This window comes from Telmatherina bonti, assembly GCF_933228915.1.
Source record: "Telmatherina bonti genome assembly, chromosome: 18".
NCBI classification, from domain to species: Eukaryota; Metazoa; Chordata; class Actinopteri; order Atheriniformes; family Telmatherinidae; genus Telmatherina; species Telmatherina bonti.
The window spans coordinates 19,687,736-19,976,093 of NC_136616.1; the positions used below are offsets into that span (position 1 = coordinate 19,687,736).

Below are 288,358 nucleotides of genomic sequence, written 5' to 3' on the forward strand. Positions count from 1 at the left end.
CCTGTTCTAGGGTGACAAAAGAGAAGGAGAGAAGGGGTGACTTTCAGTAAACACAGATATGCCCGTGTAGGTAGAGGCAATGCATAATGTGAGGGGTGATCTGTGTTTTAAAATCTCTACTGATTTGTGGATTACATTTGAACCTCAAAGACAAAATGACTACATTAGAAAGTGCGTGATCTCAAATGAAAGCTTAGAGTTTGCACTTTGAGCTCACATTCATTGGTATTTTAAAGTAAACATCTGAAATGACAAAAGTCAGCTTGTGTGCAGGTACTTCTGAACCTAACTGCATGCAAAATCTGTTGTTTCATTCACAGCAAGCTGCACAGTCTAATGAAAGTTGAATAAATGATCATGTTTTGGGAAAAAAAAAAAAAAAGTGAGGATTTTATTCCAAAAGTCCGGGGAAAAGATGAAAATAACGCAAAGAGCACATGTGTAACATGCGTTGATTCACCCTTTTCCCCTCTGGTTCACTGTGAACGAAGCATTTTCAGTTGGGTTTGAGTTTAATGTGTCGATAGAGGGCGCTCGTAAGCAAGGATAAAGTCAGTGCTGGAATTTAGTCCGCCGTCTGTGAAAAGTGCAGCCGCTGAGACTGGTTGCCTCCTCCTCCTCCTCCTCCTCCTCTTCCTATCTTACTGTCCCTCACTCCTTCACTCGCTCATTACGCTCACTCACTGTATAATTTCACACACAAACACACAGCGCCGGGCTGTCCCTATAGCTGTAACAAGAAGACAACAATTCAAAGTTGAGGAAATCCTCATGCGCACACATTACAAAAAAGGCAAAGCATTCTTTCTTTCATTATTTATTTTGCACAGCAGCGAGTGGAAAAAATGCGCATACGTGCTGCAGAGAATAGAGGAATCCACCTTAAACAGTGACAATCAAATGCACCTGTTTTTTAGAAACCTTCTGTCCACGAATGGGATTGAAACATGCTGGTGGAGCATGACTTCAAGGTGTCTTAAAAAAAAAAAAAATCTGCTCAACACTGGTGTCTGAATGAAAAGTGTAAAAACGCAAAGCATCATCTGATCTGACACGAGGAAGTGAGTTTGCGCAGTGACCGGATGACAAAACCTGTAAAATCATATGGATTTTGGGGGGGTACAAGTGTGTATGTGTGTGTTTCAGCCTTCATTTCTGTTTATGCAAATGAATTCATAACCACAGAGTCTGATTCCTGGATGCTGAGTGGACTGAGCGCGGAACCCACCGCGCCGGAGAGCTCGCGTGCTGCCACAGGCGACCACACGCATTCAGATGGTTGTAAGCACAGGGAAATCACAGCACTGCCCGAACAGCACCTGTCCCCATCCTGTCCCTCTGCTTGGCAGACACTGTGCCATATTAAACACACAACTTACGTCGCCCTCAGTGCGTAAAAGTTGTCTTACAACACGAACCAGTTGAGGCGGGAACGCATTAACTTCAGTTTCTGTCATACAAAGACTATTATAATAGAAAACACACACAGCAGTGGTTTTATGTGACATTGCGCCATGTCACAGGGGAGCGGGATGAATTGGTGGATGGAGTGTCGAACCGCGTCCTGACGGAAATTCAAGTGAAAAAGAAGCGAATAAATACATATTCCTTCTCTTGTCAGTTTTTGAGAAATGTTGTCTGCGGGTCTGTGGACCCGGCGATCCAGACCAAGTCCGACCCTGTTTACGTGCGCTGCTTGGGGGGGGGGGGGGGGGGGGGGGGGGGGGGTGGGGGTGGAAAGAGAGGTGGGGGAGAGAGAGAGACTGCAATATCATTTGTGAATCCCTCTCAGAGTGCTGCAGATAGGGGCTGCCAACACATGCGGCGCGTCTGCAGGTGAGAGAGCAGGCTGAACACGCTGGACACAGTCAGGAATCCAACCGTCATTTCTCACAAAAAGAAAAGAAATACGTCGGATGTACTCTACTTTTTTCTTCTTCTATTCTTTCTTTTGAATGCAACCCTGAATTTTTTTGTGGGTTGTGGAGTTTGTTCGTAAAAGGAAAGCGAGAGAGAGAGAGGAAGCAATGCCTGTGCTGCTGAGCTTGTTGCAAGTGACTTGGAGGAAAAGAGCAGAGTAAGAAGCCGGACAGGTAATCTGCTGCATATCCTCGAGATTAGAGAGTTGATGAGCTCCGCGCGATCCGCACTCACCGTGGGATGAGTTTGGAAACTGCGCGGGTATTTCAACGATTCTCCCACAACCGTGGGCATAACATCGGACAGGGGATTAGTGCAGCCTCGCCCTCAAAATAAGGAGATTCCAGAAACTGAGAAAAAACGGAGCGACGTGGACTGAATTTACTTTTCTTGGTGCTGATCGGACTATAACGTTTTGGCTTTGACGCGCGTGACATTCAAACCACTGAGGCACCGTCCGAAGCGCACGGAGTCCCTCTGCCGTGTAGCACTTATTTTTTTCCCCTCTTTATGACATATAAATAAAGATAAGAGAAACTAACATCCAGCTGATAAGGAGGGGGAACGGAGGAGAGAGAAAAGCCCCGCGCACTTGCTGCTTTTTACTGCAGCAGAAGCAGAGGAAGTCGTCCGAAGGATGAAGTCTCGCGCATCCAGCAGCAAAGAGCATTGCTCTTAATGAAAACCACATTTCATTTTTATATTCAGACTTTCCATTTGTGATTATTCTTTTTTTTCTTTCTTTTTTTCACTTTTTCTTTCGTAATAACGTGGACATTTTTTCCCCCCCAAGGGTAAACAATGAGGACTACTGGTGCAGTGGACTGTTTGTACTATTGCATGCTCATCCTGCAGCTTGTGCATCTGCCTGCTGCCAAGCAAGTGCTCCGGTACCGCTTAGCAGAGGAGGGACCCGCCGATGTCAGGGTGGGCAACGTAGCCGGCGACTTGGGCATCCTGGCCGGGGCTGGTGAGGTGACTTTCACTCTTGAATCTGGCTCAGAATTTTTCAAAATCGACAACATAACAGGTGAGCTCACCACCAATGACAAGCGGATAGACCGCGAGAAATTACAGCAGTGCCAAATGATCTTTGACGAAAACGAGTGTTTTATAGATTTTGAAGTGTCTGTGATTGGACCAGCGCAGAGCTGGGTCGACCTCTTTGAAGGAAAAGTCATCATTTTAGATATAAATGACAACACCCCATCTTTTCCTTCCCCTGTCCTGACTCTGTCTGTGGAGGAAAACAGACCCATTGGAACTCTTTATCTGCTGCCCACAGCCACAGACAGAGATTTTGGCAGGAATGGAATAGAGAGATATGAGCTTATTCAGGACAATGGGGAAAACTCAAGGCGCTTGGGGTCTTCTGGGGATCCATACTCTGGGAAGAGGAGATTTGAGGAAGGAGCGAGCAGGAGCAGCGTCTTTGAACTGCAAGTTGCTGACACTACTGATGGAGAGAAGCAGCCTCAACTCATCATTAAAGGGGCCCTTGATAGAGAACAGAGAGACTCCTATGAGCTCACATTGCGCGTTAGGGATGGTGGAGATCCCCCTCGCTCCTCTCAGGCCATTTTGAGAGTAATGATCACTGACGTGAATGACAACAGCCCTCGGTTTGAGAAGAGTGTGTATGAAGCCGACCTAGCAGAAAACAGCTCCCCTGGTGCCCCCATACTACAGCTTAAAGCGGCCGATGCAGACGTGGGGGTTAATGGTCAAATCGAGTATGTGTTTGGGGCAGCCACAGAGTCAGTAAGGAGGCTGCTGAGGTTGGATGAGAGCACAGGGTGGCTGAGTGTGTTGCACCGCATTGACCGCGAAGAAGTGAGCCAACTGAGATTCACTGTAATGGCCCGTGACCGAGGCCAGCCACCCAAAATGGACAAGGCCACAGTAGTGTTAAACATCAAGGATGAGAATGATAATGTCCCTTCTATTGAAATCCGAAAAATTGGACGCATTTTCCTTAAAGATGGGGTGGCTAACGTGGCTGAGGATGTGGTGGTGGACACACCCATTGCCTTAGTTCAAGTATCAGACCGTGATCAGGGGGAAAATGGCATAGTTACCTGCACAGTGGTAGGAGATGTGCCTTTTCAGCTCAAACCAGCCAGTGAGATGGAGGGTGAGCAGAATAAAAAGAAGTATTTCCTGCACACGTCTGCACCACTGGACTATGAGGCCACACAGCAATACAATGTGGTCATAGTGGCAGTGGACTCCGGAAGCCCAAGCCTGGCAAGTAATAACTCTCTTATCGTTAAAGTGGGCGACACTAATGACAACCCTCCTATCTTCAGTCAAAATGTTGTAGAGGTGGCGTTCCCTGAAAACAATGCCCCTGGCGAGAGGGTGACAACAGTGGCAGCTATTGATGCAGATAGTGGGAAGAATGCTGAAATAGCTTATTCCCTGGACTCATCAGTAAATGGGATTTTCTCTATTGATGCAGACAGTGGAGACATCCGAATAAACACCATCCTGGATAGAGAGCAAACAGAACGCTATGAATTCAAAGTGATAGCTAAAGATAAGGGTATAAACACCCTTCAGGGTTCTGCAACTGTGGTTGTCCTTGTGGCCGACAAGAATGACAATGAGCCAAAGTTCATGCAGGATGTGTTCACCTTCTATGTGAAAGAAAACCTTGATCCAAACAGCGCAGTTGGCATGGTTACAGTGATTGATGCAGATAAAGGACAAAATGCAGAGATGGGTCTTTTTATTGAGGAAGAGGAAGACATCTTCTCCATTGAGAATGAAACTGGGACTATTTTCTCCACATTGTCCTTTGATCGAGAGCAGAAAACTACGTACACATTCCGTGTTAAAGCTGTGGATGGCGGTGACCCTCCCCGATCTGCCACGGCCACAGTTTCACTCTTTGTCATGGATGAAAATGACAACGCACCAACTGTCACTTTTCCAATAAACAGCTCTTACACCCTTCTTCCTCCCTCCAGTAATATCAGAACAGTAGTCAGAACGGTCGTAGCCACAGATACAGACACTGGCATCAACGCCGACCTGAACTACAGCATTATTGGGGGCAACCCCTTCAAGCTGTTTGAGATTGATGGAGGCACTGGGGTCATTTCACTGATGGCGAAACTTGAGCAGAAACACTATGGCCTCCACAGACTGGTTGTCCAGGTGAATGACAGTGGGCAGCCTTCACAGAGCACAACCACGCTCGTTCATGTGTATGTTAATGAGACTCTTTCCAATTCTACAGTCGTAGATGCCCAGGTGGCTAAGAGTCTGAGCACGTCTCTTAACACTAACATTGCCGGTGACCCCAACTATGATCTAAGCAAACAGCGCTTAAGCATAGTAATTGGAGTAGTTTCCGGCATCATGACTGTCATTCTCATCATTCTTGTTGTTGTCATGGCCCGTTATTGCCGGCCAAAGAATAAGAATGGCTATGAGGCTGGGAAGAAAGATCATGAGGACTTCTTCACACCACAGCAACATGACAAATCCAAGAAGCCCAAGAAAGACAAGAAGAAACAGAAGTCCAAACAGCCTCTCTACAGCAGTATTGTCACCGTAGAGGCCTCCAAACCTAATGGGCAGCGCTATGATGGCGTCAACGAGAAGCTGTCTGACAGTCCTGGCATGGGCCGCTACCGTTCAGTAAATGGTGGACCGGGGAGCCCAGATCTGGCGCGACACTACAAGTCCAGTTCTCCACTACCAACTGTTCAGCTTCACCCACAGTCACCAACAGCTGGGAAAAAGCACCAGGCAGTTCAGGATCTGCCCCCTGCCAATACCTTTGTTGGTACGGGAGATAACATTTCTCTTGGATCTGACCACTGCTCTGAGTACAGCACTCAAACTATCAACAAGTACAACAAACAGGTAAGAAGACACATTTCAATGTTCCTTTGTTTCCCTCCACCACTCTTAAATGTCTTCTGCTTCTTCCTCTTAGTGTTCTCTACTCCATAATGCTTTCTGACAGTGGTAGTCTCAGTAGTCTTGTTGTCTTTATGGTGCTAATGTGTGTCAAGTTAGCGGTATTGATCTGTTTTGGTTTGGAGTGCCATTCACGTGTAATATTGAAAGAAGAGAGGTTTAGATAAGCTTGGGTAGGGATACCTTTACCACTCGGCCAAACATGCCCAACTTTTTTACTTTCATCTCACAATGTGTTGAAGTTACCTTTTCCGTAAGGGGTGTCACAGCTTGTAACCTTGGCAAATGTGTGTCAGTGTTGCCTGCAGCTCACATAAGGATTTGGTTTGCAGTTATTCTATCCCAAAGGGGAGCATGACAGAAGCTGACGCCCCCCCCCTATTTATGTCAAGCCATGACCTGCCCTCCCTCTGTGACAAGGTTTTCTTTTCTTCTTGAAAAAGAGGGAGGAAAGGACAAAAAAAAAAACTAAAGAAAAAAAGCTACTTTGATGCAGCTTTGCAATCATTGCAGGTCAGTTTTAATATTTGTTTGAGCAGGAACTCCCGGCAAGGAGGTCATAATAACATCGTTTTTATTTGACCTTAAAGTGTGCATGAATTCATTGACTTAGCAGTAAATATGGGCCTTTATATTTCACTGCCCTTACTGTGCCCGGGAATTGTGTACAAGCTTATCCTTTTGCCTGTAACGAATAGTCTGCAACCTGCTTCTCCTCCACCCTCTAGCTTGTATTACTTCCATTCTTTGCCAAATACTTTTCTCCTGTTTCCCCTTGACTTATAGTTTTCTCTTTTGCGTGTTTGCACAAAGAAATTGCAGTTCCATTTGATATTTAGATGCAGGAAATGCTAGCTTGTATGGATACAGTCTTAATATATAATTCTGTCAGCTTTCGTACCGTTAGGTGAAGTTAAAACTTGATGAAACAAGCTGATTTTTATTTTGCAGGAAAGAGAACAATATCCGTGTACATTAAAGTCTAATGAATTATTGATCTTTCTTTTGCTTTGCCCCAGCACCACTCCTTTAGAATTCAAGAGTGCAACTTACTCACTTGCCCTTTTATCATTCTGTTTTCCTTTACTTAATAGTGTTACCGCTGCTCACATTTTTATGTTAGATTCTCATTGCAGTCTTCCGTTTTCAAACTCTCCTTTTGACATGTATAAAACCTCCCTTCATCACTTGTACTGCCTTTCTCTCCTTCCTCTGTAGTCCTTGCAGTGGTGCTTTATGCTTAACAATTTTTTTCTTTTTGCCTTTTTTTTTTCTGGCTGTACTTCCTTTTTTAATCTCCACTCTCATCTCACTATAACCCCCCTGCCCCTCCCTCTTGCTGTTTCTCCTCTCGAATCATTTCATCCCCCTTTACAGTTCTCCCTTCTCTTCCCTTGCTCTGTCTGTTACAGCCTCTAATATGGTGTATTCACTGAACTGCTTCCCAGAGTGTGAGGAGTGTTGTTGCTTTCGGATGTCTCCTGCATAATTGAAAGGGCACTCTATTTGCTGCTGCGGCAGCAGCATGTATTGTGTGTCACTATGCGCCGCTTATATAATTATTTATTTACCCTCTACATTAATACTGCGGGAACCTTTATGGGCTGTGCATTTGTTAGAGTACAGCGTCTTGGAAAAAAAAAAAAAAAAAAAAAAACTCAATGCACAAAGAAGTATTTTTTTATATTCAGATTTGATCTACATGAATTGTAATGGAATGGCACAGAAAGTATGTAATGATCTAGTAGGCAATATCATCCACATTTTACTATGTGATGCAGCTGGTGTGGCATTTATTACACAATAGCCAGCAGGGATTCAAACTGCATTTTATACCTCACAGGCTCAGTAAATGCCGACTGTGGAGACATTCCACCAGGGTGAATAGGGTGAAATTTAATGACTACACAAGAGAGCTAATTGAAGAGAAGGTGTTTGCTCATGTGCTCCAATTATGGCATTAAACAGCCACCTCTTTATTAGATTAAGTAGTGGAGTGGTCATGCTCTTGATTTTAGGGACATTTAGGGACATTACATCTAAAAATACTCTTTTTTTTCTGGTAAGGGCCACTTCATTTTCAACTAAAAGACATAAAACACTCAAGGACACAGTCAGTAAAAATGCGGCAGACAGAAATCGTGTCTCCAAAGAGAAAAGATGACACTCCACTTTTTGCAATATATATATACATACAAATCATGTCTAAGAGACAACTAAAAAATCTCCCATGTGTATGTGTTTAGGTTGAAACAGACAGGCAAAAGAAAGACAGCCCTGTTAGTGGTTTGGAGAATGGCCCCTACTGTTTCACAGGGGACTAGAGGTTGGTTGAAATGTAGAGAGGACAGGGAGGGAGACATGGAATAGGGCTGAACATTAGCTGTAATCTCTGCAGTATCAGATTTTCTTTCTCCTTCTTCGCCCACCTGATCTTACAATAACGGCACAGACAACCTGCTCGACAGGTAACCAGGCAACTTTTCTTTGTAGCCAGGTAGACATTTAAACGGTCATTAAGCTTTGCTAAGTATAAAGGAGAAGCTGGAAGCTGCTAATCTTGATCTTATCCTGTGATTCCTGCCTGTGTTACGAGTTGTATATTCCCGGGTTTTACTGTGTGCACACAACGGTATGCTTGATCTTCTGCTTCTTATATCCCTACGTACAGTTGATGCATCCAATGGCTGATGAGAAGTGTTTTCTCTTAACAGAGCACTTAACTTTATTACTTTTGGCAGAAGCCTCTGTTCTGACTAGTGCCAGAAAATAATGCAGTCGAAACGTAATGTGGGGAGGAATGAAATCACTTAGCCATCGAATTAGCACAAGCCATCAGCCTTTGTTTTATCATTGCACTTCAAAGCGCCACTTGTGCCCAGGTGGATCACTTTTAATCAGTGGTGAGCCACAGCAGCTTGTATTCTGTGCTCTTGCAGCGTAGCCCCTCAGGGCAGACGAAAGGCCTGGTCCACACACCTAAACCAGGTTATCTTGCCTCCGGGTTGATGCAGCAAGCATAACTGGACGTTGCCCTTAACGCAGCTCAGAGTGCTCATTTTCCCCATGCACTAGCCAACTGTTCCTACAGTGCCAATATCGCTGGTCTCCTGCATGAGCTGAATACGACTGTGAAGCATTTGATTTGCATAGGGCAACTCCTCACCACACTCATACAGGACAAACAATATCACCATGCAAATGGAGGTCACAGGGGTGCTGTTTGTTGCTAAAACATAGGATGTGATTGCCCTTGAGGTTCCAGGCAGATCAGGAAACCAATATGGAAATGAGGCACTTTGCCTATGGCCTCATTTGTTTCAGCCAAAGAAATGTAGCTGCCTAAACACCTAACAAAAACCACAGCTCACTCTGCTAAAATACGCCTTCGTGGCCCTCTTTTTAAATGCTATTTATGTCCAAATTAGCAAAACACAAAAATACAAGTACAAACTCCCCTAATAGCTATGGGATGGCTTTACCTTAGGAAACAAAGTTTAAAAAATCAAGAGCGAGTCAGACATTTAGCTCAATGACTTAGTAATGGAGACCTTTTGTCACTATATTGTCAGAGCAGGAAAAGGGAGCATCTCTAACAAAAACAACTACACAAGCAATTATCTGGTCATTATAAGGGAATACAAATGTTTTTCATAGGAACTTAATTGAAATTCAAGACAGAAAAGAAAAAAAAAAAGGAAAAATGATATGTAAATCGTGCATTTAGTAAGAAATGAGATGATGTGCAGTGAGTTGGTTTGTTTATTGCCACATTATTATTAGTGCTTGTCCTTGGTACCGCTGACTGTGGCTAACATTATCAAAATTGTTTTGGATCTATTACGGCTTAATTCAATCTTTGACTGCTCAGGCTTTTGTTGTTTATGTTCCAAAAGGGATATGGAAGGAGTAAGAGAGCACGGTAATACTCATGAAACGGTAATACTCATGAAATTGCAGCGGGCAGCATTTTCTGGTATAATTTTGTTTGGTGATTTGAATGCATTTGCTCCAAGGCAATTACTAATCTTAGGATTAGACGTACCTGATATGCAGGCAGAAATGATGGAGAGCGAGAGGGAAAGCCACAGAGATTGCCAAAGCTAGTTGCTATAGTGTCTGCAATATTACTCTGCATAATATTTTAATACTGGTGGGGGTTTTTTTCCTCCTCTTCTTTTTACCTGAAGGGAAAAGGATGAAAAATATTGCTTCATTGCATTTTCTGTCTTTTTACTCTCTTCTTTTTTTTTTTTTTTTTTTTTTGACTTCCTCGTAATATACAGATGCATGCGAATACAGTTGTCAGCACAGGAAAATAAATACTCAACACTCAACAGAAAGGCAAAAAGCAGATAGATCAAGGGGAGGGGGGGGCAAGAATTTTAAGTGGCATGCCACCTTGATTGCTCTCCACGCTGCTGATTGTAAGTGGCGGTGTTGAGGATGCCACCTTCTTCTCGCTGCTTCTTTCAATTCGATGTAATCGAAAATGGAATTTCACTTCATACTCTGCAGCGATCACATTAGATCTGGTTCACCAGGAGAAAGCCGATTCATATTTGCAGGTTTGCCTTTCCTGTGGCACTATCAGTCACCCCTCGCTCGCCATATTGCGGGCTTGTTTTTCACGGCAGTTGTTAGGAGAAGTTTGTACAGTAAATTGACTTTTACAAGGCTCCTAAGGTTTATGATATGCTATGCCAGCCTTGTTGTTTTCTCCATAGCTGTCCTCTTGTATCGACTCCAGGAGCCAGAACCAACTAAATGAGAACATCACTTAGCTCTACTGCTGCACAACCCTGGGGAATAGTTCTCTGTCGAGGAGCTGGATCGCAACACGGATCAAACGTGAGGCTTGTTGTTTGTGAGACTAATAGGCGAAACAATGGTGTTGTGTTTATTGTGACATTGTAGCTCATCAAAATTGTAACAATGTCTTGCAGAATCAAGCACACAGCAATGCTATTTATTTTTAAATTTTCTTTTTTTTGGATTTGTTTAACTTAAAGGTCAGAGTTCAACATTTGTTCCTTTGATGTTGAGTCCAACAGGTGGCAGGTGCAGGGGATCTTTTTTCTTTTATGTTTTCTTTTTTTTAATTAGTGTATATTCTCTATGTAGAATATATTTAGACACACACTTTAGTGCAAGCTTCCGCCTCTTCCTTACTCACATGTGCAGGAACCATAGTGATGAATCAGATGAATCACTCCCTGTCAGCGCTGCTTGCACAGGTCTCAAGTGTCAAGGGAGCTGCCAGCAGGGTCCGTGGCCCCCCGTCAAGGGGTGGCGATTTAAACCCCATCTGGTATCAGCGACATTGTCATATGTGGCCTTCGTGAAGATAAGAATACAAACCATGAAAGCCAGACATGCTGATCCATAATTCCTCCCTAAATGCCACCAACTGTAAAGCTCCTTAGTGCAAAGTGATCTTGTTTATTAAGCTGAAAAGGTGAAGAAAAAAAAGAAATTTTAAGTGACATTTTGCTTCCTCGAGAGGCAGAGGAATGTGGGTGAACTTGGAAAGATGATGTGGAGCCACAGTGTTGTTGACAAGAGAAAAGTTAACAAGTTCAACAGAGTAATTGGAGCACACTTAATATGTACAACCTTCACCCAGGGTTCAGGTTCACATTGATTTCTTTTAAGGCTCTGACAGACAGGCCCCTGGTCTATCCATCCTCGGGCGTTCTTCACCTTTTCAGATCTCGACTGTGCTCGTATGTATTGAGGAACTGCTAAAAGATGGACTGAGATCTCCTGAGTGAATAAGACATAGTAAGAACTGTCAGACTAAAAGAAGAAAACATATCAGAAGGGTTTTGCGACTCTTTTTCTCTCTTTCGTCCAAATGATTTTGCTTCCTGCTAACAGGCTGCAGTAACACATATTTGCTAAGCAGAAGAGGATAATGGATATGACTCGGCTCAGGAAGGAGAGGAATAGGACAGCTTGACTGCTTCTATTAGCCCTGTTTTGGTGCGGTTCCTACCATGTGGCCCCCAAATGAGATTATATGTGTATGAAACAGGAGGTAGAGCACTCACCGACTATCCATCAAAGCCTGGGGGGACGTGTGTGAAAGTTTGTGCATGTGTTCTCAGCGGGTGCGCTCGCTGTGTTAGTGCGTGTGCACATGTGGAGGGTGCGCGATGAAGTATGTGGGTGTACAGTATGAGTTTGTGTGTGCGTGTGTTTGCGTATCCTGTGAGGGCTGCAGAAGAGAGCAAACGGGGGCCTCCGCAGTTCAGTCTCTCCATCATCCTGCACGCCAGGCACACAAGTAGCGACATGCCTAAGAGAGTTTCAATATCCTGTGTTTGTGTGTGTCTGTGTGCCCGTGCTGCTGTGTTTACTCAAGGAATGCAGTTCATTATATTTGTGTTTGTGCCTGCTTATTACATATACTCTCCACACGCATGCAAACGGAGGCAGATGATGCCTGAATGCTGAAGTGATGCTTTATTTTCACCTGTTAAAAGCCCACAATAACTTGAGTTTTCTGAATGGATGATATGGCCTTTTTTAATTTTTTTATTTGGATTTTAATGTTTGAACAGTTTTACCTGGACACCTGTGGACACCACCACTGTGATAGTCACAATACCACCTGTATAACACTGTGCAAAAGAGTAGAGATATTCATTAGCAAAGCACTGGCAGGGGCAGCAGAAGCTCCTGTATCGATGAGGCCTTACCTGGCAGAGAGCAGGCTATTAGCCAGGTCCGATAAATCTTGTCAGAAGCTGGAAGAATCTGCCTGCTTCCTGAAGAATGAAGGTCACAGGGCAGGTGGAGTTACGACGGGCCTCACAAGGTAGCTGCTATCAAATCAACTGAAATATGAAGTCCAGCTGGCTTTTTTTTCTTTTTTTTTAAAAAAAATGCTAATTTTTCAATTTGCTTCTCTCCCGGCATATATCTCCTTCTGCTTGCTCGTTTAGTATGCTGCATACATCGGTGCTGCTTGAAATTAAAATGTGAACAAGTTCTTTTTACATATGATCAATTTATTGACTTTTATTTCCACTATGTGTGGATATTAGATCTTCTCCAATGCCATACGGTGATGATAAACAGTCCGTTCCACTTCCACCAAGCTTCAGTCGTTTATCAAAAAGATATCGGGTGAACAAATGCTCTTAACCGTTCAACTTTCTTTTTTTTTATTTTTTAAGGCCACCACAGTTTACTTTTTTTCATTTTTTGCTCATATCGCTTTTGGCTTTTCTTACTCTGTTTTAGCGCTTTAGTATCTGTAATGGTACTTTCTTATGAGGCTCTCATTTTGTCACCTAATCAATTATAAATACTGCAGTGTGAGGCGGCTCCGGAGTTGTTGTTTGAGGTACTAAACTAGCAATTGCTTAACATTTATGCAAATGTGTTACGTGCAGATGTGGAGAAGTGAAGACAAGAAATACCGATGTTACAGGGTGCTCAAGAGTGTGGAAGAATAAGTCCAGGTTAACTTCATTATCGTGTGTACACACAAAAAGCTAAAAAAATATAGGATTAATTGTGAAAGCAAACTGGATGATTTTTTTGTTTTTTTTTCTCGTAATTGCTGCTTTTGTTCTATAGCTGAAGACTGTTAACAAAATGTGAAAGGGAAGGGGTGTAAAACAACCAGCGACTTTAGCTGTACTTTAACTGGCATTTCCAAATGTTGTTTTTATTTTTTATGACAAATATAGCCATATATCCATCACAATATGAATATAATTATATAAAAAAGTAACTGTCTTATATTTGTGGTTGATTTTACACCCTGAAAATCTTAACTTGTTTGGTGTCCAAATCAGTTTCTGACACTGAACATGAAATCTATAGGAGAGCTCATAATGTGCTGCAAGAGTAAACAGTACTGTATATAGTCTGGCACTGGTCCTCATATGTTGTATTTTCCCCAAGGCCAACCTTGTTGGAAATGGCAATATAAAGTGCCGTTGACTATAACGCTGGCTTTAGTCAGACAAATTCTTCTGTGGATTGAGGAGCTCCAGACATTTAATATGGTTTCATGTATTGATTTGCAGCACCTTGCCCTATAGCCTGTTTATTATCTAGCTTTGGTTTCACCTTTTGCTCGTTTTCTCACACAATCTCGGGAGATGGAGTCCTTCTTGTTATTTCACTCCCCTCTGTTAAGGGCAACAATGTTCTTTAATGCACTGTTTGTACTTTATACAAAGTGCTATCACTGAAGAACAGGGCGGTGGATTTGACTCAGAAATGAAAGGGTGAACTCAGGTGCTTAAATAAGAACATCTTCAGAGCTGTAGCTTTTTCTTCTGTTGGAGTTATGTAGAAAGAGACAAATGGGCATTGTAATCAAGACTAAAAGTCTGGTCTTTGACATGGTTCATTTACTCTGAGTTGTTCCAATGCAACACTTGGGACACAATAGCCAATTGTAAATTACAGAGTGGATTCAGTGGTGAGAAGTGCCTTGAGGGGGAGACGGGCCACAGAGGTGGGGGAAATAGGGAATGTTGTTACATTTGTTGCTGTTTGGTTCATGCTTGATGAGGTCTGGGATTGGGGGAGAGGCAAGAGCATCAATCACATTGACATGTCTGTGGGGTGGTAAAATGATTAGAATAATGGTAAACAAAACTGCTTAAACATGACCACATTTATACATACATACACATACATAAATACACACACACACACACACACACACACACACACACATATATATATATATATATATATATATATATATATATATATATATATATATATATATATATATATATATATGTATAAACATTATACTCAATTATATTTCAAAGCCAGCCTTTGCTTAATAAGCTTCACTTAATGTCAGATTCCACACTTTTAATCTGCCTGTAATGATATATTAATAACAGTCTTCAGCTGAAGGTGGCAAACTGCTGGGAACATAAGTGCGTAAAGGAAGCCTATCACAGTGAAGAGCTCTTATGAACTGGTGACGTGAGGGGTGCTTAAAGCGCCTTCGACGAGCAGCATAGTGCCTGCATGTGTGACATTTACAAGTGTGCCGTGGAGATCCCCAGCTGGACTGCGAGCGGAGACAGTAACTTTCTGTTTAATCACCATCAAAATTCTGCGGCTGCTGCAGCAAATGTTTGAGTAGCGCAGATTACTTTTCCCCGTGAAGCCAATTGCGGCCCATCGTTTGATGTCTAAGCAAATGTGCTTAACATGCATAACCGCTCTTGCCTCCCTTGCCTTCCTCTGCACATTTGAAAGATTTACGTCTGGGTGTGTGCATGTGTGTGCCTACTCTTTTGAATCTCTTTGAATAAGCTTTTCTTTTCCCTGGCAGCCTCTTCTTCCAGTGAATTGGGGACATGACATGACAATTGGAGGCCTTGTAATTTATGTTTAAAATGCCAGCGTTATCCGCACCAGCGTGACTTTGTGTGAACAAGGAGGCATACCGGCAAGGGTCCTCTGTTGCTGTTTAAATCGTATGCTTGTGTTTGCTCAGGAATCCTTGGTGTGCGATCCATTGTTACTATGGCAAAATACCTCCACCATGCTCACCCCCACCCACTGCAGCTTCTCCCATGGCCATATGCCTGGAATTTTCTTTAAAGGTTTTTATTACTCTCTCATCCTGCTTGTAACCAGTAATTCAGACACCTCAGAGCCACAAGCTGAGCTCAGAGGTGATGACCTCCCCAAAAAGTCACAGTCTTCTAAAAGGGTTGGCCCAGAGTTGGATGAGGTGTGGGAACGCCGTGTTCCACTAAACTGTTTTGATAAAGCCATCTGGGCAAGCAGGGAGCATTTCAAAGCTGAAGGTCCCTAAACACTAAATTGGCAGCAGTTTGCTTTACCACAGTGGGCTCATCTTTTCCCTGTGTCACAGCTCCTCAGGGAACCTTAGGGATTTACTGCCCTTCCCACTTTGAGTTCTTGATTCATGAGATCAAATTAGACAGTGAGAGAGCATCAGTGGATGCACAATACTTTGCTCTTTAACTCAATGCCAGTACATTGGCAATACCTCGAAAGTGGCTCACATGTTGGTTAACCATTTCCTCCTGCTTAGTGAAGTCCATGGCGTTGTGAGGCTGGTCTAGTTTTTTGATACATCAGTGCGAGTGTAAACCATCCCTTTCAGCCAGATGAGGTAAATGAACATTGTGTAGCTATAAATGGAAAAAAAAAAGCATTTAAAATAATTCAGTGACATTAACACCCCATTGCGTTAGATGTGTTTCGCAAGGTCAAGACATTCATTGAAGCGCCACTTTCAAATCCAGAGTTTTCAATCATCCCAAAGTATCGAATAGCCATGTGTCTCGAAGACAGATGAAACAAGTCGTCTGTATTTCATTTTATATCTGAGAAAAATGATGCCTGAATAACAATGAATTCATTCAGACAGATTAAAGGAACCGGTGTCAGGGATCAAAGAGGAAGAATGTTGAATTCATATAGTAAATGCCTAAGGAGTGAAAGACCAAGTGTGTGAGTGTTTGGACTGGAAGGCAGCAAAATGTAAAGCAGTCCATCACGTTTAGAGGTTTAAGGGGAAACTCATCAGCCCACAGCCAAAAGCTGGGATGACAGCAGTGAACTACAAGAGATGCACGTTTGTGTGTCTGCAGGCTTTCTTCGCTGTAATGATTCCGGGCACGTGTGCGGCGAAATGAAATGAGGCTTTGCTTATGTGGCGACATGAATTTGTCTGATCGGAAGCTGCTGCAAAATTACTTGCAGTGTTTCAACATGTTTATTTACACGTCTGAGTGATGAAGTCTCCTCTCAAATTTTCAGATTTTAATCAGAAATAAGATATTGATCCAGCTCAAATGAAGTCCATAAGGCACTGCCAGGCTGCTTCAAGAATATTCACCTCATCTCGGTTGACAGACAGCACAAGCTGCCTTTAGGAGCACTCCAGGGCTCCCGTTTGATTGCTAGCTTCTGCGTCTTTGCAGACTTTGTGTCAGAGCTCATAATGAGCACTGTGGGCAGTTCATGGTGTGTACCTCCACAAGCAAGGCTCAAGAAAAAGGCTTTGTTGCATGCGAGTCTGTGTGTCTTTGTATGTTCTTCAGGAGCTGCTGATGCTAAAGTAGTCTAATTTTTTCCAAGTATCTTATGGTCTTAAAAGTGTCTTAAAAGCTCAGCTGTTTTTATTAAAATCCCAGAATTTGGGACAAAAAAAAGTGTTTATGCCAACCATCCGGCTCTGCTGCAAACCGTCACTATAAAACTGAAAAAGTAACAAGTTTGGTCCACTCATTCACTTGCTAAAAAAGACTCACACGATCACTATTGGTGTGTCTAATTCATGTAATGACAAAATATTCTACAGATGCTGTCAAAATGTGAGCACAAGATAATTAAGAAAATCCGAAAAAAACACTTACCGTCCCTCCCACAATTATGTTAGTCTTGTTTACAGTGTGATCTGAGAGTGATGCATTGTGGGGGGAAATGGACGACACCGCCTCATGTGTTTACCTTGCATAGGCACAATGACAACAACAATTGCGACAGCAGCAGGAAGAGGCCCTTTGTGCGGCACAAGCTGATACACCGAAAGGGAGTGACAGGCTTGAAAAATTGGCAAACTGTTTGCTGGAAGGCTTCCTCGGGGCTTGGGTACCTTTGAAATCATGTGCGAATGCAGAGGAGTGTGAATGAAAAATAGCTGTGTGATCCTGCCATGTTGCTTCTGTCAAAAAAAAAAGCAGAATTTTTTTCCTCTCTCTTCCTCCAAACCCCCCCACCCACCCTTCCCTTTCTCCTCTCATTTTTTCTGTCATCCTCATCTGCCCCTCAAAGGTTTTTCTTTTCTCTCTCTGCTTCTCATCATCTCTGTTGTAACACTCCATTCTCTTAGTAACATCCATCTCTCCTCTTGTGTTTCTCACACACCCACCCACCCCCCCCTCCTCTGTTTCTCCAGCTTAGTGGACGTGGTTATTTAGGGCTTAGGATCCATAAAACCCGCCTTAGGTGTGTTTGCTTTTGTTACTTTCCCAAAACGGTGCATTGACTGCCACATTGTTAGCTGCTGATCCTTGTTCAACCACTGCCCGTCAGAAGAGTTTCCTGTGGTTTAGTGGCAACTTGACACTGAGGTGGAGCTCTCTAATTCTATCAACAGGTTTTAAGTAGTAGAGCTGTCACTTATTTGTGAATTCCAGAGGAAATTGTTGGAATAACCATCCTTGCCTTGCTGCAAGGCCAGTGACAGAAGTTATTGTCCTCTGTTATTTACAGTTTAGAGGTCAACATCATTGATTAGATGGCTTCTACTCTATAGGTCAGGGATCACCAACTCTGGTCCTTGATAGCTGGTGTCCTGCAGGGACTAGGTGTTTCTTTGCAGCAACACACCTAATTCAAATGAATGGGCCATCAAGAGACTTGTGCAGTACTTGAACAAGATGTTAGAGATCCTTTTTTTTCCAATCAGGTGTGTTTGAGTATGGAAACGTTGGGTCCTGTAAGACACTGACTCTCGAGAACCAGAGTTGATGAGACCTAGTTTTGATTGTAGATAAGCAATGGAGTTTATTTATTTTATTTGAGCTTAAATTCAATCTCTAAGGGCCACTGTAATGCAGCCTTTAGATGTTTCCCAGCTCCAAAACACTGTATTAAAAAAAAAAAATGGATGCGTCAGCTTGTTGTCAAGTTCTGCACAATAACCTGATATTTAAATGAAATGCATTAGAGCAGGGAAATGCCAAAAACCTGCAGGTCAGTTGCCCAAGGAATAATGCCACGAGATCCTTGTTTTTGTCTATTTGGATTGGATTAAATACCAATCAGGTCAAGGCTAAATTACTTCTTTTTTTTTTCCATAATACCATTTTAATTTTCCTGGTTGCGACACAACTACATTATATTACAACAACATGTTATGACTGCAGTTTGTCAACTCGTGGTTGGGTGCGAAACATTGACACCACCTGCTTTCAGCTAGAAATGAGGAACTTCCTGTGAAGTTTCCAATAGCACAAGCAGACAAATCCTTCCCCAACTTACTGTATCTTCATCAGCAGACTGCGGACCGTAGTGTGTTTACATCATTAAAACTTCATAGGAATCAATGAGGCCTTATTATTCTTTGATAGTTAAATGTCATTCAGCTGAGAGGCACCTGATTCAACTGCTTATTATTGGAAATCGTGCAGAGATTTCTGTTCTCACTAAAACTACTTGGTTTGAATTAAAAACACAACATTTCTGAGACTAAAAGATATCCTGTGTATCATGTCATCACATAATCGATGCTATTTGCTTCTTTTTTTTTACTTGCAAGGAGAGTAGTTTTAATCGGCTTAAGACCCAAATATTTTGTGGTTGACACTTCATCAGAGGAAGCAGAGGAATGACATATTTTCAGCAAAGTATTTGTAATGTAAGCCGATTTTTTTACTGAAAACATATGTGAAATATTAGAATGTTTCATGTCATTCCTCTTTACAGTAAGGATTGTTTCCTTCTTCTGGTGATAAAGGGAAGTAAATAGACACTTACCAAGAAATTTAAATAAAATCTTCTAGAAAAGAAAGAACTCCAACAACACCAGGCACACAGCACCAAACACATAAACAATATATAAGTATGTGTGTGTGTTTGTGTATGTGAATTTGTTTGAACCAATTAGTTATTTTTGCCTCAGTGGAATAACGGAACTTTTTTTTTTTTTTTTTCTGCTTCTGCTCTACTGCGACACCGCAAAAACAGTCACAGCGTGATTCCTCCTGCACAACATCTGTCCCAGATTGCTCTACCCTTCCTAATTAAACCCTGTTTACCTCAACATTCTTAAAGCAGACTACTGACGACTTATTAGGCACAAGCTCCTCAAAGCCTTGTTTAAATCTTGCAGGCTTGATGAGAGTGCCGGCGTCGTAGCTCGTGAGGAGGAAGTAAAAAGTCCAAGGGTAACCTAACGAGACTAGTTTCCCTTGAGCATCTCCTCTTTGTGTCCATGTCTGGTTGAGATAATACCGAGCCTCCCAACAGAAAATATTGGCCCTATCACACTGTAAAAAAGAAGAAAAAAAAACTTTAATGCGCTGAACAGTGCTTAACCACTGTTTTGGTAGATTCAATGGGAGGAACTATAAAAGGAGAAGAAAAAAGGGAATCTGAAACTTGCAGCAATTTTCAATCATACATTTTTAATGTTTATTCCACTGCTTCTTAATTAAATCCATGCATCAGAGTGCAGTGAAAAGCCTTGTATCAGATGTGGGTTTTGGAGGGTGGGCAGCTCAACAAATTTATAATGCATATTTTCCCTGGGATTGTCCACGAGGGAGATTAATAGATACTTTCAGAAAAGGCTCCTGTGCCTTTTTAGTGGATTTCTACAGAACATTCGTCTTCCTGGTCTGGATCGGGAAGGGGCGGAAAGGTGCGCGATATTTTCAGCGGTTTCACATGTTGGGGACGTATTGTTTAGAAGATGGTCAGCTCAGAAAGACGCATTTGGATGATTTCAAACTCAATATAACAGACTCCTTGCAGAACAACTCTGCAGTTTGTCTCGCTCACACACGCACGCACACACACACGCATGCACTCACACAGAATTATCCTGGGCAGCAGCCTGATTCAATTAGGAGGAGGTGAGGAGCAGAGAGATGAGGGTCACACTTGCCATTGCAGTCCAAATGGAGATGCTTCCTGGGAGACCCAGCTTGTCTCTAAATTTGGCTGCTCCTGGGTCATTGTTTCATCACGGCCCAGAATGGCTCCAGGCCTTGCTGTGACTCTGGCTATCTATATATCTATAATCTACATTTCAATTTAAAAAAAGCTGCTGCTCCCTTGCTGATGTTGTTTGCTTCCAGCGTTGTGTGCACAACTGAAGTCTCAACCCCCCCCCCCCCCCCTTCCTGCATCGTATAGGAGATGTGGGCTTTGCTCTAGCAGAGTAATAAAGCTGAAGTGTACAGTTTTCAGCTCTAGTTTGTGTGTACTTTTGTGTTTCTTGCATGCAAACATTCTAATTTAAATGTCGCTTTTTTTTAACGTAGAAAGATGAAGTGAGCTCAGCAGCTTCTAAAAAAAAAAAAAAAATTCCTTACTATCTGTAGAGAAATAATAATAATAATAACTGACCACACTTTTTTGTTTTTCTGCTGGTGAAATTTTAAAATGAGTGATTAAAGTAGAGAGATATGAGGTAAATATTGCCTGCAATGGTGGTTACTGACAGCTGCTGGTCCTCCCATCAAGATGTAATGGATGAGGGAGGGTCAGTGCAGGACAAACACCTGGCCTTCATGTTAGAAAGTTACTCAAATAAGCACAAGAGCCAGTCTCTGATGGGGATGTTTATAAAGAACACCTGCTTCTGCTTCATCACCCTGTCCAGATGGCTGTTGCTGGATCCTCTCAGCTGTAGGATCTGGTAGAAATGAGAGCAGACATTCTGTGTGAACTCTCTGTTTGAACGTAAACCAGTCCATTGCGTGCATAAACACGGCACTTCATTGGAAGAAAACATAAATTCTGTCGTGTCCAGGTGATGGTTTAGCTACTCCAAGCTTCCCAGAAAAAAAAGAAAAAAAAAAAGAAAGCAAAAACCTCTAACTCTGCCCTGAAGAAGCATTCCTGCCCAAATAAGCTTTCCTCTGCTGTTTTCATTATGTTTTAGAAAAACAAGTGGATTTAATAAACAACACCTCAGGCCAGAAACCTCTCCAGGAGGACCAGCTGCCTGAGCTAAAGTAGTTTTACTCCACTCTTGCATCAGCAGAGATTAACTGAAGACAGTAATGACATTAAGCTTAAAAAAAAAGAAAAAGCAGCGCTTCATAAGCTGGGAAAACTGATGGAGAGTTTAAAATACAACTTTATTTAAAGATCATGCATACAGTTTAAATGAAGGGAGAAAAAATAGAATCTGCCTTGGAGCGTAGTTTTGCGGCATCTTTAAGATTCCAACCTTCTGTCGGTATTACCTGTGCTGAGGGTAATGTGCATCAAAGCTCTGAGACAAAGGCCTTTGAACGCGGAGGGATGCCGCCCGAGTCTTTCCTCTGTTCAGGGTGAACAGAACAAAACACTGAGACATCCGCAACGCCCGCAGGATTTAGCGATTCATTGCCTCCATGGCCGCGTCTGCGTTTATTAAGAGCAAATCTGACAGGTTGTGAGGATATGGGCAGGAGTCGCTAAAAGTTAAGACTATCTGAAGTCAGGTTTGACGCTCAGCTCTGATTCAAATTGTGTGAGGCACCAACCCCTCAGGGGAGAAAGACAGAGAATCAAGGAGCTCAACAAAAACAAGTCTTTCTTGTTTTTATGATTCTACTCAGTGATCACTAATTACACACTGACAAGGCTCTTGTTAAAAAAAAAAAAAAAAAAAAAAGTACAAAAGGAGGGGAAACATGAAAAAAAAAAAATAAATTAAATACCCAGTGTAATTACATTTATTGAGATAAGTCAGAACAAATGTGCTCCTCTCATCCTCCAGGGACTTCAGTGGGTGTATGTGGATGGAAATGAATCTCTTTTAGTTCATTAAACAAACAGTTTTATCTGGAAAATTTGCTAAACAGGTCTTTCTGTTTTCTGTTTTTTTTTTTTTTTTTTTTTCAGGGATGTTTTGAAGTTAAGAGGTAGTTTGCAGTTTCTACACCCCACTCGAAAGTTTATTAGCATGTCATTTGGCAATGACGTGCTGTTAAATGTGAGAATACACAAGGATGCTTTCATGTTGGGGCAAGGTGCTGACAAACACACCTAAATGGGGTCGAGTAGCGTTGGCAGGTTGGAAAGCAGCACTCCCAGCTTTTCACCACAACCCTCAAACACCTCTTGCGAGCTCGGCTCCCGTAGCGCACATCTTATCGTGCCTGGTTTCAGTTGGAAGCGAGAAGATGACTCACGATCTCTTCCTCCCTTTTTGCCTCAAAAGGCTCAAGGCAGATTGTTGCTGTAATGTTTGTGGTGAAATTTGGATTAGTAACAGAATAATCAACTGGGATTTTATGTGAGAGGAGACAGGAAATAAACAGGTGCCAAATTCAACATGAAAAACACTTTGGATTTCTTTAGATCGTTCATAAGTTGAAAGGTGGATACACCGGTTTTTCCTTTTGTGTTTGAGGTGTGCCCATCCTGCTCTGTCAAAGTGGAATGCAACCCAAACAACACACACACACACACACACACACACGCTCATCTACTGAATCAGTCTCTCTTTGCAAAGGCTGTACGCGTGTCTCGCATCTTTGGCGCTTGCGTGCAATTCCAGAAGCGCTCCTTTTATGAGTGCAATAAGGTCACAGCACTCTGCAAAGTTATGCCACTTCACAGCTACAGTATTTCTAGTAGATGGGATCAGCAGTAAGTTGAAAGCTGAAGAGGCAGAAAAAGCAGGCTGCGCATTTTAGTTTTTTTTTTATTTTTTATTTTTAAAGATAGTCTCATAGCCATTTGTTAAGGTTGCTTCAAAAAGTCATGTAGAAATGTGAGAGCTACAGTGGAAAATTCTTGGAGATTCTCCCTCCAAAATGAGATAGCTACAAATTCCAAGTGAATGAGATATGACTTCTATCCTTAGAGTCGCCATGGCTACCTGTACTTTCCTTTCTTCTTTCTTCTACTACATTGACATTGTTGGATTCCATATACAGTAATAATTCAACTCATATTTGGATCTCACAGGAGCCGTTTATGTTGCTGCACCCCCCCTCCCCTCCCCCCATGTCATTAAATGCTTTTGGCAAAGGACTTCTCGTGAAAGCTGTTTCTTGTCTTCCACTTACACGCCACCATCTTCTTTTCGCAGAGATCCATCCGATCACCTCAGAAAAGTCCAAATAAGGTGTTTTTCTTACAAACACCTACTTTGCCGCCTTCTTTTCTCCTGCTTCTGCTATCCCTCATTTTTCTGCCTCAGCATGCTTTATTGAAACAAAGTCAAACAAGGCGCACTAAGCAACGGATAAAACTTAGAAGATTCATTAGTCAGGCATTGTTTTTGCAAACTAAACATGAACTTTTCCTTCATTTTTCTGCAATTTACATGACGAAAAGTTGCCTGTTTGTTTGCCTAAGATAAGGAGAAAATTCTGCGCATTAATCTTAACCAAAGAAATCTAATAATCAGACTAGGATGAGGTTTAATTATTTGAATTTTGCCAGAGAAAGTTAATAGACATTCACTGTTTTCTGTCAAAAAGACAAGGAAGATGAGGGAAAAGAGAAAAATACAAGGTTCGGTTAACAAACTTTATCAATGGCGTCCACATGGTTAACACCATTTCATGGGTCTTTGCTCTTAGCCTACCCATGTAGGTTCTGTCAACAAATGAAGTTAGCTTTTTAGGATTCTTTGGATTTAGATTAGGGTGAGTGGAAGGTGCTTTGTGCACAGTCAGAATGTGATAAACCAGGACAGAACTCCTGTCTTAGTCTTAGTCATGTGATAGGTGTCAGCAGACCAAAGTAGTTGCCACAGTTTTATAACTAGTCTTAAGTCAGCCTGTTTTGAAGGCTGGTAATCTAAATTCACTTAGCTTGAATATTATCTATTTCTTGGCTTTCTGCCTCAACTTTTTTTTTCTTTTAATTACTGACGTGGCACTATGATGTAATGCAAGTGCAAGTCTAGTCTAAAGATGGATGGCAGCCAGAACACATTAAGAGAATTTCCCTCACATGCAAAAATGTGAATAAAATATGAGCAAGTGAGTAAATAAACAAAATATAAAAACAGAATTATGCAATAGTTTCTTGTTGGAAAGCATTTGGAGGCTTTCTGAACCAATTAGAAACCTAAGTATGTTTCACTTAGATGTTACTGACACTTCTTACCAACTCTGCTCATTAATTATTGCTATTCAACCACCCGAACACACTGTGCTTTGCTGTAGATGGCACTACTACCAGTGTTAAGGTTGTCTAGTATTAATGAAGATAAAGAAATTAAAACAAGAGGAGCAGTGATTTTGATAACAAAATGCTGCCATACCTCACTGGGAATGTTCTAGATTGGCTTTCTTGGGGATTTGGAAGATGGCAAACGTGGCATAGTGCAAAGCCTGTTTAATAAGTCATTAATATGTACTATAGATCCTCCCTGGAGTTCAAATAGGAGTTTGTGGGATAAGCAGTTGTAAATACTGCATTTAGATGGCAATGACATGAATGATTTACAAAAGAATGGGGCACAAATGCACACACACAAAAGAAATTAAAAGATTTCAATAAAAATGCTTGTCTGCTTTTTGGTGGAAATATGCCACTGGCCTGGTCTTCACCGGAAACCAGAGCCCATTGGTCAGATCTCATTTTCACTTCATTACTGGAGGTAACCGAATACATTAAGTTACCTCTGCATGCAGAAAATGTGTTCGCCTCAGCATTTTAATCCAAAGAGGGCCCTTTTAATGAGGGAAGATTTTATACTACAGTGCATTATTCAATTAGAAGGATGAGTGAAGGAGGGTCGGCTGTAAAAGTCCCCGGTGTGGGACTCTCACCAGCAGGCAGCTGCAGCATCACGGACAGCAGAGATGGTGAAAGAGGTGAAAAGATGGATGTGATGAAATGGGGGAAGGAAGAGCGGATCGTAAAGGAGAGAAAAAAGCACCTAAGAAATGCTACACATAATGTGCTTGGCAGAATACATTCGGAAACCAGATTAATAATGTGAAAGCAACTAGACGCCCGCAGTCTTAGCCTTGCCAGTGGCTACGGCATAGACTGGAATACGAAAGCAGAATGATAATATAATATTTTTGGCTAGATTGGGGCAGCATGCAAAGCTGTAATGACAGTTGTTGAATTGCAAATATCCTCGAAGGCATGTTCTTGCTTTGGCGGTTTATTAGCTAAGCTATTTAGTATTTCAGCTCTTGTTTTTGGAACAAGTGAATACTGAACATGTTTTTGGGTTTGTTGTGCTTCTCAAAGACTGCTTAAAATCATTCGGGCTGCTGTTTGCGCTTGAATTATGAGGTAAATGGGAGATATGAAAAAAAATGTGGCTTTTATGTTTCATGTTTGCCAAACCATATTTGTGTTCTGTGCTGGAAGAGGCACATTACACAACAGGCAGGTGCACAAACATACTGTTGCTGCTCTGATCAACACTTGTTTCCGAGTGGGTTCCTTCCCACTCTGTCATTGTTTGAGGCAATGAGCTCCGTTTCTCTTGGTCCCTGACCAAATGAGCTCTGATTGAGCCTGATGTTTGCAAAATGGTTACACACTTTATCTATCTGTATCCGTCTGTGAGCACACACACACACGCGCAGATAAATAAACATGGCCAGAGTCCAACTTCTCACATATGGAAACAGAATGGTAAGAAATCTAAAAAAAAAAATTAGCAAGATTTGCCTCACAATAGCAATAACCATTTGGTTTCTGTTGGGCGAGATTTGGTGGATTTCGTCTTCCAAACAATAACCTGGAATCAGAGTGGCAAGAAGCTGGGACACTGTCTCGCTCAGCGGCCAAAGAGGGATAAGAACACAAATGCCCATTTTGTATGTGGGAGAGGAAGCGAGGCAGGCTGGGATTGCACACAAAGTCCTTCAAATCCTCTGAGGCGCTAGGGGCCGTCATGTGCCGAGCGGTAAATTGATCATGACATAGCACCGTGGAAAAAAAAAAACTCTGAACGTACAAGCGTGTCACAGCCACAAAAGATGAGGCAGTGGATGCAGGGCCAGAGAGAAAGGGAACACACACAGACCGCATCATTTCAACATCTACGCTGAAAAGCGGCGGTGGAGCTTATGTGTTGGTGTCTTTAAAATGACACACATGTACACATTCACATAGGTGAAAATGCTACTGTATCCTCAGATATGGAGCAAAATCAAAACCAACCCTACCGGCATCTTGACAGTTGTGCTGTCACATCACCTTCTCTTACTGTTAAATGCGGGTTCATAGCCACTCCTTGGGCTGTGCACACAGGCACATACACACACTTTGAAACCACCCACTTGACTGAATTGCCACATTTTTTAGGTTAAACACAATCTTCCTTTGAAGTGAATTCCGCTGTCCCAGAGCATGCAAGTATTATGCTCACTACCTTGAAATATTAAAAGCAGAGTGCAGCAAATATATCAGAGAGCATCCTCTCCATGCTTTTTACCGCCTTCTTTTAGGACTGCTGCACACAAGAGAGTGACCATCTGGATGAACCTTGCAGGATTAAGTAATATATCCTAATGGCCAAGGAGGTTAAATCTCCTAGTGAAGCATGAGATGGCACGTCAGATGAAGTGGGGTTGTTTGAGCTAAACAGTCAGCCTTTGTAAAAGTGAATGCTCTGTCTCCACATGATGCTAAAATATTAATCTTGTGATGTTGCCAATGACAAGCAGCTTTGTTTTTGTTGAGTGAGAGATGAGGCCTTGGCAAAACAACAGCAAAGTTCATGTCAACACTGTTTTATACATGTTAGTTTTCATTTTTAATAAGGGGCTTTGTCCTGGAGAGGGTATACTGTTTTGGTTGGCCTGGAATGTTATACCAGTCCCAATCATGACTAAAGTAGGAAAACGCATCAGTTCATTTATGTGTTTTACATTTTAAACCACATAGTAAGCAGCTGTGATTTTTGTTGAAACCCTCAACCAGCACTAAGCTACACAGCGTTGCGTGGGCATAGTTGTGTGTGCTGAGGCCTTGTCCAGCTCGCTTCCATACAAATGGGTTGTCCCTTTGAAGTGGTGCTTACCCTCAGCCTGCCCTTTGATCTGTTCATCTTGGCCTCTGTTGAACTCTCAACTCGGTGAATTCCAGCACATATCGTGGGAATTAAAGGCCGTGTTGAATGAACTGAAATAAATAAAAGCCATCACTGTCATTGTTAAAGCTAGGGGGCAATGAAGGATTCTTGAAGATTTGTCTTTTGATTGCAGATTTTTTTTTTTTTGTCTGTGCTGCACAAGGACCTCCTGCAGAGGTTTAGAAGGATTTCCCCAAACATGTGCTCTCGCAATGAATAAAAAGCCACGTGAAGATTTCCAAGTATTTTGGTTTTGCAGAAAACAAAAGCATACAAGAAATTTAACTCAAAATCTTGAAATATAGGAAGCTTTACACCCAGGAGTTTTCACAAAGTGCAACAGTGTCAGTTAATAGATGAAGGCGTATCAAATCACATAACTTTTGAAAGGAACGTTGCATGGAACAATGGTTCTAGATAGATTTAGTTGTAACACTGTAAATGGGAATTTGCTGTTTTAGTAAAACTTTCTAATTAGATGGAAACCCAGCTGTAATGATGAAGAGATTAAGTACTTCTTTTTTTTTTTTTCTACATTTCGCATCAGAGCACAGGATTATGTCAGAATATTTCAGCTCCTATTCATAAGATATCCTGGGCTGCTCCCAGCAAGTGGTTTGGGCAACCACTGATCAGCTAGTGGTGGTTGTTTATGACTCGCGGCAACATCGTTTTCCCTCACCGCAGTGGGGGGGCTACTACTTTGTCTTTTATACACCTGACAACAATGGGAAGTGCTGTTGAGCTTTATTCCCCTTTGACATCAATACCGATTTAGAACTATGCTGTTGAGGTGAGGCTACTTTGCAGCTGAGCTGGCCTCTCTCTGCCTGGGGCTACAGATGACGTGTGCAGCATACTTACCCAAAAACACCGTTGCACAGCTAAAGGACCTTTGTCCTGGTCCCCTTCTTGTTTGCAGTACCCTTCTCCCTTACTCTCCCAGCCAATTACCAATTGTCTTTTGAGATACAATGACATTGAGTTTTGACAGTTGAAGGGGTTTTTTTTTGTTGTCATTGAACTTTTTTTTTTTTTTCCTCCCCCTTCTTTTTCTGTCTGCCTCTGTCTGCTTTTGAAGGTCTTTTATCTCAGCTCAAAGACAGGTGGGCTGGTTGAGCCGAGCACTAAATGAAAGCCTGCGGAGCTGTGGTTGCCTCTTCGACCTCAGGTTCTCCTTTCTCTAGAGCAGGCCTCGTTACTGGTACACGGATGTCACCTCAGCACGAGCCAGATCAAACACCGCATGACGCACATGCTCACACATGAGCATTGGCCAGAATCCGATAAGAAATTTTGATGATGTCAAAAACTAATGGAGAGAGAGGGAGAGGAATAGAAAGAAAAGGAGAGGTATCCACCTGGGAAGGTTTTAACTAGCTTTTCAGGATTAAACTTCTCTGACAGACCCAAGTTTTAGCGAGGGGATCAGATACCTCTCAGCTGTGATTCTTGCTTCTAGCTTTAGCTTGTCTCCTGATAATTATCTGCAATTTACAACTTGAAAGGTCAAAGTCTGCATGAGGAAAACTCAAGCTAATCCATCCACAGAGGATAATGCTTTTTGTGTTGGCACTTTGTTATGAGTATGTCAAAATCTTGGGAGTGGAGTGGAGATGAAATTTTTGCAGAAGGCTGCATTATTGGCAATTAGGTGTTCGCTCATCTATAGACCACCGCCACCACGCATGACTGTCTCGTACATCTGGTGCCTTAGGCAACATCATTTTGACTTCTTCCCTCTGTCTTTTTTTTTTCTTTTGTTTATTTAGTTTTTCTTTTACAGTCCCCTCATTCAATCTTCTCTCAATCTGCTGTTTCTGTCTATGGTGCAGGAACAGGTCAAGGGCAGGAAAATGATAACATTCGCTCATTCTCTGCTCAAATTAGGAGTGCAGCAACCTGCACACAAACACACCACGATGATGGATGAAAGGTCTTACACCAAGGGTGTAAACATGATTCATGGCTCCTTTGTGGGTATTAGTTCTACACACATGTACGAGAGTGTTCACACACACACACTCTCAACTGTACTTGTATATCAGAAATCCACTCTTTTGTCAACACGTTTCTTTATAATGCCAGATGGATTCCACCTCTGGCACTTCACTAGCAACAAAACCTGGTACGCCGTTTGAATGTCAACAACAAGAAAGAACCAGAGAGCGCGCAACACACTGCCTCCAGTCAGTCACGGCAGGCGGAAGAAGGTTCAAGGAGGTGTGTTTATACGCAGACACCCACCCATGCACTCTCTCAGACGGATGCTGAATGCCTCTGATAGTATTAGCCTTTGTTTACACACGCAGTCTTACAGACATCAAGTAAAGTGACGAGGCAGCTCTTTGTTGATGAATGTTCTTTTTCCATTTCTTAAACAGGCATGCTTCAGTCTTCAGAGAGTCACAAAAGCTGAGTGGGAGGTAAAAAGGAAAGAAGGCAAACAGCGATAGTAAAAGATGTAGGGATGACATGAGGAAGATGAAAGAAGTAAGAAATGGCAGTAAACAGACAGAAACATTGAAAAATGCCAATAAATGAGGAATGAAGTTGAGGGACCAAGTCAAAAGCATTAAGGGAAACATATTTTTTGTTAGATGTTAGAGTACAAAGAGTTACCCCAAATGTTCTCTGCAGAAAAAAAAAAAATGTTGCTATTGTCTCAGATAAGGCACAATCTTGTGTGAACAACTTTGGACCTCCATGGATGCAAACTAGCTCTTGTTTTTATATCCACACGAAAGGCTATATTCCAGTAGCTTGGCCTCTACAGAAGGAGAGTCAGATTAAAGATGCACAGACCTGCAAATAAACAAATATTTACATGATCCTTCTAAATCCTTGTGCACTCACAAATGGCAACATACTGATATCGGCAATTAGACAGGTGCCCTTCAACATATGAGCATATACCAGATGTTGTTGGGATGTTTTTGCACTATAGCTTGCATACTAAAGGTACTTGTGTACTTAACAAGGATGCTAACACATAAACAATACAAATGTTTAGTATGATTAGCAAGTTTAGCATCTTGGTTTAGCATATCATACCAAAATATGCTCACTGGAAATACAAGAAGTTAGCTTAAAGTTTGTATTGAAGTCAAGAAGTAAGTTTTTGATCAGATAGAGCTAGCTAGAGGTTCAAGAGGCCACTAAATTATTGGGATTCAGATTTGCTGGGAACCTTGAATGTCTATGTCCATATAGATACTGTAAGGACATAAAAGCAAGAAAAACAATTTATAAGACATTGATCCTTTGGTCAGCTTAGAGTTAAATTAAAGGAGTATCAAACTTCATACATTACGAATTTGGTAGAAATTTTATGGTGATCCATTAAACACTATTTCAGATAAATCATAAGTAATTTTACCAAATCTCTTGACTTGAACAAGGTGCCCTATGGCCTTATGGTACACACTTGAGACGCACTGCATTATAATGTGACTATTAGATGAGATTGGAGAAGAGCGTGGTTTGTACTTTCACATCAAAATGGATTATAAAAATTTGGTGAGTGGCTACACATCTCATACACATGCAATCTCATAAATTACACATAAGTCTCTGAACAATAAGCTTCTTTGTGGTTATTTTTCCTCCAACCCACACTTCTTTTTAGTTATCATCTGTCAGTCTTTTGTATCTTATTATTTTCACCTACTTTGGCATTACTCTGTCCATATTCCCGCATACCTCCTCTTGTGCAAACATAGATTCTGTATTTTTTGTGTTATTAACTTATTTATTTTTATCCCTCTGATCATTCTTCTCTGTGTTCTGCATGGCTTTTTATTCAAAGGTAAAGAAGGCATCTGCATTTTCCCTGTACATGATGTTAAAATATGACTTACTTTTCCTGAAAGACTTGCAGTCCGATTTTTGTTTTTTTCTATTTGACTGTGGCCAGTCTAGCAAAGATAATTGTATAAAATCCTCACCACATCGTCTTTTGTGAATCCCTCAGAGAGAATTATTTAAGATGCCTGACTAGGATGATGTGGATAAATGTTCCCATCAGCGCTAAGTGAAACCCACTGCTCGCCTCTTATTTTAGGCGACACTGGCAACACAGATGGCCATTCCTCAAATGAAATTTTATTTGATTCTCATGTACTTAAAGTTTTTCATCATTTCTCGTCACAGAAGGTGAACTCTATACTCTGTTCTAGCTATTTCTCTTAAGCCTATTTCTCCCAGTTACTGTCCTGTGTGACCACAGGAAGGCTCATAGCTCACCCATTGGGTGCTGTCCAGTAGATTTGATCTTTTGCTCTGGCCACGGCCATCTGTGTCTGTTGGCGTTGTAATGAGAGAACCGCCTGCTGGTCTCTCCAATCCTCAGCCCCACTCCTTGTGCGTGAGCAGTGGACAGGAGTAATTTCGTATTAGCCTTTTATACATATGACCTCAAAGCCCTGTCGCTTCTCATGCTTGCATAACCTTGTGGATGATGAAAAATGGATAAAAGGATAGATATCTTTTCGGAAATGTAAAATGACCCAGGCTCAAACAAGCACTATTTTTCTGTCTCTTAGCTCAGTTAGGCTAAAGAGATAGAGGAAAACATTTTTTCATCCCTTCAGATAATCCCTTTAGACAAATGTCCAATCCCTCAGAGGACATTGGTTATTGCAACACAAGCCAGTAAACAGCATTACTGTGTACAGATGTGTATCAGTTTTTATAATTTTCTTGTGACTTTTTTTTTTTTTTCTTTTGCTCATCTGTTGTTACAGAAGTGATTTAGATTCTTTTTTTTTCATATTTACTTTGAGAAATGGGGAATTTCAAAATGTTACAAGTGATCAATACAAAAGGTCAGTAATGATAGATTCAGTCTGCTGTGAATCCTGCAATCTTCCAAACCCAACAATAATTCTATTTTTTCCACAAACAACAAGCACACTAGTTAGTGTGACAAAACTTAGCCATTTTTTCTCTGATTCCTATATACCATCATCAAATCGTATGTTTCTTTTTAAAAATACAGTATTGTATTGGCATCATACTGGTGAACAAATGCCTCACTTATTTTTTAACCAATACTACTGCTATGATGGGCTGTAGCCTGTTAGCGGCACACTATAGCTAATTTAGCTAGTATCATGTAGCTAGTAACTAATCAGCTAGTAGCTTTGCTGAGATAAAGCATTTTTACCAAACTTGTTTTTGTAACTTAGTTGCTAACTATCCAAACTTAAACCTCACTGAAAATGTACTAAGTAAAAATTTATAGATGGCCATTTGTGTTGTTATTGGGGTTCACTTTAGTTAGATGTAAACATCTAACCACATTCCAAGAGAAAACCAGAGAAACCAGTCCTTAAAAACATGCATTTCTTTTATTTATCTGGAGTCAATCCAACAGAATTCTAAAAAAGAATCCATTACAGGTGTTGCATGATTAATTTAACATTAGTAAAAGTAGTAAAAGTAAAAGTAAAGTACAAGTACTTGCCTGAAAATATAACTTAAGTACGTTAACATTTCTTAGTTTATTAATTGTATCTGCATAAGCTATGTTGCTATGTTTACTAAATTTGGAGTTACTTTGAGAAATTACACTTTTATATAGCAGGACATCAATAACTTTGAGTAGAAAGGTTCTGGGACAAAAAGCTGACTAGACTTTTCTCTAATCTTTTGTCTTTATAAGAAACGTCTGATCATATGAAGATTAATTGAGATGAAACTACGTAAAAAGTTTAGAGGGGAAAAATTTTGAGGCTGAACAACCAAAATCTGACCTGAATTTTAAAAGGAAATGAAAGAAACAACCCCAAAATGAGCCAGCAATGTTTATAAAAGAGCATTGCTTTTTTGTTGTGGCTTCCTATTTTTTTAGAACTTATAATTTTTTCTCTATTGAATGATTTATTTTTAATTCAAATTAAAGCTATAAAGTAAAAATTAGAAAATAAAAAATGCTATCTTTTTTTTTTTTTTTTAGAAATTAGATGCAGTACTGTTGAAGAAAATTGAGATAATAAAGGAGAATACCAATTTTGTTTTTTACTTAATTGCAATACTTGGGCACATACATAGCTACTTTTCTCCACTGGGAAATTAGGGTACTTCCCAGAATGAGAATCTATATCTTTAATAGTTAATATGAACGGTGTGAGTAAGTCCTTAAACTGGCTTGTGCATATGAGTGAAAGTGTGTGTGTGTGTGTTTGGCTCTAAATCCCACAGCGGGTGCCTCCCTATAATAATGATGCTATTAAACCTCACACTTAAGCTGACTTTGCTTTCCTTTCCCCTCGTCTTTTACACCCCCCATTCCATCTCTATCTTTCTCTTCATGCCCCACATGTTCTAAACACTCAGTTAGCCCCCTCCCTCCTCCTTCTCACCTACCACCACTAGCACCATCCTCTCCTCCCCTGTATGCCCAATCCCTTCTTTTCTTCCCCTGCTGCATTATTAGTGCATATTGCTCTCTCCTGGCTCTGCAGATGCCATTAACTGAGATTAGCAGTAGAGGAGCCAGGTTTCTCCTTCTCTGCTCTCCCTCTCTTTACTTCTTCTTCTTCTTTTTTTTTTTTTTTTTAGACTAGCCAAAGCTGCCTTGCTCGTTGAATGATTATCATCCATTATAGGGTCTCATTGTGCTGACAGAGGCAACTTAAAACCCCAGCCGTGGTCATAAAGAAAAAAAAACAAAACAAAAAACAGTGGCGAGAGCGAGACACTAATAATCTTAAATACACTTCCTGTAAGTGTTATGCGTATGCATGTGTGTGCGAGGGAGTGTTAAAGTGGATGTGCCTGTAGAGAAATGAGGGAGGTTGAAAGGGACAGGAGGAGAAGATAAGGTGAAAGCTAGGTGGGATGTTTGGAAGAAGGATAGGTAAGCAGAAGCGCCGCCGTGAGTGTGAAACAAGAGGAAAATTTGGCAGGTATTAGTTATGGCTTGGCAATGCTTTTTTTTTTTTTTTTCTTTTATAAATTTGATTGACACTGCAGTGGTGCACAGATCAGCCGCAGTGCACATTCGCACACACCACAGGGAATCATGCTAACCTTTTTCCGCCAGGTATGGGGCTGGTGTTCCCCTGCTGGGATCTTCAGCCAAGAGGCATCGACGCTCCCACGTGTTGCACTTCTAGTTGCAGAAGTCACACAATTGCACACATGCAGCGAAAAATACTGGAGAGGAGCGACCAATCCGGCCCCTTTCCTTTCTTCATTGTTGAATATAAAAAAGAAAATAGATTAAGTGGGGGGAAAAAAAAAGTTTGAACAAAACATAAATGGGGTTATTTCCTGGCTGCTGGCTTAGGTTGTTGGAGACAGAAAAACCCAGTGGGAAGAATTTCGTCACTTGACTAGAACAAGACAAGGATGGAATATCAATAATTTCCCTCATTTTCTACCCCATTCCCTCTTTTGTTTCCACTTCCCAGCAGGCTTGCAGAGAATAAGAAGCAGCTCAAGCCCCGTTTAAAGCAAAACATTTTCTTAATCTTCCAGTGTTGATTCGATGGACAGACACCAACAGAAACTCTTTAGATACATCTAATATGTTGGCTGGGATATTGGCTCCAGACTATTTATGGGAATAACAGTCAATGGATGGATGGATGTAATTTATCTCCGGAACATTTAATATGAGCTCACATGTAATTAGGACATATATTTATACAAGATTTGCATTCATAGATAACCATTCAATGTTTCATTGTGATATTTGTTTTAGACAGGAATCTGTTGTGATTCACTCTTTAAAGCTCGGCCTTGTGCTTGGGGAGTTGGTTAAACGTGTGACTTTATATAAAATGCACATGTATTTTTTATTGTATTTAAAACTCCTCACACCCTTCCCCAACCATCTCTTCTATATCTATCTTTCTCTTTCAGCTTCTTCCTCCTTAGTGGTTCTGCTGAGCTGCATTTCAATGAGTCTGTCCCAAAATGCCCCGTCAATGTTCTTGACAGATCTTTAAAGTAGCGTACTTTGAAACTGCAGCAAAATGACAAGCAGTAGTGGAATTTTACCTGACTTATTTTTGAGAGGAAAAGCAGAAAGGAGATAAAGTGAGAATAGTGTGCTTCTGGGTGTATATATGTGTAGCGTGGAAATTTCGGCCATCCATCATGCAGCTCAGAGTGAAGACTGCGCTGAAACGTCTAGTCCTCTTTACAAGGTCCGTCAAATCTTCTACACCCCTCCCACTTCATCAGTGGCCGTGGAAATGCTTGTAATCTATTATATCGTTAGTGTCGGCCATATTGTGATACCGGCCGGACATTACTTTGGTTAGTTTTAACCATGAAATATGACTTATGTAATCATGCTAATCATGCACTAACAATGTGTTTAATCCACTTTGCAAAGCCAGATATGGTTTCATCTAGTTATCACAAGTATTGATGTGTAGGAAAATGTTTTGGGGATCAAATGCTTTGGCAATTTCATCCCTCCGAGACCTTAAGGTGTGGAACATAGCATTTCACAAAATCCAAGTGAAAACACATAATGAAAAAGATAAAATGTACAATAATACCATATGGGGGATTTTTTTTTAATGGTAATGTTTTGTCAGATTTTTCCCTTTTTAAGTAATGTGTGTTTTGACTCTTCTGTTTTTTTTATTTTTTTTTTATTTTTAATAAAAACAAGAAGGAGAAGTGGAAAAAGAGAGAAGATCCCACCAGATGGGAGTTAAAAACATATTTTAGCAAGTCCACTCTTGTAATGAATGTAAACATGTTCCATCAAGTAAGTGGGGATTTGCTAAGCAGGCATTAAGGGATTGTGTATTTGTGTATTGCGTGGTGTAGAAAAAGTCCATTCTTATAAACATAGGAAATAAGTATCTATCGCAATAACAATATTGATGATCATTATTATAATAATAACAGTATGATGATAATTATGGTGTTTTTCAGAAATTTTCTTCCTGCTTTGTTTTTCTGTTTTGTAAGATTTTGTTGTTGGGTTTTATTTTGTTATCATGGTACTTGTTTGTTCTTTTTTTCTTTTTCAATTATGAAAGATACCAACATGTTTTCTTAACTGTCATAATGTTTTCTGTTTTTTCCTTCTTTTTTTTTGCAACATCTTTTGTTTCCTCTCCGTGGTTATGTTTTCGGATCTGTTACTATATTCTGTATCATGTTGTATTTTTCCTCTCAGGGTCACTGTAGTCACGTGACCACTACTGCTTGATCTTGAAAAGAAATAGGATACCTGTCATTCTCCATTCAGCAGCAGCATAGGTAGGCTGAGTTATTAAGACCGAGCTTCAGAGTAGGGCTGCACAATTATGACAAAAATAATAATTGCAATTATTTTGATGAATATTGTAACCACGATTATTAATCACGATCATTCATTGTATCTGAAAAAACATATTTATACATATATACCTATATATATATATATATATATATATATATATATATATATATATATATATATATATATATATATATATATATATATATATATTCCCATCAGTCTAAAACTTGTTACATCCTCCACGACAAGCTTCGTCTGAAGCCGGGAGAGATCAGTGCTGGTGGGAATGTCTGCTTTTTTATGCAATGAAGTTGCTTATTTCATATTTGATTAGCAACTTTGTCTGCGGCAGGGCAAGTTGTGCACAAGGACGGGTTTGTGTATTTTAATGCCACATGTTGTAAAAATGTTTGTATTTTTACCACCTCGATTAGCTGTTTAATCAAAACAATCCATTTTAGCTGCAACAGGAAAAATGCGGCATTTTACCGCTTCATGCTTTTCTGTGTTAACCACGCCCACCTCAAATGTCCAACCAATCACCTGATACTTAACTGGCTGCTGGTAAGAGGTGTGCACACTCAGTATTTAGGCAGCTTAATGAAGCTTTAACCACGTGTTTGCCCCCTGGTGGTGGGCAGACTACTGGTTGAGAACCTGAGTGATCAGAGACGCATGCAGCAACGCTCGCATTTTGAATGTATATTTCTTTGACGATCAGGTTTATTTACTTGTGGCCACCAACATCGTGATCACGATCGAAATCCAATTAAATGTGCATCCCTACTTCAGAGTGAGTGTATGTGGGCTCATATATAACATGGCAGGTTTTTTCTTGCTCATATACCACCCCCTGCATTAGCAAACAGCAACTTCCTATATTTGCACCCATGCATTAGCACTTCCATGATTGTATCCTCTTTATCCGCATTCCTCATCTCTCCCTCCCCCTCCAGGTGCTTCACTCTCAATCACATCCATCACTTAACCCCCCCCCCCCCCCCCCCCTCTCTTCTTGAACCCCCTTTTCTCCCCTGGTAATCTATTTTCTCTCTATTTTACTCAACCTTTTTTTTTCTTCTCCAATACCCTGCTATCCCTTCCACCTCTCCCCTTTTTACTGCTTTTAATCTTCCCTCGCTCAGCCATGTTATTCGCTTTCTGTTTTCCATCTTGACTTTCTTACTCTCTCCTGTCTCTCTCTGTCTCTCTTTCTGGGCCTGTGTTTCTCACCAGTCAATAATGAAAATTGCTTGCTACCTTGAATGGATTATGGGTGTGTGCAGGGGCCTTAGGTAGTTTGTTTGAAGGCGCGGCGGTGTCAAATGAAAAGGCCCGGGTCATTTTCTACCTGCCACAAGCCCTCTCCCTCCATCACACAAACACACATGTGCTTAGAAAATGGCAAACTGGAAACTCACAAGCAGAGAGAGAGAGAGAGAGAGAGAGACACGTGAAAAGCCACATGAAAGAAATAAACATGCTTGCGCTCGCATACACACACAGCTGATCAATGACAGGAATCCAGCGTTACCACCCTTTCCTCCACTCTCAAACACTTTCCTGCACCTTTCTTCTCGCTGTGCTTCTCCTTACATCGCTCCCTCTGGTCATGTATTATGAATATCGCCTAATTACGCAGCCCAGAATTCTTCATATGGGCTGGCACATTTATTTGTTTGCTTTGTATCTCGTTGCCTTCCTCTTGTTTGCAAAACCCTTCTCTGATAGGCTTGTTTACTCTTTGGTTCTGGCTTGCTGAGATCAAACAATAAGCAGATTGAATTGGGATGGTGTGTGACTGATGGTCAATTCTCCTGCCGATACACACTGAAGGGGCTGAGGTGGTAAATCATGTGAGCAGGGGTGCATGTCACCATGCTTCTTGTTGTATCCCATCCAATGCGCATACTGTGTGTTTAAGCCAGTAAGGCGATCGCGCACCGTTGTACATTCTTTCGCTTGGTCCTGTTTAACCGCCTCTCCTACTTTGAATTTCTTCTTCTCTTTTTTTTTTTCACCACTTATTTATTTTTTTTCAAGCATTGACTCATAGCTATTGACTAGACTCACAACAAGGAGAGCATTGAGAGATTTGGTCAAGTTCTGACTGACAGCTGGCGTGTGTCTGTTGTCTGTTACTAAAGGCAACATCACAGAAAGCCGTGCATTTTGCATGGTCCTCCAGCAAGTGTAAAGTAGCTGCATCTGTTTGACAAAATATGTTACGACATCTTTTTTTGCAACATTCATGCGGACAGCAAAAGAGACAGGATGAGCGTGTTTCTGTTTTCTTTTTCTTTTTGACGAACCAGACGCGATTTGAACATCGCTTGTTGTTTTAATGTCACTTCCATTTCAGCGCCTTGTCCATCTGCCGGAAGGGCCCAGATGTGAGTTTGCGTTCATTTCATGTCTCCTGTGTGTATGTGAGAGAGGGATAGAGTGTATGTTCCTGTGTCAACATGTGTGGGTGCACATTTTTAGAATATTTTAGAATTCCTGCCTTTGTGAGATGAAACTTGACTTTGAACTGCCCTGACAAGTTTTTACATCAATGAAATTTCCAAATGAGACAGAAGACAGCAGTTGAACAGATCTATATGTTGGAATAAGTTGTATTTTCTTACTTAAATTTGTTCCAGTTAGCTGTAGTTAACAGCTACAGCATCTTAGCTGATAGCCAAAAGCTATATATATATATATATATATATATATATATATATATATATATATATATATATATACTAACTACTTCTCTTCCTGTATGCTTAGATTATTTCACCGCAAAAAGATGTCTACACGTTTGCAGTGTCGCGTTTTGGACGAATAGCGCTTCCTTGCCACGTCCATCATCTCTTTTGCTCCTGCAACGGATAAACGTTTTATTTTTCTTCATAGAATCCTCTTAAAGAAAAGCAACAGTGCTTTCCGAGTGAATGCAAGAGAAGCTTTGGGGCTAAGATTTTACAGCCACTAATAAGCATTCAGCCTCATCTCCTCCTCTGCCTTGTGGTGACTTGGCTGCTAATGTGTGACTGACAAGCCTTGGCTTCTGTGTTGATTGGGGCACTTTTGCAGGTTGACTAAACACATGGCTGATGGACAGATCTGGGCTGTGCGTGGGATGGGCGTGTCTTGTCTCACACCCACCACATCACACGCTCGAAGATCAAAGCTTCACCTTGCGTCACCAAAAAGGTGCATGCTCCCTTCTGTCATTTTTGTTCACCGTTCGCTGGCAGCCTTTGCAGGGTTTTGCTTCAACTGCGGCAACTAAGAAACCAAGCGGATTTTAGCCATTTCTTTGTGATGGCCTTGGTTGGATGGTTGCAGTGGGGAGCATTGCTTCATATTTTAGCCAGATCGCTGTGCTGCCTCTCTTAAATTAGCCCAGCAGGGACCTTTAGTTGCCAGAGTGCTTTCTTTTGGTCAAATTCTAGCCATATCTCCTTATCACTCCCTTCTCATACTTTCTTCCCCAACATCTGATCAATACTTAACTTTGAGCACAATGGTAGACAGAAAGTACCATCAGGTCAAATGTTTTAGAGAGTTCTGCAGGTCAGGTTCAGTAGTTCCCTTGACCCACATTATTCTGTATAAAGGAGAGCATTCTTTATTGTTTTGCTGTTTGGCGATTTAGAAGAACACAGTGAGCGCTTTTCTATATTCATATAAACTCATCTCGGTAGTTTTAAGCAGATAAAGATCCTGGTGATCTTTTTAAATCCATTCCAAAGCTACTGTGTTTACTCTCATGTGGAAATTGCATACAAATGGCCCATTGATCACATCGCTTAGTGGGTGCTGCATTTGAACTGAACAACAACATATGGTGGTAAGGAGGTCCTTTCCCTTATCTTGCCATATAGATCGTCTTGACTTGGTCTTTAAGTAGGCATCCTTTAGCTAAGCCTTCTCATCCAGTGTGGTATAGACAGGGTCAATCAAAGATCTGGCATTGTTAATCCAGTTCTGATACTGTATCTAGGGTAAACCCACAAAATCCAGGATGCACTTAAGACCTGCGCAGCACACACTTAATGCGCCTACACAGATGTTCTTCAGTGAATTCACATGCAATCACAAACAAATGGCAAATGCACGCAAGCACAAATGAATTTTTTCAACCCCTGGAAATCATCGTACTGTTGCTTGCTGTGCTTTTCTTTTTATTTTACCCCCAGCAAACATGGTACAATGTCCAAAACAAAGGCCTTATCCACTAAAAGATACTGTAACTTGCAAATTCTAGCAACAGTATCTCTTTTATGTAGATTAAGGGTAGTGTAGTCTCTTTCTCTGCCTGTCTTTGTCTCTATTTCTGTCATCAACCACCTCCCCCTATCCCCGGTTGTCTTCTTGGCCCTACTCTCCATCACTCTCAGGGCTTGGGCTGTGAGGACTTCAGCAGGGGCTCAAATTAATTTCAAGTTGTTAATTCCCTTTGCAAAAAAGGGTGTGCAGAAAGGTAATGGGAAGAAGACAGAGAGAGAATTAAAGAACCAAGCCAGGTCGCTGTTTGAGTTTCTAATTGCCTGGGCCCAGAATGTGACCTACAGATGTGAAATTCCCCACTTGATGAAATATTAACTTCATTGTAAGAGTCAACGAATATCATGTGCGCTGGAAAAAAACTATACAGAGAGAGAGGTACGGAAAGGTACTGTAACTCCACAGGACTGAGGTTGATAGGGTCATGTAAAGGAATGTGAGAATGAAATGGAACTCATTAGAGGAAAGAGGGAGGCTTGACAGGGACCTTTATTCATGAGCGTATGCTCACACATGTGAATGTGAGGAGACCAGAATATCCCTCCAAGGTCTTACATGACAGAAAACGGTAATCTGAAACACACCGCTCACCTTATCTGTGGATTTACAACCCAACAATCCATTTGTCTTTCCTTTCCTTGTTAGTATTACGCATAGGCTCCAAAGTATTGTGATAAGCAGAGCGAGAGACGTGAGAATTAGGGAGTGGAATGAGTGTGATGGATGGCTTGGTGGGTAATATTCCTGACACATGGATGAGAAATGAAAAGTTGTTGGTGCTTAAAAAAAGGAACCTGCAAATGGTGATGATCACATCTGGATGGGCTGATACCTGGCTGCATGGGGGAAAAAAAAAAAAAAAAGATTTGATGATTCCTTGACAACAGCTTGGTAACTTCTGGAAAACACTGTAAACATTGTTATGCAGGACCATGAATCTTTGCTTTGTAAAAGCTTATCTGTCAATCATGACAACTGCAAGCAGTGATATGTAATATCAGAAAAACAGCCAGCAGATGCAGTTTAGTAAAAAAAAGGGGCAGTCAGCACACACCCAACTGTTATCAGGTTCTTTTTTTCTTTGAGTGCAGTTTAAATAACTGAAAAACCAGTATCCTATCCTTATCCTGTTTTTTCATTTGACTTCAGTTAAGACCAGTAGAATAATTTCCATTCACCTCTAAGAGAACAAAAAAAAAAAAAAGAACAGTTTGGTGAAACAGAAGACATGCTTCCTACAATATGAACCAATATTTCCCCTCCATTTGAAATATACTGGGGATTTCTAGCTCAACTAACAATGTCGAAGCAGTCCGCTGGATTTATTGAAAAACAATTTAATTGTTTTTTGCCAATAATACATAGTTTGTTCAGATTATTTTGTCATTGTTAATATTACTAGTGTTTCTGTATTATGTTTAATGTTCAAGAGCAGAAAGATTTCTGTATGTAATTAATTACCCAACTATATCAGTGATTCAAAATCAACACAAAATACTAATAAATTCCCAAATTTAAGTGTTACAACTCTTACAAATACAGATGATATTTGAAGGGTTGTGGTGTTGAGTTTTAAAAACTGTGGCCAGCACAAAGCATTTGGTGTTGTATACCAAGCTTGTTAAGGTGTAATTTACACCTGAACTGCTTTGAGTTCTGGTCCAATAAGAAAACATGAGATACAGTGATGGAGGAGGAATGTTTGAGGAACGTTAAATTGGGAATATTAGACATTGGATCCCTCTAAATAACTACTCTTTAAAAGCTAAAAATTCATGATAATGCACTCTGCCAAGCAGATGAATAAAACTCCCCAAATTTTCTCTTTAGCATTGTGATATGGGCCAGGCGGCTGTTTTTTGAGAGATGATTATTGTTTTAAGTTTCAGCTGAATTGCAGAACTCCCTACATGACCTCTACCTCTTAATTTACACCAGGGGCTAAATTAGTCAGCTTGATGAGGGCCATCATTAGTGCAGCGTGGTGCTGCTAGCTGTTGACTTCTGCTTTGTTATACAATGAAAAGAGAGAAAACCTGTTCTGCTGAAACCAGCAGGGCAGACAGGTTTTAAAGCAACCTGGTCCGTTGCACATCATGGGCATTGTTTATAGATCAAAGTAAAGGAAAATGACAGTCATGACAAGCTGAGTTTAAACGGAGGATTTGTCTCTTTATGTGACAGTCTCAGTTTTGGCCCTGTGTTTTGGATGTTCACGTTTTTTTTTTTTGTTTGTTTTTTTTTTCTGGTGGCAGAATGATGCAGGAAGGTGAGATGAAGTAAATATCTATCCTCCGTGTGTGTTAACAGAAATAAATATGGAAGAAAACCTATGTATAGCAGTCAGAAAAAACAAATATACCCACTCCATCCCTGCCCTGTGATCCAACATCACAGATCCTTGATGATTTGATATGTGATGCTAATCACCTGTCTTAGCGTCCGTCATCATTATCTGTCATGCCAATGTCACATTGAATCGATGGCCATGTCTGAGTCACTGACCAACCACACCAAGCAGTCTTGTGCTTGGTCTTGTGTGTCCACATGGCAGCCATCATCCCCCGTTAGCTTAGGTTACTTCAATGGAAGCCATTCTTCCTTAGCCCACCCCCCACCCACCTCAACCGCCAACACACACATACACAGACACACGAACACACGCTCCAAAGCTCCCTATCCTTTCATTTCTGCCTTTCTCTTGATTAAAAGTAGAGGAAAGAGGAGAAGGAGGGGGGCCGTGCATACAGTTAGGTACTTTCACCTGCACCACGAAGAGGTGGGGGAGGGGGTTTTTCATCTCAACACAGGATCTGTTCCATCTGCTTGCCTGGTGCACTACTGCGACACTCCCACTCACCACACTTCTTCATCTTATGCCTCCGTTGGCTGTCTCACCGATGATTCTTTTATTCCTTGAATACCAGCTGCTGGTAAGGTGATAGGTGAAAAAAAAAACCACACACATGCACGCACACACATATGTAGGCGGGGATTGATTGCACAAGGGGCATTGGTACGTTGGTACTGAACTCGCTTGAGAGCAGACACAGGTGTTCTGTAATCATACCTATTTGACCCTTTTGTACCCTTTGGCTAGTAAAAAAAAAAAAAAAAGAGAGAAGCTATTTTCTGTATTCTGCCTGTTTACCTGATGTCTTAACAAAGAGCTTCATTGTTGCCTGTCCCCGCTGTAACTTGACCGCATTTTTTTTTCTTTCCCCTCTCCTTTCTGTCCAATAAAGGGGAGCAGCTTGCAGCTTGGAGAGGACGAAGATGAATATCTCCTGCTCTCACCCCTCATTGTTTTTTTATGCATTTTTGTCTTTTTCGAATTGCTATTTTAATTGCATTTTCTTTGTGTCATTCCTGGGCCATCTTAACAAAGCATGACTAATTCTGGAGCGCTGCGATGGCAGGGACCAAAGCAAACCTGACGCCATTATCAAATTTCCCATTAACTACCCAAAATGGCAGCCCAGTCAACAACTGGGTAATGAGATCTAATAGAGCTGGAGATGAAAATGAGACCTTAAGAGCATACAGATGATCTCCTTGGCATTTTTTTCCTTTCTTTTTCACTAGTAATAGTGTCTGAGAAGGCTAAAATCTGGGGAAAAAAAGCAGTGAGACTGTTAGCTGAGTGCACTTAAAGAAGTGCCTCAGAGGACAGGACTATTTTACATGCGGATTAGTGTGCATATCGCTGCCATCAGACAGTGATACGAGGCCTTGATAGACTGTCTGTCTTTGATGCCTTCTGAGGCACAGGAGCCTTATCCTTCCCTTCTATCTCCTGTAACGCACTCCTCAAACACACATACACTCATCCAGCCCTTCAGAGCTGCTGAGACGGAGAAGATTGGATTGTAAGTTGTATGAGCTTGCCTGTGTTACTTTTTGTAAAGGAGGTCATATCCCTTGCAAAGTACATGCAAATGCCTGAGTAGGCACATCTTAGTATGTAAACATGCTACACCTAAGCAAGCCTCAATCATCTACCTATGGACATTGCACCAAAAAATCAAGTTAATCCTTAAATGCTGCAAGCGAAGCCCCTCGAACTCGCACATTCGTCATATCTAGCACAATCCCTTCTCCGCTGCTCAATAGCTGCCCTGTGCACTACTTCATTCTACCTTCTCACATCAGACAAAATGAACCCTGTCAGCTGAAAAAGAGGTGCCGCCTTTCCACTTTTCCTATTAAGATTTTTGTTTTTTTTTCCACTTTGGCCCCCCTGGTGGAAATAACACATGGGGATTGTCTGGGCACGAGCCAAACACACATAAATTTCAATATTAATTTGGTCGGCACCTCAGCAAGCCTCCCCGGCCTCCTAATCTCCCACTGCATATCTTCATTATCTGAAAGTGTGCTTTCATCTTAATTCCATTTTCATCCATCAAATGTCGGGGAGGTTTGACCTTGCGTGATCTCGACAAAGATAGCGAGTTAGGAAGAGAGTGGGTGAGAGTGGTGGAGACGTAGATAGAGAAGCTAAAGCGGTGGGGTAGTGGTTGGGGGGGGGGGGGGGAGATAAGGGCCTGAGTTGGGATGATGAACGAGGACAGAGGGATGGGGAACATGACAGAGAGGGTATGTGTACGGGTGAAGCCATTCCATTTTTGATAATCCTCATGTTGCACCAGCACAGTTTACTGTAGCGACTCCACATATCTCTTTCAATTCCTTTTCAATCCCATCGCTCGTTATTCATTCCTCCCTTCACTTGCCTTGGGCTTTTTCCATCCTACTTCATCCTACTCTGCTTTTTCACCATCAGTTCATTTATCCCGACATATGGGTTTAATTACTCATTTGTAGTAATTGTTTTCATAATTGTTTGAATCATAACTGTCCTATGTTTGCTTTGTCAGGAGCAGGTGGTGGATGGGACCTGTAAGCATTTGTATGTGTGTGTGTGTGTGTGTGTGTGTGTGTGTATATCTGTATTTCTGTGTGATACGATCAGGACATATATTTGGCACTCATTTGGCAGGCAAAGACGCGCCACCTGGTGGCTCTACCCCCACAAAAAAATGACACTACTATGTGTATTTCTGAAAGAATGCATGAGGACACAGAGACACGCGGGGAGACGCTTTCTACTTATCCCACATGAATGATACATGCCCACATGATCGTACTCAAACAGAACGCCTCATTAAGGGATAAGCTGGATATGCTCTCTAACCTCCCCCAATCTATCTTTTTCCTCTCTCTTTTGCCTGTTTGGATGGCATCCCTGATCCCCTAAATGCAGGTTATCTGTCATCAGTGACTCAGGATGGTAAATAAAGAATCATTTATCAGCCCCATTAAAGCCTCTACACTGTCTCAGTCTCTCTTCCTTATCTCGGCCTTTTTCTGTCCTTATCCCTCTCTCCACAATCTGTATATGCCTTTTGATCATATCATTGTGGGTTTTTTTTCCCCCTTTCTCTGTGGTGACATTCACTTCTTTCAAATAACATTTGGGGGCTTTTTTAAATCTTACATCTGGGCTACAGTGGGACAGGCAGCAAAGTAAGCGAGCTGCTGCTGTGTGTCATATCCTCCATGACAAATGCTCAGCTGTGGCATTTGGCCACTTTGTTGATGCCGTGTCATGCTTTCTGCTGACACCCAGACCTGTGTCACAACAAGCTAACGTTAGCGCCAGCCCCCAGGCTGGCTACAAACTGACAGTAGTAGGCCATTGGTTGGACAAAGCACTGCCACACAGCACTGTGATGAATCCACATAATATGACACCTAAACTCCCCCCCTCCCTCCCCCTTACCAGGCCCAATGCCATACCTGGGGAAGCAATGCTCATATGCATAGATAGACAGGAGACATTTGCTCACCTGAGTGCACATTTATGCTCACATGGACATCCTATATAATTCTGTGTACAAACCAAAGCTTGAAGCCAAGAGAAAACAAAAATAAACCCCAAAAAATAAAATATGATAACAGGATTTAAGGCAGGCTCCATGTAAGCAACACCATGGCTGGGGTTTTGGTTGACACTCATTCCCTCTGTCTGCCAGTCGCAGCTCTCTCCGCTCCAACATGATGTCACAGGATAAGGTCTTATCCATTCCCAATGAGGAGATGTAACTTAAGTCGTGGATGCCGCTGCAGAAATCTGCAAAATGTACCACAGTGTAAATGTGCATGCATTTGCACATGCGGTTGACAATGACAAGCCTTGCTTTATGAATTGTGAAGCTTTCATTTATTCTTTCTTCGTGTTCTTTTTAGCCACACGCTATCAGTTACAAAACACTGGGTTTTTTATGACAATGTTCTTGGTGCCCAGCTAAAAGAGGAGTGTTCTTCAAGAGGTATTATTTGTCAGTTTGAAGCTAATCCAGAGACACTTACCTCTCTCGCTCACCCACCACCACCACCACCACTACGTCATCCTGCTCCCACCTCCTAAGTCTAAAAAAACAAAAAAAAGAATAAAAAAAAAAGTAATAAAAGCACATCTTTTTTGGCATTCAAAGCAGGTCAGAGGTTGGGTTAAGCTTCTAAAGATGTTCAAACGCACCCCTTCCCCCATCCCAAAATAGTATCTCTGTTACACCAGTGGCCTAATCCGCCACTTGAAGAGCAATTAAAAGTTTAGTCCAGACTTTAAGAAAGTAACCACGTGTGATCTTTCTCTCTTTTTTTTTTTTTTTTTCCTGTGGGCCTGTCTCTGGCTGTATGCATGGAGCGCATGCTAATAAGGAAGCGCTAGCTGTGGCGCTCTTCCAAAGGCATTCCAAGCACAGAGAGGAAAAAAAAAAGATGAAAAATGAGGAAAAGTGGATGAAGAAACCAAATGAGGCTTCGGATAGAAAGATGACCAAATTTCCAATTTTTCTTTTCATCTGTTTCCCTTCCATTTCCCTCTTTTTGTACACATTTTCCAGCTCATTTTTTCACTTCTTTCACTTTAATTCCCACTTTCTATTTTTCAATCCAAAGGGGTTCTCGAGGCACCGGCTCTGAGAACCGATCCCAACAGAGTTCCTTAGGAGAACATTTTTTGTGCCAAGCAACAGCTTTTTTTATGGCACAGCCCCAACTAAACAAAACTGGAAACATTGTGGACGTTGTGTTTTGGGTTTCCTGCTGTGAATGAAATGCATTCAGATATGCAACTGTTTCTTTTGCCAGAGGAGGAAAAAGGGGGTCAATAAGACTCAAGAGAATGCCAGTGGACAATCACTGAAGGACAAGCGATTGATCGGTGTTCTGTCAGACCATAAAACAACCACATGGTAAAATGGAAGAGTGAAAAACACTCTCACGAGTTTTAAGATCGACAGGAGAGTGCTAACAGCATCATCAACTCTTAATGAGCCTGTGAGCTGTGTTACTGACAACGTCTGCACTTCCTGTCATAAAAAGTATTTTTAAAGGTGTCTAAATTTGCTATTATCAAGCTTTTTCCTCAAGTGTGTTGTGCGGCCCCACACTTCCCTGGCATAGTTTTAAACATAGAGTGGTATTTAGCTCTATCACTACCTCTATCCTGTTTTTATTGTCATTATTGTGCTCGCCATTAAAACGAAGGACTGGCAGCTTGTAAGCCTGAAAAGAGTTTAAAAAAAACCTTTTTTTTTTAAAAAAAAAAAAAAGAAAACTAACCTTTTGTATCTTTGCTGATTCTGAAGATAACATTTTTTATCTTTCTTTTGTTTGTTTTTTTTCCCCTTTTTCTTCTGAAATCTTAAAATGTCACTCTTTGCTTTTGTCGTCATCGTGCTTTTTATTTCAGTTTGGTGAAGAATGTCTGAGGAGAAATGTGTATGGAGGATATGGGGGTTTGAAGACAAAGGGGGACGTTAAGAGGTGCACTGGAGCCTGACGGGGCCAAAGCTATCAGTCAGACTAGAACATGATCCTTGAGACTCAGCGGGAGGTCGCCTTAACAAAGCCGCAGCCAACTCCTCCACCGACATTCCCACAACTTTTTCAGCACTAACCTTTGTAAAATACCATTGGTCATCCATAGAAGTGGGGCTCTTACTCACCTGATGGACCCTCCACATTTCAGTCTTCCAGTTTATTTTTGGCAGCTGAGCCTGCATAGCGTCCGCATTTTGTAGCGCAACACCCTAATTAGCTACAACTAAGCAGAACCCAAATAAAACCTGAATCCACCTTGATCAAATTCCAATTGATTTACAGTCAGTTCACCTTGAGGGCATCTGTCTCATTTATCACCTCAGTATCATTGTATCTTGTGAACTTTGTAATCCTAAGAGCTGGAGTTACACCAAGTTTCTGTTGCATTTAAGCTTTGCAAAGCAGGCAGACGCAATTAGGTTAAGCCAATTTAAGGTCTTTGCAAGAATGCTGTTTGGTGTACCACTGCTTTTTGGCACTGTCTGCGTGTCTCAGGTGGCATATCAGGTCACTGTCTGGTTGCCCATTAAATATGAAACACAGGTTCTTAATTACCGACTGGCACTTTTGACAATCCTGGCTGCACTTGCGTGTCATTCATCCCCATCACTCTCCAGATCTCTTTGGCTCTCTGCATTTTTCACCGGCCTCCTTATCTTTCATTCCATCTTACTTGCTCAAACTCGCTTCACTGTATCCCTCCATTTCTCCTGGTTGACTGCAATAACACACTGTTCCCACAGTTTATGTTTGCTCCCCTTGCCCCAAGTCCAACTCGGCCACAATTACTTCCTGAAGTTCACGGCAGTGGGTCACTGCCATCAGCCAAAGGTATTTACAGCTGAAATTACACACACCCTGTTTTCCAACAACTTTTCCATTATCCTTCATTTCATCCAGGGGCTCCGGTGAACGTGGACTTAATTATAAAGTCATACGTGCATGAAGCCAACAGTAGAGCACAAACACAGGTAGCATTGTGTGGTCTGTGCATGTGCTGAATCACAGAAACAATGGATGCCTGCCATGCTAAAGGAATGAGTAAGTCAGTGTCCGATAATGGGAATTCTTTGACAAAATACCTGACATTAAAGCCACTCCAACGCCCCTAAATATGTTTGTAACTGCTGTATTTGCTGGAAGCTTTTTGAAGAAGCAGAGGATTGTATGTCAAACCAATGTGCTATCCAGTCAAAGTTTACTGGCAGATAAAAGAAGAAGTAAAACTCAAACAAACTGATGCTGACAGTGGCCAGACGTTCACTAGGCAAAACGGAAAATGAAAATCAAATCCAAGAGGTCACAGATTATTGACATGAGTGAAATGGACCTGTTTTCATTGGCCACACATTCGATTGAGTCAGGCAACCCATGTGTTTTCCCTTTAGCCTCCAGGAAATAGGCCAGGCCGGCCCCGGCCAGAGCTCCAAGTAAACCTGCTGCTTGTTTTCATTGTTCATTTTTTGGGATGACGGATTTGCTCAATCACCCGTGGTTGTCGCAGCTGGATTTCAATCACAGGCACACCCCAAAAAGAGGCCCCTCCACCATCGGGACCCCTAAAAGGGGTCCCAGCATCTGGCAAAAATAAAGGAAAGCAGTGCTAACTTGTAATGAAAGCCATACATTAAACACAAGCTTGTCTGGCAGGGCACAGCCTGGGGTTTGGTCATGTAGTTATGTATATGTGTAGTATATGTGTAGGTGTAAAACAGACTTTGAAACCTAAAGCAGAAGAAAGAAAAAAGTTCTGCTCAGACAGTCTGAGCAGAATCAGGGTTAAAGTTATTATTGCTTAAAAAGTGTGGCTCCACTTCATAATTAAATAGTAAGAGGTTCTTGCGCTAATGTATGTGCTAGTGCTTCTGGCTCTGTCACTGCTGAATTGATTTCATGGTGAGGGGAGCAGAAGGTCAGAGTGGGAGATAAGGGGGGATCAGCATCAAAAGGCCATGTAGTTTAAGAAATGCATTAAGTTTGGAAAAGACCAAACTCTGGAAAGAGGTCATCACCTCTATGCCAATTGAAAGCATGGATAAACAGCAAGGAGTCTGGGTTCATCCAATAACACCTACAACATGTTTTAGTTGTTTATGTGAACTCTCTGCATTGCAGTATCTTCAGGGCAACTTAGTCCAAGTTGTCGGCCCTGCTTTTTAATGGCTCTTTATTTCTTTTTCTCTTGTGTTTGGACACAAGATGACTCCCAAAATCCTCTTCTGCATGGATACACGACACAAAGAAAGAAAAAAAACATTCGATTTGTTGTGGTAACCTGAAAGTTATACATGATATTGTTTGGCATGTTTGGAAACGAATTTTTCTTAACTGTTTTCTCCTGGAAAAGACAAAATACAGGCACACCAAAAAAACGAAGGTTGCTGTGCAGATGGTGGTGGCTGCAGATTTTAATCCAAAGCCTTCGGCAATCTCTGCATGAACTCCATTTTTGGTCTACAAACAAATTAGCTTTTTTTTTTTTTTCTGTCTTTCTCTCACTCAAGTGAAAATCAGGCGGAAATTTGGGTGAACAAAATCTATTTGTTCATTTAACCTTTTTCTTTCTTTTCCTATTTGCTTGGTTCGTCTTTTCCAAACTCAATTTTCCTTCACTGCTTCAGAGTTTTCTTTTCTCTGCCATTCACCTGCCATTCATTATGCAACAGTTGTTTCATTTGTATCATTAGAAATACACATTTCCCAAAGAGTGAGTGTTTCCACTGAATGTGATTCAGATGAAGCCCCATTTTTTTTTTTTTCAATAATTATTATTTTTTTCATTTTCCTTGCACAAGCTGTGGGATTTGTTAACACACACCTCACACTAAACAAGTGTTTTGAAGGGAAAAACAAGAAAGTAAAACCAAACAAACACAAAAAATCTGGTTTCCCATCTTAACATCTCTTCAAGTGTTATTGCACTTATTTAGAGCAGTTTTCCTTCTAGCCCCTGTTTTAATTATGCAACAAATGTTTGACTATCCAAGTGAAATTTCCATGAATATTTATACCAATTCATTTGTTGAGTGTTGATTGTAATTACATGGAAACATGATTTATTGCCAAGCTTGCTGTGTTAGTCAGCCAGCCAGAGAAAAAAAACTGGGCAGAAATATATAAATAAATGCAAATTTTCACTCTCTTCCATTACACACATACACACACTCACTCGGAAGCCCATTTTTTCCCAGTAGCTTGTGGGAAATTTGATTATCAAAAAGAGAATCTTTCACAGTATGTGCTTGGCCGAGTGCTTGCAGTACAGCAAGTGTCTCGGGATACCAAAATAACAAAGGTGACCTGTCAACACCTGTGGAAAAACTTCCTTACATCTGTTTTTAAGAACTGGAGAAGAGGATTTCTGCCCTTGAGAACCAGTAATAGGGAAAATATGAGTTATCCATCATGTACATGTTCAAAGTGCAGTTAGGAATCGCTGTGGCTAACCGATTTTATTTCATCAGGTGAAACAACTGGGGAACAAACGGAAAGGGGTGAGAGTGGGAGGAGGAGAATGTTTTTGAGTAATGGGCCTCAGCACTCTGTAATATCCTCATGATGGATCAAGGAAACAGAAGGAGGAGACGGGATGAAAGCGGACGAGAAACGGGGCTCGTGAGAAAGTGATAAAGTCCAGCAAGGTGTGAGAATATGTGCAGCAACAGAGGCAAGCTCAGACGCTGTTTGGATCTAATTAATGAATGGCAGTAACAATTTGTTATGCCATTTATTCCGGTAATGACCAAGCGTGATCTTTCATTCCTCGCCTCATGCCCATTTTCCCTCTATCATCCCTCTCTGCCATTACCTTTGTACATTGTTCAGACAGGGATTGAGAGATACAGAGAAGAAGCGAAACAGGCTGAGACAGTGAGGAACAGGCCTTGGCTTTAATGACATGCTCTGTTACTGCTGAACACAGACACTGTTCGAACGGTGCTGTGTTTGGGCAGGCTGCGTGTGATGAGCAGCGTGAACCCACACCTCATCTCGCGAAACCTTTTGTATGGTCAAACGCTGTTGAGGAAGCGTGCTTGTGTGTGCGCACGCTCATCTTTTGCCTTGGCGGCTTTGCTCTCTCTCGTCAAATCAGACCTCCCGTGGAGCTGAATGCTTGTTCACCTTGTCCTCTTTTCAGTACGCACATAAACAAGTCAACAAGGCTGCTGCATTCTGCCCCCCCCCCCCCCCCCCCCCCCCTCCTTAATTGTATTTAACAAAGAAGCTTAGCTAGGTTGTGTGGCAATTTGAACATGGGGAAAAAACCTTTTTGTACAGCCACTTAAATGTGCTATTAGTTATTTTTTAAAGCTATCCTGGGAAGAGAGAGGCGGAACCATGATCAAAATGTTTAATTGTTGTGATACAGAGATAAAGTAGTTATTGGGGGTTGGTTAGCTTGTTTGAATTACCTGTGGTACCATTAGTTCTGTTCTAGCGAGTACGCATCTACGCCTCCCTTTCTTTGCCCCCTTTTTTTCCCCAATCTATGTCCCAACCATCCTGACCCAAATCTTGCTTCCAGAGGATCCAAGTCCCAATCTTACATCTAACAATAAAAGAAAACAAGACTAAAAACAGTCCCTTTTATAGTGACCCCCGGCCATTTGGTTTCTCTTGTAGCCGTTTCGCCGAGTGACCTTCTCGGTGGTGAGCCAGCCCCAGGACCCTCACCAGCAGGGATCTCTGCAGAGCTGTTACGACAGCGGCCTGGATGAATCCGAGACACCCAGCAGCAAGAGTTCGTCGGGCCCCCGGCTGGGCGCCCTTCCCCTACCTGAGGACAGCTACGAGAGGACAACGCCGGATGGCAGTGTCGGTGAGGCAGAGCACATGGAAAATGGTAGGGGCAAACACTGAAAGGAGATTAAGAAATCGTTAAGATACAGGAAGCACACATGCACATACTGCCTACAGCGAATTCACATAGGACGTCCAATGATAGACAGGCTCACAATCAGACACAGATCTCCCTTTTTGTGGCCGTTATAATGCAGCAACTGCTTTTCTTAGAGCTAGGGCCCACTGACAGATCATGTGAAATATGAGGTCTGGGGATTTATTTTAAAACATGTGGTTGTGTCTTAGAAACATCAAGCTTGTCTGATCAAAGGAGCTACATGAGGGATTATATGTAACAGTCTCACTGTTTTAGATGAACACCTTTCACATCATTTTGATCCTTTTAGTTCACTGCTGTTTTGGAAATTTTACAATTCCCACTGAGTTTCCTTTGTTGTGTAGGATAGGGTTCTATAATATATCTCCAACTTGCCCTGCATTCTTTGGAAAAATGTGTCGCAGAATGGAGTGGATACTCCAGTGGAATTGTTTAGGTGGTGTATAGACAGCTGCCTCACTGATTTGCAAATTCCTGTTTGGCTTGCAGCCCTTATGAAGGACTTCAATTTTCTCCAATTGGGAGACAGAACTGATGTTCTGTAGGTTGTAATGTAAAAAGACTGCAGCCTAGAGAGAGTGAGTAGGAGCAATGGAAAAAAAAAAGCCTGTTGTAGAAGCAGTCTCCTGGTAAAGTACTGTATTTTCTCTTGCAGAACCTTCTCAAAGCTATCCTGAGTTACTAACACCCAAATATATGAGCGTACGTGTGTGTGTGCGTGTGCGTGTGTGGGCGGGTGTGCAGTGAAAGATGAGGGTAATGGACCCATTCATAGTCTAGGAGTCTGAGGCGATGCTTAACAAGGAGTAGCTGTCTTGAGAGTGCTAAGCCTAAGTGCAGAGGCTTCGCCACTGCAGCTTAGGATAAAGATATTCAAATGGCTTAAAGATTCGGATCCTCTCCTCCAAGATGGAGACGTTGTATTTGTATTGTAGGATTAGTCTGACCAAAATAAAAGAAAAAATAGATTATTTGGTTAATTGATTAAAACAATGAAACATTAAGATTGCATTTCCTTGAGGAAATATGTGAGGGAGCGAATGTCTAGTTAAGGGTTCGCTGTTATTCTAGACAGCAAAAGGAAAGTCAGGCAAATCAGACAGATGGGCACATCAAAAGAGCAGTTACGCAGGTGTCTGGGTGAGTTTTCTTGAATTTTGGCCTTAATGGAGATTAAAAGGGATTTGAAACGCTTTGATGTGGGCCGATATATCAACCTGGAGGATATTAAATTCTCCTTTTCTCGCACAATAGATGCCATTTACAGGGCAAATTAGGCCTTAAAATGAAGACTCGTTTTATCCTGGTTTCTCTTTCATGCGAATAAACAGAGACAGTCACAAGCAACGTAGTTACATCAGAAATACGACGAGCCTGTCAGTCAAATGTATTGTCAAAATCAAAACAGCATAAATAGGACATAAATCTGTCTGAAAATAGCATATTCAATGCCCAGAAAGATTGTGTACCATTAAAACAGCCCAATTTGCAGCCATCTACAACCTTAGCTTAATATGCATAGAATATGCGATTTCTATAATTCAACAGCTTCTGGAGGGACAAGAAAGGGCTTCGAAGCTTTAAAGGAGGTTTGTTGGAGAACAGAATCAAGGTCAATTCGTGAATCAGTCTCCATCTAAGAGAAACAACAAGCTCCACTGCTGCTCACTATCTTTAGAGAGATCAGCTAAACTGTGCTTTGTGTGTGTGTGGATGCAGATGGAAAAGCAGCAGCACAAGTGAGATTTGAAGTCGGGGGAGTGTATGTGAATATTGGCTTCTTTTGTTCACTGTGTTGTTTTTAAATCACCCTCCAGTTCTTGCCGATCTTACAGTTTGTACTCTGTGTCTTTTGGAGCGATACAATCTGGGCTTGGGTAAGCAGCAGGGTGGCCTTGTAGTCCGGCTGTAAATGGTTTAGATCTTTTGTCTCCTGTAAAGTGTCCTTGAGGAGCAAGTGGTCTTCTTTCTGGCTCACTTGCTGTATGCTAGGTCACCGTGGATAAGGGAATCAGCTAAATACCTACAATAAATACAATCATCTAAGGTTAGGGCAAATATTGGCAAACTACTACAGCCTTTTGAGGGAAGCTAACTATAGTCATTAGCACTCCCCCTTAGTGCTGTAGCCAGAGTTCACAGAGACACCGTCAGAGCTACATTTGCTCTGTATGGAGCCCCTCTACAAAATTAGAGAGCAATGAGGAAAGAGGGAGAACAAAAGTTAGCAGATGGCATGCTGCGGTGCTTAGTGCTAACATGGGCATCATTAGCGACTTGTAGCTGCAGACATTTAGGTGTGTTATGCAAGAGTGATTTGAGGTGCGGGTCTAATCTCTGTAGAAAGAAAAGAAGGAAGGAGGAATTGGTAGAAAAAAAACTTACATTGCTTGATTTGTGAGTAATAGGGGCATAAATTAGTACTCATTTATATCTTTCAACAACTCGGCCTGTTAGCAAGAAGCACAATTTTTTTTTGCATTGTGCTATTGATTCGTTTTAGTTGATTGTTATTGCTTAGTTTCAGGGTGAAACAGAATCCTTATAATTTTGCACTTTTCCCAGCTCTGACTTTCTAATCATCAATGAATGTTCACACAATTCACACAAAGAATGACCCTGAATGGCAGCTGCTCACACCCAAGTACCCAACCTCTCTCTCCACTGCCACCACTGCCAACTATCTCAACCCACCCCCTCCCAGGGACTAACAAATGATGACAATGCGTGTTTCACTCTTTTCTCCTACTACTCATCCTTCCTTTGTTTCTACCACTGCACAGATGTGCTTATCAAGGTCAGATTCAAGACAGGAGTGACGGGGTTGGTTCAGAAACACGTTCTTGATCTATTTCACGCTGCTGAGATAAATAATAGACTTTCTTTCTGCCCAGTCACTAAACAGTCAAAGGTTGCATGTCAAGAATCACAGAATGCATACATTTACGAATTTGTTCTGGTGTTGTTCTCATTTCCATATCTTGCTCAGCTGTGTTATGAAGTCTTGATCTTTTGAGGCACAGCTGGTCTTCTCACTTATTCATAAGCTCACCCTTGCGCTCATCAGATATTCATAAACGCTGAGTGTTTGGAGTCAAACACCCGATTAGGCCTTTATGGATGTCAAAGAGCCCTTCCAGATGTACAACGTTATCGCTGGGTCAAAGGCTTTTGCTTCGTCATTGATCTCCATATTGCCAGGAGGGGAAGGTGTGGGGGGTGGGGGGTGGGTGGGGTGGGGGGGGGTGGGGGGGGGGGACAGGCAGTGGATTTTTCAAATTTTTACTAAGTTAGTTCAAGCACACCTCAAAATAACACTTCTCCACGCTGCTCTTTCATGATGACTGAGGTGTCTGCGGCCGTGTGGAGCGTCTCCATGCGAGACGTGCACATGAATCTGAGCCGCTCCCGGCACTAAAGATGTAATATAATTTTTCAGCACATCAGTGCAGATATGCGGTGTGCTGTGACGGTTGCCGTAGGTCACGCTGCCGAGGATCTATCGCATTTGATCCGTGGCGTGCGTTGTTATATTGTGTTTCTTTTTTTTTTTTTTTTTCCCTCCACTCATGGAAAAATGGAAATACATTACAGTAACCTTCCATTTTAGCTCTGACTTACTATGACGGTGTATGCTGGGCTGCCAAATGCTATGCTACAATGTGAAATGCTAATGGGTCCCATGTAGACATGGGCAAATAAGTTTCATGTCGGATTTTCAGATTGAAAACAAATATCATCGGAGTGTCCCCATGACTCCTCATGGTCTCCTGCAGATAGCAGGGTATGCACTAGTTTGCTCAAGTTTTTACATTCCTCTACATCACAGAGAGCACTTCGCAGAAACTGATTCCTGATCTTGTTTATGCCGGCTGCTAAGACAGATGAGGAGTGCAAATTTATTGTAGCCTGTAAGAGAGTAATAGCAGATCCTACTGGCTGCTAACGTTAGCATGCCTCCCACGTTTTCTTCTCTCCTTTGGCTGCCAGACAATCTCAACCCTTCCAGCACACACACACACAAACACACAGGAGCACATTCTATCTCTCTCTCTCTTGCCTCTCCTGCTGAGAAAACTTAGGGTACCACAGTTGGATTACCAACATCATCATTTAGTGCCGGCTAGCCAGTTCAGCAGAGTAGGACAGACAAGTGGTGCATCACAGCAGTTATCAGTCAGGTCGTCTATGAGGAGAGACACTGACTGAGCTTTTACTGACAAGCTTCCAAAGCACAAAGAAAACACAGACAGAAAACCACCCTTGAAAAAAAAAAAAAAGAAAAAAAATCTCTGAAAAAGTAACATGGCACATGCACACATGCTCAGTCACATGCAAGCTAATGCGCCCCTGCCATATTAGACACCCTTCATTCAGCACAATGAGGCACTGAATCATTTTCCAGCTCTGTGAAGCATCTCACCAGATCACCACATTGTTGTTGTGGTTTTTCCCAAGCTCTACCCGTTGGAATGCTGCTTAGCCCAGTTAATAATGTGCATGTGTGTTTGTGTGCGTGCGAGTCTCTTCATTAGGCGCACCCAATTGTAGGGCCAGATGGCAAAGTGAGTTTGTTTAATTAAAACCATTCATATTTCAAGAGCGGAGCAGCAGCAGCGCTGGTCTTACATCTGATTTCCCTCAAGTTGGTGGAAGGATGAATGTCTGTTTGTCCATGTGTGTATGTATTAGTGTGCACATCGCCGCCTGAGTGGTGTAGTGAAACCATCATGACCTCCATCAACACTTTGTCTTCCTCAAGGTTACACTGCGTGTGTGTAAATCTGAGTTAAAACACACAAATAATGATGTTAAAAGTAAGACAGATGTTTAAAGGGCTGATAGGAAAGGTTTGAATGGTTCCACATAATGCAGCAGTGTTTGCGTTCCCTCTCATTCCTCTCCGTCATCTCCTAAGGCAAGGCGACACCGAGGGAGATAGAATGAACAAGAGAAGGTGATGAGATGATGTGAGAGAAAGTGCTGAGGGGAACATAAGAAGAAGAAGGCATTGAAAAGACAAAAAGAATGAGTTACAAGCTGTCGAAGGATGGGAGGTGAGAAAGACACCGGGAGATGGAGAGAAAATTGATAAAAAAAAAAAAGAAAAAAAAAGGATAGAAACAGAGATTGAGAAACAGAAGAAAAAAAGTGAGGGATGGAGGTTAAATGTGTGGAGAAGTTGCCAGCAGGGAGTGGCGGCTGACACAAAGGTGATTGATCACCGCTCAGCCGGAGCAGGCAGGTATTCAAATCATACCCAAGCGTCACATCCACAGTCTCATCTTCCTCTCTGTCTCCTCACATAGGCTGTGTGAAGCCCCATCAGCGCAATCTTAACCCCATCGCACATCACATTTAGAGAACGAAGCCTGCATACCTACCTAAAGATGCTGGCGGGAGACCATTAAGAGCTTATTTATTCTCCCTGTATCTTCTAACGTATCTTCTCATTTAGCTGTGATGGTATACAAACACATCCGGAGCTGCAAAATTAGAGCTATTCAGCCTACTACAAAGGAGAAACACTCATAACACTGCCTAAAAAAGATACTAGAAGGTGTTCCGAACAATACGGAAAATTCCGTTTTCATCAGTAACACAATGTAAAATAACCTGAATATTCACAGACATTAACAAGTTATCTTGTTCACATCTTCATATGTTCTCTATCTATCTATCTATCTATCTATCTATCTATCTATCTATCTATCTATCTATCTATCTATCTATCCATCCATCCATCCATCCATCCATCCATCCATCCATCCATCCATCCATCCATCCATCCATCCATCCATCCATCCATCCATCCATCCATCCATCCATCCATCCATCCATCCGGGTTTGTTTTATATGCTTTGGAATTTTTAAAAAGTGGTAAATTGACTGCACCAACTGTCACCATTAGTCAGAAGTGCTCCATTTGAGTTTCTCTCTCTTTAAGACATATCTGACAAAAATTACAAAAGTTGTCAACCAGGCTGACATATCACTTGGTAGTACAGCATTATGCAATCCCAGTGACCTTTGGTTTAAGAGAGAAAAACGTGCTTCTGAACTCTGCATAAAGAAAGGCGGAAAATGTGCTCAAGCAAAACGGTCATATTGTTTCCAAGTGAATTTGCAAGTTTTTGTTTTTTTTTCTCGTTTGGTTTGAAACTGGTTCTTGGTTGCATTTCCATGTTGCCTTTTGCATTCTAGCAGCTCAGTTGTTACAGCTCAAGCCAGCATTTGTGCAAGATTTGGAGAGAAGGCAGAATGGGTTTTCCATGAGGGCTTATTGTCATATACGCGCCACCGTGTGCATGTTGTGCCTTTTTTCAGTCTACTAAGTGGTGGACTAGGAATTTGGCTGTATTCAAATGATGTGGGCAGTTGTGTAGAAATCTAAAAATCACTTTGACTTTGTCCGCAGTTGATAAGCACTGTAACCAAGCACTCATTTTTTCCTTCTTTCTCCAAACCAATGTCAAAATACCATTGCTCTTCGGTTGGGATGCGCATGTCGGTTGTTGTGTGTGATGAGGAATGAGAGGCAGTTTTTGAATGAAAAAAAATTACGCACCCCCAGAGGCTGTCAGCCCCCTTTCCCTCCCTCCCTTTCACACAATTATTTGTTCTCCCCTACACCTACAACCCCTCCTGGTCAACCCTCTCATTAACTTTCATCTCTTTTCCCACCCAGTACAGTTGGGATTCTGTGCACGATTGTGACGTGGTGACTAAATTATGAGGATTGGAGCAATCATATTTACTGGAGCATGTTTAAACACCAGGTGTGCAGCACTGGGAAACAGTGGGTGCCATGTCTTTCACAGTGTGAGGTCTATTGCAAGGGAGGGTGTTGCTGAAAGCAATGCCAATAATCTAACTTGCAGACTGCAAGGGTGAATACGGGCCGAGCATCCAAAGAAGCCCTCTGCGAAGCAACAGGTGTCCATATGTATGTGCAGATGCTTTCGCATTGCAATTCACTCTACAAGCATAACTGAGAGGAACAGTGAAAGGCAAAAACTGAAGGCCATCTTTTTTCTTCCTTTTCTCACTTCAGGGAATTTGTTAAAAGAAAAAGAAAACAAAAACAACAGAAACAGAATTGGGGGAAAAAAAAAAAAAAACACATTCAGGTGCTCACACATTCTGCACATCGACACTAAGCCACATGCATTCATTCATGCATTTGCAAAACATACCATACTTTATGTGCAAACATTGTCTCCCCCCTCTCCTTCTTTATATCTCACAGTTTAGGCACATAAGCACAAATTCACACTCTGCTGGAGCACATTATCCTGTTTCATCGGAATACTTGTACACTAGGAATTCTGCCTATCACAAAGCACAGAACATTATTACAGAACTTTCTGAGGAATCGCACCAGATATGAAAAGCAGAACCAGCTGGACTTTACAGTTTATTTTGTTATTTGGTTTTAGACAAAAGGTAGTCAAACTGCATGAATTGCCACTGTTCTGGGGAGAAACATATTTTCACCTTTTTTCTGACCTTTAAGCTCAGAATTACAAATTCCGTTAATCTTTTTGTCTGTACGTGAATGTTCAGACCTATGTAGAGCTTGCCTTGCAGCAGTTTCCACTAACATTTTCCCTGAGTTGTATTGGTACGTCTAATACTTAGTAGATCTGCTTACACTTTTACCACTTTTTTATGCATAGTATAGTTAGTATATGTGTGTGTGTGTGTGTGTGTGCTTCCTCCCAAACTCATCAACATAGTAAAACAGCTTTGTCAGAAAAGAAGTCCGCCAGTAACTAGTTGATCACCATATAAAACCAATGCATGCCCCCTACTGTTAGATTTCTTGCTGGTGTTGCTCTCACTCTCAGATGTATACACTCTGGAGAAAATGTCAGCTAAATGACTGTAAAATAAAATGAAATAAAATAAAGTAAAATATAATAAAATGAAATAAAAAATAGAAATAAATAAAATTAAATTAAAATAAAATAAAATGCTTTTTTCCCCATTTAGAAACATACAGTGCTCCACATGACAAAAATTCTTCATCCTAGCTGTAAAAGCAGAGTACAGCCAAAACATGGCAGTGTCTGTGTTTTTTTGTTTTTTTTTCTGTGTCCATGTTCAGAGCTGAAAAGCCCAGAAAAGGTTCATTGTCTGCCATGACAGCTGTTTCACATACAAAGTTCCCTTTCCTATCTGCAGCATTTCAGTGTCAGTCAGAGACAAGCCGAAGCCACGAATAGTCAGAGATGATGATAAGAAAAAAAAAAACCTTTTTTACTCATAATAAAGAGAGGGCTTCCAAATAGCAAACATAGGTATTTGCTTCTGCTGAAAATAAAGGTCTCAGAGACAATAAATCATCGAGCGAAGAAAATTCGCTCCAACTGAAATGTGAAGAACTCGTTCTTTGAAGCATTCAAGATACAACACAAAGAAGTTCTGTGTGAAGTTGTTTTTATGTTGCTGCAGACTTTTCTAGAATGCAAAGGACAGTTTTAGGAATATTTATCTTCCAAACAACGTATTGGCAGACAATCCATTCACTGCTTACCATTCCAATTGCGATCAACATGAAAGACAAGAAAATGTGTGCGGCTAAAAATGGTACAACTAAAAGAAATTAGGCTAATCCTGAAAGTTAATCTGCCGACCTCCATGTGTAAATATGATACACTTTTGTCACACCTGATGTGAATTTTTCCACAACAGCTTGTTTGTCCCAGCTCCAGCAGGATGTTGACTGGCATTCCTTCTGGGAGAAGGATTTTGTTGAGAAGCTCCTCGCTCTGCCAGCAGCGTCGGCTGCTACCACTAATTGATAGCAATTAGGTCGCATTATTTAGGAATCTGACATCATGTTTGCGTTTAATCGGGCTGGTTTGATGACTCAGACACACAGCTAAATGCTGTAAAACTGTCAAAACACCAGCAAACAAATGCCTGTTTGCTGCTGGCGTTATTCGGAGGGCTAATGATAATCAGTGCTTGCATGTATAAAAAAAAAAAAAAAAAAAAAGCATTATCTTTTGATACTTTGTCGAGTGTACATGAAATATATGCTGGAAAATACATAGGAAAAAATGATCCTCTGCAAGTGAAAAATTTTGGAGAGTACTTATATGGACCTTAAGTTGTTTTCTTTCTTTTAAAAAAAAAATTACTAGATATTAGAGTAATAATGTTATATTGCATATTCAGCTGTATTCATGTGAAGGTGATGTATTAAGTTAATCCCATGCAGCCTCTGCTTTAATACTAGGAACAGCTTATGCTGGCTTCTGACTACCAGTGCTGTAAAACTGATTCTGAAATCAGTTTTCATCACACATAAAGACAAACTTCACAGATGATATTCTCTTTAATCTCCAGCATGCAAACACTACGGGATTCATAAAGGGTGGCACATCATACACAGGATTAGTGAGCCACAGGGAGCAATCAGAAAATTGAATAAAAAAAAAAGGCAAAATGTATATGAATAAGATGAAACTCAGCAAGTGATAATGACATTTACTTAAGCATAAAAATTTGAAACCGTTCCCAGCATGCTGTTTTTGTTGCATTCTTTATTTTGACGCTGTACATGATAGATTGTTGGCAGTAATTGTGACTGTTCCTCTACTTTTAAAGCAAGTCCACACGGAGACAGTTTTTTTGTTTAAAAAAAAAAACTTTCCAGAATCAGTTAAAGAAATGTCTACCGTCCACAGAAGTGGCACTGTAATGCTTCTGTGGAAATACACTAAAAACAGAGAACAATACGTGAAGCATCTGCGTAGACACGTGTTAGTGGGGTTTGTGCATGGAGGTTGAGGAAAAGGGCAAGGCTATCGATTCTGGGAAGATGTGTACGGGTTGTAGACAGTGAAATAAAATGGATGGCTTTCTTTTTTTTTTTTGTCAACACACTGCTTTCAATAGATTCATTTGGGCATTTTTAATCACACTTTCAGTGACATCACAAATAGAGATCTACTTTAATCCACTCCAGTTTTCTATTCTTTGCCATCTTTTTGCTCAAAAAACACTGAGAGTTGGTTACAAGTTTAAACTTTAAGGATTTATATGCATGAAGTTTCCACATTACAAAACTACACAATGAAATTAGGATGACTTCTCTATTCTTAAAATATCTGATCCATTCATCTCATAATCTATAACTGATGTTGTTCAATATCATCTGAAGTACTCTTTGATATATCTGTAAATTAGCTAGATAGTTAGTTATTTAAAAAGAAAATAATCTGTGTATCAAAGTGTGAAACATGCATGTGTGTTTAAGCGTGCATATACTGTATGACTACACTTGCACTTTTCCGCACATCTATTTAATTCAAAGCATCGTCGTCCCTGTGGTGCAACAAGACAACCGCAGCCCTACAGAACTTATTTTTACTTCCCTCCTTTTCTTTTCGCCCCTCAGCTCCCCCGCTCTACGCCTTATAAAAATAGATGAAAGCGTGTAACAATAGAGGAAGGGGGATTATCCTCTCGTGCTCTCCCTCACTCACTCTCTCGCCTTCTTCTCTTTGAGGATACAGTTTAATGTACCTCATATGGTGGAAGTAAGGGTGGGAAGCAAGGAAGGAAGAAATGAGGGGAATCGGTGGGGGGTGGGGGGTGAAAAAAGGGACAACAGGGAAGGATTAAAATGAAGAGCTAGCACAAGACTCACACCCGTGCCCCCTGGCAGAGTTGTGTCTCCATGCTGCGACCTTTGACTCTACTGGTGCTGGAGGATTTCATAACGATCTCTGCGACCGTCTCTACATGCAAAGAGACATAAAGAAACACAGAGGACTCACAGACAACTTGGTATGGCTGCACGAATGCATGTGTACAATCGGTTTACCTGGAGGAACAATACTTCTGAGCTCTGCTAGCTGATGAATTCCCTTTTGTTCCCTCTATACGTTGTCCTTGTAGACACTACTACTCAGGGTCATAGAGTATACCTAAGAAAAACAGCCCTCTAAAATATACTAACAATAAAAGGTTTATACACACCTACCTTACGGATATAATGGAAAAACGTTTCCGAACTTCCAGTAGTATTGTATAGGCAAGACATATGCACGTTTCGATTTTAACAAGGAAAAGGGGTGCTTTTCACTTTTCTTTAACCCTTTACAAACCTTTGCAGCAGTGAAGCACTGTCTGTGACTTGATGCACTTTTTGAGAGACCTCTTACCTAGGCCTGTCCATTTAGTCCCATCAAGCTCGTTTCCATGGCGACTGTGAGGTCAGGAATTCACGTAACAGTCAGAATTAGCACCATGCATGTTTTATGAAGGCCCGAGTGCTCACCCTTTTTAATACAAATACCGTTGAGATATTGCATTGGCATCTAGGTACTTATGTGTTAAGAGAGGGGAAGGGAATTGTGCATGTGTGAATGGGTGCATGCTGCTAATATTTGCACTTTGCTTGCTTCTCTCCCGTGAGCGCGAAGCTGCTTGCTTATGCATTGTTGACCCATTTAAGGGCCTCTGTTTTCGCTGTTGTGCTGCCTCTCTTAGCTTGCAGTGTTGCGTCTCCACATCAAGCACCTGCAGGAGGGGAAGACTTATTTAGCATTTTTCGAAGAGAGAAATCCTCTTCCTCTTCATAGTCACCTGTGTTCCACATCGCTTTTTGTGCAGTTTTGTTTGGGAAAGCAAAAAAAATTTGAACTTGATATTCCACATACGAAGGTCCAGAGCAGGGAAAACGGGACACTGCTGACAGCTCAGCAATTATTTGAGGGGAACCATGCACTATTTTCTCCTCCTGCTGGGATGAATATGCACTTTCAATTTCCATTTTTGGCCCTGCGATGGACTGGCGAGATGTCCAGGGTGTACCCTGGACATCTCGCCCAAAGACTGCTGGGATAAGCTCCAGCTTCCCCGCGACCCTTTATTGGATTAAGTGGTTAGGATCATGAATGAATGAATGAATGAATTTCCAGTTTTGTTTGGTTGTCCTGCGTCAGCTTGAGCCCAGAACTTGACAAATTTCACAAAAGTCTCATGAAGCAAAGCGCTCTTTGAGTTGCTTCCAATGAAACATGAGGAAGCATGCGACTTGATTACACCCTTCCACCAGGTATGGGTGTTTTTTTTTCTTTTCTTTTTTTTCCACCTCGAGGTCACAAAACAAGAGGCACAAAAATGGATTAACTTCTCTTTTGTGTGCTATTCAGTGTGGCAGCTGTCCTTTGAAGCCTGTAAATACTGCAATCACCTCACAAAGCAGCAGCTCAGCTATGCACCGCTCTGATGACTGCGGTCCTAAAAGCACAACTTCCTGTGACAGATGAGGAAAAGCCAAAGTGGCAGCCAAAACCTTCCATTTAAACTACAATAGGAAAGCACCCAATGGCCAAAACACATCAGCAGACACAATCAGAGCCAAGTAACGCAACACTGAAAACGAACAATGAAGGTAAATGCGGTGTGGATTTGATGAAGGAAAGCCAGGTGAGTTGTTTTTCTTTCCCCGGGGGGTTACAAAAGATTAACCCTTCCATTGAACGCGAATGGGGCACACCTGTTTTTGTGCACTTGTGGCAAAGTTTGTGCTTCTTTGTCTGTTTCCTGCTCTTTTGTTTGCAGCCCTGCCCGCGAACTAATGGCTACCTTGGAGGCTAAAACCACAGCATTTATCTTGTCTGTACCCTAAACTAACCTGAGGCACTCGCTTTAGCAAAGTTTGTTCGACTAGTCACAAATGTACCACCACCCAGAAGGGGGGTGGGGCATAGAATTGAACATAAGTTGAGAAAACTATTCAGCAAAGATATGATTAGCTGATTAAAGAAGCTGCTCTACAAGTCTTGCGCCTTCCTTATCAGCTATTAAATGTTCAGTTCTTTGATTTTTCTGTTTTTTGGCAATTTAGATTCTTTCTTAACCATCTCGGCTTCAAACAAACCTTATACTTTTATCAGGCACGAAGAGAGAAGCAGGAGAGACTGACATGATAACAAAAGACCCCCTCCCGTCCTGCTCTATGCGCCCCCGCTGCCGATAAACTGACAAAACAGAGCATCCTAATCCAGATGATGTGCCGACAAATCCACTCACAATGCCCGCAAATGTTACACACAAACACGTGTACACACTTACACATCAATACATATGTGCCGGACCAGATTTAAACACGTTTAAAAAAAAAAAAAAAAATCAGCCTTTATCTCTTTTAAGTGAATGCCCTGAGATCAGCTTTTGGCAGCTTTTGCAAACACGCCGCTGCCTGTAACTCACTGTGAGGGGTTCGTGCAGTTGTTTGGAGGGATGCTACCGGGAAGAGGCTTACCTCAGGCATATCAGGAAACGGGTGTACCTAAGCAGGAAAGCTCTGCAGGTGTGCACACTGTTTGAGAAATTCAGAAAGATAAAGGACAATGTGCTCTGTTTGGATCATCTTCAGCTGTTTTTTTTTTTTTTTTTTGTGTCCACCGGGCCACTGTTTTCCTCCCTGCATGTGAGAAGGGGCTGGAGGATGCAGAGGAGAGCTGTTTAGCCTGCCGCCCACACACAATGTACTGCTTAGATTTGAAATTCTTCGAGAAGTGACAGATTGGGTTCACATACTGCGCAGGGAAACAAGTTACAGTCATTATGTAGTTATACAGAAGCTGATATGATGAACTCGTTCTCAAACTACTCATTGGGTAGTTATCTCATTTCAAAACTGCCGCACACAAACATCCACACACTGTTTGACCTTTCATGGTACCCAATGACCCATCACTCATACTCGCCTCTAATTATTTAAAGGGTAAAACTCCAAGTTTTTTGCAATGAATTTCAAAGTAAAAAAGTTTATTTACAAGGTTTCTCATCTGCACATACCTGGGTTTAACCTGCAGCTCCTTGAAGCTGCAAAACTTTTGCAAGTTGGGTTGCATTGGGTGCGAATTGCACTGATCAGTCACAGGCTACGGTTACATGATGTTTTTTAATTAGGAATTATTAATTCGGAATTACATCATTCAGAATTAATTACTTTACATGAAACACGTCTTTACTTACTTCCTCTTTAGAGTGGCGAGTTGGGAAGGTTTTGATTGGACAGAGGACACACGTCACATATGACGTCTACCGGAAATGAACAAAGTTGGCTCCCTGCTTCGTCTTTTCAGTCGTAACTTGTAAAAACTACATAATAAGTACCAGTTTGGTTGCTATTTTTATTATAAATTTGAAGTACCAGCTCAACACGAACATACTACTTCACTTTTCGTAGCAACTGAGAAGGAGAAGAAAGACAGACCACCGAACATGGGAGGCAAAACAACGCGCGTCATTGGGACGGTACAAGGTAACGAGCATAAGCAGAACGACCGGAATTAAGCGCAATTAAGGTTTTCATAACGGAGGAATTAAATAGTTTGGAATTAAAATGCAAATAAACCAGCCACTTAAATCGGAATTAAGTTTAATTCCGAATAGAAATTTGCATTAGGGATTAGGTGTTGACATGGTCATTTTTCATCAGTTTAAAGCGGAATTAACTTTTATTTGGAATTAAACAGGAACTAAAACTCCCATGTAAACATAGCAACAGACAGACGACGCAATTGACTGTTCATCGCCATTCATACATCCATTTTCTATCACTGAAATGAAACTGTTCATATAACTACGAAATAATGCGTTTTGAAAAACCTGCATCCCGGTCATTTTTATAGACGTTGCTCTGATACTCACCATTCAAACATATTTAAATGGTGAAAGTATTCTTTTCCATGTCTATAACCTGACTTGTCATGGAAATTTTGGCACCTTGAAGAGGATTTAACACAATATTTTGTGCAAATCCTGTGAATAAACAAGCAATTTGGAAATCAGTGCCACAGAAATATGTTCTATTTTATTTAGGTCACTAAGTTCAGGGTTATGAAAGAAGACAGACAACAAGGACTCTTCTAACCCAAAAGTTAGAAGAGATTTGCGGCATTGACTTTTAAGAAAGAGGGTGAAGAATACAAAAAACCCTGAATATCCAAATACTTTAAGGACCCATTGTGATTGTGCTTAAAGTAGTTAGAAAAAAAAAACACATATGGCAGAAATTTAATAACAATCTGACCTTTAATCTCCTGGTGGATGCCTTGCAGATTTTTTGCTACCAGAGAGGGAGAGAGAAAGAGACAGAAAGAGGCAGGGAGCAAGAGATGAACGATAGCTTCATCACCTCACACGTTGTGAATCTGAAGTGACACCGGGGCAGCATAAATCATCTTAATCCCTGAGTGATTACAGAGGGAGCAAGGACACACATATGCATACATCTCACCTTCTTCTGACCTCCCAAATCGTTCCTCAAATCACTCATATTTATTAGATTTTTTTTTATTTATTTATTTTTTTTTTAGGAAAGATGCTGCCCTGCTTTAACAGCTCACAGAGTTCAGTTTAATCTTAATCAAAAGCAACTGCAGATTATAAACAGTTGGAACAGATGGTTTCCTGCTGAAAGTAGTATTTTTCAGGCAGTTTTTGATTGTTTGCACTTGTTTCACCTCCCTTCTTAGTGATATTATGATGATGATTATTATTATTATTACTATCCCAGCTTTTGGTGATTTCATTTTGGTCTTACATGTATTATCCTGGCTTAAGACTGGCCGACCAATTCCAAAAATGCTCCTGCTAGGACCTTTCATTAGCGTCAAAGTCTTAATCCACCTCAATACAAACATGCAGTAATCCTCCTCTCCTCTTGAAAAGACCAAAGCTGTCGACAGTCATGTTCTTTGGTGGAACTCTGCGCGAGGACAAAGCAATTTGTTTCTAAAGTATCAGGGGAGTGCGTGCGTGTTTGTGTGTGTGTGTGTGTGTGTGTGTGGAGGGCGGTGGGGGTCTGCAGGGGAGGGTGGGCTTTGGAAGGAGTAAAAGAGTGGAAATTATGTAGCACATGAACATTGTTTTTTTTTTTTTGTTTGTTTTGTTTTTTTTTTTTTTTATTGCAGAGGACTGCAAGAATAAAGATCCTTTTGGTAGTTGCAGGCTTTGATGGAGATTCTGCAAGCCAGAGCATTTATCCTTTGGCAAAGGTGATGATGAAGGGAGCAACAATACGGGAGTACACAGACGACGTCGTATTCCTTGTGGGGTGTTGTGCAACCACAGGAGCAAACCCTTCCCTTTTCTTGTGATTTGCTGTACGCACATGTGTGTGTTTGTGTGTTTATGCATTATCTCACAAGCTGACTTTGTGTCAATTTAATCTAAATCTGACTTCCTTGTAAAATGATAAAAGACTATCACAGCAGTCTTCGGGTGAGAGGTGGGGTCACACCCTGGAAAGGTCACCAGTCCATTGCACCCAGTCCATGTGTATATATATATATATATATATATATATATATATATATATATACATATATATATATATATATATATATATATATATATATATATATATATGTATGTATATATATAATTTTATATATATATATAAATATAAGTTTAATTATTTCAATGAACAGGCTCATAACATTTAAAAGAAATGAGTTGCCGAAGTGCGGTGTGAGATAAACCTACATATTTTAAAGGTGGATGCAACAGATGCAAAGCAGGAGCTTTTTCGGTTCCAAAATAAGCCCCAGAAAAAAAAAATCTTTTCCCCATAATTTCAAAGATAAAATCAGTTGTTTGTGTCGGAGTGAGAATGAGGCCACAGACTAATGTGCTCCTCTGAAAAAAAAAAAAAAAGAAATAGGCAGCAGGAATGCAGGAGTAATCTGCAACGAGTTGCTTCAAATCAGGCAAAAGGCAAATGTTCACAGCCCACTCAGTGACACCAGAGTGTGATGCGAGTGTGTTTATGCGTGTGCGGACTATGAAGGCCTGCTGGACAGGGCTCTCTTTACTCACCCTGACAGGCAGAGAACTGTAAAAAATTGCACCATATTTCCTCTCAAGTCTCTTCTGATACCGAGAAGCAATGTTTTCACAGCTGCCTCGCTCTCTCTTTTCACCAGCTTCCTCTGTGTGTGTGTGTGTGTGTGTGAGTGAGTGTCTCTGTGTGTTTGCATACTATTTATTTTCCCTCTTTTTAACCGATGTGAGCAGAAATGGAAAAACAAAAAGAAAAAAAAACAAAGCTTGTGCCTGTTTGAGGCGCAGTGAGATGAAGAAAAGAGGGTACATCTTTGTTCCACAAACTTTTCTACCAGTTCTTGTTGTCTCAGATCTGTCCACAACCCTGCTCCCCACCTCAACCCTCTACACCCAAACCCTCTCTGCAGCCGCGTCTCCTCGGTCTGCTGGTGGTAATCGGTTTATGGAAGGAAAACAAATGATTCTTGGAGTAAGCAGCTTGCCGCTCCCTAAGAAATCTTAGTTCTGGCATTTCTATTTAATCAGAAATTTAGATTCTCTCCATTTTCTCGCCGTTCACAGCATGGAAGACATGGACCGGACCTCCTCTGTATCCACATAGAGGCTCCTCGCCGATGATGGCAGCGCTGTGTCGACGTGTGTGGTGGGGGTGTGGGCTGTTGCCGCTTCCGCTGCTAATAATAGCCTAACAACTCTTGACAATGTCTCTCAGTGGTCTCACTCTGCAGTGAGAGTTTTGAGCAATACGGAAAAGTTTCCGCTCGTTGTGAGGGGAATTTTGTGTCTATGCAATTGGAAGACTATTTTTAAGTGCATGTCTATCTTAGTGGTTCACATGGAGTAAACAGTCGGTACCAGCGAGTTAGTTTTTACGCTTATAAGCACAAACATAATGATCTGGCTCATAAGACGGTCTGTTTTGAGTCCATCTGCTGTAATAATTGAATAGTTGATGCTCAAATCAGCATTAAGGAGAACAGAATACCTGGTTACACACCTGATGCCAATGGTGTCGTAGCACTCAGGGAAGCAAGAGCGTGCCCAGCTTATGTTTTCCTTCCAGAAACACATGTTTGCTGACCATTATGTCTCACATGGCAGATGAAAAACTCACAATACAAACAAAAAAAAAAAGATCAAATCAATCAATTTAACCTTTCTATAAAACAGCTGGCAGCTCACCTTCAGCCCCACGATCTGCAGTCAAAACTAATGAACTGGTGTAATTACCTCAGAACGGTGAATATCAGAGATTGTGATCCAACTTAACAGCCCGCAGGATAAAGTATATTGCCATTCTGTCATGTTGTTGTGGAACGCACGATTGTTATTTGGGAGGCAGTGGTAGATATTGTGCTTCCAGCCCAACGAAGAAGGATTTATTCCGGTTGTCTTAGTGGGTATGCTAGCGTTGAAAGAATCCGTTTAAGGACATTTCATTTAATGACGAACCGGCTCTCGTGATTGTTGCTCATCAACCATTTTGCAATGATGACGTTCCGTTTATCATCAGGTTGCAGTAAAAGATATAAGATACCGAAGAGTTTAAATTGACATTGCACATAAACTCAACGTATCCTTTAACTACTGACTCTGCTTGTTTTCCTTTTCCAACTGGTGTCTTGCGGATAGAAGCTATTATCAGTCACAGGCAGCTTTGAGTGTCCAAGGGGCACACGTTGGCTCTATACATTGTTCCATACATTACTGAGCTAAAGTTGGTGCCCCTCTGGAAGACTAGGACAAGAATTAAAATCCACAAATGATGTACTTTCCCCCCAGTGGAGCGAGGGGATCTCAGTATATCTTAAATGTCTGAGAGGTTGCTCATCGCATATCCCTGTGAGAGCAAGGTCTGTGGATTTGTCAGGCGAGGCCGTCACACCTGCTCGGAGGACCCCAGCATAAATGAAACTCTAAAAGGAATTGCTTCTGGAGAGCCCTTCTCAAAGAAAAGAAATTATGGTCTGGGATCCAGCGAAGAGTCTGAGAAGAGGTGTTTGCATAATGGGAAAGAAAGTAAGTGTGTTTTATTGAAGAAGAAAACACACTCTTTGTTTCAATTTATGTCTTTCTCTGACATATCTAAAACCTTTCCACCCACATACTATACATCACTGTGGCTGCAGAACTGGCAGCCTTGGCAAGAATAGCAGTACACAAAGCGACCAAGCAACTGCAGAGGGGCTATAAGCTTAGGAACAGTGTAGATGTCGGCCGTTCTTAAAAAAAGTCTGAAATCTTGGCTACTGATCAGCCCAATTTTCGATATGCGATGCCAAAGGAGCACCACCAAACTGTCAGAACTATGGCGAAGCTTGGAAAGTAATGAACTCTATATCTCTGAGGGTGTGCATTTCCATCATCAGCTGCACAAGTTTTTTTTTTTTTTTTTCTTCCAAAACATCATTTCCAGTCTCTAATTTAAGCGTCCTCCACATATGATAAATAAAAAAGGGGTAAAAATGACTTAGAAATGAGCTTTGTAAAATTCTTAGTGACATTGGAAACTGATTTGCATTTCACATTACACAACAATATATTCATAATCAACAACACATGCATATTTGGTGCAGATTTTTTTTTTTTTTTTTTTAAATTTATGTCTGTGACCACTGATTACAAAGTTATTTAAAATGCCGGTGTTAACACAGTTAAAATGGAGGCTTTATAATGCCATATGAAAAAGTTATTAATGAACAGATATCACCCTCTAACTAACCTTGCTGATTACTAAGATTCGTGCAATTGTTTGTTGTATTACAATTTTTTTTTTCCCCAAGAATGTTATGCTTGAAAATGCAAATGTAACACCGTTGATCACAATATGTGCTCATTTGCATACATTTTCAGCATCCAGTTGGCTAATGCCAGGTTCTAAATTCCTGTTACATTTTGTTGGCATATGAAATGGTTTTTACAGACAGCATTTTGGATCTTGCATTCTATCATTTTATAAATCAGAAAATACTGTCTACAGCCTGAATATATTCAGTTTTTTGGGAGTAAAATGTTCTGGTAACCATGTTATGAATGAGAGATGTACAAAACCCTACATTTAAGGTGCTTTTCATTATGTAGACACAAAAAAAAACCCTTTTTTTCTTTGCTTGCAAGTGCTGATTTAAAACATATTAAAAGACCACGTTTTTAGGGAACAGTTGTTTAAGAACTCACATTTTATCAGTGTAAAACAAATAAAGATTTATGTTTATTTTCTAGCAATATATCATGATAAAACCTAAAAAACAATTTGTCTACAATGTTTCTTTTTTTTCAAGTTGGGAAAAAAAATGTTCATGATGGCTTTGATTTAAAATATGTGAAGAAAATTGAAATGATGTTCATCAGCAACTGCTGTCATGTCATTAAAAAGCGGAGTTGCAGTGGTTAATGTTAGCAGAACTGCGTGGCTATAGAGATTCCAGGCATGGAGTGTGTGCTTTGCTGAACTGCTGACAGGGAGATGATATACCGGCTGTGGCAAGTGCTGCCTGACAGTAAATGTCTTCCCCCTCCTCCAGGTTTACAGTCTTAAATGGATTATGGTCCATGGGCAGCTCCACAGCAACCTGCAAACGTCTGCTCCCGGGCAAGCATGCACCGCTGTGATGGGAAGGAAAGCCCATAACTGGCACCCTCACGAGAGCTGGTGTAGCCCCTGGTTGAACACTAGCATGTCACTAATCACGTTAGCATCGATCATGTGACTGATCCGGCTTTGACCTTGCTGCACTTCTTTCACTATGAACTTTGATTATAAGTGTAGTGCAGTCCCATTCCACACTGAACCTCTAGCAGAGCCGTTAAAGGGACAAAGCTAACAATGTCAGTGCATTAAAGAAGCGCTAATATGTGGAAACCAGGCAGAAGCTATCACTCAACAGACTGCTCAAGCATTTGTCTGGGGCTGCAACTGTGGGGTTGCAAGAGCTTACATGTTTTATCCCACAAGTCAGTGTGTGATGCGTGTGGGCTGCTGCCGCGGATACCCCCTTGTAATACGCTAATATGCATTAGAATTAAGCTCATGCCTCTGAAATGAAAACACCGGAATTAGCCGTCAAAACGAGAGCCACACTGAAGAGAGCTGGAAAGAATGGGAGGGTGGTATTTGAGGGGGGGTGGTTGGTGGTGTGTGCGCAGCAGGGTCGCACTGTAGTTGGTAATATCATGAATGTAATGTTTCTTTTCATAAAGTTGGGGATGAGGTCGCCACAAATGATTCCCCTTGACGTAAGTCCGGGAAATGAAGCTTGCTCTTTTCAGAGCAGATAATTAGCTGGGCTGACAGTCGATCCCCATTTGTGACACTGATTTCTGTTTTTTTCACTCTCTAGTTTGGGACTGTAATCCCTCCTTTGAGGATGTGCAAGTGACAGAAGTATTTTTGTCCTTCTAGAATACTCCGGCAATTAGAGAAGCCGCAATAATACCCATCAACTTCTTGTAATTAGCGAGCATTTGAGATGAAACTTAGAGCCCCTTTTGACCTCAGCGGGGGCTAAGCAGTGATTTGTTTCTCATCTCCTCATGTTTGTGTGTCTCTGGATCGTGGAAGAAACAGGGGGCAGTCAAGTTAGGGTGAGATAGAAAGCGTGCCTCCAGCACATCACTGAGCTTGCATGTGTCATCTTTCACCAAAGAAAAAAAAAAAAAACGCCTGTTCAGCATCAGATCCACCGCAAACACATCCGAAGGGGTTAAAAGGCCAGGCCTGTGTGCATTTGCCTTTGAAAAGTTCTTTTCACGTCTGTTGCTGTTGCAGTTTTCAGCTGCCAACTTGTTGTTGACTGTCTGTGTCCGGCGATGGTTATCACAGCTGATGATGCCCTTCCCTGTCAGGCCATGACCCCTGATACTCCCACTGAATTATCATCTGTCAGAGCCAGTGCGAAGAAGAGGGACGACGGCAAAAGGGAGGGTACAGAGTAGCAAGGGACAGAGGGAAGATTTGGCTGAGTGCCTCCGAGGTGTTTAATTGTCTTCATTGATGACCGCTCCACCTGCTCGCTTGACACGCATTTCCCAGCCAAGGCATGTCATGCATAAACAAATATCTTATACACCAGACAACTCAAGTAGGTTTTTTTTAGGGACTCCAGTCTCTCACACATAAAGTCAAAGGAAAAAAAAAATGTTTCAAACATACTTCTTGAATAGTTTAGCAATGATGAACACACATAATTAAACAAAACTTACTGCTCCCTTCCTCTTTTTCCCTCCTGCTCCATGTCTCGGTCAAATTACAGACCCTTTGGAGTGATTGAATTAACAAGCTGGGGGTCATTAAATAATGTAACATGAGGAGAGATATGACATACCAGGCCTTTGACCTTGGCTCTCTCCTGCTCTGTTTCGCCAGCATAAAAACACCGCACTTCAAACGATTCAGACAAGCGCTCCTGTCATTAAATTTAATTGCATGATGCAAGAGGGGAAGGGGTCAAAAGTAAAATTAATGCACCCATCTCTACTGCTTCTGTAACCCCCCCCCAAACAGCAGCCTTGATTTGAATATATAAACATGTTATTGATGTTGGGAGAGGGTGTTGCTGAAAAATACCAAGTCAACACAGTTTGGCATGGCAGCCAAAAAGAAAAGAGAAGTTTCAATTAGGAGTTTCTGTCATGACGGCACTTCCCTTCGTCTTCTCAACCTTTCTCCCCCTTTTCCCTGCAGACAGTATAGTTTTGAAAGGTCAGCGCTGTCTGTTGGCTCTATGTGAGGGCGTCTGAAGACCCATTTAAGACTGATTTTAACTTCAAATGTGCTGACCTAGACAGCACTGATCTGCTTGACTCCAGACCAGGCTGTGATTTTCTCCGCTCCCTCCAACCATTTTCATATTTACATTCAACTCTCACCCTGCCTCGTTCATTTGGATCACTTTCAGAGAGAACGCTGAAAGCCCTTGTAAAACGCTTAAGCTGGCTAAACACTACATATAAAATTTAAATGGGCCTTTAGTTATAATGTGGGCATTTCTTTGGACTTTTGTACGACTGCGAACACACAGAGGTGCATTAGATTTAAGCTATAATGGTTTTATTAACCATTTACAGCAAGTGTATGACAAGATGTATTGTTTGGGATGTGATTCTTGAGTTGGTGTTTTAATTACAATGTTCTCAGCCTATATACAATTTTATTAAACTTCTAAGCTGTTTTTTTAAATAATTTTTTTTGTTTGATTTTCTTTTGTTCAGGAAAATTCATAAGTCAGCACAATTTTATTCAGTGATCACAAGACACACTTTTTTTTTTTTTTTTTTTTTTTAAAATCAGAACTCCTTTTCCATCCTAAAAGATCTTTTGATGATCAGGTTTCATTAAAAATGAAACTATATTTCCTAATGGTGTTCAAAGACAACATTTTCTTTCTTTACCATTTATTACCATATAGAGTAGCATATAGGACACCGACATTTACAGTGTAAAGTCAGGTACAGAACAATTGTCAACCACGTTTTCTTTAAAGTGTCACTTCCAAGTTTTGTCAGACTTTTCCTCTTTTTTGCTAAGCAAAGGCTTACTTGGCATCGTTCTTGCATCTTGTCTCTTCTCTGAGTTTTCTCCATTCTTTGAGTCCAGATGATGGATCTTGACTCTTGTTTTAGCAGATGCCCTCTTGCATTTACTTGCGAAATTAGTCAAAATGAACCTTTAAAATTGCTCAGACCATTGATGCCCAGTTGCTGATGTGTGACAACTCACTATAAAGATGTCATGGTTTGGCTCCCACTCTCTTAGTTGGATAAAAATGAGTTCCTCAGCTTCGCTCAAGAGCGATTACAGTTGCATATTGAATGTTGGTGTGCCAGCTAAACAAGTCACAAGCACAAAGTTTTTATTTGGTATCTTCTAGAACATAATGGCATGTTTGAGGGCCTATTTTTCCTGCACTTGAATTATAAAAGAATAAATGAGCCCATAATTAGCAATTGGGCTCAATGATTGCTCATTGAGTCCAATTGCCCACACCATTAGACTTCCTCCACCGTGCTGGTGCCTTACTTGAAGTAGTCCCCAGAAAATATTAGTGATCCAGCAAACTTCAACCTTTAAAACTTTTTCTTGGCTTAATCTTACAGTCCAACTAAAAAATGTGACTATTAGGTGTCCATGCTTCTCACCTTTTGTCAGGTGTTTAAGCATTTAACTCTTATGATAAAAATACAAATGGCTCTGACACATCCCTGCAATGCACAAATACATTTCACCTCAAATTATTCAATTTAGTAAACATTCAAGTTCAGAATATACATTTAAAAAGTTCACTCTACTCAAGTATAAAACCTAAATGCAAAAACAATGACTTTTAAAAGCAAACTCGATGCTTTTAGCTGTTTGTAAATCATTTAATATTGTTTGACCCCCCTATAATTTATTCATAGAATGCCACCTTGCCAGGGCAGATTACAGTCTGTTTATGTAAAAGTCATTGTAGTGCAGAGGAAAGTACACCTCCTCCATGTTTTAACCTGATAGCCAGGAATGACACTAATCGCTTCAGACTAGAATAGGAGCTTGGAGGGAAGAGAGATACATGAGACGGGGTTTGAAAGGAGGTGGTGTGGTGGCAGAAAAAGAGTCAAAGGGAGAGAGTCATAAAATGGCTAGAGGTGATCCCGTTGGCCAAAGCGGGCCATTTGTGTGTGTCTGTGTGTGTTTGCGTGGCTGCGGTAAATAGATGTCAAGCCCTATCATCTTTGCCAGCTTAACGAGGCATGGCACTCTCACTAGGTGAGGCCATGAGGGCATGCAGGTTAGTGCTTGCTACAGTATAGCGCACAAGTGCTCACACATGCGTGTGATACCACCTTCCTCTCTCGTGTGAAAACACGCACACACTTTTCTCCTCCGGATATGCTTTTGATATAGAGAAAAATACCATGGGAAAAAAAAAAAAAAGAAGCTTGGCTTGGATGTATCATTCGTATTAATAGATTTTTCCAATATTTGGAAAACAAGCCATGGCAGGAAGTGCAAAACTCCTACACTCGTATTTTGGCTCATAACCTTAAAGCCCACGGGGGTGTGATTAAGCAGAGGTAAGAACATGTCCAGTCTGTTCTCTTGAAATGCAAAGTGCCCTTAAAAAGCAGATGAGAGCTTTAGATGCTGCTTGAGCACATTCGGTGTGTGTTTGTGTGTTTGTGCCGAGGACGTTGGAAATGTCCTGCCCCACTTCTCTACCCCTCATTTCTTGGTGAGAGTAGAGAGGGAGACTGCTGTCTGTCCCTTTCTTTAAATAGCCATTCCCCGAGGGTATGGCTGGACGCATGCAAAGTCAACCCTGCTAACCCGTCCACATTCTCCAGCTCAGTTACCCTTCTCCACACAGGAGGTGCCTCTTTTATTCATTTTTAAGTATTAGCAGTATTAAGCATCAAAAGTTAAAGGCTAAAGATTGGTCCAATCAATACTCAATCAGCGCCTGCTCTCCATCTATTAAAACCATTTCCTGTGCTCTCAGTTGTCCGTCAATCCTACAACTTGTCCATCAAATCTTTACGGCGCTGACTTGTTCACTCAATATTTTCCTTTTTTTTAAAATTTTTTTTATACAGCTCCATTGTTGCTCTCCCTCCACTGGCTCAATCTACTCTCTTTAGAGCACAACCAATTTGCAGGAACTGAGTTAGAGAGAGCTGATATGAATCTTATCTCCCTGCTGCTTTAATTATTCCATCTTCAAGGTGTGTTCCTTTTAGAGGGGGCCAGGGTTATTAAATAGTGTCCATTTTAATCAAGGCATGCTATAGCCCCAAATTGGGCAAGTAATTAAAGGAGGAATAATGAAATTGAATCAGAGTTGACTGGATTTTTTTCTCTGAACTGGATTTGGTTCATTTTGCGGTTGAGAATTGGTCTTCACTGACAGGAAGTTTCAGTCCTTTCAGAGTAAACTGGATTTATACCTGAAGGGATTCATCCTGTGATTTTTTTTTTCCCCCTCTCAAACTCTCCTCCTTCGCATTTTTGGGTGTTCAGAAGGAAATTAACCCTAAATGTTGGCCTTTGTGGCTTTTTCCTCCTCAGACTTTCCTGTACTTTGTAATGTAGCATTACTGTCTCTGGCTTCCAGGCAGACAGTAATAATTACCAGCAAAGTAAAGTAGACGGCAGTGCAGCAGCTTCAAATACCACAAAGACACCTTTTATGGGATTAGACTGTCTCTTTCATTGTGTTTCTGTCATTTGTGTTTCTGTCGTTTGTGTGTGTGTGTGTGTGTGTGTGTTTTGGTTTCCATAGCAACGTGGTACATCAGTGTCTGACAGAGTTTTACAGTTCAGCATCAGTATACTAGGATTTAGGTGCTACCTTTAGCTAAATTAAATTCTTTAGGTGGAGTCTGATGGTTCATTTTTATAATTCAAGTACAGTTTTATCTAACTTTGTAGCTTAGTTGGAAAAAAAAAAAACAATCAGTCACTTTTAAATGGACAGGGTGACAAATGGTATGATACGTTTGTGAATTTCACAAAAGCACAATCTTAAATATTTCCTGATCCCCTAAAATTTGGCTTTGTTCCTTTAAAGAACCACAGGTATTGATCATCTAGATATCAAAATGGTCCCCAATGCCTACCTGAAGGCCTGCAGCTTTGTAAGTGCTATTTCAAAAAACTGCACCTTTGCTAATGGGAGGGTTAGGGCTACATGAGGGATTGAAGTTACAGTACTAACTGGTGACCTCCTCTGCCTCTAATGTGTGCATATAGCATCCAGTCATCCTCTCCTTGGTTATCTGTACCTCTTTTGCCTAACCTCTCTGTACCCTACAGAACTTCCACACCCTACACACTGCATCTAAACAGACAGCCACAAGATAAATCAGGCTCTCTGAGATATATTTAAAGCCATTTAGGAAGGGATTGCAAAAATGATGCAAGGGGTGTTAGACATAAGAAGGGGTGGGAGTATGTCTGTTGTGAGAACAAGATCATTAGTCCTCGGTGTTCTGGATGTTTCTCTTATGGATGAACACTGCCAGCTCTGGGATACCTCACACCACTTGAAGTGATGAGTAATATCAGTGTTCACGCGCAAGTTAGCGTTAGAGCATGTTGTTTCAATTTTGCTGTCCAAATTTACATATTCAGATTCAGCAAGTCACATACAAATGATGTTTGTTGGCAACATTTTTGTGTTTGTGTGTGTGTGTGTGTGTGTGTGTGTGTCTGTGTGTATTTGTCTGAAGCAAACAACAATGAGTGGTTTGTTTGTTTGCATCTGCATGGCTTGTATGTGTGTGTGTGTGTGTGTGTGTCAGGGGCTGTAAGACGTACTTCACAAGCCGAAAGAACATGAGAGACTCTCCAGCATGCTCTATTTCTGTTGGTAGGCAGGCTGAATGCAGAGCCTCTGCAAGCAGGTAATTAATGGGAGCCGACACTGCAGCTATGGATGGAGAGCACCAGAAGGAGGGGTTCGTTTAGTGGAAAGCTGCGAGGGGAAAGAAAAAACAAATTATGAGCAGTGGAAGGTTTTTGCTCAGTTCAGAATATAACGCCACCCTCAACTTGCAGTTGTGAAATCAAAATGGCTGCCGTGAAGAAAGGCTTTTATCCTTGGTGAATGTGCTGTTTGCTGAGTCACAGCTTAGCTCTTTAGCAACGCTTTATTACTCATTTCACACATTTCAGTTTTCCATATGCCAAAGGCAATGAGAAAAAGGAAACAGGTCTGGGAGGGTGGGGGTCAGGAAGACTCCGCTGATTGACATTCAGCTTTGATGAGCAATTCCCGACTGAGCAGAGCGTTGGTGACCCCCTTGCGTTAATGCAGGTGGCTGCTCAAGTGACCCCCCGAGCACACAAACACAGCATTTAAGCTTAATGATGCACCCGCGTGCAGCGCCTGGGTCAAGTCCAAGTTGGAAAACCAGAGCGCACTTCTGTCCACACACTGGCATCATTAGCCGGCTTGTGCCCACTTCCTGAGTCAAGGGTCGCGATGACAATTCGCCAGTACCATATTTAGGAACATTACCGCCATCACTCACAGCAGTAATGAGGGAGCAGCAGATGGATGCCATTCTAGAAACTGTTTTTAATGACTGAACAAGGGACTGGGCTCTTGTCTCCAACTGGACCCTGCAGATTCTCAGTCTTAAAGGGCAACTACCAGATATTCAAGCCAAGTAGAGGCAGGAAGGCATATTTCTACCCTCCTTTTTCCCTTCTACCCCCCGTTTTAGCTTTGTCTCGCACTGGTGATTACAGTATTCTCCCTCTTGTGCTTTGGGCGAGTACAAACAGTAGATGAGAGAAAAAGCATTATCCTCGGTTCTCCTTTTTTTTTTCCTTTCTATTGCGCAGGCTCAGTGAATCAGCCTTTGTTTTTATCCAGTGTCGGCCATTCGGGAGCGCCTTGTGTTGCTTTGTCCACCCCCTCAGCCCCCACAATCCTTGATTCCCCTACAATCCTCGGTTTTGTAAATGGATGCCTGTGATGGCCAATCAATACTGGCAGATTTAGAATGGGATTTAGCATTACAAAGGTGGTCTCAAAACATTGTAATCCCCCACCCCCTCTCCTCCCTCACACTTTTGTTAGGAAATGGAAAATACTGTACATAAATAGCTTTAATCAACATGGACAAGCCTAAGAGCTCTTCTCTGCATCTTTGCTTCTTTGGCTTTACTATTCTGCTGCCACATTGATCATTAATGCAGCCATTTTGCACACTAATATTTCAGGTTTTAATTGCTGCACTCAGAGGCTGAGAGATGAGAAAAACAACATGCCTGTTTCCTTCCTACTTGCACACCCCTGTGAGTTTGCCGCCAAGCCGCAACAGCTAGAGGACTGGAAAAAAAAAAATCACTGTTTAGAAACTTCTTGTTTAACCGCCAGAGAGGAAGGAGGATAGAGGTCGTACTGGGAGAGAAGTGAAGCAGGGTGCATATCTTGACCCCAAGAGGCTGCCTTGTGATTACCTCATTTCCCTTGTTTGTAATTAGCGGTGTGTATTACTCGCTAGCCGGCGAAGATGAAGGCCTTTCAGGACAGTGAGGAGGCCACAGGGGGTACATTTCAACAGGATATCAGGCCATCTTTCTCTGGTCCCAGAGGGTAAACCAGAAAAACAGCTTAAGCAAACAGCCTCCCAGGTAGTGTCCTCATTAGTGCTATCATCACTATTAACAGCATTAGTGCCAATGTTTTGATTGCTGTCATTATCATTAGCAGCTTGAGCAGCACAGCTACCTACCGTAGAGGGCTTGGCAGTGGGGTATAACAGGTGTTTTTACTCAACCCTTTTTGACAGCCCAGAGCTAACAGGTTGTTGTTTGGAAGCAAACAAGTCAGTGTAGTGTGTCAGTGTCTGATTCATATTTTCTAAAGACTGAAAGCATTTAAAGATTATCTGCTGATTGTCCTGCGGGGAGCTCCCATAAAAGTTTCCTCTATAACTATTATAGGAATGAGTGACAATGAGTTTGCACAAAAGGACCAGGTGTAGCAGGACTTTCCTTTATCTTTTTTGTTTCCATAAGAGAACAGCATTAAGTCAATCTTCAGGTATCCTCACTGCTTTCGCCTTGTCCGTACCAGCTTGATTCATGAGGCCATTGAGCTTTACCGCAGCAAATTGCTTTTCCTCCCATAATGCCCTACCAGTAACTGCACAGCTTTATGGTCAGTGAAAACTCATGTAGCCACCAATGTTCAAATGTATCATGAGATTGAGTATGCACCCTTCTGTATCAGAGTTTTAAATCTTAAGCAAAGTGGCAATGTGTCTTTAAGATAATTATCCTCTGGCACACTGGAAAAGTACAGGAGAAGCAAGTGCCTTCTTTTGAAAGAGCGATTATATAATGTTCCGAGAGGACGACTGGTATAGGCAAAGGTAGGTGATGAAGAGGGATTTAAGAAGGGAAGTGGGGGTTGCTGCGCTGAAGATTTGTATGTTTTTTTTCCCATCTTGTTGCCGCACTGAGGCACACATTTCTCAGGCCATCATGATTGACAGCCTTGGTATCAGCAAGGGAATGCGTGCATGGGGGAAGGATTGTGTGGTCACACAAATGTGCATTCTGTGTTAATGTCAGCCATGTTGTTGTTGACCTCAATGTGCTGCGTGCATGGTTGGATGGAGACAGACACCTGGGAAGCAGAGGAAATAGGAGAGAAAGGGGGAAAGGAAAGAACGACCATGCACCAAAATAAATGGCATAGTTAAAACTTAGTCATATAAAGCAAAATGCAAAAAATCAGTCAAAGATGGCATCTTTCCTCCTGCTCATCTCTGTCTCTAATGCTCATTTCAAATGGTCCATTTGTACACACAGTTCGGTGGCATCTTTCATCCCCTATGATCAGGTGCTAACAAGCATTGAACACGGTGAGATTAAAGGTGCAACTGTCAAACGCTGTGCCTGATGCATTAAATTACAGCTGCTTACATGTGACATTAAAAACCTGCCAGTAGAAGACACAGAGAGTGAAAGAGAAGGGAGGGAAACAGGCCGTGGATGTGATGTCAGAGGAAATGAAAGCCTTTCAACTGCTTATTGACTGTTATTCAAGACATAAAGAACTGGTAAGGAGAAAAGAATGGCAACAACAGTGACTGCTTCCGACTCTTTTACTGAAAGTATCCTTCCCCTCTGAGCGAGTCTGGAGTCACTGCGTGCGGATATGATGTTAGGTCAGCTTTAAACAGCTCCTCAGTGCCAGCCTTTGTACTGTTTTCTGCTCTAGTCCAATGCAGTGAGAAAAATCATAGAATATTTCCATATGGCAGGGGAAGAAAACATAGTCATAAAATGAAGTTCTTCACAGATTAACATTATCTAATTGCCACAGTCCATTAAACAGAAAACATTTGTAGGGTTTCGTACTATCCTGAGTCTGGTTTTATCTACCTTTTCTCAGAAGCAGGTGTTGACATTTACACAGCGTACACTCTGGGAGCACATTTGAGCATAACTATTGGCCTCAGCCCAGGATACCAGCATCTTTAGAGTCTAATCCTTCATTAAGACCATTGTCAAAGCCATAGGGGTGACATCGATTGTAATCTGAAAAGAGAAATCTATGGTTTTTACAAGTTGAATGGCTGCCTCCCTGGTGCTGCTCACTGGAGATGAATCACACACCCCTTAAGGCCCATTATTCACCCATTATTGGCAAGTGCTTGTGCTCACTTAATTGGACAAGTTGTCTGCAACTGCCAACCCCCTGGGCTGGCCAAGACAGAGCCTCAGCCAATCAGCCTAATTGATCCCAGCAAACGTTATTAGTCACCGTTCGTGGCTGCTGATGGTAGAGTCACTTTTGGAGGGTTTTCAGGAAGTTAAAGCTTGACTTTTTTCCCAGCACTGAAAAATTACACTGTTGGAAAAATGTTCAATGATGTTTTTACACCAACACTAATCAACAAAAAGTTTGTATTTACTTATTTATTTGGAAGCATTTTCCAAAGCTGCTGTGCCAGTTTGTATTGATTTTATGTGCCAAGATCTGCTAACTGAGAAACCAACTCTGAAGTCAATTTTTAAAATGTAAGACAAACTTCAGTTAGAAACCGAGACGTCCAATCAGCAAATGAGAATGCCACACTTGAGAGACAGTTGGGGATCTTCAGTCCTCCAATGGGCTATGTAGGCCACCCAAGCTGAGGTGTCCTTTTCCTGTCAAGACAAAAGACAAAAGGAAGGCTCGTCCAAAGTGATTTAGCACGGTCTCTGTCAGCAAACATCATTCCGTGTCAGAAGCTTCCAAAGCTAACATGTCTTGGTTGTTCAGACTCACTGCCAAACACGGAGCTGTTATTTCCAGCTCATTTCATTTTGTGGTGCAAAATATCAAAAAAGAGTTGACAGTTTGGAGTTCTTTGAGGGAGGGTGGGGTCCAGACAAAAAGACTTGCCCTGGAGCCAAACTTCAACTTTCAAGCCTTCTTGTGTTTCTTGTTAAAGTGCTCATGGCCATGAATGATGCACCATTCATGGCTCCTGAAGGAGAAGAAAGGCTTTGGCCCAAATAAAAAATAAACAGCACAATGAATGAAATGCATTAAGAATGGTGTATTCAGCTGAAATGAGCTCATCTTCTTTGTGAAATGCGAGAGAGGGGCAAGTGAACGGTTGTCCGATGAGGCATTATCCAGTGGGTTCAGGAATAGAGGCTACGAAAATGGGTTCAATCAGCTGAGGCACAGTTGTAATGTTGGGACTTCTGCATTTCTGTTAGGGGATGGAGGGGTACTCAGCGGGCATTTTAAACACTTTGAGCAGACACATACTGATTCCCTCCTGTGAAAGCCAAAGACACATTTACATTCAGCTGCTGATTAGAAACATAAAGAGAGCAATGTTGGGAAAATCTGGGGAGTTTGAGATTTCTAATCGCACCCTCCCTGATTTTTTTTTTTTTTCTTTTTGAGTATGCACCTCTTCAGGTAGTGAAGATTGTGGGGGAAAAAAAAAAGTGTCTTTGAAGTTTATATGCTTTTGATCCAAATCTGGCAACTCCTAAACATATGGGGGGGTCGCAAAGAAAAGGGAGATGGAAAAAAAAAAAGTAACAAATAAAAGGAGGAGAGGAGGAGTCAGGCTTGTTGTGTGAACGCCTGCTGTCAGGTCCTTCTGTCAGTGTGAAATATTGCTGATCCCACCACACTTCCAGTGGGGAGGTGCTTGTAATGATTCAGTCCTTGCAGGGGTTCAAAATGTCACCTACCTCTGAGTGTACTGGTGTCCTCTGTTTAGACTTCTGCAACATAAGGGCAGTTAGCAGCTCCGTTCGGTCCCTGGCAAAGGCATTGCAACACCTACATAAAATGCTGTCTACTGCTCATAAAAGCGGACAGCCTCTGGAAATGTAAAGATGACCGCCTGACTTTGCAGGGCAGTGTGTTTTTATCAATTTTGCAACATTTAGTTTCTCTTTGTGTGCTTGTGGAAGTGCGATTGGGCCTTGAGATACATAGTGCAACATAAAAAACAAAGAAACACAGCAGCATTTAAGAAGCACAATGACAACACAACACATACGAGCATTTCAAGAAACATTTCACAAAGCACCACAGGATCATTTATTTTGTAAAGTATTTAAAAATGTTTTTTTTCAGTTTATTTTATTTTGTGAAGAATTCTTCTTTAGTTGCTTTCTCATTGTCCTTGCTGTGTTTTTGTCTAACCACAGTGTAAAATGTCAGCTTTGCAACAGCCTTTTTTTTTTTCCATCCAGAGTGCCATCAACTGCATTTTACACATTAATTATCAGTGTCAGGGATCATAGCTCTGCTTTGCCTTTCATACAGGCTGCATTCCAACTCTTCTGGCTTTCCACGCTTGACCCCTTGTGCACCTTTGCTGCTCCTCCTCAGCTAATCAATAACCTGCCCTGATGAGTGGAGACTCCCTGTCACCAGCCCCTCAGCCAATGGCAATCAATAAAAAACAATACCCATCTACATCCATGAGCTCAGAGCCCATTTGTTTGTCCTGTTTACCAGTGACAGGTGCTTTTCTATCAAAATGCCATCAAACGGCAAAGGGAAAACATATGATGAGGGGAAAACGAGAACAAATATGAGCGGGATAGTCATTAGTTCAGCATCTGCTGAGTTCATTGCACAGATGGCAAAGCTGTAATGTCTGATGATGTTAAAACTTAATGTATTTAACTAGTCAAGAAATGTACCAACAATGCATCAGAGTTAAAGAGCAAATCTTTAGCCAGTTAACAGTGTAAACATCACTCTTCTGATTAATATGCATATTCATTAAATAACCCTTCGCCTCTACATTGATTGGCAGAATAAAGCTGCTGATCTCAAAGCGAGCAAGCCCCAGCATCGTTGATCTTTCCATTTTGCAACAAATATTACGGAACAGTCATTCTACACATCCGTATACTCTCATTTAACATTCATATGCTGGCACTCGGCAATGCATATCTCAGTAATATTCTCCCTAGCTTGTTTGTGTCAGTAAATATGCGCTCAGTTTCAGAACGATGTCCTAATCCACACTCAGCTGTTAGCAGCTGATATGTTTGTTGTGTATTTAATATTTGCTGGGTTTCCCTGCCTTGTTGCGATATGCACCGCTCCAATCGATTGCTGGAGATTTAGTGAATGTGTTTGAATTCCGAAATCTGTTCACAGTGTTGAAGATTAGTTTCCGTGTTTGTATGTCACTGCAATCCCACACATGCAAACCCACTTACAGGAAAAAGAGAAATATATTTTTTAAAAAAAGGGAAAATTCTTTGTTTCAAGCAATTTGAGGGATGATACAATAAGCTCTATGTAATGAAAATAAAGACGCGGGTAATGAGCGACTGCTCTGTAGCAGTATGTTTCAACGGTTTGGAGCATATTGAGAAAAATGCTTGTTCTTCTTTCCTTTTTACCATAAACACCAAGGCTTTTTGAATAAAATAAAATAAAAAAAAATCTTTTGAAAACGACACTATGGCATATTCATTTATGCTGTGCACTGACTCCAAAATAAAAAGAAAAAAAAATTTCTAATCCGAATATAGGTGGCGTTTCATCGCCTTAGCTTATACCTTTGATTCTCGCAAAGGCTCCCTCTCTAAACCCAATGAAAATGTGTTTTATCTTCCTCTTCCCTTTTTCTAATTTATTTCACGAGTGTCGCACCGGACAAGTTGTCTCGGAGGCTCGGTCAGCTCCAAGCAATGTATGAGGGATGAAAATCAAGTTGCATGGAATATTTAGTGATAAGGGAGGAAAAATAGTTTTGACACATCAATGACTACACCTTTCCCAGAAATGGCCAAGCTGACCTGCAGAAACAAGCCAAGCAGTCATTATCTCATGAGACTAGAGTCTGCTCTTTTTTTCCCTTTCTCGGACTGTGTCGGCTTCACATCAATTTAATACGCTACCTCTAGCGCTCACATAGCATCCACATTTCCTCTGGACAGATTTGAAGACTAATCTCATACTTTAGGCTTAATACAATTAAACTGTATTGAACTGATGCGTCGTTTCGTACATCAGGTCTTGTCCAGTGAGTTATGGAGCCCACTGTTTGCCGCAGGCCTGAGAGAGACATATGAGCTTGGGTGAAAAGGTTATGATTGTGGCTTGAGGTAGGGCCAAGAGATGAAACTAGCGATGCTCTGGTGTAAGAAACCAAAGACTTGAAGGGAGAATCTATGTATAACAACCATCCAGACTAATGTATTTTCATGTCTGCTCTTGTCACTTAAACGGGAAAGATGTTTCTGATTAATCCTGTGACACCAAATGAAATTCCAAATTTCCCGTAAAATAAAAAAATAAATAAATTAGCTCCATTTATGGCTCAGCATGAATTCAATAGTGTTTTGTTTGTTTTTTTTTAGCTGGGATTTAAATCTTAAAACTGTCAGTTTTTCAGCTGAACAAATTGTTGTCAGAATCCACGGTTGTAAATCGTGAGACGGTTATGTTTTCCATCAGTGATGTTCAAGCATGCATGAATATTCAATGAAACATGTGTCTAAAATAAAACCAGACTTGCATAGCAGATTACATGAAAAAGAAAATAGAATCATAGAAACATTTTTCCTAAGAGATTAACCATTATCTCTAATAGTGCCATCATGTCTTCTACCTCCAGTTTCCGAATTTAACTCTCGATGAAAAGGCAGTATTTAAATTGACTACATGGACGTATATGACCTCATAAAAATATATTTTTTTATGAAATTAAGGGCAACTTAAGTGATCAGTAAGGAACTTTGTCTACAAGTTAGTTGCAAGTATAATTCAGATGGTGATTATCCATCTTGTCCATCCCACATAATGTGTTGTTCGGCTAAAATATCTGCTCCAAGGTGATTTACCATATCTTCATATCTTAGCAGTTGATTAAATGATTTCAAATATTACTCATGAAGCAAAGATGTGCTTTAAGTTTGCCTTCAAGGTCTGGTCATGGGTGCAGCAGGTGATTTTCAGCTATTGGCAACATCATGCACAGACCCTCCATCATGTTGTGGTTGCTGTCAGTGAGAGGCTGCACACTGTGCCCTGACAAGACAGAGAACATTCATAAAGAAACTGAAACGTCTTAGCAACCTTGACAGAAAGATATGTGTTTGTGTGTGTGTGTGTGTGTGTTTTTCCCCCCCAAAAAACTTATCTTGAGAGAGAGAGAGAAGTCTTAGGAAGTTAATCTTGTTCACAAGAAGCCTAAGAGCACCTGCCACATTCAAGGCGCAGAGACGTCAATAAATCTGACCACTAATGTACCATGGAATCATATTCTTTCACTCAGTCTCTTCCTTTTAGTCTAATATTAATGACTGCCAGCCGAATGCCGCCATGGACAAAGATAGAAACATGTTCCCTTCACTGTGCTGGCATGAACAAGGTTATAGCTTTTACCTAAATGGAAGTAGAAGAGAGTCCATCTGGCGAGTGAAGGCATGGTCAAGAACTATCCAAGTGATCGGCAGGCAGGGACTCGTGGCTTTAAATATTGAGAATTGTTAAAATTACAAATTGAGCAATGAACCAAGTGATTAAGAGAAATAGTCCAAATGGTGAATGTATAATAATGGCCAAAAGCCAGTATGAATGTACGCTATACCTCCGTATCTACCCCACATCAGCGCATGTAACGGGGCTTACAGTACATGAAACATCGAGGATATTTTTAGAGGCTGTCTTTGCCTGAAACTCAGCAGTTGAGGGAATAAAAGGAACTGTTTTGTATTTCTTCTAAAAAAAAAAAAAAACACTCATAATGAGGCTTCACCAGCGACTGTGAGCACATTAAGATTTGATGCATCGCAACACTTATGTTCCACCTATTGTATTCTAAACCTCTATCCAAAATATACCTATAGAAGTCATGTTGCTCAGATTTCCCAGCATCCTCATTGCTGACTTCCCACCAGCCCATCTCTTCTTAAGAATCGTAATGAAAGTGTATATGTGTGTGTGTCTTGATATACTTGGCCTATATCCTGTTTTGATAGTCACATTGCTTTCTAGAGACAGCAGCCATTTGTTACTGTCCTTTTAATCATGCCGATGCAATCCTTCTTCCTCTCTCTTTCCAATCTGAGAACGAATTTAAAACACACACATATATGAAGACAAATGCAGATTTAAACGAAAGGGGGAAAAAAAAGAGAAGGACTAGCAATAGAAAAAAAACTATCCCTCAAGGCATATGAATGTCTTAAATGTAGGGTTCTATAAGTCTATAACTCTATCTTTGCACACACATATCTATATTCCTGTAAACATACTCACATTCATGCACAAAACCACAAGTAGAATAGTCATTTAAAATGCCACAGTACTGAATCATATTAAGTAGTAATTTTGTCACTGCTACTTTCTTTTCCTGACTCCCTTTTTTTTCCCAAGTGCTCTACTTTATTAGTATTCTGCTCAGAAGCCACTTCGCTTTCTTCTTTTGCTCTCCCATAGCCTCCCTCTCCCCTCTCGGGAGTTGAGCCCAGTGCATGTTAAGTGATATGACTTCAGAGTTTTACCGGCAGGGTTGTGGGTGCTGTTGTGTAGGAGCAGTATATCGGCCAAGAGGGAGGAGGTGGGGGTTTAGTAAATCCACCCACCCGTGTTAAAAATGATCAATCTCATGAATTTGCCAATAGGGAGTCATTGGCCGATCAGCAGAGACAGAGGAGGATAATGAGAAAGATGGAAGGGATGTTGGAAGGTGGAGGTGATGGGAGAGGGGGAGGGCCGAGGCAGGAAGGGTAGCTACAGACACAACAAGGAGGAAGTTATTGAAGAAAACAAAATGCTCTTCAAGAACCGGTGGGAGAGGACGGATTAACAGAGACAAAAGACCATGTGAGCGTTGATGGACAGAGCTGCCTGGAAAGAAAGAATGTGAAGATCAGTGCCTGATCAGATGCTCAGAGGATGGTTGGAGAGGAAAGAGAAATGGGCCATGTATTTTTTTTTTTTTCCTTTCACGCTTTGCATCCTCCATCTGAAAGCCAGCAGGCCGTTTTGGCAGCAGCAGAGCGAGATACATGTTTGGGGTTTCTTTTTGTCAAGCGTGAGCAGGTCGCACTGAGGTAGTGACAAGAGACGGGATGGATGCATGGAGTGGGTGACTGTAAAAGCGCCTGTCCTAAATTCAAGGCCTGGTATAGCCCATGGGTGATTCCCACACTACCAGGCAGTGTGGTATGTAAATGTCATGGGACTCGACAGAGCGAGAGGCTGTGTCTCTCTGTTCATTTGACAGGACATGACAGGTTGGGGAGGGGGGTTGCATTTCTCTGTTGTGTTGGTGTCAACATGAACACATTGGATTTGACATACCTGTTTGAGGCTGGTCTTAAAAAGCCCTTTAAGAAAGTCATGAAAAGTAAATACTAATTAAACAAATCCAATGATTGTTTTAGGTTATTAGTGATTCTTTCTTTTTTTTTTTTTTTTCTTGAACCATTTAATCCAGCTTCTGAATGGAATTGTAAATTGGTGGGGACCTGAGGACGTTAAATGAATTCTGCTTCCATTCCTCGTTTCCAAAATCCAATTGCCTTCATTTACAGTAAACCTTGGCAAATTGCAGCCAGGCTTCACATTACAAATAAATTCTCCACCTGAAGTACATCCTTTGGTGAAATCACGTCTTCCTGGTGTTTTTCTCAAAGGAAGCAGCAAAAAAAAGGGAAACTTCCTTTTGAGGTCCAAAGCAGCTGCCTTAGTTAGCGTTAGCGCTCCTGTGGCTCACCTCATGAGCTCTCTGTTGACTTTCAAAGACACACACACACACACACACACACACACACACACACACACAATCACATATACTATTCAGTAAGTGCTTGTTGTTGTCAAATCAGTAATATTATGTTTGTTCACGACAGCTAACACCTGACTGAAACATTTGAGTAACACTGATTTGTTAGCGTTCGCTAATAGCATGCTTGTGAGGCATCAGAGTGCATAACTTTAAGGTGGGTGACACAGACTTGGTGCTGATGGTAGTAATTTGCCTCTGTCAATTACTTCAAGTTCAGAAGTGTGTAGATACTTTTGTTCACATGGAATTCTTACTACTAGGACAGATTATGATCATTTTCACAATCATTTTAGAAGACAGCAATGAACGTTGGTGGTTAGTTGCCAACCGACCTTTAAAAATGTGTAATATATACATGTTGATTTATGCAGTGTTGAATTCTTCTACACTATATTTGGCAAAACGAGTTAAAATATTCGCCTAGCATTCTGACAATTTTGATCAACTTAACTTATCTTATGTTTTTCAGTGTCATGACACCCTTGTACCTCAGCAGGCTTTACAGAACTTGATGCTAGAATGCAGCATGATTAACTTCATTTACTTGTCTTAAAAGCAGATTGTAACAACAGATTAAATCTTTATCCCCCATTTAAGACCGTTCTAATGTTTTACAGTTGTTTATCATTGATAAATATAAAGTTTTTGTGCCAGTAAGCAATTACACCAAAGATATGTGGATATCAAACCTATTGTTCAGATTCTAATCCTCACACAGAGACACAAACAGGAAGTCTCCTAAATTCACAACCTGTGTTCACTAACAGTTCTGTCAATGGAGTTGACATTCAGCTGGAGCCTGAATAATCGTGCAGTGTGTGACCTTAAAAAGAGGAAGTTTGGAGAATTGCAGCATAAGGAGATGAAGGTGAATAAAGCTTTAAAGTGTAGCCGGGGCACAAGTGTATGTGCTAGCTATGGAAGCGACATGTGGCTTTTTTTTTTCTTTTTTTTTTTTTTTTCTTGGGTGCTTTTAGCACACCCCGTTTGTCAGAGGAAGGCATCATCTTTTATCGGCACATTTCATGTTTCCCAGAGGACTCTGTGAAGCGGGTGATATTATTGAGGAGCGCTGAGCCTTATTAAATTCCCAAGCATATTACCAGTACCCCTCTCTCCCATACACACTCGCATGTATCCCTCTCTCTCTTTGCTCGCTGATTATGCTTCTCCTTCTCTTAATTTGGCACCAGTCTCTACTGTAATTCGACAACCCCCCCCCCCCCCTCCGATTCTGCTCTCAAGAGGAAACAAAGGAAGTAAATACATATTACTTTTATTTAAAGACACTCTTCAGGTATTAACAAAGCCTGCCCTTATAGCTCCAGAACCTCACATGACTCATGAAGTCACTCATTGTGCTTCAACAATGAGTGACTTTGTATATTTATGCTGCGGGCTCATCTTTTCTGACTTTTTTTCCTTTTAGGATTCTTTGATCAGAGTTAATCTTTTTTTACCAGGAAGCTGAAATTCAGTTTCCCTTATTAAGAGTTCATAAAATGCACTTTTTTTTTTTTTTTTTTTAATGTTGGATTGTTAATAGAAAGTAATAATTCTAAAGTACCATAAATTTAGTATCACTTTACAAGAAGTGTAACTTCTGTCTTTAAGGTTTTCTTGGCAACAGCTTTAATAAGGGCTCAAAATGCAGACTTACTTCAGGTCTCCTACATTGACAGGAGAACACAGGAGGAGGTGCTCCCAAGTGCGATAATGAGGGTAAAGTGAGTAAGGATCTACATCAGCCTGGCACACAGCTGAAACTTCCTGAGCTCTTCATTCCTATATAATAGTATTTGAGCAGGCCAAGGAAATGCCTGCGACCATACAACAAGCAAATTTATCAAGCATGCCTTTTGCAGACCTTTTTTTTTCATGATGCTGGCATAGACAGCAATACTTTGCTCCCTTGCTGCAAAGGAAACATATTTACATATGACCTTGCATGCAGCAATTGGCGGACCAGGAAGATATTCATTTTGCTGGAATGATTTATTTTTTTTTTTAGCTGGGATGTGACAGCAGAATGTGAACATGAAAATGCATTAAAAAAAAACCAACATTCGAGTAAACACGGGTCGGGGTATTCATGAGGATTAGCCATAATGTGTTTACTAGCTAGGCTGTTGACTGTACTGTATATTATGTCAGAGGACTGTACAGTATATGTGGACTGATATCTATTCAAATGTACATATGTGTTTCTCATTACACACATATTATAAGAAAACTAATAATTAAGCCTCACTTGGGAGCAATTGGTGTTTCAAGTAAGTGCAGACAAGAAAGACGACAATCCATTACCATCTATAAGTCAGAGCTGAATGCAGAGCGGGCATACAAAAGCACTATCTACGAACCATGACACGACACAGCATTCCTCATTTAAAGTCTACATCCATTCAGGGAGAATACACAGGCTTTAGGAACTTCATCATTCTGACACCAGAGTCTGTGTGTATGCGTGTGTGTGTGCTAGGCGGGGCTGTCGAGACTGCTTGATGCTATGAAAATTTGATGCAGAAAATATCCTGTCGGCGCTGCATTTTTAATGGCGACCACGCAGATGCAGGAATTATCATCAGAACGCTCCCTCTGGCCCTCTGTACCACATCATGCGGAGCATCCAATCGATTATGCAGCTTCAGGACAGGCTTGTCTGGATCTGCTTCAAGTATTTCAATCATTTGTGGAGAATTTGTCTCTTTAAAACACTGTCTCTGACCACTGGCAGCACATGGGACTGGCAGCAGAGTCCACAAACACTGCCGCGGTCGGATTGTTGCCGTCTAGTGTGTATCTTTCTGTTCTCTAGCTGGTTATAGGAAAATGAGTCTGGCCTTCAGGGCTTTATTGCCCTAATCTGCAGTCCGGTCAGTACTTCGCCCAGTGGTGATTGATATTTGGAGACATGGGACAAAAACAGTTTGAGTTCTGACGCTCATGAAAGACCCATCAGCTCTGTCGTCGATCAATGTGAATAAATATTTCCCACAACCCAGAAGCATTAGAATCAAGGGTGAAAAAAAAGACAGACAGAAGAAAGAAGAAAAAAAATCAATTGGTCGAGCTTTGCTAAAAAGTGGATGGGGTAGAGATTGTGTAGAAGGAGCAAGCAGAGGGAAGGAAAATAGGCCTGTCAAGCTGTGTGAGTAATGAAGCATGTTTTCTGTGTTTCAAAGGTAGGGGCGGGGGGGGGGGGGAACACAGTGAAGTTATGTTACCTACCTGATGTCATTTAATGTCACATAGTATGAAAAAAAAAAAATGACACAAAGGTTACTATGAGGTTTTTCTACACCTCAAGCAGTGACTTATAATTCTCGTGTGTCTTTATTTCTAAATCAGCATCAGCCCAGAATGAAGACAGTAGTTCCCACAATTGTGTCTCAGTGTGGGCTTAGTATGGTTAGTTACAAATTTGGGCTACTTTGAATGAAAACTTTTAAATTATTCACAGAAAGTATTTCCCAAGCCCACAACCAAACAACCCTGCGTTAGCCACTTAGCTGAGCGGCAGTTAAGATGGATGCTTAAGACTCTGTCATTAATGCACAACTAAAGTTCTACTGTGACCCATTTAAACACCAGTATATGCAATGCTACTTTAAAGGAACAATGCATTTGTCTTAAATGGGTTTGCAATATTTATGATACTCCGTATCAGAGATAGTAGCCAGAACCTGCCCACTGTGAAAAGGTTCTAAAAAAAAAAAAACACTAATAAAATGACTTTGAAATACTTTATTGTTTTAGGAAGGTTTTATTATTATTATTATTTTTTTTAATATAAATAATGAGTAATCAATTCACAATCAAGTCTTGTTCTGGAAGGTGATGAGTGCTGGCAGGAATGATCTCATGTACCTATATGTCTTGAAGCATGAAGAAGCCTCTGACTGAACACACCGTTTCCTCACTGTGTTGTGTAGAGGATATGCAGAATTGTCTGCTAATTTTGAACTTGCACAGTTAATACCAGTTAATCAACCAGTTATTATAAGTTAGCATGTTCTCAATAAACTAACAGTTACTTAAAAGTGGGACATGGTAGAAATTTTTTGTCCATTTAGAACAAGGTTTGGTCACATCATGTATAGAGGCAAAAATCTAAAATACCAACTGGGACCTGATGGAAATGAGTGAAGAGGATAGAAAAGACCAAACTAAAACGCTCCATTTTACCAAAGTTGACTTTGAAGAGATAAAAGTTTAACTGAAACTGAGTGGCAGCATATTTTGTCTTTTTTACCTTCTTTTTGTGGCCGCACACTCCATGCAGCTGAAAATTGAGTCCAGTTTTGACTCCAATGATAGTGTTTCTGTTCCATTTCCACCAGTTTTCACTCTACTTAAGAGGAGCTGAGTTTCCATATTCCCCAGTTACTGCCCACCTGCCCAAACTTCACCCACCCACGATATGAATCTCTTGCTCCCCTTCTATCTCCCTCGCTATTCTCGTTTTTCTTTTTTTTTTTTTTTTTTGATAGGGGATCCATTTGGTTTAAATTGACTCATTTTGTCAGTGGGAATCAGCGTTGGGAAACTGAAGAGGGAGAAACGGGCAAGGCTGCTGCTGCTGCTGTTGCTTTGATCCCTCCGACAGGCAGCGTGAAAAGTGCATTTCATAAAGGATGTTCGTCTGTGATGAGCCTGCCAGAGTGACAAATTGGGCCCCTGGTGCTTTAAATAATACACTGTGCATGGCTACAACCATGTTGCTGTATTTCTATACTCTTAAACTGACCTGTTAAGATGGGGGCATGCATTCTGGGTTTTAAAGACTCGCTTAGACTTGAATCCAGAGGTTGTTTCACTCCCAACTCTCTCCTTCGCCTGTTCATTCCATTTGTTGTATGCAGATGTTAATAGGAAGCTTTGCTTTCAAGTGTCCAGTTGTAGTCAGATATGGACTTGGAGCTTCATGGATGGGGATCTACTTTGGGTGATGATTGAGAGGAGCCTTAGAGTCTCCCTGCAGTGGTTCTTGCACAAGAATCAAGTGATGATGAAAGTTTAAGATGTGGTACACCACTATTATTGACATACCCTTTTGCTGGTGAAGCAAAGACGAAAAGATGGTGAATATGTACAGACTTTTTGTCCATTTCTTCTGAATAGTCCAACCCAATATGCAAATCCAAAGGAACGTACATAGTGTACAGGCAGCTTGTGTATTCATGCATACTAACACAATATAAAACAAAAAAACAGGAAGGCACTATTATACTATTTTAGTGATATACCTTATTTTACACCTAAAAAGCAATGCTAAAACTGACTTGTCACCATTTAAGAAGCCCTTGCAAACAAAAACACAATATCTATATGGCTTTCATTGATTTAGTTTAGTTTTAGTTTCAACCAATCACATCAGTGTATTGGTCTGCAAGTTATTAAAATCAAACTCTTAATCCCAATGTCTCTCCATTTGGCCCTGCCTATCCATTTTTCAGACATGGTGGTCCTTTTCTATTAAGAATTGCTGCTAAATTCTGGGTAGGGCTAAGGGAATGACCTCACTCCTGCAAAACCTTCAGCAGTCATCACTGTTAATACAAATCCGGCAAAGTTGGCGGTAAACAACAAGAAATATAGAGAAGTGGGTTAAAGGTGGCAATACCATTCATTCATAAGACACAGGCTTTGTAAGCCTTTTTTATTGCAAATGTTCATGCGCAGATGGTTGTTCTTACACCATGCACCAGATGTCCCCACCAATCTCATGCACACGTCCTCTTCTCTCTTAGGGGGGGCGTTCAATAACGGCAGAATTGTCCGAGAAAATCTGAAGGTGGCACGAACCACGGATGAGTGTTGAGTCACAAGAGAGTAAATGAAAACACATGGCTGCGTAGTGTCTCTCCACAGCAGCAAATCCAATATATACTGTTCTAGAATGGAACAAACTGTGGTCCATCTGTGAGATAGTGTATAATCCAGGACACCTTGGCGTTATCAGGCTGTATCACTTTGAGCTTCTACTTTAGCAAGAGTGGCTGGAGAGTGTTTAAGGCATTCGACTCGAGGTGAGCTGCAAAACCTCTTCTGTACAATAAGGACAAAAAATATATATTTTCTCTCCACTGTTTGAGCAAGCTTAGCGCATGTGACTGATATGCAAATCGGGCTAATTGAAAATCCCACACCAGTCGTCTACCAAAGTATAAGATGAGGCCTTAATGCTGTCATTGAAGCCTTTGCTTTCATTCTTGGAACACTCAAACACCGCGGGAGGTTTTACACAGCTAAGGCACCCTGGACAGACTCAATGATACATTAAAGAGGTGCTAGAGAACCTATTTGCTGACTGGCACATCCTTTTAGCACTTTCATCAGGAGCTGCACTGTGCTCAACCCGTTTGATGTAGTTTGTGTTTTTAACCCTCCCTGTTGGTGTTCTACTGGTCCTGAAGAGAAAAAATCTCTAAAGTCTTTCTGATTGCCTCTTTGGTTTTCCAGATCATCACAGTTGACAAAAACTTTTGATAAATGCAGCTTTGGCCATTTGCCCTAAGTGAAGAATCAAATCCTTCCCTTCTCTACTTTTTTTTTTTGTCTATCCGTTATGGAATTTCAGATGCATCTTTCAATTAGATAATACAAGTTTTCAATTAGTATTTTAAAGGGGTTGTAAATATGCCATTAGAGCCTTGTGCAAAGCATTCACGACTATACATTAAAGATGGACCTTCAAAAATGTTGTTCAGCCATTTTTTCCCTTAAAGTTTTTTTTGTTAAAGTAGTCTGTTGCTTTCAGAACCTGCTGAGACACAGGAAACTAATCCCTCTGGGAAACACACGGCTCCAGATAATTTGCCTTTTCTGCCCCAGAAAAGGCAAATTATCTGGCCAGAAAGCATGAAACTCTCTTTGCCTGTTTATAAGCTTACATGCTGAAAAACTGAAAGCCTGTCGCTTTGGGTCAACATAATTACCCCCAGCACATTTACACCACTACCTTTCCATTAAGGTTGTGATTCACCATGCCCAGCTCACCCAGTCCTCGAATGCACTGGCAGCTGTGAGCTAATTCCCACACTAAGGATGACTACAATGGTGGATACTGGGTGTCATTTGGCTTACTCCACAAGCTAACTAGCCAAATCACCGCAAGCCTTGACGTGAGACAAATGATCTTTGAAAGATGCATTCTTTCTCTTCTGAGGTCAACATTATAAAAGCACATAAAAGAATTATGCAATGTGTACACACCGCTTGTGATATGTAGGTCATACTAAATCTGTCTGGCAAGCAGGACATATAATGAAATTCTGATGCAAATTTGCAGCTAATAGAGCCTTAGCCAAGTGGTATAGTGTACTTTCTCATAATGAATATGGGGCTAAGGGCTCAGCATTTGCTATACATGAATTATGTTCTGTACATTTTTCATGTCTGAAAAGCAAAGATGAAATAAAAAAAAATCTTCCAAAGCACCGCTTGTTTTTTTTTTTGTTTTTGTTTTTTTTTTTACAGTTTTTGCAATGACCCCCACATTTGGAACTGCACTTCTCTTCCATTTCTCACCACTTTCTCCACGCAGACCCACAGCATGACCATGATTCAGATGTTTTCTCTAAGTCATACAATCAGTGAAAGGCACTTTTTTTCACTATTTTTTCTTTATTTTAGGGAGAATTTAATTGAAATTGTATTTGGACAAATAACCATTTCATGGTGTAAAACAGGCTATTGTGTGAGTGTGCCTGGGAGTGTGCGATAAGAGTAACAGTGGAGGAGAAGCAATGACACTTCTTTTCTAAAGACTGGAGAAAGAAGAAGGAGACGGCGTGTGTGTGTGTGTGTGTGTGTGAAAAAGAGAGAGTGTGAGTGAGGAAAGGAAACAGAGAATAAACATTTAAAAAAAAAAGAGTAAACAATAAAACATACATTCAAAAAAATGAAAAAAAAAAAAACAACCGATTTTGCCCTTTGCTCACACTCTCACAGTAACATAGCAAGCCCTACCATTTTCCACACACTCGCTACTCCTCCATGTGTATTCTGTGTCTGTCCTAGCAGTTAATGCTGTTCGCTTGTCTTCTTGTCTGTGGTCGGGAATGCCAAACATCGACACACATGCTTCGTGTTTTATGCGAGGTTTCGGCAAGTAGGCAGTGCGCATGTGTTTTAAGTGTGTGTGCGAGATTTGGGGTTGGGGGGGGTTGTTGACTGGGAACGCCATATTTTTTTATCGGTTGCTAGCAGTGTTGCATGTGTGCACCATGGCAGAGCGGCTAATTCTAATCCTTACAGCGCTTGCAGACTTTAAGCTCAGAGCACCATGCTGGAGAAAAAAAACAAAAAACAAAAAACACACACACATAACACACACATTCTGTGCATTAATTGGGTGTTTTTCAAGCATAAATGAATTACATATACAAATATGTGAGCTGTGGCTTGTAAAGGTGATTATAGGTGTAATGCTCCAGCGATAATATGAAAGTTTGACAAGAAAATCCTTTTGTTTTAAAATGCTTTGGTTTGCTGCACATAAGCTACTATTTTTTCCCCCCCCTTTTTTTTTTCCTTTCTTTTTAGTTAGGTATTGTTTCAGGAGTTTGTGTGTGTGTGTGTGTATTGCAGAAAGCCAGCACCATCACTCTTATTAGGAGGGTAGATGAGTCACTATGCTCCTCTCCACATCATCCTGCTGTTGTTCCTATTATATACGAGGTTGAGTCAGATGTGTTCTCAGAACTCGGGTCTGCAGTGTGTATACGCTCATGCATGTATGCTCGCATGCTAGAAAAGCAGAATGCCTCCTTTATTTATTTGTTTACTTATTCTTTTTTTGTTTTTTTCTGGCAAACACCACGGCAGCCCTCTAATACAAGAGGCTCCGTCTGCACATGAGCGGTGTGTCGACAACAATGCGCATGCAAGATGAATGAGCATGGAGCGTGACATGCAGGGACGTTTTATTTATGGGGCTTTGACTGCTGATTGTTGAAATGGGCAGGGAGAGGCAGAGACCCAGAGCGAAAGGACACGAGCGGAGGGTTGGGAGAGTGCAAGCTGCATTTGATAATTGGCTGAGAGATCGTCACCAGAATGAAATTATGCTAGTTAATCTCCCTTCAATTAATTACCTCAGGAGCAGGCTGCGGTACATTTATTATTCCAGAAAGAGAATTGACCCCACTGAAAGAGGAAAAACCAGCCATATCAGTCCCATAATGCCTACTTGCAGTGTTATTGTGATGCTTTTTACCATACAGGCTGCAGGGAGCAGCTAAAAGACAAACTGCACACCTGAATATAGCCCAGAAACTACAATAAGGACTAAATAGCCTCATGTGTGTTTATCTTTTTTTTTATTCTTTTTCTTTTTTTTTTTTTTTTAGCTCCACACAGAGGTGCAGGCATCTTTGAAAGTGAGGCAAAAGAAGGTGACAGCTCATTACAGAACTCGATCAGGGGCTCTGTGTCTTTCTCCTCGCTCTCCTAGCTTTTTCCTGCATGCCCGTCGTGCACCTCTTCAGGCATGGAGGGGGTTCCAGATTATTCCCTTAGTTGCCATTGCCAGGTAGTAAATACTTCAAGAAGCTCAAGAGTTAGGGAATAGATCAGCAACTGCCGCATTCAAGAACATTTCTCCAGCCGGCCTATGAGAACGACTCATGAAGCGATGGTTAACTTGATGTAAAACTGTTGACTATATATGGTTTTACTGCAAGTACAGCAATTAGGACCAACGTAAAAATCGGTTATTTTATGCTCCTTTGATCCAAACGACCTCCTGCTTGTGAGATTTGAGCCGGGTAAACAGAGGTTAGATGTCTGAGGTGTAGATTTAACTTCATTGCCACTGAGAAAACATCCACTGCCAACAATTAATGCTTTTCATAGCAGGACGCGCCATGACTTGTACTTTCAAAGGTCATTGCTCCCCAGGACTTGCCTTTTGTTCTCGTCACCATCCGTCCTCCAGAGCATCTATTCCATCCTTCCCTAATTGTCTAGCAAACATCTCAGCAAGAGAAAGACAAATATCACTTTTTCCTGTGGATATTGTTCTGTCTGAACTCGCCGTCACTGCGTTAATAATTCAGCACCTCGTCTTTTTCTTGATGCTCCTTTCTCTCAGGAACAACTCCTCCCTCACCTTGTTTTCTCCTCTCAGGCAGTTCTCCATTTTCTTCTATTTATCTCTCTCTCTCTCTCTGTGTCTGTTCACTTCCACTTATTCCCCCCTGCCACCTTTAGTCATATTCAGCAATGCAGAGTATATCTGCACGCCTGTCTGTCTTTGATGCTCCGGACCTCTTAGCTCTAAGGCGTTACCACAGGGGCCCACGGAAAGTGAGACAGCGAAGCACACAGAGTTGGGCTCATATGTCGCAATTGGTCGGCGAGTTTCACCTAATTAAACGGGACCCTATTATGGCACTGAATGAATAGAGAGGAAAAAATATGGTTTCTTTTTCAATTCTTTTTCCAGTTGAAGTTTCAGCCTCTTTTTATAGTATCATATATCATTTGCCTTTGGTTTTCCTTACGAAAACTCAAGAATTTTTTAAACCCCGCCACCATTTAAGTGAATATTTCATATTTCAGCCGTTTCTTCTCTTAAAAATCAGTTCAAAACCATAGACTGTATATAAAGAGATGGAGGGAGCCTCCGTGACGTCACCCATAGGTTTCTGAAGAGCTGAATTGAAGCTCGGTGGGCGGTTCCTACCATCGCCATCTTGGCAGAGGCATGCATGTCATCTCGCCCAGAAAATACAAATATGGGCAAAGAAGTGGAGCTGAAAGGGGGCTGTGAGCGTCATGGTGGATGGTTGACATCAAGCGAACTCCGACTTGCCTGTAGCTAGGAGCTAACCGAGCTAACCCAGAGCTAACCTGAGCAAACCAGCTAACGGAAGTAAGCAGGCTAAAGCTACGTCACGTTGTTAAACGGCTAAAAACCGCAGTTGTTCTACGTTTTTCTTACTTGAAGCGGGAGATTGGTACCTGTCAATCAAAAGGTCACGCCCCTAAATATGACGGATTTCAAGATTAAATTACTTTTGAACTCCCCCCCACAGTTGTCATGAAGGTAAACCTGAACTATTAAACTGAAAATGGATTTTCGAACCAGGCTGTAAACATGTTTATTTCTGCCATGAAGTTGGCCTTTTTAACATGGGAGTCTATGTGGATTCGCTCTGTTTTGCAGCCAGCACCTAGTGGATGAAGGGGGTACTGCAGTTTTTTGCACCGCCGCAAAGGCTTCCCTTTTTTTTTTTTTTTCTCTCATAACTTTAATTTTTTTAGTGAACATAGTTACATCATACATTATAATCATGCCCCATTTGACATTACTTATGTAACAAAATGAAACATAAATATCAGGGGTATGAAAAATCTGATATTAAAGCAAGAAAAAAGTACAACAATAACACATATAATCAAAACAACCAAACACACGCATACACACACTAACAAACATAAAAAAAAAATTAAAAAAAGAAAGAAAAAAAAATTTAAGAAACCCTGAGAGGATTGTTTTGATATTCATATTCGGTAAAACAAAAACAAAAAAAAAAAAAAATAGACCCTGGATAATTTTACATGTAAACCATATCAGCAGTACATACCAACTTGGCTTCACTTTTAATCACCAGAGGTTGCCGCTTGTTCATCGCCCATAAATGCTTGTCAGTGGGTTTGACCAAGGCTGCAAGACAATCAAAGGCCCATTTCCAAAGCACACTTACTGCACCCACAGAACCCTCTCACACTTCTTTCCCTAAAAAAAAAACGTATCTTGATCGAGAAGTTACTCCGTTTTGCTTTCAAATTGAAATCATGCGGCATCTTCGTGGGTGTAAATAGAATTTGGAGGTTTAAGCGTTCCTTTTCAGGCTTCCTAATATAGGGAATGAGATAGAAGCATATTAGATTAAGTTAGTAGAGTGGTGAGTGGCGCCTAACATCTGGCTGCACAGCGGACCTCATTGTGCAAGAGCTAATTTGAAGCTTTAAACAGGCTAAATAAAGCTCCTTGGATTGATTGGTTAATGTGTGCATGTCTGGAAGCACATGTTATTGGGATTTATTTACAGCACAGTGCATTTTCTGTTATCAGTGTTGTGCTTGCCATCACACTCTTGCACCTTGTTGCTTTCCCGTCCGTACATATTTTCCTCTCTCCCCTCCTGTCTTTGCTAATGTCCTCAATTCTTCCTCCTCTCCTCTTCGCTACTGTCTTTTTGGCAGTGTGTTTGGCCTGTGACGGCCCAGAGGCAGCCATGCCGTCTTCTTCATTCAGTCTGCTGTTTTTATTTTTTCCTCCTATGCCCTGACCCTGCTATACTCAGTGCACACAGTGTCCCTTCCATCTCCATCTCCTTTATTCTCTTCCTGTCAGTCCCTTCCTTTTCATATTCCCCTTCCTATTTCCGCCATGACCCCTATCTCCTGTCCAGCCAAGTGCAATGTCCATCAGAGACACACCGTTGACGCACAAGTAGAAATGCGCATGCTGGCACATCATTTCTTCCGTCCATCCATCCGTTCTTCAGCTTTTTTGGGTTGAATTTGTGGGATGGAAATTAGAATGGTCACGGAGCTTCGGGCTGCAAGTCAGTGGCTCAAAAATGAGACTGCCGGTGATGTAGATTAAATGCAGACAGGCAGGCAAACTTGCTGATGTGTCACAGTGAAAACATGCAATACAGTACTATGACACATGCCGACACAATGAACTGTAATCGTCTAGAAATGTTCACACAACAGACATCAGTGTGTTTATGCCTCAGAGCAATGACAGCCCCTACTCTTCTCTTTTTTTTTTTTTTTTTCCCATACCACTGAAACATCTTAGCATTTGCTAAAGACACCACAACAAATTGCTACTGTTTCCCAGCAGAGGAGGGTTTTGTTGTTCTTGTTTTTCTTCTTTCCCAAGTATCCAGAGTGTAAGCTAGTCAGCTGAAAGGGTGGCTGACTAAAGCCGTCTAAGAAAAGCCGCAGCTCAACCATTGCTGCAACTGGCCCACTTTCAGCCTGCTTTTTTTTCACACAAATAAGGAAAAGTCATCTTTGCAGACTTTTCAAAATCTTTAAATGCTCACAGTATGGGGTCTAATATCTCAAAGCTCTGCTGCACAGTGGCATCTCAGTGTAATTATCATTGCAGAAGTGCACCACATCTTTGCACAAGCTGCAGCTCTTCTGTTCTGCCTGTCACCCCTTTAACTCAAATGTCAATCATTCCTTGGTTCACCATCACCACTCCTTCCCTAATCTCTCAGTGGGCTTTTTTATGAGTAAATCTAAGAGGGCTATTAGTTGCCTTTATAGACAGACCTTCCCTCCTCTTGGATAAAAGCAGTGATTTTTCTTTTTTTGTTTGTTTTTTGTGACACCCTTGCTATCCCCTCTGTGTTAAAGCTTTGAACCTGCAAATAACAAGTCCTGAGCCCTGGGGACAAAACCTGGGCCAGAGAGTCTGCTTTGTTTGGCTCTCAGCGTAGTAGTAGGGCCTTTTTCAATGTGGCAGAATGACCCAGTTGTATTGTGCTGTGTTGTGGTTGGTAGTGTGGGCTTGCAGGATGTTTGTGCATATGTAACAAAAGTCAGCTCCTTGTGCTGTGCATTCTCTGAGGGCTGTTCTTTGAAGATATTTTCTATGTCCTGATTTCTGAACTGGGTCTGGAAAGGGCCTATGGATATGTATGGAAACCAAGTTGCATGTCCTCTCCTAATAAGAGTTAATAACAGTCTAGTGTTTTTTACTGTGCTGCCTTACATCATAAGATGTAAAGAAAGTTTGAATTAAGATTGCCAGAAGGACTTTCAAAGAGTCGTTTTCTTTTGCTTTTGGTTAAGGGTGTAAAAATTAAAGATATGACAAGAGCTGGGCTTTGAAAGCATGGTAAAGCTTAAGCCAAAAGCTGAAGGACAGGTGGATTTAAAAGCAGATGGCTGGACCTTAAAAAGGAGGGGACATTTTTAGAGACAAGAGGGGAGGAAAGAAAAAATAAAAGCCATTTCTGGTTTGGAATCACAAGCTAATTCATTAGCTCTGTGGGAAATGTCCTCAGTCTCAGCAAGCCTGCAGAGTCAGTGGAATGTGGCTGAAAAATCGTCTTCCTTTCGGCATGCACAACACACAGAGAGCACGCTAACTACCTCTGCATCGCACTGTGCAGGGCAGCAGAGACGAGATGCCCGTGGATGGCTGTTTACCCGTGAGAGCTGAGGGGAAGCAAGACACAAGCAAGCTGTTTTCTCAGCTGTATTTGTTTTTTGTTTGTTTTGTTTTAACAACTTTGTCTTAATATGGTCGAGGTGAAGAGCCAATTAGAAGAGCATTCAGGAGCAAGGCACGGAGACCTCTAGAGGGACACGGTGCTTTGTGGGTTGCCTGATGGCTTAATCAGTGGTGTAAATTATGGAGTTAGTCTGTACCTGTCCTATCCGCTTGGTTCATCATTCTGAGGCTTAGGAAAGGGGAGGGTTGTCATTTGCATCCCATCAGCTGTCATGTTTGAATGTGATTTCAGTTACCAGTGTTGCCAAGTCCTCAGTAAGCAAAGTAGCTTTTGACTGCCCTGATAGTCTCTAGAAGTTGCCAAATGACATCATCTGCTAATCTGTATGTTCAAACTGGTATATGTATTTGTAATAGACAATGCCCTGTAGAAGAAGAATGTCGATTGGATTGGCAAATTCAAACCCTAACTAAACCTTTTCAGTTCATTTTCAACAAGTGTACTTTGGTTTTAACTCATTGGCTGCCGAGCATTTTTGGAGCGGAGAACTCCTAGCGTTTTGGAGCATTTTGGCTCGTCTTTCGGAACCGTGGAATGTGGCGTTACGATTTAGCCAATGGATGTGGTGGGGAATTTTCAGTGTGCACACTCAAAGCACCTCCAAAATGGGCCCCCCCAAGCGTGTACCCAACATGTTGTGAAAGCACTCAGGGGATGCATTGTGGAGGTGTTTTGACGCCCGCCTGGCCAAATGAACTTTCCATATACAGAAAGCCCAAAAGACGTCTTTGGCAGCCAATGAGGTAATGAGGAGTCTACAACAAATTACAGTGCTTCGAACTTTTTTAAAAGATTTTGTTCACTCTTCATCAGTTGACATTAACTTGTGACAATGGGCCAAGGCGGGATCAGCCAGTTTCAGCTTTGTGCATTTCATTTTCAGTCTGGTCATGGCGCAGAGATGATTATGTCCTGCTCTGGCTGTAACGGGGAGGTGGGACTGATGCAGTGTGGGAAGTGATTTTGGATACAGAAGGGCCATGCATAGCACTACTGCTCATTGAAAATAAATGAAAGATATGTACTTTCACATCAGTCTCCAAAAGTCTCAAACAACACTAGAAAAATCTAGAAACCTGTTGCTAGCTGCTTTTTTTAGTGGCAAAAAAGTCACTCGAGGGGTCTGAAAACTCGCTAAATATAGCGATAAAGTCACCAATTTGGCAACACTTGCAGTTACACCACTTAATTTTGCTTCATTTTCATCCCATTTGAAAGTAATCAGACAGATGGTTTTTCGGATTTGCCGAAACCTAAAAAATAATGAGAGACACTGGCAACTGTTACAGTAAACTTAGTCATTTTTGACATGAAAACTGAGTCCAGTTGAAGGGCTAACATTTGCATGGTCATTGCAGTATTTACCGTTTTGAATTTTTTTTTTTTTTTTTGTCAGAGAAGGGATTCATTTGTTGATGATATATATAAAAAAACAATTCAGCTGGACTCTAGAGGACTGTCATTCTCTTTCTCCTGTCTCTTCTTCCTTTGCTGTCCTTGTCTGGGTTGCATTGTGTCCTCAGTCATGTGTCTGCTCTGCATAGCATTTCTTTTTGGTGCTGTTTTTAATGTCTTTTAGTTCCAGTGTCTGCGTGGCTCAAGACTTCTCATGTAGTGCATTTAATGTTGCAGAAGTAAAGACTTGAAGAGTGATTTCTGTTCTATTTGTTTTCTTTTACAGGAGATAAAGAGCATTAAAAGTAAGCCATGGTCCAAACTCTCTGTTGTTTTTTTTTTTGTTCTTTTTTTGTAAATGATTTCTTTGACTCTAGGCAAAGGCATGCTTTGCTTGCTTTGCACTCACCCTTCGCTTCTGCTTGATTTTGCTTTTCCATATTTTGCATCAGGTCATAAATAAATTACATCTAACATAGCATCCCTGTAACACTCATGGTAACTCTGGCACTGTCTAATTTCCAAGCATTTGGGCTGTTGAGCAGACCTCATCTCCTTCCCTGCTTAGGAGTTTTGTTTTGCATCGTTGGTTTAAATATCCCTCACGTTACGCTGTTTAACAGTCAACATCGGCAGTAGGGCATCTGTCAAACCTGTTGTCCTGATGTGGCATTGTAAGCACATAATTTGCTTTCTACAATAATGCACTAAAAGTAGTTAATCCGAATTCGGTGCTCGGCTAGGTAATTGGTTAAGACCACTTATAGTGGATTTAAGAGGATATCAGAGCGCTAAAGCCCAACAAAGCTATTAAGCTACTTAGATGTGGATGTGATTGCCGTCTGTCAATCAGCAAAATAAGAAAATAGGGTGGTGATGGTGCTCCCATCTCATAAACAAAGTAGAAGCAAGACTAGCTGTGGATCTTAAATTTTAGATGAGGGCGAGCTGAAAACTCAAACTGACCCCTTGCCTTCTCCTCTCAAGAGCACACATGCATTCTGAAGCATGACATTATTTCAACTCTGCTTTATGCCACGGTTTTTTAGTTTGAGGCTGTTGTTGTAGCCAGTAGTGTGTTCTTTTTTTGTTACTCTTTCTGTCATGTGGTATGGGTTCTGCATGAAACGCAGTTTTGTTGGTGAAACTTGTATCAAATAGAGGTAAAAACAAGAGCTGATGTGAGCTGTGGGAATGAATGCCTGGTCACCATTGTGGTCAGTTTTATTGCTTTTTGCCTTTTCCATTAACGTTTAGATGCAGTGATGACCTCATCAGGGAGAAAATACAGATTCACGCATCTAAAAGAGCCAAACCATGTGACACATACCACAACAAACACTTAGTGGAAGGAAACTTTATCATTGTCATTGTTAGTTGGTCATTGAATATCTCATTTTAGTTAAACAAACTGTAAGTATTTACTTCCTTTTTTTCCTTCTTTTCTGCCTCTTGTAGACTCCCGGCCCTTGCCTGACGTAGCCATGACTGGTAAGTGCACCCGGGAATGTGACGAGTACGGCCACTCGGACTCCTGCTGGATGCCTGTGCGCACGTCCCCCGAGCGACGGCCATCTAAGTCAACAACCAACCCCCAACAACCAAAGCTTTCCACTTTCATGACCGCCAATGGCGGTGGCAGCAGCAGCGCCGAGCAGCCCGGAAGCCAAGAGACCCTCGCCATGGCCGCCATGGCCAACGGAGACCCCACCGTTGCTCACATGATGGGAGACCGCAATCGTAACCTGCTCAACAAGAAGATGGCCTCCTCCTCCTCTTCCTACGAGGCCTTCGGTTCACCTTCCTACGGCTCGCCGGGAGGCGGGGAGGAGGTGCTGGGCCACCCCACTGAGGAGATCCCCCTCACACCCACTGGGGAGTACAAGCCCACATCTTGCGGTACTCTGACACGACGGGAGGTGTACCTGTGAGCTGGGAGGCTCCCACACAGCTTGTGTGCCACAAAACGTGGCCATGAAATACTCTTCTAAGCATAGTTACCCATCACCATTACAGCTCTAGAAGATCTTAGCCACTCATTGTAGGACTAAACTGTCTCCAAAGACTTCTACAACAACTCTTTCGTGAAAAATCTGAGTGGACAAAAAAACCCCAACATTTTTTAAAGTGCTAATCCCGGCCATGACTTGAATGAGAGGAGGAGGAGGAGGAGGAACTGTTCTACTGGCGAGTCGGGCTTTCGGGACACAGTCTGCTGCTTGACAGTCAATCTGTACAATAATCAACTCATTTTACATATATAGAGCACACGCATGAGTCCTCCCTGTTCTCATCGAAGGCCCTGCCCCCCCTTAAGACAACACTGTAAAAAAAAACAAAAAAACAGCCCATTTCTTTTTCAAAATGTTTCTTTCTTTTTATAGAATCAAAGCTGTACATCTCGACTGTTTTGACTTTGCAGTGTGTCTGAATTTGCCTTTCTTTTTCTTTTTGTTTTTTCTTAAAATTCCGAACAGTGCAAGAGGTCTGTCCAAGAGGCAGTGTGGCTAGAGACACAAACTGGATCCTTGTGATTTATCGAACTGACCGTGGATTCTGTCAATTATGGCATCTATGCTTAAAGTTACAGATCAAAACAGTCAACTGTATATGAATCATGTAAGGATAAGAAAGACTAAGCTTTAAGTACTCTGTCCTCTCCTTGATTTGGAGACTCTTGGATAAAAGCGGGAGCCGGTGGAATTTGCTGCAACATCTGTTTAGCTGGACCGCAACCCCACTCGGAGCCTACGATGAACTTGTAACGATTGATTCGAACCAACGGTGTACACACTTTTCAAAGGTGTCACTCACTGTACATAAACATTGGACTATAGCGACAGTGTTGACTGCTCTCATTCCTCCATTTCCTCAGTCTCTCTCTCTTTCTCTCTCTCTCTCTCTCTCTATCTTTGATTGGTGACACTGAGACCAAAACCGCCCAGAGAAATACAAGCTCTTACACTGACGATTACCTGGAAAAGCATGGTGTTGTTCAGGTTTTGGATCACCTGTGTAGAATGGTACAGCTGACACTAAGTTGTAATACCTGTTTTGCCCTAACAAACATGCAGACACACATTCAGATACGGATGTATTTCATTAAGGCCCGCGGCACTTCTATAATGACTGAATAATCCTGGGTAAGCACAGTGTCTGGCATTGGGTTACAGTTACAGGAGGCGAAGTTGGAATTTTATGTGTGTATGGGGAGTGTGTCTGTAAAAGTGCACCTGTGAAAGGCTTAAGAGGACATAAACCTGGTCCTAAAAGAGCTGCAAGGACAGCTTTCTATAGTTAATTCCTTTCTTTTACTTTTTTTTTTTACTTTTTTTTTTATTTATGCGTGTTTGTGTGTGTGTGTGTAGGACTGAGCAATAAATTTCATCATTTACAAGCGACTAACAAGCATCAGCTCCTGTTTTACTCTCTGAAGCCTTCAAGGTGACATTAGTTGACACACTCCTGTCCAAAACTCCTTTAAGCACCCGTAGTTGTTGCTTTGCGTAGCATGAATGTAACAATCAGCTCAGTGGAGAACAATCACAAAGCAGCAACGTCTGAATGAATAGATACCAGGAGGTGTTTGGATTACACGCTGAGAAATTTGGTGTCAAAGTGAAGAAAAAAAAAACAAAAAAAAACCAAAGCTTCGCAACCAGGATGAAGCGTCCCAACCCACCTCACACACACACACACACACACACACACACACACACACACACACACACACAAACACACAAAGAAAAATAGCTTTCTTAGAGGACTTTTGCTTTAAGTACACATCACATGGAGAATTTCCTTTTATTTTTTTTCTGTCGCTTCTTTTTTCCAATGAAAGATTGAACTTGAACGATAATGTGATGTCTCAACAAAACATCCATCACATCCTCGGAGCTGACGCTTTACACACAGACACATGATAATGTTGAGATGTTGTGCCTCCCTATCTAGTGTTTTCTTTTCTTTTTTTTTTTTTTTTTTTTTTTGTACTTCAAGCTGCAGAGGCACAAAATCTCAAGACTGTAATAAAGCAAAAGAATATCAGATGCAATGGAACTTTTTTCGTATCTTAGCAAAACCCCTTTGGTTTAACCGGAGGTGCTTTTTTCTGCACTCCAGCAATCTATAGTCTGTAAGTACTACTCGTCGTTTGAAAGAAAGTGCTCCTATACTTATCAACTGTATACATGAATATTTACTTTTTACTGCACGTTTAATGGGAACTTACTTCACTTAATGAGAAGGAAGAGAAAAAAAAATCTGTAAAACAAAATGTACAAAAAAAAAAAGTTACCCCTGTACACATGGAAATCCATCTTGTTGCTTGCATTTGTTTAAACCTAAAAAGACATTAACCATGTAGTACAACTTAGTACATCAATCAAGACCATAGTGTTAATTTATTTATGTTTGTTTCCTATTTTACATTAAAAGCCCCTCAAAATGTTTCTTTTATATCAACTTTATACCATTGTATTAGTTTTTTTTTTTTCATCATCCTCTTGTATTTTGCTTTGTAATTGTACACGCTGATTAGTTACACTGTAACAGTCAAAACGGTGGAAATGATCATGACAATGTATTATGTGTTTTTCCTTTTTTTTTTTCTTATCTGGTGCCACTTTGTATATTTAGAGTGCTTCTGAAAAAAGAAAAAAAAAAACAAACAAAAAAAATATATACTAGAGTGAATGCAAATATGCAATTGTGCCTTTTTATACCAATTGGTATGATTTAATGTTGGTTTGGAACGGTGCATAAATGATTACGCTGACATGCTCGCAAAAGTAGATGGGGTGGCATTTGATGACTGAAATACATTTGCATATCTTAGATGAAATCCCATGATGTCAAAGTCTTTTTTTCCTCTTTCTCTCTCTCTCTTTTGGAGGACGACCAGTCAAATGTCAGTGAGGCTGTTGGTCAAATTCTCGAGCGACTGTTGTTCACTTGGGTATAATTATCTTGTTAAAGTATCCATTCTTAGCTTAGTGCATTACCAAATGAGTACAGGTACATTCAAAAGTTGCTTGTTGGTAGAAATAATAACGATATAAAGAATTTTCTTTGTCGTGTTCCGCTCATGTACATGTGTGACATCAAAGGTCAAGTAACCTTCTTTGTGCATGAAACAAGCTGTAGGACTGAAAATAAAAGCTTTGAAAGATAGAGGGTGGGAAAAAGAAAAGAAAAGGAAAAAATGAAAAAAAAAAAGAAGAAAAAGAAAAAAAAAGCTCGGAGACATTTGACTGCTCAGAGTTGAAGGAGCCTAGAGATAAAAATGCTAATGTGACGGTTTACTAGGACGGGTGGATAAGGGAACGTTGTGGGAGCTGCGAAGGAGAGCAGCTGACAGAACACACACCTCAGGATGTGCCTTGCCACACAGCTCACACACAGATCCACAGCGTATGCATGTCTGCAGGTGATGAAACCCTGTCTTACAAATGAGCGCAGAGCAGGGTTTGCTGTGATGTTGCAAGGTGATGCTTTGAATTTCTACATCAGATAAGGTGAAAACAGAGACTCCACAAAGCGAGCAAGAGAAGAAATGAAAAGAAAGATTGCCATATCTGCGCTGCATCATTCCTGAGTGATGACAGACTCGGTGGCTTGTTAGTTTCTGATACACTGAGGCAATGGCCGCAGAAATGTGGGCAACAGCGACGTGTCAGAATTCTTCAAAACTGGACAGAAAAACTTGAGGTACACCTGCCAGAGGTGTGTGTTCAGCTGGCGCTCTCGTCTATCCGTAAAGCATTCACAATGTGTAATGAGATTTGTAATATTAACCATTACTATTTGTCCTGCGACTTGGATGTTGATATAGAAATTGAGGATCAAATTTATCATCGTTTAATATGAGTCACTATGCACGCAGCTTAGCTGAACATGGCAAAGTGTATTGAACGCAAGTCCACTTCTATTTATGAGATATTTTACATAATTTAATTTGCTTTTGTACAGGTTTGTGTAAATAAATTGCTTGTCATTTTTGTCTCTGCAAAAATTAAAATATAACATGGTAAAACATAAAACAGTGTGTTTATTCCATTTTTTTTATTTATTTATTTTTTTTAACAAAATATTTTTTTTTTTTTTCTCATTCTTGCTTCATTCCATGAAACCATTTCCTGATGACAAACAACATCATGGTACTACCACTACTACATGGACATTTTTTGGCTTTGTTCAAATTAGATATGGTAATGACCACTCACCCTACTGAAATCCAACATTTACTGGACAACTCTGAACAAAAGCTCTTATTATATAAAAACACCATTCCAGCTACTTACATGCAGCATTAATCTTATTATGTTGGCTAAACCATTAAATATCCCAGATTAAGTATGCTAATCATATTATAATATATGTATCTCCATTCTACATTTAAATATTACTTTTTAATTTAAGATGAGTAGGAAGTCCTTCTGTGATATTAGTTGGCACAAAAAAAAAAAAATGATAAGTCAGATGTCTACATTTTCTTGAAGTCCAGTAAATGTGTCTAATGATAGGAGCTTTTTGGCACACTCAGGTCCTTTTTGACCAGATTGAATAAGGACATATAAAGACTAGTTTATTTAGGATTATGACCTACATTTGGACCAAACTTTTAAAAATGGCTGTCTAAGTGTTTTTAGGGGGTTACGGTGTGTTCAACCTATCAACATATCTTCTTTTTTTTTTTTTTTTTTCTGTGGTTGCATTTCTACTGAGGGGGAAAAAACTGAAGTGGCAAAATGTCCAGCTGAGTCTGTTTGAATTCCTCTGTTGCATAAAGGCTTGAAGAACCCAGTTTCCTGAATTGTTTCTCCAGTCTTTTGAATTTTGTCTGAGTTTTTAGAAAGTAATGCTAAGGACTGTTTGTTACAACACTGACCTTTTATTGACTTTCAAAAGGGTTTTTTGTAATGAGGGGCTCCAGCGCTTAATATTCAAGGAAACACACTGTATTCCAATAACCACAAAGCTCTTTTGCACTGAGCACGAGTTTCTACCTGTTCTGAAAGTAACTGCTCTCGAATTGAAGCTAAGGTGAAATAAATATTTTTAAGATCTGTACTATGAAATAACAGTAGTCATGATTGCAGGGTGGAAACAACAAAACTGGCTACAATAGTTACAGGAACTGTGCTTGAAGGCTGTTCGAATATAAAAGTGACTTACGGTTACCTGGTTTTAGCTAGCGACTTATGGTCACCAGGTTTTAGCTAGCATAAAACTAAAACATGTGTCATATGTTTGTGTGGAAAGAGGGGTTTACAACAGAGAAAAAAGACAGAAGAGACAGATTATTTGCAATGTATTTACTAAATATGTGTAATAAAACAGTTATTTTACTAACTGCAATTACAGAGCAACATTAGCTTCAGTGTAGTTGTATCTATGTTAACTGCAGTCTGTTGAATCAGCAGAGTTTTAAACTTCAAAGTCTTCACTATGTCTCTGGCTATTGGATTACGGATTAGTCTGTTGAGGTTCGAAATGTTTCATCACATTAAAAGGAAGAACTGTCAGCAGGTGGCATGTGGTGGATTTGATCTGCCTTTTTTTCTTACATTGATGCTAGAAATAAAAACATGGCTGGTCTGGTGGAATTTGGACATCTGACCGAAACACAGCTGAGGAGACAAGCAGGAACATCATTTTAAGCAGGTTTGCCAGTACAAATAATACATTCTTATCATACAAACAAATGTATGAAACGGGTGAAGATTTGCAGTAAATATGCTTCAAACTTCAAATACAAGGAAGTTTTTTGTGTGTGTCACTCCCTAAATGTATCTAAGGTGGCTTGAAAATAGAAGGCTACTCTTAAATAAACTCACTTAAGTAAAAATTAATTAGATAACAGAATATTATGAAATATGTTAAAATTGTTTAGTCACACAGTGTATCTGCTTGTGTCTGTTAAATAGTTTACCAGCATTTATTATTAATAATTGGTTGTTTAAATATACAAGATTAATTGGTAAGTGTCAGCAAACTAGGTATGTAAAAACACCTTGGCAAACAGGTGACCTGAAACTGCTTTTTTTTAGTCCTGCATGGTAGACATTCTTTTAGGTTCTTTATTTATGCACTTGGATTAATCCTAAACCTGTCGATCAAAATGAAACCCACGGTGTCCAATTAAGCAAGCACAAACACCTCAGTGATGAGTGACAATGGGTAAAGTTGTTAAGAAGTTGTTTATTTTGGAAAACATGAGGTTGGTCCAGGTCAACCTGATTTTAAAGGTCCAGCAACAGGCAAGTGACTTAGTTTGGAGTCAAGTTTGCTCCATATGACAGGAAAAAGAAGAAACTAGTTCATACTCCAGTACAAGCTACAATTGGGATGGACTGGGGGTTACTGTGGGAACTTGCATGTGTTTTTATGTGCAATAAACAGCTGATTTGACATTTTATGACACATCTTAAGACCTGAAGCGTTATAAACAAATGAACTTTTCATATTTAGGTGCTCTGCATGTAAATGAATCTAAAAAATAAATAAGTGGTACAAGATTTAAAAAGGAGAAACATCACAAAGATGCAAATATTAATTAATTAAATATTAATTCAACAAATTCCCCTCAGTTATCATGTATTATGTTAATAATTAATGATGAATTACAACTGAAGGAGTTAGTGTCACATAGAGAAGACCATTTCCAAACCACTACAGCTTATGTCTGAGTTTTCTAAGTATATTTAAGAAGTTTAATCACCAGCCATTTCTTCTACCATGAATAGTAAGATGTACATTTATGTACGCTCATACTGAATACTTTTATGTCTGATTGTTTGTATGTGTGCATACATTCCTATCTATCTATAGTCTAGCATGGCTTTCCTATCTTCCCTGCGTGTCTGAGTTGATGTATTACAGTCGAGGTAATTAGAGATCCATTCTAATTCATCCCTGTACTCTGATTAACAGCATACCGCAGCGTCCTCTGCACCCTCAAACCTATAATGGTGTTGTCATATTAAGATTAGAATGCAATGTAAAGGGTAAAATTACATCCCAAAACTGCTTATATCTAAAAGTTCATTAACGTGAAGAAAGTTTTTACTTTGAGCTGTCAGAGAAGATATTGTCGTGTCATATCCTTCTCCCAAATTGTTAACAGGAAAAAGAACATTGTTTTTCCACAGAGCTTGGATGTTTTGTTTATGTACGATTTCTACTGGAAATTCAGAAGTGTGACAATTATTTTTTCTGCGTGTTTGTCTTCAGTAGATGTCACTTCTAAGCAATACTGGGATTCAATCCTGTTGATATGCAAATGGTCTTGCTCGTTCTCTTGTTCTCTCTGAAGAATTTTGAATTGCCTGGCATGGTATAATCAGCGGGTAGTATTAATTTTTCTGTTGAGAGTGGGAGAATTAAGACAAATTAGAATGAATCTGAATGTAATTAATGTTTATGCAATGCATACAAATGAAGTGTTTGGGGATTTTTTTTTTTTTTAAATGAATAAAACAGTGACGGAATATTATTATTACCATATGATACTGCATCCAAAAAATGACTAGCTGTACTGACATCCCTGACAGCAGGCGGCAGCAGCAAGTATCAGAAACAGAAACCCCCTAATGGGACTGTGTGAATACAGAAAAAAACTTATTTTTCATAAAGCATATTTAGCCTTTGTTGAGGCTAAATATGTGGTGTAATTTAGGTGTAATTTACATTAGATGTTAAACACATGATGGGAGGGAAAAAATTAGTGGCTAAAAGTAGTAAAAGATCGTTTCTTTCTTCCTTTTATTAGCTATTAAATTACATAGACTTACATCATTCAAATGTTAAAAAAAAATCAAAGTAATTTGCTGACATTTGTGTACTGGATGTAGTGTTTAAACGGTAGGCTGCCCCAGTGTAGTCTGGAGTAAAAAAGAAAAAAAGTCTTCTGCAGAAGATTTTTGGCACTTGTTAAAGTTGGAAATCCAATAAAAAAGATAACTTTTAGTTTTTTATACAATCTTTATCCTGAAAAGACATCCATGACATAAAGTATCAACGTACTTACAAACAATGGTATTGTAAGAAGAACTATAAGTTCCCTTATTATTTCATACAAACTATAATGCAATAGCTACTGTATTATGGTCTAATGTTTTGGGGCTGCAGACAATGTTGGCATCCAGTACTTCACGACCCCCATGAACCTAAAATCCTCTTCATTCTTGGAAAACACGCCCATCCACTTTTGAATAAGTCGGTCAATTTGCTCTCTTAAACCAATTTCCGTCCATTTCTCTGCAGAAATAGAGCAGGATGTTCCTCTAAGAGCTCCACTGCTTCCGCATTCCCTACTCAGCGCACATCAACGCCCACAACACTATCAATGGCCAGTTATTGTTTTTCTTGTATATCGGTTAAAAAAGCGTAAGTTACTTGGGCCACTGATTGCCGCTGGGGCACCTCCACCGTTTAGAGTTTATAACTCAACACTCTGCAGGTACTTTACCATTATAAAGCTTTGAAAGTGTGCATCCTGTACTCGACTCCACTTCTTGGTTGGTCAGTGGTTCCACTATCAATGTGCAAAGCCATCCCCCTGCACATTCAGGCATCTACATCCACAAGCCATCTAAATCTTGGACAAGTCCCCGATGGCTGCTTTGGTAGCTTTGCCTCGCCATGATAGGGTGGGATTGTTGGCACCCTATCATGGCACCAGCTGACCTTCTGAAAATGCCTGGGTCCAGACTTGGCCCTTGGTTGAGGGTACAGTGCTACAGATGGTAGCAAGGCCTGGGTGGGTCATCTGGGAAAGGAGCAGACCACACAGAAATATTAATGCTTATTGTCTGCTGTGGGATTTGCCTCCTATGGTGCGACCCACGCTCACCTGTGCCACACTACTGGATGCCTCTTCCATTTCAGTCCACTCCACCTTGCCACTGGTGCCAGTGGTTGCTGTCCCATTAGTCCCACTCCTGTTCCCTTTTATTCAATCATCCCCTTGCCAATCTCGTGGAGGGAAGTGCCAGCTCTTAATTATCAGTCGCCTTGCCACACATCCACACCAGAGTCAAAACCGATCCAAATAAAAATGACACGCAAAATATAAGTATAAAATCATGTCTAAATTCAAAAACCAAAACATGGGGGCAAGGTTAGCTTATTCAGTACAGCTCTGTTCACTTTGACAATGGTTTAATCAACCTTCTTTTTCTGTTTTAGGTTTTTATCAAATCAGCTAAAAATTGTGTGCAAAAGCCCTTTTATTCTCAACATTAAATACCCATAAGCATATGGAAGGGGCCTTCTGTCCTTGGCTTGCAGATGCATGTATAAACACGGCATATGGAGCAACACCACCAGGAATCATGGAAGCAGCGTTGCTCACATACGACCAGCAAAAGCAAAAAAGAAGAAGCTGCGATGTGACTGCACAGATCACAACCATCTGCTTTCTAAGAAGTCAGAAGTAAGTGGCATTGCTGTTGATGAAGACTGGTGATCCGTGCAGGAGAAGTTTGGGAAACAGTGTTACCTAACAACCATGACAATTTAAAGGCTGCATGAGAGCATGTGGGCAGTGATGTTTGACCATGTTTGAAATCGACTTACCAATTTCCATACATAAGGAAGCATAAATGAGCCCATTTATGTGATTGTATGTGAAGTTGTACCTCTTCTTTGCCATATCCTCCATACACAGGCAACAACAAAAACCGGCTTCAGCAGTACCATCCCACACAGTTTTCATTGCAAGACTATAAAGCTTAACCGAGATGTATGGGGTGAAGACTTATCAAGCATTGGTCTGAATCGAAGACTTTCTCTACAGTGTTATGCTCAAGCAACCTAAAAGGACAGATAGTGTGCAACAGACAAGCAGATTAAACTGCAGGTTCAGAACGATAAGGAAGGGGATGGCCATAGCATAGTAGAGAGGAAAGAAAAGACAGACAGAATATAAAAGATAGTCCCACAAGCTCAAAAATGTGAAGCTAATTATTGAAATCATTGATCACCTCTACTGTACGAAATGCAAAGTAAGCCATTTCAATATAAATTTCAATTCATTTTATGCTCACTGGTGCAAAATAATGACTTAAAATCACATCAGCAGAGGGAATTCAACCATAAACCTTAGAAAAAGTCATTTGATATCCATAAATTTATGACTTTTTATTATCTTTAAATGTTATTTTTCTAGCGCAGCGGCAGAAAATGGCATCCGCGGAATAGCAGTTAGAGCTTTGTTAAATTGATTTCTATGTCATATTTATTTTATGAATGCACACAGGGACTCAGGGCTAACTTTTTATGTGTTGTGGTTGGAACAAATAAACAAGTTCATGAGGAAACTCCTGCAATAACTTTGATTTAATTGTGATCACATAAATTCTATCAGCGTTTATTTGCCCAGCGATCACACCCCCGAGGATGATGTCATTACAGTAAACTTGATTGCCTTCACAGTGGAGATGGACATAGATATACTGAATGCTCCTCTCTGTGATCGCATACAATCTGCTGAAGTCAATGTTTTCTTTTGATGGAAATGCCTTCATTTGACTGAATTCGAAGCTTGTCACATTCATTGTGGTCATGTGAAATATTTTATTATTTTCAGTGCCTGGTTTGCTTTTTTTTAGCCACAGACAAATTGTGAATGCACCTGTGTCACCCTGAACCATCTTTTTTCTGTGTTCTACACAAGTGAAAAAAAAATCAGACATTTGCCAAGATTTGATTTATATACAGTTTTTAGAACGTAAGCATGTCTGAAAATAAACAAGTGACGTCTCAAACTTTTTACTTCAGCTCAAGTTTGAACATGAACGATAACACGAACTGTAAATTAATCTTAACTGAACTCCAGTAATCTTATAAATAATGGGATATCTAAGTCTTTTATTTGTCTGATTTCTGCATCTTAATTCCAAAGAGGGAAAAAGAGTAATAATAAGGCCTCTAAAACAAAGACTTTCTGGGTGTTGGGTGTTTTTAGGAGGAGCTAGAGTAGTATCCCAAGATAAGACAAGACACACTGGAAATGTCCGTCAAGACAGAAGACAAGACCCTTTTAAGCATGTATTAATGAAAAACAATATCACATTTTCTTTTTCAAGTACAGTATTTCAAAAGACACATGCAATGATACTTTGTGTGTTTATTACTGATATTTTACTTTATTTTATTACATATTCTAAAACTCTTTATAAAATAACATATGATCATAATTATATGATGATAATATTCTATAAATATACATCTGTATAATTTTCTTCATATATTTATCACTAAGGCAAACTTGGGTAATTACAGTGTATGCAATTATGTTCTCTCATTCAATATTTTTATTTATTCATCAGTCAGTGGTGGGGCATTGGATGGCTAATTAGTGTCCACTGCAGTGGTTCATTTACAAATATACCATTCTAATTAATGAATATGCAAAATTAAAGCTTGGAAATGGATGTTATCAGGGTTATCAGAGAAAACGAGTAACGAGTTATGTCATGAAATCACAGAACTACTGAAGAGCTGAACTTATTAGCTGTAATTACACTGTAACTAAACTGACATATTTACACCAAAACATGTTAAATGAGAGCACAATGCAGAGGGCTATCCACTAATACCTGTCCCTTTCCACTTGTCCCATAAAAAATTTCAGAGACTACAAGACCACCACTACACCAGTGAAAGAATAAGCTCTGGTGTGACTTTTTTTCTTTCAGCTTTTTTCCTCATTACCTGCAGCAAGGCAGAGGTCATGTTTGTTTGTTTGTTAGTAACATAATTCAATAGCTTACAGACAGATTTTGATTTGGAATTTTCAGGGAATCTCAGAAGGTTTGACTTTGAGGGTGATCCTGGATGATCCAGGGATCCAGGAGATTTTTAATATGGGGAGTTTTGCTTTTAGAACACACACACAAAAAACCAAAAACATCCACAATCATTTAAAAAGAAATAAAAAATAATACAGTGGCTTGGCAGAGGTCTACACCCTGACTGTTTCCAGTTAAAGATGAATTACAGTATAAAACATACCCAAACACTTTGGTCTTGACTCTGGATCCAACTGTGATCATTTAGCCTCTATAGTGTAATAACACTGCAGGTAGTTGTACTTATCAATTTTAGATGACCACCTGTTACACAGTAGCAGTGACGTCTTACTTAATCCATAATGCACAAATTCATGGAGCTGACTATGGATAGAAGAAGAATGGGTGAAAAAAAATGGCACCAAAAAGTGATGTGGACCACCTGGATCAGCTCATTTATCTTGGCTTTATTTCATGTCTCTGGCATGTTTCAAAGCACCAAGGAAGGAAAGTTTCCCTTTTGTCATGTTTGAAAGAGCTGACAATTGCTCTGTTTGACAAATGAAATGAAAATTCCCCTTTCCTTACTGTAGCCGTAAAGGCTGATAAGCAGGGGCTTCAATAAAGAGACCACAACAATCAGTATGGGTCGTACCACGTCTGTTTTATTTTATAACTCTAAAACTCAGATAAAAGCAGATAAGAAGCAACAAGATGACAGAATGTCATCTGGGAGTATACTATCTCTTAAACAAAGGGGTCTACATAAACACAACTCAAATGAAAAACACCACACCAATAACTATGTACAACACATCACCCTCTAAAGTGAACTCCCAACATCCAAACCAGGCTGGTGGGTTGGTGGACCACACCAGTCTCAGCACTAGAAACAAGAAGAGAAGATGTTAAAACTCTAAAATGAAATAAGATCGATTACCTAAAAATGTAGCATAACTAACTAAAACAAAACGGTGGCCAGTGTTGTACCTAAAAAGCCAAACACATAAAACATGATTAAACAAATGTGGCAGACCCAAAATTACAGTAATAAAATACAAATACCTCGGGGTCTTACAGCCCTACAGTACCCTAAATATTAAAATACTAACACTTATAAAACAAACTCCAAAAGTCTCTTACCAGAGGTACAGAGGATTAAAAAAAAGTCAGGAGAGAGCACACACAGGGTTTTTAAAGACTGGAATCCAGTAGTCGCACATGCTGCCAATTTGTCCTTCCTCCAGTTCCTGTCTTCTCATTGGTCTGCAGCTTCTGCAGGATCCCAGTGCCCCACTGCTACATTACCCTACAACACAATGATTGTACTCCAAGTCTGGTCCTCGAGATCGACCTTCCTGCAGCTTTTGGATGCCTCTCTTCTCCATAACACCTGACTCAAATAGCTAAATTCCTCTTCTGCATGTTGTCCATCTTAGCAGAGGTCTGGTAATGATCCATTCATTTAATTCAGGTGTGTTGGACAAGGGATGCATCGAGTGAGATGGTGGATCTTGACAACCAAACTTGGCCACCTCTGATCTAACCATTGCAATGACTGTTGCTGCCAATAGGGGGAGAAACTTAAAGGCAAATCAGACAAGGAACAACACTTAACTTTATTTGATAAACATTTCCTTTAGCGTCATAATATTATTTTTAAAAAAAAACCAACAACAACAAACAATTAATTTAGTTCATATTCTTGTTGTTTACGTTGTTGTACATTTTGGGTAATGACGTTAGGATTTTTGCAACCTCTGCGCTACATAGCAATACAGTGGCTTTTTTAATATGACACTAAATGAACTGACTGAGACAATGATGATGAAAAGACATTTCAAGATGAGGACAATTACATGAATGAAGATGACAGATGCTGATATGTAAATGTGGCGTTGGTTGCTACAACTTTTAAGAACAGTTTCAGTTCGCCACCACAGACAGAACAGTTGTTTGCAGGATACTACAGTTTTAATAATGGTTAATAAAGGTCACAACCACTTTGACAATGACAGATGTATGTTGCTGCGTGTGATAAAGCAGCCTTGTCACGCTCACTGCCGACCTACATCATACCCGCACACACACACACTGCTTAGCTTACCTGCCAGGTGTCTTCAGGACGCACCACAATGCCGCTTAACAGCCGTCCTCCCCGCGTCCGGCCTATCGTAGCAATTTATTAGGAGGCACATGTCTTGCCACCAATTTAAGGACTGGTTGCTGGTAGTTTAAGGCATACTACAGCAATGTTTACGCTGTGGTTAAAAAGCGGAAGAGGAACGCAAGGTGGATGTGACGTCACAGTCACCGGATTGGCTGAAACACCACATCGCGTCAAGTATCTTGTTACTTTTGGTCTATGTGATGATGATTACATTCTGTTAGGGTTGTTTAAATGTGTATTATTTGTGGTATGATTATTTGTTACAGAGGACATATAGACCTTACAAAAAATGAGCCTTTTCTATGATAACTGGGAAGCTTCCTGTTAGGGGAGGAGCTTGAGGTTTAAAAGACGCTCATTCTGAGCTAGAGAGGCAGAGAGTAGGAGCTGGGATGGTAAATTGCAAAGCTGGCATTAAGAAAACTACTGGTGAGATCTTGTAAATATTGTAAATACTTGGCTGGGACACTGTATATATTGCTGCACTGTGGAGGACGAAAAATAAATCCCCTCAACAAAACCACGACGTCGCCATTATTCACTGGGAACAACACAGAACCCCGTGTCACTGCGCCTTTCAGAATGGTTTATAAAACATTTAACCAGGTTTTGAATGTTTGCAGTCACTTTGAACAAGATGTTGAATAAGCAGTTTGAATTTTCACTTGTCAGTAACAATGAATTTTAGTACAATAGAACAATGAATACATGTTAAAGCTAACAAGTGCTTACAGTCAGGAACCCTTTTAATGTTCAATAATACGACGGGGATTTGACATGGTCATTATGAAAGAAGAAATGAACTGTAATAGATATACAAGTAGATTTTTTCATTTTAAAATCGACTATCTTAGCAGCAGTGATAAAAATCTAGAGAATGTAAAACTTTCTGTACTATCCTCAGAGACATTCTCTAGGTCTTCAGAGTTTCTTTATCACCTGACAGCTTTAGTTGTCTGTTTCAGATCCTTTTCTTGTCATGAGGTCCAGTGTTGTCAGTAAACAAATGTTTTTTTTTTTTTTTTTTTAAATTCCCTGGTGATGCTGCCTATACAGTCAAAGCAACCGTGCTTTACAATAAGAACACAGTGAATAACTTGGCAAATGCAGGTCCCATCTGACAAGATAAAAATCTATTGATGGATAAACTTGATTAATGTATTGAGGTAGCGCTGACATTTGCTTCTGGTTTATGATGATGGTGAATGCAGTCTTAATCAAGTAAAGCAAACTCAGATTATAATGCTTGCCTCCACAGACTTGAATAGGAAGCATGATGAGTACTGCACTTTACTTGCTGCTCTTTTGATCCCCATCCATCATTCTGGAACAAGGTAAATCTGGACTCATCCACCCACATGACCTTTTTTCCCCCCCCATTACTACACAGTTTGATCTCTACGCTTCCGAGCAAATACAAGGCAATTTTTCAATTATCCTCACCGGTTAGTTGTTTTCTTAAGGTTACACAGTTGTTTAGGCCCAGTATGTTTAGTTCTCTTCACAACATGCATGTGGAAATACGAACACTAACACTAATATCATTTTAACTGTTAAACACTGCAGTAAATTCCACATTCGTTTACTGTCATTGATAAGTTTTCAGCGAATACTTACAAGCTGTTTGTTGACCATTCAAGATTTTTTTCCAACCAAATTTTTTTATTCGAAAAACGATGGCTTGCCCTTATTCAGAGTTATATATGAGTTTTATATATATAAATATATATATACACTACTCACAAAAAGTTAGGGATATTTGGCTTTCAGGTGAAATTTATGGAAAATGCAATATGTTCATGCTACAGTGATATAATATCATAAAAGTAAGACATTTAAGTAGAAGGATGCACTACTGATTTCCTCATCTCAAAAAATTCATTCAACACAAAAGGTAACAACAATGGTAGTTACACAAGAAAAAATTTGAACGTCTCAATATCTCGTCATGTGCCCTTGAGCATCAATTACAGCTTGACAACGACGTCTCATGCTGTTCACAAGGCAACTTATTGCCTGCTGAGGCATGGCATCCCACTCTTCTTGAAGGGCAGCCCTCAGGTCATTGAGGTTCTGGGGTGCAGGGTTTCGAGCCTCTACACGACGGCGCAGCTGATCCCACAGGTTTTCAATGGGATTCAGGTCTAGAGAGAGTGCAGGCCATTCCATTTGAGGTACACCAGTCTCCAACAGCCGTTCCCTGATGATGCGGCCTCGATGAGCAGGAGCATTGTCGTCCATGAAGATGAAATTAGGCCTGTGCTGTTCATGTAGGGGCACAATCACTGGATTCATGATGTTATTCAGGTAGTATGGGCTTGTCACTGTACCATTCACAAAGTGTAGGGCAGTTCTGTACCAAGTGGACACCCCTGCCCACACTGTAACACCGCCACCACCAAAAGCTCGCCTGGTGACAACAGTGGCTGATGCATAGCGCTCTCCCTGACGTCTCCAACATCGTTGCCGGCCATCATTTCTGCTCAGTGTGAATCGACTTTCATCAGAGAACAGCACTGAGGCCCACTGGTTCCTCGTCCAGCGTAAATGCTCCCTGGCCCATGCAAGACGATGATGCCTGTGCCTGGTGGTGTGGTCAGGTACCCGTGCAGGTCGTCTAGCACGCAGACCACGCTGATGGAAACGGTTTCGAATGGTCTGACGTGACACTTGGGTGCCTCTCACCTCTCTTAAACGTGCCTGGAGTTGAGCGGCATTCATCATCCGGTTTCTCAGGGCAGTGTTCACAATGTAGCGGTCATCAGCACGGGATGTGGCCAAAGGACGTCCACTTCTAGGCCTTTCTGTGACTCTTCCAGTCTCTCCATATCTCTGTTGCAACCTGCTGATGACACTCTGTGACACTCCAAGCTCAGTGGCCACTTCTGTCTGAGAACGTCCTGTTTGAAGCATCGCAATGGCAAGGGACTGTTGTTCCATTGTTAGGTGTCGTCTTGGTCTCATGATGTCAAAATGTGAACAGCATGATGAGGACAACTGTTTAAACACCAGCTCTAATTGAACCAGGACATTTATTGGTCAATTCAAGGATCACACACCTGCCGTGATTTTTGCCGTTAAGCTCCTTGTTAGAGAACAGCAACTTGTGCAAAATTTATTGAAACATTTAACAGTTGGACATGTGCATTTAAAAGCTTAGAGAAGATCACATTAAGTTCACCTCTACAGGTTTGAATGCATTTTAGGCTTGTTGTGAAATTTCACCCAAAAGCTGAATATCCCTAACTTTTTGTGAATAGTGTATATATGTGCACACATAAAACACTATATATAAGTGTTATTATTCTGAGGACCACAGATGGAAAGTAGCTTCTGGCTAAATCTGGCATATTTACACAATGTATTGAATTTGTACAAAGTTTTAAATGTACATTGTCCTGATTAAATAAAATATATAAATACATGAAAAAAATACTATTATTATTATTATTACTATTATTAGTGGTAATTATCATTATCATCATCATCATTATTATTATTATTATTATTATTATTATGATTATTAATAATCATAATAATAATAATAATAATAATAATAAAGTGTGGTACCAATACATTCCTCCAAATATCTGTTTAAACACACTCCTTTAGTCTCCCTCCCACAAACTAAGAGAGAAAGAAGAAGGAACTGGACAGATAAATGGGGTAGTTTGAGTTATAGTTTTCCCTTGTGTAAAGGTCTACTGTTATTATCCATGAGACTCCCTATGACCCTGCTGTCACATGATAGATTTCTCACCATAACCTGCAACCATAAGTGAGCTAATCACGTGATCTGGACTGCAGATGAGGTGTATGAGTGCCGCTTGTTGTTAGGCCAGACCAAAAAAAAAAAACACTAGAGTGGAATGGACAAATGTACTCACACCCATTAATCACCCATCAGTTGAGAGTTGAATCCACACAAATTTTTATGCACTAGATTTATGTGGCAGAAGCAATTTGACAAAAATCTATACAGGTCTTAGTAGTTGGAGCCGGGCCGTGATTAATGAGAACTACTTACATGAGAGAAAGTGAGCAAATGAAAAAAAATCAGCAGCATGGCTGGAGGAGGCAGAAAAATTACAAATGTATGGCATCAGACTGTGGGGGAAAGGGATTGAGAAAAAGGTGACTAGTTGATTGACTACCCAACACCCAACGCCCCCCTACCCCCGACGTCTGTCATGCAGCTTTATGTTCTCAAACACACGTCCTAACAGATGATGAATACATTTATTTATAACTGCCAAACTACTACTTGAAATTCTGCAGAAATTTTTAATTTTTTGCCTGAAGACAAAATTCTTTTTAATAAGTCATCCATGTCTGTGGAAATGCTTCACTATTACTTGTTAAAAGCATTTCTTTTTTAAAGTTAGGTGCTTTCTTTGTATTCTGTGACTTAATGAGTTTAGTGTCTTTCAATAAAATCATTGTGTGATTGTAAATCTTTTTAAAAGTTTTTGGACCTTGAAAATAAAACAGATTTTGCATTTCTAAAAAAATCTTTTCAAGTTTTTTTTTTTTTTTTTTTTTTTTTTAAGGCAGACCATTTATGGCATCCAACAATTATTTACTAATGCCACAGTGTTTTTTAAAAAAAAAGTGCGGGGTCGAAAAGACTAACGTTAGAGGCAAATTCAACTTCCATGACCTTTCCATTTACATGATAAAACCCACAAGCAAAGTACAGTTTTTGCTATATGTACAATGCATGCAATATAATGCATCATAAATAAGTAAATCGACTACCAATGTGGGGCCATTTCTGGGCTGCTTCACAAATTTGAAAAACAAAACAAACAAAACAATGACACAGTTTCACCTCCAGGAGCGGCTGATCTGTATGCCAGATGGTAAGTTTATTCTTTTATATGCGCCACTCTTATTCATGATTTCAGCTCAAGTCAGTCCTTTATCAGACTTCTAGAAAGCTAAAGACAGTAAATGCAGTAAATAGCCCTTTTGTGAATTAGCTTCCTTTTCTTGAGAATGACTGGTTACAATGACCGGCGACCTGTCCAGGATGTACCCTGCCTCTCGCCCAGTGACTGCTGGGATAGCCTCCAGATTCTGTTTACAACTTGCTTCTGTAAATTAGTCTAACAGTAGTTGGGTTGTGTCTGGATTATGCAGACAGGACTGCAAATATCTGCTTGTAGGTTGGCTCAGATTATTTTTTAGAAGTTTTTACTAAATGAGCTAGGAAATATCCTCATTCACAGCCATGTGCGTTTCTTGTTGAGGTCAGCAAATTTTTATGAGGTCATGCTCTCATGTTGTTTAGTAAGTGGATAATGGAATGTTGGTGAGTGGCCAACATGACATATAACATTCATATACTGCCAGCGGTGTCTGTTAGAATATGCTACCAGACCACTCGTACTGGAATAATTTCATTGTACCGGGACGCTCGCTCAATGACAATAAATCTGATTCTGATATATATTCCAGAGTGTAAGATAAATGACAAAAACATCTCTCTTCCCAGCTCCATTGTCTTCTAGGACCCACCGTTTTCAAAGGATTGTGGCAACAAAAGACAAATACTCGTCTTACTAGTTAGCATCAGCATTAGCGTTAGCATTACATGGCTTAGCATGAGTGTGATCATTGCGAATGTGTTTAATGTGATACCTTCTGGATGCACAAGGCAGTGCTCAGATTCATAGTGCTCTGTGCATGTCATCTCCGTTCACATACAGAGACAGACCCTCAAGGCTGTCATTAAGGGTATTCTTTAATTAAATATCAAAATTTGTCCATAGAAACTTGTTAATAATGAGGAATAATTAGCCTCGCTCCTACCAAAACCCAACACCTGTAAAATTACAGCACCTAACTGTCAAGAACATACCTGTCTGTATCTTTCAAAAGGTAAATTTACCCCTAAGACAAGGTCAGTTTTTTTTGTACAGAGAACGATGACTGTCAATGAAGCCACAAAGAAACAACAAGGCAGAAAAAATATTTCAAGTCAAAATATTTAAATGTGGAAAAATTCTCCTTAAGTCAATACTGATCTGTACTTGCAGAATCTATGCAGACATGTGCTGTAACTAACTGCAATATTCTCATCTGAATTCATTGTAACTGAACAGTTACAAATGAATTACAATTCATCTTAATGTGTATTTTTGCAATAATCTGTTGTAACCTTGAACTCTTCTCAAGTTTCTTTTCACTCACCCTTTCATATACAGAATAATTTGACTTCCATTCACATGAGGATATACCAAGTATTCCTTAAAGACACATTATGTCATTTTCTGACCTTAAAACTCTGCGTTCTGGACTTGTTTTAATGACACGGTGACATCTATCATGTGCATTTCTGGAGCTGCTGCTGCCCAGCAGCGCTCTGACAGTAAGAAACTGCAACATACAACTTTTTCATTCGGGATGCTGTTATGAACACGCACCATCGCTGATTCAGCAAGGAATCACAAGAAGCTTAGAACAGAGTAAGTGACAAAATAAGAGTCATCATAAGATCGTCTTTTGCTGGCTGTAGAGAGCTAACAGGTCAGGTAGGATGCAAAGTGGATGCTGAATTAGCCGTCAATACGGGGGTCATGATGGAGGAAATGGCAAAAGTTCTGTAGTGTGTCTTTAATATGGGTAAAAAACGAGTGGTAGGCTATTTGGTTAAGCTATTTGCGATTTCTTTGAAATGGTCCCTAATGGCACCCATCAAATCATCGCTGATTTGACTCATACGCCGCTGCTCACACATTGCCAGCCAGATTCACGCCTCATCTTTGCCTTTTTCCACACGCAAAACGCTGTAATTCATTGTTTGGAAATGACCACGGCGTACATCTGTGCCTGTTCTCTGTGAAAGTGATTTATCATAATAAGTTTATTCCCCAGGTTTACCAGTGCCCCAGACTACTATGCATGCCTAAACATGAACGCCGTTGTTCAAGCTGATGACACCAAATTCACAAAAGCCCCCCACTCCACACACGCATGCACACATGCATACCTCTCCCCGCATGCTGTCTGAGTGCTTCTCATACATTCTCTACACATGGTCTAATTTTTATATTAAGAAAAGCCACAGGGACAGAGCTGCGAGAAGAGAGAAAAGAGCGAGTAAGAGAGAGGCGTGTGGAGGGAGAGTTGGCTTTGCTCCTCGCCCTGTGCTGTTAACATGCACAAGGCACCAGCCATGAAAATGCAATAGATTTATTTTTCTCAGAGAATGATCTTAGTGATCTCATTATATCCCATGTGGATACATGTATAATGTACGGAGCAGCTGTATGAGAGGCCAGAACACACACACTGGATGCACTCTCCTTTTGTTTTGAGCCCGGTTGCTGTTAGGACACCAAAGAGAAATTAACCCCTTTTCTTTCTTTTGTTTCTACTGTCTTTGCATCCATCCCTGATTTACTCACACTGCAATGCCAGATCGTGAATATAGACTCAGCTCTGATTGTGTCGGCCTTACAGTACAGTGTAAGTGTAAGTGTGTGTGTGAAAGCATTCCCTGACTCACACTGTGGCTCAAGGCCAGAGTAGAACACAGCTATATTCCATTTTGACACTTTGATAGACACCAAGTCATTTCCATCCTACTGTTCCCTGCTAGCTCTGCCACTGCGCTGCAGTTTTCATTACCGTTAAACCAAAAGAAATCACAAAAAAAAGCCAGAAAGGAATGTGGAAAACAGAAACAGAGAAGGTTTGGAGTTTTTAAACAATGTTATACATGATATGTTTTAACTATTTCATCTCATTTTTTGGTTAAATGCATCTCAAAAATTTAAAGAAAAGGAAAAAAAAAAAAAGGAAGTAACTGTTGGAATAACATTGGTCCATTATATACATGACTTTGTAAATAAAACAGATTGTGGAAGAATAAAAAAGAATAAAGCAAACCTTTCTGTAGCATTTCGCTTCTCAAATTTATCTTTTTGTCTAAACTTGACCGTGTTGTTGTTTCCCTTTCGACTTGTCCCTCTGAAGAGGTCGCCACAGAGAATCATCACTCAGGTACACATGATTTTTGCCTTTCCTGGCACAACACTGCATTTATCCGCCAACCGTCATGTCACAAGACAGGCGGCTCTACCAGCTGAGCCACATCCACCCAAATGTTTAAACTTGACCATACAGCTGTTAAAAAAAGGAACAACAATTTACTTAAAGAACTGAATAAAAAAAATAATTAAAAGAAATTAAAGCAACACCATACAGCTTTCGGACTTTAAAACCTTTTGCTTTCGGTTCATCTGCAGCTTTTTTCTCCAGCCTGAAACATAATGGCGGCTGCATTTTACTTTACGGCATCGTGTTGCATGGCACCAACTGAACACCAAAGCAGTTGTCTTAGATTTGTACCATGGCTGACTCAACAAAGGAGTCCTAGAGGGCAATATCAGAGAAATAAAGGAAAAGAAAGAGAAAGTGTTAAAGCAAGACAGAAGGGATTCCAGGATTAAAAATTAGTCAGGATGTAAAACAGATGTCAGATTAGTCATTGTTATGACCCATTTCTATGCAGGTGCATCTGTTTCTAATGTCATATGTTGCCACCCTCATAATTCCATCTCTCTTTTATTTTGCCATCGTTGTACAATCAATTCATGTTGCAGTTTGCAGTGCTAAGGTCAGAGTTTACTTTTGTATTCACATCAGTTGTAGACACAGTAATATCAGTAAAGCACCACTATAAAGTCGTGTTCAACCACCTAACACACATTCACATTCAAAGCTTCCTCTCAACTCTTTCAACATTTCTTGTCATTGTAGTTGTTTTCTTCTACATCTTGCACTTCTTCCTGTTCCTCTTCTTCTTTTATATTTTCTTCCTTTCACTAGTATATTATAGTGTATTAAAGCTATACTGCTTCACAATTACCTGACCTGAGCAGGTGACCTTTAATACTGAGCTTAATCACTGGCCCCGCTAAGCAGCAACCCGCCGATCTTTTGCACTTGGTTATTTGTTAGAAGAAATTAAGAAGCTAGGAAAACAATAAGCTTCAAAGGCTTTTTTAAAGTTTAGACTAAGCTAACCAATCAGAACCCAGCTCTATACAGCTCTATAATGAGCATAAGGCAAAATGGTGCAAAGTTAATCTCATCAAATCAAAAATCAAAACAGGTGAAATAATCAAAATCACTATTTAAATTGGGCCTCAACTGGTCTAATTGTAATCAGAATAACCCAGACTATTTTCTAAAGCACCTACCCTTAAATATCTCAAGCTTTGTAAATCCTTTATAATCTCGAGGTTGAGGTTTAAAGGCCAAAGCTGTCCTTTAATCCCTTAGTGTTGCAGACGTTTAAAAAGTTTGAGTGCAGGTAGAGTAATCCAAAAGTCCTTTCAAAAACAACAGAAAGACTAAAATCCCTCATCTGTGGTTGGAGGTACTCCAGATGATGTTATCCAAAAAGGTAATACAGTAAGTAAAGGAATCAAAAAGTCCTTTAAAATCCACAGAAAGATCCAAATCCAAATACCTGAAAGGCAGGTATCTCTATATAATGGGAGAAACATCCATAGTAGTTGGAATGGTGTTAAAATAAATAAGGAGTCATCCAAATCCATAAGATATTGAAATCAATGGGGGTCAGGCCATTAGGAGCACTAGAAAATTTTACAGTGACCTGTCTGCACAATGTCAGATGTTTACTGGCCCACTCCACAACCTCTGATGGTCAGGTTGGGTCGCGTTTGATTTTGCCAAAAGTTTATGCAGACACAGCAACGGTGGGCATAAACACTTCATCTCCTCTCTTTGTGAACGTGTCTGTGACGGCACTGCAGACCCACCTTCCCAGCACGCTTACCCCCTCTTTCCGCACGTTTAGATTTCAAAGCAAAAGAAGGATTGAAAGGCCAAGAGGAAAAGGTGGCGCAGAGAGGCAGCGTCTCAAATAGGAAAAAGCTCTGGCCATAGATGCAGCAAAGTGCTGTAAAATACCTGACATGTTAGTAAGGGAGCAGGTAGGACATGAAGCACTAGCTGTGACAAGTGACGCGACCACCAGCTAACCTCCACAACCAGCTTAACTAGGAGGTTAGCTGTTGGGCTACAACTAAATGAATTCACCAAAAGTTTTAAGTTGTGACAAAGAATATCACGAATTTTACAACACAAGACATGATATGATATGAATCCTAAAATCCTTGTAATATACTATGTCATTTAACCTTAATCTAACCAGATAAAATAACATTGTAAATAACAGTTGCTATACGAAAACAGCCATTGCATATAAAAATGGTCAATTACTGAATCTGAATAACTAGGGAATTATGGGTGGCTTTTGGTTTTTTCCTTTCACAGATGGAGGAGCGAGCAGTGTCAGCAATGTCAGGGCTCCTGCGTCACGGTGGTGGTGGACAGCAGAAGTGAGGGATCAGAGGAAGAAAATGCAAGATTGCAAACCATGACAACATTAGTATGACAGAAAATAATTTTTCAGTGAATGAATGAATAGATAAAATGGTAGAGTATAATTTTTAGCAACATTGCAACATTTTTGTGTAATTTATTGACATATAAATTTGTTTATTGAGTCTTTCATTCATATTTCTGTTTGCATTTTTTACATAGAAAGTTTCTGTACTCCATAGCTGCAGAATTTAGAAGCTAATGGCAGAAGCAGGTGACATGTTCAGTACAAAGCTGTTTTTATACTTTAGACAGTCTGTCGATGTTCTATGTCGAGCTAGCCGGTGATCACCGATCATGAAAACTGTCATGCACAGCAGCTGCTGTTTGTGGACCGTGTATTGCAGGTTGGTGGTCAGAAGCATTCGTAAACATCTCTATAAAATCATATTGGAATATAAGAGCAATATCAAGGTTAAATCTACTCAAGGTCTTAGAGCAAAAAGGGTTCAAGAGGCGTTTCAAAAATGGCCATTTTGGCACAGTTTGGAACCATCAGTTCCCAAAGTAACAGTTTTGGTGGGATACTAAAACTCTTCAGTTATGGTTGCTTTTTAAGAAGCTTCAGCATAGACCAGTCAACTACAACAATCTCATGAATCAACACATTTTGCTGACATGACCTTATCCACGCATTTGCAAATACAAATTTATTTAACCCTAACTATTTATTTAACCCAAATACTAACCCTAACCCTAGTTGGAAAAGTCATGCTGAGAGTTGCTAACCAACAAGTTGCTAACCAACAAGGCCAGGAAGCTGTTTTAAATGTTACAAATCCTGTATTAAAAGCTAAATTTATTTCAATCTATATATGACAAATTATGTTTAAAATAGTTCAAATTAGTGAGACTTATTGGAATGAAAAAATATAAAATAACCCAGTAATGAAATATCCTCGCTTTTTTTTCTGTTAAAACAACCTGCCTAGGTGCAATCTTGATTGTCTTTGCATCACTGCAGTCATCGCTGCTAACATTACGCTCACACCTACAAAAACATGTTTACATTTAGTAACCTTAGCAACTATTGATCTCACAGTTATCTTTTAAACATTGCAGTGGTCCCACCTGCTGCTATTTATGTACATATCTACTTTACAATCAAAATCGAAGCTGGCTGCACTCTTACTCCTGAATAATTCATTATAGCTTCATTTGCTTAAGGTACAGAGCCAAGCCTCAACTTAAAGTCTCCAATGGCACTCAAGTGACTTAGGATGAGGCTTTGTTATGTTATGTCTCTCTGCCCCCCTCCCCATACACATCCTGCCACACTAATTAATTAGCTTCTGCTGAGATCAATAGGTTTGGCTATCCAAGCTGGCTAATACAATCACAGAATGAAGAAACTGAAATCTGGAGACCAGTTCTCCTGGGAGAATGGCTTCTGGTTTTACTGCATTTTATTGACTTGTTGTATGCATCCCTGATATACAGACAACACAAGCATTTAAAAAAAAAACAAAAAAACTGTACCCTTTAAATGCACATAAAATAATTAAGCCTGTATTATTCTGTCAAAGATTTACATTTTTCTTTGATGTTCCATGGTAAATAGGGTCTGCCTGTACACATTTTGCATATATGATTCTCCATTCTCAAAGCACTGTGGTAAGGCTTTGCAAAGTGAAAAGTTTGCTAAATCTGTCATGCGTAGGTTGCATGTTTTGTGATTACTTTTCCTTATGTTGGTCTTAGATTATTGCCACATAACTCGGAAGTTGCTATCTCTGCAAACAGAAATACTGTGGACACTGAAGAGTTTAACCGACTTTTACTCAAGGAACAAAAGCTTGAGTCTTTTCTGGCTCTGTTTAGAGTCATGGTTTAGTTTCCTCTTCCATCTTGTAACATCTCAAGTTCAAGCTGCGTAGTATAGTTCAGCAACATCAATAATTTCTTCACTACATTTGCTGGTAGTCTTTGGTTAAATCTCATCATTATGCTACTTGTTTAAGTTTAGTTAGTGTCCAGGGCTGTTGCCTTTGAACAGAACTGATGATGATCTTGATGTCAAATGGAAGAAATGTCAATAGTGTTTCAGTTGATAGACGTGATATAATAACTGGAATTGTTTACAACCCTGTCAGCAGTTGGTTAAGACTGTTAAAGTAGAAATCCAAACTTCCTTGGTTTGGTTTGTTTTCACACTGCACTTAACTCCAAACAACTGTTTGCTATGGACGATAATCCTGGAAAAAAAACAGGTTTGCGTGTAATAATAACAGATTAAATATTAATGTGGGCGGGTAGGAGGATTTTTTTTCTTTTACCTTCTTTTCTTTCTCATTTTTGTGGGCATAACGAATATAGAAGTGGTGGCGTCACGTTTATTGTGAAGCCCTGCGGGATTATCTCCAAAGCTGCTCTTATTGCGAGGAAAGTTCTCACCATCATGCATCCAGCCCAACCAATGAAAGACTTCTCTGCTGCTGGTACTGTGATCCGGATCGAGGAACACAGCTTGAGCCATGGATGGTGGATGATATTTGGTTAATGAATGAAGCCCCCAAGTAGTAAAACAACAGTTCAGTGGTTCAGTGCGATATTTTGCCTGTTAAAAAATCTTAATATCTAGTTGTGCTTTAAATAAACCATCAAATATATTTTCTGTAGTTGTATTTACTCACTTTGGTCCTATAAGGGCCACAGTCCAGCAGATTACCCATGTATTCCTGCTCCAAAACACAGCTGACTGAAATTAAGAAGTTTTCTTGCCGAACCTAATGGCTGTTAGGTCCATTTAATTTGGTTTCAGGTGTTTTGAAGCAGGAACAAGTGCTGGATTGTGGAACTCATAGGGCATAACTGAGTATCCCTGTTGGAAATGAAAACAATGAAGAAAAAACAATTATCACGTTAGATAAAATCGTTGGAAGAAAAGTCAAGTAATGAAGGTACAGAGGTAGGGTGTTGTGGGGGCTACAATTACTTATGTGTTAATGTACAGCTCGGGTTATGGAATGGATTCAGGTTGGAAAAAACTGGACTCATATGCGACTTTGGTCTTGGGGTTCCTAAATTTTACTGTTGGGTGCAGAAGATATGTTTTTCTGAACACGAGCCATTGGATTAGGTTTTCCTCCTACCCAAAACAATAATCTACTTCACTTCTTGATGCTTTAATAGAGTTGACAGACATCACTTTCTGCTCATTTGTTGGAAAGTCCATTTGCAAGTGTACCAAAAGCCCTGACTTTCAAGCAGATCAGAGTTAGCTTCTTTGAACTGTATCAGCATATTAGGTGTTCACACTGCGACAAACAAATCATACTAACCCTGGAAGTGCGCCATGGCCTGCTTAACGTGGACCAAAAAGCAGCAGTGCAAACATGTCCTTAAGTGTTTATTGATTGAAACGTCATCTGTAGATCTACAAATGATCTTTAGCTTTTTTACAGGAAGCGTAACACCATGCTGGTGGTCTGCTCACAGTCATGGTTGGTATCTAAAACCTCTTCCTTTGATGAACAATAGGATCTGTGATCGATGAACAATGGGATCTGTGATCGATGAACAATGGGATCTGTCTTTGATGAACAATGGGATCTGTATTAGCAAGAAAACCTGATAGTAAAACGGTGGGTTTCATGCTAAATGCAGACTCACCTGCTAATTTAAATTTTGGACAAATCATAACAGTCAAGTTTCTGTTTGGCTTTTTCCAGACAAAATACCTGAATATACACATGATGGTGGTGTTCGTTTGTAAGAGAAAAACACTCAGATCAGCTGTGACTTCATCGACATAGAGCTGTCACTCAAACCAGGAACGCAGTGACAGCTGATCAGCGCGCGCCACAACAGCGTCTCACTGCTCACGCTGTGCATTTGAATGAAGTCATCAGCCAGTTAATTTGCCCCAATTGAGCAGGAACAGGACTGTGACTGGAGATCAACACACAGAATGATGGTTTTGTTGCAGATTGATTCTGAGGTGTGTACGTCTGTAAAGGAGATCCGTGCAGAATAATGGTAGACATGTTCTCCCTCCCACTTCCCTTCAGGGTGCAACAAGAAATGATGTCGTCTTTGACATGAATGTGTACACAAATTATGAATGGGAAATGCAGCCCTAAAAAAAAGTAAAGAAGGTTTTGAGATCCACACACTTTCTTTAAAACCCACCAGAAATACAGCTGGACAGTAGGAAATAAATCTCTCCATCTTAGCAGCTTTGATGTATTATAGATTTTCTGCTGTTGTTGTTTGGATGAATCTGATTGGATGTAATGTCTGTACGTTGTGTTTTAGAGCAAAATTGTTGGATTTTACAATCTAAATGTGTAAAGGTAATTTTCTCAGGAGGGGTGCCAGTAGCACATGCGCATGTGGCTGTTACTGAAATTGCGTTTCCACATGAAGCCCCTATACATGCTGGGTTATGTATTCGTAAGCTTTTGTGTGTTGTAAATGCTCTGCTTTGTTGTTTTTCATGAATGTGATTGGACATGGTGTTCATCCACAAGAACAACTTTTACATTTTTTTTTTTTTCTCATAACGCCGAGAACAAAAAAATAAGTTCTTGCTTCTGGTGGCACAACGGGCTTTAGGCTGGTCTGATCAACCAGCACAAGTGACCCTTTGTGTCCTACTTTAGGTCAGTTTCCTTCTTTAGGTTAGTTTGGTTTCTTTCAGTGTTACTGTCATGGTTTGTGTTTATCGTGGGTATTTAGTTCTACTTTCCTGTTTTTATTCTGTAGTGTTGTGTCTTGTTTCCTTTGTAGCCTTTGTTCCCGTTCATAGTTTTCACCTGGACTCAAATAGCTGATTCATGTTACCTGTGTCTTGTTCTGTGTTTTCTGTATTTATAGCCTCTGTTTCAGTTCACTGTTGCTGGATCATTGCACGAGTTTTCTGTTAGCCTCCTGTGTTTGCTGCTTTCAGTTTCTCACATTAAAAGTCTAGTTTTTGCATCGCTGGTTTTGTCTCCGCATTCTGGGTCCACACATCCACCACCCCCCTGCGTGACAGTTACTTGTTATCTGAACATTTAGTTTGAAGTTACTTTGAGTTACCTTCATGACTTTGGTTTGCTTTCCATTTGACGTCTTTTAAGGGCCCTAATATTTTGTTTTGAGTACATAAAATCTGTCCTTTCTGAACCCAATGGTGTTTATTATTAGCTCAGTTAGTAAGCAGTCCTAAATCATATATTTATTAATAATTAGGATAGTAACCCTGATTGATAATGTGACGTTTACACTATTTTATGAAAAAGCAAACAAAAAGTGAAATATTTTCACATAAAAAATTTTGGATAAGTAGGCATTTGTTAAAAATGAGCCGGAATACTGACTTTAATGCATTATTGGTGGACATTTTGGTCCTAAATGATTTAAAATGGTAGTACAGTAAATTAAAATGATGCCTGAGGAAATAATTAGAGCATCAAGCCATTATTTTTTGCATGCCATGTTAGAAAACTCCAACCAAATAATTACTGATGTAGGGCAGTTGCCTAAGAAGGCCGGTAGATGGCGCGCTGATACTGTCTAGTCATTTGCCCTGACTGTTTAGTATGTTTCCGTAGCAGCGCCATCTTGAGTTAATGTGTCTTGTGTCCCGTCATAAGGTGAGCAGCAGAAATAATGCTCTGTTAAAATGTGGATGTTTTGTGATGGGTAGCCTATCCTCCTGGCAGCCTGTTTGGCTGGGGTGTTTAAACACGCATATGCGATGTTCAGCGAGGTGTTCAGGGTTAAAAATGTTAATTTTATTTGTGTCCGCATAAATGTGTTAGCTGTGGATCTCGCTAGCTTCAGGTCGGCTACAACATTAGCTCTTGTAGGTTGCTGAGCTGCCGGCCCACTGTGAGTCTTTGTTATGATTACATTTTTGATCTTGAGTTAATGTGTCTTGTGTCCCGTCATAAGGGTGAAGCCGCCGTTACGACGCGACGAATAAACGGCCCGGTCCGAGCCACAAATAGACAGCCGCCTGTGTCTGACTGGTCTCTCCGCCTTACGCCGCAACACCACAAACACAACGCAGAGTCACCGCGCGTGGAGAGGCGCGATTCCCACACAGGCGGGGTTACATCTTTGGTGCCGTGACCCGGATTTGTGGCGCTTCGAGACCGAAGAGAGAGAGCGGTGCCGGCCTCGGCCCTCAACCTCACCGCCGTATTGAACTGTTAATAGCTGGCTGGAAAATATCTCATCGCCTGGAGGTTTATCCGTTGGAAAATATCCTTTGGAAGTTTATGAACATTTTGCATCGTTATTGTTTTCATCCAGGGTGTTCTTTTGTCATGATGTTGTAAAAAAAAAAAAAAAAAAAAAAAAAAAAAAAAAAAAAAAAAATTAAGATTATCAATGAACAGAGGTGGTGTCTATCCATGGATATTGTTAGTTTTGTGGGAACATTGTGTTGAGCTAGAGTTAAGTTTTGTCTAAGGGTTGAGTTATTAAATGGTCACTCTGTCATACATTTTAGTTGCCCAACACATGTAGTCATTCCCACCTACGGATAAATATATTTTACAAATAACCCCCCCCCGCACACAAGCACTCTTTCTGGCTGCTCATATTCCAAAGCGTCCTGAAGATGACGAGCAATTATGCGGATTCCCCCCCGAAGCAGGGTCCCGCTGCAGCAACACCAGCCCACCCACTCGACCCAGGGCCTTCAGAGAGCCACAGCCACATCTCTCCCAGGGAGACACATGTTCACTTCACCACCGAGGGAACCGCTGCCCACAGCCAACCTTCATCTGTGAGGTCAAAGTTAACTGCCCAGTCCCCCAGGTCCCCTACACAGCAGCTACTCTACCACACCCCAGTCCGGCAGCCAACAGGCCCAGGACTGGGCGTGCAGCCCACCCCACCACCACCAATGTTGTCGCCCCATACGGATCCTTATCCTCCTCTAGCTCACATGTCCACCCTACCAGCCCCTGGGCTCTCAGGGGTGACCCCCCCTATGCCCCAGACAGCGGTGCAGATCAACATGAACCCCAGCCTCCAGCTCCAGCCAAGTGTACACAGACCCACAGCCACTATGTCACCTCAAAGCCTTTCACACTCAAACCCCACAGAGCAACATGTGACACAGCAGCCCACCATGAACCAGGCAGCTATCCTGTCTTACCCAACACAGATCTATCAGTCTAGCCCGCCGGTCCCCACCAGCTACACTGACTTCTCACCCGCACCCCAAGTCCCCATGACAAATTTTCCAACACAACGGACCTCGAGCATCGTGTGGAACCCCCCCGCAGCTGGCTTGACCCCCCAAGGCCCAGAATATGGACAAACCTCCCATTTGCACATGTCGGAAGCTGTTGCACGCCCCACCCCGAATGGTACTCATGCAGTTTTTCAGCACATACCGTCTCCCCACCCCCAAGCCCCAGTATATCGTCTGACTCATGCCTCGGCCCATCAACCTAACAGGCATCCAGATGCAGCTCCCCAACCCAGCTCTCTGCCCCCATCCTCCATCCAGTGTATGCCCCTAAATGCATCTGCCGCAGCCATAGCCACCCAGAGCTTGCCACCAACAGCGTATGGCGGTTTCCTGCAGACTCACCAGGTGAAGAATGTCCAAGTCTTTACTGGCAACGCGGACAGCAGGATGCTTATAGAGGATTGGATTCGTGACATGCAGTATCTCCTTGAGGCGATAGAGCTTCCCCCTCACCTCCGCTTCTCCACGGTGGTGCGGCACCTGAGTGGCGAGGCCAGAAAGCTGGTTCTCAATCTACCCCCCCATGACCAAACCCCAGAGAAAGCATTTCAGGAACTTAGGGCAGAGTACGGAGACACACAGGGCTCCTTGGATCCTCTAGCCGACTTCTACGAGCGTGGACAGAGGCCCGACGAGTCCGCCTGCTCTTATGCCATCGCACTGGAGGCAACATTGAGAGCTGTAGAAGAAACTCAAAGGAGTGGTAAGCCCTTTCCCGATCGTGACAGCAAACTCACCCGGCAATTCTTACGTGGACTAAACGACGAGGAGGTGTACATGAGGATCTCCCCAATGAAACCCCGGCTTCTGAGTTTCCGGGAGCTGCAAGATGAACTTAGAAATCTGGCAAAAGAAACAAAAAAGTTCCAGTCTCTCAACAGGCCAAAGAAAGCCTATACACAGGTCCAAGTTGCATCGGAGTGTAATTTAAATACAAGGGCGGAGAAATCTAAACACACATCAGAGTGGTCGGAGCTGACTGAGCTGGTCAAGAAATTAGCCCGATGCCAAGAGGAGCAGATGGACAAGCTGACTCACCTTGAATCAAGAATTACTGCCCCCCTCTCAAACCCCCCCCACCCACCCAGAATCCGGCAACCCCCCGGAGCCCCAACCCAGACACTAGCAGTCATATGTCACCGGTGTGGGAAACAAGGACATATAGCCCGGGTCTGCAGAGCGGTGCTCCCAGATTCTAATCTGACGTGGGCTCACCGACCTCTGCCTACCACCCCGGCTCAGGCCACACCACCTCATCCAGCCCGGCCTTTAAACGATTAGAGCCCATGGTCGCCGGGGCAACTATGGGCGAACAGCAAGACCCCCCACTGCAGGTGAACTGGATTGGAAATGGAGGAGAAGCTACACTTTTAGTGGGCCCCAGGAACGAGGGGCAGGTAGAAGTCAGTGGAATGAAGTGCAGGGCGCTCATCGACTCTGGCTCTCAGATAACCAGTATTACGCATAGTTACTGGCGCAACCACCCCATCCTTAGGAGACAAAAGCTCCAGCCCTCCAGAATTCCTATCGAGGGTGCAGCCGGCCAACGGGTGGGACATCATGGGGTCCTGCGCATTAACTTAAATGTGCTAGGGAAAGAGTTCAAGGATGTGCCAGTCTTTGTTGTGACTGACTCCGAGTACCGTGCCTCTGTCCCTCTACTGGTGGGTACTAATGTCCTCCGGGCCTCTAGGGGCCACCTCCAGGCAACCTATGGCCAGCAGTTTCTCCATCAAGTCAAGAAGAGTCATCCAGAGTGGTACGCATCTCTTTTGGAAATCGGAGACAAAGAACAATCTGACAGGGACGACATTGTGGGCCCCGCCATGTACGCCGGCCGTAAAATACACATTCCCGGAGGGAAAGAGATGGACCTCATGTGCAAAGTGAAAGCTGGCCCACAAAGAAAGACTTACACTGCCTTAATCGAGGGTGCCCCTTCCCTGCAGCTTCCCCAGGACCTCTTGGTGGCCAAGGTCCTTGCCAATGTAAAGGGAGGATGTGCCCCGGTGAGAGTGATGAACTTGTCCCAGCATGCTATTACAATCGAGCCTCACACACATCTGGCTAATGTTTCCCTGGTGAACACGGTGGTGGATTTTTCAAACAAATGGCAGAGCGAAGGCCACAGTGGCGTTGACAAAGACACATGCCTGAGCCTGGACCAGGTTGTGGCGAGCTGTGGAGTGGACTTGAGTGAGGCTGCAGTGGAGAACGAGCAGCAGCGCTCCCTCCTCAAAGATCTTGTGGAGAGAAACGTAGGTGTGTTTTCTCAACACTCCCTTGATTATGGACATACAAAGACTGTGCAACACGAAATCCCGCTGGTGGATTCGAGGCCCTTTCGGCTCCCCTATCGCAAGATCCCCCCCTCCCAGTGGCAAGATGTGAGACAGCTGTTGATCGAGATGGAGGCAGCAGGAGTCATCAGGGCCAGCAAGAGTCCATATGCTTCCCCTGTAGTCGTCGTGACCAAGAAAGACGGCTCTTTAAGGTTGTGTATCGACTACCGGAAACTCAATTCCTGCAGTACGAGAGATGCATTCCCCCTGCCCAGAATAGAGGAGGCCCTGGAAGCGCTTGGACAGGCCAAGTTCTTTTCTACACTCGACCTCACGTCAGGATATTGGCAAGTGGAGGTGGCGGAGCGCGATAAACCAAAGACGGCGTTCAGCACACCCATGGGACTGTTCGAGGCAAACCGAATGCCCTTTGGACTGCAGAATGCTCCCTCCACTTTCCAAAGACTCATGACCTGCTGTTTCGGAGACCTCAACTTCACTCATCTGCTGATATACCTGGATGATCTCATCATATTCTCCAAATCCTTTGACGAGCACCTGGAGAGACTGCAACTGGTGTTTGATAGACTCCAAGAGCACGGCTTGAAGCTGAAACCCTCCAAATGTCAGCTGATGAGGAGGGAAGTGCGATATTTGGGTCACTTGGTGTCTGCACAGGGCGTCCGGACGGACCCAGAGAAAATTAGCAAGGTCAGAGACTGGGCGAGACCTACAAACTGCAAGGAGGTGCTGCAGTTCCTGGGATTCGCCGGCTATTACAGGAGGTATGTGAATGGATACTCCGCGCTGGCTGCCCCCTTGTACCGCCTCACTACCGGTGACCCCAGAAGTAAGAAGCGAGGCAGAAAGAAGGGGTTGGCACCGGACCTGCCTTTTCTGTGGACTAATGATTGTGAGCATGCCTTCCAGACCTTGAAGGAGAGGCTCACAACTGCCCCAGTGCTGGGCTACCCAGACTATAGCCTGCCTTTTATCCTCCAGACCGATGCCTCAGGGGAGGGGCTTGGTGCTGTTCTGGTCCAGGTCCAAGGGGGTGCAGAGAGGGTCATTGCCTTCGCCAGCAGAGGTCTGAGTCCAGCTGAGACGAGATATCCAGCGCATAAGCTCGAATTCCTCGCTTTAAAGTGGGCGGTGACAGACAAGTTTTATGACCATCTCTACGGGCGTAAATTTTCAGTCCTGACTGACAATAACCCCCTGAAGTATGTCATGTCGTCTGCAAGGCTGGATGCTGCAGGGCAGCGGTGGGTGTCTCGGCTGGCCAGCTTTGAGTTTGATGTCCAGTATAGGAGAGGCCAGAACAACGCAAATGCCGATGCCCTCTCACGCATGTCCACCCAGGAGGTCACCAAGGCCCTGCACACATACCCCCATCGAGTGAGGTCCAGACAGTCCCGGCTTGACATGGGTCAGCCAACGCAGGGCCCAGTAGGCCCCACAGGCCAGAGCACAGCCTCCCCACGGGAACCCCTGTCTGAGCCCTTCGTATGCAATGAGCCCTATAGAGACGTGGGAATGGAGTCATTGCCTTCCTTGACGAAACAGGAGATCCGTGCAGGACAGAAAGAAGATCCTGTCGTTGGCCCCGTCTTACACTATAAGAGTCTGGACAGGAAGCCAAGTCGCAGTGAGAGGACCAGAGGGGGCGAACAGGTGTGTCTTCTCTTAAAAGAGTGGAGGAGGTTAGTAATAAGAGAGGGCATCCTGTACCGCCGCACCCGAGACAATCAGAGGGGGGTAGTGGAGCAGTTGGTCCTGCCAGAGAAGCTACGTGAATCGGTCAAGAGGGCCCTTCATGATGACTCAGGGCACCTGGGTTTTGACAGGACTGTGCAGCTAATAAGGGAGAGGTTTCACTGGCCACAGATGTTCCAGGAGGTTAAGGCCTGGTGTGAACAGTGTGAGAGGTGCTGTCTTAGAAAGACCCCAACCGCAGGTGCCAGAGCCCCCTTGGTCAGCATCCACAGCACTGCCCCCATGGAGCTAGTGTGTGTGGATTTTCTGACTCTGGAGAAGTCGAGGGGTGGCATAGAAAATGTCCTCATTGTCACTGACCACTTCTCACGCTATGCGCAAGCATACCCCACTAAAGACCAGAAGGCCAACACAGTCGCCAGAGTGCTGTGGAGAAACTTCTTCTGTCGGTTTGGTTTCCCAGCAAAATTGCACGCCGACCAGGGGCGCAATTTTGAAAGTGCCATCGTGAAGGAGTTGTGTAAATGTACTGGCATCACCAAGACCCACACAACCCCATATCACCCTCAGGGCAACGGGACCACGGAGAGGTTCAATCGCACCCTCATGAATATGCTTGGGACGTTGGAGCCTCACCTGAAGTCCCGGTGGCACGAGCATTTGGACGCAATGACGCATGCTTACAACTGCACACGCCATGATTCTACGGGATATGCACCATACTTCCTGATGTTCGGCAGGCACCCCAGGCTCCCGGTTGACCTGATCTTTGGGCTTCACACCACCAGTGAGGGAACGTGTGAATGCAAATATAGTGAGTACGTTCAGACTCTGCACGACTGTCTGTCACAGGCTTATTCTCAGGCTAACCAGGTCTCCCAGCAGGCTAAGGAACAACAAAGAAAATACTATGACCGGGGAGCACAGAGTCAAATCTTTAACCCAGGCGACAGAGTGTTGGTAAAAGTGTGTCACGTGGAGGGGCGGCAGAAACTGGGAGACAAATGGGAGTCTAGGCCATACATAGTAGTGAAGAAGCAGCCCGGCATACCGGTGTACGTGGTACGTTTGGAAGGGGCTGACACAGAGAGGGTGGTCCACCGCAACCTCCTTACCCAATGTATGTTTCTTCCGGTGGAGCAGGCTGGGAAGATTACAAGAGGAGAGGTTCAACAAGACGCAGAGAAGAGGATGGGGATGGAGGACGAGGAGGACATTGGAGAACCGGCCGTTGAAGTGACAACACAAAAGGACGAGTTTGACACAGGGGAAGACGACGTGGAGGAAAAGGTCGAGGAGTGTTTACTGGGAGCAACTGATGGACAGTTCAAATGGACAGAAGAGGGGCAGGGGGAGGCAGAAATGGGGCAAGCAGGTAAAGAAGGGGAGGCCTGGGTAGCAAGCAGGGGCGTAAAACCGCCTCGTACACCCGGTTCTCCAAGGAGGAATCCACTGAGAAATCGACGACTCCCTGAGAAACTCGCCTATGAGTCACGAGTGGTGGAATCTGAGGAGAACAGGCAGAAGATAGAACGAGGGTGGAGGTTGTGGCAGAGAGCCAAAGCAAGGAGAGCAGCCGGAAACCAGTAACTGATTGTCACGCCCTGCTACAGATGACAACACAGGTCCTACATTCACGCACGTCTATTTATTTTATTTCAAGTTTTTGGACTGCCTTTTCTTTTCCGTTGTCTTGTTTGCTTATGTCTAGTCTCTACTTAAATTGTTCTGATGGCGGGTACGCCATCCATTAAAGAAGGGGTGGATGTAGGGCAGTTGCCTAAGAAGGCCGGTAGATGGCGCGCTGATACTGTCTAGTCATTTGCCCTGACTGTTTAGTATGTTTCCGTAGCAGCGCCATCTTGAGTTAATGTGTCTTGTGTCCCGTCATAAGGTGAGCAGCAGAAATAATGCTCTGTTAAAATGTGGATGTTTTGTGATGGGTAGCCTATCCTCCTGGCAGCCTGTTTGGCTGGGGTGTTTAAACACGCATATGCGATGTTCAGCGAGGTGTTCAGGGTTAAAAATGTTAATTTTATTTGTGTCCGCATAAATGTGTTAGCTGTGGATCTCGCTAGCTTCAGGTCGGCTACAACATTAGCTCTTGTAGGTTGCTGAGCTGCCGGCCCACTGTGAGTCTTTGTTATGATTACATTTTTGATCTTGAGTTAATGTGTCTTGTGTCCCGTCATAAGGGTGAAGCCGCCGTTACGACGCGACGAATAAACGGCCCGGTCCGAGCCACAAATAGACAGCCGCCTGTGTCTGACTGGTCTCTCCGCCTTACGCCGCAACACCACAAACACAACGCAGAGTCACCGCGCGTGGAGAGGCGCGATTCCCACACAGGCGGGGTTACACTGACATTACATTTTGCTTACTAGGTCAACACAGCTACAAAATAATCATATTAATATGAAGTTCGGCTGCTAAAATACACATACAGACAGCATATGTACTGTACAGTTCCTCAGGCCATCTTGTTTACTTCCTGCTGCTCCCTGTCTTGATCAACCCAATGGGATGAAAAGAGCAGTGGGGGCTGGGAACTACTGTGTGTATTCCACAAGGGTATATGTGCATGGACCCTTTGCTGTAAACACAGCGAGGCTGTCCCCTCTCCTCCCCCAAAAAATCTGTGCATGCATTAGGTGCAGGAGCTAAGCCTACAACCTACATCAGCACACACCTCCAACCCAACAGCACACATTCAATGAAACACACACAAAAAGTGCAAAAACACTTATAAGATCACACACACACACACACACACACATATATACTCGCACAACAAATCCACATGGATTTGGTGACGCTAAGTAGCCAAAACCCAAGGGAGCAAGCTGTCTTGACAAAACAAAACAGATGTTTATGCGCACAATGTCACCCTAATGTCAGCAGCTACGCTCTCATCTTCCTTATTAATCACACGGTTCGACAATATGGGCTTCAATTTCTGATTTGATTTAGTGCCCCTATCTCTGAGCTCTTGGGTCATATGTGATAAAAAAATCTGTGATAAAACCTACTGTGCCAGTGAAGGGATGTTCAGGATTTATGCTGTCAGGTTTTTAAGATCTATTTGAAACGCTTGTTCAGAAGAAACGGGACCCACCACCCCACTGACAAATGCCAGCAGTGTGCCCTTGAGCAAGACCTTTAACCTCCTTTTCTTTAGGAAAAAAGATTGATTTTTGTGAGAACATGCCATTTATTCACACAGCTTCACTGCACACTATCAATAACTGGTGTATTACAGTGCTTTCTACATGGAGCACTATAATACACCATGGAGCAGAAGTCCTGAGGGAAACAAATTCATCCGTCAGTTTTGCAAACCAGAAAATCAGCAGGTTCAACTTTATCTGTGAAGTGTTCATGCTACATGACCAGACAACATAAAGCGTACAGTGTGTATAGTAAAGAGCATCAATACTTAGTCTGTGATGGAAGGTAGAAGCACAGTTGTACTTCAAAATGAACTTTCCTGCTCTTTGCTGTATGTTCCCTCTGGTGTTTTTTTCTTTCTTTTTTTTCCTGAGGATCCAAAAACAATGCTCTGCATAATCAAAAGTTGCTTCAAGACCAAGAAGGAATACTAATGTGTTTGACCTTTGTGCCACTAATTTGCACTCTGTGGATGGTGGCTCAGGCGGAGAGAAACGGTAATGCCAATCATGAATCGTATTTTCTCCTGTCGGGTAACAGTAAACATCTTCAGTAAATAAAAGCCTCCTGGATGCAGATTCAATTTCTACGAAGCTGAAAGATTGAAATGCTATTTTGACAAAATGTCAACGCCTAAAAGTGTCTTCAGAAACATCCAGGTTATTTTGTTTTTTCCCCAACAACATCCAGTCACATATTAGGTCTTTACGTTTTCTTGATGATCTTTGGCTTGTTTTGTTTGTTTGTTTGCATTGCAAATCAATCTCATAGTTACAGCTGAAAAATACCAACGCTAGTAGAGTTGTGTCTACTATGCACTCTCCAGCTCAACTAAAAATTCATTATTATTATTATTATTATTATTATTATTGTTATTATTATTAAATGGAAATAAGATAATATAGTAATATGACCATACAGTGTGACGGCCTGGCCTTAACTATGTTTTTCTTTATTTGTATGCTATGGTATGGTAGTGTATGTAAGGTGTGCTATGGGTGGTTCCATTCATCAGAGCACCTGCCTATATAAGGCTGTATGCTGTCTGCTCTCGAGATCTCCCCCTGAACTCGCAACCTTGTTCTTTAGTTTGCTCAGACACTGACTTGCAACCACAATGACACCACTGACTTCCACTTTTATATGCCGCATACACTTATTTTTTGTTCTTTGCGTCAATAAGGACGTTTTTGGTATGAACAGCGTGGCCTTCCACGCCAGTCGTGACAACAGAGCTTCAATCTTTTCAATCTTTAAGCAAAGTTTGATTCAAACCTAAACATAAAAGAACTTCTAAAATATCCCCATTCCACTTTGTTTTGCCTGAATAATCTTTAAACCATACAGCTTCCCACTTTTTTGTGGATGCTTTGAGCTGCATGTGGCTAATTAACAAATGGCTCCAACTTCACCTTTTTAAAGTTCTTTTTCTATCTATATTCCCATACATGCTGTTTACGCCAACACAAAAGTGCTCTTAATGCAAAGCCAGCTACACAGATAATTGCTTAAACTTAATTAGATCATAAAGCATAGCTTACATTACATACCTTTAGGGTCCTGGCAATTAGCTACAGTTATGAAGCAATCCCTCCATTATCCCACCATTTCTCCGCCTTGGCGTCACATAATCCTCCTCCTTTACTGCAACTACGTTCATGTCGCACTTCAACCATTCCTGTCTGAAACATCCTTTCGGCTCTTCTGTTTATGCCATAACAGATTGGTGACAAGTGTTTTGGCAATGGCAGCGTATGCATGGGTGTCCTAAAGGGAAGACCAGGGGTGCACCACAAGGCTGGGGGTTTATGAAGTGGATTTGATCATCTTTTCAGTACAGCTACACTCCCGTTGAGTGATTTCTAGTATTTAGGTTAATAGTGTTCTAATTTTACAACAGAAAAAAAGAGAAATGGCTCCTTTGCTTTCTACTAAACGTGTCACTCCACTATACTGAACTTGTGACCCTCACCGATAAAATGCTGCCTCCTCTGTGTAACAGAAGTACGTAAAATCCCCCCCCCCCGCCTTGTCCTTTATTGAGCCTGCTGACTTAATGTGGCAGCATTACTTCTGTAAGAGTAACTTGTTTATCTTTGGAAGTGATAGCAACCCCGGCAATGCCTCCAACCTGGCACATGAGATTAGTGTCTGCTCTCTCTGCTGCCATGCCAATCAGTTCAACAGAGACAGAGGGATGGCAGCCCACCCACAGACACATATGTAAACACCACACAGCAACACACAGAGCCACCACTGCTGCTCTCTAAAGACAGCCAGATGATGGCATAAGACTAGAGCACTGGTGACAGTTTTCCTAGGGAGTCAACATGAGGAATACAATGGAGTGTGTTTAGCCAGAGGGGTGAGGGGACCGACACGAGAGGGCGGAAGTTAGAGTTGCATTTGTAAACACAATGCAGATGTCTGCTCTATATCCATCCCTCTGCCTTTTGCACTTCGTCAGTCAGTGTGTAAGTGGAAGATGAATGATTTCGAACACTGTTAAGTTAAAATAAAGTGATTAAAGAAAAAAAAACTGAATGGAAGAGTCCTTTTCAGACGTGCACTCCTTTTATGAATCTGACAGTATCACTTCCATCTCATGTTTGACATTAAAACTGTGATGCATTCATTATCAGGATACGAGTATTAAATGAGTGACTTTCAATACTGTTCAAGTCTGGGCCAAGATCAGGTTAATGTTTTCTTTTTCTGCTCCAACCTTGAACATAATATCTCACTCGAAATACTCCATTTTTGCATGAATGAAGATTTACAGTATAAGCTGTCATGTTTGAATAAACCTGTTTTAATTTTAATAGATTGATGAAACAATGTCAATAATTCCATTATGAAAAAGAACAACAGTGGCATTGCTGTAGTGTATGGGATGGATTTGTCTTTATTTTAGTGAGCGCTATATTAGTCAATGGCTAAACAAGAAATAGGTGTGTGAAATACTTGACTAGTTAGTGTCTTAAATATAATACTGCACTTAGCGTGTTCAGATTGTAAAATCAGGAAGTCTGACTGCTGAGCTAAGCTGAAGAATATTTTACATGAAACAGTGACGCAAGAAGACAGCTGGTATATAACTTTTTTTCACAAATTACTTTTCAAATAGACCATGTATTAGTCACTGTTTAAGGTGAGTTCATGCACCCCAAATTGAAATATATTGTATTCTGTTGCAGGAACATGAGCAAGTATTGGCTAAGTACTCATAAACAAAGGCATTTTTGAAAAATAATGTTTCAACTAATCTGTTCCATTAAAATTGTTTCCTGCACTTTAGCACAAGAGTCAAATCTGAGTCATATGTAACCTCATCAGCCTGGACACACAAAAATATTTTTACCATTTTAAAAACCACTTTGGTCACTATTAGGGCTCTAGTCTTACATGTGTCCATATTCAGATGTTTTTGTCTCAAAACAGAGATGTTCCAATTTCCCACACTGAAGCGTGTTGCCTTGCAATATAGCTATAGCGTCTTGCTAGTGAACATTATGGCTAGCAACAGATTTGGGGAGAAACCAGAGATCAAAATCACTTGTTTCGGAGCAGTTCAGCTTCATGTGGACAAATGGACAAAGAGAAGTGGATAAGACAAAAACTCGTAATAGATTCCATTTAAAAAAAAAAAAAGAATTAAAAAAAAAAAAAATCAAGAGCTATTTGAGAACGTACTTAATCTCTAAGGGCACGTTCTTTTGACTTGAAACTGAGTCAGTTTGCTTGGAAAGTCCATTTCATTTGGGGAGCTGTGAATGCAGCAAAGGAATTCTGATTTGGACCAAAGAAGCGGACCTAGTCTGTCTACAAATACATGTCTAGGCCCATTTCAAACGTACCAAATACAGGAAGCAGATTAAAAAAATGGAGTGTTGATGTAGCATTGCATTGTGGGTAAGTGCACAGGGATCGCATTAAGAGTCTTCTGCCTTGTCTGTTGTTAACACTGCATGCATTGCTGCAGTGTATTTCTGCATTTCTGCAGTATACTTCATAAGACAAAAAAACAAAACAGTGATAGTTTTCTCCTCCATGTTTAGCTCTTCTTCATGTGGCTCATCCTCTTTTGCTAAATAGTAGAGCAGCGCCACCTTTGGTGGGAATGGGGATATATTAAAGGTTTGGCCAAAGTGCAGCATGAACATGATCTCGGTTTGAATGGATAGACTCCTGTACAACTGAGCCGAGTCGCCAGTCGGACCGAGTCTAGTAGACTATCCTGATGTGAATGCACTCTAAAAGTAAAAAACTGTTTTAATCAAGAAAAATACAAGGTGGCATGTGCACTCTCAAAAGGTGCTGTTCCGAATGAATTTTTCTCAGAAGGAGATAAAAGTGACAGAGAAAATAATGGATGTGTGGCACTTCTGTATTGCTCACCATCAGCATTCTTGCCAGACTTAATGGTTTATTTGTCATCCTATTGACACCCATGATAACCGAGAAAGGTCGGCAGTCTATCATATCGCATCATATCGCTGCGCTCCCTACACCGACACACGTGTTTTGGAGATTGGGTGATGCTAGTCTCTTAATTGCAATGCACGTAGATTCGCATTGAAGTTGTTGCTTTTGTTTATTTTGCAATGGTGAAGCCAACTGTTTATCTCTGAAACTATGAGATGATGTGCAAAAGCAATGAAGATGGGTTAGATGTAAAGAACATAAAATGAGCACCAGCCTTTTTATATATTTATTTAATTTGACGTCCATTGCTTTAAATGGATTTGGGTGAATTGGCATTTGCCTGTTTCATTTGCTAAGATATCGACATTAACAGGTGGAAAGAAGAATTTCTTACATCACAATCATTTTGACCTTGACAACTATTTATCAACTTCATCCATTGCTGTTTATTATTAACTAAATTTGTCTTTATAAAATGTTTTTTTTTTTTCTAAATCTCTTATCTACATGCCAGCTCTCCACATCTCATCTCCTCTTGTATGTTCCTTCTCCTTTGACTGGACCACCATAGCACAGCAGTGAAGATTATGGGTACTCTCATGCCCCCTGCTTCTCTAGCATCCTGCTGCCCTCTGCCTCGCTTCCTCTCTGACATGAATGCTCTCAATCAAGCTCTCTTCAGATGAGGCCTTCCACATTGACCTGTACATCTAGAAAATAAAGAGATAGACCACCTGGAAATCTTTCAAAACACGTGAGAAACATGCAAGTTATGCAGGCAGCTCATTCTGTCTCCTGGAGAAACAATTTCAGTAGCATATTCTCCATAAAATGAACGCTTGCACCAGTTGAGGTAAATGTAGTGTGGAAGCTCCTTGCTGATTTTCTACTTGCCGAAAAGAAGAAAAGAAAAAGAAAAGAATATATACACTTATACATTTTTTCTCAGTCTAAGTTTCATCTATTTTGCACCTTATCTCCTCATTCTCCTCAAGTGTATTGCAGAAGGAGTGCAACTGTTTGGTTTTGGGCTTCAGCAGTGGTCAATCGTCTTTCAACGTCAGTTTGAGCACCATAAGATATTTCCTCAGGAGTTCTGTAATCTTTTCTAACCCTGCCGTGTGAGTGACGGAACCCCCGTCATTTTCTCTCCCTTATCCAGCAGCCTGCATATTTGTGTGCTAGTGTGTTCCTTTCTCCGCCACACATGTGCCTCTCCTCCTCTCCTCCATCGCACACTGTGTGGTGGTGAAGCGATGACAACTGAGAAAAGAGAAAAAAAAATGGACGGGAGAGGATTGAATAACGGCTGGATCTTTCTGAGTTGTTCCCATGTTTTCGGGTATTGGTAGGGTTATGGTGTTAGGGTTGTGTCTGTAATTAAGATTCTACTGAGCCAGCCTACTCCGATGGCTCAGTGGGGCAGGAATGAGCAAGCCAACCAGTGATAAATGGCCCACATTGCTGTCTATGTTTCCAATATAACCTGGGCATTAATTACACCTATTGGTATTGCACTGTCATCAATATCCATCTGCGCTGTTGCCCAAATGAATGAGAGTGTGTATGTGTATGGGAATTTGTTGAACGCGTCACTCTGCTTGCACTGCAAAGTGGAATTACTTCAAGTTTGAAGCTAATTTTAACCAATCATATCCATTTATTTTGTTCAGCAAAGATGAGTGTTTGGTTGCAATATGTGCAATTTTTATGTATTTACTGAATGAGTTCTACATGTGATTTCTGATTTTGCAGCTTGTCCACCTTGTTCTACTCAATATTCTCCATTCCAGTTGTCTTAGTCTTCATGCCATTTAGCTTTTAAAAAGTCAGAAAACGAAAAGAGTGTAGGAAAGAAAAAAAACAGAAAAAATACTAAAACTTAATTGACTTTGATTGGAAAAATCTATCACAGTGGGCACAGAGTTTTTTTTCACCCTCATAACAGCTTGCTGATCAGTTGCGAAAAACCCGTCAGATGACAGAACAAAACAGCAACAAGAAACATGAAAAAAAAAAAAAGAAAAAGCTTTGCAAGACAGGATGACAGGTATGTTTGTTGTTTTGATCCTCTAAGTAACAATTATTACTAATCAGTGCCTTTGCAAGCTGCGAAAACTGCCAGACTGTGGTCATTAATCTAAGGGCTGTCTAAAACTTGGGGAATCAAGTAAATCTTAAAACTATACCAGACAGAAAATGGTAAAGGATCATGTAAAACAGGCATAGAGAGTATTTATCTACACACCAAGCAAATCAAGTGATTAAACGACAATTTGCAGCATGTCCGGAGCAAAAAAACAGCTATTTAACCAACTGGTTTGGCTTTTCTTGACGAGTGGCGATGGTCCCATCGCTCCTCTTCGCTAAACGTATGCACTGGGTTTAATTTTGATGAATTTCACTTCTAGAACATGTCAAGCTCAGCAGTTCTGACAAAGCCAGGCAGGAAATCAAACACAGAAGTAGTGTAAAGTGGATGGTAAATTTCAAAATAAAAGCCTCCACGAAGATTTGCAATTGCTGAACTATCTGGTGACAAAAGGGAAGAAGTCAGTTGATCTCTGTGTTTTTTTTTTGTTTTTTTTTGTTCCCTAGTGACTTTTATCCTGGAACTAAATGATAAGATTTTCATATGATACCTGTCTGCGGGAGATGCATTTTCCTGAGATGTGAGGGGGGGGGGGTTAAGGTTGAGGAGTAGCACACATAACCAGAAAGTGCAGTTTTCTTTAAAATGTGTTTAAATGGACTTATAAAGTGCTTTTCTAGTCATGCAGACCACTCAAAGCTTGTCACATTCACCCATTCACACGCACACTCATAATCAGATAGCCACATCGGAGGGCAGCTTGGGGTTCAATGCCTTGCCCCAGGACACTTTGGCATTTAGTCAGGGGAAGCCTGGAATCGACCTCCCAACTTTCCAGTTGAATGACGACTGCTCTTCCTCCTAAGCTAAAACCGCCCCAGCTTGAGAAATATTAGGCCCTTTTTCTATTGATACACATTCTGCATGCACTTGTGCATATTCACAATAATGGGGAGTGAACAAAAGGACAAGCTAGGACAAACACACCGTTGCACACATACACTATCACCTAAAGTCCCTGTAAATATTCCATAATACCAGTAGTAACTAATACCAGTAGTTGCAGACAATCCATGCATTATCTAAAGTCTTTATATGTTACTTTATATTTTTGCAGACTAGTCACATAATATTAACATGGCTTCCCCACAGTAACAACTTCTCTAGCAGGAGAAGGGAAAAATGTAGAACACAATAAAAAGAGGCAGTCACCCACCGGATACCAATAAGAGGGGATAGGATGACATTGAGAGGCAAGTCCACTTCACAAAGATCCCACCACAAATCCAAAGGGCCCGAGGTATCTATTTCTAGCAGCACCAGGCACTTTAACACCTCCTCAAAATCTTCCTTGTCCACTCATCAGATCTCCTTTAGTTGCAGTATACCTGTTCAATATGAAGCATATGATTATATTGACACAGTTCAACACAGGCTGTTTTCTTTCAAATCTTTGTAAAGAAACCATTGAATGCTGGTTTTTTTTTTTTTTCAAGATTTATTCAAGTAACAAAGTGAATTTGTTTTTATTTTGAGGCATCAACATTGCTGTGCCCCCAATCTTCAAATGTGCCCTTATGCGATGATGTCCACTCTTCATGTGTCACTTGCATTGATCTTTGTGACACCCAGGATCTGTTACCATCTTATAGTTTCATATTTTACAACTATGGTGCAAAAGTAATGAGACTGGCCCAAATCTCCATGTTAATTTGAAGACCTAGTGGAGGGCCCTGACCTTTAGCATGTGTAACTGCGTTATCTAAACTGTCGATCCCAGCAACACTTCTATATTGCTGCACCATCTCTGTAAATTCTGCATTATGGACTGAAGCTTCCTCTGTATTTAATATTATCACATATCATCTGCAGAGCACTCTTCTGCATATTAGTGACACTAATGTCAAAGTGGGTTAAGAAAAACAGTATGAATCATTCATTTTATATCCTAATTTGTTGAATAAATTTGCAACAAAGAAAGAATAAAACACAATATAAGAAAATAAAATGTTTTCACCTGAGTTCGGATTGGATTTGGATGGATGCATGTTGGTTGCTGTGGCGACAGCCGATAGGCACGTGATCTGCGACAAGGAGCAAATAGCCAGCTTTTTGTCTGAATTGCCTTCAATTTTGAGGGGCTAACTTTCTGCTGATCAGAATATGCTTGTTGCTATTTTAGCAACTTTACTACAGTATAGAGAGAGCAAGGTGAGAAAAGTACAAATAGCTAAAGTGACTTTGGTTCAAAGCTCAGACCATCTGGCCTGTCTGTTAACCTGCACCTTTATATGTGCTCCTTGTCGCTCAAACCTATACTGTACCAACGCTAATGTTCTTTCTTAATTAGCAGGAGTACATTTCAAGATGTATTTATAGCAGACATTCGAATTATCAGGCCAGGTGTGAGTAACTGGACAATTCAACCAATGTCACTCTAAAGTCTTTGTGCAGTTTACTTATAAAGGACACGTTATATGTGTGTGTGTTATTCTGATTTTAAGCATATAGGTTAAATGGCTAATGTAAAAGTCAGATGTTTATAACACATATTATAAGAAAGTGTAGGAAAGAATATTATAATTAATGGCTAAATATTAACAGAAATAATATTAAAGGTATATAGGACACATTGAACAGGGTTATTAAAAATAATGTCAAGTATGTAAGTCATCTCAGCTATTTTATTGAAGATAATCGTGAAATATATGACATGAATGCTGTGGCTGAACATTTCAACATTTTTTTTTGTAAATGTTGGACCTGACTTAGAGGCACAAATCCCAGTCTCGCATGGACCAAAGAAAGTATGGATAGTTGGGTAAATAGGAATCCCAATTCTACGTTTTTTTCAGTTGTGGAGGAGAAAGAAGTTGTGAACATTGTTGGGAAATGTAAGAGCAAAACATCAACAGATTGTTATGACATTGTTATGGTTACTATGAAACACGTTTTACACTAGTATTTCAAAGCCATTATCATACATCTGCATACTTATCATTTCTAACTGGTAAATTTCCAAATAAGAAGAAAATAGCTGAAGTTATACCACTGTATAAAACTGGGGACAAACATCATTTTACAAATTATAGACCTGTCTCATTACTGTCACAATTCTCTAAAATCTTAGAAAAACTTTTTACTAATAGATTGGACAAATATAAACTGCTAACAGATAGTCAATATGGTTTTAGGAGGAATTGAATGGGGTTTAACAATTTTTTTTTTTTTTTTTTAATTCTGCCCACTCCTTTTCGAGTATGTCTGGTTTTGTTTTATTTTATTGGACATATATCGAAATAAACTTTCCAAACAATTTTGTGTCAGTGTTAAACCGTTATCCAGCTTGTTTATATTAAGAAACATTGCATATGTTTAATCTTAACTTGATTTAAAGCCTTTCTGCAAACTTAATGTCTGCTGTGCAAATGTAACAGTGTGAGCTGCAGGCCTGGACTTTTTTCAGTGTTTGCATTTGGAGTGATTTGGGAATAATGACAGTGATATTGTATTTGTTACAAAGTGGTTTGGATGATTGGATTCTGCAAACACAAAAGGCCAATTTGGGGAATGTGGACAGATTCTTTCTGTGGCGTGACAGAAATAGATTTATTGTCACATGTTTTGAACAGCCAAAGAGCAGTTTCTTACTTTTGTTTAACACTATTTACAGTTTGTGGTTTCCTACTGTATGCTTGAGCTTGTCAGTCAACATTAAGGGTTTCCTTAAGTCAATCTCCAGTAAGCCATAAACCAAGCTGAGTCCCCAGAGGTGCTTGGAAATGTGTGTGTACCACATCACGCATATCCTGGTGAGCCAAAGAGGCCATTTGTCAACATTTAAGTGTGACAGAAACGCATACAGAAGCACAAGCTTAACAAACTGCTAATAACCTTATAGACCTATCTATCTATCTATCTATCTATCTATCATGATCTGTGATATTTTACAGAGCTTATTGGGTTCCAAAACTGTATTTTAAGACTGTTTTTTTAAGGCCTGCTATACTATATGGTGGTGGTGGTCTAGTCTTGCTATTTTAGTGAGAGTGTGTATGTGTGGAGGGGGGCTGTCAAACAGCATGTGTGATATCAGAATGAATATGTGAAGCATCGGTCATAGACAAACACTGTTCAGTGAAATGTGTCCTTGTCCACAAAGTGCTGCTTAAGGTGGTTTAGAGGTGGAAAGACAGAATCACTGTTTGATTAAGCAGTTTGACATCATATAAGGCAAAGTAGTTCATCACTATTAGCTGTGAAATGTGTGAAATATCACTAAGAAGTTCAAGATAAGCAATGGTATCTAAAAGAAAAAACAAGCAAATGAGTCGCACATAATCTGTAGACCTGGAAAGTGTCGATTGACCAGTATTTTAAGGCAGTGTGTTTCCTGTTAGGAAAACCCTAGTTATATATGTATATCTATATAATCTGAATAAGAGGAGCACATCTCATATACCATATTTAGATTTTTTTTAATTCTGAAAGTGACCTTTTTCTGAATAAGATCATCAGAAAATGTTAACAAGTCAGTGTTTTATTCAGAGTACGGTTTTATCCATACCATAGTTGTACTCTTTGTTGCAGCTGGTGTCAGTTGTTAGGATAAATTTTGTCTTTGCAATTCAATTTTGAATCTTTTATTCATAGTGGTCACTATAGTAGACACCATTTTATAAGATATTTTCTTGCATATTTATGAATGAGAATGGTATATTTCAGTATTTTTCAGCCTTTTTTAAGCTAATTAAACTTTTCACTGAAAAAAAATCCAAAAACAGGAACTGTCTTTTAAGCCTATATTAGTAATACAAAGTATATCTGTCAATGTGTCTTGAATAGAAATCAGATAAAACCAAAGAAAGGAAATAATACAGCAGTATTTTTATAGAATATTGACAACATACAGCAAAATATGATTTTATAAATACTTTGAAAGAATGCATTGAAATAAAATAAATTCAAAACATCACTAATAAAGAAAAAATATCATAGCATATTTTCATAAAGGTTAAATACAGCATTGAATTTTATTAATGCAAGTATGAAAGGGTTCAAAATGTTCCACAGGAAATTGGATATTACACATTAGAAATTTCTTGTTTTTTTATCACATTAAATGTGATTTTGTTGTTGGTATTGTTTCATGTACAACTGAAAAAGCAGTTTGTAATATCAGAAATAACTGTCACATGCATGCCTAAAAAAGCTTTACTATGGACGTACCTGTTTTTTTTTTTTTTTTTTTTTTTTTAATTTACCTGAAGAGTCATGAATGTTTAAGTTGATACCGTTTTGTTTTTTTTGTTTTTTTTTTAACTATTAGTAGTGAAAATATACTTTTTCCTCTCATTAAAACATGAAGTCTGCAGCTAAATTGGATGTAATTTTGGATATTTTGTGCTGAAACTAAAGTTCAACTGTAACTGAAAAAATTTACCTGAAATCTGAGCACGCTAAGACATCAAGGTCAGGGTAAGTTTAGTGGAACACGAGTCATAAAAACATCCTCCGCTGACTAGGCAGGCATGAATCCTGAAACAAGGGAAATGGCCACTAACGCTGGATCCTGGAGTGTGAATTCATCTAACTTTCAGGCTGCATCTGAAAGCCTCGGTTCGGGTCAGAAGTAAGTTAAAAAGAAGCAAAAAGAAAGGAAAAAATAACACTTTAATACCTTTTTGTCAATCAAACCTAAACACACTTAAATACGCCTCCTGTTCCTCTCTTTTTTTAACCAACCCTGCACCTCAAAGGTCATTAAATTTAGGTCCAGGGACAGAAATCTCCACTTTTTCCTGAGCAACAGTGGATAGTTTGTCTCCCAAACTATATTTATGAGATCTCATTATTTTCTTCTTCTGTCCTGTCACTTAGTATTAGGTTTCTTCTGTTCAGCGCACACAGGAATAGCTCCAGTCTTGATACGAAGCCAAGGTCCTCTGAAAGAAATGTATTTCAATAACAAAGGGATATGCCGTTAAGGATTGGTGGTTTAGTACCGTAAAATATCATTGATTTTGCTCAAATGCTTCAATCTTTTCACTGTGCTGAGATGTACTCAGCTGAACTTGAGGAGGAATCAACATAAAATGGCCCACTTATTGCAGCTAGGAAAGGTTTTTTTTTTCCCTCTTCCCCCATAATTATTACAAACCATTGTGTTCCCCTGCATCATGTAGAAATGGAAATGCACAGCATTAATTCATGCATGAAAGCATCGTTGGTGCTGTTTAAAAAAAAAAAAAAAAATCCACTGATTCCAGACGCCAGAATCCACCGTGGTATTATTCATTAAGACAAGTGAAACGTTGGGAGTCTGCAAGTGTATCTCAAAACAGGGCCGACCATATGTTTAGTGTCAATATGACTTCACGGTTGCCCGTGTGGAAAATAGCTCCAGGCCACAGAATGTTCACTAACACAGTGCTGTGTTTAGATAAATAATCTTGAACTGTGAAATATAAAATAGGAAACGAGAGCCATGTCTAAAAATAATTCCCATCTTGTGCTTCCTAATTGCGACGAAGAGCAAAGTAAATGGTTGATTATTAAGAACTCAGGTCTGGTGTTTTTTTTTTGTTTTTTTTTGGGAGAGGAAAGAATTGTCTGATTGTTTCCAATGCCCTTGGTGATTCTCCAAGGAGTGGCCCGGCATGAAATTGGCAGAAGCATAGAGCGGAGCGAGGAGAGAAGAAGAAAGCAAGAAAATAATGTGCGAGCGAGAATAGATATAACTGTGGGTAACATGTCCAAGTGTAAAGGAATGGTGTGCAAGAGAGCTGAAATGATGAAAAGAACCCTGGAAAAGGAGGAGGATAATTTGAGGTCTGCTGGGTTTCCTGTGGGCCATATTCATTCCTTGAAACTTTGTCGTTAAAAAAAGAGAAAACCGTAAAGTTTGATAGGAACGACCAGGAGCTTTTAGAAAGGGCTTTATACAGTCAGCTTCTCATTAATAGGAGGGTCTGTAGCAAACACACGGTATAAGATAACAAAAGAGTGACATTTTCACCTCTTGTGCTTCAGCAGTGCGGTGGAGAAATTTGCCATTTTTGTCTCGTTTTTATCAGGTGGTCGTGATATCCACCGTGTGGTCATGGACTAACCTTGTCAAAAATAAGTACTCAAGGAATGTTTACTGTTTAAACTCAGTTTCTGAGCTCCATTGGCCACCTTTGTGCAGGTTTTACATGCTTCCCAATTCAATGAATCCAATTTTGAATAAGACTGAAATTTAAAATGTTTATTAGTTCAAAATACATTTGCAAGTGCATATTCATGTGCACTGATAAGTACCCTCTGCTGATAAATCCTACCATACCTATGCCCTTCATGGTCAGTTGCATTCAGAAACACCTTTATTTAAACATATGTATGAAACAGCATGACCCTATAGAAGGAAGTCAGATGGAAATTGCTTCCATTTCTCCTCAGAGTGATGGAGAGAAAAAAAGACTAGATTTTTTTATTTTTTTTATTTTAGTTTGAAGCCAATCAAACATCCTATTTGAGTTCACTTATTCAAGTTTAGTAAAGTTTTTTTTTAAAAACCTATCTTTAGTGGCCTTGCAGAAGTTTTATGCGTACTAAAAAATATTATTTAACAGTCCTTGGGAACAATATATTGCATAAAAACGTTAAACAAAAAATGAATAAACTCTGTATAAAGAAATGAGAGCAGTAAATGATTTAGGATGAAGGTCAGACCTGTGTAATGTATTTAAAGAGGAGAAATTATTATATTTTTCAATATCAAACTGTAAATAAACAAGTAAAGAAAACTGTCCTAGAAAACGTCACAGCACATCATTCAATTCGAACCATTCATTTTCATGACAAATAGATACATTTAGGTCCAGAGAAAAGATGCTTCCCGTACGGATGGTGTAGTTCAGCTCAGTGATGGTTAGGTAATGTCAAACCACATGGTCAATCACAATAGTAGTAAATATAACTTTGCAACACAGACCTCAAATCAAGGCAAAATCTTAACAAGATCTTTTTCAGAAGACAACATTTGATCAGAAATGATCTCAATTATCAGATCAGATTGTCTAATGACACTCGGACAAGCATGGCGTTTGAAACACTTCTTCACATAACGTCAGATCAGTGGTGATCATGTCTCTTCTTTCTGGATTAGGTATTTTTTGTAAGTTTACAAATCAAAGAAGCTATACATCTGTTTATTATGTTTGCTAAAAGTTCAAACGCATCTGGCTTCCATTAAACATATCCAACAGCCTATGAGTGGTTTGTTTGATGTTAGGTGTCTTGAAACAGGGATGTATGGAAAACCAGCAGGATTGTGGCCCTCAAGGACCCGTGCTGGGCACCCTTGGTTTACACATTTTACAATGCACAAGTTTAGTAAAGAAGTGTGCTTAATGCTTATACACACACATTAAGCACACTTCTGTGCATACCCACTGTTGATAAAAGAGGAGCCAGAAGAGGCTGGAAATCCTGGGAATTCTGCACATCTTGCTTTTCCAGTCACCACAACTTTAATGCAACTTTGACAAATCGCAAATTTCCCCATCATGTTGGCTTATTGTCATCTATGTTGTTTCTTCATGCTGTACATTAAAGTGGCTGTAAATTGTTTTGCACCTTTGGCAAATCATGTCAGCACTAATGCTAATCATGACTGATATCAATTTTGACATGTTAGTCCGATGTGAATGCCTCATCTGTGCATGTTTATGGAGGTATGTCAGTAGACACGATTAAAATCATGATTGACTAATTTTTTTAGCTAATTTCCAAGTGGTTCACTTTGGTAGAAATGCCTAGCTAGTGACTGACACTGTCCCTTTGGTAATGAATAATAAAACAGAGACTTAATACATGCAACTGTGTTTTTTGTAGTTGTCATAGCGTTTAGAAGTTGTAAATATACGGAATGGCAAGCATCCGCTGCTTCAGGAAAAACCGATCCTAATTTATTGGCTTCACCTCAGGTAAGATGGGTCTTTTGCCAGTGTGTGCAAGGTGTGTGTTTGTGTGTGTGTCTGTCAGTCAGCCAGGTCAGGAGAAAGAATACACAAAACAAAAGGAAACATCTGGCCATTTTTCAATGCACCTAAATTCTAAGTAAGTAAATTGTCTTTGGTGAAACAAAGGTAGTTTGATGATATTTACTGGAAAGATGAATACTTTTAATGGGAAACAAAAAGTGTTGTTCTTACTACTTTCCCATTGTGTGCGTCATATGCCAAGCAAATATAGCTGCTTTCCTTTCCATTTTTTTTATACCAAATAAAGCGATATTTCTAAGTTTCGACAAATAAAAGTTGTAGGTTTCCATTGAACAGTGTTAACCGCATAAGCCTCAATTCTCGTAAAATCTCTTCAGCCGGACGAGATTTTACGTGAATTGCAGCTTATGCAAGGTAGCCACATAGCGTTATTTTGGGGTTTTCTGCTTGTTGTGGAGAATTTCCTACATCTTTTCAAAGCTTTTCCCCCTCATTTTTTTTTCTAAAACTCTAAAATTTGCTGTTGTTTGTTCCACACCACACCATTTACCAGAAATGAACTTGCCACGACCCCCCGACCATCCCGTCAGGGGACACGTAAACACAACAAAAGTGTTCCTGTTACACTTTTGCAATATATTTCTATGTCAAAAAGTTTGAAAAACCAGCTCATGAAACCATAAAAGGCTTTTAGCGATATTTCAGACTTTTTTTTTCAAAATGTAGGTGTTTCCACTCTTGGGTTCTTTTATTGCCATATTTAGTTTTTGTGCAATTCTAGGTGTAATGGAAACACAGGTTAGTAACACAGTGCAAACAATAGAAGAGGTTCTGACTTTATTTAACTCAGAAGAACTCAAATGTGGCTGCTAGGCATTGGTTTGTGTGCTTACATGCTGAGGACTAATCTTATCTAGCAAAGCTAAATTTGATGCTTGATGAAAGGTTGGACAAACACACAGACCATGGAGGCCTGAAAATTATGTTAATGTGTAAATTAAACAAAGTACAAGACAAATCAGCCTCACCTCTGGATGAATTTTCACTGTACTGCAGTGTTGCAATCTCCAGCTCCAGTTGGGACTTTGCATTAGCATTTATCCCATAAAATTTTAAACAAATCCACTCGTTTGCTGTGTAGTAAAACTTTGCCTGTTTTAATAAGACTCATTTGGTCATTTGGGGTTTCTGCATTTTAGTACCAATCATGAGTGTAATTATCACCAATCAATACAGTTGGAGCTCTCAAATACAACCTATTCCCACAGACAAGGATCATCCTTCCTTTGAGCTCCCATTCCCATGGGACCCCTCGCCACAGTGTGCTTGTGTTGCACACGGCCTTTTTCAGGGTGCCCTGCTGTTTTTATAGACCTGTTTCATTAGCCACCTAGTTTGAATCGTCCCAGAGGGAAACCCAGAGGGCCCCACAGTTTACTAAATGTGTCTTTTACTGCACATCATCCTTGTAAAAGATGCAAAAGCCTCTCTTTAGGAAGAGGGAGCTAAACAAGAACGTGCTAATTGGATTGGCATTTCACAAAAGGCAGATTTGACTTCATGCTAATGTGATTGTGCTTATTCTCCCGCTTTCTACTCAGAGACCAGGATGAGGTGGGTGAAACTCAAAAGCAAGCAAGAATGTGGTTTGTGCTGAAAAGAATTTCAAGGAGTTTTTTTTTTTTTTTTTTTGTCTAGAGGACAGATGAGATGTGCTCAACTTACTTTTCATTTCATGGGCCAGGCTTTTGGCAGTTCGTTTTATGGATATTTTCTTATTGAAAATGAGTTTAATAAAGTTTTTCAACTTTCTTCTGAGATAAAAAGAAAAATATGTCACGCCATAATTTGCCCTGTAACTAACAAGCTAACTGAAATTCCAAAGATTGCCTTTATTTGTTCTAATACGAGAACTATCTTTAGGTAATTGAGCAGACTGAAATATTGTCTACGTTTACTCTTTACAATGCTGGTTTATCTGAAATTTTCTGATCAGCTTTGGGTACCATTTTAAAGTCCGTCTCATCCGTGTCTGACTCTCTTACAGCTCTGCACTGCCCTCCAATGCTTTTGGGCTAATCAGCCTTATCAGATGTCTGAGCCTCGAACGCTACTCAATTACAACCTCAGCGGATCTCAAGATGCTGACGACTGTGAGTGGTATTACTGTCCAATCACATACCCGGCAGTGACACACTGCGCCGGGCTCATTGACTCGACATCCTAATCCTGCTCCGAGTATCACTCTCAGATGCAGATGGAGTTGATTCTAAGTGTCTTCATTTGTTTTGCTGTAGTGGCTGATGTATAGACCCGGGGACCCTCTACCATCTTCTTGCTGCTGATTAAGACTGATCCTCTGGCAGGCCCCACCAAAGCTAAATTAATCATCCCAGAAATAGGTTACATGTCATTTTTGTGGTGATAAGTGTTGAGCTGGATAATAGTTGTCACACTATGTTGGATGAGGCGAGAACAGAGAAAGTAAGAACCGACTTATGCTGATGCAACTGCTATGGATTTTAGTGGATATGGATTACATGCTGTGCTACTGCCACAGCAGATGCGTTGTTGATGATTTTGACAACGGAATTTCAGTTTAATTAGACGGGATTATCAATGAGCTGACCTGCAGTAGTGATATACAAAATGGAAAATCTATTTGAACCCGTTCTTGGCATCTGAATCCCAACCAGAGCAAAAGGGGAAATGTGATTGTTGCACATAAACAACCCCAAAAGGAAAGTGAAGGCAAGAAAGTTTTTTTTATTTATTTATTTATTTTTTTTTTTTTAATCTTGTTGTAAACAAAACATTCGCCTGCGGGGTGAAATCTCCTCCAACATCTGGCTCCATTATAAGGCCCTGTCCAGTCTGTGCTTGCTGCAGAAGCTAATTAGAAAGCAACAGCAGATGAGGGGAAAGAGCGAGGGCAGCCAGGGGAAGACCCAAGATAGAGCTCCAGATTTTTTGGGCCAGTAATACACGACCCACATTTTCTTAAAATCCACTTACATCTCAGAGGTTCCTTACATACTACAAGGCAAGAGATAAGAGCAACAAGGGTGTAGGTCTGCCCCCATTGTGGACTTCATTTTTTAAGGATACTTAAGGAGTTAAGGCCTTGATATCTAATTTATTTTAACCGTTTATGGCTTTAATTCCCAAACATCCCAGTCTCTTAAACCACTTTACAAGTAAAGTTCCTAAACACTCAGACATTACAAAAATGATCAGCAAAGCCCATTTTATCTGCTTTTTCTTTTGCAGCCCTGCAGTTTTGAGTCAAGATAATGATGTGTCTCAGTGGAGGGATGTTTGTTAGGAAGTGCCCCACTATTGTCCAAACTTAGACAGCTCTGTCTGTACTGACAAGCCAAGCTGGCAGTGCAGTATGCTGCACGTAAGCATATTTAGGTTGGTTTCTTAATAAGGTGATAAAAACTGGGATAGGTAATCTTGCTCAGACATTTTTTTTTTTACTCCGAGTGAAGTGGTTCATCGTCCTGATAGTAGTCCATAGATTTTGTAATCATGAACAATAAGAAATATAGTTAGACCCCTCAGTTTATTGTTCCGGTCGAATTGAAGTTGTTTATTTCTTACATTTCGTAAGCTTCTTCTCCCGGCTCCCCTCCTCCCCCTCCTGCAGCGCATATCTTGACATATAGTTTATTTCAATATATACCACACGCTGCATATAAATAGCATGTTAGGATGAAAATTCAAAGTAGTCAAGAAGAAACTTCGGAAGGCAAACATGGCTGAGAAAATGCAGGAAGAAATTCCCCGACCCTGCTCGGTTTGTTTGGCTCCTCCCGCTAAACAGCTGAGAAAGAAAAAATCGTTGGTAGAAAAAGCTCCAAATTAAAAAGACGTGGATCACGGAAGGAGTACAACTTCCAGGGGGGAGGAGAGACAGGGTGCTACTTTCAAATCTTGCTAGCTCCGCAACATTACCTATCTCAGCTTAAAGTGAGTTAAGATGTGGGGAGGCAAAGAACAAAAAAGTAGTTAGGGTCCATTTATGCTCAGTGAAGAAGATGGATACGCACTGATCAGACAGTTTGGTTTATATCCTGAGTCAGTTATGCGTGTAATTTGGTCCGTTTTCAACGTGCTTAGATACCGCTGGAAAACGCTGGGGCAGTGTGGAGTTGTACAGCACACACACACAGCCAGCAAAAGGAACAACCCAGAGAAGAAGAGAAGGAAGGAAGGAATAAGAAGACGACTCAGACATCACCAAATAAAAAAAGTACTCAAAAAAAAGACAAGAAAATTTCACAATAACTATATTTTACCTTTGCCGAACATTTTAATACTAACGATTTTGCTTTTCTGGGTACAATTTAATGATAGTAAAAGTAATTTTAACAAGCACACTTACTGAAACTCTGAGCTAATATGGACATGTAAAAAATAGTCATTTGCAGTTCGCTAAAACTTGTTGTTTTGCTTTAAAAAAAAAAATCTAATTGGAATTTTGAAAAATAAGTAAACTGATCAACTTGTCCTCTCATTATCCAGTCTCTGAGAGTAATCAAATTATAGAAATATGTGGAGGTAACAAAACAAAAAGATTAATTACTGCATTTTACGGTCAAATATTTTTTAAATAAGATTTTTGAAGCATTTAGCCATTGTTAACCAAATTACCATTATTTCCTAATATCTGCATTGCTTAAGTAGATGTTTGGTCAGGATCTGTAACCTAATTTAACACATTTTGGTTGAAATGATGCTCAATTTGGTCTTAATATTTGATTGAAGTTGAGGATGCTTTCAAAGTGTTATTCCATAAAATAATTTTTTGCTTCAAGAGTGGCCACCCATGTAAACATGTCTGCCTGCTTTGAGGGCAGAGTGAGGAAAAAAACTGTTAAATAAGCATTTCAATCGCAAGATCATTTTACATGCTGTACCTCCAATGCTCTAAACTAAGCATGATGTGGGAGAGCATGAAGAGTTTTATCTCCTCTACATGACACACAGCATGCTGCTTTTGTGCTGCAGCCATGACCTTTACAATCATGTATGAATGCATGTCACCAATGAAAACAATTAAATGATCCTTTCATCCATTACGCATCATGGAATGAGGACAGGCACTTTATTTATTTTTAATTGTTTGACCTGTTTTTATTATTTTAACGGCATTACTATTTCATGTTATTTTTATTTTGTGATATTCGACTTTGTGCAGCACTTTGGCGACATTCTGTTTTTAAAAATGTGCTTTATAAATAAAGTGGATTGGATTGGATAACAGTGGGCATTTGGTGTGTTATGGAAGGAAAAGCAGAGGTGTAATGTATGCTGGCTTACTGCCATGGCTTTTTGAGATCCGTACCGGAACAAAGACATCAGTAAAAAAAAAAAAAAAAAGTTTTTCTTGTTTCCTGCTGTGGAGTATTAAAAATAATAATAAAAAACTAAAAAAGTATCGGAGACAGAAAGGTTTGGTCATTACAATGTGACAGCTTACTCAATTCCTAAAAATATTCTGTTCAAGTAAACCAAAAGTGCAACAATGGTTTCATGATGTTCAACAATCTCAGTTTTATCTGCTTAAAGGGCCTGAAAATCTCCTTTGAAGGGGTTTTTGACAAACCCTTTCCTCTTAACCCTGGGAGAAGCAGACAGATTCTGCATCATGGAAAGTTGAAAATGCTTCAGGAGAAGATGTTCGAAACCAATCTCTCCTCAAAGCCTTCATGACAAGCTAGAATTGCTTATGCATACACTTTGATAGCTAAATGTGACGGAGCCCTCTCCAAAAGATGCTGCAGGAAAGAGAGTGCACTTTAGAGCAGATCATCAAATCAGCCTCTCTCTCTTCATACCCCTTTTGAAAGCTCAACAATTTACTTTGTAAGCAGAACTTCAGTAGTGGGCATAGGTATTTTGCAGAGTCTGCAACACAGCATCATAAAATCCAACAAACACCATCATGCCCTGCTTAAATTTCAGGCAATGACAGGCCGGCTTGTACTTTGCATTGGCAAAGTTGAGCATTACTACACTTCTGGTGCTGGGGGACTGATCAGAACGACAACTGAGAAGCAGTGTTACACTGTTGTACACTAAAGGCATACCATGCAATCTGAAAGATTAGAATATATATATATATATATATATATATATATATATATATATATATATATATATATATATATATATATATATATATATAGAGTTCATAATATCCCACATGACACACATGACCTGTACATGAACATGACAATGAAACGTAATGCTCAACTGTGTCTTTAAATGATTAATTTTGACTTTCCCTTGAGATAAATTGCAATTAATCCTCCATATAACAAATAAAGTATCCACCTGTGACTGTAAGTACAAAAAAAAAAAATTCTTAATGTTGATTCACCTATTCACCCCTCTACACATAGTTAAAGATGAAGTTAAGGTGGAAGTTAATGCTTCATAATGCAAAACATCACAAATTCATCTAGAGCCAAGTGCACTGATTATGCAAGTTCCTGGTGCACTCATTAGCCTGCCACATCCCGAGGCTGCAGAAACCACAATTCAAAACTTGGTGTTCCAGCCCAGAGCATCATGTGACAACTGTGTGTGCCTTTTCTTCACATTCCTGCATTCCTGCAACTGGACATTGGCACACTGGCCATTTTGGATGATCACTATTGCTTATTTAGCTCCACAGCCATGGTGAGAAACTCAAGAGGATATTACAGGAAGAAGCAAGGAAAAGAAAGAAAAAAACACAAAGCAGATGAGAAATAAGTCAACATTAAGCTGAAAAAGCTAAGAGAAAAATAGGGTGCAAGATTAGCCTTTGTTTGGGGATGCTTGAGTGCAAAAATCTGCAGTTAAGTCGTCCCACTATAAGCTACAATGTAAATTAACACTTCAACATTCTATAAAACAAGATGACAACTCAGCGTGGTCGAAAGTGTTGCAGCCCCTTCATTTGCTGACGCTGCCATTAACTTCAAATTACCTGCTAAAACTTAGAGGAATTAATGTGTAATGCAATTTCCAACTGTGACTTATGGAAATAGTCATTAACAAACCTACTCAGGTGAAAACAGTCTTAAAACCTTTTATTACATGCAATATTTATGAAGAAGTCATCCAATTAGTAGCTCACTTCTAAACCAGGGTCTGGGCAGACCATGAAGAAAAAGTCAGACATGCCAACGCTTACATCAGGATCATTAGCAAAAGCTTTTTTGGATATAAATAAATTTGTATTTGTAAAGTGAAGCAAAGAGGCAGATGGATAAATTCAAGTGAATGACATTAAAGCTTGTGTTGGAATTGTTTTAACACTAATGATACCAAAACCAAGCGAGGACCTTTTAAAAGGTCTGGTTTTTTTAAAAAGTTGAAGGGATCCCCGAACGGCCAAGGTTAAAGATAAATCATTGCTTTCATTATTAAGAGCACGATCAGTGTGTTTTTGAGGGGAAAAAAGAGGGAGTGTTATAGAAGTTTGTGCATCCAAAGAAGTTTGAGCTAATATAATTCCTGTCAAGGTCCCAGACCTTAATTAGCCCGAGAGGGCTTTGACGTGTTCACTGTCGCTTTTATGAAAAGAAAAATGATGGAAATTTCAAAGGCTTAAAAATAGTTTGACACCTTCTTTTACAGTCAGGCGCTATGGCCTCATCTATTAGCTGTATGGTACACAGAAAGGTAAAATAATTGATGCCATCAAAGAAAGACAAAGCTTTACGAAGACAGCAAAGTATTTTCACATAGCTTTGTTTTCCTCCCCAGTCTGTTATGTGACAAAAAGAGGTACTTTAGACAAACGGTAAAGGTCAAGTAGAGGTCTAGAAAGGATCTTTTCGGAGACAATGGGCCAGAAAGACAACTAAAAGCCTCCTTTTGATTGCTAAAGACTGTCAGGAAGATTTATCAGGCTCCGGAGTGGTGGTGCACTGTGCTGCTGTGCAGCCACACTTGCAAACACATCACCTGCAAACAGGATTATGAAGAAAAATATACCCTAAATCATCACAATCAAGTTCTACATCAGAAGTTTGAAACAGGAAAAACATCAAAATAGGTGTATGGAAACTAGGATCAACCAGGAAGTTGGACTGTGAATCTCAAACTGAGACTGAGCTGATGTTTATGTAATTATACCCCATCAATTTAAATTTTGAGCTTATATAGCTTATAAGATTCATTCATTTTCCTAACCAATGGTCTTGGGGAGGCTGGAGTTTATCCCAGCAGTCTTTGGATGAAAGGCAGGGCACACCCTGGACAGCTCGCCAGTCCATCACAGGCTTATAAGATTCACATGTGTAATATTCACCTAGTCAACCGCAGATTGATGTGTTCATTAATAACGTTTGCATGTTACAGTAACCTGGTTTGGCATAGCGCACACGGCATCACCTGGCCTGAATACACTGCTGTACAATCCCATTATCCTTATTTGACAACTTTGATTTGAATAACTAGCATAGCTTTGTGTCACGTCTTTTCCTCGTCAAACATCCTCCTCAAATTTGTAAGGAGCCACATTGTTATGGCCGCTGCTGAGCTATATGAATCTTTCTAACCTTCTGCAATTCAATGTGCTGCTTGCATCGCAGCCTGGATTGATCCCATGGCCCTAACCTTTCCCTGGAGCTGTGGAGAGAGCAAATTGCTGGATTTTGTCGCCACTGTGGGTGGCCCTCCTCCCGATGACATCTCCTGCTGTGTGCCCTGCAACGGAGGCCAGATCACTCCCCGAGGGGTGATCAAGATGCCAGAAAAAAGCTCACTAACACCTGCCACCGAAAACATTGTGCTGATTAAGGGAGAACTTTGACTCTCCGCCGACAAGAGCAGAAGGAGAGGGGGAGTGTTAGAGGAAGACAGTGAGGGACGAAGGAAGCCAGCGGGCACGTAGGGGGTCGGGGGCATCGGCCTTGTTATGCACACAGGATCGGCAAAGTCACAGCACTTCGCTGTTTCTTTCAAGAACTCCTTTTGTATCAAAAACCAACATTTTGTTTTGAAAAAAGGAATTCAGAGGCTCTGAATCTCAGAACTCTTGAAACAACCTGATGCGATGAGGTTTGAATGCAGTGTGCACGAGCTACACTGGCACACAATCAGGAAGAGAACATGCTAAAGCTTCTTGTACAATCAAAGTGTCTTCTTTGTGCTTTTAGGAGAGTCTACCTTAGATGATATTCTTAATGAGCTTTTGAAAAAGCCAATATCATCATTGTAAAACCCCAAGGGGAAAACTGGTTCAACTACTTCCTGTTAAGCCCCACCTTTCCACATGATTGACATGGGGTTGAAGTGGGGCAGCCAGTGAAGCTGCAGACTGGGCATCTCTCCTGTTAGAGGTCAAGAGACAAAGCATTGATACTGCCAGCAGTGAGCATCCCTTAGTGACCATATGCAGAGCCAATCTGTTGACTTTGGAGTGGCATCGGATAATGAAGACAAGAAGTGGGTGGAGGGATCCTCAAAGAAAGTCTAAATGACATTCTTTGTTCAAGGAGATCCCTGTTGACTGACTTTGGTTCTTCATTTAAATCTATCAATTGATATTCAGGCTGGGGCAACGGCTGGTAATAGGTGTCAGTTGCGAGTACTTATCTGAGCCATTCCAAACAGAAATAATTCCATTTGTTCAACTTAGTCCATTTCAAAGCGTAATCTTGTGCAGTTGTATGTAACAATTAGTCTCAGCCACTGCAAAGAGTACCACTGAATATTAAAGACTTCTTGTACTTTGAAGACCACTGAGAAACCTCCTGTGCTTCCCTGCTCTTAATTAACCCCTTCCTTTACCGATCCAACTATAGATTCCCTTTCCCTTACAGGATTACAATTACATCCTAATCACTGTTTGCAGCCTTTTCTGTGTTTGTGTAAGCTTCTAATCACTGTGTTCTGCTTTTGCAGGACTCCACGCTGGGTTTCATTAAGGAATAGCACTCCCCCACCTCAAACCTCTGAACCAAACACTCTGGGATGCCACTGTGAGATTGCATGGCAAGATCCGTTGATTGTAACTCATTAAGAGGAGACAATTATGGCCTGTGAGATAAGTTTAGAAGGATTTGGTGGTGACCCCCCCCTTCTCAAAGCCCTCCCTCTGCATTGATGTTGTGAAGATAGCCCCAATTTTAAATAACCATTAGTAGTAATTACACGATGGTGTAAAACACAAAAGCCTATCCTAAGTAAGATGCTGCACAGCTAGTTCAGAGCCTTGGACGTCAAGTGATGTTTTTCTTTTGATTAGCATCAAAACAAAAGTAGTTGGACAATGTGAGGAAATGCAGACCAAAGCAATTGATAACATTTGAAGTCGAGGATAAGAATTATGCCCTAATGAGAGATAACAGTATTATGGCTTGTTTAACTGAAGTGCATTTACACTATAATTAATTTTGTTTGACTGAACATAATGTTTGCCTGCACTGGGAGCACATCGGTGGCAGCCACAATCGCTGGTAAAAGTAAACGATTTTCACTTAGAAATATGAGCAATGCATGAATTGAAACAAAGTCTCTTTAAATTACACTTGGCTGTTCTAGTGCAAAGTGGAATGCATTTTGTCACCTCTGTAATTTGAATTCTGCAGTTTTGGGCCATGGTCAGGGGAGGTTGCCGGGAGAACATAATTACAAAAGCTAGTCAAGCCTAACAAAACAGTGCTTAAAGCCTGTACCACTATTGCTGCTGAGTGACCCTTTTTTTTGTCACTCCCATTATTCATAGTCTATGCCAAACGGACAGGAATTAGTTTATTGTAAATCTAGAACGGTGTTATGCTTGGGAAGAGCTATTGGAGGACAAAATAGTGACTGAGACGAAGGAACCGTGCATAAAACTTCATTTAGGAGAGGATCTGATGCAGTCACTCTGGTTAGGTAAGCCTTAAGCATGAAACAGTTCACTGGAAATAAAAAAAATAAAAAAAGTGGTGGAACAGTGGTGCAATAGAGCTACTGGAAACAATATACCATTTTAATCAGGGCTGCTTTTTATGGGTACGACCCCTGCTAAGGTGACATTCAACTTGAAAAACTACTTCAACTTAAATGATTTGTTAAATCCACAGTGTATAATTGTGATTGGCAAAGGTAATATTGGATGAATGTAATTTAAGTCTCTATTACATTTAATGTCCTTTTTTCCAAAATTAGGAAAAGTTTAGGACTCCAGATGGAGTACATGTACCACCTGGATAGTCAAGGCTAATGAACATACATGCATATTGCAGCACAAACCACTCAGGCAGCAACAGACTTATGTTTGACACACACACACACACACACACACACACACACACACACACACACACACACACACACACACACAAAAACCTAAGCTATAACAGAGCCAACACACTCTAAATTGTAATATAATACAACAGAGCAGAAAAGCTTAACACATTATTGGATAGAGGCTGAAATACCCTTCTAGGGTACATGCCATCTGTCTCTGGGAATCAATCAGTCACCTCAACCCAATCATGCCATTCAGATGAACACAAAAGAGCCAGAAGGGAGACGGCGAGGTCTGTCCAGTCTGTCCACCTTTACACAGTTTAGGATGTCTAAAATGTACTGCTATTTGAGAGAAGTTAAAATTATCTTGACATCCAGCCCCAGTTTAAAGTGACGTAGTACTTCACATTGCCTCTAAAACTCGAGTCCTTGAATTCTACGTTGTGTTAATTATTACATGTATTGTATTTGTGTAGACTATTTAACAGAATTGATAAATAAAGTTACTTACATACCATGGATGATGAAACTCACCTTACCTTATATTATCCATCTTTCTTTAACCTTAACATTCAGTAAAGATAGCCAATAATAAGGCTAAAGTATGGTAAAGTGGCTATAATAACAGAAGAAAAAAAGGTTACATGATTCAAAGGAACTTTACCTGATTTCATTTTTTTTTTATCTTGATAAGGAAAAGGCTTTTTAACGCAATATATAATGTCGTAAATAAGGTCCCATACTTATAATATATAATGTCATAAATGAGATCCCATATTTATAATATATAATGTTGTAAATAAGGTCCCATATATGTATATATATATTTAAGACAGACTTGTGTGTGTGTGTGTGTGTGTGTGTGTGTGTGTGTGTGTGGCTGACCTAGTACTTGTGTCTTGCAGCTTGCAAACGCATAGTATTACTTTTTGAGGATGTGCATAAATTATGCTTCAAAAACGAGTAACATATGCAAGGCAACCATTATATACATGCAAACATGTATTTAAACGCAAGCATATTCTTGGCCATAGTTTGAGATGAGCTTCATTTGGATGATTTTCAGATTTTCTTTTTATTCTTTCTGGTTTTCTGTTTTTTGCCATCTTCTTACTGTGAAATGCACCGGAACAGCAGAAAACATAGCACTTCACCCGTGAACCTAGTGAAATCATTTAAAGATCAGAGTCTATGTTTTCTCCTACAGACTCTCATAAGGCTTTTATGCAATTGGAAGATGAAAATTGACAATGAAGCCTTCAAATGCAAAAGAAAAAAAAAATGGCTGCATATCTGAAAGCGGAGAGTTCAATGTCAATGGCATCCTTCTGATGTATATTTATTTATTGATTGATTCAGTAGTGGCATTCATTTATTATATATTGCCATTTCAATAAACAGAGTTTTTCTTTTGAATACTTTATGTGCATTTTGTGTCACTTCTGCTAAACAGTATACCTTGGTGCTTTGCTGTATTTAGTAAGAGTTAGTAAGAGTTAAGGTAAGTTGAATTAGACTGTGGACTGGCTCTGACCTTACAATCCCTGAAGTAACTCACTGAATGAGAACTTTTTTTGCAAAGACACAACTGTTTTCTACAACAGAAACACAAGCTCACAGATTCCACTTTGACTGATTTTTGTATTTGTTGTGAAATTGTGAAACAAACAGCCTGTCAGTTTTTTTTTAAAGTAGGAGATTTTGCAAAGAGCACTTCAAAATTTTGTTGAACTCACACAAAAAGCTTTTAAAATTATTTCTTTTAGTTTGGTTGACTCTGATTTCCATGTCTCCAACAAATCTGTAAACCAGCTGTCAGATGATGGCTCCAAATATTTTTACTGGTCCTCTCTTCTAATTTACTTTAGAAAATCATTAAGTTTTTAAAATTAGGAACACATTATTTTCATTTGGAAGTGTTTTCAGACAAAAGCAACTTCACAGCAATAATTTCCCAGAATCTTTGCTTGTTGCCTGGTAACCATTTCTGCTGTACAAGAAAGCGCAGATAAATAGATGAATAAGCATATGTCTCTGCATATTTAACATTTCCAATAAGGTAGTAAAAATACATTTAAGTAAGGAGTCAAAAATTGGAGAAAGCAGGCAAACTGTAAGTGCAAACAGAATAAAATAAAAAAAACAACACATGTTCAAAAACCCAGCAATGTGATTACTGTAAGCTCAGCTTTAGGACTAAATACCTGCACTTGACCCCGGGGCGTGCAGCCCTTTTCTGCTTTGATAGGTGGTATGTTCAGCTTTCTTTCAGCTCAGCATTGTGACACAAGCACATGATTTTCAGTATCTAATGTGATCACATTGGAAAAGTATCAAACACTAAGTGCACTTTACAATAACGACATGAATAAGTTTTCTTCAAAAAGAAAAAAAACACAAACATTTTACCCTGTATGTTTCACATCAGCATCAATTTGCAAGAAGCCACAACTTCCTTTAGAAGAGATTTAATGCCAAGTTTTCTGTTTACAAAAAAAAAACAAAAACAAAAAAAAACTTATTTAATTTTGTATATGAACTGCCAAAACAGACCTCTCAAGATTTATGAGATAATGTAATGTATACTTCATAGTGGTAGTGTGTGGTGTGGTTTTGGGCTGCACACACTAAATGCAGGAATAATCAGAGACAGAGGCAGGGAGAGAGTGCAAGAGTGTCCACTTAGATGGATTGGGCACTCATCAAACCACAAGTGTGCTCACACTGAGTTAATTGAAAAAGAAGAAAAATCTGCCTCTAGCTCATAAACAGCAACATTTATCGCCATCATTTGGATCCAGAGTCACCAGTACTCGTCCTTCTCATGCTCAGCTCCACTCATTTTTTGCCCCTCTCCTAAAATAATAATTACGGTCCGAACTTTTTCTCTTTACTTTCAATCTATTTGTGCGGATTCTGCTTAAAAATAAGACCTGGTCGTGTCTTCCTTCAGGCCCAGAAGATTCCGTGTGAAAGGCAGTTGACGTCTGACCACATTTGTAGTCTAAATGTTACAAATAACTGTAATTTACTGTGCCTGAGCGGTGACCTTATTAGGCTGCGAACAATATCACTGCCACTTTTTGAACTTCCTCTAGGCCAATGTCGAGCCCTTGATGATATATAATGCCACTTGGCAGGCAAGTTAATTATAAGCTGGCCCCCAACCCTTGGCGTTGGAGGAGCCTCCCATCTGAAGGCAATGCGAATGTAGTAGTGTGTGTGCTTGTCTTTATGTGTGTGGGCAGTAAGAAAAGAGGGTTACACTGTTATCCAAACTGTCAGAGTCACTTTTAAACGAGTTTGTGAGACACAATCAGTGTCCGCATCTTTTATATATACACACTTAATAGAGGTTTGCATGCTGTACACACAGCTGTGATGCAAAGGCGAGCTGTAACAGGATGCAGCTCACACTTCACCCCCACAGACAGAGAAAATGTTGCCCTTTTACGTTTCTCAAAACCATAATTACCTACAATGAATACTTACCTGAAGTCCCCTTTTAGCATTTTCTTTTTTTTTTTTGGGTGTGTGTCTGTGTTACGGACTCTACACGTAGGGAGCAAACGACAGCAACAGGCGAAGTTCCTCACCAATCAGCTGAAATCCAACATAAGGACGTGACAAACAGCAGCGACAGCGGCAGTATCGCGCATCATGCTCTTGTATCGCTTGTCACCTAGAAATTTTATTGGTTATGATAAATTTGGAGGAAAATTTGGCATTTTTAAAGCATGAGGAATGACGAGACGGGAGGTTTAGCTCGAACTGACAGAAATATTGCAGTTAACTCCATCCATCCATCTTCTGCCGCTTATCCGGGATACTGTTGCGGGGGAAGCAGCCTAAGCAGGGAAGCCCAGACTTCCCTCTCCCCAGCCACATTTGCCAACTCTGCGGGGGGATCCCAAGGCGTTCTCAGGCCAGCCCAGAGATATAATCCCTCCACTGTGTCCTGGGTCTTCCCCGGGGTCTCCTCCCAGAGGGACGTGCCTGGAACACCAGGGAGGCGTCAAGGAGGCATCCTGATCAGATGCCCAAGCCACTTCAACTGGTTCCTCTCGATGCAGAGGAGCAGTGGCTCTACTCCTAGCCCCTCCTGGATGACCGAGCTCCTCACCCTATCTCTGAGGGAGAGCCCGGCCACCCTGTGGAGGAAACTCATTTTTGCCGCCTGTATACGAGATCTCGTTCTTTCGGTCATGACCCACAGCTGATGACCATAGGTGAGGGTAGGAACGTAGATCGACTGGTAAATCGAGAGCTTCGCCTTCTGGCTCAGCTCCTTCTTCACCATGACAGACCAGCGCAGATTCCGCATTACTGCAGACGCCGCACCGATCCGTCTGTCGATCTCACGTTCCATCCTTCCCTCACTCGTGAACAAGAAAACTCCTCCACGAGAGGCAGGACCTGATTTCGTCCAGGAGAGGGCAATCCACCCTATTCTGGCTGAGGACCATGGTCACAGATTTGGAGGTGCTGATTCTCATCTCAGCCACCGTTAACTCCACTCAAAAAAATTAAATAAAATAAACCTGGAAACATCTTGGTGAATATCATCACATCATCATCTAGAAAAGATCCTGTTTTACTCAAACAGTCAATGAAACACTTTACTGATTGGTTCCAATGCTGCACGACAGCGACAAAAACTGAGAATTTTTTCAACTTTCTTGTGTCATGTTGCAAGTTCCCGTGTGCTTGTCCACATGAACAAGGGTGAAATTTCACATTCACAAATGTCGCCTGTTTCTTGGCTAGAGGAGGGCAGCAATTTTCGCCTCATCTCACAAGTTCGGCCCCCCAGTGTGTCGAGCTCATTCTTTGGTGATGCATGTGACATAATCAAATCAGTTACTGCCAAGCTGCAAACATAACATCTATGTTTTTCAACACAGATTTCAACCAATGCCTTTTTCCCAACAGCTCAGCACAGCAGTTTAACCAATCCCCTTCTATTTTGTTATGTATGTATTTTATTTTTTATTTTTCTTCAATAATTTACATCTTAACAATAAACTTGGTTGGATTTAATAAAATATTACAGTTTGAATCATAGACTGTATATAAAGAGATGGACTGAGCCCCTGTGACATCAGCCATAGGTTTCTGAAGAGCTGAATTGAAGCTCGGTGGGCGGTTCCTACCGTCGCCATGTTGGCAGCGTCATGTGCGTCGTCTCACCTGGAAAATACAAATATGGACAAAGAGGTGGAGCTGAGAGGGGAGGCATGAGCGTCATGGCGGATGATTGACATTGCGTGAACTTCGAGCTAAAAGCTAACTGAGCTAACCCCGAGATAACAAGAGCTAACCAGCTAACAGAGGTAAGCAGGCTAAAGCTAAGTCATGTTGTTAACCGGCTAAAAACCGCGGCTGTTCTACGTTCTTATTTGAAGCCGGAGATTGGTACCTGTCAATCAAAAGGACACGCCCCTAAATATGCCATACTTCGAGATTAAATTACCTTTAAACGGGCGAGTTAGAAAAAAATTCACTCCCCCCACAGTTGTCATGAAGGTAAACCTGACCTATTAAACCTAAAATGGGTTTTTGAACCAGGCTGTAAACATGTTTATTTCTGCTGTGAAGTTGGCCTTTTTACCATGGGAGTCTATGGGGATTTGCTCTGTTTTGCAGCCAGCCCCAAGCAGATGAAGGGGGAACTGCAGTTTTATGCACAGGCTTCACTTTTAACCGCTGAAGGTTGCTGCTTGGTTTGAAAATGGTTTATCAGAAAATAAACTTGTTGAAGCCCTGATCACAGCTACATCAGCTTTAAGGACCTTGTTTCCTGTGAAGACATCAGTTGTGCCATTGGTTGTGTCATTGAAATTAGGACTCAACCGAGATTTCAAAATCATTTCTCTGTAAGCCAGATCTGCTCTTTGTTTGTTTGTTATTTTTCTTTTTTGTTTTGTTTTGGTAAGTTTTGTGTTAGAAAAATCCTAAATGATTTTGCTAAAGTGCAAAATGTGACACACCATTTGTGGCTGAAACCTGAAAATGCCAGCGCATCTTTAAGACAAGTAAAACAGCTTCATCCATTAACTTTTTTTCCATGCAGGCTATAATGAACCCAAACATCAACGCAAATTTCAAATTGTTTTAGTCTTGGTGCAAACAAACCAAAAACTTCCTCTCCCATCATGAGCTTATTTATACTTAACATTAGAATAGCACCCATGTATGTCTGTCTGTACTCAACTTTAATTCTGTGCATGTTTTAGTCTATTTTTAGCGAGCATTGATACCAAGCAGTACCACTGGAAACTCTGGAGACAGTGCTGCACAGTATAACTCATGTGTGAAGTAGAAGTAAAAGCAGAGAAGAAGTGCAAAAAGCTACAAAGCATTTTAATGGTCACACAAACCACCGCCGTTTGCTGAGCTGCTTCTTTTTATACCTCTTTTAGAGAAAGAGACATAATAAGACACTGGTCCTCACCATGTTTGCTAGTGTCTGAAACCAATATCAGAAGCCAGAAATGAGCTCTGAACTCCACATTGCCCTTTTGTAGATGTACAACTCTGTCTTCACACCATGCCAATGTAAAAGATACATTCGAGTATGGCAGTGGTTTCCAAACTTTCTCTGCAGGGCCCCCTTTTCATCTAAGACAATAATGTCCAGCCCCCCCTCCCGTCTCATGAACCAAAGAAACATACTAAGAAATTTGTCATTAGTTTTAGTGGCTGTATTGTAGGTAACTATAATTAAAACAGTGTCAGTATTATTATCCATTCTTCTGCTTCAGTGTGAAACATTTTAAACCAGGAATCACTGCAAACTACTTCAGGTGAGTGGAGTTTTCTATGTGACCAATGGTGCTTTAGCAAAACCAATTTGCTATATGTGATAGTTGGATAGTTTATTTCTAAAGTAACCTGCGGCCTTTTCTTTGTGTTCAGGATGAAAAGTCCCCAAATGGTGGTGTAACTTGTTCGGCTTCATACTTCATTATATTAGATAATATTTTGGTAAATGCAAAAGACAGTGCTCTCATTATTACCCACCACTGATCATTACTATTACTGGTAAAGCAGGGACAGATATGCTCCATCACAGTTTGTTCTTTTTTATTATTACTTGTAGTCTCTCTTGTTGACTTGTCATCAGTTCCTATGAGTACTTTCTTTTACAAATTTGTCCATTGCCAAACTCTCAAGTTTTATTTAGCCTTGCCCCTTCTTACTATTTAAAAATAAAATGAGATTTTTTTAGCTCCTCACATGTAGAACAAACTCCCAGAAAACTGCAGCTGTGTTGAAACTCTCAGCTGCTTTAAATCAAGGTTGAAAACTAAAAATGTATTGTGAAAGTTATTTATTTGTTTATTTTTTATTTATTTCATTTTTTCTTAAAATTTTATTTAGATACTTTTGTAATATTTTCAGTGTTTTACACTCTATAGCCCATAAAGATACTTTGTATGTATTTTAAGAACCAGACAAAATGTGTCAGCAAAAGTATCACGCGTGCATTTCTGTGAAACTACATTTGACGCAGGGGACGTATGTTTCTTATGAAAAGCACAATTAGCAATTTGATATAATCATATTTGCTTGTGTTTTTATATTTTACTTGGCATTTGAATGAGAACATCACAAATTAGCAACTCGATATCAAACATTTCCACACTGAAATGATATAAATGTTATGGGTGTGTCTCCTTGTTTAGCCTGATGGGATTGTGCTGTAGCATAAATATATTTAAATAAACAAAAGGCTGTTCTGGGAATTTCCATCTATTGGAAATGTCATGATTGTTTTCAAAACTGCACAAAAAGCTGTTTTTATGCTGCGTTTAAGCAAGCTGAATATATAGTATTTGATCCAGGCCTCTGTATCCCTATGTTGATGGTTCCCAGCCAGCTTCACTTTAAAGCTAACACCGTGTTTATGTCCTCAGAATTACAACTAATCTCCCCATCAAACAGACAAGATTTACAGCAGCTTACAGGCAGAGAATCCAGCTTGGCTTTGCCTGTAACAAGCCAAGCCATCTCCCCCTTGTCTTCCATCAATCTGACAGTCGACATCGCTTCAATAAACCTGGCTCCGTCTAGACTCACTCTTGCAGATTTAATTCAAACAGCTGTTCTCTTCTTACTCCAGACGCCCAGAGCACTTCCGCAGAGGAATGGAAGGAGAGGAGGGTGCGGGTGGAGAAATGGGGTGGAGGTGCTCACGCCTCCTTTCTAGAGATTGCATTCTGGAGGCGTAGTGACCTCGAGGGATATGGGGATGTCAACTTCTAGTTAGCAACACATTGTGCACTGTTTTGTTTCTTACACTCATACAAATTGGTATGGCCCTAACAGCTGTTGCTGCTGATGTTTTTTTTAGCTGACAAGGAAAAAAAAAAAAAAAAGCTGCCTGTTATTCCTTTGCTTTGAAAATCATGCGCAGGAATTCCCAGTTTATGTTTTTAGTCCTTTTCTTTTTTTTTTTAGATGGGCTTAAATGTTCACTGACACATACGGTATCAGTGTGTTCTAAATGTGCCGTAGTAATAAGCAGAAATAAACTTGGCAAGTTATCGAGCCATCTATTCTCAACACACACTTTATCCCGCTTAAGGCAGCAAGAGGCTGGAGTATATACCAGCTGCCACTGCATGAGAAGCAGAGTGCAACCCAAACAGGATGCCAGATCATCACAAGGCTAACACTCATTTACAATCCAACATGTGTTTAGATTCAGGGAGTGAACTGCAGAACACAGAGAAAAGCCTACAGATTCAGAACTAACCTCTGTGGCACATTTATTCCCCCCCCCCCATTTGGTACAGCTTCTGGGAAGAGATAGTGGGAATAAACTTTAATAACTTAACAAGCCTTCCTGAAAATTCTAATCCCACACATGTAAAATAGCCTCGTAGAGTAGAACACACCATAGATTTAGTATACGGGTGGACAAGGCAAAGCATCCAATGCAGCAAGTGGTGCCAAGTGAAAGAATTAAGATTCATTCTAAATCTCAGTGTTCAACATTCATATGGTATAAGCATAGCAAGAAGTGCTTCAATGCCACAGTTGTAGTAACATACAGTCAATAGTGTGAACACCCATTGAAATGTAATTGGTCAGTGTGTCAAAACTTGAAGTTTACCTTGTCAATGGGAATTATTGCACAGGGTGTGGACTGGTAATCCTACAATTCAAAATGTGCTGGTTTGATCCCCAACATCTAGTTGTATTATGACAGGCACGGGAAGAAATATTGAATCTCACATTCAGAAAGTTTTTTTCTTCTCAATCACTTTGGATAAAAGGCTTTGATATGTTGATGCAATGCCATAATTTTAGGTAACCCACTTGCTATCAACTTCTGATGCCACTTTTTTTTTTTTTTTTTTTTGGTATAAATACTTTTTTCTGGTGGTAAAGACCCAGTATTTTTATAGTTTTTGTATGGCTGTTTTTACTTATTTTATTTCAACCGTTCGATGTGTCGTGTCCAGTGGAGTACAGTGGGCACCTTTTAAAATGCAGTTTTCTAGTATATTCATAAGTGAAGAGGGTATAAATGCAATTTGCAATGTCATTGCATATTAGTAGAGTCACCTAACACACTGCCACTCACTGAAGAATAAACAAATGTAGTATATTATTTCATATATACACATATGTCATCACCAACTTTACCTCAGTTGGTATCAGAGAAATGATACAAGTCAATTTTTTATAGAATATTTCTGTTATACAAATATAACAATACATTATTTTATAAATTATTCTATAGAATAGATAAAATAGAAAAAAAAATATTAAAGACAAAGAAAAGTGTCTCTGTGCATGTCTATAGGGGTAACATATTGTACATGTGGCAATGTTTTTAATAATTCATGCACCAGAGATTTAAAATGCTTGTCATGCCCATTACTTCTTTTGCTGCCTAATTATCTTTACCTGTGTCATATATCATTGTCCTTCCCTCCCTGCTCTGTAAGCTGTGTTCACCTTCCCCTCACTGCCAGATTGTCTTGTTTCCAGGAATTTTTCAGTTCCTCTCTGGGTTTTCTTTTTTTTTTTAATATTTTGTTCCAAATAGACCATTTTTCCCTCCAATCCAGCATCTGGCTCCGCACTCCTTGAGTCCAACCTGTCTGATCCTGATATCTGTTTGCTAACTGCCTCATGGATAGGTGAAGCAGCCTCCAGATGTGCATGGACCAACATATTAATCAGACTTTAATTGTCACATTGAAGACTGAATTTTATTTCAACAGAAATCTGTCACATAAACCAGTTGATGCCACAATTCTGCCATTAAAATCTGGCTGAATGGGGTTTTGTTGAAAGTAAAAGTTATAGTTTTGTCAATTGGTGGACAGTGGTTGAACAGCATGAACAATGTCGAGAGTGCATGAGCTGGCACATCTGCTGGATGCCGTACTCAGATCTAGTACCAGTCACTGCATGTCAGATTTACAAATGTTTTACATGGTTTGAGATTTAACCTCTAGAAATCATTTGGATTTTATAAGAAGGAGGAAGCATTTTTATATGTCTTTTTTAGCTAGGATGCTAATACAGCACATGTAAAATAAAGGGTGAGAACATAATAAGATAGTTATAAAAGAAGTCTTTTTAGCTAGCATAATTTAGCTAGGATGCTAATACAGCACACGTAAAATAAAGGGTGAGAACATAATAAGATAGTTATAAAAGAAGTCTTTTTAGCTAGCATAATTTTAGCTAGGATGCTAATACAGCACATGTAAAATAAAGGGTGAGAACATAATAAGATAGTTATAAAAGAAGTCTTTTTAGCTAGCATAATTTAGCTAGGATGCTAATACAGCACACGTAAAATAAAGGGTGAGAACATAATAAGATAGTTATAAAAGAAGTCTTTTTAGCTAGCATAATTTTAGCTAGGATGCTAATACAGCACATGTAAAATAAAGGGTGAGAATATAACTAAGATAGCTAAAAAAGAACTTCTAAGATCTAAAATGTCAGGATTATTGGTTTAAGAAATTTATATATATATATATATATATATATATATATATATATATATATATATATATATATATATATATATATATATATATATATATATATATATATATATATATATAATCTTTGGGTCTGATGCAACATGTGTAAATTGTTATTACAGGAAGATATGCAGTACACCAGTAGCATTTTAGCATAATTTAGCATAACATGAGTTTGCAAATCCACTTTAATGTTTAATTTTTGCCTAAAAAGAAATGAGTGATTTAAAACTTGTCATATTATGCAATATCTTACTAATGCTTCAGGCTACTTTGCAGATCTCCCACATCCTCATTGGTAACTTCAAAAATACCCCCTGTAGTACACACACACCCCTGTCTGGGAATCACTGGTGTGTCAGTACATCAGTGAGTAAGGGCTGCATGTGTGCATGTGTTTGTTGTGCCTCATCTACCATCTTGCCTCAGCTCTGACCATGTTCCTCAGTGGGTGGCAGGCGTGCTGTGTATGTGTGTGTGTCCTCCGTAGTCCAACAGGCAGGCTGGGGCTCACAGAGCAGATTGCCTGGCTGCTAAAGAGGTGCCGCGGCCTGTGATGCTCCCCCACCCGCCCAGTGGAGCTTCGCAGATGCCCAGGTACAGTAAGCGCGCTTGTGTTCATAAGCCCCTGCCAGTCGACGGGACGGGTGGAAGGAAAAGTGACAAGCACGGCCCCACGCTGGTCTCCAAGCTGTCCTGTAGATCTGGTCCCTCTCCTCACTTTTTATCTCTCGCTGCCTCTCTAACACGCAATCAGTCTTTATTCACCAGAAACTGGACTGAAAGAATAGCGGAAGAATGAGCGGATGGACAGATAAGTTGATGGGTGCAAAGATGACGAAAGGAAGCTCAGTGGGAGCAAACCGGTCGTACAAAGAGAGACAGAAGAGAGGCTCTTCATTATGAACAACAGGATGCCACGTGCAGCTCTAACATCTGTCTCTATAATATTTGTGTGCCTGATTTCCTTTCGCCTTCCTTGATCTCTCCTCTCCGTCCACCTTCGAATCATGACTATTTCTTTACTAACGTCAGGGAAAATTGCAGCAATTCACTGGAGCAAAACTCATTTACTGCAGAGTGATTTTATTTTATTTTTTCCTCCTGCTTTTTGGTCTGTTGTAGCCATTTTTCTCAAAATTACAAATAAATGGCTGAACAGTCCTGCTGTCTAATGTAACATAATGACTCCTTGTTATAATAGAATTGATTGCATTGACTTAATCACCCAAAGCAGAGCTTGAAACGTTCACTGCGGTCAAGCACATTATCCTGGGAGCATTCTGGCGCATGGAATTGAGTTTAAAGATGCTGAGAAAACATTGTACAAACTAAATGAGGATTAAGGCGTAATTCAGGAAATAAACACAATGGAAGAAAACTTTTAGAAGGTGACAGTTATAGTGTGGTAACTGTAACTTTACCTTCAGGCAGAGCTGTACAGTAAACCTGATAATGTGAAGCAGCAAATCTGACCTAGATGTCGTGACCCAGAAAATGAAAAGGAGAAGAAATTAAATGAAATGCATTACTACTGCCATAGATAGTTGGTGTGGATAAAAATCTAACTTTTTAAATGTTTTTATCCTGAGTTGGTGAGGTGAATATAACCACAATGCATTCAAATTGTTAACAATGTAAGCGTCAAATGCAACTTCTATAAATCGGTTCTAATAATTAAACATATATACAGGACAATATAGTCACATGATGAGACAGAAATAATAAGTTGTTAAATACACCTACTGTCACGGTGGCTGTAGGGATGTGGACCCAAATGCAGGAGTCGGGAAGCCAGTATGCAGAAATCAGACATCCTTTTAATCCAAGACAAAGTGAAGGCCAAAAACCAACAAATGAACCAGCAACACAAGACAAAAAGTGAGGGGTATAAATACACAGAACACAATGAGACAGGTGAAGTAATTAACAAAATGAAACCAGGTGAACTCAATAACAGGAAATCAATGAAGCTAAACAAGAACCGAGGGAACTAAACAGGAAAACTACAAAATAAAACAGGAACCCTGAAAACAAAGCAAAGGGAAAAACCCAAATCATGACACCTACATGGAAAACATTTCAATACTATTTCTTCCAGGCAAATCTGTTTTGTCTAATGTATATGTGTTAGCTGAAAATTTACTGTGAGATTATTTGTATTTGGGCCCTTTGAGGGACTGGTAAATCTTAGGTGCACCCTGCCATTCGACCAATTGCTTGGATAGGTTCCAGCGTCTCAGCGACCCTTAAATGGACTAAGTGGTTGAGAAGATGGGTGAATTATTTGTCATTGGTAATTATGCCAGTCTCATTGCATGGATGAAATAAGATCCTTTTAGATTTGACAAGACCGCTATAACCCATAAAACCAAAATTGGTTCCTTCAACATAAGAAAAATTACTTAAATGCACCCATTTAATTTGAGACCCAGCACTGATTGAATTCTGAAAACTAACAGATTACACTGACCTAACCCAAATATACAAACTAGAAAGAAGAGAATTGCTTAATGGAGAAAGAAAGCAATTTACTTAAATATATTTCAAGTATTGTTTTTCTGCTTATCCCAAAATTATCATTTTAAGTCCCTGATTCATGTACGACCAGCATGAATTAATCATTTAGCAAAACTAAATGCAATAATTCTCTGTGAGATACATGCATATTTCTATTCCGCTTCAGCAATATATACTAATAGTTCTAATCGTAAGGCTTTGTGTCATTTAATTAATTATTTTTTAATTATTCAAATGCGTAAAAGCCAAGGATTTCTGCACTTTCTAAAATGCATCATGTTTGGAAACAACTTAAAAAAAGTAAAAAAAAACTTTTCTGGATCTGATTTTCCAGTCAAATGAGTTCATTGTCTATAAAAGGCCACGATTACACAGGTAACTAATGAGCCAAAGTCACTGTGACCAAAATCCAGAACTCCTCTGATGAACCTTACAAGGTTGGCATTGTGTAGCGTTTCATCAATTGGGCCTTTGAGGCAAACTGAGCAGATGGACATTTCTCGCTAAGAGGCATATAATAGCCTGAAAGCCAAGAGGAACCTAAATGACACTCAGACCATGACAAACAACATCCTTTGACATGATGGACAAAAGATTAAAGCATTTGACCACTATTTTCCAAATGCCTCTGTGAAAGAAACCATTGCCTCATGTATAGATTTGCTGTAGCTGTAGTTCAGAGACCATCAATGATATTTCTGAGGAAAAACTTAGTAATTTTTTTTTTTTTTTTTTTTTTTTTTGTCAGACTGCTCAATTCAATCCACAAGACTAAAGGTTTTACATTTCAGCAAGATAAAACCTGCATTGAAGGAGAGATGCTGTCGTTTTATAAAGGTTTTAACTGGATTCAGATGGTATGACCCTAAGTTTCTTAGCCTCTTTGTTGCTTTTAGTGAAATAACATTTGAAATAGTCTTTCATATAAACATTTCTTGACCAGAGATATAAGGAATTAGATCTTGTATCTCAATGGGACCGTTTCAAATAAAGAAAATAAAACAAATTGTAGCATACTGCCAAGTAAATACATTAGTGGCTTTAAGATAAATGTGAAGGAGACCTTGAAAAAAACAGCTAAAAGGCTGGATCTAACAGCATTGGAAGTTTGCAGGATTGCAAGACCTGAGCAGTGTTGCCAGATCATGTGATCAAGCAACCACAGGTGGATGAAAACAAGCCCAAAAGCCTGGCCTCTCAGATATATTTATATATGTATAAATAAATATATATATATATATATATATATATATATATATATATATATATATACCATCAGAGAAAGACAAATCAGAGAAGGAGAAAGATCCTCATCAACAACATGTTATCGTGAATTCTGCCAAGGTATGTAGACACATTAGCACAACTGAATACAACTTACTTTCTATAAAATTGGGAGCAAACCAAAGTTAAATTCTCCTGGGACAAAAAAAACCTCTATTTCTGAGTTCAAATTCCACCTTAAAGGCTATGAGGATGGATGTAACTAAGTGGTTGGCCCAATAAGTGTATACCATGATTCTCTTATACACACTCAAAAATAGAGGTACTAGCTTGTACCTAAAAAGGTACAAATGCTTGTCGCTGGGGGTGTACTCTTTTGAGAGACATTTCTGTACCCTTCAGTTCTGGTCTATTTTTGTACCTTATCAAGTTCAACCTCACCTTATCAAGTCATGTTTTTTTTATGTTTTCACAGCATTAGGCCTGGTCCATGCAACTTAGCAATATTATCTTATCTTTAATCTAGAAATAATCTTCAAAAACTCAAAATACTGACCAGCCATACACTTAGTTTGCAGCATCTGACCTTAATTGTCTGGTGCAGTAAATGACTGTTAAGTAGTACTACTGTCATCACTCAACTCTGTTCTAGTTTGTAACATTACAGCCATTAACATTACATTTTTCAATGCTGCAGGTACCCTTATGGTCGAAATGGTACAAATTTGTACTTTATGTCACTTTGAACCCTTTTTCATACTCTGAAGGTGTGCTTCTGGTCTCTTAAAGACCAGTATTGTACTTTTGAGAGAACATGTCTTTAAAATGTACCTATAGGTACAGAAATGTCCTTATCTTGTACCTCTATTTTTGAGAGTGTATGAACTGCAGCCATGTAAAGTGAAATATTTGTTTCATTAAGCAACATATGAGCTATTATTACTTTTTAGCAAGCAAAAACTCTATTTCTGAGGTCAAATTTCACCATAAGAGGGTAAGTAATAGTAGACTCTAAAATTAAACCAGGCCAATTGAGGATTTATGAAGATGCCACATTTTGTTGACAGAAATGCACCATCGTCAATTCTTTAAGTAATAACAATTCATTGACATGATTGGAAAAAAAATACTGTTGTGTTCTCCATATAAATCTTTCTGTAATGAATGAATAAATCCTATTAATTGGCCTTAACATCCTAAATGCAAACAAGCATAACCAGAAGAGTGAAGCAGCAACATGAATAAATATCATTTCTGTTCAGCACATCTCTTTGTTTCACTTGTTAATCAGTTAAAGCACTAACGTGCAGCACAAACATTCGTCCACTGTTCAAATGGACATGATGTCACATGTCACATCAGTTTTGTGGTGAGAGGAACAGCAGCAGATTGGAGACGCAGATAAACATGGCTTTAACAGGCTGCGTGCTCCCGCGGCCATTTAATCAGTTTCTGGCAGACAGTGGTGTTGTACAACACCGGTTTGGGCCGGTGTGGTTACCAAGGAACTGGGTTTTATGGACAGATGCAAGAAATGGAAAAACTACTGTGTGATGTTTTTCACGTATTTGTGAACAAGGTAGAAAGATTCAGGAGTGGTCCCAAATGAGCATTCCCGAATAAATAAGCCCAAATAGGCAATCAGTGTTGTTACGACCCGCTATGAGGGTTGGCGCAACAAAGTACGGCGGACACCATGGATGCAGAAGGAAGGCATTTTATTTTATACCCCTGGGTAGCTAACACAATGTAGCTAAGCATGTAGCAACATGCTAGTTGGTTGTTGAACAGACAAAGAAAAGGACTGCCAATGCACACTCTAGGTCGGATGAACCCAACCAGGGTAAGACCACAAGAAAACAAACAAAACAGAAGTCTGAATCCCAAATAAATTCATAAGGTTCACACAGGAATGTCCTGTCATTAAAACCAGAACAATGTTCTTAAAGTTCACCACAGACATAGGTCTCAAAGGACTCCCATAAAAGTAAACATCACGCAAAATGTCCAACACAAAACCCAAGTTGAGGGGGACAACCACCAGAAACAGACAGTTGCTCCCCCCCCTCCAGCCGAAGTGCAGCAGTGTACTTTTATTTCCTGGTTTGCTCCCGGAATGGCACTCTGTGAACCAATAAGAAGAGGGGCCGTCGAAGGTGTGTCCACAGTAACCACTCCCGGATCAGGGGGGCGGAGCTTGCACTGGTGCATCAGGTGTGGGTCTTTCACAGGTGCTCGTAACAAGTGTTTTGAAAACAAACTCAAAAAACCGCAACCAAAACCCACGATTGATGATATTTACAAGCAACTTTACAAAAAAACAAGCCCATAGTCGTTTATAACAAGCAGACCTGGCAACACTGGACCTGAAGCTATCAAAAGAAGGAAACCAAAACTGGACCAAGCAAAAGTCAACACCTTTAGCCTTTATTATTGCACGCATTCGCTACATTGTTTTGGTAAGCTTCTGCAGTGTCACAAGATTTATTTCCATCTGGTGGAATGGGAGGAAGGAACCGCTGTGTGGAGCCTTCTCCAGCACATCCATTATGTGTATGTTTTCAATGGGGTTCAGGTCATGACTCTGGAAGACCATCCATGAGTCTGCTGAATCCTGGCATTGTCATTTTGGAAAATGACTGACATCTGGGAAGAAATATTCCTGGTCATTCAGAATATTCAGATAGTCACCTGACTTTATTCTTTAGCCTCAACATGTTGCTGAACCCAGACCTGGTGAGCTGCTGCAACCCCAGCTCACATCCCTGCCTCCACAAGCTTGTACAGTCAGCATATGAAGGCTACATCACTCCATGTGCATCTTTTCTTATCCTTATGCTCCCATCACCCTGGAACAGAGTATTTCTGGACTCATTAGACTTCCTGGAGTTACTTCAATTGCTACAGAGTCTAATCTTTATCCTCCCTAGCTAACCAAAGCACTCGTTTCTTCAGTTAGCATCAATAATTAGTGGTTGTCGTATGGCTACACAGCTGTTCAGTCCTGATACCCTGTGCTCACTTTAAATTGTCCATTTGAAAACGTTCTTACTTTTACTATTAAACATAACCCCAAGTTCTACTGTTGTTTTTCTTTGATTTGAACTCAATATTTAAGTGAATACCAGTCACCATCATTCAAGATGCTTTTCTCACCACATTTCTTAATGGAAGATAATTCCCCACTACACTACCAGTTTTTAATAATGCAAATGGGAGACAACTACAAATTGTTAGAAAAAAAAAAAACTGTACTGCTTTAACCCTTTAAGTACCACACTATGAATGACTAGAGGTATTTTGCATAGTCAGCAACGCAGTATGACTTAAAGGGTTCGTTTCAAAGCTTACACTCATGTTGGTATTTCCATACTTTATTAACTAAGTGGATCCTTTTAATGCCTTTTTTTTTTATACTAAAATGAAATTAGAAAAAAAAAAAGTTTTAAAGAAGTAGGGCACAGAAGGTCATGTGCTGGCAGGGAGTCTAGCCCCCTTCATATCCAGTTGGCCAGAGAGACAATAAATAAAGTGCGGAGTGAGCACACTAATAGTACACTTCATTTCCTCAATAGCATAATTAAATCTCCAACTGAAAAGTGTTATCATTATCAACCTTTTGGCAATGATGACTATACAGGCTATTGAACAAGACAAAGTGGTGGATACATAGTCAGAAGACTCCCACGCTCTTGGTATTCATGTATTCCATGGACGACATGCAGGTCTGTGGGTACGTGCAGTCATATGGTTTGGGGCAATGCGAAAACATGTACGGTGTATGCACAAAGAAAGGACTAAATGAGCTGATGAACACAAATCTGCACAGACAGGTATACAGACGGATACCCACACACATGCACACGCATGCTGGGAGGCAGTACTGAGACACCCCACAGATTTAGCATCCTCTTGACCTCTCCAGTGGACACTTAAAAGGCTTGAAGACAATCTGCCCCTCCTCCTTTCTGTTCCTCCTACCCTCCCTCGCTCCTGCTCTCATTCTCTCTCCCTCCCACCTTCTGTCCTCACTTTGGCCTCTGTCCAGACAACCCATCACATTGATGGCTTTGTTTTCAACTCTCTCAACCCCCTTTTTCCTCTACCATCGCATCATTTCCTCCTGCAGTGTGGGTAACATTCAGGAATCCTGAGCTGACGAGCCCAAAGAGATGTTTTGGGAGACAGCCAGCACTGCCAAGGCAAACTGAGACCAACCTCACATTGGCACATGTTCAGAGAAGAAAAGCTAGGGGTGGATCGCATTACTTTTGCATTGTTTAAAGTCTACGTTCAAAAATGATTTAAGCTCAATAACATGTGTCTTTGAGAGTAAATTGAACTGTGTAGCACAAAGAAACAGAAGCATTTACCAGTTCTTACAATCCTTTGTTTTTGAATGGCTCAAACATGGACTGCATGTAAGGATGGTGTCACAACACCACAAAAGGCAAAGCTAAAATGTTTCAGCAACTTGCATTGGTGACGTCTTTTGGAATTATTAGGAACCAAAGACAAGGCAGTGATGTTTCAATGTATAGTACGGAATCTACTACTAAAAAATGCAAAAAAGATGAAAATGAAACCAGTGAACCTGTAAACTGGGAAGGACAGAGGGAAAGCCAGCTCATTGTGCTGTGTTATCTCAAACAACAGTAGGTGGTTAAAAATGATGGTACCAAAGCGTGTGTGTGATGCAACTGTCCAGTTCCATTAGGCACAATAAAAGATGTCTGTCTCAGAAAGATTAGAGGTGAAATAAATGCTTATAGTTTACATCTATTCAGTTATAATTTCTGCACTTTAAGACCAATGAACTGTTCTAATTCACTTCTTCTGCGTTGAATGTATAGTTTGAAAGGTTTGTTTATATATTTTAATCACTTTTTTCCCTTGGTTATCAATACTTTTGATTGGATTTGGATTCCTGTTACAGGGGTGTTGGTTGACTATGCAAATACCAGACAATGTAAAAAAAAAAAAAAACCAGATAATAATAATAATAATGACATTTTGATGTTTTTTCTCAATTACAGCTCCATTTTGTTGCTTTACACATCTGATGCAGATCCTACAGGAGTGGTTATCAATGGCTAAAATCCAGCAGGAGTGTGGGAACAGCGATGGATAACATTCCGATAGAGGACTTTACTTCCTTGGAGCAACACTTTACATATGCTGGCCAGTAACAAACTAGCAGGTAACGAAAGGAAAAAAAAAAAAGGGCACGATATTGCTTGATATTGAAATATGATAATCCTCCCTAATGAGGGCAGCAAGAGTCAGTCTGCACCCAACACTATCTCATTTTTAGTACTTGACCCAGAATTTTAGAAATGAACTTTTTTCGAGGTGATCAAACTTTCTTTTTTTAATAAATGATACAGTTTAGTTAAGGTTTATTTAATTAAATTACTTTTCTTCTAAATTATGATCTCCATTTAGTTTGAGAAGGAGGGGGGAGGATGAAGAAAGAGCCTCCTTCACTTCTATAGACCTCTCTGCTGCTATAGAAGTTTCTGCTGCCTTATATTTTATGTTCATTTGAATGTAAAACTATAGTAAAGTAGTCACTTCCACAGAAGTTAACATATATTTCCTCTTCTAATATCATTTAGATTACAAGATATAACCTTCCATGTTCCTTTTTCCTTTTGGAATTATTTTCCGGTCCAACTGCAACATGCTCTGTTGGAATTATTTGGTATTTTAAATTTCCATTTGGGGATTAAGAAAGACTTTCTCATTTCATTGATTCAATAATTAATTTATGATAATGTCATCATCAGCGGAAAAATGCCAATTTTTGTTGTGCAGTAATCCAGCCATGCTCTGTTTGTTTAGTTTACTTCATCCAGTCTCTTTAGCTCTTTTTAACACAGTGACATTGTTTTGTGAGATACTTGTTTGAGCTGCAGATCTTGCACGAATGAAAGCTTTTCTGAACACATTTAACACTTTCGATGAAAACTCAAAACTATCTGTTAGGCGTCTTATTGGGCTCCTAATGTCGTTAAATGTATACGTTGCATCAAACACTGAACATGAAAGAAAGCTCATTGACTATTAATGGAGAGATATATTTTGCTGTGATAGCTCTCTCTAACACACACATACACACACACGTGCACACATATTTCAGTTTTAGCAATAGTGGGGGAATTATAAAATAAGCCCATTTTGATAGAAACACGCAAGTTCATTTGGGATTAACGCTTCCTTTATGAGGGCGAATATGCAAATGACCCACTAATGAACTTAAAGTATTCTCTTTGTGAGAACTGATTAACCAAGGGCTCCTCTGCTGCACATTTACATTTTTCTCAAGTCAAGTCAGGGTTCTCCAGTTACAAATTACAGCGCTTTTTCAGGCCAATTACATTGAACAAGTGCACCATTATCCAGTCCTGAACATCACACATGTATATTTGCCCCCTTCATTTTCTGAAGAGCGCTTCAAGCCAAGGGCTGCTCCTGAGAGAGCGGGACAAGAGGAAACAAGGGAGGAAAGAGAACGAGGCTAAGATGGGGCAGACCATTACATATGTGTAGCAGATTGAAAGAGTGTATTGCATAGGAGTAATAAGCAAATTTAATCATTTTAGGCAAAATAATAAAACAGAATCAAAATCAGGTATAGAAGTGATTTCTAAAAATGAGGCCAAGCTATGTTTCTCAGTTACTTGAGGGATATTTTTCAAAGAAGATGTGAGTGATTGATAAAAATGAGCGGCAGTCATGAAGTTTTGGCATGTGAGCATAATGGTGAACACTAACTTGACCAGTACCCTTATTGGTATGATATGTTTCAATATGACCGTTGGCTGTTGCGTATAGGGGTTTTCTGTATGAGAAAGTCCCGTCACGTTGGATTGAAGTGCTGTGACTTGATGTGCCAACAGTCACCACTTGCCTATTTCTGTCCCCGGAGGAACAATAAGGTAGCGTGACGGCACCATGGCCCCCCACAGAATTGGCTCTAGGATTAGATTGCTTTTGTTCTCTGCTCATGCATGAGGCAAGCAAAGGGCAGGAATGGCATATTATTGTCAGAATCCCACAGGATACAGTGTGAGGTGAGAACCCAGTTTCTTTTTCCATCTGCAACAATGCACCTCGGCACTTACAGGTGAAGTTTTGTTGGCATTCAAGCACAGAGTACATCCCTCTTTTTAAAAAAAAAACCAAAACAAAACAAAAAACAATAATAAAGCAAAATCCAATATCACAACACAGACAACTCATGTTGGAGTGACAAATGTTCAGAGGCCATCTCCAGCTAGCTCTCCAACTGTTCTATTCATTACCTTTCACTCGCTCACTTATTCTCCTCAGCTACTGCCACTGCCTCTTCTCCTTTAGGCATGAAATAGACACTCCGGGAAGTACATTTTGTGCAAACTCTCCTCCCGCTGCTACAGCTGATTTCACAAATGATGCTGAAATGGCCAGGAGAGTGAAGGGGTAAATGGAAAAAGATGGCTGTTGCATGCTACGACCATATTTGTGCACTCTCCTTTTTCATAGATAACAGGGGATGATTAGAAAGCAGCAGATGGGAGGGCAAACATTAACCTCCACCAGGGGCATAGTAAATTTAGTTTGAAGACTCCCACCACATGAACTCAATTTTGAGGTCATATAATGCACACGTGCCTGCACACACTAGCCTGGGCTTGTACACATGCAAACATGACCACCATTTAAACATGCAAGATGAAGCACTGCATCACTCTCAGTATAATTTTATTTTTTGAAAAGTTTTACGTGACAGAGTTGAAAGTAAATGTCAAGATTTCATATCAAATGATTGGCTTATTTGAACTAGACAAGTACAGAACTCTCTTTCTGTGGTACATCATGAGGTACAGGATGTACTTCCCAATATGAGTTGGGTATGTTTATCTGATTGACATAAAGTGACGTTTAATTTCAGAGACTTCCTCAAATGTTATTTATAAGTGACTAAAAGTCAGGTTTAAACTTAAAAAAATAAGTAGAAGTCACATATTAAGTCTTCAAAAGACGGATGGATGGAGGGATGAATGGATGGATTCAGTTTTGACCCAAGGTTTTCGGTACTTCATTACTGGCTCAATTCTTACTGGGATAAATCCCCTTGGCAACTTCTGCTGGAAGTAATGTGAAGAACGTTTGGCACATCTCATTAGAGATGTAGTGCTTAAACAACCCCAGCCCATTTCCAGTGGTGGTTTCCAATGCTAACAGTCAAGCTAGCTTGTTAGCAACAAGTGCAGGTGTGTGTAGTGGCATGTAGGTTATGGGTCAGTCAATATCAATTTACCATGTAGGCCTGCATCGAATGCAGGTGTAGGTGTAGTAAACTTGAATAATTTTAATGGAAAAGCATAATCTTTGATCAGATACTTTCATTGTACATTCTGCTGAGTTGTTTGAGGTCCTGCCCTCAAGTAGATGATACCACGCTGTTAAATATACTAAATCCCGGCACACAAAGGTTTGTGTCCACAAGGGGATTGTTACTTTAAACAATGCACTCTGAAAATGCCTCAGACATGCACCTCCTCACTATGTTATTTATCATTTCAGATAGACTGTGGACTCACAGCAAGAAGGTTCCTGGTTCAATCCTCGGCTAGGGCAAGGTTTGGTCAGTGGCCTGTCTGTGTGGAGTTTGGATATTGTCCCCGTGTAGGTGTAGGTTCTCTCTGGGTACTCCGGCTTCCTCCCACCATTCAAAGACATACATGTTAGTTACTCTGTCTGTCTGTATGTTGGTTATTCTAAATGGCCCATAGGAGTGAGCGTGAGTGGTTGTTTGTCTCTCTGTGGCCCTGCGATGGGCTGGCAAACTGTCCAAGATGTACCCCGCCATTCACCTACAGACTGCTAGGATAGGCTCCAGCTTCCCCACAACCCTTCATTGAACTTAGCAGTTAGGATAGTGGATGGATTTTAGATATCTTTTAAGTGCTGAATTTTAGTAATTATTTATTCATTTTATTTTTACTCTACTTTAGAAAGTCTTTACATAAGTAAAGACGTGTCTTTACGTCTTTAGTTTAATGTGCTCTTCCTACTGCTTTCCAATGTGATTTTAATACTGCAAACAATAAATAAACTGAACTGAACTGAACGGATGTAATAAATTAATTGCATTGTGAAGCCCTTTTTTTCTTCTTCCATATATCCATTCAGACCCGTTTTTTCTTTTCCTTTTTTTTGTAATGTTTGAAAACAACCTGATCAAGGTTGGTGGTACGCTTCTGCTGAAACCGACCACATGATTTTAAAAAATGGTTTTTGTTCGATTGCTGAGCTAAAACAATAGAAATACAAGGCAACCAAAGCAGCACTGTCTTTACAAACAATTTCAAGGTTGAAATCTAGCTAAGTTAGGTCACATATTGCCATCTCCTTAAATGGCTGATGGAAATGCAAGCCATTGTCTCCTGTTCTAAAAGGACATCCCATAAACACTTTCTCATATGCACAAGAAAGCACTATTGATTTCTTTTTTTGTTTTTGTTTTATTCTGAAGTGGCTCCATAAGCTAATCTATATGTACACCTTTATCTTTATGAGCTATATTGCATTATTATATAACAGTATAATGTTGACATTATACATCTATGAGCACCCTAAGGTTCTGTTTTATGAGATGTCAGGTGTGATGAAGCATCTCCAGTCTTACTGTAGCTGCCATACCCTGATCAGAAGGATTCCTAAAATTGGCTTTGAGGTCTTATTAAGTAACTACTTGCTACAAAAATATAGACTGCAGCTAATTAAATAACATCAACTTGCCCTGGAGAAAGAAACCGTACTGACTGCAAAATACCCTTACTGACATGTTTAGTTAGTCTCTCCAGGGCAGCTACAGAAATGTGGCAGGTTGACACGGTAAACAACAAGGCAGTGGACTTGTGCTTTCTTTGAATATAAATGGTACATTCTAAGCTGCGGCAACAGAAACAATGCGGAGAAGCTCTGCTACACGTGAACATAGATAGTGGAACCAATATATGTGCTGAAATAATACAGGTACTATCTGAATCCTTGTGATTCGCTAATCTTAAAGGCAAACAATGACACAATGAAAACACAGCACGTTCTATGGCATGAAAGACAACTCTTTTGAATTTAAGACAAATCACAATCACAGAGAATGGTAGCATTTTTTTTTATTTCAGTTTCTTGTTTGTTTGCTGCTGGGAATGATGCTCATAATCACTGTCTGTATTAACACTGAGGCTGCCTAAACATTTATCCGGCTTGTGTCCTTTCATGCTGTTAGATCTGGGCTTATATTGTGGATTCTCATTACAGTTTCGATTGATGTATACACAATAAAAAGCTCCTCATTTGAAACTGCACCTGTGTCTGATTTTGCTCTGTCGACAGGAAAGAAATTGATCTATCACATCACTGTGTGTTATGCCCGAGTAATGTCCTGTGATGAGACAATAACAAGCATGAAACAGATCGCAGCGAATATTCTCATTACTGAGATTTGTGTTTGTATCTATGGGATATATAATCACATTGATTAATCAGTGTAAATAGAACTGGAAAAAAAATACTAGCTGAAAACTGTATTTTTGTAGGTCGGCTGGTTGCAAGTAATTTCAGTCATTACACACTATGTGGCCATTTGGTAAAAAAATAAAAATGTTAAATACAAGTTACACATTCAAATATGTACTTATTTAATTAGCAATTTTTTGACTCCATGTTATAACTAAGGACTGTATTTAAAATAATATATACCAACCGAGCGGACATAGCCATCATGTATAAGTAGCAGAGGAAAGCCGTAGTGATTGATATATCCATTCCCAATGATGGAAATATAAAAAAAAAAGCAACACGAGAAATTGGAGACATACCAAGGATTGAAGGAAGAACTGGAGAAATCTGGAAGGTGAAAACAAAAGTAGGATCTACAAGTATTTATCATACTTTTAGTGGATTTTAGGAAGTATTTCTGTTGGCCAAGTAGTCTAGAGTTTTAATGCTTTTATAGTACCAAATTTGCGTATCCATACTTTGTATACTCTGCCTTTAGACCAGTGTCCCTCACTGCGCTGCTCGGGAGCTGCATACGGCTTACTGACTCTTGACTTGCAGCTCGTAAAGCAGCCACTGACTTTCTGAAAATGCGATCTAAACAAGTCATAATGATCCCCAACGGTGCAGTTCTCTCCACAAACAAGAGCTGCAAGCTGCTTGCAGAAAACTTTGCTGTCCTAACGGCCCTAACTGACCTTGTCAGAGTTGCCAGTTTTGGCTAATTTCATCTGCACCGAACTCCGCTAAAGAGCTGCTCCGTCTGTAGCTCCGTATATATATTGAAAAAGAAACACCCACATTCCGGAGGCATTATTGTATTTTCACCATGTACTGTTGCATAAGAACAATGTGCAGTGTTTAGGATAACGATTCCTTGCTAAAAAGCTGAATGTTACTGATTTGGCAACGTAGCAGGATACGTAGCATGGCAACGCTTTTTTTAGGGGGTGGTGGCTCTCATCTTGTCTTAGTATATTGAGTGTGGCTCTTGTTGAATTAACAGTGAGGAGCAGTGCTGTAAACCTTTTTTTAATTGTCATGACAGTTGGGCATTAGAGTGATGGGAGTTATGTGGCCGTTTGCTTATCTCCATATCAGGCTAGGAGTTTGAAACCCTTTCCAAACCAACATTTTTTTTTTTTTTTTTTTTTTACAAACACTTCTCAAAGTGAAAAATCCCTTTTCAGTCTAATGTTTATGCAAAATCAAGGATTTCAGGGGCTCATTGACTTTTCCATTTTGTCAAGAATACCATCTGATATATTACTTATGAAACATGCCTTGGAAAGGTAAATATGGCTCCTTTGTACAAATTCCTTTTCATCTTGCTTGAACAGTTAAAAAAAAAATTGATAAAGATTGTTTTTGTCTTTGTTTTTACATTCAGATTGAGGTTCATAAAATACCTCATTGATTTCATTCACTAATTTTGGTATGTCATTAATTTAAATTTAATCACTACTTCCATCACAGCATGATTACTTTGGCATTTTTAGGTATTCTGATCAAGGTGGATTTATCTTAGTGACTAAATTCTTATGGATGCAATTTTTTAAAACTGATTTAATTTTTACTGAAAAAAAACATGTCCTTTTGTTTCTTGAAGGCTAAAAGCTACATAGGATAGAACCAGCAACAGAATGAAATGCTTTTTCACACGAAGTAAAAGTGGCCAAAATCCAATGTTTTGCCAGTAAGTGAGCCAGTCTGAACCGCACATATCCATTTTTTTCCCAGTGCTTCCCAGGTCATTTCTACATCTATTATCCAGTGTTGTTCAAACGTCATGTCATGTTTCATCTGACTTTCACAAGACAAAGATGAACAAACATCACATGAACAAACATCACAATTCTGGGACGAAGGAAGTAGAGTCAGGCTAACATATCCTGTCAGACACAAGCTGCTGCGCTTAACGTTACATTCCCTTCTGTGCATGCAGGACACATTAATGTTGTACACTGTCCATATGTTGGAAATCACATTTAAATTGTAATGTGAATAACTGCAATAAAAGAAAGAAAGATCTCAGACAAAGAAAATAACTGAAATGAACTCCCTGATGCATGAATGATTACAAAACAATGCCATATCTTTTCCAAATGCAATATTTTATTCCTACAGACATGTACAGAGACACTTTTCTTTGTTTTTAATGATATTTGACTTCTTAGTCGGTTTTTTTTTTTTTTTAATGTTTTCTACATAAATATTTATACAACATATTACTATAACATAACATATAACATATATTATAAATAACATATTGTCATATTGTGTAGGGTCACCCATGGCAAACAGGTGTCTAGGGGAAGGACCAGACTAAGTGCGGCTCAAAGACCGCTATGATGACAACGACTATGGGCAGAAATGTTGCCTTGCCCAGATGTGGGTCACCGGGGCCCCCTTCTGGAGCCAGGTGTGGGGGTGGGGCCACGGGAGCGAGCATCTGGTGGCCGGGTCTTTGCCCGTGGGGCATGGTTGGGCTCAACCTGAAAGGGTTACATGGGCCCCACCTCCCATGGGCTCACCATCTGCGGGGAGGAGCCGTAAGGTTTGGGTGCAATGTGAGCTGGGCGGCAGCAAGAGGCGGAGACCCTGGTGGTCCGATCCTCGGCTGCAGAAACTGGTTTCAGAGATGTGGAATGTCACCTCTTTGGTGGGGAAGGAGCCTGAGCTTGTGCGTGAAGTTGAGCGATTACGGCTAGGTATTGTTGGACTCACCTCGACGCATGGCTTGGGCTCTGGAACCAGTTCCCTCGAGAGGGGCTGGACTTTCTTCCCCTCTGGAGTTGGTCATGGTGAGAGGCACCGAGCAGGTGTGGGCATTCTCATCAGCCATTAGCATGAACTGTGTGATGCCTGATGTCACAGCATTTAATGCAATGTTAATGTTGTTTTACTTATATACCAAAATGCTTAACTCCAACATGACAAATACAAATCAATTAAAGAACAAGAATGCAGATGAATATTTGCTTTTAATATTTAATTGAATGCCAACAAAAACATTGTTTGAATTAGCTGTTTATTGTATAAAAACCTCAGGGATGTGGAATCTGGATGTTTACATATATCCCATGAGCAACAGCTAGGCGGGCAGCATTTTGCTGGGAAAAGGAGTGTGTTTCTCAGATAGAAGTGCAAACTATACACACTTCCAGCAAGAGAGCCAGTGTGGTCACAGAAGTCCCCAGAGTAAGAGAAGACAAAGAAGCACTGTACAGCATATTATTTTCTGAATCAATGCCTATCGGATTATATGAAATATCAGCCTTCCAAAGGTGTGTGACACAGAAATCAAAAATGCCAATACACTTTAGCTTTCAAGTTTATTCCCAAATATTTGTGTAAATAAACCAGAAACATATTGCATTATTTTCTACCTGTTGAAAATGATTGAGCTGCCACTCGGAGCCATTGTGTGATTAAAGCTCGCTTGATATCTTCACAGCTAAACTTCATTTAGCCAAATGTCAGCAGGGCTGTTACACAGCAGAAAGGCCAGTCAAATCTCACTGATCAAAGCTCCAAATAGCTCTCTGAACCAAAATACCAAAGAAAAATCATAAAACTCAACAATAAATATCCAGCTGTCCAAGAGATTAAGCATTCGATGACTAATAAATGGAAATCCTACGTAAACAGGAAATGTGCTTCCTAAGCAGACTTCAGAGCACATTATTTAGTGAGGCGGTTAAATTTATGGGGTACTTGCCCTGTTTGGGTCACTGTACTACGCCGGTTGACTCGGTCAGTAAAACTGAGGGCTTCACACTTGTTTAGAGGTAAATAATCAATTGTAAAAGAAAGTTAAAAAAAAAAAAAAAAACAATAAAAAAGTTGCTGCATGCAGTTTAATTAAAGGCCTCAAGAATTATAATCAATTCTGAAAGAGATGCCATAGTGATGAAGCGTAAATCCATAGCTGTAGAGCAGATATAGGCATGGCCTATCTAATGCGTCTGCAATATCGCTCATTGAGTAAACAAGCGTGGGAGTATGGGTACAGTTGACTAGTCAGAAAAATCACCTCCTATAGTCTCTTCCAAAGCACTTTTCCTTGACCTTGATGGAAACCTTAATATGAGTTCAGTCAGTCTGATAGGAGAGACTATTATACAGCAGTTAGGGTCCAGTCATACCTTCTGAGTCGTGCTACAGGTCCGCAGCACCGAATCTACAAACATTTCACTAAATCTTACATGTTTTGTTTTTTTTTTCCATAAATGCTTTAAAATGGATATAAATGTGGTGATAATTGTAAAATTAAATTTTGCAGGAACATTTCTTTGTAAATCAGCCACAAAAGTAAAGTATCTTGTTTCCACAGAATATTCACCCACCTGCGTTCATTGTTATTTAAAAGAAAACCATAAAAGCTTCCTTCGTTACTGTGACAAGTGCAAGGAAATGAAGAAAACACAGTTAATCCTTATAAGAAACAAATGAAACTTCTTTTCTTTAGTGAACTCAGACAGCTCTTATGATTTGCTTCACTTAAAGGTACAGTTTGGAAGAATTACTGAAAGTGGTGAAGATTGGTATTGAAATTACACCAAACGACAAGCGCATTTTTGAACAGATGGTAGCCGTCAAAGGCCAAAATTCTTTCAAACTTATAAACATGTTTTCATCTGTGAGTGCTTTCAGTGGGCTCAGGTACTGTGATGACCACTTTACAGGCAATGCCTTTAAATACATGTACATGTGTACTATCTGCTTCACACTTTAACGATATTACTCATCCTAAATTATGCTGTAGCACCAATCAAACAATCTTCACTGCAGAGTTCTCACTTTACAGTTGTTGTCATTTCAGAGTCATGTATACTAAAACTACCGGCACGAACATGGCAGCTGCCATGTATATGGACAAACATCAAGTAGATAAGAGTAAAAATGGCTCAGTCTGAGAGAGTAAAAACACATCGGTCATCTTAGTAAAATTATTAGATGTCAATAAAAACACAATTTGTAATGATATATTGCAAATATTAACCTTTAATTTAGCAGCACCTTTAAATATGTACTGATCAATTCATTGCAGAAGGCTGATATGCAAATGGTATTGACTGGATCCTACATGTTTGTAGGCACATCAAATTGCACATTCTGAGAATTTTACAGCAAACTCAAACTTGAGCTCCCACTTCAGAGCCCAAAAAAATGGACACTTTTTGTCACAGAACAACAACAGAGGAAACAAGTAATCAACAAGGATTTCCTCTTGTAGTTGAAAACCATATATGCTGCGTTAATTGGAAATACTTAATCGCTCCTATGAGTCACTTTTTATTCATTTATTTGGATGGGACAGTGTATATTAACATAGAATGCATTGTTGTGAATGCTGGATTTAGCAACATGCTAATGGCCATGTGAAGTATCCGAATAAACAGTGCAGAAAAATAACATTGACAGAAACACAACGCACGAGACAATGAAAATATTAATAAAAAATAAAGTTACAAAAAAACAAAAAACAAAAAGACAGTACTGGTGAGGTTAAACACCAGTCTTAAGGTGCATGTTACAAAAGCATTCAAGGCAGTGCATATCATAAAGTATTACTATACTCCTCATTGGCTTGGCAGCTGAAACAGACTCCTACCCCACCCCTGTGGTTTTGCATCATCGCTAAAAGGTTTGAAAAACAGGGGGGGGAATGCCAGATTTAGGACCTACAACAGAATGAAACTGTATATCAATGCAAAAACAAAAAAAAAAAAAAGAATGGTTTTCAACCGCAGCCATATTGGATTTCCTGAAGTGACAGTATGTTGTTGATGTGCTTGCAAGAGGAGAATAATGATATCCAAGGTAATGTTTGAGGGAAAAAACTGTTGACTGAAAAATAAAGTCTCTCAGTTGACACTAGCCCTTCCACCCTCCATGTTTGTTCCTTGAATGGTGTGACTTTTAGGGTTTAGGTTGATGGGACGTGGGGGAAGTAGGAATGCAAGGAATGTAAAAATGTGTGCAATTGTGGTTTCTGAAAATGTAACATGCCAACAGATTTCAAACAATAAATAGTTAAAGCTTTGTGTTTAGAATTCTTTACATAACTTGACTTGGTGCCACTATACAGCTCCACTTCACAACAACGTCACCTCAGGGAACTTTATAGATGCATTAACCCTTTAAGGTCTTTGTCTACCATTTGGTAGAGGAAAATTTGATGAATTTCTTTAAAAAATTTTGGAAATAAACCTAAACGAGCCTATACCAACTGGTTTGGGTATGGAAAACCCAAACTACGTGTTTGTTTCAAATTTCAACCGTCTCACTGTTATTACATTATTATTAACTCAACTATATAATAAAAAGGATTTATTCTGTTTTTTCTTATCCAAAAGAAACAGAATAATAGAGAAACATTTTTCTCTAGCCTTTTGGTTTGTGTGAAAGGTACAAGGTTAATTTGAGCCAATTCATAAATAAATAGCCTGGTTAAGGTAAACCAACAGATTGCATCAACTCTTGACTTTGATCTGATCTCCCCTCCTGAGCAAGTACGAGGCGATATTGGAAAGGAGGAGAAAATCCCTTTTAATAGTAAGGTTACTGTTTGTTGTCTGTGAGAAATATGAAGAAAACACTCGACTGAAAGCAAAGCGATGTGGAAGTTTAGCCTGAAAGAGCTGGCAGTAAAACTAAGGGTCTCATTTGTACTAATGTGCCTACATTTAATCACAGCAGTCAGATCAGTCACAATTTCAATTTTTTTTTTTTGATGCCATGAAGAAACCACAATGTTCCAGTTGCAAACTAAAACTTATATTTCACCATTTTTTCATAAAATATTAGATCTGATTTACACAGTTAAAGATACTGACATAGTTACTCCTGTGACACCCCAACATACTCTCCAAGGTTTCCAAATCCATGGTGACAGAAAACGGGGGATAACAGCCCCACCGAGGCAAGAGAAGAACTACATTTCCTCATTTATGATATAGAGACTTACCAGGTAATGGGGTGGAAATCTAAAATAGAAAGTGACAGGTATCAGAATTAGGTTGCTTTCATTCTGATTCCTCTGGAGAGTCCAGGGTTTGTTGAGCATGCTTAGCTTGCACAATATTCGGGCACATCAGGAGTCATGCAATCAGAGAAGTGAAGCTGGACCAAAGTGAAAGCTTTTAAAGTTGCTGACCCAGCGGCAATTTTTAGAATGAGTGAGAGTCTGCATGAGTTGTGTGTGTGTGTGTGTGTGTGTGTGTGTGTGTGTTCAACTGCCACCCAAAATGACAAAGCTCCAAACAGAAAGTACACATTAAATAATTACTGCACGTATTTGTTCAGCAAACATTGCAAAACTGCACGTCTGTTTAACCTTATTGAACCTACTTTGTGATAAATATTACAAAAATAGCAAAAGTAAGTAGAGTAAAATTATATTTAGTGGCAGCTGTGTGGTGAAAGCGCTGATGCAGCATTTTGTGTAAAAAGCAAATGTCTGATCACAACAATGAATATGTCTTCTGACGTACATATGATTTAAAATAGGTTAGATTTTATGTATAATAGCACTAATACTCGAAAAATAAAAACACATAATTAGAGTGGTTATGTTAAAACAATGCTTTAGTAATTGTTTTTATTCATCATCAGTTAAGTTCAGACTTCCATTGCAGCTTTCTTTATATATGTAGAAGCGTTTTCCCCTGTATTTACACCCGGCTGTTGTTGGGGCTGAGCTCACAGAAGGAAGAACACACTGCAGAAGCTTTCACATTACAAATGCAGGATGAGGCTTCACATCCAAACAAAATTAGTACTCTTTATGTGATAATGAATTCTACATGTGTTTGAGCAAATCCACAATAACACAAGGGAATGGGAAGCAATGGTTGCAGTACCAAGAATGAAGCACACATGCTTGTTTACTGCATTCACACACAAACTCATTGTATCAAACAAGAAAAAAACTCCAAAGTTGCTTTCACGTCTGTATGAAAGCACCTCATCACAACTGATCAATATGTTCAAAACAAATAAAAAATACTTCCTAAACAAGTACCATCACACATGGCATCTTAGAAATGAAAGCTATTGCTCCTTTTTAGTTAAAGGCTGGTCCTATTTCTTGGGCTGTATAAACTATTTAGGACCCACAGAGTTAAAAAGAAAAAGGAAACATTTTAGTTGAAATTGCTAAAATCTTGGCTACCTGAACAAATATGTGTTATTTTTTTAGTTTACAGCCAACACTTGGTGATGAATGGATTTCATCAGCAGTATCCGATGGCGTTTTTATGATGAGAGCTGTCTGTTAGTTTCAGCTGCCACAAACAAAACATAATTTATGTTTGTTATCGGTCACATGGTGTATATTTGCATCGTTTTTGAGGAGTTACAGGCTGCTGTATATGCAAAGCACTGTCATGTTACCACAAAATAGAGAAACATGCTTTATGCTTACCACAAAATGCACAATAAAGTAAATGCACAATTAAAGTCCTCATTTTATTCAAAGCTGAAAAAGTTGAATGGGTTGAGTTTGCAAATACTGGAATATTTTAGAAAAATACCAAAAACTGCACCTGATGACATTTGCAATAATGAATTTGGTTTTAAATACTCCAAATTTAAGGCAAACTCTTTGTTTCTGACAACAAAAAAATACTGCAAGTCAACTTGAACAAAGCATGATTAGAGCAGTTTTCAAAAACCAACCTTGGCCTCAGACACACACGCAGATTTAAAAAAAAAAAAAAAATCATTTTCTAAAGCACTGAAGGCTTTTATCAATTCATACAAGATGAACTAGATAACACTTTGTGCACTGTATACAGTATTGATGCCAGTCATTCATGGAAATGCTTGTTCATATTGATCGCAGTGCTTCCCACAGTAGTGTTTTTGTTGCCAGCACTGAAGTGATTACTCTAATCATGTGCCATTGATCAAGAAATGTATTTATTTTCCACAAGCATTTAGTTTGCTGACAACGTAGCTTGTACGCTTATTTAAAACGCACACAAAAATAATTAAGAGTAGTAAAAAAAATAAATAAAGGGAAGTAAATCATTTTTGAAAGCACTTTAAACGTCAACAGAAGCTTTATTTTAATTGTATATTACTTTAATAACCACCCGTGGAAAGTATTGCCTTTAGCAACAATATTAGTGCAATTCCCTTTTTTTTTACAGGATGTTTCCAATAAGCTCCTTCAGCATATATCGAACACGCTAATATGAAGAAAGCAATCATTTGTATCCACAAAATGGATTTGCTAATGAAGTGCTGAAGAAATATGCACACCTTCTCAAAGGAATTACTGCAGAGATTAGAAATTTATTCACTTCTGTTGTCAGCCGTTATGAATTTGGCCATTTTTTCTTTGAATGTATTGAGGAATATTAATATTAAAAGGACATAATATAGAGTAATTGATGCCCACTGGTCTTAAATGTACATTTTTAAGTGCTTGATTTAACTTCATATAGACTAAAAGCAACTTTTTATTTCAGAAATAAAGCTAGAGAGCCAGATCTTATGTGTTATTTATTTTTAACCAGAAGCCTTTTATGGCTTTTCTCAGGACCCTTGATAAGTTCTCACTAAAGGGGACAAGAATTGCTTAGTATTTGCATCAATTCTGAGAATATATATAAGTATACTCCAAGAAATGTAACCAGAATTCAATCAAAATGTCATTATCTCAACAGAGAAAATTTTTCAGTAATTTGTTATTAATGAACACCTTTCTCCTTAAAGAGGAAAAAACATGGGTCATTTCTTTTGCTGATGCTTTTGAAGCTGCTCCAATCAGTGTTGCCAGATCGTGTGACAAAAACAAGCATCCAACTGGATGAAAACAAGCACAAAACAAGAGAAAGAAATTGTGACATCATTGTTAAGCTTGATGTTATTTATGTATATATACATGCATGTTTACCAAGGAAATGGGTTTTTTGGACAGATCCAAGAAACAGATAAACTACAGTGTGATGCTTTTCATATAACTGTGAATAAGTGAGAAAGATCTCAGGAATGGTTCATAAAGGGAATCAATTAAGCCTAAAAAAGCAAACTGTTTTAAAAACAAGCCCAAAAAACCGCAACCCACGACTGATGATATTTACAAGCAACTTTACAAAAACAAAATCAAGCCCAAAGTCGCTTATAATAAGCAGACCTGGCAACACTGGATCCAGTGATGATTTTTGCTGAAAATTTACCATATTTAGTACGGCTTAACTGGTATAATTTTCATATCTCATTTCCTTTTAAGGCATGAAAGTTCGTTTTATTCTCAGAGAAACTGGTTTAAAATACAGATATGATTTAAGATAGGAGTTATGCTTTAATGTCACCCTGCATGTGTTCCACATCTACTGCTTATACATAAAATGGTGTTATTTCATGTCATCCTCATGGGAAGAATATGTGAATCACATGTAGATCATATAAGATTCATGTGAATCAAATGTGTCAAACATTTGACACATTTCACATGTAAATCGCATGTTATTTACAATATGGCTGACACATGGCTTTTCTGTAAGGGCACTAACATGCTAGTTTGTGTCAGTGTGCCAATTTCATAAGTGTTTTTTTTTTTTTTTCCTATAGGCAATGTAGGGATGTGCCCAGGGCATGATCTGTGAAGGGACGTGCATGAAAGTAGAAAAACAACACGACTGTGCAAGAGAAGTGCATAAAAAAAATAAAACAAAAAACTTTTCATTTCAATCTATTTCCATGTCAAGTTATGGGAAAAGGTGCCTTGGTGTTGTGTGGAGGCAGCAGGCATGAGTATCACCTTGCTGCTGCTAGTAGGGGAGGTGAGGCGGGTGAACCCAGGCAGGAGGCCATGATGGAGTAAATATCTAGTCACAAACCGCTTCCAAATAAACTGCATTTCTAAAAAGTTTTGGTTTTATATACCTAAACTGGGGCTACTGTTATTTTGCTGACCGTGATAAACACACAAAGTCAACGGTTAGTGTTTTTTGCTGTTCCAACAATGTGTGAAAAATACAGCGCATTTCTGCAGAAGATGGATGCGGATTGCATCAGAGCGACTGGGTTCTCATGAGCTGACTCAAGTGCTGAAGACTGGAAAATAAAAACTCAAAAAAAGGCATCATCATGTCCTCTCTGAGTATTCTGCATCCAGTGACACAGACGCCACAGCCCAATGTGAATTAATGTGTTCATGCGCCAACATTTAAAACATTGGCTATGTTGTGTCTATATATACATTATTTCATTGCTAAGCTCTGTTGAAAGCAGTGCGTGGCCAAAAGTATTGGCTTTTATTTTATTAGTTTCACTATAATTTTGCTGTTTACAAGAAAACATTTTAATGATATGCTTAGTCTTAATGTTTCTATACACTAACGTTTAATGTGCATTAAAATTTTGTAAGCTTTACTGTGCAAAGGGGAGTGTTTGTCTAAACCACCTCTGGCCAATTAAACAGTGCAGCTAGCTTCCCTGCCTGTTCTACTGACATGTAAATATGTTTATAGAAAACACATGAAAAGCAAGAGCGGAGTAAATGCTGTGACACACGGCTCGGGCATTTCCTTCAATCTGTCTGTGCAACTTAAAGGTGACTATATATCACCTTGAGGAATCTTAAGCTTTATGCTCACAGGATATTTCTCAGTATTGTAGTTTGTTTTGTTTTTTTCTTTCTGTGTATCAGACTTTTCGCAGTGCGAGACAAACCACAGCAGTTCTGGCTAAAAAAGTTTTTACAATCAGAGAAAAAGTCCAAGTTTATTCTGCTCTGAACTTGTTTGAGAGTTGACTGTAGCCTAAACAGTTTTTTTTTCTTTTCTTTTCTTTTCTTTTGCTTCTCCACAACCAACCCCCTGTTTGAAATAGTTGATCTCTTTGCTATATGCATACAACAGGAGGAAATTATTTGTCAAAGTGAATGTCATCTCATTTAGTTCAACGTAATCCTGCATGCAGATACAATCTTCTCAGCTGGTCTGAGTCTCTGCCCAGATATATTGTTCAGCAGCTTCCCTTTTTAAGATCTCAATCTACAGAAAGCGCCGGGTGTTTAGTTTTTATCCCCCCGCCCGCCTCCCTTCTCCTTACTCTGTTTCCTGCCACTGGATTTTATTACATTGAGGGCATCTAACTAATGCAATGCACCGTTGGCCTGCTGCCACATGCCAATTTATAACACAACAGCTTTGGCCACTCTATGCATACAGAGTAATGCTGATTTGTTATACAGGCTGTATTGCCTTTAACTCTGCCACTATTTGCTCCCCGCATCCCTCCAACCATTAGCTCTTTCTAGAATGATAATGTGTGGTAAAACATGGCACTTAAAAATGGTAAATGGTAAAAGGTGATGAGGTGGATGATGTGTTGCAAATGCCAAAAAATACAATGAATGCGATACAGATGCAGCTCATATCTCCAAAACAAAAACAAAAAAAGGCCGAATTAAGTATACATAAGTAAAATGTGGTTAAATGTTGAGTTGCATACATTTCTGTATGTGCATACAGAATCACTACTGACTTTCTCTCTGACAGCTAATGGAAGTTTACAGCAACTTCTCTCTTTTTTTCCAGTAGTTTTATTTATAAATTTCTTTTCACAGCTCTAACTTTCAATGAACACTTTTGAAGAAATCAGTGTTTATTTTTTTAACGATGATAACAATGAGTTAGATGCTAAAGGAACACTGTGTTCCATTAAACTCAGAAGTCATGACGTTGATTTGGAAATGTTGACCGTGTTGTATTGGACCAGCAGAATTTGATCAAAATGTACTTACTGACTGAGTAGCTATTATTTGCAACAGAAGAAACAAAGCGTTGTAGTTTATTTTGCAAATACGAGCAGCATGGTGATGTGTTTTCTCATGGCGTTAGAGCAGGGTTGTTCCAGTTGGGTCTTCTTGTAAGGAAAATGGAAGTGATAACTTCTGGGTTTAAATGGAGTGCACCACAAGATCAGTAGTCACAAATCAAATTTTAAATAAGTCGTCCACTCTTCATTGTACTTGGTATTATGTAGGTAGCAAACATAGCTTGTCATAGCTATGTTTGTAGGTCTTTACAACATAACTGACCCACACAACTGTGAAAATTCATGCATGCACTGGTTCATGCATGCACTGGTACTTTGGCATCATCAGACCATTGGAGATTGGGGTTTCTATGCCACTATGTTAAGTGCTTCAAACAATGGCAACATGTGAAACTGTCAAAAATTGGTATTTGATAATTATTACATATTAAAATAAAAAAGAAATGGTTAGAACAAGATGGGAGGGGTGGATGCAGTGGTGGTCCCTCAAGAAGTGGGTATACTCTCAACTTTTCGCCCTTATTTTAAAAACAGAAAAAATGTAGCCTAGAAAAACACTGTTTCAGAAAAAGTTAAAAACTACTATTTAGTTTACCTCGAAAATTCATCAGTATATTTGCTCATTGTCACATAATTTCTGCTCTTTGGTTTCAGGCAGGAAGAATTGTGAATGGAAATAAACCAATAATGGCACACAGACTAGTGAGAGACAGGCTCATAAATACATGTATCTTTATTATGTCTATGTTCAAGCTCAAGTTAATGCAGCTGATGGTTAACTGCACCAGTGTAGCATTGCTAACCTTAGCTGCTATTGACGTAGGTCAATGTGCAGGTGCATATATAATTGTAAAAGCAGCTTCACATGGGTTTTAGAAGTGGGTATACTCAGGGCTGACTGACAAAGAAGCAGGTATACTCCGTATACCCGCGTATACCCTGGACTACACGACTGCGTGGATGGTAATGTTATAGTTCAAACTGACACAAGAGAATACAGTTCAAAGCTTCAACAATCTTTCACTTTAGCTTCATGTCTAGGTGTAAAAAATACACAATTAAGCTTTTTCTGTCTTTACAAAAAAGATAGATGTACATCAGGTCACCTGATTCCTTCTTAATTCTGGAAATGAAAATGATGGACAATGGTAAACATTTTTACTACTTGACTATTTTCAGTTTTCGACATGTGGACTAAATAAGCTAGCACACATTTCATTGCTTTGATTCTAAGTTGCTACATAATGTTTAAATTTATTGTACAAAGGAAAACAATTGCATACATTGCGATCTGTACCAAAGCAATTTGTTCTTACATTTCTAGACAAGTCCGAGTCAGGTCACAGCATAGTTTCGGTGTCAAACACAGACGTTTTCGTCAAGCGTTGTAGCCACATCAAACAAGACAAGATTAAAAAAAAACAAAAAAAAACAATTAATCTAATGGTGTCATATTTTAACAAACATTCAGCACAATATGACAGATCCATTACCACTGCTTGAATCCGATGTGCTTTCAGTAGCACCACTAATCTTCATGACAACTGTAATTAACAGTAATCTTCCTTTAAGCTAAGTGGAGGTTATAAACTGCAGCTGAAGATGCATCAAAGAGTAACACACACTGTATTCGTGTTATACTGCTTTTATTTACAGCAATAAAGAAGAGAAAACATTTATAACATTTGTGACTGCAAAAAACTAAACTTAAGTACATATTTTCTTGTGTGGGAAGAACTAGCTATGAGCTAGCTTTAGCTCTGCCATTTGGTTTTGTGCTCATGAAACCAAACATACAAATAACTTATAACTAAATGTGGAGTGGTAGAAAAGCAACATTTCGACAAAAAGACAGGATTCGTATGGAAAAGAGCAAACCTCTGCCTCCTAACACCCTGTTTGACCTTAACACAGCCTGCTATTCACCACTGGTTCTCTTGTATAGTGTTGTGCAGTTATTAGTTTTGCAGATGATAAAAGATCTGGATGAAACATGGGATTTAAAATGTCACCATTTCTTACTTTGCATCTGCCTCAGCTAGAAGTTTCAGTGAACGTCAAGTACCTATTTTTACATTGTCTGCTTTGCCTTTCTGTGAAAATGTCAGCAGCTTACAGAGTGCTTATTTGGAACAGAACTGTCTCCTCTGAACAGATGCATTTAACTGCTGGTCTATTAGTTAAATGGATCATCCGCACGTACAGCTGTCAGGAAGCAAGAGGCATCTGGATCCAAAACAAGCCAGAAAAAAAGAAAAAAAAAAAAACTGCTGCCTCACCAGGACTTCCATCCACCTGAATATTGGACTCAGTATCAAAAGATTATCTGCAGCTAACTTTTGGGAAGTGAGTATCAACCTAGGCCCTGTATTTATATTAGTCTAATTAAACCATACCTTAAGTACTGAAGATGCCCTTAAAATATATCCTTTCTTGACCATTGGCGTTCCATTGACATGAATGCGGTTGCCATTATAGGGCTTCCTTGGTTAACCAAGCATGAAACATAACAGGATGAAAAGTAATTCACTATTGAAACTTGGCAGATATATTCATTAGACACTAGAAATGAGAACGTGGCCCCTGGAGGGTCAGTAATGAAGATTTTAAAGTGAAGAGTCGGCATAGCTATCACTTCTAGTTCCAGATTAGAAGCAATGTGGCGATCTGGAGGTCACTTAGTGGCAGAACCAGAGAGGGAGAGTGCTTGGATGGAGGCCCAGAAACAAAAGGTTAGCTCACTATAAATAGCAATGACAGAGTTAGTGTTAATGACAGAAAAGCCAAGAAGAAGAAGAAGAAGAAGACTATGCAAGGAGTCCAGGCGCTCCACGTTCGGTATTGTTACTTGTCACCTTTTGCCTCCAGTGTGACCACATGTCAGTGTCTTACCAACTGACATACGCTGCTTGGTGTAATTGACAGTGGTGGGGAAAATGTCTGCGCAATAGGACTACATTTGCCTCAATGCAAGAAAAGAGAAAATATAAGTTAATTGGAAGGAATTGTGTATACCTTTGTCATTGTTTACATATATTTTGAATCTTTTTTTGTGAAATTTTGCTGAAAATGTGTGGTCTGTGTGGTTGGAAAGTCTGTTGTTTTATTTTTTCCTCAGCAAGAGTTCCAATATTGATCATTTAAAATAAAATAAATTAAAAAATAAAAGCGGTCATTGTTGAGACAGCTCCTCATGTGGACGGATCCGCCAGGCATCGTTTCCTCGCAGCGGCGTGAAGCCAGATGCAGACACAGAAACTTGAAGGTAATTTTTATTTTGGTACAAAGAAGGTCAGGGGACAGGTTGGGTTATGTGTTTGGGCTGTGTGTGTGGTTGCACATATGTGTGTGTGTAAATACTTGTTTTATGCTATGAAGCACTTTGCAACATATCTGTACGAAAAGTGCAAAATATATAAAGTTTGATTTGAAAATTCAACAACTGTACATATTCATCAAAATACAAAGATGGGTTACAAATTTATAAATTAGTAACTGAAGTGAGCTTGGAACAATATTTTCCACAAAATCCTGACTATCAAAGTCTTGTGTTAAGTTTCTGTCAACTGTGTCACATTTTTTCATAAACTTTATCAAACCAGGCTCTTCCCTGACCAGCTATATTGTTGAGGGCCCCTTTAGTCTGCCTGGCTGTGCTGAATGGGAGACTATCACACATATTCTGGTGAGTTTAATTTCAGCATTTCAGGGATGTTACTGAAACAGCTATCAGCTTAGAAAAACCAGCAAGCTGCAGTGCAGCTAGCTGTTATTGGAGGGAAAGAAAAACTCGCTTTCTTTGTCGACTCCGTGAGATTCAACGTCTTACAGGGTCAACATGTAAGCTGACTGAGTTGACAAGTCCACTATGATTTAATAATACGCAAAAATATTATTTGCTAACTTAGTATAGAAATTAAAAGTCATTTCAGTGTTTCAGTATTTGACATGAATTATAGCAGTGGTGCCCAAATGTTTTCTGCAGGGGTCCACTTTCACCTGCATCAGTGGGTTAGGGTTACATGATGTTTTTTTTATTTAGAATTAATGATTCGGAATTAAATAATTAGGAATTAACATATTCTTTTAAGAGTTTACATGGAAATAATAATTCTGAGTGGAGGTTTACATGAAATAAATCCTTACTTAATTCCTCTTTAATGCGGCGGGTTGGGAAGGGTTCTGATTGGACAGAGGGGGCACATGACACATGATGTCCACCAGAAATACAAAAAGTTAGCTTCGTGCTTCTTGTCTTTTCAGTTGTAACTTGTAAGAACTACATAATAAATACCATATTTTCTGCCATTTTGATTATCGACACAAGCGTAATTCTTCCCCTTTTTTCAGCAACTGAGATGGAGAAGGAAGATAGACCACCGAAGATGGGAGGCAAAACCACGTGCGTCATCAGGACAGGACAAGATAACAAGCGTGTGCAGAACGAATGGAATTAAATAGTTCGGAATCAAAATGCGAATAAACCAGACACTTACATCGGAATTAAGTTCATTTCCAAATAGAAATTTGCATTAGAAATTAGGTGTTTTACATGATCATTTTTTATCAGTTCAAAGGGGAATTAACTTTTATGCGGAATTAAAGAGGAATTAAAACTCCTACGTAAGCGTAGCAATAATTGCTTATGTTTAAATGTATGCATGTGTACAAATTTTTACAAATGTTAAAGCATTTAAACATGTTTTGATGTTTAAATGCTGATGTATAAATGTTTACTTAACCTTGCTACCCTCTCCCAGGCGTTAGTCTGGGTCCCCCCAGGGGTCCAACCCCCAGTTTATACAATATAACTTACACTTTTAATGTGCAGCAAATTAGCAGGCCGTGATTCGCTAATTGTTGTGTCACTTTCCCAGCATTTACAGTTTATACATTTTTTTTTTTTAACAAGTGAGTGTTTAGTTTAGAAGAGAAAAGAAGAAAAAGATGACTTTGAACAGAAAAAGCCAGTGAACTTCTAATGGTTATCAGCGTCAGTTTGAAAGAAAACATGTTTTTTTTTCAGTTTATTGATTATATTTTATGATTTACTATTGAAACAGAAGCACTTACTTCACCTATTGTAACCTTGATCTGTGTAAAAATATATAGACTCATCCATCAGAAATGCTTATTCACATTTTTGTCAACTCAGCTGTTTTTTAAGAGTCAGATGTATGTTTTATTAATTTTTTTTAAATAAGAAAACGCTTCAGCTGACATATACTGTGGAAAATGCTTCAGCTTCTGCTGTCTTTGTCATTCCCTGAAACACATTTTAAAATGTCAAAATTAAAAACAGAATTTAGATATGAAAATCTGTTTCCAGAACAGTTTTAGATCAGAAAATAATTTTGAATGTTATATTTTATTATATGTCAAAATGAATAAACCCTGTTTAAACACACTTTGGAGCTTTAGGTGTATTTTACTGTAGAAAAGTCTCGAGTCACTTCTGATTTCTCTGTCTTTGACAAATTTTGTCCTTGAGTAGCTGTTTATCAGGCTTTCTGAAGGTTTTTACTTCTTTCAGTGCCTTTATTTTATTCATTTATTTATTTATTATACTTATTTTCAACCAAGTGTTTGACTGACTTTTTTTTTTTTATATCTGATGTCCCTGAAAACTGACCAACAAGTCATTTAAGCATTAAAATGACAACTAACAAAGAACTTGGGACAAAAGCACTGTGTCCTGGGAATTTAGATAGAACATTTTTTTAAAATTATTATTATTTATACCAGTTATTTGACAAATTTGAACAGACACTGGGGCTTCGATGCCAGGTTGTCCATTTCACCTTTAGTTTGTTGAAGCAGTGGAATAAAAGTCAGTGATTACATCCAGGAGAGATACAAACGGCTACTGTGGAATCAAAACACAGAAGAAACACAGAAATGTACACAACAGAATGTCAACCATTATAAAAGAGATTTAGGATTTGTAATGCGCCACACAGCCCTTTAAATCTAGACTGTATGCTCTTAGTGAGTATCTGATGGAGGGCTGAAACTCAGTCATATCTTGCCTTTATATCCTCTAAAGCGAAATAATCCAATTGGATTTAGCAAAGCTCATTGGCCTCCACCCTGATACACCCATGACTGCCCATCAGGACCGTTAGCCGCATCTGTCTGCTAATGTGAACATCAGTGGGACACACACACACACACACACACGCACACAAACATTACCAGAGAAGGAGAGCAAAAGGATTTGAATCATGAAAGGTTTAATACCAAAACTGCTTTATACTTCCTATTAAGGTCTTATTTTATTCTTCAATTAGAAATGTTTTTTTTTTTTTCTTTTTTCCCTTGAAACTTGCATTTTATTTGGCTTACATCACGATCTGTCTCCACATATGCAAATGAACTTGCTCCGAAAGCGGAAGCAGCATTAGCTATTGCTTGGGCACCAGGCCTAAGTGCGTGAATAACCTTTCAGCCATGCAAACGCCGGGTCCTTGGTGAGAGAATCCTCGCGTTAATTGTAAAGTGAAGCAGACCTTATCTCTAAAGGGTGCCTCCTCAGTTTGGTAATTGTTACCATTATGACTTGACACCACCACTCGCTGCATTTCAAATGATTCCAAGGCTTTGCTCAGTGGCACAAATATTCCACCTCGCTGTTCTCACCAAGCTGTCTCCAGAGAGCCAGTGCTCATCAGCCCTGAATGGGGATGTGTACTCAGCCATCGTGGCTGATGCCCATCGTGCTGAAATGTGCTGAAGTGCAAGACTGTAAACTGCCTGGGTTTTCACTTTAAGACTAAACTAGCTTTTGTAGCATGAAAAACGCTGGATCCACCACCAGCAAAAGAGCCGTGGAAGTGTTGCTGTGATAGTTAGAGTGACATTTGATACAGTGAATAAAGCCAGTGCTCCATCATATCCCTCTAAGCCACCGGATAAAAGAAATTTCACAGGTTAATGGAATTATTGTCAATTCTTAAACTACGGGAATAATTCCTTTGTTAAAATAAATAAATAAATAAAATACTAATAATCAATTCTGATAAACAGTTAATTTACTGAAAAGAGAGTTTGTAAGCAATAGAATATGTTTTTGACTTGTATTGAAGAACTCTAACGTTTTTTATGGCACCTTTCTGGTCCTGAAACTGTTGTGATACTGAAACGTGACAGAACCTGAAGTTCCCAGCTAGAGACAATACCTGGTGAATACACCTTTACCTTTAGAAAAAAAAAAAGCGGAAAAATATAATAAAAAATCTAAAACAACAACACCACATTGCAAGATGGAGCATAGAGAGCTAGAACATGGAGATGAAGAGATCACCTGAACAACCAGAGGACAATAATAAACATCTGACTTTGTTTTACTGCAGCGGAAGGAGGATGGAGACATGTAGAGTTGTCTCTGTTGTTGCAAACAGTGAGCATTAACTGATCAAACTCTTTTGTTCTGTGCCATTAGCTTTGCTTGACTCAGTTTGCAGACTTACTAATATGTAGGTTTAGAACTATGTTAGGAGTACAGCTCTGCTCTGTATTGAAATAAATCTGAGGGGGGTTGCTTCCTGTGTTTTTTCCTACAATACAATGTTTTTATACTCCAGACATTTAATTCAATGCTGTGAATCACAGTTAGAAAGATGGGATCACAACAGCAGTGTGTTCATCTCGGTTGTGTTATTTATCAGTGATTGAAATGTAAGATAACTGTTGTTGTTAGAAAGAAACCTCACTTCCATTTCAGTGTTTTTTTTTTTAATATATGTTTTCTGGTGTAAATACATTGATGGTGATGATTATATGTCCCATTGTTGTCTGTTTCTTTTGATTATCTACAACACATTGTGTCGCTTTTATACAAACATTATCCTCATAGTACGTCCCGTGAGTCTAACACTAATTGTTTATGTTAGTTACTGTATTGTACTGTTTGATAGGTTGTTTTTACATGCTCCGCATGTAGCAGAGCAACAATATAGCCGCTTTATGTTTGATTCTTCCATAAAAAAAAAAGCGCTGTTCAAATGACACTGGCTTGCCCAAAATATGCATAATTTTTCTTTCATGTCACAAGGTTTGTGCAAATTTCCCACCAAAACCTTGAAAATTTGCAACCTCTCCTGAGAATGTTTTCTCGTTCACTGACACTTAAGTGCATACAGCGGGAAGTATTGATTGAATTATATTTGCCTTTTTTACTGAGTGGGACTAAAGAAAGCTAGGGGATTTTAATTTACATTGTGTCTCATGTATTTGCATGTTGCAGATATTGCGCAGGCCTCTTTACCTTGTTAAAAAAATCCACATTGACAAGCTATGATTCAGTTTTACGACTGCAATGTTTTGCTACAACTGTAGAGGGTGCAAAAGAGTCAAAACCGGCCAAACTTCCTAGTGGGGCTTTAATGTGCATTTTGTGTTTTAATTTTTTATATTTTAGGCCTAAAAAACATGGACACACAGGAAACTAAGGGGTATGTACCATATGAGTAAGGGGACTCAACCAAGTGACATCTGCAGGGGAACAACAAGAACTCGGAAATATATAACTACACAAGGGAAATGGGGAAAAACACAACGTTAAATGAAACAAAAAACAAACAAGAAACCGAAATGATGACACATTCATTCATTCATTTATTTTCTAATGATGACTCATTGGCACATGACTCATAAAAAATTCAATTAAATGATAGAAGTAGATTTTAGGAACCGTCTATTCAAAATGCTCCTTTGTTACTGCTCTGCAAAAGCAATTTTCCAATCTGCCAATTTCACTCACTACAAGTGAAAAGAAGGTGAACAGTTTGACCATGAGCCTTTTCTCTTCACTTCCACTGGAAGATTAATTTTGCACATTTTTAAACATCCAGGTCCAAACAAATTCACCTCGGCCTGTTTACCATAAACGTACTACTTTTATAACGTATTTTTGTGATATATATATATATATTCTTATTTTACTGGGAATATTTTGTGATTTTGTGTCAGTTCCATCAAATCAAGCTAATAAAAAGCCAACTGTGACTAATTTGATCCTCATATGACATAAATCAGCTCTAAACGGCTGTAGGGGACAATCAATAATGGACTGATTGCATGTTTGGGAAGGGATAATGCAATGCTACTATCAAATCATATCAAAGTCATTCAAATTGTAATGCTTAAGGAAACAGTGTTTAGATTCATAAATTTATATACTGATGTTGCTAAATATAATTAACACTTTAGTTACATCACTGTGGAAGCTAATCAATCCAAATGCAAGTAGGAATCCAATTCTAATCCATCAATAAATACATACAATCACACAAAGTTGATCTGATTCTCTTTATAATTTACTCACACAAATTTCAAAACTACTCATTTTTTCTTATATTAGCTTACAAATCACTTGCCAAAATGCACATAAAGTGCATTTTCTTTTGCTAGAGGATGAAATGCTAAAAGGGAAATTAGACCTCATAAAGGATTCAGGATATGCACTCGCTCTCACCTGTGCTAATAAGAAGGTTTGAACCGTTCTCCCATGTCCACTAATGGCCCATCCATCTGCATACTGACGCAAGAGCACAAAGAGCACCATTTTCCCTGTTCTCTCCTCTTGTTTCCAGAGCTCTTTCCCCTCTTTACACTGTGAATGATAGCACCCCAGTGGCATTGCGGGTGATAAATAAATCCTTGAGGAAACAGGAACTGCATCTTGAGAGGTAGTGTCTTTGCAGGGAAGAGATCAATGCATCTTTTAATTATCAGTGTGGCTAAAACGGCGCAGTTGGGTTCATCATCCGGTGCTGCTGGCAGGCAGGCAGGCACTGGTTCTGTTCCACGGACTTTACCAGCCAAATATTACAATGTATATTAAAGTCTATTTATTAAGGAGCAAACATGTGTTTTTGGACCCAGAAGCCATTATTAGAGACGTTGATGAAAATGTGAGCAGAAATGTAAAGTTCTTTGTTCTGCTTTCTCCCTCAGTGTTGGTGAAAATGAAACTGAATTCTACTCTGAGCATGTTTGTGGAAAGTAGTGCTGCAGACTGCATCACTGGAGGGACAAACACAGCTGGTGTTCGCTTTATCTTGTTTTTTTTTTTCCTTTCTTTTTTTTTTTTCAAATTATAATGCTTACAAATGCAGACAAGGACACACGTGTGTAAACACACACTTATCAGATTGAGAGGATGCAAGGTGGTGGGTGAGGATTAGGAGGAGGCTGTAGATTAGCAGTGATGGCTAGCAAGGGAGGGATTTAACTCCATCTCACCCCTGGCCATTAATCCCGACTGTAACTGAATGAAGCAGATGGCAGCCAACAAATTCCAGTGGTGCTGATGGAATCTCGGCTAATGATGCTCCAAATCTGCAAAGCAAGACGAACAGTGGAAAGAATGATGGGAGAGCGTGCTTGTTTTGCCTTTCGAGAGAGAGGTGAAAGCAGGGTCAACATCAAAAATATTTCCATCCAGTTTATTTGACTTGGTGTGTATACAGGTTTTCTTGAGGTTTTTCTCTTAGGTATGTGGTCTAATGTAGGATATCTTATTACCTCAAGCTAGAGTCTCAGGGGTGAAGTACAAGCCCCAGAAAAAACACAACCTGAGACACTGCAGAATATGTGAATAAAACCAGAAGTCAATGATTTGCAGATCTAATAAACTCAGATTTTAATCCGGGGAGAACATAAACCACCAGTCAGATATACATATATATATATACATATATATATATATATATGTATATATATATATATACATATATATATATATATATATATATATATACATATATATATATATATATATATATATATACATATATATATATATATATATATATATATATATATATATATATATATATATATACATATACATATATACATATATATATATATATATATATATATATATATATATATATATATATATATATATATATATATATATATATATACCCCTGACATACATCATAACCATGTATGTATGTATGCATGTATGTGTGTGTGTGTGTGTGTGTGTTTCTTTTTTTAACTCTGTGCTCACAGTGAGAAAATTGGATAAGAATGATCAGAATTTAGGCCCTGCAATGGACTGGTGAGTTGTCCAGGGTGTACCCTGCCTGTCACCCAAAGCCACCTGGGATAGGCTCCAGCTTCCCAGCGACCCTGAATTGGATTAAGTGGTTCAGAAAATGAATAAATGAATGATCAGAATTGAACCAAAATTTAGTTTGGATTTTACATGCCCAAACTAATTGGTAGAGATGGCTCAAGCAGGTTCATTTTCATAATGTTTTAAAGAAATCAGTCAAAGTCACTGCAAATTTACCTCTATCAAATGGTAGAACAGGACATTAAAGGGTTAAGCTAAACCATACTCCACTGTAACATCAACAGCCTTTTTAAAAAAAAAAAAAAAAAAAAAAGACATCAGATTCCTTACCTCTGTATCTCCCTCTCTACCCCATCTCATCTCCTACTCTTTCAGCTCCATGCAGTTCTTTTAGTGGAGAGGAATCGGCTCATGTTAAGACCTCACAGTTATGATGAAAAGGGCAATCATCCTGTCACTGTGTGCAGCTAGAAGAGCGCTTTTAGATTTGGAGAGTTACAGCTGACACCGCTGACAGACCAGGTCACAGTGCTACTGCTGTCAGGAGGAGAGAGAGAGAGAGAGAGAGGGGGGGGGGGGGGGGGGGGGGGCACTGAATGGGGTGAGGGAAATGAACAGGTGATAGTAGGAAATGGAGAAACTGGAGGAAGAAAAGAAGAGCAAGTGAACAGTCTTTGTCTCTGTTTGAAAATGTTACCCTATTCGCAGAATTTGTGGCTTTGTGCTCATCAAAATATTTAACTCACACTGTGCAGAAATATTTCCCCTGCAACAGCAGGCATTTTTGGCACATGAATTTGCAAGAGATCTTAAAACAATATACTAAAGAAGGTGGTAATCTAAACCAGATAAAGGACAGAGTCGTGGTGAATGAGGATGCTTGAATTATGTGCATTTTCAGCCAAACAAATAACAAAACCTTTTTTTTTTTTTCTAACCTTTTGCCTATAATTGCCTACAATTAGAAAAATCCACTTATTATGCAACTATAATCCAGCATAAGATATCTTGGCATGTTAGTTATGAACTCAATGAAGGCCCCTCACATTAAAATAATAGCTAAAGCAATGCCATGGCTTGTTTTTGGAATAAAAAATGCTGTGGACTGCAAGTGCCTTTCAATGAGCAGTGGTTTATGTGCTTTCAGCACCACAGATAGCTCCACAGGCTGCGCCAACGTAACATAAGCGAGCCACACGGGGAGGATTTTACAGTGGCTCCTTGTGAAGTGCAAATAAAAAGAACCTCATAATAGGAATATTAAAACTATAATTGATTTGTTCAATGTGAGGTCACCGTGTCTACAACTTTGTCTTCTGATGGTCTTTTTTCCAATAATCCTTGCCTCATTTCTGGGAGTTTTTATGCTAGAAAAACTCTTGTCCACAGTATATGTCAGTACTATCAATAGGTGGCATAGTTTTTTCATTGGGTGGTGCAAACTGATGTCACATAAGAGGGGCCACCTCTGTATCCAGGTGACAGAACAAAAGGAAACGGGTCATTGAGTTGCACCACAGGAAAGTAGCGGCAAACAGAGTACAGAACTAAATGCTATCAGCTTTTTCTACCATACACTGATGGCGTTAGGCACGGATGGGCAAATCTCATGGCGTCAAAGATACACAAGGGACCGTGCTTTCCACCTGTGTGAATACATGTGAGTGGTTTTGCTTGCATGCAGGACTGCACATGTGCTCGCACAGCTGGGAAGAGCGAGAGCCTTCTAGCGACAGACTTTTTTCCGTTGGACACCATTTCAACATATTGATTTTTGTTTCCCAAACAACCTTGCAATTAAAGCTGAGCAAACAGATTGAAAATAATTTGATTGCATGCCGTTTACTGCTCTGGTAGCCACGCAAGCTAAAACCAAAGCACTGGTCGTCTTAATATGCAATGAGTTAAGCAAGATAGGTTAAAGATTTGGCTTCATCCAGAAGGAAAAGAAAACACCGACTGCTTGTTTTATCTATCTATGTTTTGATATTCTGTATCGGTCTGTGCCTCTGACCTTAAAATCATGTGTTTGTGTGAAGAGAAGTCATGTCAATCTAAATTAGCATGTTGTTTGGTAAGTTATAGATGACAAGTCAGTTTCCCTTGATTATATCTACTTGCTCCAAAACACTTAAATTATCAAAAAATAATTTAAAAAACTGTATGTCACATGAAAACATTTGATGTTTCCATACATCTTGATATGTGATGACATTTGCACTCTCCCAATATCATGACATTTGTTATGCGCAAGTTATTTTTGATGCCATCATGTCCTTTAACACACAAGTTCACCACTGTTAATGTTGGAAAGAACAGACCTGTGATCAGGGTTGGAAAATTAAGCATAATTTTATGTAATGCCATATTAATTGTTGGTCACAGTTCTCTTCATATTATGTGAAAAGTGCCTTGCGTAAAACTAAACCTTAGGAATAATTTTGACATTTCACAATTTGCAAATATGAAGAGTAATAGTACCATTTTTTGGGTATTTGAACAAACAAACCGATCACCTTTGATCTGGATTGTCTTGTGTCTCTTTGCTACTGCTGCGTCTTTTCTTTTGACTTTAGCAGATATGCTTTCTACTGTCTTTTTAATGTTTCAATCACAGTCATAACGAATGACTAAAATGCTATTTTAGTGCTTTTGGCATTTTTAGTTGCGTTTTGAAAAAAAGAAAATCAATATAAATACTTGATAGTAGTGGTGGAATAGACTGCAATAACAATATAAGTTTCATCAATACTGCAATACTGCTGTGGTAAAGACAATATAGCAAATGAATATTGAATATGCATATATCTCTGAAGGAATAGATGAAATAAGACGGGTTTTTATTTCAAAGCTCGAGGTTAGCACTGATTAAAATGTGTGCAAGTCCCAGTGGGGGTACATTACAATTATTTGTTTGTGAGGATGAGTCATAAACTTCAAAAATGAAACCCGGCCTTATGAATAAAAATTGCTGCAGTGGAAAGAGAGGTAAGATTACAGCAGATTTTTCTGCTTTAATTGCAAAAAAATCATGTCACATCCACGTGCTAGCTCGATACTAAGGCTGGAAAGAAAGCTCATTTTGAGAGGGAACATGTATGTCTCATTTAAAGTTTAAAAAAAAAAAAAAAAAACTAGTGCCAGCAGTTTTTTGCTTACTTCCCACAATCCAAATCCAAGACTCAGCAACAATCCCCCTAAAATGACACCTGCCAGTGCCAAGAAACATCCACCTCAGAAAAAAAAAAAAAAAAAAGTCTGCTCATAGCAATGAATATCCTCTCTTGCCTCTGTGTTTATTTTTTTATTTATTTATTTTCTGCTGGTGCACAGATGTGCTTTTTTGGCAGCAGCACCCCTCGCTGCATCTGCCTGTACCTCGGTGCAAAAGGATTAAGTGGAACAACTGAGAATAATTAACCATGCAAAAACCCAGCCTGACTCGTCATCCACCTGCTTAACGGGATAGATAAATAAACTGATGACCTCGGCTCACATTAATATTCAAGTCTGCTCGGACGGCAACTGTAAACAATTCCACCTCCTCCTTCATTTTCAAAGGATTTCCTCTTGCCGAGGGAGCGCCTTGCCACCCTTCCATTGTCACTATCTGTACTGGATGTGGAGGTGAAAAACTTCAATTGAGGGACCGGAGCGTTCAGAAATGGTACCATCTCTCATCGTCTCCAAAACGTAAGCTCGGAGATGAAACGGGCAGGGGCGGCCTAATTTGCAGAGCAACAAGAAAATCCCGGTTTGCGAAGCGTTCTCGGTGTTTCCATCGATCAGTGCCTGGATGAACCCTCCAGCAAGAACAGAACTGCCGCATACAAATGATCACATGCAGGCTGTTGAAGTTTAACCGGATCCTGGAAGTAGGAGAAGAACCACAAAGGATATAACAAAGTTGGAACGTTTTTGAACTTCGTCTGATATGTGCAATCAATGAAATGGTTCAAATAGTCAATGTTCTCATTTTGTCGGGCTGTGCAGGGAAACACTCATTGATTGCATGAACGTGAGAGATCACACGGTGCATTTCTGCCACATTGGTGGTCGGGTTTTAGGGGCTACCATTAAGCAGATTACACTTAAAGATTTCACCTTAGTGTAAATAAGATCACTGAAAGTGCAGTTCACACATGGCTTTGGGTGCTGTTATGCTATAGAATCACATTAACGGCATTGATCTTTGCCTCCCTTGCTGTTTATGGACGTACCAAAAGAAAGTGTTGAAAGGCAGGTGATGAAACCGATTTTCTCCCCCCAAACTAAAAGGTTACCAAATTGATTGGCAAAAATTGTGTCTGTCCATGGTTGGGTGCAGGAAGCCACTCACTTCACTAAAAGAGCAAAATCGTTCATGTACTCCAACTGATATGTCTTCATTAGTATGCTACTCATTAATTAAGAGTTTTGTTTTTCTGACTGAATAATGGAGAACACAATGTGCAGAAAATGCCACCTAAGAGCTCGAGGGAAGTCAGAGTGTTAGGTGCTGGAGAGACAGCTTGCCATATAATGCTATTTTCAAATAACAGAATAATATGTTATGGATCATTTGACTCCCGTCTCATCGTTTCCCCCTCCTCCCCCCTTTCCTTGCATCTCCCTGGGACAAAGGCGTGTATTGCTTGCAGGGTGAGCGCCACTGCCTCCTCTAATGTGGCATCTGGCAACAGCGAAATATCAGCACATGGAAGGCAGCCAGGAGGGAGCAATGGAGCCTCCTGAGGTTGGGAAGTTGGGAACCTTCAACCAATAACAACGTCTGTCCATTGGGCATATGCGGTTCAGACCTTTCTGTGTCTAATGCTAGAAGGTCTTTAAAGAGCCTTCCCTGCTGCCTTTGGTTAGGAACTGAAGACATGGTGTTAGAGACACTCAAGAGGCTACGTCACGTGATTCAAGGGATCGTTGAAAGAAGATGTGGAATGGAACACGCCAGAAAACTGGAAAAAAAATGCATAAAGACATAAAGTGTTTAGGTATGTGTGTATTGTATATACATGCAAAAAGGTTGGGTAAGGGATCATTTATAAAAATGGAGTAGGTTAGCAGGCTTGAGTTTGTACAGAAAGCGAGCAATGGGGGGGGGGGGGGGGGGGGGGAAGCATGCAAGATGGTGTCCTGCTGCTGTTTTCTCCGACATTTGCCTGAGGTTTTGCTACACTGACCTTTCCATCTTACTTTTAATTAGTATTTCTGCAAATAAAAGCAAATTTACAGTTAGACAAAAGACAAGGAAACATTGTTTTTTTCTTTTAATCTATCCTCTCTGCTGAAACATGTGGTTTTGACAAGCTTGGGAGTGTCTGTCTGCACCTTTGAGGTGCCAAAGACATGGAGCGAAGCTTTACAAAATTCAGACAGGCTCAAAGGAGGGGAAAAAAAGAGAAGTGAGAGGCAGAACTAATAATGGCAAGATGGGGGGGAAAAAAGGAAGGAAATTAACATTAGTGATGCAAGAAATGATTAATATCAAATGTCTGGGAAAAGAAATGTGCTCTGGCATGAATGGCACCCTGGCACCAGCCGATATCTACAGTACTGTAGGTGCCCCGGGCCACGATTACTCATCTTCTCACTGCATTAGAACTATATCTCTTAGCTGCAATAAATAATATACAATCTTGGCATATCTTTTAAGATCCCATGCTAGCACATAATTGCCACATACATGTGTTTTTTTTTTCCTCCCTTATTCCTCTTTAGTCTCTCCCATTTATCCCCCTTAGTTCTTTTGCTTGTTGGCATTTCATCAAAATAACAGTAAATACATAAAACACTCCGAGTAATTAATGATTATGGAGGACTGCGGGGTAGTGAAAAGTATATAGATGGTGTAGGAGTGGTAAAATCCATTTAATTTAATTTAGAGATGGGAATTAATTAGGCAATGGAAACATAGCCAAAAAGGAGAGGGATTTATAAAAGCAGAGAGTTCAGCCAGTCATCCTTCACTCATTAGGTTGTGACAGTTGTTGGCATGCACAGGAAGTCATCCAAAGGGAGGGTGATGAATGCCTTTTTCAGACAGGTTGTTTACAAGTGTGTGTGTTTGGTTAAGAAGAGAAAAATCTTCTAAAGATTTATCGAAAAGTACGTTTTTTATTATATATTAGTTTGTATCAAATGGAGAATTTTTAATCAATATTTATATTTTTCATTGGGGGGTGCCAGAGTTTATCCCAGTAGACACTGAAGGAGAAGAAAATTACACCTTGGACAGGTTTCAAGTCCATCACACGGCCAAAACAGAGACAAAATAAGTGTGGGAGGAAGTTCAAGTACCCATAGGGAACCCATGCAGACAACTCCTCCATTTAAAATGATCTCGTAGGCCCTTTGTACGCAACCTTAAATATGCTTCGTAATTGTGTTGTGTAAACAAAGACTCTACGGGTAGACGGCAGAATGTGATTTTATAGTAGCAACTATAACCAAACAACACCTTTATCTCCGCGTGTGGTCATGATGGAAGTTCAAAATCAACACATGACAACAGGTTGGATGACTCTAGAGTTTAACTATTGTTTTTATGGTGCAAGTGTTAATTTATTTGAAGGCAGTTTTGCAGTTGACATATATTTAACTGTCAGTTTCTTACCTGCCAGGCTAGCATTCCTTATCTTTCTGCCTCCAAATGCATACGTTATTAGCATTAAAAGAAAATAGTGTGTTTGTTCTTGTTTGGGCAGACACCCAGTGCTTTTGGATCTAAAATGTATGTGATTACAAATCAGATTTTTTTATAACTAAAAGGAAAAAAAAAGGCAAGGTTAGCTAGCTCTGTTGGAGAGGTGATACGACAAAGATCTGGCTTTCTGAGTTAAAGTGTTTTTTTCATTTATTTAATAAATTGGAATAAAAAAAAAAAAAAGAAGAACAAAAAAAGAACAACTAAAAGTTGTTTCTGATGCTGAAGCAACATTGTTAATAACTGAATTCATCATTCCCGAGCCAGATGATCACACGTTATATAATGACATCGCGTGTAGGGATGATAAAGTCTACTTTCCAGCTGAGCCCAGTAGAATACCTGCAGTTGCACTTTGCTTCCTGTAAAGTCCCTGATTCTGCTTTGTTGTAAAACTGAAACAGACGTTGAAGGCCACTCAGAGAAAGCGCTACTCGGCCGTGGTGCTGCTATAAAGTAGGCTTCTACATATGACGCTACATATAGTACATCTATTACTGGCACTGAAGCTTTTCATATATTTCCAAGCAAACACTGGATATCCGCTGGACATCCATAAGAGATTTCTGATGTCTGCTACGGGTTTCCATTCCAACATCCAGCTGGATTTAATTAAAAAGCTTTACTTTGGTCTACAGTGTCTTCAATGAGACATTAATTGGTCCTTGAGTGAACAATTCCCTTCAAGAGATTTCTGGGTCTTTGTTGTTTGCGTGTGTTCTTATCCACATTCATAAAGTCATTTCCTTAGACAACAGTTTCACGAATAGTGTGTATATAAATGTAAAACTAGGAAAAACGATTTATTAAACCTAAATGTAAATGATAAATGCACATATCTGCAGTCATCTTCATGGAGATGTGTGCAGCTCAGTATGTCATTTAACGTTTGTGCACGAAAACTGGTTTGAGGTTCTATTTGAGCAAGTATTTCCAGAAACTTGGCCAGAGGCTATCCTTTAATGCCCTGATTGTGAATGTCTCATAATTAACATCCCCTTAACAATAAGGAAACCCTATTCAGCAGCATATGGCAGAAGTTCCAAGGGGCCTTCAGCTGATAGCTCAGGGATGTTATTTCTTTGTTTGTTTGTTTGCTGGGTTTCCTTCTTATCAAAATTTCATATTTCAACATTTGTTTCTCCCCCCCTGAACACAATCACCACATTTCTGAAAGCTCTTGTGAAGCGAACCTGAATATTAACCTTATTCAAACTGAGTGGATGTAAACTAGTCCACCTCAATCTCATGTGTTGGTTTGCAGCATTTCACCAACATCACTTAAAGCAGTCCCAGTTCTTCAGGTTAACATCACCAAAAAGGTCCACAGTGCTTTTAGGAGCAGGCTGCTCAAGGCAACCTCATTAAACTTTCCATTTGCATTGGGATCCTGTTTGCAAATACAGCAACAAGAGGTTGAAGATTATATGTGCAAAAATGCCTCTGGCACGTTTCCAGTGGTATTAAACAGAGCTAAATGTATGCTTGTATGTCATTCGTACACCAAAAGGTTCATGACATGCAAAAAACATTTTATGGGCGAGGTAAATATTGACGTGAAGCTTTCATTGGAGAAATATGTCCTGTATATTCGAAACTAATAGCATCACAAAATGTTTGTTTGAATTTAATAATGAATGAATATTGTTCACAAAGGTCATGGAAAACACAACACGTCTCAAAATGCAGTTGACTTGGCTTTTTCTGTTTGTGTGCACAAGAAGGCATCACCGCATTCAGCCTCATTTTGCTATTTGAGTCGTTAGAAATTGGACACTGCAAATCCTGCAAAAGCCCCATTAGTGGTAGTTTTTCAACTTTCTGTGGCTGCCATGTACCGGATATGTACCACTTAGACTTGACAAGTGTAGGGTAACTTGGAGGGACTTTCTGAAATTTCTCAGCACTTTGAGACAAGCACCGACAGCAATTTTCCATGGAAGTAGTGAAAGTGACACCGTTCTTGAGATGGGAGGGCAACGTGTGAGGAGAGGAGAAAAATAGTGAAGCAGATAGGGAGAGGGATGGGGATGGGGGGGAGGGGGACGGCGGTTGAGGGGAAGAAGAGATTTGAGTGGAAACTTTGCTTTTGCGTTTCATCTCGTGAGAGCGCTGACTTCAGCACGGATTAGGCAACGTGTTTGTTCTCACCACTCTGTTCTCCTGTTCCAAAGAGGAGACGTGAGAAGATGTACTTCATGCGCCGTCAAGGTCAGCCAATGCCTTCAGATAATGACATTTCTCTGTAATTTTACCTGTACGTTGAAGCTAGGTGTCGGCATGAATATTTGAGAAGCCCAAGCACACTGTGGATGCTACTGGAAAACAACATTTCTGTGTGTTTTTGGCATTTTGGAATGCTTATAGTTATGCAGTTTCTTTTACTCACCTCCATGTCAGCTTTTGTGTATAAATTAGTCTACAATCTCTCTACCGAGGGGCAAAAAAAACCCCAATCTAATACACTGTGTTGATGTTGCTTATTTCAAGTGGGAAGATTATGACAAAGTGCCTTGAAACTCTCCCCTGCTATTTGTTAAATGAGCCTAAGGAAGTCGAAGCAAGGAAATCCCTTTTGAGTGAAAGATACAGGCAGTCGAATCATGGCCGTGATAAGTTTCCTCTGGTTCACAATGTGCTGGCTACTGCAGCTCGTGTTTCTATAATGAACCTCATGGGCTTTGCAAAAGACACTGTGAGCTGCCTGAGCTGTGTGCGGTAGCCCTTTCCCATAGCCTCTGGCAACCTAGCACGCTAATGATGATGTACTGGTTCAAAGTGTTCCACTGAGCACATTCCTGTGTGAGCAGGATACTGAATGTACTGTTGTGTGTGCATGTGTGTGGAGCTATACACATCCTGCTGCTTGTGTGTTATCGCTTTTAAGTATCAGTGTATTACAATGCGGTGTCGCTTCAGAGAAGTATGGTGTTTTTTTTGTTTTTTTTAAGACACACAGTGGATTATACTCTAATGAATGAAAGTTTGTTTGAAAGGTTACTGAAATAGCTTACCACCATTACAAAGAGCAGCTAACCAAGGTTTAAAGAAGCAGGTCAAGATGCTCTTTACTCAACACCCATGTTTTGGACGCAGTTGCTGGTAGTCATTACAGACTGGCGCGAGTGTTTAGATTGGTACTTTTTGAATGTCCAAAGCTATACGCAAAACAAAAAGATGATTAGCATTTATTTTGCACACTTGCAAGACTTGTTTAACCTCCTTTTAGGATGAGCAATTATCAAATAATTTGATTGGGAAAAAAATAAAACATAGGTTAAGGTAAAATCATTTTAACTCAAGTTTTCTAACTTGAGTAAACTGAAGAAAAAAAAACCATACAAAGTAGTATTGAAGTTTTAGTGCCTCTTCTCCCTGCCTCAAAAATGTTCTCCCAAAAGTCTTAGGAGGTCATGCTTATTGCCTTTGAATCGTCACCAATGGTAAAAATTGATTTCTAAAACAGAAAAGGAATTACAATTTTTCCTTGTCAAATAGTCAAAAGGAGCTACATTTATTATTCGGTTGAGCATAACTTAGAATTTTGCTAATAATAGTTATGGAGTTGTCCTTTCACTAAAAGCCCTCAGAGCTATACTTTAAATAGGCTTGGGTTGGTTAGCGTGTGGTTAGCTATTTTGGTCAATTAGCATGCAAATTATCAAGGACTGAGTCATTTGAAATTGCGTTTTAACATGCTTCAATCTTTCTGTAGGGCTGCACAGTGGCGCAGTGGTTAGCACTGTGGCCTCACAGCAAGAAGGTCGCTGGTTCGATCCTTGGCTGGTTTGGTCAGTGGCCTTTCTGTGTGGAGTTTGCATGTTCTCCCCGTGTATGCGTGGGTTCTCTCCGGGTACTCCGGCTTCCTCCCACCATCCAAAGACATGCATGATAGGTTAATTGGTCACTCTAAATTGCCCCTAGGAGTGAGTGTGAGCATGAGTGTGGTCGTTCATCTCTCTGTGTGTGGCCCTGCGATGGACTGGCGAGCTGTCCAGGGTGTACCCTGCCTGTCGCCCAAAGCCGGCTGGGATAGGCTCCAGCTTCCCCGCGACCCTGAATTGGAATAAGCGGTTTGGAAAATGAATGAATGAATGAATCTTTCTGTAAATCAGAGGACTTATTAGCTGCTGACTCAGTTGTGCTTGGAACTGGAGTCTTTGTGTGACAAAATAGATCCAAAAAGCCTGAGGTCTAAATGTGACAATCCACCTTGCACAGTAAGATATATTGGTTGGGAACAGAGTTTATCCAACTGCTGTTTGCCAACAGGATGAAGTGAAAGAGTCTAATCTTTTGGGGGAACAGTGAGGTAAACAGCTGCTACTATGCTAACAGTAAATTTATGAGGCATGTATGGGTAACTTATATGTTCATACCAGTTGGTTTCAAAAATTGGACTTTCATGGAAAAAAAAAAGAAATTATGAACCAACATTAACTTTTGGGAATTTAGTCAATGCAATGTGAAAAATATAAATTTTAAGTTATGGTGAACTTGCCTTCTTAAAGTAGTCCTTTATAACGCATGTAACAGGACCTCACATTTAAAACTATATATTGCTCCAAAAAGTACAGCAAATGCAACAAAATACAAAAACAAAGTTTTCCAGTCTAGATTTGTGAAACTCATTTGATACCAATTAAATTCAATTCAACTTTATTTATATAGCGTCAAATCACGGCAATGCCATCTCAAGACGCTTTACAGACAGAGGGGAAAACATAATGAAGGCCAATTCATAATAGCCTATATAAGGAAACCAACAGATTGAATTGAGTCCAACTCAAACTCCCATCCTGAGCAAGCACACTGGCAACAGTGGGAAGGAAAAAACTCCCTTTTAACAGGAAGGAAACCTCCGGCAGAACCCGGCTCAAGGACAGGCAGCCATCTGCCTCTGCTGTGTGGGGGGCAAGAGGACAGAAAGACAACAGACAACAGGAACTGCTACTCCCGGCCAGGGAGACCTGCTGAGACAGGAGACATACATGTTAATGATGCAACACTGTTATGGGGTGGGGGGGGGGGGGGGGGGTAAAAGAAAGAGATAAAGAGAAAAAGAAAGAAGCTCAGTGTATCAGGAAATGTCCCTCAGCAGTCTAAACCTATAGCAGCATAACTAAGGGATGCTAACCATCCCTAGCTATAGGACTTATCAAAAAGATAAGTCTTCAGCCTAGTCTTAAAGGTGGGGAGGGTGTCTGCTTCCCTAACACTAACTGGGAGCTTATTCCATAAGAGAGGGGCCTGATAACCAAAGGCTCTGCCTCCTGCTCGGCTCTTTGAGACTCTAGGAACCACAAGTAAGCCTGCAGTCTGCGAACGAAGTACTCTGCTTGGTATATAAGGAACAATGAGGTCTTTGATATATAGTGGTGCCTGGTTGTGGAGAGCTTTATATGTAAGGAGAAGGATTTTAAATTCTATTCTAGATTCAACAGGCAGCCAATGAAGAGAGGCTAAAACTGGAGAAATATGATCTCTCCTGCTGGTTCTGGTCAGGACTCTGGCTGCAGAATTCTGGATCAGCTGAAGGGTTTTCAGGGCATATTTAGGACAGCCCAGTAATAGAGAGTTACAGTAATCTAGTCTCGAAGTAACAAAAGCGTGAACCAGTTTTTCTGCATCACTCTGAGACAGAATGTCCCTAACTTTAGCTATATTACATAAATGAAAGAAGGCTGTTTTAGTAACCTGCTTAACATGTGGGCCAAAGGACAGGTCAGGGTCAAATATTACTCCAAGGTTTCTCACTGTGAAACCACATAATAAGGAATAGTTATGGTTGAATGTTTTTACATGTACAATTTAGTGTAGCACAAAGGCTGTATTAAAATCTGAGTTTGAAACTAATTAAAATCAGTTTTTAGGGTGACAGCAAAAAAAAAAAAAAAAAACTGCAAGAAAAGAAGCAAAGTTAAGAATATAATTTATTTGGCATTTGGAAGTATTATTGAAAAAAGACAAATTTGAAAGTAAATATTCTTCTTTTTATTGCATAGCAAAAGTTTTAATATTACTCAGGCATAGATTATACCATCAGAAAAAGCTCCCAGAATAACAGCATATTAACCCCATTTATTTTTTTTTATTAAATGACAATATGAAGTTTCCAAAGCTATTAACTTTGGAACACACTTTGGGCTGTTTGTTATTCATCACTAGCTGCAAAATTGATAAAATGAGTTAGATAATGTTGCTATGAGATGATATAAACACAGAACTCTTCTGAATTTGACAACTTTCTGTCACATTGGTTAAAATATGAAGGATCAAAATGTATGCCCACTTAGGCACAGTGAGAGTAAAGAAGGATTCACATGACTTGAATCCTTCATAATATCTACAGCAGGAGTATACTGTATAACAGTATTGTAGCTGTGTATTGCTCTCAGTCACCTCCTCTCTCACAGTGGGTATCTAACCTTTTTATCTGGAGTAAAAAAGACTTTGCTCAAGCTGTGGAATTATCCCAACCTCTAAGGTCTGGGCTACACACTTTAGAACTTCTGCTGACGTGTTTCTTGGCTAAAGGTCTTTAAAGCACGTCACCTAGTCCCTTTCAATGCCAGCAGTTACAGTTTCCTTAATGTCAAGCCACTGTTGTGCATTCAGCAGCACTCTGTTCCTCAGAGGAAAAGGTTAAGATGCTGCTTTTGACGGTATGGGGAGGGATTCTTCCCAAGCTTCCACTTTAAAAAAAAAAAAAAAAAAGTCCCAAAGGAGGGGGCCACAGCTGAAACCAGCTGACAAGACCATTTTGCCAGTAGGTCATTGAGTAAATGTGAACAAATTAATTTCAGATGCAAGCAAACAATCTTACTGATCTGGATGTCAGACAGAAGTGGCACACACAAACTGCCACATTGCGAGTTGTGTGTCAGGGCAAAAATGTGCAGTGTCAAATGTGGCAGAGCATTTTGCCCTCAGCACAGTGGATTCCCAAAGGCAGATCCCTCGGGTGACAGTTGGTGACTAACAAGTGGTGCTGCTGCTTCGTGTTATTTGATCTGCATAAAGTCTGTGGACCGAATGGCAATAAGGATGTGAATTTGTCTTGTATGACCAGTTGGATAAGACGTTAGCATTTATTTATTCAAGTAGCAATTCTCTAAATGTAAATATAGACTTGCCGTGAATTTGAATAAAAATGAAGTAAAAGTTGCAACAGTCACAAAAATTTGTCTCCTTTTGTAAACTTAGTCTCCAAACACAACTTCTGAAAAGCATTTCCATTAATCTTTCTTAATCTTCAATGTTTATAGAGATAATATAGCCAAAGTATAAATGCAATGAATCTACGGAGTGGTTTCTTGTGATGTATGAGGTAACCTGAAATCAGTTCACTCCACAGACAAAGACCACAGACTAGATTTCTCAGGAGAAGTTCTACTTTTGCAATGTGACTTTGTAAAAGTCCATATGTCGAGTCACGTGTACATAACTTTACTTTCATCCTGCTACCCCAGAGAGCAATTCAAAGGTTTATACAAAACAAAGGTTCAAGGTGAGAGGCAGAGATCAGAATTCTTTTTCTGCCTTTGAAAGAAGTCCACCCCAATCCACTTTACTTATAAAGCACCTTTAAAAAAAAAACCCCAAAAAAAACCAGAACGTCTCCAAAGTGCTGCACAGAGTCAAATATTACAACATAAAAATAAAATAAAATAATAATGTCATTGAAATAATAAGAACAGGTAAAACCATTTAAAATAAATAAATACCCAATAAAATAGCTAAAAAGAACAAATAAAACAAGTAAAAGACAGAAAGCATAATACACACAAGCAAGAATAAAAGGGGGCCTTTAGACGAGACTTAATGTGTATGTAAGATTTTCAATATTTTCAAAATAGATTAACTAATGAAATAACTACAATCATAATTAGATAGTTTTTTGAACATTGTAACTTGTAATTTAATAACACATCAAATATGGACCGACTGGAACCTACATGTTTTAAAAAAAACTATTTAATTATGATTGTAGTTATTTTTTTAGGTTTTTTTTTTTTTTTTTTTTTAAATATTGAAAATCTTACATACTCCACCTTTAAAGCACTCCACTGTGGGGGCAATTCGGACAAGGAGAGGCAGTGCATTCCAGAGTCTAGGACTGACTACAGACAACGCCGTGTCCCCTCTAGTCATAAGTCTCATCTTAGGCACCACAAGATGGGACTGGCCCTGAGATGTCTGAGAAGTGACTAGTGTTTCTTGTCGCAGCTCCCTGGAACCCATTTTCCCCTCTTCCTCATGTTGCTATAAGATCCAGTCTGCTCACCTTTCTGAAGCATAATCCCCTACACTCCTACTGACAAACATGACAGATCGTCCTGACCTGAAACTATCTCTTCCCGCGACTAATTAATGCTGCATTTAGGCCTAATCTCCCAGTTCTGTTTCTTTTATGGCTTGCTCACTGTGGTTTATCTTCACAGTGACAGCAGGGATCTGTTACCTCGAATTCATTGAGCGCTGCCACGCAGCTGGAGGGAATTTCCAACAATAAATGCATGTATGACTTAAAATGCTGTAAAAAGCAACATGTGCCATCACGGTTGAAACATCTGATTAGTATGCAAGGTCCCTGTGGTCAAGGATGGGCTGCCATTGCAAGCTCAGCGTGGAGCAGGATGCCACACTGAGACGATAAAGACAGAAAATCAACAGCCGAGCTGACATGATGCCAAGGCAGGGTTACATTACTGTTGATTTTAAACGACAAGAAGGAAGTCAAAGAGAGTTGGTGACATAGGGTAATTCTTTTCAATTTACAAGAGATGAAGCTCATATAATCTTCCCTGACAATTGCTTCCGACACCCGTTTGATCACGCGCTGGAGTTCCTGTTGTATTTTAACACATCAGTCTTGGAATCGGAATAGGCCAGGCTCCATCACTTTAAAAGCAAGCGATGACATCATAAAAGTTATCCTTACCACCTCAGCAAAGATGGTGTTATTTTGTTGTCTGTTCTTTCATGACAGAGCAACTTGAGCTGCCACAGCTGCCTCACAATAAAACCAGAAAAACAAGGGTTCTGTCAGATAGTGGAGGTCTCACTTCCCTTCTACAAATGTATATAGTCATCGTTTCACGCCGTGCTTTTCAGCCGCTACTCTGACAGTAACTCATGGTGAAATGTGCTGCCTTAAGTCTTATTTGTTTTGTTCTTATGTGGAATAAAAGGACGATGCATCACCACCAATTCCTGCACATGGAATTGGTGCTGATGTAAAGGTGTATGTTAAAAATAAATATGCTGTGTTTTCGTTGCATGTCACTAAAGTTTTAGCCACATAAATAACTCCAAGCAATGTTTTATGGTTTACTTCACTAAAATTAATTTATTTACCATCAAATTATTGCTCTCAATTGCAAAGTTATTGGCTTCATTTAGCCACTGTTATTTTGAACGAATATGTTTAACTTACAAATTTTCCAAGATTGTGCTATTCATGAAAAGCTATTTGGATTTAGCTTTCGGTAAGAACAAATCCCACTGACACTCGCTAGAAAATATGACATGTTTGAACAAAGCAAGCTTTCGTGTTGCTTTCTTCTATTATTTCTTTATCAAAATAAAATCATACAAGTACAGTAATTGATTACATTTTTAAAATGACTTCAGAGAGCTTTTAGAGCATTTTATTACTTTAGAATAAACATTAAGGACAAATAGAAAAACTGTGAAATTTAAATGTATTCTTTTTGTTTGTAAATGATAAAGAATAAAAAAAATTCACAAAATAATAAAATAACTTATTTTTTCATATCACACACAATTGTTAAAATGTGAAAAGTGCAAATTACCTAAACAAAAGCAAAATCTAACATCTATTGTCTCTCATTAACATTTTTTAGAATTTTTGCTTACATTAAAAACAAATATTAATTCATTACGCTGGTATCAGATGACACCGATACTACCCTTAGTATTGATGTTATTGATATTTAGATTGATCAGGCCAGCTCTACCATTCTTCTTAACATTAAGTGAACAAACCTATATTAAAGTATAAAGTAAACATGCAAAAACCAAGGTGGTTCATAAAGTTGCTCAAACAAGTAAAACATGGGATGAATGAAACTGTAGCCTGTCGTCTTGATAACCATGTCATCGTCTTCTTTTTCTTTGGGTTGTTCCATTTAGGGTCACCACAGCAAATCACCCGCCTCTATTTCCATCTCAAAAACAATGAAGTAATTTGCATATTGATTTGTCATAGGTTTTACATCAGATGCCCTTCCTGACACAACCCTCGTCATTTATCCAGGCTTGGGAGCAACACAAACGAGAACGCTTGCGTAAACCCCCGTGGGGCTGCATTCTGGGGCTGCATGCAGATAAACTTTTATAAATTTACACAAAACTTAGTGAAAAGAAAGTCACTTTGGACCAAAGCGCCACAACATATGAAAACTATCAATAACTATCAATAGCATAGGTGAAGGCCGTACAAAGAGGCCCCTGAAACATTCCGGCACCTCACAGCAGGTTGAAAATACTGACAGAAAAAAAAAAAAACTGGAACTTCAATTTAAGTAGCCAGGATTGTGCATAATAGCATCTGTGCAAAGTATGGTCTGGAGACCCTCTGGGTCACACTGGGAGACACTTCTATAGGTAGTGTAGGAAAAAACGGCTCCAATAGATACATGGACATATGACCATTCAGAGCAGCTCTATCCTCATAGCAGCTATGGTACTCTGCAGGACTCCCCAGCTCCAAGGCACCTGGTAAAGGCCTCAAACTTGGGATGAACATCCAATAAACCATATTCATTCATTCATTCATCCATTTTCTGTACCGCTTAGTTCGATGAAGGGTCGCAGGGAAGCTGGAGCCTATCCCAGCAGTCGTCGGGCGAAAGACAGGGTACGCCCTAGACAGCTCGCCAGTCCATTGCAGGGCCACACAGAGACAAAACTATCACTCACGGTATGTGTGTATGTGTGTGTGTGTCTATAAATCTTGGTTCATCGTCAACTTTTAAGCATTCACACTATGCCATAACATTCCACGAGATTTTTCATTAAAAAAAAAAGTCTCGCACCTAAAGGGTTAATATTATGGCTGATTAAAGTTTATCTCAGACCATGTGGGAGATTTAATCTTATAAATGCTTACCTTCACCAGCAAAGTAAGGATCATGAATATTCACAGCATGACCAGCATGTGTTTGTGCAATGTTCTTGGGGGAAATGCCACTTGCTTTCAAAACTGTGACAAGATCAACTTTTATGAAGGGAGTGTAGGTTGGCTGGGTGGGAGGTCCATCTGGCGCTATGGGATGCCCTTGTCATTGAGGGGGACACAGCATGGATGTGCTGAAGGAGCAAGGCGACAGATGCCAGATATTTTAAAAAAAAAAAAAAGAACAACAAAAAAACAAAAGAAAAGTACACGCCATCGACAGGAGCTACAGCTGGTACCCGAGGGTGGCATATCCTTCACATGCGCCCACTTTTCCTTGATAAGAGAGTGAAAGACAAGAGTGTGAAACCAAAGGCTGGTATGTGTGAATGTGTACTTTGCAGTTTGTGTGCGGTCGACTTTTCCGCTGCATCAGCTCCTTGACGGTGTCTGTCTTGTCGCCAAGGGGCCCCAACCCTGGCCCCCGAATCAGCCTCCGAGCTATGTCCACTCAGCACTTCCCCCTAGCCGCTGGTAAATTAGTCCCAGCAATATGCCACACCGCTCTTCACACCCTTTCTCTCTCGTGTGCTGTTGTTCATGCCCTTGAGGAAAGTAAAGGTGTGTACGTGCACCTTCTTGTGTGTATGTCTGGCTACACTGCTGATGCAAATGCGTCCATGTTCAGTGTTAGTGAAGTGTATAAGGAAAACTGGGCGTTAATTTGTACTTCATTTTTATGCAAATAAGCCAAGTTGCAAAACTATAATGCAGTGATATCTTTTCTAATTTATACATTCAATCAGGGATGTCTGTCTTCATTATAGCTGTAATCCTGCAGCTCAACAACACTACCGTCAACCATTAACACCATTTTAATTATACATATAGGTTAAGTTGGTTAATAGAGTTGCAATGTTATTTAACTTTTAGAAGTCACTGTCTTTGAATTGAGAAGGTTTGGTTTAGATGACCTAAAGGAACATTCTTTTTTTTTTTTCCACTTGCAGAATAAAAGAGATTTCCTCTGGTTACCACTGCAACAAGTGGCTTTGGTTGGCCTTAAAAAGGGGTCAAAAGATGTCATGTAGCAATTTCTCAGCTCAAATGAAGAACAAGGCAGCATGTGTTGCTTTACTGTCCTTGCCACATGGATCTAAAAAGGCAATGCAGTTTTGGTTAAAGAAGTACTTTTTTTTTTTTTTTTTTTTCAAAATGCTGCATCTCAGACATGTGAATTCAATTTCCCCATCCTACAAAAAATGCATTAATCCTTAATCAAAAAGAGAAAAGCTGTTCAGCTATATAAAGTAAGGACACTAAAGTCAGAAAGTATAAATAAAGATGTGACATTTAAAGGGACCTGCATTCCTGGCTCTAATGCTACAGACTCACACAGTGGGGGGGTGAATTAACGAGGCTACCGGCTCCCAAAGCATGTGGGGGGCAGGCAACCCTTCATGGCTACAGTGCCGCTGTCAGGGCTCGGGTAGCTTTACCATCATAAACACCAGCAGGTCGAAATGACAACATGGATTCTATGATCCGTGACCCCCGGTGGCGGATCAGACCGCTGAAGTGGACCCCCAGCTTGTGGCTCCAGGCAGGTATAAAGGTGACTGTTCATACCCCTGTCTGAGCCTTTAAAATACACATAGATGACTAACTAAACTGTAATTGACTTTGTACTTGCAGCAGATGTACTGGAAGGAATATTTAGTTTTACATTCTCATCACATACATAGAGAGGCACCTAATTATAAGTCAAGTCCGCAAAGATCTTTTAAAAGCAATTTGTATCTTCACTTAAATGTTGTAATTTCTATATCTGAAGTTCTTTACATGGATCATGTTTATAAGTTGCAAGCTTTCCTAATCAACTTCAATTACAAATTCGTCATATACAACATAGGTATTATTATGGGGCCTACTTAGTTTCTCTCATCCATTTTACTTTTCTATTGACATCATTCAGATGTTATTAACATGAGCTCTTACCTGGATTGGATTTCAGAGGGCAATATTGTCAATGCATGGCTTGCATCTCCTTTTCATCAAGCCTCCTAATCAGCAGAGTGGGATTGATCTTCAGATCAAAATTTGCTACTGATGCATGTGCAACAAAGCCCCCCTGTATCTTAAGACAAGACTGCAACACAGATACTGGTTTTAAATGCTGGTCTGAACAGAGGTGGAGGAATATGAACGTGCCGATGCTGGAATATAACCTAGCCCCTCTCGGCTTTCAAGCCAACACTTTAAAACGGAAATGCAGCCTCCATTTGAAAAAGTGCTGAGTATGTTGAGGTCATGCTATTGATACACACCCTGGATCAATTGCCCTCCCTGTTCAACCTCTGCTAAAATCAGACAATAGAAGCAAGTGTTAGATGGTAATTTTGTATTGACAGGAACTCAGGAGTCATGCCTCCACTTCTGTATTATTAGAGATCACAGAGGCCAGTGCATTTCTCCCAAAACAAAAGAAAAAAGTGGCGGTGTAAGAAGTGAAAGCTAAGCTACAATGGTTCAAGGAAATACGTTTTGCTGTGGACTATAAGGAGATTACAAAAAGGGGATCTTTTTCACGTCTCAATTAATTGGATTCTATCTTCTGGTTATAAAGGAAATGTTCAATAAGATTTTAGCAAACTTGAGATTGGAATGTTTTGTACATGCTATTGCTATAAGTGTTTCTATTACACTTTTTTGATATATTTCTATATATCGAAATGTCTGAAAAACCACTTTATGATAATGTACAAACTTTTAGCAATATTTGTTTTTTCTTTTTAAATCTAGGTCTTTCCAGTAGTGTTTTTAATGGGATCCTTAGTTTTTGTGCAATTCTAAGTGTAATGGAAACACACCTACTGACTCAGATGGTGATGAAGCCTCATTAGAACTACCGTTTGAATTCAGCTTTTCCTCTTTGTCAGTAGTAGTCGTGAAATTCAAAGTAAGCTACCATTCAGAAAGACAATTATTTTGACACATGGCGTGCTGACATTTCATCCCAAACTATTAACTAATATGGTGTCTAATATGTTGCTATATTTTACAGGTTTATATTTAAATGTGTGGGAAATGTCATCACACTGCTTGGGGAGTTGCTTTGTTTATGAGAGCCTTCTTTTTCCATGTAGAACTTCTACCAAAAGCATAGAAAGTGTGGACTCTCTCTACGTCCTAGTTTTAAGGTGCTGTCACAGCTGGTGCAGCATATATACTTGAGCACTTCTTAATCCCAAAGGCCTTTGCACTTGGTAAACATTGTGTACTCCATGCAGGGTGAGTTGAAGATCAAGTGTATTTTGGATAGTATGTTTTTGTGTAAAAAACACAAGAGGTCAGAGCACATATTGAATTTGTTTGGCTGTTGTGTTTAAGGGACAGTCAGCTGCTACTTAAAAAAAAAAAAAAAAAAAAAAAAGGACTAGCCTGTCTCTTCAGAAATATGCATATTAAAGGCTTTTTTTTAAACAATCATATACGCAGAAGTGATCCAGTTCTATTGCAGAATAAGCAATAAAGTTTGGCACCTGTTCATAAGGGTTGATCATGTGTGCATAACCAGTATCTGCTGTCCATGCCATAGGCTCAGCCAGGGCGTCTTCCCCGGCCAGTGGATTATGATGCAGTAAGCATAAAGCAGCACATTAGTGGGGATACTTCTATATGAAGGACAGGCTGTATCCTATGCAAAACAACCACCCTCTTTGCAATACCAATGGATCCAAAACACACCATAGAGGTTACAGTTTAATCCACAACAGCATAGGAGTGGTGAGGTTGAGACTGAGTACAATGACAAACTGTCTTAGAGGCCACAAGGCTGGAATTTGTAGGATTTCCTCCCTAGCCTTGGCTAAGCAAGGCTAGCTTACATCAGGGGTGTCCAAAGTTCATCCTCGAGGGCCATTGTCCTGCAGGTTTTCGATGTATCCCTGATCCAAAAGCCAATGAACTTCTGCACAATTCTTGATTTATCTAAGTCTGGGGCATTGCTGGAACATGATTACATGGAAAACCTTCAGGATTGCAGCTCTTGAGCACTGGAGCCCCCTGGCTTTCATGGTAGCCGGAAACTCGTGGATGTTGGGCGTGTACGCACCGACGCCATTGCCAGTTCAAGACATTAAATTCGATCAAATAACTCAGACATTACAAACTACAAATACTATGCTCCTTGAAATAGAAAGAAAGGCTATATAAGACATTACCATAATTTATTATCCTTTTATTATTTATTATCATACATGCTCTTAAAGTAGCACTATGCAACTTTCTGACATTTAAAAATACATGTTTTTGACAGTTTTTGATGGCAAAGAGACATTTACAATGTACATTCCTGGTGCTGACGTTACCCAGCAGCCTCCCCGGGCTGAGAAACAACTTTTTTTTCCTAGGCCATTGCACCACTTTACTGTTGAGTTTTGCTTTATGCACTGCATTAAACAGCAGCAAGGGGATATGAACCCACCAGACATTTTAAATGTGCACCATGACTGACTCATCAAAGAAATACAAGAAGGTATTAATAGTGGGACAAAGGGCAGATGAAAAAAGGACAGAGCAAAAGTCAAAATCAGACTTTTTACGAAGAAATTGCAGTAGGCTACTTGTAAAATGTAAGACAGGGGCTGAATTAGCAGTTGTTTGGTAGTGCAGTTGAGTAGCATTTCTTTAACAGCTAAGGATTAGGTCCAGCATGGCTGTACATTCCAGAGTACCAGCTTGCTATTACGACAGCATGAAGCAATGACTGACATATTCTGTGTTTGATTATCACAACTCTGACACAATCAGGCTAATTCAGTACTTTTGTTGAACTTGGACATCACACCGAGACAGTGACAAAGATCATAAGCTGCCATCTATTCTGACCACAGTTTAATAAAACCAAATGTTTTTTTTGTTTTTTTTTTAATCTTATTGTAGTTTGTGAGTTACTGCCACTGCAATGGACTGGCGAGCTGTCCAGAGTGTACCCCACTTCCGCCCGACGACTGCTGGGATAGGCTCCAGCTTCCCAGCAACCCTACGTCGGACTAAGTGATTAGAATAATGAATGAATGAATGAATGAGTTACTGGCATTAATTCCACAACCACCATGGAAGATGTTCCGTGCTTCATTTTTTGTTGTCTTGACTGCAGCATTGTCACTGAACAGTGGTGTATGATTCTTAGCCATCTAAGGTATGGCCAAATAAAAGCAATGGAACTCACAGAGCATTGCACTTCTGACTGAGTTCTAGACATGTATCATTAACACCTTGAGAGTAGTAGGGGGTAGAGGTCACATGGGAGCCACAGCCATCATGTGACTCATTAGTGTAACACAAGTCAAGGTATGAATGAGTGTTAGGCTGTCGCTGAACAAAATAGATGCTGTCTCCAGGTGACACATGACTGCAGTGCAGTGTTCAGGCAACCTCCAGCATGCACAGCTGCACACCAGACTTTCTCTCAGGCGTTCTTCTGTGCAGAAAAATACTGTTGACTTTACAAATATAAAATATTCATATATGGCTTCAGCAACAGGATTATAAAAACCGCTATGTGACCGTGATCTTGCTGTGGAGGCACAATGTCTGAAATATACATTTGTAGGTTTTGATGAGCGCAATAACAGTGCAGGCAGAAATGCCGCTTCGGCAGGCACAACAGACGCCGCAGACTGCACCGTGCCATATATTTTATTTTTAATCATGCATGGCCCTGAGTCTAACGACCAAAACAAAATGCTACATCAACGATAATGATAATGGCACTCATGATTAAGAAAGCAGAGTGCTAGTAAAGTGCAAAGGAGTTTTGCAGTGACAGAAAACACATTTACTATCCATATGGTAGCCTGTTGAACCCCATAACTCACAGAACAAAGCATGACAGGGAGAAACCTGGGAGTAGCGCTAAACAAGCAGGCGGAATTATAAAAATGTCAGAGTAAAGCTCACTATTACGCTTCTATGAACCATTTAGATAACATTGATTTCTTAATGTCTATCAATCATTACAACAACTAATGACACTTAACAGCCTGAATGCAATCAGTAAATAACTATATATTCTTTTATTTATTAACTATACCTATTAGTCCAAATCAGGGGAAGCTGGAGCCTAGCCCAGCAATCATCTGCCAAAACACTAGAGATGTCACCAGTTCATCGCAAACTCAGCAAAGAATTAGTTAACTGGGAATTCGACAGTGACACACACAGTCACAAAAATAGTTTGTCAGGAAAAAAAAACAAAATCTAAGTAGAAATGTGCTGAAAAGTGGAGAAGCAGGGCAGATGGCAGAGCCTTCAACACTGGTCTGTTCAGTTAAACACAGAGTAGCTTTGCCAGAGCAATATCAGCCCCCTTTCCCATGTGACCAATTATCAGGGTTTCACCTTGGGCTGATGGTGGTAATGGCGCTGATGGTGGGTGGATGGATAGATGAAGGGGGGTGAAGATAGGAGGAGCTGTTATTGAAGCAAACTAAGTTCTTTGTCTTGTGCTGACAATGTTTCTATTCTCTCTTTCTGTTCTTTCGCAAACTTTAAGCAGCAACTACTAGAAAGCAGATAAACACATTCTTATTATGGGGAGAGGGTGAGAGATTGTCTGAAAAAGGTCTGATGTGTTCTACATTTATTAAGTTATTGCATGCTACACAAAGGGACTTTTTGGCTGAACTCAACAGAGACCAGTATCTTTAGCGTGGTTATCAGATTTGAGATTCTGGCCAGAGATAAGGTGAATTATATACTTCTGTCATCACCCAGCAGGGACGGTCTTTGCTATGGGCAATGTGGGTGACCGCCCAGGGCACAACTTATTTAAGAAAAAAAATAAAAAAACTAACAAAAAAAAATGGCAGTTCTCCAGACTAATACCGCTCATTTCCACATCAAGTCAATGGGAGCTGGACGCGCTACTATCATATCAGCTTGCTGCTGAGAGTCATGTATACAGGTTGTGTGTGTGTCTGTAGAAAAGGCAGGGGGATCAACTTGTAACTGTGGAGGTTGTGAGCAGGTTCGGCTCACTCTCAGAGAAAGCAAGGAGTGGGGCGAAGGATAGACTGAACTCTTATTATCCCACACACACAACACACACTGCTGTTTCCAAATAAATGATCAATTTCATTCATAAAAATTAACACATATGTATAATATTACACTTATTGGGTTGCAAGAAAAAGTAAAAAAAAAAAAAAAAAAAAGATTTAAAAAGAAAACATGAATCTGCCTGCATCAACATGTATCATTGATAAAAGGCCAATGAAACCATCAGGTTGACAATTCTGAAAGAGAAGAAGAAATGCAGAAAAGATAAAGGTGTGCAGATCTCTATGAGTGACATTAAATGTGCATGTAATGAAACCATAGTCTGCACACTATTTATGATCCTCTAGCTAATATATTGCTACTTCGCCACAGAGGACAACTGTATTTGGTTTTTAGCTTTGATGAAGCAACTAATAAAATTGGAGACATGAAGTCATGCAGTTATTGTCACCAATGGACTAGTTTGTGTTTGCAACACAACAAGTTCAAGTTCAATATACACTGACATGACATTTTGTAAGCTTTATGTGATGCTTTTTGAATAATGTTTAATGTGGTATACTTAGTTAATAGGATCTTAACAAATGAAAATGTTTGTATTAGTATGGTTTGTTTTTAATTGGGTAACTGAAACATGTTAAGTGTGATCTAACTTACATATTTGATCTTAATTATAAATTCCATGATTCACCTCTGAAATATTATAGAGCAGCTCCCACTGGCCAAATATGTCCATTATGTCACAGGTGTTTATACCTAGCCATCATCCGCATCATACAATTACACAACAGATTTCGTATGATGAAGTAATTAATGATTTTGCATCAAAGAAGGCCAGAAAAGTCAGGTTTTAGATTGCAATTTACACCTCACCTTTTATGTGGTCAAGCACTGCCTGATAGCAATATGATCACCGCAAACATATTTTAATGCCAGATGTAAGCAGGCTGAATGATCCAGGCTGAAAAATCTGCTACAGTCTAAATACTGAATTCAGATTATGTTCATTATTCATTCATTCATTCATTTTCTAAACCGCTTAATCCAATTAAGGGTCGCGGGGAAGCTGGAGCCTATCCCAGCTGGCTTTGGGTGACAGGCAGGGTACACCCTGGACAGCTCGCCAGTCCATCGCAGGGCCACACAGAGACGAACAACCGCTCACACTCATTCCTATGGGCAATTTAGAGTAACCAATTAACCTAACATACATGTCTTTGGATGGTGGGAGGAAGCCAGAGTACCTGTAGAGAACCCACGCATACACGGGGAGAACATGCAAACTCCACACAGAAAGGCCACTGCCCAAACCCCTCCCCAGCCAAGGATCGAACCAATGACCTTCTTGCTGTGAGGCCACAATGCTAACCATGGTGCCACCGTGCAGCCATGTTCATTTTTTTTTTTACTCATTTATCTTGGTCTGATGAAGGATTTGTGCAATTTAAATTGCTGTTTACATACTCACTCATTTTCCAATGTTATTGTTTTTTCTCTTTAACTTTTGTATTTAAACATATATTTAATAAAATAATGTAAGTAATATAATATCCTTGTGTTGTGTTGTGTTGTGTTGTGTTTGAGTTTGACGATGGGTGGTTCGCCCAGGTGCAAAACCAGCCAGGACCGTCACCTAGATGAGGGAACAAAATCACCAATAAAGATTGGTGTTTAAGTTGCTGGGCTGTTTAAATGCATCCAGGATTCCTGAAATATTCATGTTATATCACTCTGATATACATACAGGTTTTCATTAGGAAATAAAAACATGCTTGATCAGAATGTTATTCATATTAGAATAAGACACTCAAGTCAAATTTACAGCTTGTTTCTCAACTCTTTTGTTGACATTTGTTTGATGAAATACCCCACATCAACAAAATAAGCTTACTTGTAGCATGAAGATAAATGATTCAGTAATGGTTAGCTTTAGCATATTTTGGCTAAAAGTCTTTGCCAGTAACAGTTCAGACATAACTCACAGCGTTTACCAATAAAAAATAATTTCAGAAAACTATTAAAACCATTTATGTTTTAAACTTCTAAATATCTAACTGAATATTTCAGGATTTCTTCCTCCATACTCTTTCAGCCACACATCCCTTACTTTGTCAGCTGTTTACAATACTATTAGCATGTTTCTGCTACTTTTTGTATGAGTGTTTACATTCCTGTATGGAAGCCAAGGTTGACCTTAGTATAGCACCTTTCATACAATGAAATTATAGTGAAAAGTGCTTTAAATTAAAAGAAAAAATGATAAAAGAGAAAGAAATGCTTATCATATCCCCCTAAATTAAGAATCTATTCAACCAGCAAATACAGAACATAGCAAACACATTCATTTGTGTCTCAAAAGGCGCTGTTTCCAACCCATAACTGTGTTGGGAAGGTAAAACACTGGAAAAATAAAAGAGATGCTCAGACTAAATAAAAAGTAAATCGAATGAAAAAGAAAAATTATGTTCACTACATATGCTCTCTCTAGTCCGAACACATATAGCATACTTTTTTTCAGTATAACAAAAAACAAATTTTGTTTTATAAATGTTTATCTAAATGTCAACAGGTCAACAATGAAATGTACTCACGACATTACTTCTGTAGGATTCACAGAAGTGAAGTGGATGGAGTACAAAAAATGCAGACAGGCTAGCTTACTTCCATGAGGTGACTAATAGGAAATTAGCCTTCTAGCATTTGTCAAAATAAAGGTTTGCTTATCAAAATAAAACTCTAACCAATATCATGTCTTGAGAAATAACCCAGTCATGTTATTTTGTCTTAACAAGTAACAGATGGTGGTTATCTTGTGAAAAATGAACCTCCTATGAGATTAAGTATTTTGATCTTGAAATTACATAATAATGAATTTGTTAGCTTGAGCTAATGTCTTTAAAATGAACAATTACATGCATGTCTACTCTTGTTTTCTGTACATTTTTGTTTGTACTTGTTTTATTATGTGGAAATGTAAAAACACATATTATTTTTCAAATTTGTTGGTACCATACACCACACAGCAGCTCTCAAAATACAGTTTGTTTACAGTTTTTTTTTTTAAAAGAAAAATAAATAAAATGAAATATACTCAATAGATGACCATATGTCATATTTTCTATGAGAAAATATCAATCTGTCCTGACGAGCTGGTCTCATCTATGTCAGAACATGCTGGCACCCCAGAAATGATTAGCATCATAAGTTATGTTGGTGGTTTTGCATTATCCTACTTACAGAAAGTCAAAAATTGAAAACATACCCGAGTTTGGGTTTCACTTTGGTGCTTGAAACTCAACAACAAAACGTATTTGGATTGGATATTTGTTTATCAGAACTAAGGACATAGACGTTTAAGCTGTGTGTCAGTCAGAAGAGATGACAAACAGAATTCATCTTCAAACTTGTATTCCAAGTGGGGTGTCTGACACCAATGTCATCGCTCCACCTGGCCTGTGCGTCTGCTGTCACCTTTGGAGAGCAAGTTGAGCCCTTGCCAAGGTGTCGATCAGCCAAACTGTCGTTAGGCCACAGAACAGTTACACACTGCCAACTTTAAATCACTGCCAAGACGATTTTGTATGCAAGCATCTCCTTCCCTTCAAATGCTCCTTCCCCTCTAGCCTTCTTTCTTCCTCCTTTCTCTTCTCACTTCCCTCCATCCTCCTCACCACCTGTCTTGCATCCGCTGAGATTGAGTGTGAAGTTTCTCACTTTTGTCACAAAGACAAGGGATTGCAAGTGTGTATCAACTGTGTACGTGCAATGGCAGCCAATGCTAGAGTCTTGTGGGGTCTTCAAGCCTGCTGGACCTCCTATTTCCCCCCACTAGTCACCACATTGGTGTGCTGAAGTGAGGCCATCTGCTGAGTGTCTGTGCGTCTGCCTTCCCAACCCACATGAGGACCTCTCACCATGCCACAAGTTCATCTAGAGTACAAACCAAATGGAACACATCTTGTGTAAGCCAGATGGACTACGTTAGTCAAAGAAAAAAAAAAAAAAAAGGGTTATGACTTGATGCCATTGCAACGTGATTTAGCTGAGGAGAATTACAATTATTCTTCAGTGGTAATTTTATCCTATTTGATGTCAGGTTTCTTGTTCTGTTACTCAGTTGTACAGAGCAGTTGTGTTCAAAGCAGTTCTGACCTTTTGTGTGATGAAGACAAAGAACAATTTGAAACTACAGCAAATGATTGGAGAAATAATAGGAAAGTGTCAGTCACTTTTTGAAGTCAAGTCACTTCAGTGTTGAGTTGGAGTCATGCTTGCTAGATGTAAGATGGATGAAGAAAGTATGTAAGACTATATATATACATACACAATTGGCAATTAGCCCACAGAGCAATAGATAAAACACCATTATGGACTATGTTAAGAGGTAGACCCATGCATTACAAAATGAATTTTGTCTGACTTATACTTAGCTGCACAAGGAATGGCAAAGAGGTAAAAGGTAAGTAGAAGTACTCTAAGAAATATTTCTTTTGCCCCAAGTAATGTAATTCTGTAAACTAATTTGGTTATTTTAAAAATAATATTCATTAACATTGACAGTAAATCAACAAAGTTTTGCAGTCTCCTTTATAAATACTATATCAACTACTTAAAATGCAGCTAAAAGTCACATCTCCAATTTCCACTCATCAATACCTTACTGCAATGTTCATGCACTCCGAAGCTTCAGAATCTAGGCTACTATCACTGCTTGTTCAATCTCCCAGCAAAAACATTTAACAATTTAATGGAGTCCTCTCTGTTCTAGGAAATATTAACAATCCCCAATTTTCTTTCTCGGATATTCAGTGTACTGTGTTTATTTTTGAAAATTGCTATGTGGCTTTGCTGCTTAGGACATGACACTGCTCTGCTAAAAGCGTGTAAATAAAGGGAGTGCTAATGATGTATCTGCAATTGAAAGGATTAACGTTCATTAATTACCATGATTGAATCAAACCAAAACATAAAGTTCCAAATCAGCCAATCACATGGTAGCAACTCAATGCAGGAAATGTGAACATGGTGAACACAACTTACTGGGGTTCAAACTGAGCATCAGTGTGAGGAAATGTGAAATTTACTGACTTTGGATGTGGCATTGTTTGTTGGTGATGCCAAACAGGTTGGTAGAAGTATTTCAGAAACTGCTTCCAAACACAACCTTAGTTTCCAGAGAGCGGTCTGTCTAACGTCCACCAATTGTCTAGACAAAAACAAATACCACCTCTTAACATAGCAGGTCCAGCACTGAGCTAAATGGGTCATAGCAGTGGGAAACCACATGGTGTGCCATTCCTGCTTGTTAAAAACATTAACGTGCGGATACAGTTTGCACAGGACAGCAGTAGATTGGAAAGGCATTCTCTGCTCTGATGAATCTTGAATAGGGCTGTGACATTCAGATGGTATGGTCTGAATTTGGTGGAAGCAACGTGAAAACAACGTTCCATCCTGCCTTGTATAATTGATTCAAAATGGTGGTAGTGGTATGATGGTGCAAGGGATGTTTTCTTGGTACACTTTGAGGCCCTTAGTCCTAAGAGAACATTGCTTATGTGCCGTGTTCGGAGTAAGAGCATTTAAGTATAACAGTGTTACTAACAGTGTTCTTTTTTCAATAACAGAGTAATCTATTTCCCATATTTTTTGGCCCATAAGGTGCACATAAAAGCCTCTCATTTTTGCAAAAATCGCCGGTGGGCCTTTTGACTTGGTGCGCGTTATGTTTCTACTGAATCTTGAAATCTGTAAGAACGTTCTTGTGCGATTTTAATAAGCGCTCAGCTTGATTGATTGTAGGACCATTTACGGCTGTCTGGGAATGTAATATGAGGAGAAAACAAAAAAGTGGCTGAGAGAGGTGTATGTAAAGAGACATGATAGTTATTTTCATGTATCACCATCTCTGTTGGTCCACAACTCCATGCGCGCCCATATCACCACTACTGTGAAAACTCAAATAAAGCTAATAAAGTCTGAGCTTGCCATCATCCCGGGAAGACGAACAAAAGAACTATAAACGCTGGACATTGGTGTGAAAAGGGCTGTTAGCGTAATGGGAGCGATGGATGAGAGATGGCGAACACACAAAGACTGGAAGGAAGTGTTGAGCGAGTTACGCCACCATATGTGAGTGGATTGTGGATGTCTGGACGAATGTATCGCCATTGATTGTTGTCTGAGCTTTCGCAAAAGCTGGTATTATTGTTGAACATCCACCCAGCAACGACACTGACTCTGACAGTAAAGAGAGAGAGAGCGCCGTATGCTTGACGGCAAAGTTGCACAGCTGTTCATTTCCGATGTTGACTTTGATGGATTTGACGGATAGCTCTTTTCCAGTTTTGCCTACCACTAACTGTCACAGTCACCCATTAAAACACACATTCATACCCCAGTAGGCACATCAGAGGGCAATGCAGGGTTCACTGTCTTGCCCAATGACACTTTGGCATGTAGTTAGGTGAAGCCTGGGTTTCGATCCTCCAACTTTCTGGTTAAAAGCCGACCGCTCTTCCTTCTGAGCGATGTGTTTCAGACATGATGAAACAGGGCCCACTTAAAATGTCAACATCACTTCTTCTGTTACTTATTTGATGATTATTTACACAGTTTTATCCTATATGTTAAACAGCCCTCTTTGATATAGTGTGATTCTAGATGGTTGGTGGTTTCACAGTTGAGGAAAACAGGTCTAATATGGTTCAGGGGCCCATTTAACTGCCTAAGCACAACAAACAGGTGAGTCTGGGGGCAATTGGTCATTCATTGGTTGAGAAAAAGATGAGATATAAGATATTTCCATATTTCTGGGCCTTCTCTTATTAGCTTTTTAGCTTCCTTGAGGTGACTCATTCTGACTCTTGTAAGAGTAAAAGCAATTGTTCACTGAAAATGATTACTTTAAGTCTGTGTGTGAATAAACCAGACTAAATTGAAAAAAAAAACAAAAAAAAACTATGTATAACTATGGCTGCATTTTAACCCCCCCCCCCCCCATGCCCCTCCACACACACGCACACACACACACACACACACATACACACACTAGCAATAGTGATAAGGAGGAACATGGAAATGATGAGGTGAGGATTATGCCTAAATCCCAGACAGTGCCTTCTAAAGTTGGATTGTATCTCATCTTTCCACAGAGAAAAATGAAAAAGAAGCTGCCAATTATGTATCCTTTGTTTTCTTTTAAATCAAAAGTCTATTTTAGTTTCAACTCTGAGCTGAACAAAGATGGTGACAATTAATTGTATGCCTTTTGTTAATCATGTTCAATTTCATATCAGTCTCCAGGGAGAGATATGTTACGATCTCCATGCTTTGTCTCATTATGCTTCCTTGCCACATCTATTCAGTGCGCTAGTTAGTGTTTTTTTTGTTTTTTTTTAACCTGATATGGGATCTACAATGGATGGAATGAAGATGAAAATACATGCTTAAGTAGAGGGATCTACAAAGCTGGACCTGTCAGCTGTGATTAGCGCCACAGCAGAGCACTAACGGGCAAAGATGGAGAAAACTCAGGGGAATATGTAAATCTCTTTGAGAGAAATTCTCATGAACAGGTACGAAATGTGAAGTATTTATTTTGGATATTATAGACTGTTAGACTGTTGTGATTTGTTTATGACTCTATACTTTCTTTAATTATCTGTTATCTATTGAGAAAGATCCTTCTTGGTGTAGCAGGGTGTCTCAGGTAGGGTGGCCCGCTGTCCCGCATTGTTACGACCAGGTTTTACTTTTGTGAAGGAAAAAAAAAACAAACAAAACAAAACTGGCTTTTACTAATTGTGTGTGGCAAAATATTTGACGGCTGTCACATCACACCGCCTGCTGACTTGATTGACTCTCATGTCAATCAAACTAGGAGGCGGGACTTAATGCACATCTAGGATGCATCGGGAGACAACAGCAGCGAAAAATAAAAGAAAGTTTTGTTTCAACAAAGACTGGGAAAACATATAGTCCTGGGTTAAACCTGTTCGAGGAGACTGTGAGGGTATTTTGTGATGTTTGTCAAAGTAATTTTTCTGTGTCACATGAATATGACGTGAAACGGCACCAAAAATCCGAGAGTAAAAAAAAAGACGCGATCCTCAGAGGGAGGCTTCCAAGTCAATGGACATGTTCCTGATAACACCTCGACTGCTAATTTTGTTTGATTCTTCATCACGTGAAAGCAACAAGGAAATAATATGCAAGCTTTTACTGTTTCCCTTTGTCAGAGAACTTGAATTACAATGAACAAAATAAAATAACCGATTTGTTATGTTTGCATAGTAATTTTATTACCAAAGAGCAGAATATAAAGGTGTTTTTTTTGTTTTTTTAAACTTTGTCATGAAAGAGTGGAATCACATATTGTCCCACATTTTCATTGTCTTTGTCCCACATTTGGTGAGAGAAGATCTGGTCACCCTAGCCTCAAGCTGAATAAGCTTGACTCACTCAGACATAGCATTCCATTGTTATCTTTGCACCACGTGTTTTACTCATTTCTTACTTCTGGAAGTCTGTGGAACCAAACTAAATTGATGCTTATTTGTTTTAACAACTGCAGGAGTGAAGGAAGTTAATTCTGCCTTTTAACTGAAAAATGTATGATGAACTCGTGATATGCATCATGCCATTATCTGTCAATAAAAAGTCTGAGCAGAGGAAGAGCAGCAAAGAATACAGTCTGGAGTCTCTGTGCAAGCTCTGAGATTGTTCTCTTCCCTTTGCAAAGGTTAAACTGAGTCCTGAGTCCGTTTCTCTCTTTATTTTACATGTCACAGACGTTTTAAACCTGACAAGACACTTGACTACTCATGTGATAGGGAGGCACCGGTCTCTCTTCAATGTTGTCAAACGCTTAGAGAAAATAAAAGCTTCACCAGACAAATATATAGACTAAAGTTAATATGTATGATTGCATGTGTCATTAACGTTGACTGGTTTGTCATCATCTTTTCTGCCATGTTGCACTGTAACTGCAAAATTGCATTTTTTTGATTATAGTTTTTGATGACAATATTATTACTGTGTTTGAATTGTGTTCAAATTTCTGTTTAACTGGACCTTTAATTTAATTTAAATGCAGAATGGACTCTGTCTACTAGCATATCTATAACAGCATAAAGCGCATAGTTCAAATATTTGTTTTTATGAGTGACTTGTAAAACTATTTGGACAATGGTTTATGCTTTTGTAAAAAACTTAATCCAATAGAGCATTGACTGCTCGCTTAAAACCTGTATTGAATAATTAATTAATGATTACTGAATGCATGAACCATTCCTCATCTGAACGTTTTCCAATGACAAACAAAAGCACATTATTACCCTGTTACGCTTTTGCTAAAGCTTTTAATAACCTTGAAGTCAGCATTGACTTGTCTATGTGCAACAATTAAAGTGCATTTAAAAGAAATACTCTTTAACTGTTTTTACTCCAGGTAGCTTAAATGATTAAATACAGCATAAACAAATTAAGCTGGAGCTGCAGTTTCCTATAAGTATAAATATTTTAATTGATGAACTGGAAGTGAAATGACTGGAACCTCTGAAGTGATATATGGGAAAAGTTTCTCTCCAAGACACTACAGCTTAGAGAGTTTTAACCTTGTGACTTTACATTTTAGGTTCTATTATGCTTAAATACCTTATGGGTGGAGTTAGTTATTTTAAAAACATCACTAATTAGCAATCACTCATCCTAAAACAGGATTTAATGGTGGAGTTATAACATTTTATACCATGGTCAGTGATAATTCTAATGCCAACTGGCACCACCATAGCAACGCATTAGTCAACTGGTTCAGATCAGCTGGCTTTTAACAGGTGAATGACAGAAATGCGCTTTAGCTTGACGATGGTTGTTTTGCATAAAAAGTACTCCAAGGTCAAAATAAAATAGTTACTATAAATAGTGCACTCTACTATATTTACCAATTTTTGTAAAAAAAAAAAAAAAAAAAAAAAAAATAGACAAACATGTTTTTATGAAATGTTTACTGTGTGGGACCTGGGTATAAGAGAAAATAAACAACTCAGATCTGTGTATTAGACATTTATAATGTATGCTGTGGTGCTCTAGACTCTGTGTTGTGCATTATGGCTATCCAATGCACAGCTCCTAATTGTTTATTCCATACATATCAGTAGGTAGATCCTCAGGAGAGAAGATCAGTGGTTACTTTGTTTTATGTTCATGTTTGGTTTTTGGTTTTTTTTACCATCCTGTACTTTAAGGTACATGATGGTACACCTCAGGTACAGTTTACATGTACACTGGCAGTTTTGAGGTGAAATTCCACTATGAATTTCACTGCTAGAACACACCACTTTTTAAGAAAAATGAAACTTTAGTTTTTAGTGTAAAGGGGGAGAGAGAGATTTCTTCGCCCCGAAGGAACCAATAACCAGCTCTTCCGAGGAGCAAACTGCCAGTCAGCACACAGGGTCCTTACAGTGAAATGGGCACACAGTTTATTAAAAGCCAGGAAATAAAAAAAAAAAGGGGAGTCCGAGTTCTTTTCCTTCTCTCTGGTCGACGCAAGGGGTATGCTCCTTTGCTGGCACTCCTCCGAATGCCCGACATCGAATCAACTGCACCCAAGGGAGAAAGTCTAAGCCCAATGTCACAAAAAATAAAAACCATGCAGTAAACCAGGCGTTTGGACTCGTGGTCATCCACCCTTCAAGCGAGTCGAATAGGAGAGAGTACTTACCTTAGCGGAGGGGTGTAGCATACCTCACCACTCCCGTGTTGGCCAAGGCTTCCTCCCTCTTTCCCTTAGTGTCTCCATCTCTGCCGCGTTCTTTTCGCGTCCTTTTCCTGTCCTTTTCCTGTCGTTGGCCTCCTCCATCCATGCCGTCGGAGTTGGCCTCCTGGCCTTCGCTCTCGGCTTCCACCTCTCCCAGGAACTCTCTCTGTCGCGCTCCAGCCTTGCTCTCTTGCGTTCACCAGCCAATCTCCACGCATCTGGTCCAGCCTCCCAGGTGGCAGCAATCAGGTGCTGATTAAGGCACCTATCTTGGGAGGAACAGAGTGTAAAACACACACACACACACACACACACACCCCTGTGACACAAGTCTGTAAACTCTACAGTACTTACAGAGAACAGGACTGGGTGCAATGAGCTTTGTCTGTAAACCTTATGAAGTCAGAACATTGAGCAGTGGCCAATATGTTTAACACTATTTGTAATAACCAGAATTGGATTGTGGTTTATGGTGTATACATTGGGAGTCACTGTACTAGTACCTTAGTCTCAGTAACGTCAAGAGTTTAAGCAGATTTTGCTACATCTATGACTTTATTGCTATCACAGTGTAAAAACTGAAAGAACCAAGATGTCATTTATCAGAGTCAGTCCTCGACATAACCGCTGGCAAATCCATCGATTAATTCTTGCATCTACCCATCCATCCATCCATCCATCCATTCCTCCATTAATTCAATGTCTATTCTTGCTTTCTCCAAGTAATGGTTAAGGGATGGGGGTTCACCTTATCCCAGCAACTATCAGGTAAGTGATGGGTTACATAATTTATTTTGGTCCAATGAGTGCCACACTCCTGCAGGTTTTCAATGTATCCCTGCTCCAACACACCTGACAAATTAAATGGATCCAACAGCCCATTAAGTTCTGCACAATGACTCGTTAATTTGAGTTGGTTGTGTTCCAGTAGAGAATATTGAAAACTTGCAGAACTACAACCCTCGTAAGCCTGAACTAGCTTCTCTTGCCCAAGATAGATCACAATGTGCACACATAGATGAAGAAGACAAACAACCACTCTGTTGACAAAGCATAATTTAATATTATGGCATAATTTGGGGAGACCATGGCTTACCCAGCCCTGCCATTAGTCAACATGTCATGGATAAAACACTGAAACCCCTTTGCCCCAGATATGCTTATTGCTATAGACTTGTTTAAAAGAAAGCAAAGAAAAAAAGTGTAATATAATAAGTAAACCGAGTATTTGCTGTGAATTGTGAAGGAGAAAACAACACTGTAAAGGAATTTGTAGGATGCGGAAAAGTTAAAATTGTTGAATATGCTTGGAAACAAAAATTCGTAGGATCTGAATCACATTGAACATATGTTGATTTTTTTTTTACCTTTAGTGGCTGTTTCCCCCTCTATGTAGGCCTTGTGATGGACTGGCAACCAGTTCAGGGTGTATCCTGCCTTTTGCATGACAGCAGATAGGCTCCAGTCGCCTGATTTGGATGTTTGAATGAATGGATAACTTTATTAAATAAAGAAACAAAAAAAAAAAAATCACTGAAATAAACATGTTCAGTATATTTTCCGCCTCATTTTTAGTGACCCTCTCCCTGAGCCGTCACCTTATCGTGGTGGAGGGGTTTGTGCGTCCCGAAGATCCTAGCAGCTATGTTGTCGGGGGCTTTATGCCCCTGGTAGGGTCACCCATGGCAAACAGGTGTCTAGGGGAGGGACCAGACCAAGCACGGCTCATAGACCCCTATGATGACGACCAACCTGGGCATGAATGTTCCCTTGCCAGGACGCGGGTTACCGGGACCCCCCTCTGGAGCCAGGCCTGGAGGCGGGGTACGAGAGCAAGCGTCTGGTGGCCGGGCCTTCGCCCATGGGGCCCGGTCGGGCTCAGCCCGAAAGGGTTACATGGGCCCCACCTCCCGTGGGCTCACCATCTGCGGGAGGAGCCGTAGGGGTCGGGTGCAATGTGAGCTGGGCGACAGCAAGGGGCGGGGACCCTGGCGGTTCGATCCCCGGCTGCAGAAGCTGGCTCTAGGGACGTGGAACGTCACCTCTCTGGTGGGGAAGGAGCCTGAGCTTGTGCGCGAGGTTGAGCGGTTCCGACTAGATATAGTTGGACTCACCTTGACGCATGGCTTGGGCTCTGGAACCAGTACCCTCGAGAGGGGCTGGACCTTCTTCCACTCTGGAGTTGCTCATGGTGGGAGGCGCCGAGCAGGTGTGGGCATTCTCATCAGCCCCCAGCTTGGTGCCTGCACGTTGGGGTTTACCCCGGTGGATGAAAGGGTAGTTTCCCTCCGCCTCCGGGTGGGGGGACGGGTCCTGACTGTTGTCTGTGCTTATGCACCGAACAGCAGTTCAGAGTACCCACCCTTTCTGGGGTCCTTGGAGGGAGTGCTGGAGGGTGCTCCTTCTGGGGACTCCATTGTTCTGCTGGGGGACTTCAATGCTCACGTGGGCAATGACAGTGAGACCTGGAGGGGAGTGATTGGGAGGCATGGTTCCCCCCCCCTCTGAACCCAAATGGTGTTTTGTTATTGGACTTCTGTGCTCGTCATGGATTGTCTATAACGAACACCATGTTCCAGCATAAGAGTGTCCATATGTACACCTGGCATCAGGATTCCTTGGGCCGCAGTTCGATGATCGACTTTGTAGTCGTATCGTCGGACCTGCGGCCACATACCTTGGACACTCGGGTGAAGAGGGGGGCGGAGCTGTCAACTGATCACCACCTGGTGGTGAGTTGGCTCAGGTGGTGGGGGAGGAAGCCAGTCAGAGCTGGAAGGCCCAAACGTGTTGTGAGGGTCTGCTGGGAACGTCTGGCTGAGTCCCCTGTCAGAGTGAGCTTCAACTCCCACCTTCAGCAGAGCTTCGAACATGTCCCGAGTGAGGCGGGGGACATTGAGTCCGAGTGGGCTGTGTTCCGTGCCTCTATTGCTGAGGCGGCCAGCCGGAGCTGTGGCTGTAAGGTCGTTGGTGCCTGTCGTGGCAGTAATCCCAGGACTCGTTGGTGGACACCAGCAGTGAGGGATGCCGTCAAGCTGAAGAAGGAGTCCTATCAGGCCTTCTTGGCCTGTGGGACTCTGTAGGCAGCTGATGGGTACCGACGGGCTAAGCAGCATGCGGCTTCGGCTGTTGCCGAGGCAAAAACTCGGGCATGGGAGGAGTTTGGCGAGGCCATGGAGAAAGACTTCCGGACGGCTTCGAGGAGATTCTGGTCCACCATCCGGCAGCTCAGGAGGGGGAAGCAGTGCTCCATCAATACTGTGTACAGTGGAGGTGGGGAGCTGCTGACCTCAACTCGGGACGTTGTGGGTCGGTGGAGGGAATACTTCGAAGACCTCCTCAATCCTACCAACACGTCTTCCCATGAGGGAGCAGAGCTGGTGGACTCAGGGGTGGACTCTCCTATCTCTAGGGCTGAAGTCGCTGAGGTGGTCAAAAAGCTCCTTGTCGGCAAGGCCCCGGGGGTGGATGAGATCCGCCCGGAGTTCCTTAAGGCTCTGGATGCTGTGGGGCTGTCCTGGCTGACACGCCTCTGCAGCATCGCGTGGACATCGGGGGCAGTACCGCTGGATTGGCAGACTGGGGTGGTGGTCCCCCTTTTTAAGAAGGGGGACCGGAGGGTGTGTTCCAATTACAGGGGAATCACACTCCTCAGCCTCCTTGGTAAGGTCTATTCAGGGGTCCTGGAGAGGAGGGTTCGCCGGATAGTCGAATCCCGGATTGAGGAGGAGCAGTGTGGTTTTTGTCCTGGTCGCGGAACAGTGGACCAGCTCTATACCCTCTCTGGGGTCCTGGAGGGGGCATGGGAGTTTGCCCAACCAGTCTACATGTGCTTTGTGGACCTGGAGAAGGCATTCGACCGTGTCCCCCGGGGGCTCCTGTGGGGGGTACTCCGGGAGTATGGGGTACCGGACCCCCTTGTACGAGCTGTCCGGTCCCTGTACGACAGGTGTCAGAGCTTGGTCCGCATTGCCGGTAGTAAGTCGGATTCGTTTCCGGTGAGGGTTGGACTCCGCCAAGGCTGCCCTTTATCACCGATTCTGTTCATAACTTATATGGACAGAATTTCTAGGCGCAGCCGAGGTGTTGAGGGGATCCGACTTGGTGGCCTCAGGATTGGGTCCCTGCTTTTTGCGGATGACGTGGTCCTGTTGGCTTCATCTGGTCGTGATCTCCAGCTCTCGCTTGAGCGATTCGCGGCCGAGTGTGAAGCGGCTGGGATGAGAATCAGCACCTCAAAATCTGAGACCATGGTCCTCAGCCGGAATAGGGTGGATTGCCCTCTCCGGGTCGGGAGTCAGGTCCTGCCTCAAGTGGAGGAGTTTAAATATCCCGGGGTCTTGTTCACGAGTGAGGGAAGGATGGAGCGTGAGATCGACAGACGGATCGGTGCGGCGTCTGCAGTAGTGCGGGCTCTGCGCCGGTCTGTCGTGGTGAAGAAGGAGCTGAGCCAGAAGGTGAAGCTCTCGATTTACCAGTCGATCTACGTTCCTACCCTCACCTATGGTCATGAGCTGTGGGTCGTGACCGAAAGAACGAGATCTCGTATACAGGCGGCTGAAATGAGTTTCCTCCGCAGGGTGGCCGGGCTCTCCCTTAGAGATAGAGTGAGGAGCTCAGTCATCCGGGAGGGGCTCAGAGTAGAGCCGCTGCTCCTTCGCATCGAGAGGAACCAGTTGAGGTGGCTCGGGCATCTGGTCAGGATGCCTCCTGGACGTCTCCCTGGTGAGGTGTTCCAGGCACGTCCCTCTGGGAGGAGACCCCGGGGAAGACCCAGGACACGCTGGAGGGATTATATCTCTCGGCTGGCCTGGGAACGCCTCGGGATCCCCCCCGCAGAGTTGGCAAATGTGGCTGGGGAGAGGGAAGTCTGGGCTTCCCTGCTTAGGCTTCTGCCCCCGCGACCCGACCCCGGATAAGCGGCAGAAGATGGATGGATGGATGGATGGATTTTTAGTGACTATCTTAACCTAGCTTTTAACTCACTTATCTCCTGGGATCATGACTTTTTATATTCTGGTTAGTGATTTTCTTGTATGAAATAAAACAGTTTATGCAACAATCCTCTCAATACCTGACTTTTTAAACCCATATTTAGTAGTAATCAAATTAATAAGTTGTTTCCCAAATGCAAGGAAAATAAAGACAAAAGTAGATTTCATTACCGCTAGGATGTAGTTTAAAGTGTGTGGCCCTGGGAGATGCAATGCTAATGGTGGATCCTGCAGACGACCACTAAAATGTTCTTTGGGGAATGCATTCAAGAAAATAAATAAAATGAAGCCCAGTGCAACTTCAGCCGGAAAAACAGATAGCATACTTTAAGTCTACCATGATTAAGCAGTAATATACAAGTCAAGCATCAATCAGTAGGCTTCAAGAAAAGTGATGCTGCACAATATGTTTGCTTTACATACCCTTTTGTACTTATGTGCCTAAAGTAGTTTGTCACCCCGACAGAAAGGCTCTAGTGATTCCTTCAATCTCAAAATAAAAGGAGTTATATTCAATATAAGAAAAAAATTAGTTAAAAGTTAAATGAGAAGAGTACAGATGTCCCTGTGTGTTCAGCTTGGGTAACAGGTGGAAGTGGGAGGTTATAAAAGCTTTCCAGAAGAAGACAGTTTGTGTAACTTAAGGGTTGTTGAGGATAAATGACAATTTATGTTTTATTGTCAATATGTCCTGAAATCAGAACTGTGCCGTTTGAGAAAATCCAACGTAAAAAGCCTGATTTGTTCTGGACAGCTGAGGAGATGTGGAGTTGGCTATTTGAAAATGAAATGTATAGTTTGGCGAGATTTCTAGAAAAAAGCACGGAAACTTAGACTGATCACATCAGATCAATCATATTGTTTCATATTTTATGACTTAGCGCAGGTTATGTGCGCCTATTGTTGATGTGAAAGCTAGTCATAAAATTATCATCAATATCACTTCTGTGGAGGAAGAATGTACACGCATGTTACATGTAATAAGATAAGGAGCAGCAAAAACTCATAACACTTTGGTAAAGATCATATCCGTACAATTGCTGTACATATCCGTACAAACAATCCTTGAACATTTTTTTTTTCTTTTTATATTTACTGTTTTATACACTTACATCAAATCATTGATGGCATACTGCTGCATTAATGTGGTCGTCATTAGTTTTATTTCTGCACTTTCTTAAATTAATACTGAAATAAAAGTTGGCAGTGTGAGAGCATGTTCTTTTAAATGTCTCTTGTGACAATGATACAGTCTCTTACTAATGGTAAATGAACAGTTAGACGGTGATCACTTCCCAGTTTTAAGAACAAGAAGCTTTTTCCCAAACTGGGCCTCTTGTTGGAGTGTTCTGCTCCTCTTGTCCTTGGGGACTCTATAATGGTTTGTCTCAATTACGACAGTTAAACAAAATCAAGACTTAGGGGCATATTTTTTTCACTTAAATATTATATACACACACACACATATATATATATATATATATATATATATATATATATATATATATATATATATATATATATATATATATAAGCAGCCAGTAGTACGATACAATAATGTTTTGGAACAGCTTAATAACTCATTTTTAACATGCATGACTTGTTTAACTGATAAATGGGGGAAGATTACACTTTTTTTTACAGCTTTAGTTAATTAATAGTATCAAATTAGGACAATTAAAGCAGAATATTAAACTCTTTTGTGAAAGCAGTTCGGCTTTTAACTCAGGTAATGAGTTTGTGGACCTCTGGCACAAGCTGTTGGACTCTTGTCTACAAAAGACTTTCGTAAGACTTCCCAAGGTAATCCGACTTAGTTGAAATACCGCAGACTTTGATTATGAAGAACAAAAAGGGAAAAGGACAGGTGGATGAGGGGGCCAGTATTGTTGCAACGGTTCCCCTTCAATTAGATTTAGCTGTAATTGAACCCCTGGGGACGCGCTGATCGTCACAATAAAGTGCGGCATTCCCTCCAAACGGATTTAGTGGCTACATGATCCTCCTCTGCTCTAGGTGAGACATTTAATTAAGTCCCATTGCTTTTGCATTGCAGCCATATAACTGAATTAACAGTGAAGAGACCCACCAGGCATGCGTTCACTCACCTCATTTGGCATCCTCATACACAGAGCTATCTACCTCTACTGAGCATTAACAACAATGGGATTTATAGCAGCTTTGTGTGAGGAAAGAGCAAAAGCATGATGACACCAAAACTTTTAATACAGTGCAAACGTCTAAATACCTAGAAACAATGTTAGACTATGTCTGCCTGAGTTTGTTTCTTGAAACCAGCCAAGTGCGTGTACACCTTTACTCCAGTGTCTAGCTTTATTGACGTTTACAGAGATTTACTCTTGCGGTAATGAAGGGCAGCTATGGGGAGAGTGGTGGTGTTGATTTTTGTGTGTGAATCATGGCATGCTTGACAACACCCTTGGCCTCCCTCTCCTCATTACTGCCAAACAAACAAATGCCGCACATCTCCCTGGAACACTGGCCAAGACGAAGGACCCCAGGACTTCAACCCGTAGGAGTCTGTCTGTGAGCTTTGTATTTACAGCCAGACACCAGTTCACCACATATCACCCCCACACCCACCTCACACACACACACACACACACACACACACACACACACACACACACACACTCGTTTGGTCTATCACTAAGGAGAGGTGAAAGAAACTGGCAACTATGAGAGCAAGAACTGAATAGCACTAACACAAAAGAAAGAAACTCAAAGTTTAGAGGAAAGTCATTTCCGAAGTTCACTTCTAAATTTAGAAAACTCTTCCCTAACATCAACAGTTATGAAACAGAACAACGATCAATATTGACTATTGATCACATTAATGCTATAATCAAGGCAGTTTAAAAGTAATATATATATATATATATATATATATATATATATATATATATATATATATATATATATGGTTTTGACCTGTTGCCATGGCAATCTTTGCCTCAATGGTTTAAACATGTGATGAGAGTGTTTTCTTTTTTTTTTTTTTTTTTACAAAGGTTTGTGGGCGATCTAGTTTACATGGAGGAAGAGATAGAGGAAAGATTTCTAAACCAGAATTTGTATTGGTTTAACACACACACATCTTGCATGAATTTAAAAGTCTTGATTTCTGATGGAATAGCAAAAACATGTATCTTTTAAAGAGCTTCCTACAATAAGAAGGTTATAGATAATCACCAAATGAAGTTTAGCCTAAAAAAAAAAAATAAATAAAAAAAATAAGTAAGTAAGTCACCAAGTTCAGCCTGAAAGCCAGAAACATCTTTTAATATGCTAGGTCTGTCAATTTTTCCCAAAGTTTGAGCATCTGCCAGGACATAAGGATGTTTTAAATGTCAGTAAACCCTTCAAATTAGAAATTCACAGCCTCAAAGTGCATTAAGCAGCATACATTATATATGATTATATCAGAAATTTAGAAGTAGCTTGCCAACATCTAACACACAGGTGTCAAACTCCAGTCCTCGAGGGCCGGTATCCTGCAGGTTTTTGTTGTCTCCATCCTCCAACACACCAGACCAACATTCATGAATAGGTTGATGAGAAGCTGCTGGATCCATTTGATTTGAATCAGCTGTGTTGGTAGAGAGAAACAACAAAAACCTGCTGGATACCGGCCCTTGAGGACTGGAGTTTGACACCCCTGATCTAACATTTATTCAATTTTGCTCTACAAGGGACGCATCTAGCAGGTTTTTCATGTATCCTTGCTCCAACAAGCTGACTCTGCTTAATGAGTCATTATGCGGAACCTGATAGGCTGTTTGATCCTTTTAATTTGATTCAAATTGCTAAAGCAGAAATACATAGAAAACTTGCTGGATTGCGGCCATTGTAGGAACGACTTGAATACCACTGATTTACAGAATTGTGCATTTATCTAAAGTTTGTAATGATGGAAAAATGTACAGTGGCCAAGCTAGTGTCTTTTTCTGTGTAGCTTTCATGTTTTCCTTTTACTTGGAAGAGCCATTCAGTGTGCATCCCACCTCCTTTTGCAGTGGGGTCAAGTTTCTTACGGTCATGAAATAGCCCTTCTTCCCTACTACCTACTTGGATTGACTCTACTTGACTGGGTTTTAGCGTTTTACACTTGTCGAGTGGAAGTTTTTTATTACCCTTTCGGCCAGTTTTCCAAGCTAAAAGGTGGAATCCAGTGATTGCTGGTCACTGATTGGTCAGATAGTGACTTCACCAGCGGACTCGTGACAGTGGCTCAAGGAAGCATTCATTTTTAAGAACCTGGCTACAGCAACTGTGTGATTGTGTTGTTGTTAACTAACCAGCCCTCAGAGGAGGAACCAGTTTGTGCTCTTTTTTATTATATCTGTTGTGGTTCATGTAGCAAATGGCTGCACAAAAGCAATTACATTGACCAAGCAATGAGATCCAGATGTTTCTGCTTGATGGCTTGGAACGATGCCAAGTTGATGGCTGCTAAATAGTACCAAAAGACTTTAAAGCAATGTAAAGAGAAATGTTTAAAACCTAAAGAAGAAGACATAAATTAGATTGTGTCACTAAATGTGATGCTAAATGTCTAAAAAAAAAAAAACTGTATCATGTATGTCACACTGGGTTCCAGTGGGTTAAGCTGCATTGGCAGGGAGATGAAAACCAATGGTTAATGGAAGTCAGTTAAAGTGTACAAAGAAAGTATTTAATAACAGAATAATACAAGAGGTAGTTTTCCATGATTTATCTTGTTTTACTCATAAATTCCAGTGCAGAGACTGTGAGTAAATCTTGTTAATGTTCACCATTCAAGGCGGAACCATCTGCCAAAAGTCCAAATATATTGATTGTTTGTTCAATAAGTACTGCATCAGAGCATCTAATGCATCTCTGCTCTATTTTTCTAAAATGGTTGTACCCCTTGGACCACTGGTAGCACAAGCTAAAGTGCTGCTTCAGTTAAATTCCATGAAATCTCATCACCAGTTTGTTGTCAGTCGTTCCTTTCCAGAAGGCAACACCATTTTCCCATCGGCCACACAGTTTGCAGAAGTCATTTTGTGATAGGAGCCATCAGAAATACATACCATACACACCTTAATACTTGATAGGAACAGCTTGCAGTCACAACAAGGTTGTATAAGATGCTTAACGAGCATTGTCAAGATGCATCCATCCTTTTCTCGTTTATCTTCTTTGAGACTTATTCCAACAAACAGCTAAAGACCGAACAGTTTGGTCTACAAGTATCTGCCATTTCCAAAGGACACTCAAGCTGCCTTGCCAGAGGATTCCACCTACACTGAGACTGTCTCCAGTAATCCTGCAAAACTGCCTAAACTGAGAAGTCAAGTCAAGTAGACTGGAGCATAGTAAGTACTGGTGCAAAAGGCCCAGTAGACGTGCTTATACTGGAAAGATGAGTTAGTTCCCCTTCTAATTGCCTATTTTTCTATATAAATATTAATAAAAACAGTTGTTTTGTTATATCAACATGGGTTATAAATGGGTTATGGGTTATATTTATAAATCTTATGTCAATATCTTACATCAATAGCTTGAGATGTACTCTCTTTGTTTGAGATACAACCAAAAAAAAGCAGTGTGCCACTTGACAACATCAGTCACAGTAGCCTCCAGGCTTACTCTGACTGAGTGTAGAGGGTAAATAGATCCAAACTGACCCGAATCTCACAGGGCAGCTTTGGCATACTGCAACTAAGGTATGATGTAGGCATGTGAGAGGAATGTCACTGTTTTCTTCTTTTTTCAGCCAAGCGCACAGTCTCATACTTGCATGGCTGTCAATCAGGGATGAACAAATGACACATGTGAATTTAATATCAGTGAAAGCAGACACAGAGTGGCACCAAAGTAATGCACATATATGCGCTGGTATGTTGTCACACTCTGAAAAGCAAACAGATTAGCCTGTCCCATATGTTGTTAACCAACTATCTTATCCTTAAGTCTCACTTAGCTCACAAAAGATCTATCTTAAGCTGTTTCCCATTAACATCCTTTCACAAGTCCAATAATCTCCAGCCAAAGACATCGGAGGGCCAGTTGGGGTGAGGCTTTGTGGTCACTGAGCCCCCATTCAATCCCCTCTTAGGAAAGCCAAAGCTTCAGAGATTGTTTGAGCAGTGTGAAAATCTGGCCATACTGGACATATTTTCTCTTCAACCGATGACTCTCTCAAGAACTAAATGTCTCATCTTTAATGATTTAACAAGTCACGAGGGTAAATTTTGAATTTGTCCACCATATATAGTGTAGTTTAAACTACTGGTCGGCATTTTTGAATCAAACTAATCTACATGCTCACAGCAGATTTTGTACTTAGACCAGCCCATGAGGTACAAACAAGCTTTATATGTAAAGATAGATTCTGTAATGGAGGTCATTGATATTTGTCTTCTATGCTGTTTAACATCTGCCCTTGGCAGTGGTGCTCAGACAATTCAGGCACATCAGGCAGATATTTACTTTATTCCTCTCTGCTGAACAGTTTGAAAAAAGCTAAACTGGAACCAGAGTCACTTTGCAAACTGATGAGTTTTGGGAATTTTTAGAGCCATAATTAAACAAACCAAGAAGAGAAAGACACCAGCCTTTCTTATTCAAGTCCTAGTATATGCTCAGAAGGTTTGTTTGGGGTATTGTTAACGTGCAAATGCATTCTGATAAAAAAAGAAGATAAAAAGAAGCAGGCTTGATGAACCTACAAATGCAGGTCTAAGTTGTTTCAAGTGGACAAGTACAGAAAGCGGACTACTAAACAAAGTGCATTGTTGGTTCAGCACACAACATCATAAGTATACACAACCAAAACATCGCCTGTGTATGTTTTCGTTGGGTTTACCCTCAAAGCCGTGCTGATAGGTGGCTCTGGATGGGGAAAAATAGCTGTCAGAAGGGCAAAAATTTTGATGCAGCTCTTCGTGCCTCTGGTGGAGAATGAAACATGTTTTTCTTCTCATTCATTTGAGAAGCACATTGTAAACGCAGTCTTGTTTCAGAAAAATGCTGCAGCACCAACTCAACCATGTCCCCATTCAGACCGATTCTAGCCGACTATCCTGATGTTAACGCACTCTAAATATGAATATGTTGTGAGTAAATAATGAAATTAGCCTAAAGCACTTTTGGTGCCTTTAACAGTTTTATGTAATTTAAATCCATTATTATTAAAGTGAGCTGCGTGGTGGTGTAGTGGTTATGGCCTCACAGCAAGAAATTTGATAGCTTTTATTTAGTTATTTAGCAGCATGCTAGTCTTTTATGGCTAACACTGCTCTTCGGGTACATTCAACGGTAATCCTGAGGGACTCTGTTCAATTGGCACAATGATAAGAAGTGTTGCACCTTTATTTGGATCACTTTGTTTTCACATTGGTTTTGGTACAGAACAAACTGTTTTAACATTGTCAACTGTCCAAACTGACCACTGACCAAGAAGAAAACCTGCAGAAAGAAGAAAACATGGCTCACTGATCAGCCAAGACTGGAAACAGAAATTCCCTTCAACCCTCGGGTAATTTGATAATCCTGTTGTAGCCACACTTGTTACTTTACATGGGAGTTTTAATTCTTGTTTAATTCTGAATAAAAGTTGATTCCGCTTTAAACTGATGAAAAATGACCATGTAAACAGTTAATTCCTAATGAAAATTTCTATTTGGAATTAAACTTAATTCGGATCTAAGTGGCTGGTTTATTCGCATTTTAATTCCGAACTATTTAATTCCTGTCATGTAAACATTCATTCAGCTCTAAGTTAAATCTGGTTGTTCTGCACATGCTTGTTACCTTGTCCTGTCCCGATGACGCGCGTTGTTTTGCCTCCCGTGTTTGGTGGTCTGTCTTTCTTCTCCTTCTCAGTTGCTGCAAAAAGTGAAGTAGTACGCTCGTGTCGAGCTGTTACTTCAAAGTTGTAATAACAGTTATGACGAAACTGGTACTTATTATGTAGTTTTTACAAGTTACAAAAGACAAGGAGCAGGGAGTGAACTTTGTTTATTTCCGGTATACATCATACGTCACGTGCACCCTCTGTCTAATCGGGACCCTTTCCAACTCGCTGCTCCAAAGAGGAATTAAGAGGAAGACATGTTTCACATAAACCTCCATTCATAATTATTATTTTCATGTAAACTCGTAGAATACTTTCATTCCGAATTATTTAATTCCAAATTATTAATTATGAGTTAAAAAAAACAAAAAAAAACAAAACAAACATCATGTAACTGTACCCATTGTAAGCAAACTGCATCAGGATTTCTTTGCAAGTGAACTGTTTTTCAAGCAGATAAGAATGTGATTGTTAGATCCACACCAAAGTGTGAATGGGTATTCACGACTCCAAATGAATCATATTATCAAATGTAAGTGATGAGCAATCTTTTGAAATGAAATAAACAGCACCAGTGTGAATGTGCCCCAATTGCCAGGCATGAAAAAAGTGAGGAGTAAGGGGGTTAAAATTTTTAAGAATAAAATAAAAGGTTTTAATCCTCTGAGCAGTAGAAAAGCAAAATATTTTGCTCATTACATTATTGGAATAGTTTTCCTTTCACTTTGTCATTTTTTAAATGATGGTTGTGTGAAAAATGGGCAATTTTAAGAACATTCCTGAAATAACAACACACACACACACATATTCCTTTATGGTGCAATAAACTTATTTTGTAATATATGTTCACTTGTAATATAAAAAATGTTTTGGCTACAATTCGCCATTAGAATAGAGGCTAAATGTCTGTTTACCTAATGACATTCACAGAATTCAGCGCATACCTTTAGGAAAGGCTGGGTTATTTGCACTGGGGAATAATTCTTAAATACAATTTATGTAACTCTCTGCTATAAAGGTATGTTCCCAGTGGATGTACAGGATTTTATCTGTGTATAATAAATGTGTTATTCATGGCCAGCAATGTTTTAAACTCAGCCCACAAAAAAGTGATTTAACACAGGACACATAGAATATGGCTTCGGCTATATCACATAAAGGCACCTGAAGATGACCTATGTGATCCTGTGCTTTCCCTTAAAGTGAAAGCTGGAAAAATCTGATTTATTTATATTTTCTTTCTCTCTTTCTTTCTCCCTAAATGGCAAGATTAGACTTCATCATGTTGTTTTTGACTGGAAGGCTCTCACAAAACATTAAATCTGGGTAATAGACTCCAGCCATCATATCTGCCCTCTATAGCATGGTTCTGTGTGAAACAGAAATGTGCAAACACTAATCACAAGGTACATTGATTTGCTATGTTTAATGTGCCATTTTCATTTCCTCAGATGTGAGAAATAATTGGAATTTCTTTTCAGTTTCCTTTGCTAATAGCTTGCCTGGAGGTTAAAATCTCAAAAAAAAAAAAAAAAAAAGGGGCGAGCAGAAAAGAAGAAAAGCGTGATCAAGGCCCATAATTAATTGTGAGATTTTTTATTAGTTTTTTTTATTGAGTCCATGTGTAGAAGTGGATATGCTCACATGCTATCAGACTTGCTGTGCACACACAGTTAGCAAGTCATGAACTCCAAAAAATGTCATACTAGCTTTAGCAAATTAGCTGCAGTGACACCCCAACTCCCCCTCCCCCCCTGCCACCACCACCTACTCACTTCTTCTTGTTCTTTACATATCTCTATTGAAGTCACCATTAAACTCACAACATATAATGATGAAATTCCTTCTAGGTCCCCCCCCAACCCCTAAGATTTGTCATTTGTCAAAATGGTTCACCTGGTTCTTTCTGGCAATATTTAATTTTCCCTCCTCTCTGCTTTTTCACTCCCACTTTTCCTTTCACTCAGAGGGGAATTGCCAGACAAGGATAACACCTCTCTGTGAAGGGAGACAAGAATGAGTAGGAGGGAGTGAGATGTATTTATCATGTTCAGAGATCAGTTCATATACTCATGAAGCAAAGCTTAGCAATAAGAAATGCGTTTTTACCATTTATCATGACATCAGCCCTGCTTTGCTTTGTTCTTTTATTTAGAAGATAATAAGATAATAAGTTTACATAACAGACATTCAGGGACATTTTCTTTCTTTTGCCTTCAAAACATTTTTAATAGTTCCTTTTTTTTTTTTTTGGCTTGGTACTGAAGGCCACAGTAGTTTCTATACTATAAAGTGCTGTGAGTGGAAGCTTTGGACAGAATGTAAACAGCCTCTCTGCATGAACGCTTTAGTTCTTTAAAAGGACAAACTCTTTACGGCCAAATCTTTTCCAGATATGGCTGCAGACACGATGAATGCCTGCGGAGCTGTTTAGAAAACATACAAATGGACACTTTTAGTGGTCTGTCCACTCAGTAATGAATTTTAGGCTCTGCATGGTCATACAGTGGATAACAAAATTGACCTCACACAGATATTTGCTGCCGCACAGATGTGAAAATCCCAGTTAAACCCCCAGTATAAGTTAGGCTTTACTGAGATTTGTGCAAAGCGGGGCACCCCCAACACATCATTAAGATAAGAAAGCCTGGGCCATCTGGTGGCCTAGTGCTTAAGATACGTGACATAAAGTATAAGCACCATGTCCCAGTTTGATTTTGAGTGGAGACCACAAACTCCTGATATTTTCTGTCTATATATTCAATGTCAGCTTTTTCCAAGGACGGAAAATCCGAAGAACTACTTTCTATTGAATCAATAAATATTTTGAAGTGCTTTTCTTATCTTCAACAAACTCTTTGCAGCATGTCCCAGAACACGCGCTTTAACTAGGTACGCATCCAAGTACAGAAAGGTTAGAAAAAACAGATATTTCATCATTGATTGTCTGAAAGGTTTGTGAGCTTAGGGCGCAAAATTAAAAAAAGGAAGTGATGTCCACATGGATCTTTAGTGTTTAAATTTGTTTACAACATGGCCAAAACACTATAGTTTAAAATCAAGAAACAATTTGAAGGTCAGATATGTCCATTTTCCTCTTATCTTCTAATTTATTCAAAGGCTAGCGTTTTCGTCTTTGTTTACAGTCTAAACAAAGAGGGTCAGAGATAAAACAGGGCAAAGGATAATGTAGAATAAATGTTATAATGTGATCAAATGAGATGCTACATCCACTTATTACAACACTTGCCCATTGGCTGCCCACTCAGTCAGCCCCTATGGACATTGTCAGTGTCTCTGTCACCAGTTGTATGCCCCCCAAACGTGTTAGCCTGCTTTCAGTCACTCCTCCCTATTCAACACACACACACACACATTTTGAATGGCATGGAGAATGCGGACAGAGTGATTCTGTCCGGCATCACCGCAGGGCTTCTGGAAGAGTGGACACCAATTACAGCCAACCAGACCGAGCCAAAAGCTGCTCCAGTCCACTAGACCACCCTGCCATCCGGCTGCTGTAAACCCCTGACACCCCTTTTCTCTTTGCCTGGCTTTGTTGCGTTCCCTTTGGTCATTGCTGCATGATGGCCAGCCATGTGTTACAAATGGGATAAACTGCAGTGGTTGGGTGATGTGAGCCTGGGTGGGTGTGAGCTGATAGCCAGAGCATCCAACAACCAGGGCATGTGATGAAGAGGGGAGTTTCGGCGTGTTGGTGTGAGATGATAGCAGGTACAATTTCATATCGCTGTGGTGAAACCTGACTGTTTTTGTGTCTACATGTGTGCATCTAGATTTGGCAAGTGGAAGCATAGTTTTACAAAATTCGACTACATAGCAAATACATGTAATACTAACTGAACCAATGCAGGGAACAAAAGCCAAGCGAAAAGGTGAAGCTCTGGTCTCTCACGGTCATCAGATTCCATGCGCTCATCAGCTGGGTTTGTTTATCCACAAGGTTTCATTCATTCCCGCGGTCCTGCTGCATTTGGCAGGTGGAGCGGGTGAAAACGAGTCATGATGGTGAGTGGCGCTGCACAGCACTGCCAGTCCCTGCCTTGGAAGCACATGGCAGATCGGCAGGCGCACTGGGCCACCATATTGACCTGGCACTGACTGACACGTGTCGGGAAAAGGAGGTGTGAGGATGAGGGGAGAAAAGGTCACCGATCCCCTCTACTGTGTCATCAAATGCTCTTCGGAGTCCCGTCCAACCCTCCCCTTCTCCCAGTCAAATGGACAGGAAACATCTGCTGCATTGCTCCCTTTTCAACCCGAACTCCACCCCGGTTCCCCCGCAGGCGAGGCCAGCTTGAATCCTTTCCACTACTGCACACAGCACTGCTTGTTGCAAACCTGCAATCCCATCATGTGGTGAAGAACATCCTTCAGCCTATACCTATACCTCACCATGCAGATGATTGATGTGCTAATAACTGCCCTCTCTGATGTGTTAAAAACAACATCCCCCTAATTACAAACAACATGGATTGAATTCTCGCATGGATTTCAAACAACAAACAGAGTGGCTCAAGCGTAGGAGCTGTTTTATGAGATCTTGATCTGAATCCATTTGGATCTTTCCTCATTTTGCCGTGATTAACAACCCATCCGCAAACACCTTCCCAGATTCATGCAGGGACTCCATCAAACAATTGGAGTGGAATTGAGCACCTTATGCTGGAACGGGAAAGACTGGGAGGATTGATCTGCTTTGCAGTGATGACAGGCTGTTCGTTTCTAGGAGAAAAAAAAAAAAAAAACTGGATGCAGGGCTCTAATTAAGTCATACATCAAGCGCCAGCCAATATTTTCCGGTAGCTGAGGCTAAAACAGCCAACTGAGGCAAATATGATAATTCCCCCACATGATGTTTATGTCAGATAGCACAGTCGGGAGATTAAACCACTAAAAATAAAGTAAAGAAAAAAAAGACAACATGTTTTTCACTTAAAGCAGTAAATGTCCACTGAAATTTATGCAGATAGGGAATCTTGTGCCTAATAGTGACCTTCCATAAGCTGCATATGCGCCTATATTTACTCTTGGCATTTCATTTGCACTGTTATCTTGCTGTGAGTGGGTAGCTATGGGTTTAGGACCTCACTCAACAGCCATATTGGAAAGGCAAATAGGTCCTCGGTGGCTGCACATTTCAGGTTATGAGGATCAAGCCTGGATTATATGTTAAGATGAGAGCTTTGAAGCTGCAAAAGTGCACAGGCATACAAACTACGTCTGCATAAGTAGAAAGTTGTTTTTTTTTTTTAAAGAATTGATTAAATGACTCATGAAGCTTGTTCACTTTTTAGTTTATTTTCATCTCTTATGCAGACTAGTGTCTTCATTTAAAGGTGGTGATTGATCTGTTGGTCAGCTGCTTTTTGTGGTGCCTAATTGAGGGATCTAAAGATGTTGGTGAGCTCCTGACTTTTAATGTAGACCCACTGATTCTACTTATTTCTACTTGACAAACTGGCCTACAGTTTAGTAGACAGTCATGATCACCTTTATATTTATAGGTTCCTCAATTTGTCTCTGTTTCGGCTTTAAATAGACACATCAGGGACAAATTGGCCCTACTAGACATATAAAATTACAGAACACAGAGTTTTAATGCCTCTTGTAAAGTAAGTGCACATACAATACACACTGAAACTGGTTATCTTTGTAGCCTGCAGCTTTTAGTATTCCTGTCTTTGTTCATTCATTGTGATTCACAGTGCACAGGACCACACATGAGACAATACCCACTTTTAGTAGCATATTAGCTCTCCTGAAACTACATCTATTACCATTTACCTTCCTCTTTACATCTGAGCCGACTTTGTACCTGATTCTAATAATGATTTAGTCACCTCTAAGACTTTCCAGAGTTTAAGACTATTGTGCTGATGTAGGCGTCTGATCATTTATGAGAGGTCATAAATGACTCTTGTAGAAGGGAGTCACACACACCGATCTGATTATCTCAGACGTCTTCATTAATGGCAGCTGCTACATATGTCTTCGTTGAGCAGGATAGAATGATATCCATGCTAAGCACAGTTGTGTTGTATGGATGTGAGGAGTAAAGCAAAGTAGATATAGAAAATGGATCGGCTTTTTAGGATTTGCTAAATTTTAAGAAAAAAAGAGGATTCTGATTCACAGGAACCCAAATGGTAGTGTAGATTGGTGCTTAAAGTGGGGTCTTAAGGCATTTACACACCTCCTCCGAATATTTCATCCAAATTATTTGCAAGTCATTATTTTTTTTCCTTATCAGTGTGGATTCAATGGGAACGTTAACAATAGTACTACGGTTTTGTAAGTTTAATTTTTTCAAACTGAGGTTAATTTTTTAAATATTCGCATCTGATAGATATAAAATCGACCAATCAGAGAAGGCAGGTTGGCTGATAGATCACTGCTTGCGAGCTATGTAGACATCACTTAATCACCGTTACTTCATCAAGATCATGTATCATCGTGGCCGAGCATCTTTATTATTTCTTCTCTGGTTCTTAAAAGCTAGCAGCTAGCTGCCAAGGCAGATCCTTGAACTGTCCCACGGACATCCTACAGTCCACCCCAAAGCGGCCGTAGTCTAGCTTCAGCTCCTGTATCGAACAATAAAACTCCTCAAATTCCCCTCTCTTTTCTAGAATAGGATGTTGGGAATCCATTCCTTCTTTTTGTTTTTTTCTTTTGAAGCACACTTTTGTCACAGCTTGATGTTGAATCCACCTCGCCACATTGCAAGTTCGTTTTAAAATTTTCATTATTTATTCACAATTTCGCATCACACTTGGTGTGCATAGACCAAGCAGCAACCTCCGGTGGTTAAAAGTAAAGCTTGTGCGGAAGTGCATAAAACTGAAGTTCTCCCTTCATCCGCTAGGGGGCTGGCTGCAAAACTGTGCTGTTGCTGAGTGAATCCACATAGACTCCCAAAAGGCCAACTTTACAACAGAAATAAACATGTTTACAGCCTGGTACGAGGATTCATTTTAGGTTTAATAGATCAAGTTTACCTTCATGACAACTGTGGAGGGAGTGATTTTTTTTCTAACTCGTCCGTTCAAAAGTAATTTAATCTCAGAATTCAGCATATTTAGAGGTGTGTCATTTTGATTGACAGGTACCCAATCTCCTGCTTCAAATAAGAAGAACGTAGAACAACCGCGGATTTTAGCCCGTCAACATTAAAAACAACACTAAAGAAAACTAAAACTCTGGGCTAAAGGTTGTTACAAAACTTCATGAGAAGCAAGAACTTTGCTCTTCTTGAGGTCAAAAGAACAAGAAAAGTGCTCATTTTGGTCCAGTCCCTTCACACTCTATGATAAGCTTTGTCTGCTTTGGGGCGAGAACAAAGTTCTGCTCTGCTGCTGTGTCATGAACAAGCCTCAAGATCTCTATAGCCATATTGAGATCAAAATGGCCTCATCTTGTTCTTGTAGTGGATTCTTGTGTGATCGAGAGAGTCGTGGCATTTGTAACGGGCTTAATATGAAGAGGGCACAGTTCCTCTAGTTTCCCTCATGTGGAAAAAGTGAAATTAAAAAACAGAGACAATGAAAACAGTTTGCATCTTAACTCAGTTCCCATTTAGCAAAATAGTGAGCTAAATCAGCGTTTTTTTTTCCTAATAGGTAGGTGACAAATTAGACTTTGCCCAAACTTAATTGAAAAGCTGGATTAAATGCACCCACTGTTGCAGCCATGTTGTTGTGAGAGTAATTACCAAGCTATCCCAGAAATGTACAAAGGGTGTAAGAATTATCATTTGTCTTCATCGCAAGAGATGTGGGGATATTGCTCTTGGGGTCAAATTAATTCCTCTTGGCTATCCATGTGGTGAAAGAGTAAAGAGTCAAATCTTACACTTGAATACTCATAAATACCAGTTATGTTTTTCGACATTTTTTTTTTTCTTTCCAGTAACTGTTTAAACTATTAATCTTTTTATCCATTATTGAACAGGAACAGTGTCATCATGCTGGCCTTAAAGAGATTGATCATTCTTTCTCACAGTACTGTTGCTCTTCTGAGGAAAAGTGTTGTAAATATGAAGCTATTGATGCTTCATATTTACTCAGCTAGTACACCACGCCCCACTTCTTACCATTACATCCCAGTTCCATCCCCACAGCAAATAGTGTATTTACTTTAAGTCACCAAACCTGCATGAAAGTCTCAATTAGCAGCTCATAGCTGGAAAAACTGAAGAGTCATTACTTCCCACCTTGCATCATCCTCCTTTGGTGAAGTGTGAAGTTTTTACTTTACATTACTTTATAGTTTTTCAAGTCCACACCTCGACATATCCACACACATCCACACACACACACACACACACATAAAATTACTTCTTATTCCCCCAATGTCTGAGTATACCTTCAAGGTCTGCGACATTGTTCCGAAGTTCCAAATGAAATTGAAATTGTCTCCCGCGCACATAGATTACAGATGGTCTGAACTTTAAAAAAAAAAGCATTAGTCTTTTATTTCCCTTTGTACTTCCAAGAACATATAATAAATCTCGAGATGATAAAACTTGGCATACTAATCTTGTTCCATTTCCATCTTCCACTTGAGAACTAAAGGGATCTCGAGCCAAATATAATGTTCCTTTCTATCTCCCCTTTGTATCCCTAACCCTTTGTGTTTCTCTGGGATAGCTGAAATATGTGCAAGCCGTTTTGGGACAAAAAAGAAAACAAAATGCTGCCTCTGTGTGCTGCCCTTTGCAGCACTTAACTGGAAAATACTGCAGAGTAGAATATGTCTTGAGTAGTCTTTTGAATGCAAAATGACTGTTGTAGTTTCTTTTTTTCTTTCTTTTTATTTTTCTCTTCATGGTTTACAGTAAATCCAAGGTTTGTCTTTGGGGAATTCTTTGTCCCTGAGTTGCCTTATTATGCAGCCTAACATGTGGAACGTTCCACCATTTAATCCCAAAACCATGACCTGCTGTTTACCAGTGAAAGAAAGTAGAAATTTAAACAGTTTATTCTTGCTGAGGAGAAGGACATCAATGTGCAAACATCTGTATAAACAAAAGTAATTAAAGGTAGAAAAACAATTTCCTGGAAGGATTCTGTGTACTTTGCTTGATCACAGTTTATGTTCCAGACAGTGTTGTTGGTTTTCACACCCCATTTGCACTTTTTCAGTACAAGTATACATATATATATTATATATATATATATATATATATATATATATATATATATATATATATATATATATATATATACCTCACTCAACAGCCATATTGGAAAGGCAAATAGGTCCTTGGTGGCTGCACATTTCAGGTTATGAGGATCAAGCCTGGATTATGTATGTGCACTTACTTTACAAGAGGCATTAAAACTCTGTGTTCTGTAATTTTATATGTCTAGTAGGGCCAATTTGTCCCTGATGTGTCTATTTAAAGCCGAAACAGAGACAAATTGAGGAACCTATAAATATAAAGGTGATCATGACTGTCTACTAAACTGTAGGCCAGTTTGTTAAGTAGAAATAAGTAGAATCAGTGGGTCTACATTAAAAGTCAGGAGCTCACCAACATCTTTAGATCCCTCAATTAGGCACCACAAAAAGCAGCTGACCAACAGATCAATCACCACCTTTAGATGAAGACAACTAGTCTGCATAAGAGATGAAAATAAACTAAAAAGTGAACAAGCTTCATGAGTCATTTAATCACTTCGTAAAACAAAAAACAAACAAACAAAAAAAAACCTTTCTACCTATGCAGATCAATATATTTCAATTTATACATATATATATATATACATACATATATATATGTATATGTATATATATATATATATATATATATATATATATATATATATATATATATATATATATATATATATATATGCATACATATATATATATATATATATATATATATATATATATATATATATATATATATATATATATATATATATATATATATATGCATACACATATATATGTATATATAAATTGAAATATATTTAAATTAGTCTTTTTCAAGTGTAGTCACTTTTGTTTATACAGATGTTTGCACATTGATGTCCATGAAAATGAACATACTTTTCAGAAGCCTGCCATTTCTGTTTGAAATATCCTTTTTTTCATTGAGCTTATGTAATATTTGGATTTTTTGAGACACTGCGTTTTGGGTTTTCATTATATATAAGATACAATCATCAAAATTCCAAGAAATAAATGAAATGTTTGACTGTATGTGTGATGAATCTATACAAATTCTGGCTTTTACCTTCTGAAATGAGTTACAAAAAATATTGAACTTTTTCATAATATTCTAATTTAAATATTAGGACTCTGGTAGAGGACCCGAGCTTGAGATGAGTAACCATCCCAGAGAAGATGGAAAGGGTCGGTGAGGGAGGAGTTTTTTTTTTTTTTTTCTTTTTCCTTAGATTTTCCTTGAAACAAATGGCATTGTATGAAAAAAAGAAGTTATAAATCTTAAATAGTAAAGTAAGAAAATATTTTCTTTTGTTGTTGTTGAGATAAAGTTTAAACAACATACCAGTTTTGATGAGTTTTCACTACATTTGCTCTGCAGATTTGCACAATGCTATGACCTTTTCTCACTTAGTTTTAATAAATACTACATACATCAGGTGATGCAAATTTACCATAATTCTAACATTTTTCCACCAGAAAACATTCAAAGTGAAAAAGATATGCGCATTCTGATTAGTTCTTACTGATGGCGAAGAAAGGGAAGCATGAATCATTATCATCTCCAGTTAGATGAATCGTAACATTACTATCCTTTCCTATTAGTCCCTTTTCCCTTATTAATCCAGCATACTTAGCACAAATGAGGCTTTACATGAAGTAGTTTCTAATGTGGGATCGTCTCAGCAGACGCTTTAGTTCTTGTTAGAAATGACTGCAACCTTTTATGCATTGCTGAAGGCATGAGTGAGACAGATCAAACACATGACCAAAACTGGTTTTCTGGAAGATTTCTGGAAGTGATGCTGAGTTTGACTAAAGGACTGGCTAAATCTGTGCACATAAGCGAGTACATATATAGATCCCAGATTTTCTTTTAGATACTGTTTAATAGCAGTTACTTTGTATACGTAGGCTTCATACAAATACAAAACTGCTTGAAAATGTATTGGACCTTTACCATGTGTTCTAGAAGAAACACTGAACTTGTATGTATGGGTGAGACACAGCAAAATGAAAATGTCCAGTAGATGTCAAAGAGCAAAGCAGTCTCAATAGTTACCTTAAAATCTCACACTGAAACAATTGATCATATTTATCAAGAAACAAAAGTGTGTGTCCAGAGTTTTGAGGGATTTGGTGGAGCAGCTATATAGACATTGCTGTAAATCTGAAAATCTCACTTCAATCCTGGACTCAAAAACAGTCTCAAAGCCTCACTTTTAGGTTCCAGTTGCTGCTTTTTCAGAATTTTTTTTTTTCTGTTTGCTCATTAAGGACTACTTTGTGGAAGTTTTTGCTTTTAAAAAAAAAGTGCATATAGAGGTGGAAAAACTAAACTCAGGTATACTAATTTGTAGCAGCATAGGGGAGCAGGGTTTGAATCACAATCAGGTCACATGACAAGCAGCTCTACCACGTGAGCCACTGCCACCAGTGATCATCATGGAAAGTTCAGATACAATTCTGCACCTCCCCACCAGCTGTTTCACCTTTATCATGCATTTATTTACCAGCGTTTTGTTGCCGTTTACTGCACTCTGCAGCCAGTGGGGACTTTGAAAATGTTAGCACCTTCCCTCATTTAAGTGTCTTTTTTTTTTTTTTTAAATAAGTATCTGTATTCCTTTTCATTTCATTCAGTCAATTTCCGCCACCACCTTGCTCGTCAGCTGCTGCGCCTCTACATGCCTTCCCGTTTTGATTTATCTTCAAAAATCTCAATAAGGCTACTTACCAATCTGCATTAGCTTATTAGTGAAAACTGACAAAGAAAAATCTGCCACATGGAAATGGAACAGTGTGATATTTATTTATTTATCACAAACAGGCCAGTGGCCACCGGGAAATGTCCCACTCCTCCCAATGGGCCACTCCGGGCCTGCAGCCAAAGCATTAGTTAACATAACTGGCAACAATGATGTCAGGCAATAGTCTGTCTACTGTGTAGTTTACAAGTAATCATACTTTTAGTTACATTATACTGGGCAGCTAAATTTGTAAAACCTTTTCATTTATATACATAATAGTGCAGTCTTAGTGATTTAAAGCCCATTACATGCAAAATTAAGGTGTGCCACAATAAAAGAAAAATTAAGGCATGTTGATTGAAATCTGCAGAGATTTAAATAAAATCATCACATCCAGCCATATAACTCATAATCAATTAAACAATCTAAAGTTTGCTCAGCCAACTATACATGCAAAGTTTAGGCTTCTAACTTCCTCTCATACAGCATCGGTGCAGATGTTCCTGTTAGTTCAGCAATGACCCGAGCCACCTGGCTATATATGAAACATGCTGCCACAGGAAATGCACAAGGAGAAATTGTCTTTCATTCACACAACCACATTGTTTCAATTTTCTCCTGCGGAAAAAAAAAGAATGTTATGCAAGAATAATTATTGGGGCAAATAGTTTTGCCGATCTACAAGAAAATAATTGGCTTTTAGCTGCACAGAGAGATTTCTTTGGCTGCCTGTACAGACAGACAGCTCTGGAGTCGCTTGGCGCGCTTACAGCATTAGCAGGAGACCGGCAGTATGCAGAAAGCCCAATGACAGGGAGAAATAATTATGAACGGAAGCAATGTTCAAGCCAAGAAGCCAATTTGTAATTGTCTCTTGGTTGCTGCTGTTGTGTGTCTGTGCGCTCTCACAAGTTTGTCTATTATAAAAAGCACTTTTTTTGGTGCCTTTGGACTATGTTCATGTTTGTGTCCGTGTATGTTAAAGGAGATGTGACGACTCCACACCCATCACCCCTTGCTGTGACCTTCAGTCATTAAGTTAGAGTGGTGAACAGCAAAGACACCGGGCAAAAGCTAAGAATAAAGTCGGTTTATGCAGAACTGATGTGAAATCTTCTGCAGGTGGAACGCTGTTTCTTGTAGCCAATTCCATGCATAGTCATTACTTATAAAAGTCTGAGTTTTAGGTTTTAAAGAAATACACCTTTAGGAAGTAAAGGAAACTTTTAGAGGAAGTCCAGCAAATGTTACAAAAAATTTAAACAATTCAACTGAAAAACAAGTTAAAGTTCTTCTAAAGAAGTGGGGGGGGGGAAAAAGAGGTAAAGTAGAATTTAAAACCCTTCAAGTTGTCAAAAAAACAGAGCTCTTCCACTGTGCGGGACGAGAGATGACTTTGCCTTTCTCAGCCTCGGGGCTTGCCTTGCAAGACTTGGTGGTGTCAACTGGTGTGGCAGACAGTGTCCCCCATCGCAGCACCTGTCAGTCCTGCCACATTGTGCTCTCTCTCTGCTCATCAGCGCCATCAGGGGGCCTCCTCTATGACAAGAAGCCTACACAGAGGACAGGTGCCTTCAAACCTGCAAGTCATCCAACACACCGAAAGATCTTCCCTGAAGTATACTGCGTCAAAAAAGAAGAAGAAGGAAAAAAAAAAAAAAAAAAAGACGTCAAATGAGCGTCTTTGCTACACTGAAAGTCAGTGACTTTTTGCATTAACTTGTTTCAAAACAATAGCGTTTCTGTGAAGCATCTAACAGAAATGTGGCATATTTTATGCTGGGTTGAAGGGGGGTTTGGAGGGGGTGGGGGAGAAGGCGTCAGGGCTGTGAAGAAAATGAATATGTATGTGCATATTTATCCGGAAAATGATTACTTTCTGGAGCATTCATTAATCGCTTTTCATAATTCATTCTCTGCATATTCTCTCTCTTTTTTTTTATTGAATTTAAACAAACCCATTAACGGGGATTAACTTCCCTGAATGAGACTTTGCTTCTCTTCCCAATTGCTTCCAAAAAGGGCCCCTTGTTCCATCAAGTGGAATTACTTGCGAGCGTCTGCAATCTCCTCGGAAAAGAATTATAGAACACAAGGGTGTGCTACACCGTCCTCCTATCCTATTTTTGTCACTCTCCCTTAAGTCAATTTATAATCACTTTTCAAAGAGTATATCCCCTTATTGTCCTTTTTTTCATAGCAGAGGGTCATGTGGGAAGTGTTTTTGCAGTAATGAGAGCATTACTGGATGTTGTTTTTAATAACTAGTAATTTCCGTTTGACCATCAGCACCATCTCTCCCATGGTTGTTGTCAAGTTATTTTCCTGGCCTTTGTTGCTGCTTATTACATGGCACTAATTACAGCCTAAAGAGAATTGCTTTTCTGGACCCTGACCTATTCCTTCCACTTAAGGCCATGGAGAGGATAAAAAGGGGGCCAAGAAATGAATGAAAGAGCTAAAGGAGGGTACAGGGAGCTTTGTAGCTGATTAACCATGAGGCATACATTAATGATAATTGGATGAGAGGATGTGAGTGGTGCCGTGAGCAAGAATTGCACTCCTTTTTCTCTTCAGTGGTATACTCAAGATTCTGTTCATCGCTGCTCTTTTTCCTATTTTCTTCTGAAGAATCCAAGAGAACCAACAAAAGAGTGCCATCAAGTCTGAGTGGAGGATGTAACTACCTCGAGGGGGCGACACAGAAAGACTACATTGTATCCCACTGTGTAATGCTGCCCCAGATCCGTAATTACACCACACTTTGCTTACAAGAGCGCATAGGCCGATCCAAATGCATTTTGAATTAGATGCAAAATGCGTTCATTTTTTAAATTATGATTTGCATTTATTGTTTTCTTTCTGCAGCATAAAAAATGTCTTTGGGTAGATGTATATATAAGCAAACTGGAACACCGAGAAAGCTCAGTGTTCTCTAAAAATTTCCCCCCCAGTGTTTAGTCAGACGCGTGG

General features: G+C 40.1%; 1 protein-coding gene across 1 annotated transcript; it reads left to right on the forward strand.

The window, feature by feature from the left end:
• Positions 1–2,721: 2,721 nt before the first annotated feature.
• Positions 2,722–110,149, forward strand: pcdh7b (protocadherin 7b; the record flags this gene model as incomplete). The annotated part of the gene is given in 5 exon segments (XM_079257413.1): positions 2,722–5,796; positions 53,661–53,789; positions 53,791–53,880; positions 108,505–108,523; positions 109,677–110,149. Coding segments are annotated over 5 exon segments (3,786 nt in total).
• Positions 110,150–288,358: the final 178,209 nt, after the last annotated feature.